The following is a 288,358-nucleotide window of genomic DNA, read 5'->3' as shown; positions in this document are numbered from 1 at the left end:
TTATTGAATTGGAAAATAGTGATTGGGGAAGACTAATGATCAGCAAATAAAATGTTACAATTGCAATGTGAATGGTCTTAACTCACCACAAAAACGCAAGAAGTTGTTCTCCAAATTATACAGAGGGAGCTATGACATCATTACCCTTCAGGAGACCCATATATCTCAGAGGCATATACCCCACTTAACCAATAACAAATTAGGGAAATTGTACTGCTCATCATTAGAAAAGAAAAAGAGAGGGTGGCCACTTATATTAAAAATTCCTTAGATTCAAAGCTAGAATTCAAAGACCAACCAGACTCTGTACCCGATTGTTTCCATCAGTGCCTCGAGGCCGTTACTGGATGGCAGCGTGCCAGCAGGTTGAGGGTGAATCCAGTAAAGACGGAGATCCTATGGCTGGGTCAACCGGGCAGTGGGGACATCCAGCTGCCTACCCTGGATGGTGAGGTGCTATGCCCGTCATCATTGGTAAAGAGTCTGGGAGTCCTTTTGGACCCTCTGCTGACGATGGAGGCCCAGACCTCCACTGTTAGCAGAACCGCCTTCTTTCATCTGCGGCAGGCCAGACGGCTGGCCCCCCAGGGACGACCTAGCTACGGTGATCCAGGCCACAGTCATCTCAAGACTGGACTACTGTAACGCCCTCTACATTGGCCTTCCTCTGTCGGTGATCCAGAAGCTCAAGTTGGTAGAAAATGCAGCTGCTCGGCTTCTTGCGGGAATTCCGATGAGATGCCACATAACACCAATCTTACTACAGCTGCATTGGTTACCAATTGAGCACCGGATCACTTTCAAAGTGATGGTACTCACCTTTAAGGCCTTGCATGGTCTGGGGCCGATGTATCTGAGGAACCGCCTCACCCCCTACCAACTCCAGAGATCCCTCCATTCTGAGGACCAAGATCTATTGGAAGTCCCCAGTGTCAAGACCTTGCGTCTAACAGTAACCAGACGCAGAGCCTTCACAGCAGTGGCACCATCACTCTGGAATACTCTGCCACCTGAAGTCCGTGCCTTGTGGGACTTACCAGCTTTCCGCAGGGCATGTAAGACATATCTGTCTCGACAGGCTTTTAATGTTTGATATTGTTGTTTTTAAATTGTTTTAAATTGCTTTTAAATTTTGTTAGATTTTAGCTATTCTTGTAAGCCGCTCCGAGCCCCAGGGGAGTGGCGGCATATAAGTTCAAATAATAAATAAATAATAAATAAATGATGAGGTGGCTGGGCAAGTACGACGAGATAGACTAGGGCCCAGGGAGTGGGTAAAGCGCAAGCATGGCCTACCTGAATGCCAGGGTGGTGCCTGGGGCTCTTCATTTCCAGGGCCTGCTGAATAGCTATAACAGGGCTAGACCAGGGCTAATGGCAAAGGACCGGGGAAGTGTGTAGAGTACAGAATGGGAATCTAACGAATAGCCAGGGTATGGCCTGGGGCTAATAATTTCCAGAAGCCTGCTGGAACCACCAGGTTTTCAGGTTGTTGCGGAAGGAGACAAATGACAGGGCTTGTCTTAACTCCCTGGGGGAGGCTACCACAAAGAAGGCCCTCTCCGTCCCCACCAACTGCACCTGAGACGGTGGTTGGAGCAAGAAAAGGGCCTCCCCAGTAGACCTAAGAGTCCACGCCTGTTTGTAGGGGGAGATGTAATCGCAGAGATAGGTGGAGTCCAAACCATTTAGGGCTTGTAGGTCATAACCTGCACTTTGAATTGGGCCCGGTGGCTTATTGGCAGCCAGTGGAGCTGCTTTAATAGGGGCATTGTACACTCCCTATGAGCCGCCGCAAACTACAGGAAGCAAGAGTGAGCTTGCGCTCGGGCTCGCTCCAAAGCCCCGCCCTCCCCCCCCCCCCCGAGGCTGCTCTATCTCTTGCTAGCGTGCCTGTTTTCCCTTGCTAGGCCAGCGTTCCGAGCGTACTCTCGCGGAACGCTGGCCTAGCAAGGGAAAACAGGCATGCTAGTAAGAGAGAGAGCAGCCTCGGGGGGGGGGGGAGGGGGGAGGCGGGGCTTTGGAGCGAGCCCGAGCGCAAGCTCACTCTCGCTTCCTGTAGTTTGCGGCGGCTCTAAAATTGGCTCCAGTTAGAAGAGTTAGCAAGGGAAAACAGGCATGCTAGTAAGAGAGAGAGCAGCCTCGGGGGGGGGGGGGGGCTTCGGAGCGAGCCCGAGCGCAAGCTCACTCTCACTTCCTGTAGTTTGCGGCGGCTCTAAAATTGGCTCCAGTTAGAAGCCTTGCTGCCGACCTTTGCACAAGATGGAATTTTTGGACCAACTTCAAAGGCAGCCCCACGCAGAGCGCATTACAATGATACAATCTGGATGTAACCAAGACATGGCCAAGTCAGACTTCACAAGATACAGTCTCAGCTGGCGCACGAGATTTAACTGTGCAAAGGCCCTCCAGCCACTGCAAACACCTGAGCATCAAGCGTCACCCCTGAATCAAAGAGGACCCCCAGGCTGCAGTCCTGTGTCCTCAAGGGGAGAAAGACCCCTTCCATCAAGCACGGGTTGCCACCCTGATCGGCCCCACAACTGACCAGAAGGACCTCTGTCTTATGTGGATTAAGCTTCAACTTGTTAGCCCTCATCCAGTCCATCACAGTTGTCCGGCACTGGTTCAGGGTCCAGGAGGCTTCCTTGGAGTTCGGTGGAAAGGAGTAGTAGAGTTGGACGTCATCTGCATACAGAAGGCACCAAACTCCAAAACTCCAGATGACCTCGTCCAGCGGTTTCATGTAGATGTTGAAAAGCATGGGGAAGAGAATGGAAACTTGCAGGACCCCACAGGTCAATGGCCAGTGATCTGAGCAGGTGTCCCACTACTTCACCAACTGGGAACAATCCTCCAAGAAAGAGGGGAGCTAGTGCAGAGCAATGGCCCCAAGACCCATTCCAGAGAGCCGACCAAGAAGGAGACCATGGTTGATGGTATCAAAATCTGCTGAGATCCAAGAGAAGCAACAAGGACACCCTCTCCCTGCCGAGCTCCCTTCGGAGGTCACCCACCATGGCGACAAAGCTGTCTCTGTACTGTGACCAGGCCATAATGAGGCAGATCAAGAGAATAAAATAATAAAATATAATTCTAAGAATAAAATTAAAAATATAATAATATAAAAATATATTATAATATAATAATAGTGTTATACTAATAAATAATAATCATAATAAAGTAAAATAATAATATATTATAAAAAATAAAATAATAAAATAATAAAATATAATTGTAAGATAATAAAATAATAAAATATTTTAATATAATATATTAAAATTAATATAATACTATTATAATATAATAATGTATTAAAATTAATAATATAATAAAATAAATATAATATTATTATGATTATGATGATGGCTGAAAATAATCTCCATCCTCTCCATCATCATCTCCATATCCCCCTCTCCTTTGGTATGCATATGTATATGTGTTCACAGAAATAAATTCGTAAAAAATATTCACAAATACATTTGTAAAAATATTCACAAAAGATAATCACAAAAATATTCACAAAATTATCACAACAATACTTGAATAAATATTTGTAAAAATGGTAGAAAAATATTCCTAAAAATGGTCTTTAAAAATTCACAGAATATATTCTTAAAAATTCAAAAACTATTCACAAAAATATTCTTTAAAAATTCAAAAATATTCTCAAAAACATTTGTTTAAATGTTCATAAAATATTAATATGAATATTTGCAAAAACATCAAAGAATTTTTTATTTAAGATATAGAATTTTTTATTTAAAATATTAATAACAATATGCGGGGACTCACCTCTGGCTTCCCTTTTTCTCTCCTTCCTTCTTCCTTCTTTTCTTCCTACCTTCCTTCCATTTCCTCCCCTCATTCCTGCTGCTCCTCGTTGCTGGCGCTGGGGGTCCGGCTCCGGATTTGGCTCCACAGCTGCTTGATGAGCTCCGGGTTCTGCTGCTGCATCTGCTGTGCAAACTGTTGGCCTCTGCGGAAGGAAGGAAACCACCCAAAAGAACCAGTTATAACTGCAGGCAATTGGATTGGTGCTGCAAGATTGTGTATAACATCCCAATCCGGGTCGAGTCAAGAAAGCCTTCTCTTCTGCTCCTTCCAGCCCTTGACCAGCCCAGCTGACACCCAAACCTGGCTGGGGCTCTCCAGATCATGGAGGATAGATTGTTATTGTTATTCCTAGGCATGTGCAAAAAAATTGGAAGTTGAAAATCTTGGAAGTTTTGTAAGTTAGGAGTAATTTCTGATGCATTTGCCAGGCCCACATCAAGTATTTTAGAATCAAAACTGACTCCTTACTTTTTGGGTTTAATTTTGTAAATCTCAGTTATCATTTAGTTAAAATTCAGTAACTGTACTACAAGAAGCACTGCCTGAACATCAAGCAAAAAGTGGGTGCTAGAAATAATATCATACGAAAGCTGACTGGCACAACCTGGGGATCACAACCAGACACAGTGAAGACATCTGCCCTTGTGCTATACTACTTTGCTGCTGAGTATGCATGCCCGGTGTAGAACACATCTCACCACACTAAAACAGTGGATGTGGCTCTTAATGAGACATGCTGCCTTATCACAGGGTGTCTGCGCCCTACACCACTGGAGAAATTACACTGTCTAGCCAGTATCGCACCACCTGATATCCGCCGGGAAGTAGCAACCAATAGTGAAAGGACCAAGGCAGTGACGTCTCCAGCCCATTTGTTGTTTGGGTATAAGCCAGCACGTCAACGACTTAAATCAAGAAATAGCTTTCTACAGAGACACTCGCTGGAACACCCCAGCAAGCGAGAGTCCAAAAGTGGCAGGCTCAAACCCAGAACCTCAATCAATGGCTGATACCAAATGAGAGACTCCCCCCTTGGCACACAAAAAACTGGGCGACTTGGAAGGCGCTGAACAGACTGCACCCTGGCACCACGAGATGCAGAGCTAATCTTAAGAAATGGGGCTACAAAGTGGAATCCATGACATGCGAGTGTGGAGAAGAGCAAACCACTGACCACCTGCTGCAATGCAACCTGAGCCCTGCTACATGCACAATGGAGGACCTCCTTGCAGCAACACCAGAGGCACTCCAAGTGGCCAGCTACTGGTCAAAGGACATTTAATCAACTACCAAGCTTGCAAATTCTGCGTTTTGTCTGTCTGTTTGTTTGTTTTTGTTAAAAATGTAATACAAATGTCTGGTTGCTGATGACACGGTAAATAAATAGTAACTGGGTTTCTAAGCACTTCTGGTGGGTACTAGGTATGTGTTGATATGATTCTGCAACTTCAATGGCAGATGTGACTTACGCTTGGATGAGGCTGGCAAGGTCGGAGGCTCCGAGGGCTGAAGAGGATGAGAAGTCGGAAGCCCTGGTGGCTTGGCCTTCCGAAATCACCCCCGACATCCTGTAAGCAGAGACAGAGGGAGGGAGGGACGCCTGGCTTGCAAACCACTCCCAGGTAAACATAGAGGCTGGGCTGATGGCCTTTGGGGACCCCTGCCCAATCCAAGATACTCTATCTCATACACAATAACACACAGAGAGAGCACATCCCTGAGTTACACACATGACTCCTAGTTAAGAATGGGGCTGGACTGGATGGCCTTCGGGGTACCCTTCCACATCTAGGATACTATCTATCTCATATATACATGCACACACATACACATATACACAGGTCATCCCTGATTTACAGAAATCCGAATTACAAACAACTCCTACTTCAGAACAAGGCTGGGCTGGATGGCCTTTGGGGATCCCTTCTACATGTATCACCACCTATCATAGGATGCATGGGATTCCGAAGGAGAGGCAGACCGATTGCCCAGAAAGGGAGACAGACCCCTTTCCCAGACAAAGTTTTTCATACTTACAATTGCTGCAACTGTGGGCTGTTCACCAGGTTTGCTGCCTGTTGAATTAAAATGAGGGAGGGAAGCGGGGTAATAATAATAATAATAATAATAATAATAATAATAATAATATATTTTAATTGTATGCTGATGCTTTTATGCCAAATTGCTTTGCATCTCTTTTGGAGAGATAAAGCAGGACAAAAGGTATATAACAACAACAACAAATATGTAATATACTAAAATATTGTTGAAGGCTTTCATGGCCGGAATCACTGGGTTGTTGTAGGTTTTTTCGGGCTATATGGCCATGGTCTAGAGCAATGTTTGTCAACCTGGGGGTCGGGACCCCTGAGGGGGTCGCGAGGGGGTGACAGAGGGGTCACCAAAGACCATAAGAAAACCCAGTATTTTCTGATGGTCATGGGGATTCCATGTGAGAAGTTTGAGCCAATTCTATCGCTGGTGGAGTTCAGAATGTTCTTTGATTGTAGTGAACTATAAATCCCAGCAACTACAACTCCCAAATGTCAAGATCTATTTTCCGCAGACTCCACCAGTGTTCACATTTGGGCATATTAAGTATTCATGCCAAGTTTGGTCCAGATCCACCATTGCATGTCCACAGTGCTCTCTGGATATAGGTGAACTACAACTCCCAAACTCAAGGTCAATGCCCATCAAACCCTTTCAGTGTTTTCCATTGGTCATGGGAGCCAAGTTTGGTTCAAATCCATCGCTGGTGCAGTTCAGAATGCTCTTTGATTATAGGTAAACTATAAATCCCAGCAACTACAACTCCCAAATTACAAAATCAATCTTCCCCCAACCCCACTAGAATTCACATTTGGGTGTATTGGGTATTTGTGCCCAGATTGGTCCAGTGAATGAAAATGCATACTGCATATCAGATATTTACAATATGATTTATAACAGTACTAAAATGACTGTTATGAAGTAGCAACAAAACAATATTATGGTTGGAGGTCACCACAACATGAGGGATTGTATTAAGGGGTCATTAGGGTTGAGAGCCACTATATTAAGGGGTCGTGGCATTAGGAAGGTTGAGAACCACTGGTCTAGACGCCATATAATTGGAACTAGTTCCAACAGACCTCACTACCTCTGAAGATGCTTGCCATAGAGGCAGGCGAAACGTCAGGAAAGAATGCCGCTAGATCATGGCCATATAGCCTGAAAAAACCTACAACAACCCAATATAATAATATGTTATAATATAATAATACATAGCCGCTTTGAGTCTCCTTTGGGAGAAAGAAGGTGGGATATACACCTTCCCCTTTTGTGCTTTGGCTCAGCACTCAGATTGCTATATTCTGCAAATCTAATGCACACCCCAATCTTGGAGAGGCCACTGAGTCCCCAAAGGGGAAGCCTTAGACTCAAGCCAATAGGGTAGTTTCACTGTCTCTGTTTTATCCAATTGGTCGGTGAGTGAAGCCACTCACTCATTCACTCACCATGTTGATGAAGCTGGGGTTGTTGAGGAGGCCGGCCAAGTCGAAGCCCCTGGAGCTCCCTGTCTGCAAAGGAGGGAGCAACACAAGCGTTTGTACTGCGTGTGTTTCATAAAGGCTGTTTTCCCTCAATGGGAAAAGGCAGGAGAAACACTGCCTCAATAAATAAATACATATAAAATAAAATACATATAAAACATCCTTCTTTCCCCCTCCACTTTCACTGGGGCACCAACATCGCACGTTGGCAAACTTCTCAACGTGCGATGTGCCTGGCTTCCTTGCTCCTCTCAACCCCCTTTTCCAATGGCTTTGGCTCCAAGGAAGCTGCTGGATCTGGCTGTGGGACTATGAGTCTGAAAAGGAAAGAGCTTCCTATGGCTTCCTCCTGTAAACTGCACAATAAAGAACCAAACCCCTTCTAACTAAGGGAGGCCGACTTAGAGAAAGTAATACAGTCTCTGTGGAGGCATGGTAATAATAATAGTTTCATAGATAATAATTTCACAGAATTGCATAGATAATAATGATGATGATGATAATTTCATAGATAATTTCATAGATAGTGTTGTAGTGCAGCCTGAGACTGATAGGCTCACTGATGATTTAGAGAGGATTGTGAGATTTCCTGGGGGGTTTCCTGGGGCACAATGTGCTGGAGATTCAAGTCAGGGTAAAGATGCTTCTCTCTGGGAGAAACCTGACTCAGAAAGTGCAAGGCTTTAAGGTCAGCCAGAGGAGTCAGAAACTGCAACATTAGATAAGGAGTTAAGCAAAGAGCTATGTGATACGGAATGCTCCCAGGGAAAAACACCTGGTGCTACGGAGATCAACAAAAGCCTTCATTTACAGATTAGAGCAGAAAATAGGCACCACCAGTAAGAGCGATTACGTGAGAAAGCTGGGGAGAAAATTTGTGGGAAAAAGAATGACTATCCCCGCTGTGAAGTATTGTAGCCAGCTAGGCTGAAGGGTAGAAAGGCGGGCCGCAGCAGCCTTGCCATCGTTGCTGCCGCCGCTGCCGCTACCACCTCGGGCCGCCATGCTGATGTGCCATCTCACACAGCGGCTTGGGACGTGACTAGACCCGGGTCGCCCGGTCGAAGAGCGGACCTCGCCATTGCCGCCACGACGAGCGCTACCGGAGGAGAGGGCCCCGCCACCGCCACTGCCGCCTCGCAGGCCGACTCTGTCACAGCAGCCGGCTTGGGCCTCTATTGCTGCTTTTGGGCCCCAGCATTGCTGCTGTTACTGCTCTGGATCTGCCAGAGCTGCTCACCTGCCGTGCCGGAGAGGGGGAGGAGAGAGAGGAGCCAACACTAGCGAAGGAAACCACCAGTGCCACTGAGGGGAAGAGGATGACCCTCCCTTGGATTGCTGCTGTTGTGGTCCTTTGTCATCTTGATTTATTATTTTATTCTTATATTTTTGTTTTATTTTATATATTTTATATATTTTTTTTAATTCTTATTTTATTTTTATTTTTCTGATTTTACGTGTGTGTTGTGTGTTGTTCTGGGATATGTTGATTGGGACGGACATCTGAGGCCTAAATAGTAGACAGGAAGCTCTGCCCGTCCATGACTCAGCGTTTACTGTCCTTTCCAGAGAATTAGTCAGCTAATCACTCTATACTGCCCTCTATGGTTCAACCCAAGCTGTGCAAGTAACACCACTCAACGCAGTTTAGAATCTGTGCTGGTAACTAGTGTTAAATAATTGCTGTCTTCGCTACCCGGGCTACCATCTTCCCGTGAACTGGGTCATCTCCTTCTGAGGACGGCCAAGAAGAACTAGGGACCCGACCAATGGGGGCCGGCTTGTTCTCCACGGACTCAGAGTGCTGGGCTCCTATTGTTTGAACTGACTGTCCAGATTGAAGGTCGATTGCGGATTTAGTCCAGAAGGCACTAACATAGCACTTTAGAACTATCATAGCACTAAACCACTTTACACTAAGCACTTTTCAGATCCCTAGTCTGCCAGAACTCTTGCCAGTAGCAAACCGGTCCCAAATTCCAGATCCATGATCAACTGATTGAGTGATTAATTGTGTTGCACTTTAAACAACTGTTCAGAGTCTTGCACTGTCACTTTGGAACTAGTCACAGATATTGTTGTTTACCAATACCCTAATCCTATGTTACCATTGACACCAATCCTGCTGCTATCGATACTAGTGCACTTTACCTTCTTTACTACACTGGAAGGAGCAGGTAATTTCAAGGGGTGGGAACATCAAGACCCAATTATATGTGACTACACTTATCATCAAGCACTAACATATGGAACAACAATAGATGGAAATGGAGGGTACATCCCCGGGGGGAGTGGGTCCATGGGTGGGGGCGCCGCCATAGGGGTGGTGACGGGCAGAGGGAAATACGGGAAAGGGAGAGCAAATTATTTATTCCGGCCCAAAATTCATAATAATAGATTGGCAACCTCCAAAGATGCTAACAACCCAAGGAAAAGTCAAATCCGGCCAAAACTTTATAACAGAACATTGGCAATTCCAAAAATGGAAACCACAATTCGGCCCGAAACTAGTAAAGACAGATTGGCAGCTTCAAAACATCCTCCTGACAAGATACAACTGAGGTGCCAGGATGGTGGTCCCTCCAGGTTAAAGGTGGTGCTGTTCAATGCCAGGTCGGTAAATGAAAAAACTCCTATTATTAAAGATCTAATTCAAGAAGAACATACTGACTTGGCTTGTATAACAGAGACCTGGTTGGACGAAGGGGGAGGGGTTAATCTCTCCCAACTCTGTCCACCAGGCTACTCTGTTCAGCACCAACCAAGGCTTGAAGGGTGGGGAGGAGGAGTTGCAGTGGTCTATAAGGAGTTTATCCCTCTGATCAGGCATCCCATCCCACAAACATCTTCATTTGAATGTGCCGGCTTTAGGATAGGTGACCGGGACAGGATAGGGATTCTGTTAGTGTACCGACCACCCCGCTGCACTACAGTCTCCCTACCTGAGCTAGCGGGAGTGGTCTCGGACATGGCTTTGAGCTCCCAACGGCTTTTGGTCCTGGGAGATTTCAATGTCCATGCCAAGGCCACTCTCTCGGGTGCGGCTCAGGACTTCATGGCCGCCATGGCAACCATGGGCCTGTCCCAACTAATATCTGGTCCCACCCATAGTGCCGGGCACACTTTGGATCTGGTTTTTGCGCAGGGATGGGATGAGGGTGACGGAGTGGAGGAGCTGACCATCGCTCCATTGCCATGGACCGATCACCACCTGATCAGATTTAGACTAACTGTGCCTTCTAACCTCCGCAGGGGTGGTGGACCCATTTGAATGGTCCGCCCCAGGAGACTTATGGATCCAAATGGTTTTCTGACGGCTCTTGGGGATTTTTCCACCTCCTTGGCAGGCGACTCTGTCGATGCTCTGGTCTCTCGCTGGGACAGTGAGTTGACCAGGGCAATTGACACAAACGCTCCGGAACGTTCCCTCTCGAGTAACCGAGCTAAACCAGCCTCTTGGTTTACTGAGGAGCTGGCAGCGATGAAGCGAAAGAAGAGGAGGCTAGAGTGTGTGTGGCGCCAGAACCCCACCAATCCAGCCCAAACACACCTGAATGCCTTTTTAAGGTCCTACGGTGTGGAAATAGCAGCAGCCCAAAAAACATCTATTACAGCCAATATTGCATCCGCGAAGAATCGTCCAGCTGAGCTTTTCCGAGTTGTCAGGGGCCTGCTAAATCCGCCAAAATGCGAGACCTCGGATAACTTGGTGGCCCGCTGTGAAGCATTTGCTCGATTCGTCACAGATAAAATTGAGCGGATTCGGTCAGGCTTTGACGTCATTTTAACAGCAGTCTCTGGGGATGTAACGGGAACATCTGCTTGTCCAGTTTTGTTGGATTCGTTTCAATTGGTTCAGCTTGAGGATGTGGACAGGATCCTTGGAGAGGTGCGACCCACCACATGCATCCTAGACCCCTGCCCATCCTGGCTGATAAAAGAAGCCAGAGGGGGTTTGGCAGAGTGGGTGAAGGTGATGGCTAATGCCTCCTTACAGGAAGGAAAATTTCCAGCGAGTTTAAAACAAGCTGTTATAAAACCGCTGTTGAAGAAACCGTCACTGGATCCCACTCAATTTGACAACTATTGGCCAGTTTCCAATCTCCCCTACTTGAGCAAAGTCATGGAACATGTGGTGGCAGCACAACTCCAGGGGTTTCTGGTAGACACTGATTATCTAGATCCGGCACAGTCTGTCTTTAGGCCGGGACATGGAACGGAAACAGCCTTGGTCGCTTTGGTAGATGATCTTCGCAGGGAGCTTGACAGGGGGAGTGTGTCCCTGTTAGTTCTGAGGGACCTCTCAGCAGCCTTCGATACCGTCGATCACGGTATCCTTCTGGGGCACCTCATGGACATGGGGCTCAGAGGCACTGCTCTGCAGTGGCTCCGATCCTTCCTTGAGGGACGATCCCAGAAAGTGTTACTGGGTGACACCTGTTTGGCCCCACAACCGCTGTTGTGTGGAGTCCAACAGGACTCAATTCTGTCCCTGATGTTATTTAACATCTACATGAAGCCGCTGGGGGAGATCATTCGGAGTTTCGGAATCAGGTGTTATCTCTATGCAGATGATGTCCAAATCTGTCACTCCTTCTCACCTGTCACCAAGGAGGCTGCCCAGGCCTTGAACCGGTGCTTGGCTGCTGTGTCGGACTGGATGAGACTGGATGAGACTGTGTCGGACTGGATGAGCAGCTTGGCTGCTGTGTCGGACTGGCTATCATATGTCCTTTCAGCCTTCTCTTCTTCAAGCTAAACATGCCCAGCTCCTTAAGCCGCTCCTCATAGGGCTTGTTCTCTTGACCCTTTATCATTTTAATCGCTCTCCTCTGGACACATTCCAGCTTGTCAATATCTCTCTTGAATTGTGGTGCCCAGAATTGGACACAATATTCCAGGTATGGTCTAACCAAAGCAGAATAGAGGAGTAGCATGACTTCCCTAGATCTAGACACTATGTTCCTATTAATGCAAGCCAAAATCCCTTTGGCTTTTTTTGCCGCCACATCACATTCTTGGCTCATGTTTAACTTGTTGTCCATGAGGACTCCAAGATCTTTTTCACACATACTGCTCTCAAGCCAGGCACCCCCCTCAAATATAGGCTGAGTGCACTTTAAGCATTTTACTACTCTTGACTTCCCTCAATGTTCTTGACGGCCTTTACCATAATCGGCCAGTGCATGTTTCTCTTCTTCTGCTGTTTGTTTCACTTGCAGAAGTCCTCTGACTCCTAATTTTCTCAGCAGGTAAAGTCTGTCGACATCACTACGCGGGTGTAATGAGTAAGTGGGTTGTAATCAGTATTCTTGTTTTTCTGTCCAGATCACCCAGCTTTGCCTGTCTCCAGTTCACAATCCCAGCAGTGTATCTAATGACGGGGATGGCCCAGGTGTTGAGAGCCTTGATCATATTTCCGCCTTTTAATTTGCTCTTCAAAACCTTTCTGACTCTTTGGATATATTCCTTGCTGACCACATTTTTCACATGCCCATGCTTGATATTGTCCAACTGTAGTATGCCCAGATATTTATAGGCTTCAGGCTGATTGCATTTTATGGTTTGCCCTTGCTTTCTTTAATGCCACTGTGGGACATTTTTCTATGCTGAACTCCATACTGATGTCAGTGCTGAAGATTCTGACAGTGTTGGTCAGTGCCTAGATTTCAGTTTCTGATTTTCCGTAAAGCTTTAGATCATCCATGTACAGTAAGTGGGACATTTTGGGAGAATTTCTTGCTGTTTGGTAGCCTAGGTTTGTTTTCTGTAGAATCACTGATGGTGGGATCATTGCAATGATGAACAGCAGTGGTGACAGTGAGTCGCCTTGGAAAATTCATCAATTATTTATTTATTTATATTTCAAACTTATATGCCGCCACTCTCCTAAGGCTCGGAGCGGCTTACAAGAACAAACTAAAATCTAACACTAAAATCTAAAATCTTGATATTAACAGTTCCATAGCTTTCGTTGCCCACAAACAATGCAGTTTTCCATTATTTCATTGCATTTTCAGTGAACTAATATTTTCAAAACCCCCAATGACATTTAGACATTTGATAATCCAACAATGTGGCAGTGAGTCAAATTCTTTTTTTTTATAATCAATCCAAGTTGTATAAAGGTTTGTTTTGAGACTTTTGCCATTCTCCAGTATCATTTTGTCAATTAAAAGCTGATCTTTCATGTCCCTACTTCTTCTTTAATTGGATTTTTGGTCTACTGGCAAGATGTTATTTTCCTCCAAGTAATCCTGGATTTGATCTGCTATTATGCCTGTCAGCAGTTTGAACATTGTAAGCAGACATGTTATTGGTCTGTAGTTTTCTGGTATTATCCCTTTTACTGGATCTTTCTGTATCAAATATGTCTTCCCAGTTGTTATCCATTTGCTGATGTTTCCGGTTGCAGCATCTCATTGAATTGTTTGGCCATTTTTGAGTGCAGTTGATCATTGCCAGGTTCTTGATTTTCTTCATTCTTTCAGTGATAATTTCTGTTATTTACAAGGTTCTCATTTTGTTCTCTGAAAACTTATTTTCAGTCTTTTATCGACTCAGCTTTTTTGTTGTAACCTTTTTTATGTTTCCCACAGATCTCTCCAGAATGCATTTGTAGCTGTTTTTTCTGGTTTTTCATTTTTCACAGCTGATGATAATTATAATGATAATAATAAACTCTTATTATTATTATTATTATTATTATTATTATTATTATTATTAGCTGTCCCCTGCCATGCATTGCTATGGCCCAGTCTGTGTATGTATTTTGTGTGTGCATATATGTGTATATGTATTAGTGTATATATGTGTGTGTATATGTGTCTATATATGTGTCTATATATGTGTGTGTGTGCGCGCGCGTGCTTGTGTATATATATATATGTGTGTGTGTGTATATATATATTTCTGTGTGCATGTGTAAATGTATATGTATGTGTATATGCATGTGTGTGTGTGTGTTTTATGTATGTGTATGTGTGTATTAATGAATTTATGTGTGTACATATGTATGTATATGTGTGTGTGTATTGGGAAAGAATGCACTGTAAACTCCTTGGTGGACCAATGGGGTCTCCAGGCAGAAAGAAAGAGGGGGGGGGATCTTTCCTGGAATTTAGTCCAGACACTTGTTCTATTCTTTCTTTCTTCAAGGGGAAGAAGGAGGAAGGCTGAGTTCAGTCTGGAATGGCTCCTGTAAAGTTTTGACTAAAACCCAGAGCAGATGGCAGATTGGGTTCCAGAGTTTTCCAAGCAGGCCTTGTGGGCATCTGCCCAAACAGAAGGAAGAAAAGGAGGGGAAGAGGGAGGGAGGGAGGAAGCAAGGCAGGCCAGGACTTCGGGTGAGTCCGTTTCCCACTTTGCTTGGGAGGATGCAGATGTGTTGGGGGCTTCTTTTCGGCCCTGGCTCGGGAGTTTTTTCCCCTTCCCTTTGCATCTCTGCCTGAGGGATGAGTGTTTAGTTGGGGGGAGGGAAAGAGATAGGTCAAAACATTAAAAGAAGGGAGGGGAGAAAGTCAGGCCAAGGCAGAGGGAAAACAGAAGGGGAAGGGACTCCAATCCCAAAGTCTGTACATACGGCTTTTCTCTGGCTGCGTATGCTGGGGGTTCCTCTCTGCAGTTGCTGCTGTGGACTTGCCCCCTTGGGAGGCGTGGCTGGGCCACCCCTTCTCCACAGCGACGGCTGTAGAGAGCCAGCCATGCCAGGGCACTGCTTGCCTCCCTGACTGGATTCCTTGCCTCTCTCTCTCTCTGTCTCCTCCACCTGAGAGAATGTGGCCTCCTCCTTCCTTTTTGCTTCCCTTGCCATTGTGACGGTTGTGTGTGGCCACGCGCTTTTCCCTCGCGCTTTTCCCTCGCGCTGGAGGGAGTGAAGCCAGGGCAGTCTTTTTGCGCATGTGTACTATTTTGGGGGGTTTAAAAGTCCATTTCCAGGTGGGGTTTTTTGCTGTTTTTTTGAGTGGATGACATAAATTGGACTGTTAGGTGTCTTGTGTCCAAATTTGGTGTCAATTCCCCCAGTGGTTTTTGAGTTCTGATGGTATCACAAACAAACATTACATTTTTATTTATATTGATGATGATGATGATAATGATGATGATGATGATTACTGAGGCTGGGTGGCCATGTGGCAGGAGTGCTTTGATTGTGTTTTCCCTCCATGAAGGCAGAATTAAGGGAGTTGGACTAGATGGCCTTTAGTAGTCCCTTCCAACTCTAGGATTCTATGAAAGGAGTCTTAGTTGACCATGAGCAGTGTGATACTGCAGCTGAAAAGGCCAATGCGTCAATTTTAGGCTGCATCAATAGGAGAAGCCTGAGAGAAGGTGAAAGGGAACTGATATGACACTTTACCTCTGTTGGTAATTACTTTTAATGATAATAATTAATGCAACTGTTTATTTTAACTTATTGTACAATGTTTAGTATTGCCTTTTGTTTTTATTTTTTATGGTTTTCTGTTTGTATTGAATGTTTATTTGTTATTATGTTGGAAGCCACCCTAAGTCCCCATGGGGAGATAGGGCAGGGTACAAATAAATAATAAAGTTATTGTTGAGACCATATTGTTTTTGTTGACCCTCCTTTTCCACTTACTGAGCTATTTATTTATTTATTTATTTATTTGGAGTGCTTCTACCCCGCCCTTCTCAACCCCCTAGGGGGGACTCAGGGCGGCTTACAAAAAGGCACAATTCAATGCCTAACAATTCATAAAATACAGTACAATATACAATACACGAATTTACCATATAGTGCCAACAATTATAACTAATTAAAACAGTCAAACAATATACTAGCAGCAATAAAATCATCTTGTGGTCAATGTTCGCCAATTCATAGTCCGTAATCCATCTAGCATCGTCATTATCCTTTCCTACTCTGATCGTCATTGGTTGCCTTTGTCCATCTGCCAGCTTATCCGAAGGCCTGGTCCCACATCCAGGTTTTTAGCTTCCTTCTTAAAGCAAGGAGGGATGTTGATGACCTAATCTCCCCCAGGAGTGCATTCCACAGGCGAGGGGCCACACCGAGAAGGCCCTGTCCCTCGTCCCCACCAGTCTCGCTTGTGATAAAGGTGGGGCCGAGAGCAGGGCCTCCCCAACAGATCTTAAACTCCGAGGTGGGACGTAGAAGGAGATACGTTCGGACAGGTACGCTGGGCCGGAGCCATAAAGGGTTTTGTAGGTCAAAACCAGCACTTTGAATTGTGCTCGGAACTGGATCGGCAGCCAGTGGAGCTGACATAGCAGGGGGGTGGTATGCTCCCTGTATGACGCTCCGGTGAGTAATCTGGCCGCCGCCCGTTGGACTAATTGAAGTTTCCGAACAGTCTTCAAAGACAACCCCACGTAGAGCGTGTTGCAGTAATCTATTCGGGATGTAACAAGAGCGTGGACCACCGTGGCCAGATCTGACTTCCCAAGGTACGGGTTCAGCTGGCGCACAAGTTTTAATTGTACCAAAGCTCTCCCAGCCACTGCTGAGACCTGGGGTTCCAGGCTCAGTGATGAGTTCAGGATCACTCCCAAGCTGCGAACCTGCGTTTTCAGGGGGAGTGTAACCCCGTCTAAGACAGGTTGTAACCCTATGCCCTGTTTGGTCTTACAACTGACCAGTAGGACCTCTGTCTTGTCTGGATTCAATTTCAATTTGTTAGCTCTCATCCAGTCCGACACAGCAGCCAAGCACCGGTTCAAGATCTGGACAGCCTCCTTGGTAACAGGTGGGAAGGAGTAACAGATTTGGACATCATCTGCATAGAGATAACATCTTAGTCTGAAACTCCGGATGATCTCTCCCAGCGGCTTCATGTAGATGTTAAACAACATCGGGGACAGAATTGATCCCTGTGGGACCCCACACGACAATGGTTGAGGGGCCAAACAGGAGTCACCCAGTAACACTTTCTGGGACTGTCGCTCAAGAAAGGACCGGAGCCATTGCAAGGCAGTACCCCCAAGTCCCATATCCTCGAGGTGTCCCAGAAGGATACCGTGGTCAACGGTATTGAAGGCCGCTGAGAGGTCCAGCAGAACTAACAGGGACACTCTCCCCCTGTCAAGTTCCCGGCGAAGATCATCTACCAAGGCGACCAAGGCTGTCTCAGTTCTATGTCCCAGCCTAAAGCCAGACTGTGCCAGATCTAGATAATCAGTGTCTACCAGATATCCCTGGAGTTGTGTTGTCACCACACGTTCCACGACTTTGCCCAAAAAGGGGAGATTGGAGACTGGCCGATAGTTGTCGAATCGAGTGGGGTCCAGTGATGGCTTTTTCAACAGCGGTTTTATAACAGCTTGTTTTAAGCTCTCTGGAAACTTTCCTTCCTGTAAGGAGGCATTAACCACCACCTTTACCCACTCTGCCAATCCCTTCTGGCTTCCTTTATCAGCCAGGATGGGCAGGGATCTAGGATGCATGTGGTAGGTCTCACTTCTCCAAGGATCCTGTCCACATCCTCAAGCTGAACCAATTGAAATGAATACAATAAAACCAGGCAAGCAGGTGTTCGTGTTACATCCTCAGAGACCGCTGTTAACATGGCGTCAAAGTCAGACTGGATCAACACAACTTTATCTGCAAAGAAACGAGCAAATGCTTCACAGTGAGCCACCGAGTCGTCAGGGATCTCGCTCTTAGGCATAGGCGGCTCATCCATTACGCGAAGTAAGCAGTCGCAGAACACTTTTTTTTGCCAGGGGCGCAAAGGCGCCTCTGTAAATGCCCCTTGACCGCCACTTGAGGATCGCCCCCTCAGCTCACAACAGCTCTAGCAGTCCAGGTGGAGCCTTGGCTTTCTTGCCTCACTGCCGGGTGATCCTCTTCCCAAAGGGGCCGGGCCCTTGAGCCCTGCCTCGCCCCTCTCGTTCCTGCTCCACCCGACTACCGGGTGCACGAGCAGAGCCGGCGCTCACTCATTCTCCACGTTCGATCCCTTCCCCATCACCGGCTCCCTTTCCCGATACCCCGGTGCTCCACCCGCCTCCTCTGTTCTCCTCAATACGCGGGTGGGCCAAGGGGCGGAGCCACTGTGTCTGGCCCGCTTTGGGTCCGGAGACATGTCTGAAGACCCCAGCGTGCACACCAAAAGTCTCCACTTCTCCTGACTTTCTCTTCAGCCATTGGGACCAAGAGAGAGAGAGACAGAGAGAGAGTGAGCCCCTCCGGCTGGAGGTATCTCCCACCTCTGCTCCCTCCTTTGTTTTTGCGCCTACCTTCAGGAAAGGTGGGCATCTCCACCTCCGTCTGTCTCTCTCTCTCTCTCTCTCGCCCCTGGATAGAATTGAACCATATGTGGCACACAGAACACCCACAGCGAACAGAATCATGGAATCATAGAATCAAAGAGTTGGAAGAGACCTCATGGGCCATCCAGTCCAACCCCATTCTGCCAAGAAGCAGGAACATTGCATTCAAATCACCCCTGACAGATGGCCATCCAGCCTCTGTTTCAAAGCCTCCAAAGAAGGAGCCTCCACCACACTCCAGGGCAGAGAGTTCCACTGCTGAACGGCTCTCACAGTCAGGCAGTTCTTCCTCATGTTCAGATGGAATCTCCTCTCTTGTAGTTTGAAGCCATTGTTCCATTGCGTCCTAGTCTCCAAGGAAGCAGAAAACAAGCTTGCTCCCTCCTCCCTGTGGCTTCCTCTCACGTATTTATACATGGCTATCATATCTCCTTTCAGCCTTCTCTTCTTCAGGCTAAACATGCCCAGCTCCTTAAGCCGCTCTTCATAGGGCTTGTTCTCCAGACCTTTGATCATTTTGGTTGCCCTCCTCTGGACACATTCCAGCTTGTCAATATCTCTTTTGAATTGTGGTGCCCAGAATTGGACACAATATTCCAGGTGTGGTCTAACCAAAGCAGAATAGAGGGGTAGCATTACTTCCCTAGATCTAGACACTATGCTCCTCTTGATGCAGGCCAAAATCCCATTGGCTTTTTTTGCCACCACATCACATTGTCGGCTCATGTTTAACTTGTTGTCCATGAGGATTCCAAGATCTTTTTCACACGTACCGCTCTGGAGCGAGGCATCCCCCATTTTGTATCATTGCATTTCTGTACATCGCAGTAACTACAACTCACATATGTCAAGGTCTATTTTCCCCCAAAAGCGCCTCAAGAGCGCCCCTGGGCAACATCAACTCTACTGCAAAGGCTTACTTTGCGTAATGGGTTGAGTCGCCCCTGCATCTGTCAAACGCCCTCTCTAGCAGGCGTCTGACACTTGGACCAGGCTGTGGTGCAGCTAGTTAGTGGCCAGCTGTATTAAATGACTACTGACCAAGAAGTCATGAGTTCGAAGCCACCCTGGGTCAGAGTGAGCTCCCAATAGTCTAGCTTGCTGTTGATCTATGCAGCCCGAAAGACTGTTGCATCTGTCAAGTATGAAATTTAGGTACCGCTTTACGCGGAGAGGCTAATTTAACTAATTTATGACGGCATAAAACTTTCCACCAGTGTGTGTAAGAATGAGGAAGTACTCCATCAAGGGCTCGGTGGGGTTTATAGTTCGCCTACAATCAAAGAGCATTCTGAACTCCATCAATAATGGAATTGAACTAAACTCGGCACACAGAACTCCCTTGACCAACAGAAAATACTGGGTGTGGTGGGCACTGACCTTGAGTTTGGGAGTTGTAGTTCACCTACATCCAGAGAGCACTGTGGACTCAAACAATGATAGATCTGGGCCACACTTGGTAGAAATATTCAATATGTCCAACTGTGAACACTGGTGGAGTTTAGGGGAAATAGACCTTGACATTTGGGAGTTGTAGTTGCTGGGATTTATAGTTCACCTACAGTCAAAGAGCATTCTGAACCGGCCCTAGGTAATTTTCAACGGTAAGCAAACAGTATTTTGCCCCCCCCCCCCCCCCCCAACCAATCAGTGATATATATTTTCTGTTCGTCGTGAGAGTTCTGTGTGCCATATTTGGTTCAATTCCATCATTGGCAGGGTTCAGAATACTCTTTGATTGTAGGTGAACTATACATCCCAGAAACTACAACTCGCATATGTCAAGGTCTATTTTCCCCCAAGAGTGCCTCAAAAGCGCCCCTGGGCAAAATCAACTATACTGCAAATGCTTACTTTGCGTAATGGGTTGAGCTGCCCCTGGGCATATATTAGAGTTGGAAAGGGACCCCCAAGGGCCATCCAGTCTGGCCCCTTTCTGTTAGAAAGAGGACCAGGTGGGATGGTATACATTAGAAATGGGAGGGCATCCAGTCCAACCAGGGGCAGCTCAAACCACTACGCAAAGTAAGCGGGAAGGCGGATGGGCCAACTTCGGCCCTATATGTGTTTTGGACTTAACTCCCACAATTCCAAACAGCCAGTAGAAAGTCCAAAATACCTGGAGGACCAAAATTTGTCCATGCCCCATATATAATTTTTCATTGATTGGTTTAGGGGGGGTGCAAAGATACTGTTTGCTTACACTTAAAAATTACCTAGGGCCGGCCCTGCTCTTAGGTAGATTTAATAGTCCTCTGACGACTCGGAATAGTTCAGCTGGACAATTCTTTGCGGATGCAATATTGGCAGCAAGAAATAGTTTCTGTGCCGCCGCTATTGCCATGTCGTAGGACCTTAAAAAGGTATTCAGACATGTTTGGGTTGATTTGGTAGGCCTCTGACGCCACACGCACTCTAGCCTCCTCTTCTCTTGTTCATTGCCACCAGCTCCTCAGTGAACCAAGGAGCCAGCTTAGCTGTGTTGCCCGAGAGGGGGCGTTCCGGAGTGATTGTATCAATTGCCCTAGTCTTCTCACTGTCCCAGCGAGAGACCAGAGCATCGATAGAGTCACTAGCCAAGGAGGTGGGAAATTCCCCAAGAGCCATCAAGAAACCATTTGGATCCATAAGTCTCTTGGGGTGGACCATTCTAATGGGCCCACCACCCTTGCGGAGGGTAAGAGGCACAGTTGAGTCTAAACCTGATCAGGTGGTGATCGGTCCATGGCAATGGAGCGATGGTCAGCTCCTCCACTCCGTCACCCTCATCCCATCCCTGACAAAAAACCAAGTCCAATGTGTGCCCGGTACTATGGGTGGGACCAGATACTAATTGGGACAGGCCCATGGTTGCTATGGCGGCCATAAAGTCTTGAGCCGCACCTGATGGGGGAGCCTTGGCATGAACATTGAAATCTCCCAAGACTAAAAGCCGCTGGGAGTTCAAAGCCATGTCCGAGGCCACCCCTGCTAGCTCAGGTAGGGAGACTGCCGTGTAGCGGGGTGGTCGGTACATTAACAGAATCCCTATCCTGTCTCGGTTACCAATCCTCATGCCGCTACACTCAAAGGAAGATGACTGTGGGATGGGGCACCTGATCAAGGGGATAAAATCCTTATAGACCACCACGACTCTGCCTCCCCGCCCTCCAGGTCTTGGTTGGTGCTGCACAGAATAACCTGGCGGACAGAGTTGGGAGAGATTCACCCCTCCCCCCTTGTCCAGCCAGGTCTCTGTAATGCAGGCCAGGTCAGCTTTTTCTTCTAGGATTAGATCTTGGATGATAGAAGTTATCCCATTTACTGACCTAGCATTGAGCAGCACCACTTTTAACCGGGAGGGACCACCATCCTGGCACCTCAGCTGTACCTTGTCAGGAGAGTGTTTTAGACTTGCCAATGTATCCTTCTTAATTTTGCGTTGAATAGGTTGTTGAATTGTATTATGGGTAATTTTTGGAATTGCCAATGTTCTACTCTAGATTTTGGGCCGAATTTGTTGTTCATTTGTATATTTAGAAGTTGCCAATGTATTATTATAGAATTTGGAGCGTATTGGGTATTTTGTTCTCCCTTTCCCATATCTCCCTTTGCCTGTCACCACCTCTATGGTGCACCCCTCACCTGCGGAATCCCCCCTTCGCAATTTTTGTTCCTGTTGTTGAGTTTTGCTAGTGCACTTGCGCAATAATAGGTAGAAACAGATAGCATAAATGGTAAACAGTTGGAATATAAAGTGCTGACAATTTGTCAACCTACTAAGGATGATGCTAAGTGCTGGTGCAAGACCTCGGAACAGTTGTCTAAAGTGCTACTATAACAACAACTTAATCACAATAGGATATTTTGGGACCAGTTAATCAAATGGGCTCTGGCAGAATGGAAGGAGGATCTAATAAAGTGTTCTAGGATAAAGTGACACAGTGCTGGAACAAGTTCAAGGATTGGTGCCTTCTTTTATGACGCCACATTCCAGTCAAAGAGGGTCAATTTAAATACAAGGAGTCCGGCTTCCTGGATCCGTGGAATACATACCGGCACTCACTGGCCAGATCCCTGGATTCTTCTCGACCATCCAAGGAGAAGAAGTGGCAGTTTCCACAAAGATGTAGTTCATGCAATGAAGGCAATAGTTGTTATTACAGTCACAGTTTGCCAGTGAGCTTTCCAGAGATTAATGTTATTTACACAGCATGACTCCACCAGAGGGGGAAGTGTAGGAAGGCAGATTAGTTATTCATTAACCACAACATGAAACAACACACAGCATACCACACATAACAAAGCAGACCCCCCACACACATCAGACAAAACAAAACAAAATAAAGTAAAATAAAAATAAAAAAATAAAAATTATAAAAGATGGCAAGGAATAGCAGCTAAAACTCAAGGAAACGGGGGGGGGGGTCCTCTTCTTCCCCCCTCCCAGCGATGTGGCGACTTCTGTCCTTCTCTCTTCCCTCATCTCCGGTACAGCAGATAAGATGGACGTTCTCCTGATCGACTGGGGAAAGCGGCGACAGCGGCAGCGGAGATGGAAGCCACGATTGGCAAAATGGCAGGTGGCAGCTGCGGCGGACGGCCTGCCGTGGCCTGTTCCCCTGCAGTCTCCAAGCAGCTCTGGGCGCATCACCAGCTGCTGCCCGGACAAAGTAGCAGCGAGGGAAAAAGATGGCGGCGGCGACAGAGATGGAAGGCCTGCCGCTATCGACGAAGTGGCGGGTGGCGGTGGTGGTGGCTGTGTCGGCGATGGGCGGCCTGCCGCAGCCTGTCCCACCCACAGTCCCCAGAACAGCTCCGGCCGTACTTCCAGGTGCTGCCCGAATCGGCGCAGCAGCAGCGTGGGGAAGGCAGCAGGCGCTGCAATGGAAGGCCTGCCGTGATCGGCGCGATGGCGGGTGACCGTTGCGGCAGCGATAGGCGGCCTGCCGTGGTCTGTCCAACCCGCAATCACCAAGCAGCTCTGGCCACACCTCAGCTGCCACCTAGATCAGCGCAGCAGCGAGGTAGCGAAACAGCAGCAGTATCGGCAGGGATGGATGGCCTGCCGCAGTCAGCAAGGTGGTGGGTGGCGGCTGCGGCGGAGATAGATCCAGGGGGAGGATTATAGTTGATGGTAAAGATTCCTCCAGGAGCTGCAGTAAGTGCCTATTGTAATTCCGCCATCTTGGGGGAAAAAATTGTGCCTGGTAGCAAACTGGCAGCCAGTGGAGCTGGTGTAACATGGGAGTTGCATGCTCCCTGTATGCTGCCCCAGTTATTAACCTGGCTGCCTCTCGTTGGAGTATTTGAAGCTTCCGAGCAGTCTTCAAAGGCAACCTCGCTTAGAGTGCGTTGCAGTAGTCTTTTCTAGATGTAGTCTACTCTAGATGTAACGAGAGTGTGGACCACCATGGCCAAATATAGTTCTAAGGGACATGTGGTCGTGCACAGTTATATAGGAATGCATTGGCTGTCACCCAGCTAGTTTACTGTTTTTCTTTGAAATATGGTAAATATTCAAAAACATTTAACCTACTGATGCCTTGATTAATGCAATTTTATTGATATCTATTTTTATTTTGAAATTTACCAGTAGCTGTTGCATTTCCCACTCTCGGCTTATACGCGAGTCAATAAGTTTTCCCAGTTTTTTGTGGTAAAATTAGGTACCTCGGCTTATATTTGGGTTGGCTTATACTTGGGTATATACGGTATATTATATTATATTTATTATAATATATTTTGAAATATTTTTATTATTTTATTATTATAGATTTTAAATATTTTATTATTTATTATACGATATCTACCGGCTGTTAGGAAATGTGCGAGTTGAAAACCAAAACAGCTGGAGGGGGGAAGGCCAAAGCTGGCTCAGTCTTGACTTAAGAAAGCTCTTTGACCCACTTTTCATCCAAACTCACAGGGGAGGCTTTTAATCTTGACACGTTGCCTTATGTATGGCTGCACACACACATCCCTTATGTACAGCTGGATACACATCAGGATCCCCCGATTTCCCATCGGTATATACAGAGATATACTCACGACAGTGACAGACATCATTAACAGAGGTACAGCAAGAAGCAAGAGAATCATGCCAAGAGAGAGAACACTTGCTTTGATACTCATTGCTTCTCATCATCAAACAGGGTCAATAGATAATGATCCAACCCTCATCATGCCTGTCACATGGTCACAACAGTGAATGATGTATTACACATCATGCCAGTTGCATGGCCATGACTCTGCCTTTTTACTTGTCCCTCCAGTTCCACATCACCACCTTCTTAACCCTTTTATCAGATGTGTAACCACATGTCCATTAGAACAGTATATTCTAATTTTGCACAACAGGGTGACAGCCAATACATTCCTATATAACCGTGCACGACCACATGTCCCTTAGAACTATATTTGACCACGGTGGTCCACTCTCTCGTTACATCTAGAATAGACTACTGCAACGCACTCTAAGTGAGGTTGCCTTTGAAGACTGCTCGGAAGCTTCAAATAGTCCAACGAGAGGCAGCCAGGTTAATAACTGGGGCGGCATACAGGGAGTATACAACTCCCATGTTACACCCGCTCCACTGGCTGCCAGTTTGCTACCAGGCACAATTCAAAGTGCTGGCTTTGGCCTATAAAGCTCTAAACGGCCCCGGCCCAAATTACCTGTCCAAATGCATCACCCTCTATGTACCATTGCGGAGATTACGATCCTCCGGGGAGGCCCTGCTTTCCGTCCAGCCATTGTCACAGGCGTGATTGGTGGGGACGAGAGACAGGGCCTTCTCGGTGATTGCTCCCCGGCTATGGAACTCCCTTCCTTGTGAGATCAGGTTGGCCCCCTCCCTCCTGTCCTTTAGAAGGATGGTAAAAACTTGGCTGTGGGACCAAACCTTCGGGACAGGGCAATGAAGTGACAATGGGAAAGATAACAGGGCCAATTGGATTTGATGCAGATGGCTAGGATGGTTTTAAATTGTGTTATTTTAAATGGTGTATTTTAAAATTTAGATAAATGTTTTTAATGTTTATGTATTGTATTTAGGCATTGAATGTTTGCCGTGTATATGCTGTGCTCCGCTCTGAGTCCCCTTCAGGGTGAGAAGGGCGGAATATAAGTGTTTTAAATAAATAAATAAATAATAAATATATTTCCAACCAGTTTTGCACCTACCTTTGTGGCGGCTGCTTCAAAGATCTCTGGCAGCGTCTGGGAGAGGGCCAGGCCCCGGTCCTCCATGGAGACCCCAAAGGCTGTCTCAAGGCACTGGATGGCTACTAAGGAAGGAAGGAAGGAAGGAAGGAAGGAAGGAAGGAAGGAATACTGAATTTAGAAATCAGAATGGCCCCTTCACTCCTCTCCTTCAAGAAACAACTAAAAACCTACTTTTGTATGTTATCCTACGGAGAGGAAAAAGAAGAGCTCACCATTGATCCCACCTCAACTGATGATGTTGACAATGATTACCCTAACTTATTGAACAGCTATATATTTTTTATAATTTTATAGATATTTTAATTGTTCAATGTGTTATTTATGATGCTTGACTGATTTATATGTTTTAGACATGCCCCTGTGTTATTTTCCTTTTGGGAGAGGCCATTACGCCCTTCCGGGAGCGACTCCGGTGCCTCTCCTCCTCCTCCTCCCTATTATTGAAAATCTGGCAACTAGTATTAAATAAACCCGTGAAAGCAGGACAGCGAATAAAGAACACCACTGAGAAAACAGAGAATTCCAGGCATGAAATAATCAGGGACAGGTAACACCTCCCCACAAAGGATTTCCCCAGGCAGGAAGAAGACAGGCTTTGAGGCTACAAGGCTATTCAATGGTAATCAAGCAGGTCAATTGCAACATTCATACATGGATCAAATAGAAAAGAGTTCTTTCTCCCATTCTGGTCCTTCCACAGATATATAAAGAGAAGCCTCCCACAGGATGGTAAAACATCTAGGCAATGTCCCCTGGGCAATGTCCTTGCAGACAGGCAATTTTCTCACACCAGACTTGACTTGCAGTTTGTCAAGTTGCTCCTGACATGGAAAAATAAATTGGTTCTTTGCGGATAGTCGCTCTGATTCGCTCTGACCTGGATGCCATAGTTACTGCAGTCTCTGAAGATGTAGCGAGAGCACCTGTTTGTCTGGTTTTAATGGATTTATTTCAGTTTGTGCAACCTGAGGACGTTGACAAGTTTCTTGGAGAGGCGAGGGCAACCACATGCATCCTGGACCCCCGCTGATAAAGGAAGCCAGAGGGGGTTTGGAAGAGTGGGTCAAATTGGTGAATGCCTCCCTTTGGGAGGACAAAATTCTAATGAGCTTAAAAGAGGCTGTGATAAAACCGCTGTTGAAAAAGCCATCAATGAATCCCACTGATTTGAACAACTTTCGGCCAGTTTCCAATCTCCCCATTTTAGGCAAAGTCTTAGAATGTGTGGTTGTCTAGCAGCTCCAGGACTTCTTGGACGAAACTAACTATCTGGATCCATTACAGTCTGGTTTCATACTGGGTCATGGAACTGAGACAGCCATGGTCGCTTTAGTGGATGATCTCCACAGAGAGCTCGGCAGGGGGAGCGTGTCCCTGTTGGTTCTCCTAGACCTCTCAGTGGGTTTCGATACCATAGACCACGGTATCCTTCTGTGTCGCCTCATGAGGATGGGTCTTGGAGGTACTGTTCTGCACTGGCTCCAGTCCTTCCTGGAGGGTCGAACCCAGATGGTGTTGCTGGGGGACTCCTTGGCCCCACAACCATTGTCTTGTGGAGTCCTGCAGAGCTCAATATTGCCCCCCAGGTTGTTTAACATCTACATAAAGCCGTTGGGTGAGATCATCTGGAGTTTTGGAGTCTGATGCCATCAGTACGCAGATGACGTCTGTGACAATGTGTAACTTTTATTCCTTTGGTTATGTGTAATTTAAACAGTAGTTTATGGATGGTAAGTATGGGGGATTATGTTTTGTTGGAGATGGTGGCTTGGCGTTAGCTGAGTTGCCATAGCAACAGGGGCGGAGCCAACTGCCTCTTCACGGGACAGCTGTTTTGAAAAGTCAGTCAGTAAGCCGGTGAGCTACTGGGAAGACTGAGTCTGGGTGGAGATTCAGGGAATTAATTGGTGACCAAAGGGGTTACAGAAAAGGACCCGGTAGTGATAAAACTACAGGGGGTTATTGATTCTGAGTTAAGAATCAAGGTTTGGCTGGGAGCCAATTCTGTTAATAAGCCTTTTAGCTTATTTGTTTTATTTAGGACAGTTGTCCAGAAGAGTTACATCTGCTTATAGAAACCTCTTGAAGTCCGTGCCTGAGATTACTCATGAAACCTTATTAATGTAACCAATCAAGATTTGTGCCTCTTGTGAAGAAACAGTTAAACATGTTATACTCCTGTTAAAATAAACTTGTTACTGTTTTCCTCAAACCTTGCCTGATACAGTTTCTCTTAAGACAAAGAGCCTGCATAAGAAGTAAAGTCAAGCCAGGGACAGTAAACGCTACGCTATTAAATGTATAAAGCCTTCTGTAATTAATAGTCCCTTTATAAAATAGCTCCTAAGCTGAAATTGATCGTTGCCCAGCTTCCCTCACAGATTAGGTGGCAGTAAGTTCAACCACACTCCTTCACAATGTCCAACTCTATCACTAATTTCCACCAGATGCTAAGGAGGCTCTCCAAGTCCTGAACCAGTGCCTGGCCGCTGTGACAGTCTGGATGAAGGTGAGCAAATTGAAGTTGAATCCAGACAAGACAGAGGTCCTCCTGGCCAGTCGCAAGGTTAAACAGGGTATAGCGTCACAGCCTGTGCTGGACAGGGTTACACTCCCATTGAAGGCACAGGTTCGCAGCTTGGGGAGTTCTCCTGAATCATCACTGAGCCTGGAATCCCAGGTCTCGGCAGTGGCCAGGGGAGCTTTCGCACAATTAAAACTAGTGCGCCCTCTGAGCTCGTACCTTGGGAAGTCAGACTTGGCCACGGTGGTCCACACTCTCGTTATATCCAGGATAGACTATTGCAATGCACTCTACGTGGGGTTACCTTTGAAGACTGTTCAGAAGCTTCAAATAGTCCAACGAGAGACAGCCAGGTTAATAACTTGGCTGGCATACAGGGAGCATACAACTCCCATGTTATGCCAGCCCCATTGGCTGCCAGTTTGCTACCAGGCACAATTCAAAGTGCTGGCTTTGGCCTATAAAGACCTAAATGGTCCTGCCCCAATTTACCTGTCTGAACGCATCTTCCCTATGAACCATTGTGGAGACTAAGATCCTCTGGTGACGCCATGCTCTCTGTCCTGCCATTGTCACAGGCACGATTGGTGGGGACGAGAGAGAGAGACTTCTTGGTGATTGCCCCCCAGCTATGGAACTCACTTCCTGGTGAGATCAGATTGGCTCCTTCCCTCCTGTCCTTCAGAAAGATGGTAAAAACTTGGCTGTGGGACCAAGCTTTCGGGACAGTGCAATAAAGCAGCATTAAGAAACTTTACCAGGCCAATTAGATTTGACACAGATGGCCAAGACGATTTTAACAGTGTATTTTAATACTGAGATAAATGTTTTTAATGTTTATGTTTACATATAATGAATTCTTGTCCCGGCATTGAATGTTTGCTGTGGTCCGCCCTGAGTCCCCTTCAGGGTGAGAAGGGCAGAATATAAATGTTTTAAACAAACAAACAAACACACAAAAAAATCTAAGAGTAATCTATATCTATCTATATCTATATATAAAAATGCTATGTGAGTAATGAGTACCTTAAAAACAAAAGAACCAATGAACAAAATCACACCAAATTTGGCAGCAAAACGTCTCACAACACAAGGAGTGACCATCACTCAAAAATTATGATTTTTCATTTGGGAGTTGTAGTTGCTGGGATTTATAGTTCACCTACAATCAAAGAGCATTCTGAACTCCATCAATGATGGAATTGAACCAAACTTGACACACCAAACTCCCATGACCAACATAAAATATTTGTAGAGTTTGGTGGGCATTGACCCTGAGTTTGGGAGTTGTAGTTCACCTACATCCAGAGAGCACTGTGGACTCAAACAATGATGGATCTGGATCAAACTTGGCACGAATAGTGAATATGCCCAAATATGAACACAGATGGAGTTTGGGGGGAAATAGACCTTGACATATGGGAGTTGTAGTCACTGGGTTTCACAGTTCACCTACAATCAAAGAGCATTCTGAACCCCACGAACGACAGAATCGGGGCAAACGTCACACACAGAACCTCCATGACCAACAGAAAATACTTAAGGCCATCCAATCCAACTCTGTTCATCAGGGCAAGAAAACATAATCAAAGTCCTCCTGACAAAGAGCCATCCAGCCATAGATATTGATAGATACAGATAGATAAATATGATTCACACACAGAGAGATATAGTATCATAGATTTGAAAGGGACCATTAAAGAAGGACAATGATATGTTGCATGTTCCAGAGTAGGCAAACCAGACACTCTCCACATCAACACTGACAAAGAAACAGCAAAAAATATTGTTTACCCAATAAGCAGAAAGAAATTATATATATTAGAAACCAACATTTTCTCATTACTTTAGTTTCCAGATCAACAGACTGGGCCACAGCAACATGTGGCAGGGGACAGCTAGTCTATCTATCTATATCTAAAAAAGAGTGTTTGTTTGTATGTATGTATGTATGTATGTATGCGGAGGGTGGAAGTGTATGTGCCAGCTTTCTGATTGGCTGCCACTGTGGTGCTATTTGCATATGGTCTCTGATTGGCCAACCTCAACAGGACCCTCTGGTGGCGAAGACGGTTAATGAGAAGCAGGGACGTGAGAAGGACATTTGCATATGTTCTCTGATTGGCCAGCCTAAAAGTTCCAAGATTCTGAGGTGACAAGAGAGGAGAGAAAAAAGTCTTAAGCTGGATCAGAAAATTACCAATACAGACCAAACTTGGTACACAGAGCCCACAAAACCCACTCTACATCCTGGTGGTGTTTGGAGGAGGATGGACCATGGATGATGGGATTTGCAGTACCATCACTCACTTCCTGAGACCAAGGTAACATTCATCCAATTACCAATAAAGACCAAACTTGGCACACAGAGCCACCATGACCCACTCTGCATATTACTGAAGTTTGGAGGAGGATGGACCATAGATGATGGGACTTGCAGTCCTATCACTCACTTTCTGACACCGCTGTGAACCTCATCTAATGACTGATCAAGACCAAAAATGGCACATAGACCTCTCATGACCCACTTTACCTCCTGGTGTGGTATGGCTGAGAATGGGCCATGGATTATAGGACTTGCAGTACCTTTGCTCAATTCCTGAGATGACTGTAACCCTCATCCAATTACCGAAAAAGACCAAACTTGGTACACTGAGTCTCCATGATGCACTCTACATCCTGGTGCGGTTTGGAGGAGGATGCATCATGGACGATGCGACTTGCAGTACATTCACTCCCTGGGACCACTGAGACCCACACCAATGATGGATCAGGATCAAACTTGGCACACAGAGCCCCCATGGTTCACTAGACATTCTGGTGCAGTTTGGAGGAGGATGGACCATGGATGATGGGACCTGAAGTACGTTTACTCACTTCCCGAGACCACTTCAAAACTCATCCAGTGACCGATAAAAACCACATTTGACACACAGAGCCACAATGACCCACTCCACATCCTGTTGTGGTTTGAATAAGGATTCACCATGAATGATGGGACTTGCAGTACTTTCACTCACTTCCTACCAGCACTGTGACCCACACCAATGATGGATCAGGACTCCCTCCTGCAGCAGCTGTTCTGAGATGGAGGGTGGAGGCGGAGCCAAGTCAATGCCAGCGAGGGTGAAGACAGCCCAGTAGGCTACCACTACTCCTCCTTGCCCCCCTTCTCTCTCCGCCCTCCCTATGACTTCTTCTCACATATTTATACATGGCTCTCATCATGTCTCCTCTCAGCCTTCTCTTCCTCAGACTAAACATACCCAGCTCTTTAAGCCACTCCTCATAGGGCTTGTTCTCCAGATTCTTGATCTGTTCTCTCCTCCCTATGACTTCTTCTCACATATTTATACATGGCTCTCATCATGTCTCCTCTCAGCCTTCTCTTCTTCAGACTAAACATACCCAGCTCTTTAAGCCACTCCTCATAGGGCTTGTTCTCCAGACCCTTGATCTGCTCTCTCCTCCCTATGACTTCCTCTCACATATTTATACATGGCTCTCATCATGTCTCCTCTCAGCCCTCTCTTCTTCAGACTAAACATACCCAGCTCTTTAAGCCACTCCTCATAGGGCTTGTTCTCCAGACCCTTGATCTGTTCTCTCCTTCCTATGACTTCTTCTCACATATTTAAACATGGCTCTCATCATGTCTCCTCTCAGCCTTCTCTTCTTCAGACTAAACATACCCAACTCTTTAAGCCACTCCTCATAGGGCTTGTTCTCCAGACCCTTGATCTGCTCTCTCCTCCCTATGACTTCCTCTCACATATTTATACATGGCTCTCATCATGTCTCCTCTCAGCCCTCTCTTCTTCAGACTAAACATACCCAGCTCTTTAAGCCACTCCTCATAGGGCTTGTTCTCCAGACCCTTGATTTGTTCTCTCCTCCTTGTGATTTCCTCTCACATATTTATACATGGCCCTCATCATGTCTCCTCTCAGCCTTCTCTTCTTTAGACTAAACATACCCAGCTCTTTAAGCCACTCCTCATAGGGCTTGTTCTCCAGACCCTTGATCTGTTCTCTCCTCCCTATGACTTCTTCTCATTTATACATGGCTCTCATCATGTCTCCTCTCAGCCCTCTCTTCTTCAGAGTAAACATACCCAGTAGGGCTGGGCGGTTTCGTTCGTTAATTTTGTAATTCGTTAATTATTCGTTATTTTTAACATTTACAAAACGATTACAAAACTTATTTTCAAACCCGGAAGTGTTTTTAAATATCGAAACGGCATCCTCCATCTTTTTTATGAGCTCCGCCCGTTTCGGAAATGACGTTTAATAAGGATGGAGGATGCTGGGTGCGCCGGGAGCCAATCCGGCACTCCCAAGCACCGTGTCTCATTCCCTCCCCGGTAGCAAGCTAGCAAGCCGTGCATTTGCCCCACTTCCAGTCTCTCCCCTCCTGCCAGCCACCTTTGCTCTGCTGCTTCCCTCCTCTTTCCTCATGCTATCTTCCTGGGCAGCAGCTTCAAACTATTTATTTATTACTATATATCAGGGGTCTTCAAACGGTGGGGGGGGGGGGGGGGGAAGAGATTACTGTCACAGCATGGGTAAGAGTCTTAATATAACAGCAGGAAATTCATGAATTGAATATGTTTACTGATCAGCCGATCAGCCGAACTATCAGGAATGTGGCCTCACATAACCCAGCTTTCCACACAGCAATATAACTCAAAATCTCAAAGCACAAAATCCCCCAAAACGTGCTTTAAACTGGATTATATGGCAGTGTGGCCTCACATAACCCAGCTTTCCACACAGCCATATAACTCAAAATCTCAAAGCAGAAAATCCCCCAAAACGTGCTTTAAACTGGATTATATGGCAGTGTGGCCTCACATAACCCAGCTTTCCACACAGCCATATAACTCAGAATCTCAAAGCACAAAATCCCCCAAAACGTGCTTTAAACTGGATTATATGGCAGTGTGGCCTCACATAACCCAGCTTTCCACACAGCCATGTAACTCAGAATCTCAAAGCACAAAACCCCCCAAAACGTGCTTTAAACTGGATTATATGGCAGTGTGGCCTCACATAACCCAGCTTTTTCCACACAGCCATATAACTCAGAATCTCAAAGCACAAAATCCCCCAAAACGTGCTTTAAACTGGATTATATGGCAGTGTGGCCTCACATAACCCAGCTTTCCACACAGCCATGTAACTCAGAATCTCAAAGCACAAAATCCCCCAAAACGTGCTTTAAACTGGATTATATGGCAGTGTGGCCTCACATAACCCAGCTTTCCACACAGCCATGTAACTCAGAATCTCAAAGCAGAAAATCCCCCAAAACGTGCTTTAAACTGGATTATATGGCAGTGTGGCCTCACATAACCCAGCTTTCCACACAGCCATGTAACTCAGAATCTCAAAGCAGAAAATCCCCCAAAACGTGCTTTAAACTGGATTATATGGCAGTGTGGCCTCACATAACCCAGCTTTCCACACAGCCATATAACTCAGAATCTCAAAGCACAAAATCCCCCAAAACGTGCTTTAAACTGGATTATATGGCAGTGTGGCCTCACATAACCCAGCTTTCCACACAGCCATGTAACTCAGAATCTCAAAGCAGAAAATCCCCCAAAACGTGCTTTAAACTGGATTATATGGCAGTGTGGCCTCACATAACCCAGCTTTTTCCACACAGCCATATAACTCAGAATCTCAAAGCAGAAAATCCCCCAAAACGTGCTTTAAACTGGATTATATGGCAGTGTGGCCTCACATAACCCAGCTTTCCACACAGCCATGTAACTCAGAATCTCAAAGCAGAAAATCCCCCAAAACGTGCTTTAAACTGGATTATATGGCAGTGTGGCCTCACATAAGCCATCTTTCCACACAGCCATATAACTCAGAATCTCCAAGCAGAAAATCCCCCAAAACGTGCTTTAAACTGGATTATATGGCAGTGTGGCCTCACATAACCCAGCTTTCCACACAGCCATATAACTCAGAATCCTGCAGCCAGCTGGAGGAGAAGAATCAGGAGGAGGAGGATTAAGAGGAACAGCTTAATTATAATATAGTATAATAATATATAATATAATATATATTATATTATATTATATATAATATAATATACAATAATAATATAATATTATTGTATATTATATTATGTTATTATATATTATATTACTATATTATATTATATTATATTATTATTATATTATATTATAATTGTATATATTATATTATAATATATCATATTATATCTATATAATATGTCCCAAGACCACAGCATGTCCAAAAGCAGAAGATTAAGTCAGAAGGAAACATCCAAAAACAATCCGAAGTAAGAATCCAGTCTTTAAACCGGTTTGAAACGGTTTAATGTAATATAATGAATATAATAATAATAATATAATATAATATAAAATAATAATATACTATAATAATATAATATTATATTATTACAATATATTATTATTGTATATTATATTATATTATGTTATTATATATTATATTACTATATTATATTATATTATAATTGTATTATATTGATATAATTGTATATTAAAGCACCCCTGACAGGTGTCCATCCATTCTTAATAATAATTATATTATATTATATTATATTATATTATATTAGAATAGTTTTAAGCTGCTGGCCAAGGAAGAGTTTTAGCTGGGTTGAGACAAGCCGTTTCAAAGCGGTTTAAAGACTGGATTCTTACATCGGATTGTTTTTGGATGGACATTTCATTCTGACTTAATCTTCTGCTTTTGGGCATGCTGTGTGGGCTTGGGACAGTTTTTTGAGAACACTTTTCCTTGCTTCTACCCAATGTTTTCTAACCCTGTGATTCTGAAGCAGTTTGCTTGAACTGCTCTTATCCCAGATTATATACCAGGATAATCTGGATTATTTGCTAAATTATGTTTTTGGCACAGCAATTTGCTACAGACTTTAGTTCTTGATACTAGAAGTAGATCACTAAATTAAGTGCTTCTAGCTATTTTTGTTGTTATAATAATAATATAACGCATCTCCACCTATGAACCGACGAGGATGTTAAGATCGTCCGGGGAGGCCCTGCTCTCGGTCCCGCCTGCGTCGCAGGCGCGGCTGGCGGGGACAAGAGACAGGGCCTTCTCGGTGGTGGCCCCTCAGCTATGGAATGCCCTACCCGTAGACATCAGGCAGGCCCCTTTGTTGCTGGAGTTCCGGAGGAGGGTCAAGACGTGGCTCTATGAACAGGCGTTCGGTCAACAACGCAACTGAACTCATGAAGACGGTATAAATGAACAAAGGAATGGTAGAAGGATTATGAGAACGGAATCTGATTTTACTGAGGCGTTGTTTGTCTTGTATTGTCTGTCGTGTATGTTGTGTTTTAATCTAACTGTCATTGTTATATAAATTGCATTGTAAACCGCATTGAGTCGCCGTTTTAGGCTGAAAAATGCGGTATAAAAATGAAGCAAATAAATAAATAAATAATATAATATAATATACAATAATAATACAATATAATATAATAATAATATAATAATAATATAATATAATATACAATAATGTAATATAATAATATTATATAATAATATATAATATAATATAATATAATATAGTTGTTTGTTTTATCACACCAACAGTCAACAACAGAGGGAGAGGGAAGCTTCAGAAGTTCCCCCTGTCCCGTTTGGAGGTTTTTTTTTAGCATATTCCGCAATCACGTCCGCCATTAACGAATCGATTCGTTAATATTAACGAAATTTCGTAAATATCAAACTTTTTTAAAGGAAAATTTTGTAATTATTTTAAATAACGAAACGCAAAACCCCCCAAAAATGAATCGATTTTAGAAACAAATTTTTCCGTTGTTACCCAGGCCTAGTAAATAGTAGGCCTGGGTAACAACGGAAAAATTTGTTTCTAAAATCGATTCGTTTTTGGGGGTTTTCCGCGTTTCGTTATTTAAAATAAATCCGAAATTTCCATTTTTAAAAGTTTGATATTTACGAAATTTCGTAAATATTTACGTATCTAGCGACGGCAGCAAGGATAGTCTATGCGAGGAAATGGAAAACGAAAGAAATACCAACGGAAAGGAATGGTTAGAAAAAGTCCTAGAGATAAAAGAAATTGATATGTTAACCTATGCTCTGAAAGACACATATGGATGCCCACTCAAAAGAACAGACTGGAACCCGTTAAAGGAATACATAGAGAAATCTGAAACCCCCAAATAAAATATGAGTAGAGCATAAACAAGAGACAGAAAGGAACCTCAAGGGATAAGCCATAAAATATAACTAAACAGAAGAAATGAAACCAAGAACGTGGTGAGAATAGAGTTGGAAGTCAAACCCCCAGGAAACAACCCCCCCCCTCCCCTCCTCCCCGGAAACCTCTCCCCCTTCCTGAAATCTTAGCTAATCACCAGACAGGGAACCCCCCCTTCTCCAACCCACTCTTTCCACCAAACCTACTCCCCCCCCCTTAACCTCCCACGCTGTTTTTAAACTTCTTTGTATAACCCCAAACCCCTTGACCCCCTCTTTTTTTATCTGCTGTATTTGAAAAATATTTCTAATAAAAAGAAAAAAAGAGAAATGCTTCATAATATTCTTGTAATTTTGGTTTCCCCCATCCTATTTCTTTGTTTGACATATATAATTCCTTATTACTTATTTTTGGTCTCTTTCCCCCAAATATCCACTTTCTAATTTCTCTATCCCATTTTTGAAATGTTTGCTTTGAGATATCTAATGGCAGTGTTTGAAACAAATACAAACAAAGTTCATTGCATTTCCTTCTTTGCTTCTTTGCTCTTATTTTCTTTGCTTTTACGCTGGGCTTCTCTTGCACACAGGTAGGCATTTTCAGCTTCATTCATCCAGAGCCTTTACCTTACACAGGAGACAATCCTGTGTAACACGATCGCTCCAGAACATCCTCTCTCAAGTAACCGAGCTAAACCAGCTCCTTGGTTCAACAAGGAGTTGGCAGCAATGAAGCGAAGGAAGAGGGAACTAGAGAGCGTGTGGCGTTCGGAGCCGAGCGAGCCAAATCGAACACGTTTTGTGTCCTTTCTAAGGGCATATGCCGCAGCAATAAAGGCCACAAAGAAATCTTTCTTTGCGGCCACTATTGCATCTACAAAGAACTGTCCGGCTGAACTGTTTTGAGTTGTCAGAGGCCTTTTACATCCCACCTCTCAGGATGGGAGCCCTGACAACTCGGCAGCTCGCTGTGAAGCCTTTGCTCAGTTCTTTGCAGACAAGGTCGCTTTGATCCGCTCTGGCCTGGACACCATATTAACGGCAGTCTCTGTGGATGTAACTGGAGCGTCTGCTTGTCCGACTTCGATGGATTTATTTCAATTGGTGAAACCCGAGGATGTGGACAAGATACTTGGATGAATGAGGCCTACCACATGCATCCTAGACCCCTGCCCATCTTGGCTTTTGAAGGAAGCCAGAGGGGGATTGGCCGAGTGAGTAAAGGTGGTGATTAATGCCTCCCTTCGGGAAGGCAACATTCCAGTGAGCTTAAAACAAGCTATAATAAAACCGCTGTTGAAAAAACCATCAGTGGACCCCACTCAATTCGTCAACTATCAGCCAGTTTCCAATCTCCCCTTTTTGGGCAAAGTCCTGGAATGTGTGGTGGCTTCACAACTCCAGGTATTATTGGACGACATGGATTTTCTGGATTCAGCACAGTCTGGCTTTAGGCCGGGGTCTTGGTTGCCTTAGCTGATGATCTTTGCCGGGAGCTAGACAGGGGGAGTGTGTCCCTGCTAGTTCTGCTGGACCTCTCAGCGGCCTTCGATACCGTCAACTACGGTATCCTTCTGGGGTGCCTTGCTGGAATGGACCTTGGACTTCCATAGAAAAATGTCCTTCAGAAAAATGGTGAAGACCTGGCTGTGGGCCCAAGCCTTTGGGGCAGTGCAATGAGGGCAATAATAGAATGATATCCTGAGATGGTTTTTAAGCAACTGATTTTAAAGTGGACATAATGTTTGGGTATATTTATGGTTTTATGCCCTGGCATTGAATGTTTGCCATATATATGTTGTGCTCCATCCTGAGTCCCCCTGAGTTGGGTGAGAATGGCGGAATATAAATAAATAAAATAGCATAAAATTTCATGAAAAGGCCCAGAGGGACCCAAACATGGCAAGGTAATACTCCTTAGCCCCAGGAGTCAGGTTGGAGTTCACTCAATTTTTGGACAAATATTTTTCATGTTAGTATTAGTAACATAATTTAAAATAGTTTGTATTACTAGAGCAAAAAACATGGAGCCTTGGTTGAAATCATAGCAGAGACATACTTGTGAGGTTATTTTTGAAAACATATTCAAAAAGATCATGCGACTAAAACGAATTTATTTATTTATTTATTTACAAACAACCCTTGTTTTATTCCCACCAGTCCTTTCTAGAGGTAGTGACAAAGAGAAGGCCCTCTCTAGAGGTAGTGACAAAAGGCTGTATATGGGAGAAATCCAGTGAAGAGAAACAGAAGATGGCTGAGAGGATTACTACAGAACAGAATGGCTCTGATCCATTTGAATGGCTCTGTGCATAGAAATGGAAGATAGGACTGTGAGATTACCATTTCTCTATGAAGAATTAAATCTCAACCTACTGTGTTTTACTTAAACCCTTCTTGAACATCTGGCCATGAATGCAGAAGATTAAAAAAAGGCTAACAGTCCAGAATCCTTTAGGGCTTGGAAGAGACGTAATAGTTTGGCCTTTGTTAAAAATTCAATTTTGAGTTGTTGTTAGTATTTTGTATTTTTCATGAGGTTATTTGGTCACTTTTATACTGAGAGAATAAAATATCTTGCAAAAACTGCAAAGAGGATTTCCTCTTGCATGTGGTTTTTGTTGCCACAACATTAAATCAACACAGAAGATGGGGGTGATATTATGAAAAAGAGAGAATATACCCATATTTACCAAAGTATTATGCACCATTGAATGTAATGCACGCCTCAATTTTAGCTATATCATTTAGCCACAAAAGGTAATTGTCTGATTCAAGTAAATAGGGGTAGTGTACAATAAGGAAAATCTCATAGGGGATAGCAGTGTACGCATGGTATTCCATTTGTATATTGGTTCTGATTACTATAGGATTTATCTAAAGCAGTGCTTCCCAACATTTTTTTGACCAAGGACTACTTTGATTTTTTTCTTGTTAGCAGGGACCACAAGGTTCAAGAATACCACTGCCTGGTAACTCGTGTATTAGGTAGAAGGGCCTATTGGCATCCATGGCTTTATGTGCCATCTCTTGTCTGATAGGAGCCACTTCCGGAACAGGAGAGGGCCTAGCCATGGGCCCGCCCAGTTTGCTGGGACCAAAGCCCAGTGCAGTAGCCACAGCTGTTGGAGCAAGCTCAATTCTCCACCATCCCAGCGTGCTTCACACAGTCTCTACCTATTGACTCTGTGCCTTGGCAATCCCATGCGCTTGACCTGATTTCATTGGCAAGCCTTGAACCCACCAGTGATGATTGGCTAGCTCCCCTGGAACCCTAACTTGCTCTGATTGATTGGTTCCTACACTTCTATTTGATGCAATTTTAGAAGGCGGTGACAAATTTTAAATGTTTCATGGACCATATTTGAGTTCTTGCAGACCACTGGTTAGGAACCGCTGGTTTAAAGGATGTCTTAAGCTCATACAATGGATCCTAAAGCAAACCACCCCGAATCCCCCTAGAAGCCAAGTTAACTAAACTGCCTCTCTGCTTTGAGTCTCCTTGTGGAGAGAGAGAGAAAACCCACGATGGAGTATCACCTTGTTGTGGTGAGATGGCTGGTGTGTTCTAGTGAACCTGCAGGTGTAACCACTCTAGTTGTGCTCTCCCAGGAGTGGCCATAAGACCCAAAAACCTCAACAGAGGAGCAGGCAGAGGATAACATGGTACATGTTAACAACAGCTGTGAAGATGGAAGAAGGCTGCAACAGATTGAGAAGCCACGGTTGTCGTGTTAACCATGCCATTAGATGGGACCTCACTATGAAGACTGTGTGTTGATCGGCGGTGCACTGACCTCCACACATTACAAAAACTCATGCACAGGCATCTTCCAAGAAAAATAAAAACAAACAAACAAAAGTTCCATGGTGATCAGTGAGTGATGATGGGGGCAGGACTGAAATCTGGAAGCCCCTAGTCACAGACTGGCACACTCAATCGTTTTACCTCAAGGTCCGGGGCAGTTGTGTAGTTTGGCAGCTGTATCCATTACTGAGCAGCCCTTTTTAGGATCCACTCTGCTCACCACACACTGGGAAGGGGCTAGAAAAGGTGCCCTAAACATAATCTGCCTCTCTTTTCCCTGACTGGGCTGCCATGTCCAGTGGGGTCACCACCCTGTAGCCAAAAAAGAAAAATGAACTTCGGAACAAGGAATATATGCATAGTGATGGTTAACACTGACAGTGAACATCCCAAACGCAGACCTGCTTTCATTGCTATCAGAAATGACCTGGTGAAGCACCTGACCGAAGCACCCACTGGCATTAACGAACAACTTCAAATTAATCTTGCCAAGAACCAACAGGTAACCATTATAAGTGCCTATGCATCAACACTAGATGCTGATGAAGAAATCAAGGAAATTTTTTTACTGTCGGCTGGACACTGTCCTAACAGAGAGACCTAAGGAAGACAAAATCATCCTCCTGGGGGACTTTAATGAAAGAGTTGGACGAATCTTCGACTACTTCTACTCTTTCCTATGGCCAGGGACCATAGGAAAAAATGGGATTGGAAATAGCAACTCAATTGGCATCCTGCTTCTCACTCATCAATAGGACTATAGTGTCTCCATCCAGGGAAGTCATGGTACCCCTCTATTCTGCCTTGGTTAGACCAGACCTGGAATATTATGTCCAATTCTGGGCACCACAATTGAAGAGAGATATTGACAAGCGGGAGTGTGTCCAGAGGAATGTGTCCTCTATGATTCTATGAATATGCGGAACACAATCTTGTCATCACCAACATGCTTTTCCGCCAGAAAAACAAGCTCAAGGCATCATGGAAGCACTTCCGGTCAAAGCATTGGCACCTCTTAGACTACGTAATCACACGCCGTGAAAGCAATGACTGGTGCTGATGACTGCTGGACAAGAGCAATGACAGGTGCTGATAACTGCTGGACAGACCACAGGCTAATCCGGTCCAAGATGGCTATCAAGATTGTCCCCAAACCCAGACTCCAAGGAAGAAAGTTAAGGCACAAAATGAATACCCAAGCCTTCAGGAGCCCTCCAAATGAGCCCTTCTCCAAACAACACTCAAGGATCATCTACCCACAGAACATCCTGAAATTGTTGAGGAATATTGGAACAAACTGAAGGCCTCCATCATCACAGCCTGCGAAGAAACCACTGGATATCAAACCAAGAAACATCAATATTGGTTTGACAAGATTGGTTTGACAACAAGGGGATTGGCTTCTCTTGATCTCATCCTAACAAATGCGGAGGACCTGATCGATACGTTTGAAGTGGTAGGATCCTTAGGGGCAAGTGACCATGTGCTCCTGCAATTTGAGGTGCAAAGGAAGGGCGAAACTAAGACAAGTCAAACCCGCATTTTGGACTTTAGGAGAGCCTATTTCCATAAAATGAAGGAAACACTGAGCAGCATTCTGTGGACACAGATACTAAAAGACAAGGGAGCTACGGATGGGAGTTTCTCAAGAGTGAAATACTCAAGGCGCAATTGAAAACAGTGCCAACAAAGAGAAAAAAAATAAGACAAGTGCAAGGAAGCCAGAATGGATGTCCAAAGAACTTCTAACTGCGATAACTTGTCTGCAAGGACTCCCAGATCTTTTTCACACGTACTGCTCTCAAGCCTGGCATCCCCCATTCTGTATCTTTGCATTTCGTTTTTCCTGCCAAAGTGGAGTATTTTGCATTTGTCACTGTGCAGTTGGTGTCTCCCTGCCATGTTTGGAAGGCTTTCCTTTTCTTGTCAATTAAAGGTTGGATCTCGTTGTCATTTTTGTCATAGAATCAAAGAGTTGGAAGAGACCTCATGGGCCATCCAGTCCAACCCCCTGCCAAGAAGCAGGAATATTGCATTCAAATCACCCCTGACAGATGGCCATCCAGCCTCTGTTTAAAAGCTTCCAAAGAAGGAGCCTCCACCACACTCCGGGGCAGAGAGTTCCACTGCTGAACAGCTCTCACAGTCAGGAAGTTCTTCCTCATGTTCAGATGGAATCTCCTCTCTTGTAGTTTGAAGCCATTGTTCCGCGTCCTAGTCTCCAAGGAAGCAGAAAACAAGCTTGCTACCTCCCTGTGGCTTCCTTTCACATATTTATACATGGCTATCATATCTCCTCTCAACCTTCTCTTCTTCTTCTTTTGAATTGTGGTGCGCAGAATTAGACACAATATTCCAGGTGTGGTCTAACCAAAGCGGAATAGAGGGGCAGCATTACTTCCCTAGATCTAGACACTATGCTCCTATTGATGCAGGCCAAAATCCCATTGGCTTTTTTTGCCGCCACATCACATTGTTGGCTCATGTTTAACTTATCCACAAGGACTCCAATATCTTTTTCACGCGTACTGCTCTCGAGCCAGGCATTGTCCCCCATTCTGTATCTTTGCATTTTGTTTTTCCTGCCAAAGTGGAGTATCTTGCATTTATCACCGTTGAACTTCATTTTGTTAGTTTTGGCCCATCTCTCTAATCTGTCAATATCGTTTTGAATCCTGCTCCTGTCCTCTGGAGTATTGGCTATCCCTCCCAATTTGGTGTCCTCTGCAAACTTGATTTATTTATTTATCGTGTCATCAGCAACCATTGTATTACAATTCTAACAGAGCAAAACAAACACAGAGATTAAAAAGAAAAAGAAAGAAAAAAGAAAGAAAAAAAACCACACAGATTTTGTAAATTTGGTATTTGGTTAAATGTCCTTTGACCAGTATCTGGCCACTTGGAGTGCCTCTGGGGTTGCCGCAAGAAGGTCCTCCATCGTGCATGTGGCAGGGCTCAGGGTGCATTGCAGCAGGTGGTCAGTGGTTTGTTCTTCTCCGCACTCGCATGCCGAGGATTCCACCCTGTAGCCCCATTTCTTAAGATTGGCTCTGCATCTCGTGGTGCCAGAGCGCAATCTGTTCAGCGCCTTCCAAGTCGCCCAGTCTTCTGAGTGCCCAGGGGGGAGTCTCTCATCTGGTATTACCCATGAATTGAGGTGCTGGGTTTGGGCCTGCCACTTTTGGACTCTCGCTTGCTGGGGTGTTCCAGCGAGTGTCTCTGTAGTTCTAAGAAAACTATGTCTTGATTTAAGTCGTTGACGTGCTGGCTGATACCCAAACAGGGGATGAGCTGGAGATGTCTCTGCCTTGGTCCTTTCACTATTGGCTGCTACTTCCCGGCGGATGTCAGGTGGTGCAATACCGGCTAAGCAGTGTAATTTCTCCAGTGGTGTGGGTCGCAGACACCCCGTGATAATGCGGCATGGGACATGAGAGAAGCCTCCTCGCAGGATTGCAGGACATCCGGGCGTCCCCTGGGCAACGTCTTCGTAGACGGCCGATTCTCTCAACCCAGAAGCAACCGGAGACGACTTGCAAACTTGATGATCATGCCTTCTAGCCCTTCATCTAAGTCATTAATAAAGATGTTGAACAGGACCGGGCCCAGGACGGAACCCTGCGGCACTTCATTTGTCACTTCTTTCCAAGATGAAGAGGAAGCATTGCTGAGCACCCTCTGGGTTCGTCCATTTAACCAATTACAGATCCACCTCACTGTAGTTTTGCCTAGCTCACATTGGACTTGTTTCCTTGGGGGAAGGTCATGGTGGACCTTGTCGAAGGCCTTACTGAAATCCAGGTACATCACATCCACGGCATTCCCCGTATCTATCCAGCTTGTAACTGTATCGAAAAAAGAGATCAGATTAGTCTGGCATGACTTGTTTTTGATAAATCCATGTTGACTATTAGCAATGACCGCATTTGTTTCTAAGTGTTTGCAGACCACTTCCTTAACAATCTTTTCCAGAATCTTGCCTGGTATCGACGTGAGGCTGACCGGACGGTAGTTGTTTGGGTCATTCTTTTTTCCCTTCTTGAAGATTGGGACCACATTGGCCCTCCACCAATCTGCTGGAACTTCTCCTGTTCTCCAAGAATTCTCAAAGATGGTTGCCAATGGTTCAGAAACGACTTCCGCTAGTTCCTTCTGCTTTCTCAACTTCCTGTCCCTTTGGAAGCTCCTGTCCATGACTTATCTCTAAGGAATTTTCTCAACATCCCTTTATCTGCTTTCTCAACTTTCTGTCCCTTTGGATGCTCCTGTCCATGACTTCTCTATTGCTGATTGGGTCTTCGTGCAGACGTGGTGACCAGAGCCTCTGTTGGAGAAGTGGGTCAGGCCTCATCAGATCCTCCTAACCACCCACACAGTGGCTAAGGTATCTGGCATCCGAGCTTGGGTCCATCACTCCAGGTTGAAGCGAGCCCCAGAGCCTGAGTCACTTGAGGAGGAAGGGGTGGACCAGTGGACTGTTGAGCCAGGAGAGGACCTGCGGTTGCTGTTCCGGAAAGTACCACAGCAGGACCCCCCTCCCATGGACCAACCCGACCCACCGCTTCTGAGGCCCCCAAGAAAAAGAAATGTCACCCACGAAGCTGGAGACCCACCTTCCCTCTTAATTTCAAGTCTCTAGCACCACAGGAACCTACTTTTTCACCACTTCTGACAGCTCGTTTGACAGCCTTCAAAGTGTCTCCAGCTGATTTTGACAGCGTGCTCTAAGGAACTTTCTGCTTTCGATTTCCACTGAGGCCCCGTCTAGCGCGAGCGCCGCGGAGCTATTCTTTCAGCACCATTGGAAACAGTGAGTCTATTTACTCCTATATTATTTCCTGAGCGGAGCTGTCCACTTCAGCACCACACAACTCAGCCTGTTTTTCCCTGTCTTTTTCTGGTTAATATCTCTGACACAGTACACAGTGGGGAGCCCTGTACTATACGAATGGCTTTCCACTAAGACAAATTTTTGGCAGTAGCTGGCATCCAGGGTCCTTAATGTTTCTGATTTCTGTCTATCAAGCAGAATCACTGCCACAGACCTGTTTTCCACTTGTTTAATTGGTGTTCCAGAATCTCTGGAAGTTTTTAGAAATTATACTATTTTTCAGGCAATGCCATCAAAGTCTATGTCATATAGAGATCTCTCTGTATGGGGAAGGGCTGCCAGGGAAAGGGAGCTAAGCATGTTGGCTATCAAATGGGCCCACAGCCCCCATGCCTCACATTTTTTTCAAATTCTTACCTGCGTAGGAAAGTGCCAAAAACTACCCAAGGACAAATCACTATATTGCACATCCAGAGAAATGCTGCCTTATATGAATGCTCATTTGGTCTTGCTCCTAGGATGGTTTTTCTTGTGTGGGCAGACAGTTTATAGTTATCTACCAGCCAATTTATCCTTGGGGAATTGTGCTCTGGGCAGGCTGTCCCTTTTTAGGCCTTCCAAAGATGACCTAGAGATGGCACACTCTTTGGCTAGGGAGGCAAGGTCCATCCAAAACATGGACCCAAATTGTGATCCCTCTGTGTTTATTAAGGGCATTCCTCAATTTGTGGCAGCAGCCCTGTTCACCCCTGGCATGGCAGCTGGCATGAATTACAGGGCCATTAAACATCTAGCCGGTGCTCTGGTCAAGAACATCAATTTTACCTCTCAAGCCCTAGCTTCCATGGCTACAGAGATGCATGAGCTGAGGGAAGTTATATTAGACACCGTGCTGCCATTGATTTCTTGTTATTGAAGAATCATTATGACTGTGAGAGTGTGCGCCACATGTGCGCACTTGACTGACCAGACCCCTGTAGTCAATAGAGCCATAGAGGTTATGAAAAATTTGGCAGCTGGAATACAGGAAATCACTGGCTTTGATCTTAGCTTTTTGACAGATTGGCTTCCCTCTTTGGATTGGTTAAGGAAAGGCTTTCTAGTTTTCCTTGGTCTCATTCTCTTTCTCCTTGTTTTGAGCTGCTGTTGGTCAAACAGCAGCTCAAAATTTGTCAAAATAAGAAACGTTCAGATCCATCTCGGCAGATGCCCTTGCTGCCATTGGCTGCGTACAATGCTTTGGTGGAAACTTTAGGTAGGCAAAGCCTATGGCAGTTTCTGAGTGGAGAATTGTCATCGAGGGCATCCAAGGCCCCTGCCTTCAAGCTGGTGTTACCAGCAGCAGGGAGTTCCACAGTTCCTGGGTGCTAAATTGGGCCAAACTGATGAAATGTGCCCCAACAGCAAGCTCAACCAGGGACTCTACACAGCCGTGTGCTCTCTCCTTTCACTTCCTTGCTAAGCCCCAACTATGTAACAAATCCCCCAATAAAGATTAATGAAATTGCAACGCTTCTGGAATAATCTTTTAAGTTTTAAGAATATAATTTCAAGAAACAGCTAATTGTCAAAAGACCGGCCTCGCTGCTGCTGCCTTTCACCGTTCCATCGCCTCTGCCAAGACCCTGCCCTGGAGACTCGGTGTGTCTACCCCATGAGGCTTTCAGGGAAGAGCCTGGCTTTGGGGTCCCAGTCCTTGGAAAGAGTTATAGTTTCCCTAGGACCAAGGACCAGCTCGATTTTTGGCTCTAATGAACTCATTTTCACATATTACTTCCCCCCATATGAACCATGGACACATGTTTTACTGAAATTATTATTTTAATCAATTTATCCGGCGGGTGGGGGAGGGAGGGGGGTATTTGATATGAATTTCTTGTGATTCCTATATTTCCCCATGTATTCTTCCCTAATATTTTTGACCTCACTCTGAACCCTTTGCCCCTTTCCCCCTCCCCTTGGAGAAAATCAATCAGGAAGCTGCCAGCTGTGTGGAAAAGGCAATCAGCAGTCACAAAAGAACTTTTATCGTGATACTCGTGCATGGAAACATAGGACTGAAAGCCTTTTGTTTGGTCTTGGAGTTGGGCCGCCAGACAAAGAATTTCGCTTGGCATCTTTGATTACATCACACTAGGCTGGCGAAAGACCCTCGGAAAGTCTTTTTCCTCTGAAACTGTTTACATTCAAGATTCTACATAGCAAACATCCACCCCAGCATCTTCATTGTGTCATATCTGATGGTGACAGGAAAACCTGGATTAAGTAATCATTATTTATCACCCACCCATCAAAGGACAATATACATGGCTTCTTTTGCAGGCTGGTTTGCGGACTCGAGGGCCCCAAGGCACCAAAATCCTATAATCCACTCATGAACGCAGTGTTTCTTCTTCATCCCGTCTCCCCTTTTCCTTATTCACCAGAGCGTTGAGGCGGTAGGAGCTTTCTGATTGGCTCCTGCACAGCGGAGGAGCTCTGTGATTGGCTCTGGCGCAGGGCGGCCGGCCAAGCCTCCTCCCAGCTGTTCTTGCGTCAGCCACTCCCCTTCGAGCCGGGAGGGGAGGGCGGAGGGCGGGAATTTTGAAACTTCTGAGCCTGTTTTTCCTATAAAAATGCCTCTGATCTCTGTAACGACATGCTCTGTAGGCAAATGATTGCTACACTGCATCCTTTTCAGCTGAATCGCTAATAAAAACACCTCGGTGCCACTTCTTTAAGGCCCGTCGCAAACTAGGTTCCTGCTGGAGAAAACCTTGCTAGCAAGTCCCTGACGTCATGAGCCTGCGCCTCTCTCCCCGCCCCTTTCTCCGCCCCTTTCTCTTTGCGAGCGTGGTTTTTCCTTTGCTAGGGCAGCATTGCCCGCATTTTCTCTCAGTTGAATTCTGCCAACTGAGAGAAAATGCGGGCAATGCTGCCCTAGCAAAGGAAAAACCACGCTCGCATGGAGAAAGGGGCAGAGAAAGGGGCGGGGGGAGAGGCGGAGTCTCGTGACGTCAGGGACTTGCTAGCAAGGTTTTCTCTCGCAGGAACAGAGTTTGCGACGGGTCTTACTTTGGTGAGATTTCTTTTGAATTTTTAAGGAAATAAAAATTGCTGAAATCAGGCTTCCCTAGCTCGCCAAAGTAGCGATTCCTCTTCGGTGGGCTCTCAGGGTCCCTCCTCCTGGGGAAGACCCTCCTAAAGTTCCTATTAACTTCAGCCCCCCCCCCCCCCACAGGCCTGCTTTCCTGTCACTATCCTTTACATCAGGGGTCCACAAACTACAGGATGTGGAGAAGGGTGAGTCCCTCTCACCCCCCCCCCCCCCAAAGATGTGCTGCACCAGGCAGCACTCTGGCAGGTGCAGAGGGGGACGTCCTTCCTCCTCTTCCTCCTCTTTCAAGGGAAAACCTGCAACAGAAGGAAATAAGGGATTGGGGGCACATTAGGAGCTGAGGGGAAAGAACAAACAAAAAGAGATAAACAACACTTCAGATTTACTTCACTCTGCAGCAATGCACTTCTTTTTTGGATTCTCCATAGAATCATAGAATCAAAGAGTTGGAAGAGACCTCATGGGCCATCCAGTCCAACCCTGCCAAGAAGCAGGAATATTGCATTCAAATCACCCCTGACAGATGGCCATCCAGCCTCTGTTTAAAAGCTATCAAAGAAGGAGCCTCCACCACACTCCGGGACAGAGAGTTCCACTGCTGAACGGCTCTCACAGTCAGGAAGTTCTTCCTCATGTTCAGATGGAATCTCCTCTCTTGTAGTTTGAAGCCATTGTTCTGTGTCCTAGTCTCCAAGGAAGCAGAAAACAAGCTTGCTCCCTCCTCCCTGTGGCTTCTTCTCACATATTTATACATGGCTATCATATCTCCTGTCATTCTTCTCTTCTTCAGGCTAAACATGCCCTGCTCCTTAAGCCGCTCCTCACAGGGCTTGTTCTCCAGACCTTTTATCATTTTAGTCGCCCTCCTCTGGACACATTCCAGCTTCTCAATATCTCTCTTGAATTGTCATGCCCAGAATTGGACGCAATATTCCAGATGTGGTCTAACCAAAGCGGAATAGAGGGGTAGCATTACTTCCCTAGATCTAGACACTATGCTCCTATTGATGCAGGCCAAAATCCCATTGGCTTTTTTTTGCCACCACATCACATTGTTGGCTCATGTTTAACTTGTTGTCCATGAGGACTCCAAGATCTTTTTCACACGTACTGTTCTCGAGCCAGGCATCCCCCATTTTGTATCTTTGCATTTTGTTTTTCCTGCTAAAGTGCAGTATCTTGCATTTGTCACTTTTTTAAAAATAATTTTATTAGTTTTTATTAATACAGTAGTAAAAAAAGACAAAAGGAAAACACAAAACATGCAACACTAACATATAGACAGATGAACCTTCGACAGACCCAACGTATAGTGTCAACATTAAAAATGACCAGCAATAACATCAGACCTCCACCTCTCTCTAACATGGTATTTCAGAATATATTTCAGCCAGTTCTTCACATATGATCTTTTCTTACTCTTTTCTTTTTCTCTTTTTCTTGCTCTACTATATTTTATATGTCAACATTTTCTAGCTTGTAAACATGCATATATACAAATATACTCATGCATACAAATATATATTTATACACATATATTTATACACATATATATATTTATACATGGCTCACATCTGTTCACCTTTTCTTTTGTACAATCGTTTTCTTAGGCTTACTCTCGTCCCCCAGGTTGTTTTTACTGCTTCTATTATCATTCATAGTTCATCCTATATGCTTTATCTTTCTACATGTATGTTAATCATTGATCTCTTACTATTTAGTGTTGTCATATTAATATCTTTATCCACCTTTCCCTAAGCACTCTCTAACAGGATTCCAATTTGTTGCTTTTACAGGCATATTTCGTGAGGCTGCCAATATGTATGTTAGGTGGTCCATGTTTATTATATCCAGTATCTTCTCTATCCATTCTTCCTCTGTTGGTATTATGCTTTGTCTCCATACTTTGGCTAGTAGGATGCGGGCTGCTGTTATTAGATAAATAAATACTTTATCAGTCTCTTTGTCCTACTTCTTATCCGTTAAACCTAGTAGATAGCATTCCGGTTTTAGAGGGATTTTTTTTAAACTAAATATGTTTATTAGAAATTTCAATATACATAAAAACCAGGGGAGAAAGTAGGGGTTTAGGTGGAAGAGGGGAGGGAAACAAAGAAAGAGGAAGGAATTGACGGGTGGGCATGGGGCATTGTAGACAAGTGGGGGGGGGGATACAAGGGGTGGGTGGGTAGGGTGGCACTGGAGATAGGGTGGGGGAGAAGGGGAAGTAGGAAAGTGGGTTACAGATACTTCCAGGTTAAACAGAGCAGATAACTATTTCTCTTATACAAAAGGGAGCCTGTTATTAATTCAGGCTCTTTTCCATGATGTTTGAGGTGCAGATCATCCTTCATAAATCTTTTTTTTCTTCTCTTCAAGATATTCTATGAAGCTACCCCAGTCCGTGTTTTTCCTCTTGTCGCTGTTGATAGTTAGTCTCTGTGTCAGTATGTCCATATTCATGACGTCGTAAACCTTCAACGTCCATTGTTCTGTTGTAAGGACCTCTCTAGATTTCCAGAGTTGGGCCAGCTGGATTCTGGCCGCTGTCGAAAGGTGGAAAAAGATCTTGCTTTCATTACTATCTAAGTCAAAGTCAGGTTTTAATGCGAATTTCTTTTGTAGATTTTTTTCTGATTCTTTATGTATTATACACCAAAAGGCCTTCACTTTCTTGCACCCCCACCACATATGTATAAAGGTTCCAGTGGCTTTTTTACATTTCCAACATTTCCCCTCCAATTTCCCTTTACTAAATTTGGTTAGTTGTTCTGGGGTCACATACCACCTGTAAAAAAACTTGTACCAGTTCTCCTTATAATCGTTGGAATATGTGTATTTCAGTTTTTTTGACCAGATTACCTCCCATTCCGTTAAGTTGATGGAGCGCCCAAAATCTCTCGCACATTTCACCATATTAACTATGAGATGTCCCGATCTGTATTGGTGGCCCAATACTGCGTATGTTTTTTGTATGTATTCTTAATTTTAATTTTTATATGCTTAAGTGAATTGTATTTTTTAACATTGTATATTTTAACATGTTGTAAACCGCAATGAGTCGCCGCACAGGCTGAGATATTAGCGGTATACAAGCATACCAAATAAATAAATAAATAAATAATATTATCTTTCACTTGCTCTCTTTCTGTTTCCCATTTAAGTAAGACTTGATATATTTTCCGTATATGTTTGCCCTCAGATTGTATAATTTTGTCCCAAAAGGATTCTTCCTTCTCCAAGCCTATTTTTTGATCTTGATTGTAGCTATCTTTAATCTGGTGAAATTGGAACCATGAGAGCGTGGGATCATACTTTTTTAATTCCTCCTGAGGTTTTAGAGATATCTCATGTGGGGTTCTTTTTAGTATGTCTTTATAGGTCAGCCACCTTTCTCTGCTAGCCCCTCTGTTTTTTCTCTGCTGGCCCCTCATTTGGAGAGAACCAGAGATGGGTTTTTGTATGGAATTTGTTTTTGTAGTTTTCCCAGATTTGGATAAGTGGGGCTCTTATAAAATGGTTTTTGAAATTCCTCTCACTCTTTGCCTTTCCTCTCCATAGGTAGTTATGCCAACCCTACATTAAGTCATGCCCCTCCAGGGCTAGCAGTTTTTTCTCTTTAAGGCTTATCCATTCCTTTAACCAACATAAAGCTGCAGCATCATGGTAGAGTCGTAAATTTGGGAGTGCAAGGCCACCTCTTCTTTTATTATCGCAGAGGTTGACAAAGCTTATTCTATGTCTCCCTCCCTTCCATATGAAGTTTTGGATGTCCTTGTGCCAACTTTCAAACGTTTTTTTGTTTTAATGATGGGAAGGGTCTGAAAGAGGTAGAGCATCTCGGGAAGTATGCTTATTTGTATTGCTGCTATTCTACCCAGAAGGGAGAGTTTTAAGGGTTCCCATCTTTTTAGTTTCTCTAAGATCTGGGGCCATTTCTTTTCATAGTTATTTTTATATAGTTGAGTATTTTTAGCTGTTAGGATAATCCCTAAATATTTCACTCTTTTAACTATTCTAACTGCAGTTCTTTTTTGTAGTTCTTCCTTTTTTTTGGAGATGTTCTTGGTCAGCATCTGTGTTTTCTCTTTATTTATTCTAAAGCCTGTCACAGAGCCATAAGACTCCAATTCTTGCCACCACTTCTCCATAGTGTTAAGTGGGTCTTCTATTACACATACAATGTCATCAGCAAAAACTCGAAATTTAATCCTGTGATTTCCTATACTTAGGCCTTTTAGATCTTTGTTTTTCCTTATGTTGTTTAATAGTAGTTCTAGTGTTAGAATAAATATAAGGGGAGACAGGGGGCAGCCTTGCCTAGTTCCTTTTTTGATAGGGAACATGGGCGATGATTGACCATTAATTAGTATGTTGGCAAATTGTTGGGAGTAAAGCGCCTCTATTGCTTTATTAAAGTTATAGCCCGCGTCCATCTCTTTCAAGGTCTCCTTAATGAAAAACCAACTGACGTTATCAAACGCCTTCTCGGTGTCGAGGAAGAGGAATGCCACTTCTTTGTTTATTTTTTTGTCATAATATTCAATTGCATCTATTATTATGCGTATGTTGTCCCTTATCTGGCGCTTTGGCAAAAAGCCATTTTGTTCTTCCTCTATCCTGTCAATAAGTATCTCTTTCAATCTATTCCCGAGAATGCTGGTTAATATTTTATAGTCATTGTTGAGGAGTGAAATTGGTCTATAATTTTTGGTCTTAGTATTATCTGTGTTTTTTTTGTGTATCAGGGTTATATTGGCAAATTTCCATGTGTCGGGGATTACCCCTTCTTCCAGTACCTTATTCATTACTTTCAGGAGGGGCTTAGTTAAATAGTCTATAAAGGTCTTGTAATATATAGACGTAAACCCATCCAGCCCAGGTGCTTTATGGGAAGGTAGGCTCTTAATTGTTTTTTGAATCTCTTCCTTAGATTTTTTTTGTTTAACTTTTTTCTTTGGGTTTCCATTATCTTTGTTATACTCTGTCTACCTAGAAACCGCATCACCTCTTCTTTTGGAATCTCAGCCCCTGAGATCTTCCCTTGAGCTGTTTAATTGGGATTATTGTGCTTTTGGTACTTGGTCCTAGTTGTGTTTGTGCAGCCCTCCGTTTTGCCTTCTGGCGGTTCCCTCACATTGTAGGTAAAGTAGTGTTCACAAGGCTGTTGTCCCCCTCTCTTGGTGGACCTAGTTTAAAATGCACCTTATGAGATTTGCGAGTCTGTGAGCAAAAAGGTGTTTTCCTACTTGCGTGAGATGCACCCCATTCCTTGCCGGTAGGCCATCCTCCTGGAAAAGCAGGCCATGGTTGAGGAAGCCAAAGCGTTCCTCCAGACACCATTTTATAAGCCAATCATTGACCTGTACTATTTTTCTGGCCCTTGTAGGACTGTGTCTTACAACTGGGAGGAGGGATGAAAAGACCACCTGTACATTAGATTGTTTTAGCTTTGTTCTGAGTGCTCGAAAATCATTTATGATCTTTTGAAAAGTATGCCTAGCAGCATCATTGGTTCCTACATGAATCAACATGAGGGGAGGATGATGATGGGGCTTGAGGAGCCTGGTGAGCCTCTGAGTGATATGGTGTATTTTTGCCCCCGGTAGGCAGCATATTTCTCGAGCCATCCCATCTGGTCTGGAAATTACTCCCTCTAAGGAGGGAGTCACCTACTACCAAGACCTGTTTACTTTCAGGATTGACAGGGTCCCTTTTGTGCAATGTAGTGTGTACATCCTCAGAAAAGTTATCCTGTTGATGTGAATTGTGTAGGTGTAAAGTGTTGTTCTCCTCCTCAACATCCCCGGTGCATTCGTCAAGGACAATCCATTGAGATTCGTCCAAGAGCCTATTGTTCTCCTGTATGTGTTCCTGTTGCACCTGGTCTATGGCTGGGGACGGTACACCTGCATGATTGTGTAAGTGTGAATGTTGTGAAGTGTTGTCCCAGTCAGGGCTATCCCCGGCACACTGATCAAGGACAAGCCAGTGATCAGTATCTAAGCCATTCTGGTCTTCCCCAATATGCTGTGTTTCTTGGTCAAGTGTTAGTTGTGTGAGAATTTGGAATCTATTGTGTAAGTGCAATTGGGCAGAGGTATTCTGAGGAGTCTTCTGAGTCCTATGTTTCTTTCTAAAGGTGACATGCCTCCAAGCTTGTGGGTTGTCCATATCTGAGGTGGTCTCCTCTTGAGCCTCCCCATAATGTTGGTGTGCTATGGGCTGTGTGTCTGGAACAGTGTGGTGTGTGGTTTCTAGGAACAGCTCAAGTTCCTGAATGTCCTTAAGGATCTTAATACGGTCCTCAAGTTGTTGGATCCTCTGTTCCATGTGAGTGATCTGTTTATACTTGGGGCAGATGTAATTGAGTAATTGTTGTGTGAAAAAGCTGAACATGCTACAGCTTGTGCATGGGATAGGAAGATTTTTTGTTTGTTCCATCTCCAGGCTGCTAATGACCTCCTCTTGGTGTGTGTTTTATGTTGTTGTGTGTATGCGGGGTGAAAAATGTAGGTTAGTGAGTGTGGCTTTTATAAGGTGAACAGGAAGCAGCAATGACTTAGTCTGAGTCACTTTGAGAACAATGAGCCTTGCTCCGCCTCTCAAACAAAGCACTCAGCAGCTAATTTTAAAAACACACTCAGCAGCTAATTTTAAAAACACACTCAGCAGCTAATTTTAAAAACACGCCCAGCAGCTAATTTTAAAAACACACTCAGATTCCTAGTGCCCCCTAAGACTAGGTTTACCTGAAGCAGAAGGGAACAAAATGGCTTCTTGCTTCTTCAACTTCTGTGGGACAACTGCCCCTTGAGTTCAGACACTGGCTTTTATAAGGTAAACAGGAAGCAGCAATGACTCACTGAGTCACTCTGGGTTACTCTGAGAACAATTAGCCTTGCCTTGCCTCTCAAACAAAGCACTCAGCAGCTATTTTTAAACATACACTCAGCAGCTAATTTTAAAAACACACTCAGATTCCTAGTGCCCCCTAAGACTAGGCTTACCTGAAGCAGAAGGGAACGAAATGGCTTCTTGCTTCCTCAACTTCTGTGGGAGCACAACTGCCCCTTGAGTTCAGACACTGGCTTTTATAAGGTAAACAGGAAGCAGCAATGACCCATGCTCCAACATATCGGAGGAAACAGCGAGGCAGGAGCAGTAGCAGCAAAAGAAACAGAGAGGGAGGGGGTGGAGGAGCAGCAGGAAGGGAGACGGACTCTCCTCGCTCCCTCTCCCCCCCTCTCTTCCTGCAGCATCCACCGGTTTCTTGGCTATAGCTCTGCAGGCTCCCAACCCCATACTAACTTTGTGTCACATGACTCCTCAGGGAAAAGCCAAGGAGTAGCTGCCCTAGCCCTGTCAACCACACCCATCACTCTCGAGGGCCAGCAAGAGTGACCAAAAGCTTTGTTTACTGCAGAGGAGGTTCCTGTTTGGAGGAGACAAGGTGAGAGGCAGGAGCCTGAGATTGGGACCTGAGGCCTGCAAGAGGAGAGGTTTTGTGGGCAAAGGTTCTTTGAATCGGTGGGTGCCTCTGAGCGTGTGCAGAGTAATTCCTTGAGCTTTCCAAAGGGGATAGATTGCAACTCCTTTCATCCCCAAAACACTCTGGGGATAATGGGAGAGGTCTTTGAGAAAGGATGGGAGATGACATTAGGGGGTGCATCTGCACTGGGAAATTAATGTGGTTCAGTAGCACTTTAACTTCCATAGTTCAAGGCTGTGGTTCACAGGGAGTTGTAGTTTGACAAGGCCTTGGGCTTCTTCTTCAATGAATGCAGTTTAGTACCACTTCCGTGGCTCAAGAAATCATGGGATTTGTTGTCTTGAGCCTCCATTGCTGAGGAGTATACCAAACTGCAAATCCCAGGATTTTGTAGCAGTCAAAGTGGTGTCAAACTGCATTGATTCTACAGTGTAGATCAGGCATGAGTAAACTTTGGCCCTCCTGGTGTTTTGGACTTCAAATGTAGGAGTTATTTATTTATTTATTTTACATCCTATTTTTTCTCTCCATGTGGAGACTAAAAGCAACTCACAATTAAAACATTACAATACAACTTAAAATATAAAATATACAATAATAAAGCAGTATTGTCATTATATATTATATGTAGTATTATAATTAATATTTTAGTATTGCTGGGTGTCTTCCTTGCTATCTTTTTGTAGACAAGTGAAGGTCCTTTTCTTTCATCAGGTCTTTGATGGCTGATTGCACAGGAAAAAGACCTTTCATGTACTGTGTTTTCTATATTTGTTGTTCTTCCTTCTAATGACCTGAGTTTTATTTTATTTTACTTATATTTTCAACTTTTCCATAATGTAAAAATAATAATACCTGTATCTATTTTATCTCCTGTAAACCTGGAGTCCCAAACTGGGAGAAAGTATGAACAATAATTAACAATAATCTTTGGCATTCTTTCAGTTTCATTCTGCATTTCATAGGGTCCATTTGTTTGAGGTGGTCTCTGCCTCAAGTTGTAAGCCACACTCTTTCAACCTCCACAATAATGATTTAATCAGAGTTGGACAGTCTTATCTTAAATTAAAGTTCTATGCAAATATTCAAAAACATTTAACCTATTACTACCTAATTAGCTCTATTTCATTTTTATTTTTGAAACAAGCTTGGCTACCTCATTTTACATCTTTCCCTTCTGTCTATTGCTTCAACTGGAATTCCTCTTTTTTCTGAGGGCCACATCAATGCGTGGCAGGGTACAGCTAGTATATAAATAAAAATGTAATGTTCGTTTGTGGGATTAACAGAACTCAAAAACTACTGGATGAATTTACATGAAATTTGGACACAAGACATCTAAGAACCCAATGTATGTCCTTCACTCAAAAAATTGATTTTGTCATTTGGGATTTGTAGTTGCTGGGATTTATAGTTCACCTACAATCAAAGAGCATTCTGAACCCCACGAACTATGGAATTGAACCAAACTGGGCACACAGTTCTCCCATGAGCAACTGGAAGGGTTTGGAGGGCAGTGCCCTTTGGTTTTGGAGTTGTAGTTCACCTTCTTCCAGAGAGCACTGTGGACTCAAACAATGATGGATCTGGACCAAACTCTACATGAATACGCAAGATGCCCAAATGTGAACACTGGTGGAGTTTGGGGAAAATAGAATCATGATATTTGGGAGTTGTAGTTGCTGGGATTTATAGTTCACCTACAATCCAAGAGCTTTCTGAACCCCTCCACCAATAGAATTGGGCCAAACCTCCGACACAGAACCCCCATGACCACCAGAGTGGGCCACAGCAAGGCTTGGCAGGGGACAGCTAGTATATTATAATTATTATTGTTTATTTTACATGTACATACCATCACAGCAGACTTGTACCTTAGGCCCAAGTGCTGGGCTTTGTCTATGAATACCGATTTGTCACATATTATTATATTATATATTATTATAGGGGGACAACAGCCTTGCAAACACTTCTTTACCCACAATGTCAGGGAACCGCCAGAAGGCTAAACGGAGGGCTGCACAAACACAACGAGGACCAAGTATCAAAAGCACAATAATCCTAATTAAACAGCTCAGGGGAAGATCTCAGGGGCTCACATGTCTTTACACTAATGCACAGAGCATGGGAAATAAACAATACGTACTCCAACTTTTTGCACAACAATAGGCATCACTGAAACCTGGGGGATGACTCCTATCAGTGGAATGTAGACATTGAGGGCTATAACCTCTTTCACAGAAACTGAACAAAGGGGAGAGGAAGCAGAGTAGTCTTATATGTCAAAAAATCTTATGCTGCAAAAGAGATGAAAGAGAGCAATCCGGGAAACCAGCTTCAAAGCACCTGGATAAGAATCAAGGGAACCGGGACTCAAAAAGATCTCTTTGTAGCCGTCTACTACAGACCTCCAAGCCAGGAGGAAGAACTTGATGAAGTCTTCTGCCAACAGTTGACCAAACAGGCACAGAGAAGAGATGGGCGATTTCAACTATCCCGATATTTGCTGGAAAACAAACTCGGCCAAGAGTACAAGGTCCAACAATTTCGTTGTTTGCCTTGCAGACAATTTCATGGTCCAGAAGGTAGAAGAGGCAACAAGGGGGTTGGCTACTCTTGATCTCATCCTAACAAATGTGGAGGACCTGATCGATGCGGTTGAAGTGGTCAGATCCTTAGGGGAAAGTGACCATGTGCTCCTGCAATTTGAGGTAGAAAGGCCGAAACTAAGACAAGTCAAACCCGCATTTTGGACTTTAGGAGAACCAATTTCCAAAAAATGAAGGAAACGCTGAGCAGCATTCTGTGGACACAGATACTAAAAGATAAAGTAGTTATGGATGGATGGGAATTTCTCAAGAGTGAAATACTCAAGGCACAATTGCAAACTGTGCCAACTAAGAGAAAAAATAGGACAAGTGCAAAGAAGCCAGAATGGATGTTCAAAGAACTTCTAACTGTGCTAAAACACAAAAGAGACATGCACAAGAAGTGGAAAAAGGAAGAAATCACCAAAGAAGAATTCAAACAAATAGCCAACACCCGTGGGGAAAAGGTCTGCAAGGCTAAAGCACAAAACGAGCTCAGGCTTGCCAGAGATATTAAAAACAATAAAAAGGAAAAACAAGGAGGTGATAGGGCCTCTTTGAGGAGAAGATGGGGCAATGCTGACAGGGGGTGGGGAAAAGGCAGAACTACTGAATCCCTTCTTTGCCTCCGTCTTCTCACAAAAAGAAAGTCATCTTCAACCTCAGCAAGACGGAGTGGATGAGGGATTAGAGGACATCCAGCCCCCAAATTGGGAAACAAGGTGTCCAGGAATACCTGACTGCTCTAAATGAGTTCCAGTCACCAGGGCTAGATCAACTACACCCAAGAGTACTGAAGGAACTAGCAGAAGTTATTTCGGAACCATTGGCAATCATCTTTTAGAGTTCTTGGAGAACGGGAGAAGTTCCAGCAGACTGGAGGAGAGCCAATGTGGTCCCAATCTTCAAGAAGGAAAAAAAGGATGACCCAAAATATTTACCATCCGGTCAGCCTCACATCGATAAAAGGCAAGATTCTGGAAAAGGTAGTTAAGGAAGTGGTCTGCAAACGCTTAGAAACAAATGCGGTCATCGCTAATAGTCAACATGGATTTATCAAAAACAAGTCATGCCAGACTAATCTGATCTCTTTTTTCGATACAGTTACAAGCTGGATAGATGCGGGGAATGCCCTGGATGTAGGGTTGGCAAAAAAGCCAATGGGATTTTAGCCTGCATCAATAGGAGCAGTGTCTAGATCTAGGGAAGTAATGCTACCCCTCTATTTCACTTAGACCACACCTGGAATATTGTGTCCAATTCTGGGCACCACAATTCAAGAGATATATTGACAAGCTGGAATGTGTCCAGAGGTGGGCGACTAAAATGACCAAGGGTCTGGAGAACAAGCCCTATGAGGAGCTGGGCATGTTTAGCCTGAAGAAAAGAAGGCTGAGAGGAGATATGATAGCCATGTATAAATATGTGAGATGAAGCCACAGGGAGGAAGGAGCAAGCTTGTTTTCTACTTCCTTGGAGACTAGGACGCAATCGAACAATGGCTTCAAACTACAAGAGAGGAGATTCCATCTGAACATGAGGAAGAACTTCCTGACTCAGTTCTTGTGGGTTTTTTCGGGCTATATGGCCATGTTCTAGAGGCATTTCTCCTGATGTTTCGCCTGCATCTATGGCAAGCATCCTCAGAGGTAGGATGCTTGCCATAGATGCAGGCGAAACGTCAGGAGAAATGCCTCTAGAACATGGCCATATAGCCCGAAAAAACCCACAAGAACTGAGTGATTCTGGCCATGAAAGCCTTCGACAATACATTGAACTTCCTGACTGTGAGAGCCGTTCAGCAGTGGAACTCTCTGCCCTGGAATGTGGTGGAGGCTCCTTCTTTGGAAGCTTTTAAAAAGAGGCTGGATGGCCATCTGTCAGGAGAGATATGAATGCAATATTCCTGCTTCCTGGCAGGGGGTTGGACTGGATGGCCCATGAGGTCCCTTTCCAACTCTTTGATTCTATGATTCTACGATTATTATAGTATATATTATTATTGTTATTGTTATGTATTGCATGTACATACACCATCACAGGCCACCTGCCTCTGGGGTCCAAGCGCCTGGTCTTGGTCTCTGAACAGAACTGGCCTACCTGGTTGTGTGCCTGCCTTTGGCGGGAGTGCGCCTGCGCGCGATCGAGTCTTCCCCTCCCTCCCCATCCGGGCTGCCTGAGCCTTCCTTTCCCATGATGCGGTGCGGCGCGGGGAGGCCTGAGCGGGGCGCCATGTTGTCGGAGTGAGAGGCAGGCGGAGAGGCCCGGGGGAAGGGGTCCCGTTGTATCCGTCGCCATCGTGCCGCCACGCCCGTGAGTATCCGGACCGCGGCCGAGAAAAGGGCGCCGAGGGGTCCCGGCGGAGGAGCCGTTTTGGGCGGGGGCGACCGAGAGGGGGTCCCTCCGAAGGGCCGGCCGGTGGGTGGGTGCCGGGGCCCGGTCCCCAATCCGAACAAGGCCTCTATTGTTCCCGGAAACAAGCGAAGGCAGCCGCGGAGGGAGAGCACTCCGAGGGGCGCGGATCCCCCGCCAAGGGCCTCAGAGGAGTCCCCTTTCCCTCCCCACTTCGGGGGAGGCCGGGGCGGGGAACGAGACGGGGATAATGGGGCGCACGGCCAAGGAAAGGCAGGCCGAAAGGGAGGAGACAACAACAACAACCCACTGTACAGGCTGTAAACATTCATAGGCCTTGCCTAATTGCAGGCTCCCTGTCCAGGCCATACAGGAAACGGCGTATGGTAAACCTGGTGTGTTTCGAGGCCCCTTCCACACAGCTCTATCAAACCCACCCTGAACTGAGTTATCTGGTAGGGTGGACTCCGGTAACCCAGTTCAAACAGATAAATTGGATTTTATATAGGGATGTAGAATGGCCCCTGATCTCAAATGCTTGTCTCAGAGCCCTTCCAGATAGGCCCAGATCTGATCCCAGGTTTTCTGCTTTATCTGAATCTGCACTGCCAGATAATCTGGAAACAGAAAACCTGGGATCGGTTCCTGGGATATAGGGCCTGTCTGGGAGGGCCATTAGGCCCAATCTACGCTGACCTGTAATCCCGACTGTCAAAGGACATATGTTTTGAATTGGATTTTCTGAGGTCCCTTCCAGACAGGCCCTATATCCCAGGGTCTGATCCCAGGTCTTCTGTCTATCCCAGATTATCTGGCAGTGAGGATTCAAAAAATCCAGTTTAAAGTAGAAAACGTGGGATCAGATCCTGGGATTTAGGGCCTGTCTGGAAGGGCTCAGAGGCTACACTGACATATAATCCTGATCAAAGCAGATAATCTGGACGTTTATATGGCAGTAGATAGAACACTGAGTATCTTTTGGGAATACTTGCATAGGCTCCTTCCACACAGTTGTATAAACTCTACACTGAACTGGATTATGTAGCAGTGTGGACTCAGATAACCTGGTTCGAAGCAGATATGCTGGATTATCTGCTTTGATGTATATGGCTGTGTTGAAGGCTGTGGATGTGTGTGTCTGGATGCATTATATATATGGTGAAGCTTTTAAGTGTATTTCACTAATGAATTCTCTTAGGTCCACCAAACCCGAAGTTTGTGTGTGTCTTTGTATTGTGTTTAGTTGATCTTTGTGCGAAGATTAACTTCCTCCCACAAGTCAGTTACTAGGAGTATTTTTTTTTTGAGTTTTCAAACTTTATTGTATGAAAAAACATGGCTAGAAGGCACGATCATCAAGTTTGCAGACGACACCAAATTGGCAGGGATAACCAATACTCCAGAAGACAGGAGCAGAATTCAAAACAATCTTGACAGATTGGAGAGATGGACCAAAACTAACAAAATGAGGTTCAGCAATGACAAATGCAAGATACTCCACTTTGGCAGGAAAAACAAAATGCAAATATATAAAATGGGGGATGCCTGGCTCGAGAGCAGTACGTGTGAAAAAGACCTTGGAGTCTTAGTGGACAACAAGTTAAACATGAGCCAACAATGTGATGTGGTGGCAAAAAAAGCCAATGGGATTTTGGCCTGCATCAATAGGAGCATAGTGTCTAGATCTAGGGAAGTAATGCTACCCCTCTATTCCGCTTTGGTTAGACCACATCTGGAATATTGCGTCCAATTCTGGGCGTCACAATTCAAGAGAGATATTGAGAAGCTGGAATGTGTCCAGAGGAGGGCGACTAAAATGATCAAGGATCTGGAGAACAAACCCCATGAGGAGCGGCTTAAGGAGCTGGGCATGTTTAGCCAGAAGAAGAGAAGGCTGAGAGGAGACATGATAGCCATGTATAAATATGTGAAAGGAAGCCACAGGGAGGGAGCGAGCTTGTTTGCTGCTTCCCTGGAGACTAGGACGCGAAACAATGGCTTCAAACTACAAGAAAGGAGATTCCATCTGAACATGAGGAAGAACTTCCTGACTGTGAGAGCCGTTCAGCAGTGGAACTCTCTGCCCCGTAGTGTGGTGGAGGCTCCTTCTTTAGAAACTTTTAAACAGAGGCTGGATGGCCATCTGTCAGGGGTAATTTGAATGCAATATTCCTGCTTCTTGGCAGGGGTTTTTGGGCTGGATGGCCCATGAGGTCTCTTCCAGCTCTTTGATTCTATGATTCTATGTTTAACAGAAAATATGTTAACATTTAGATTGAGACATTTTTCCTATTAATATTGCCTTCCCTTTATGAAGCAAAACAAAACTACCGTAAATTATAGTTTTCACTTGGACATATCATGATCTATTAGCTATAGCTGTGTAAATTAGGAAAATACTTTATACTATAGTGAAAATGGAAAATTGTAAGATGTATTAATTTACAGGTTACAGGACTATGTTTCATTACAATTAGAACATCTCTATTGGTTAGTAGAGATGACTTGCCCAAGGCATTTTTGTCAATCAAGTTATTTTTTCACATGGATCATAATACCCAAAAAGTATCCCTTACCCTTTCAGCCAGTAGAAATGACATGAAACTAAAGAGGGTCTTCATATGTGATTACTTGTTAAAATAATATTTTTATTTATAAAAGAAAAAACAATGAGAGTCCCCTCTTAGGTTTGCCACCCTTCAAGTTAATTTAGGGCCCTTCCATACAGCCATATAATCCAGAATATTAAGGCAGATAACCACAATATGCTTTGAACAGGATTATCTGAGTCCACATTGCCATATAACCCAGTTCAATGTGGATTTTATACAGCTGTGTGGAAGGGGCCTTTGATGAAGACATTCTGTAGTGATTAAAAGTTACAAGAGGGGATGGAATTACCTTTTGATTATGTGCATTCAGCCTTCAGTTATAAATCTTTAGGGAGTTAACTTGTCATGTGAAACCCTTTTTTTGGTGAATGTTGTTTTGTGTGATTGTATTTCAACAACGAAGTGACTATTACAAAATGATTCTATTGTGATTGTTTGCTCAGAAGTGAACGGCACCGTATTCATTAAGGACACATGAGAGCATGGATCCACTTTAAATCCAGTTTCTGCCTCCTGCAGAATTCTGGAGCTTGCAGTTTAGGGAGGGACCTTTAAACTGCTCAGCCAGACAGATCCTGAACCTCACTAAACTACAAGCCCCAGAATTTTGCAGGAAACGGAAACTGATTTAAAGTGGAGCTCTGCTGTAGTGCAGGGGTCCTCAAACTTTTTAGACAGAGGGCCAGGTCACAGTCCCTCAAACTGTTAGAGGGCTGGATTATAATTTGGAAAAAAAATGCATGAATCCCTATGCATACTGCACATCTTATTTGTAGTGTAAAAACACTTTAAAACAATACAATAATTAAAATGAAGAACGATTTAAACAAATATAAACTTATTAGTAATTTAGTGGGAAGTGTGGACCTGCTTTTGACTGATGAGATGGGATTGTTGTTTTTGCTTACAAGTTGTTTCAGACTTAGGTTGACAGTGAGTGAGGGCCGGGTAAATGACATTGGAGGGACGTATCTGGCCCCTGGGCCTTAGTTTGGGGACCCCTGCTCCGGTGTGATGAGGCTATAAGACTGATCAGCAGCTTAGTGATGATCATACAGCTGCACCCCCCCCCCCCCATTTACTTAGTTTTTGCTTCTTGTGTGCATTCAAGTCATGTCCAATTTATGGTGACCCTGTCATGGGGTTGTTACGTTTCTTGGAGTTGTTACTGACTTACGACAACCCTAAGGGGAACCTGTCATGGGATTTTCTTAGCCAGCTTTGTCAGAGTGTGCTGGCTTTTTCTTCTCTGAGGCGAATGAGTGTGGCTTACGCAAGGTAATCCAGTGGGTTTCCATTTCAGAGTAGGGGTTTGAACCATGATCTCCCTAGTTCTAATCCAGGACTCAAGTCATCATGCTATGCTGTCTAGTTTCATAGTGCAAAACAAAAGTGCTCATTCAGGCAGTCCCAGTATACAGGTTAGGCATAGTTTATCCAGTAGGCCTGTCGGTTTCGTTTCGTTAATTCGTTAATTCGTATTAAAATCGTTATTTTTTGCATATCCGAAGCGATATCAAAACATATTTTTAAACCCGGAAGGGTTTAAAAATATCGAAGCAGCAGCCCCATGTATTTTACGAGCTGAAGCTCCGCTCGTTAATTGCATGGAGGCTGCTGCTGAGCGCGCCATCCGGCTCTGGCTCCTCCTCTTCCTCCGGAGCCCATTGGATGGCGCGCCGCTACCTTGGCAGCCACCCTTGGCAGCCCATTGGATGGCAGCCACCCTTGGCAGCCACCCTTGGCAGCCCATTGGATGGCGCGCGGAGGCCGCTTGTGAGCGCGCGCGCGCGCCATCCGGCTCTGGCTCCGGCGCCCCCCTCCTCCTCCTCCTCCTCCTCCTCTTCCTCCCAGCTGGGAGGAAGAGAAGGAGGAGGAGGAGGAGGAGGGGGGCGCCGGAGCCCATTGGATGGCGCGCGCGCGCTCACAAGCGGCCTCCGCGCGCCATCCGGCTCTGGCTCCGGCGCCCCCCTCCTCCTCTTCCTCCTCCTCCTCTTCCTCCCAGCTGGGAGGAAGAGAAGGAGGAGGAGGAGGAGGAGGGGGGCGCCGGAGCCCATTGGATGGCGCGCGCGCGCTCACAAGCGGCCTCCGCGCGCCATCCGGCTCTGGCTCCGGCGCCCCCCTCCTCCTCTTCCTCCTCCTCCTCTTCCTCCCAGCTGGGAGGAAGAGAAGGAGGAGGAGGAGGGGGGCGCCGGAGCCCATTGGATGGCGCGCGCGCGCTCACAAGCGGCCTCCGCGCGCCATCCGGCTCTGGCTGACTTTTCAGGGCTGTATGACCATGTTCCAGAAGCATTCTCTCCTGACATTTTGCCCACATCTATGGCAGGCATCCTCAGAGGTCTGTTGGAAACTAGGCAAATGGTGAGTTATATATCATCTAATATCTATGGAATGTCCAGGGTGGGAGAAAGCCATTCAATGCTAATCAAGGTGACCATTACTGCAACATTCACACTTAGCCTGTTTGATCAAGAAAAATTTTTTTTCAAAAATGTTTTGTAAATAATAACGAAAATTCGTAAATAACAAAACATTTTTTTTGAAAGTTTTGTAAATATTTTTAATATCGAAACAAAAAAACACCCCAATTAAGAATCGAATTTAGAAACAAATTTTTTCTTGATCAAACAGGCCTATTATCCAGGATACTAATGGCTGCCTGAGATAGTGCCACCTTTGCTTTACTGTACACATACTTTTATATCATGCACAAAATTGTTTAAAATATTGTATATTGCATATAAGGTATGGACCAACTAGTTTTGGTGTTTTTCACTTCGACTCCCACAATTCCTAACAGCTGAAGTTTCCCCATGCCTATCTATATCTTCTATCTATCTATCTATCTATCTATCTATATAATAAAAGTCAGTTTGTATGCGGTGGTGCGACCGGGTATGTGCCAGCTTTCTGATTGGCTGCCACTGTGGTGCTATTTGCATATGGTCTCTGATTGGCCAGCTGCAAGAGGAGCCCCTGGTGGACAAAAGGGTTCATGACAGAAACGGGGATTTGAGAGAAGGAAATTTGCATATGGTCTCTGATTAGCCAGCCACAATTTCAAGATTTTGAGATGACAAAGAGAGGAAAGGTAAAGGCCAGTGGCTTTGTCGGAAAATAACAAATACAGACCAAACTTGGCACACAGAGCCTGCAAGACCCACTCGACATCCTCTTGCAGTTTGGAGGAGGATGAATCATGGATGATGGAACTTGCAGTACCATCACTCACATTCTGAGACCGCTGTTAGCCTCATCCAATAACTGATCAGGACCAAACTTGGCACATAGACCTCTCATGACCCACTTTATATTCTGGTGTGGTTTGGCCAGGGATGGACCATGGATTATGGGACTTGCAGTACCTTTACTCACATTCTGAGACAGCTGTTAACCTCATCCAATGACTGATCAGGACCAAACTTGGCACATAGACCTCTAATGACCCACTTTACGTTCTGGTGTGTTTTGGCAGGGGCTGGATCATGAATTCCTGAGACCACTGCAACACTCATCCAATTACCGATAAAGACCAAACTTGGCACACTGAGTCTCCATGACGCACTCTACATCCTGGTGCAGTTTGGAGGAGGATGCACCATGGACGATGGGACTTGCAATACCTGCACCCCTTCCTAAGGCCATTACAACTGCCAACAATGATGGATCAGGACCACCATTCCTCAGAGAGCCCACATGACCCACTCTACATCCTGGTGCGGTTTGGAAGAATTTGACAATGGATGATGGGACTTGCAGTCACTTCACTCATTTCCTGAGACCACTGAGACCCTCGCCAATGACTGATCAAGACCAAACTTGGCACACAGAGTCCCCATGACCCACTATACATCCTGGGGCACTTTCGAGGAGGACAGACCATGGATGATGGGACTCGCAGTACCTTCACTAACTTCCTGAGACCACTGTGAGACATATAAATAACCTTGATACACAATTCCTTTCTCAAATAACCCGGGCAGCGCCGGGTCCCCAAGCTAGTCTATACATATAATAAAAGTCAAAGTTTGTATGCGCCAGACATGTGTTGGGAAGAGTATGTGTCAGCATTCTGATTGGCTGCATCTGTGGTGCTATTTGCATATGGTCTCTGATTGGCCAACTTCAATAGGAGCCACTGGTGGAGAAAAGAGTTCATGACAGAAACAGGAACATGAGAAGGAAATTTGCATATGGTCTCTGATTGGCCAACTTCAATTCCAAGATTCCGAAATGACAAAGAGAGGAAAGGAAAAGGCCAGGGGCTGGGTCAGAAAATTACCAATACAGACCAAACTTGGCACACAGAACCCCCATGACCCACTCGACATGCTACTGCAGTTTGAAGGAGGATGAACCGTGGATGATGGGACTTGCAGTACCATCACTCACATTCTGAGACAGCTGTTAACCTCATCCAATGACTGATCAGGACCAAACTTGGCACATAGACCTCTCATGACCCACTTTACGTCCTGGTGTGTTTTGGCCGGGAATGGACAATGAATTATGGGACTTGCAGTATGTTTGCGCAATTGTTGAGATCACTGCAATCCTCATCCAATTACCGATAAAGACCCTAACTTGACACACTGAGTCTCCATGACACACTCTACATCCCGGTGCAGTTTGGAGGAGGATGCACCATGGACGATGGGACTTGCAATACCTGCACTCCCTTCCTAAGACCATTACAACTGCCAACAATGATGTATCAGGACCACAATTCAAACAGAGAACATGCATGATCCACTCTACATCCTAGTGCGGTTTGGAAGAATTTGGCAATGGATGATGGGACTTGCAGTCACTTCATTCACTTCCTGAGGCCACTGAGACCACTTTACGTCCTGATGTGGTTTGGCCAGGGATGGACCATGGATTATGGGACTTGCAGTACGTTTGCTCAATTCTTGAGACCACTGGAACCCTCATCCAATTACCGATAAAGACCAAACTTGACACACTGAGTCTCCATGACGCACTCTACATTCTGGTGCAGTTTGGAGGAGGATGCACCATGGAAGATGGAACTTGCAATACCTACACAGCCTTCCTAAGACCATTAAAACTGCCAACAATGATGGTTTAGGACCACAATTCACACAGAGGGCCTGCATGACCCACTCTACATCCTGGTGCGGTTTGGAAGAATTTGGCAATGGATGATGGGACTTGCAGTCACTTCATTCACTTCCTGAGACCACTGAGACCCTCGCCAATGACTGAACAAGATCAAACTTGGCACACAGAGTCCCCATGACCCACTCTACATCCTCGTCCACTTCCGAGGAGGACAGACCATGGATGATGGGACTTCAAGTACCTCCACTTACTTCCCAAGACAGCTGCAACCCGCATCTAACGTCCGATCAAGGCCAAACTTGGCACACAGAGCCCCCATGACCCACTCTACATCCTGCTGCAGTTTTGGAGGAGGACGGACAATGGATGATGGGACTTCCAGTACCTTCACTCACTTCCTGAAACCACAATGATACTTATCCAAATACCAAGAAAGACCAAATTTGGCACAGAGAACCCCCTTGGCCAAGTCAACATTTTGGAGAGGTTTGGGGGAGAACAGACAATGGATGATGGGACTTGCAGTACTTAAACTTACTTTCTGAGACCACTGTGACCCTCATCCAATAATTGATCAAGAACAAAAATTGACACACAGAGCCCCCACAACCCACTCTCCATTCTGGTGCAATTTGGCGGAGGATGGACCACAGATGATGGGATTTGCAGTACCTTCACTAACTTCCTGAGACCACTGAGAGCCATATAAATAACTGATAAAGACCAACCTTGATACGCAATTCCTTTCTCAAATAACCCGGGCAGCGCCGGGTCCCCAAGCTAGTATATAATAAAAGTCAAAGTTTGTATGTGGAGGACAAAAGTGTGGCGGTGTATGTGCCAGCATTCTGATTGGCCAGGCTGAAAGTTCCAAGATTCTGATTGGCTGCCGCTGTGGTGCTATTTGCATATGGTCTCTGATTGGCCAGCTTTACAGGAGCCCCTGGAGAAGACAAGGGTTCATGACAGAAACGGAGACATCAGAGAAGGAAATTTGTAAATGGTCTCTGATTGGCCAGCCTCAATTCCAAGATTCCAAGATGACAAAGAGAGGAAAGGAAAAGGCCAGGGGCTCTGTCAGAAAATTACCAATACAGACCAAACTTGGCAAACAGAGCCCCCATGACCCACTCTACATCCTACTGCAGTTTGGAGGAGGATGAACCATGGATGTTGGGACGTGCAGTCACATTCTGAGACCGCTGTTAACCTCATCCAGTGACTGATCAGGACCAAACTTGGCACATAGACCTCTCATGACCCACCTTATGTCTTGGTGTGGTTTGGCCAGGGATGGACCATGGATTATGGGACTTGCAGTACTTTTGCTCAATTCCTGAGACCACTGCAACCCTCATCCAATTACCGATAAAGACCAAACTTGGCACACCGAGTCTCCATGACGCACTCTACATCCTGGTGCAGTTTTGGATTAGGATGCACCATGGACGATGGGACTTGCAATACCTGCACTCCCTTCCTAAGACCATTACAACTGCCAACAATGATGGATCAGGGCCACAATTTACACAGAGAGCACGCATGACCCACTTTACATCGTGGTGTGATTTGGAAGAATTTGACAATGGATTATGGGACTTGCAGTCACTTCACTCACTTCCTGAGACCGCTGAGACCCTCGCCCATGACTGATCAACACCGAACTTGGCACACAGAGTCCCCGTGACCCACTCTAAATCCTGGTGCACTTTCGAGGAGGACAGACCATGGATGATGGGACCAAGTACTTCCACTCCCTTCCCAAGACGTCTGCAACCCTCATCTAATGTCCGATCAAGACCAAACTTGGCATACAGGGCCCCCATGACTCACTCTACATCCCAAGGCTGTTTGAAGGAGGATGAATGATGGATGATGGGACTTAAAGTATCTTCACTCACTTCCTGAAACCCACAGCGACACTTATCCAAATAGCAAGAAAGACCAAACTTGGCAGAGAGAGCCCCCTTGGCCATCTGAACATTCTGGTGAGGTTTGGGGGAGAGCAGACCACAGATGATGGGACTTGGAGTACCTCCAGTCACATTGAAACCGCTGTTGACCTCTTCCAAAGACTGATCAGGACCAAACTTGGCATATAGACCTCTCATGACCCACTTTACGCCCTGGTGTGGTTTGGCCAGGGATGGACCGTGGATTATGGGACTTGCAGTACCTTTGTTCAATTCCTGAGACCACTGAAACCCACATCCAATTACCGACAAAGACCAAATTTGGCACACAGAGTCCCCATGACCCACTCTACATCCTCGTGCACTTCCGAGGAGGACAGACCATGGATGATGGGACTTCAAGTACCTCCACTCCCCAAGACTGCTGCAACCCTCATCTAATGTCCGATCAAGACTAAACTTGGCACACAGAGCCCCCATGACCCACTCTACATACTGCTGCAGTTTTGGAGGAGGATGAACATTGGATAATGTGACTTCCAATACCTTCATTCACATTCTGAGGCCTCTGCAAACCTCATGCAATGACTGATCAAAACCAAACTTGGCACATAGACCTCTCATGACCCACTTTACGTCCTGGTGTCGTTTGAAAAAAATTGGAGATGGATGATGGGACTTGCAGTAACCTCACTCACTTTCTGAGACCATTGAGACCCTTGCCAATGACTAATCAAGACCAAACTCCAATATTATGTTTGTACATACGTACATATGTGTGTACAAAGAGGTATTCCAAAATTCAAAACTTCTGGTCTCAAGAAATGTTGATAAGGGATATTCAATCTGTATTGGTGTTTGGCCATGGCCATAATATTTTTATGTTGGAAATTTGGAAAGTCATAGGAAAACCAGCCAGTTTCCAGTTTTCCAAAAGAAACGTGGTAGTTTAAAGGTGCTTTTGTAATGTTGGTATATGTGAACAAATCCTGTACATGTTAGAGTTCAGTTTCTACCAGCTTTAGGCATCAGCATATCTAATGTCAAGGAATAATTGTAGTTGTAATTCCACAACATCTGGAAGGTTGGACAGTTGCTTATCCATGATGCAAGTGTGGGTATTTACAAATCATAGTCAACCAGAATCCTTGGACCCGCTTTTTAAAGTCTATAAGACTAAGGTTACCCCCATGCTCCTATACGGAGCAGAAGTCTGGGGCCTAAACCAGGTATCATTATTAGAGCAATCTCAAGCACTGCATCTGCGTAACTTTCTGGGAGTGGATAAAAGACCCCAGCTGCAGCAGAAATGGGATTATATAACCTCCTTTTTCTGGGCAAGGTGTTAGAGCGGGTGGTTGCTGCTCAGCTTCCTTGATGACATCAACTACCTGGACCAGTCACAGTCTGGCTTCAGGCCTGGCCATAGTACCAAGATGGCTTTAGTCGCCTTGGTGGATGATCTCCGCATGGAGCTAGACAGGGGGAGTGTAACCCTGTTGGTTCTCTTGGACATCTCAGCGGCTTTCAATACCATCGATCATGGTATCCTTCTGGGACGCCTTTCTGAGATGGGCCTTGGAGGTACAGCTCTGTTGTGGCTTCGGTCTTTCCTGGAGGGTCGATCCCAGATGGTGAGATGCCTGCTCGGACCCCTGGCCTTTGACCTGTGGGGTCCTGCAAGGTTCCATTTTGTCTCCCATGCTTTTTAACATCTACATGAATCCACTGGGCGAGCTCATCCTGAGTTTTGGCACACAACTCTACTACTCTTTTCCACCTAACTCCAAGAAAGCCCCTTGAGTGCTAGACGAGTGCCTGACCGCTGTGGCTGTCTAGTTGAGGATGAACAAGCTGAAGATTAATCCCGACAAGACAGAGGTCCTCCTGGTCGATCATAAACCAGACCGAGGTATAGGGTGGCAACCTGTGCTGAACGAGGTTGCATTTCCCCTAAAGTCACAGGTCCGCAGTTTGGGGGTGCTCCTGGATTCTTTACTTACGTTTGCGGCTCAGGCGTCGGTGGTGGCCGGGAGGGTCTTTGCACAATTGAGACTCGTGCGCCAACTGCAACTGCACCTCGGGAAGGTGGATCTGGCCAAGGTGGTCCATGCCTTAGTCACCTCTAGACTGGATTATTGCAGTGCACTCTACGTGGGGCTGCCCTTGAAAACGGCCCGGAAATTTCAGATGATCCAACAGGCGGCAGCCAGGTTGTTAACTGGGGCTCCTTACAGGGAGAGGTCATCCCTCCTGTTCAAGGAGCTCTATTGGCTGCCTATCTATCGGACCCAATTCAAGGTGCAGGTTCTTACCGACAAAGCCCTGAATGATTTGGGACCTGCCTACCTGCGTGATCGCATCTCTGTATACGAACCCATACGACCCCTTCGATCATCCGGAGAGGCCCTGCTCTCGATCCCACCAGCATTGCAGGCGCGATTGGTGGGGACGAGAGAGAGGGCCTTTTCGGTGGTGGCCTCTCGACTCTGGAACTCACTCCCTAAAGACATCAGACAGGCTTCAACTTTGACAGTCTTCAGGAGGAACTCGAAGACGTGGCTGTTCCAGTGTGCCTTCCCGGAATAATGACCCCATAGCACTTTGTCCTCCAAACCACTTTACATTTCTTTAAGTCTGCTCGTATGCCCTTCCACAAACACCAGTATCACCTTCCGTTCATGTCCCAGCATTATTTCCAATTTTAACTCTACATTTGGCCTTCCCACTGTTTTTAATTATGTGCTGTTTTATTGATAATGTTGTGTATCTTATTGTCTATGTGTTTTTTAATTGCTTATACTGTTATTATTGCTTGTATTGTTGTGTTTGGGCACGGCCTCATGTAAGCCGCACCAAGTCCCTTGGGGACATGGTAGCGGGGTACAAATAAAGTGTTATTATTATTATTATTATTATTATTATATTTGGAAGCAATTGGGGTAAACTATAGGGGTGACGCAGATATCTGAACTGGATTGGGATTGTGTAATAGTTGGTCTGTTTTTACCTTTGTTTTAATCTTTGTCCTTAACTTCTGTGGTATGAAGTTTTACCTTGGCTCTGTTTTTGAATTATCTTTAACTTTTCACTTAATCACTTAATTGTGTTTTAATATATGTTCACTATTGCAGGAGTTTTAGGAAAGTGATTGGTGTCTATTTGTGTATTTTCTTGTTTTTGTCTTTTACTGTTGATATGGTCAGTGGGCATCAATAAACTTTACTACTATGCTGGTATGAGATTATGGGAATTGCAATCCAGCTAAGGACTCTGAAGTTACCCCTTTGTACTACTGATTTTGAGGTCTCACAATAGTTATAATATCCCTGGTGCTATAGGCTACATTTCAGAGAAAGGAACTGGCAAAACCACCTCTGAGTAATGTATTGTCGAAGGCTTTCATGGCCGGAATCACTGGGTTGTTGTAGGTTTTTCCGGTCTATATGGTCATGTTCTGGAGGCAATTTTTCTCCTGACATTTCGCCTGCATCTATGGCAAGCATCCTCAGAGGTTTTCCTACTTCCAACAGACCTCACTACCTCTGAGGATGCTTGCCATAGATGCAGGCGAAACGTCAGGAGAAAAATTGCCTCCAGAACATGGCCATATAGCCTGGAAAAACCTACAACAACCCACCTCTGAGTACTTCTTACCCAGTGGCTGTCATGTACTCACCATTGGTTGATAGGGACTTGAAGATATACAGTCACAGGATGATTGACAGAGTATGCTAACAGGCCAGTCTGGTTTAGCCATGTAGAGTCTATAATCCTTATGCCACTGAACAAATAAAAGTATTACCACAGTATAGATCAGGGGTCCTCAAACTTTTTAAACAGAAGGCCAGGTCACAGTCCCTCAAACTGTTGGAGGGCCAGATTATAATTTGAAAAAAACATGAATGAATTCCAATGCACACTGTACATATCTTATTTGTAATGCAAAAACACTTAAAAACAATATAATAATTAAAATGAACAAATATAAACATATTAATATTTCAATGGGCAGTATGTACCTGCTTTTGGCTGATGAGATAGGATTGTTGTTGTTGTGTGCTCTCAAGTCATTTCAGACTTAGGCTGATCCTGAGCGAGGGCTGGGTAAATGACCTTGGAGGGCCGTATCCGGCCCCCGGGCCTTAGTTTGAGGACCCCTGGTATAGATTTTGGGATAACGTTGGAAAGCAGAAGAGGCCTGATTGAATGAGTAGGCAGAGTTTGGCAATGTGTTTCATCCTTCAGCTTTGCATGAGCAGGAAAAAAACTTGATGTAGAAACTGGTAATAGTAATTTTGAAATCCCTAATTCAGAAGCAGTGTAATTTCATGTGATAATATAAACTTTACTTTAATTTTAAACTTGCCACTTGTGCTTTCAGTGACCTGTCAAGATTGCTTTTTGGGGGATTTCCTTGCTTATGCTAGAAAGGAAGTTTCAAATTTTCTTAGATTGGCATGAACATTTGTAAAGAGTTACTGGTTTTGAGTCCCATGCTTGAATAATAGAATAGTCATTGTTAGATGAGTGATTGTATAAAATATTTTCTTTGATTCTGAGATGATCAGACAAAAATCATGTCTATATCTCAATCTTAATCCACAAAACAAAATGTGTCCTTTATGGTTAAGTTTACCACAATCCCTTTCTTTGGGCCCTTCCACACAGCCCTATACCAAGGCAGATAATCCCACAATATCAGTTTTGAACTGGGTTATCTGAGTCTATACCCAGATAACATGGAATTTTCTGCCTTGATATTCTGGGATATAGGGCTGTGCGGAAGGGCCCTCACTTCACAACAATCCTGTGGGGTTGGGTAAGCCAAATGAGACCACGCCTGGTGTTGTAATCACCCATTGAGGCTCAGGACTGATTTGATTCCTCTTGTGTCTGCTACTAATTTAACTGTAACACCATATGGGGTCCTAGTTGTCTAGAGGACAGTTTAATATAGTTGTGTAATAGCTAGTTTTTGTTGTGCCAAGTAAGCTTAACCCTTACTGTTCAGATTGTCCTTTCTGCTTTCAAGTTGCTCTGTATGGCCAACCAGAGGACCAATAGAGAGAACTCATATTTATAAGACCCGACGCTGCCCGTGTTATTGGAGAAAGTGGGGAATGGCGGTTCCTTATGCCAAGTTTGGGCTTTATTGGTCATTGGATGACGTTTGCATTGTTTTCAGGAAGTGAGTGAAGGCACTTGAAGTCCCATAATCCATGGTCTACCCTCCTCCAAACAGCAGCAGGATATAGAGTGGGTCATGGGGGCTCTGTGTGCCTAGTTTGGTCTTTATCAGTCATTGGATGTGGGTGGCAGTGGTTTCAGTAAGTGAGCAAGTCCAATCATCCAAAGTCCCTCCTTCAAACTGCAGCAGGATGTAGAGCGGGTCATGTGGGCTCTGTGTGCTAAGTTTGGTCTTGATCAGTCATTGGATTAGGGTCGCAGTGGTTTCAGTAAGTGAGTGAAGGTTCTGCAAGTCCCATCATCTATGATCCACCCTCCTCCAAATTGAAACGGGATGTAGATAGGGTCATGGGGGTTCTGTGTGCCAAGTTTGGTCTTGATCAGTCATTGGTTCAGGGTTGCAGTGGTTTCAGTAAGTGAGTAAAGGTACTGCAAGTCCCATCATACATGGTCCATCCCCCTTAGAACTGCATCAGGGTGTAGAGTGGGCCATGAGTAATCTGTGTGCCAAGTTTGGGCCTGGTCTGTGATTTGTAGGGGCTACATTGTTCTGTGGGAAGTGAATCGGGTGAAGGTACTGCAAATCCCAAAGGCCCATCCTGCCCTGAACCGCACCAGGTTTTAAAGTGGGCCATTGGGCCTCTGTGTGCCAAGTTAGGTCTTGATCCGTCATTGGTGTGGGCCACAGTGCTCTAAGGTAGGTAGTTCAAGTACTGCAAGTCTCGTCATCCATGGTCCATACTCGCTCAAACTGCACCAGGATGTTGAGTGGGTCTTGGGGGGGGGGGTGGTGTTTGTGTGCCAGGTTTGGTCTTGTTCTGTCATTGTTGGGGACCACAAAGGTGTTTTGGACTTCAACTCCAACCACTCCTGACAGCTTCAGGCTCCTTACCTATTCCCTCTGCTGTCTTGGAATGTTGTGGTTGGCCAATCAGAGACCATATGCAGATTGTACCACCGAGGCAGCCAATCAGAACCTTAGAATGTTGAGGCCGGTCAATCAGAGACCATATGCAAATAGCACCACAGCAGCAGCCAATCAGAAAGCTGGCGCATACACTTCCGCCACACCTCTACACTTCCGCCGCATAAAAACTTTGACTTTTATTATATACTAGCTTGGGGACCCGGCGCTGCCCGGGTTATTAGAGAAAGTGGGTAATGGCGGTTCTGTATGCCAAATTTGGTCTTTATTGGTCATTGTATAACGGCTGCATTGTTTCCAGGAAGTGAGTGAAGGAACTTGAAGTCCCATCATCCATTGTCCGTCCTCCTCCAAACAGCATCGGGATGTAGATTGGATCAAGGTGGCTTTGTGTGCCAAGTTTTGTCTTGATCGGACATTAGGTGAGGGTTGCAGCAGTCTTGGGGAGTGGAGGTACTTGAAGTCCCATCATCCATGGTCTGTCCTCCTCGAAAGTGCACCAGGATGTAGAGTGGGTCATGGGGACTCTGTGTGCCAAGTTTGGTCTTGATCAGTCATTGGCAAGGGTCTCAGTGGTCTCAGGAAGTGAGTGAAGTGACTGCAAGTCCTGTCATCCATTGACAATTTTTTCCTAACCGCACCAGGATGTAGATTGAGTCATGCGGACTCTCTGTGTAAATTGTGGTCCTGATCCATCATTGTTGGCAGTTGTAATGATCTTAAGAAGGGAGTGCAGGTATTGCAAGTCCCATCGTCCATGGTGCATCCTCCTCCAAACTGCACCAGGATGTAGAGTGCATCATGGAGACTCAGTGTGCCAAGTTTGGTCTTTATCGGTAATTGGATGAGGGTTGCAGTGGTCTCAGGAATTGAGCAAAAGTACTGCAAGTCCCATAATCCATGGTCCATCCCTGGCCAAACCATATCAGAACATAAGGTGGGTCATGAGAGGTCTATGTGCCAAATTTGGTCCTGATCAGTCATTGGATGAGGTTAACAGCGGTCTCAGAATGTGAGTGATGGTACTGCAAGTCCCATCATCCATGGTTGCAGTAGGATGTCGAGTCGGTCTTGCAGGCTCTGTGTGCCAAGTGTGGTCTGTATTAGTAATTTTCTGACCCAGCCCCCTCTGGCTTTTTCCTTTCCTCTCTTTGTCATCTCGGAATCTTGGAATTGAGGCTGGCCAATCAGAGACCATATGCAAATTTCCTTCTCATGTCCCCGTTTCTGTCATGAACTCTTTTCTCCACCAGGGGCTCCTCTTGAAGCTGGCCAATCAGAGACCATATGCAAATAGCACCGCTGCCCAGCCAATCGGAATCTTGGAATTTCAGGCTGGCCAATCAGAGACCACAGTGGCAGCCAATCAGAAAGCTAGCACATACACCGCCACACTTTTGTCCTCCTCCACATACAAACTTTCACCTTTATTATATACTAGCTTGGGGACCTGGCGCTGCCCGGGTTATTAGAGAAAGTGGGTAATGGCGGTTCTGTATGCCAAGTTTGGTCTGTATTGGTCATTGGATGATGGTTGCATTGTTTTCAGGAAGTGAGTGAAGGTACTTGAAGTCGCATTGTCCATGGTCAACCCTCCTCCAAACAGCAGCAGGATATAGAGTGAGTCATGGGGGCTCTGTGTGCCAAGTTTGGTCTTTATCAGTCATTGGTTCAGGGTCGCAGTGGTTTCAGTAAGTGAGTAAAGGTACTGCAAGTCCCATCATCCATGGTCAACCCTCCTCCAAACAGCATCGGTATGTAGAGTGGGTTATGGGGGCTCTGTGTGCCAAGTTTGGTCTTGATCGGACATTAGATGAGGGTTGCAGCAGTCTTGGGAAGCGAGTGAAGTGACTTCAAGTCCCATCATCCATGTCCAAATGTTTCTAAACTGCACCAGGATGTAGAGTGGGTCATGCGGGCTCTATGTGCGAATTGTGATCCTGATCCATCACTGTTGGCACTTGTAATGGTCTCAGGAAGGGAGTGCAGGTATTGCAAGTCCCATCGTCCATGGTGCATACTCCCCCAAACTGCACCAGGATGTAGAATGCATCATGGAGACTCAGTGTGCCAAGTTTGGTCTTTATCGGTAATTGGTTGAGGGTTGCAGTGGTCTCAAGAATTGAGCAAAGGTACTGCAAGTCCCATAACCCATGGTCCATCCCCAGCCAAAACACACCAGGACGTAAAGTGGGTCATGAGGGGTCTATGTGCCACGTTTGGTCCTGATCAGTCATTGGATGAGGTTAACAGCAGTCTCAGAATGTAAGTGATGGTACTGCAAGTCCCATCATCCATGGTTCATCCTCCTCCAAACTGCAGTAGGATGTCGAGTGGGTCATGGGGGCTCTGTGTGCCTAGTCTGGTCTGTATTGGTAATTGTCTGAACCAGCCCCCTCTGGCCCTTTCCTTTCCTCTCTTTGTCATCTCGGAACCTTGGAATTGAGGCTGGCCAATCAGAGACCATATGCAAATTTCCTTCTTATGTCCCAGTTTCTGTCATGAACTCATTTCTCCACCAGGGGCTCCTGTTGGAGCAGGCCAATCAGGGACCATATGCAAATAGCACCACAGCAGCAGCCAATTAGAATCTTGGAACTTTCAGGCTGGCCAATCAGAAAGCCGGCACATACACCGCCACACATCCGCCGCATACAAGTTTTGACTTTTATTATATACTAGCTTGGGGACCCGGCGCTGCCCGGGTTATTAGAGAAAGTGGGTAATGGCGGTTCTGTATGCCAAGTTTGGTCTTTATTGGCCATTGGATAATGGCTGCATTGTTTTCAGGAAGTGAGTGAAGGTACTTGAAGTGCCATCATCCATGGCCCATCCTCCTACAAACAGCAGCAGGATATAGAGTGGGTCATGGGGGCTCCGGTTGCAAGTTTGGTCTTTATCAGTCATTAGATGAGGGTGGCAGTGGTGTCAGTAAGTGAGTGAAGGTACTGCAAGTCCCATCATCCATTGTCAAATTCTTCCAAACCGCACCAGGATGTAGAGTGGGTCATGCTGGGTCTCTGTGTAAATTGTGGTCCTGATCCATCATTGTTGGCAGTTGTAATGGTCTTAGGAAGGGAGTGCAGGTATTGCAAGTCCCATCATCCATGGTGCACCCTCCTTCAAACTGCACCTGGATGTAGAGTGCGTCATGGAGACTCAGTGTGCCAAGTTTGGTCTTTATCGGTAATTGGATGAGCGTTGCAGTGGTCTCAGGAATTGCGCAACAGTACTGCAAGTCCCATAATCCATGGTCTATCCCCAGCTAAACACACACCAGGAGGTAAAGTGGGTCATGAGAGGTCTATGTGTCAAGTTTGGTCCTGATCAGACATTGGATGAGGTTAACAGCGGTCTCAGAATGTGAGTGATGGTACTGTAAGTCCCATCATCCAAAGTCGATCCTCCTTCAAACTGCAGCAGGATGCAGAGTGGGTCATGGGGGCTCTGTGTGCCAAATTTGATCTTGATCAGACATTAGATAAGGGTTGCAGCTGTCTTGGGAAGGGAGTGGTGGTACTTCAAGTCCCATCATCCATGGTCTGTCCTCCTCAAAAGTGCACCAGGATGTAGAGTGGGTCATGGGGACTCTGTGTGCCAAGTTTGGTCTTGATCAGTCATTGGCGAGGGTCTCAGTGTTCTCAGGAAGTGAGTGAAGTGACTGCAAGTCCCATCATCCATTTTCAAATTCTTCCAAACCGCACCAGGATGTAGAGTGGATTATGCGGGCTCTCTGTGTAAATTGTGGTCCTGATCCATCATTGTTGGCAGTTATAATGGTTTTAGGAAGGGAGTGCTGGTATTGCAAGTCCCATCGTCCATGGTGCATCCTCCTTCAAACTGCACCTGGATGTAGAGTGCGTCATGGAGACTCAGTGTGCCAAGTTTGGTATTTTTTGGTAATTGGATGAGGGTTGCAGTGGTCTGAAGAATGAGCATTGGTACTGCAAGTCCCATAATCCACGGTCCATCCCCGGCCAAACCGCACCAGGACGTAACGTGGATCATGAGAGGTCTATGTGCGAAGTGTGGTCCTGATCAGTCATTGGATAAGGTTAACAGCGGTCTCAGAATGTGAGTGGTGGTACTGCAAGCCCCATCATCCATGGTTCATCCTCCTCCAAACTGCAGTAGGATGTGGAGTGGGTGATGGGGGCTCTGTGTGCCTATTTCAGTCTGTATTGGGAGTGTTCTGACCCATCCCCCTTTGGCCTTTCCTTTCCTCTCTTTCTCATCTCGGAATGTTGGAAATGAGGCTGGCCAATCAGAGACCATATGCAAATTTCCTTCTGTCATGCCCCGTTTCTGCCATGAACCCTCTTCTCCACCAGGGGCTCCTCTTGAAGCTGGCCAATCAGAGACCATATGCAAATAGCTCCACAGCGGCAGCCAATCAGAATCTTGGAACTTTCAGGCTGGCCAATCCGAAAGCTGCCACAAACACGTCCGCCCTCCACACTTCCGCCCTTCGCATACAAACACTCTTCTTTATTATATACTAGCTTGGGGACCCGGCGTTGCCCGGGTTATTAGAGAAAGTGGGTAATGGCGGTTCTGTATGCCAAGTTTGGTCTTTATTGGTCTTTGGATAATGGCAGCATTATTTTCAGGAAGTGAGTGAAGGTACTTCAAAGTCCCATCATCCATGGGCCATCCTCCTACAAACAGCAGCAGGATATAGAGTGGGTCATGGGGGCTCTGTGTGCCAAGTTTGGTCTTTATCAGTCATTAGATGAGGGTGGCAGTGGTGTCAGTAAGTGAGTGAAGGTACTGCAAGTCCCATCATCCAAAGTCCATCCCCTTTCAAACTGCAGCAGGATGTAGAGTGGATCATGGGGGCTCTGTGTGCCAAGTGTGGTCTTCATTGGTCATTAGAAGAGGGTTGCAGCAATCTTTGGAAGGGAGTGGAGGTACTTGAAGTCCCATCATCCATGGTCTGTCCTCCTCCAAACTGCAGCAGGATGTAGAGTGGGTCATTGGAGCTCCATGTGCCAAATTTAGTCTTGATTAGTCATTGGCGAGGGTCTCAGTGGTCTCAGGAAGTGAGCAAAGGTACTGCAAGTCCCATCATCCATCCCCAAATTTTTCCAAACAACACCAGGTCGTAAAGTAGGTCATGAGAGGTCTATGTACCAAGTTTGGTCTTGATCCGTCATTGGATGAGGTTTGCAGAGGTCTCAGAATGTGAGTGAAGGTATTGGAAGTTCCATCATCCATGGTCCACCCTTCTCCAAAACTGCAGCAGGATGTAGAGTGGGTCATGGGGGCTCTGTGTGCCAACGTTGGTCTTGATTGGTCATTAGATGAGTTTTGCAGCAGTCTTGGGTAGTGGAGGTACTTGAAGTCCCATCATCCATGGTCTGTCGTCCTCCAAACTGCTCCAGGATGTAGAGTGGGTCATTGAAGCTCAATGTGCCAAGTTTAGTCTTGATGAGTCATTGGCGAGGGTCTCGGTGGTCTCAGGAAGTGAGTGAAGTGACTGCAAGTCCCATCATCCATTGTCAAATTTTTCCAAACCGCACCAGGATGTAGAGTGAGTTATGCAGGCTCTCTGTGTAAATTGTGGTCCTGATCCATCATTGTTGGCAGTTATAATGGTCTTAGGAAGGGAGTGCAGGTATTGCAAGTCCCATCGCCCATGGTGCATCCTCCTTCAAACTGCACCTGGATGTAGAGTGCACCATGGAGACTCAGTGTGCCAAGTTTGGTATTTATTGGTAATTGGATGAGGGTTGCAGTGGTATGAAGAATTGAGCAATGGTACTGCAAGTCCCATAATCCATGGTCCATCCCCGGCCAAACCACACCAGGACGTACAGTGGGTCATGAGAGGTCTCTGTGCGAAGTTTGGTCCTGATCAGTCATTGGATAAGGTTAACAGTGGTCTCAGAATGTGAGTGGTGGTACTGCAAGTCCCATCATCCATGGTTCATCCTCCTCCAAACTGCAGTAGGATGTAGAGTGGGTGATGGGGGCTCTGTGTGCCTATTTCGGTCTGTATTGGGAGTGTTCTGACCCAGCCCCCTTTGGCCTTTCCTTTCCTCTCTTTCTCATCTCAGAATGTTGGATTTGAGGCTGGCCAATCAGAGACCATATGCAAATTTCCTTCTGTCATGCCCCGTTTCTGCCATGAACCCTCTTCTCCACCAGGGGCTCCTATTGAAGCTGGCCAATCAGAGACCATATGCAAATAGCACCACAGCGGCAGCCAATCAGAACGCTGGCACATACACCTTCCGCCCTCTGTCCGCCCTCTGTCCGCCCTCTTTCCTTCCTCTGTCCTCCCTCTGTCCTATACAAACAAACACTCTTCTTTATTATATATACAGATATAGATATAGATATAGATATAGATATAGATATAGACTAGCTTGGGGACCCAGCGCTGCCCGGGTTATTTGAGAACGGAATTGTGTATCAAGGTTGGACTTTATCAGTTATTCATATGGCTCGCACTCATCTCAGGAAGTTAGTGAAGGTACTGCGAGTCCCATCACCTGTGGTCCATCCTCCAAACCACCAGAATGGAGAATGGGTCGTGGGTGCTCTGTGTGCCAAGTTTTGTTCTTGATCAATCATTGGATGAGGGTCAGAGTGGTCTCAGAAAGTGAGTTTAGGTACTGCAAGTCCCATCATCCATAGTCTGTTCTCCCCCAAACCTCACCAGAATGTTGAGTTGGCCAAGGGGCCTTTCTGTGCCAAATATGGTCTTTCTTTGTATTTTGATATGTCACTGTGGTTACAGGAAGTAAGTGAAGGTACTAGATGTCCCATTATCCATGGTCTGTCCTCCTCGAAAGTCCACCAGGATGTAGAGTGGGTCATGGGGGCTCTGTGTGCAAAGTTTGGTCTTGATTGGTCATTACATGAGTTTTGCAGCAGTCTTGGGAAGTGGAGGTACTTGAAGTCCCATCATCCATTGCCAAATTCTTCCAAACCGCACCAGGATGTAGAGTGGGTCATGCGGGCTCTCTGAGGAATGGTGGCCCTGATCCATCATTGTTGGCAGTTGTAATGGTCTTAGGAAGGGAGTGCAGGTATTGCAAGCTCCATCATCCATGGTGCATCTATTATGGTATATTGTTGTAAGTCCAGTGTGTGTGTGTTAAAGAAAACCTTGCAGAAAAGCCTTGTAAAGTGTTAATAATTAACTGCAGCTAGCTGCAAAAGCTAGCTCAGCTCAGGAAGGCTAGGCCACGCCTCTTGAATGTAACAGTTTTCTGAGGCTTTTGCAGTCTGTTAGCAGTTCGCTGTTTGATTTGCTGGAGAGCAGATGCAAGAAGCTTATGCTATGGTGAAGTAACCATGTTTTATTTTGTCATGCTCTATGATTTATAACACAGAAGATTTATTCTGTATGACTTACAGAGACTATGTAAGTGTGCCGAGCTGTTTTATTTTCAACTCTACAACCAAGAGTAAAGTTCTACTGTTTTATTTCTTCTGACTGGTCTGTGTCTTTGACATTGGGTTTTTGGACATGTTGGACATTGCTACTGCGCAACAAATTGATCCTGTGTAACAGGTTATGGGCCCAGCATAACCCAGTATGCACCAGTATAACCCAGCCTAGTTTTGCAAAGACCCTAACGGAGGAAAAATTTTTTTGACTTTACTTTGTTGTGGGACTAAACTCTGGAAGATGGATCCAGGAGTGAATATTGCAGCATTCCCTATTGCCAGGTTGAATGGCAGAAATTACTCCATATGGAAGGTTCGTATGGAGAGTTACTTAAGGAGGGAATCTCTGTGGGATTGTATTGTGAACCCACCACCACAACAACCAACAGCAGAGGAGCATAGGGCATTGGAGAAGGCCAAGGCAAGTCTCATTCTCGGAGTAGACGACGAACAGCTGATCCATGTTTGCAGTTTGCCCACTGCACATGCCATATGGGAGCAGCTTAAGGAGGTGCATGTCTCGGACTCTTCAGCAACTGTGGCTGTATAAGATAGAAGGCTGTACAGAAAGCGTCTCCAGAGAGGAGAGGAGCAGAGAGACCATTTACAGACATTGCAGAGCTTATTTGTTGAGCTGGAGCAAAGAAACTTCACGCTCACTGAGGCAAATAAGTGTTTTATTTTGTTATCCTCCATGGACGATTCTTGTGATGGAATTGTGAATTCTTTGGAATCACTCCCACAAGCGCAGCTGAATCTGCAGTATGTTTCTTTGCGTCTTCTTGCCGACGATGAACGAAGAAAGGATCGGTGTTTGGAGACCACAAGCTCAACTGGTCGTGTTCAACATAGACAGCCTGCTGGGGAAGCAGCAGAGCAAGGAAGAGAGACAGTTTGTGCTGTGAGAAGGTGCTTTGTTTGCAATTCTCCAAAGCACATGAAGAAAGATTGCCCAAAGCTGCGAGACAAGCAGAAGGGGAGTCAGCCTCAAGGGTTGTACAGATAAATTCAAGCCCAGAACAGAAGGATGACTTTCATGTTGACTCAGGGTGTTCACAACATATTGTAAATAACAAGACTTTGTTTAGAAAATTGACTAAGCTGAATGGTTTCAATGTGACACTTGCTGATGGAAAGCATTACTCCAAGGAAAAGGAGAGGTTTTTGTTGATAGTTTGGGTATAACCTTGGAGAATGTATTTTATGTTCCACAAATTGATTATAATCTCATAGTGGCGAAACTTGATAGTGAGGGGTTTGATGTTATATTTTCAGAAGGCAAGGTCAAAATCCTGAAAGGAACCAAACTGAATGGAACAGGGACAATACAGGATGGTATATATGCCTTAGAGCCAAGGAGTGCAAATAATATCAACATAGCGAGCAAAAATACTCTTTTACACCATAGGTGCATTCATGAGTTGCACAGGGTTTTGGGTCATCCAAGTTTTAAAGTTCTGTACAAGATGCAGGAGTACAGTGAGGGTTTAAAATTGGAAGACTGTAAACATTTCCTGGATTGCACTGTATGCAAGGGAACTAAAGCTCAATCTGAGCCTGTAAGTAAAAAGAGCTTAAGGAATTCTGAAAAGCCTTTTCAGTTAGTGCACGCAGATTTAATTGGACCTTTTCATCCCAGCAAAGGAGGGGCAATTTATTGTTTGTGTATTCTTGATGACTACTCTAATTTTGCATGGAGTTTTTTGTTAAAACATAAAAGTGAAGTGTTTGAAACTTTTAAGAACTGGGTTGCTTACATAAGGAGACTGTTTGAGGTAGATGTGAAGGCCTTGCAAACTGATAGAGGAGGCGAATTCACATCACACAATTTACAGCGTTTCTTGAAGAAAGAAGGGATTAAACACAGACAGACATGCCCATATCAAAGTGCCGAAAATGGCAAAATAGAAAGATTTGTAAGAAAGATTCAAACAGTTAAGGATTCTCTCTTGACAGACTCAGGGTTACCCAGTAACTTATGGGGAGAGGCAATGATGACTGCCAATTACTTAATTAACAGAATATGGTCTGAACCTATTCAAAATACTCCATATTTTCTTTTGTATGAAAAAAGGCCACCTTTGGGACATCTGAGAGCTTTTGGGACTCAAGAATGGATTTTAGTGCCCAAAGCAATTAGAAGGAAAGGTCAGGAGAAATCCAGAAAGTTGGTCATGGTTGGATATGCTTAAGGAGCTAATAAGGTGTGGAGATTTTTGGACAAGGATGGGTCCATAGTAATTTCTAGGTCTGCAAACTTTGCCTGTCCTCAAAGTTGGGATAGAATACATGCTAATCATGAGGTGTTTCTCCCAGTTTGCAATGAGGAAACTCTTGAGGAGACACAAACCTTAGAGCAGGAAAGTGCTGCTGCAACAACTCCTGCTTCTCCTCAACTCAAGAGTAGTCCAGTGACTAAGAAATTTAAAATATCTAAGTCACATGAGGTTGAGGTAAAGAAAGAGCAGATACATCCTGAGGAAGGCACTAGTCAAGACACAGAACCCAAGAGGACCACAAGAATTAGAAATGCTCCTGAAAGATTTAAAATCCAGCATGTTAAAGTGTGTTTGGTAACAGATGAACCTCAAACTTATGAGGAAGTTGAGAGTTTGCCTCATGAAGAAAAAGAAAAATGTCTGCAAGCTATGCAGGAGGAATTAAGTAGCATGAGGAGGTTAAATGTCTATGAACCAGCTAAATTACGAGAAGGTATAAAACCAATAGAAACCAAATGTGTTTACAAACAAGGTGAACTCAGAGGGACAAGTGCGTCACAAAGCACGTTTGGTAGCACATGGGTTTAGTCAGAGAAAGGACATTGATTACTCAGAAGTGTACTCACCTACTCTTAACCCAAATTCATTAAGGATTGCTTTAAATATAGCAGCTTGTTTGAAATTAAAGGTCAACCACTTGGATGTAAGTACAGCTTATTTGAATGCTACTTTGAAGGAAGATGTTTACATCAAGTCACTTCTCGGAGTCAAAAGGAATGAGTCAAATTCATATTTCAAATTAAACAAGGCTCTTTATGGTTTAAAGCAATCTGGTCTAGCGTGGTACGACTGTCTTAGTGAAAATTTATTGAAAATGGGTTTTGTTAGGAGCAGAGCAGACTCATGTGTCTATACTAGAAATGTTAATTGTGATTATCAAGTTCTTTTAGTATATGTTGATGACCTTTGCTTTATTGCTGAGAGTGATAAAGAGATTAACCATTTTGCTGAGGAGTTAAAGCAACAGTTCCAGATACAAGATCTTGGGCTAATACATTACTTCCTGGGGTTATATATCATGAGAACTGAACAAAGAGGTTTTATGTTCAGTCAGAAAGGGAAAATATTGCATGTGTTAAAAACCATGAGAATGGAAAATTGCAAAGGTGCCCAATCACCTATGATTTTAGGGTTTCAGAATGAGGTTGAAAATGCTGAGCCAATTCAACAGAGGGATTTATACAAAAGTGTAATTAGACAATTGTTATATATAAGTAATTACACCCGTGTTGATATTGGTTTTTCTGTAAATTTCTTGAGCAGGTATACAAATAATCCAACCACAGCAGCATGAAATGGTCTTAAGAGATTGCTGAGATATTTGAAAGAGACCCAAAATTTTTGTTTAGTTTTAAATCCTGACGATTCACTAATTCTAGAAGGCTATGTAGATAGTGATTTCGGAAATAGCCCCGATAGGAAGTCAACAACTGGGATTTTGTTTATGCTTAGTGGTGCAGTCATAGACTGGAAATCGAAGAAACAAAGTTTTGTGGCCTTGAGTTCGAGTGAAGCCTAGTTTGGTGCTCTTTCTCAAGCATACACAGATTCATGTGTGTTAAAACAACTATTGAGGGATCTATTGATTCCTGTTGGAGAACCAACAAATATTTTTGAAGACAATCAAACTTATATTTTGATGGCTACACAAGCAAGGGTTAAACAAAGGAGTAAACATGTTGACATAAAATATAATTGTGTCGGGGATGCAGTGAAAGATGGAAGAATTTCACTGACATATTGTGAAAGTGCAAAGAACCTAGCTGACATTTTAAACAAGCCATTGGGAGCATAGAAACATAGCCAGTTTCCAAGTGACTTGGGAATATTTGAATTTGCCTTGTAAAGGTTTCTTTAACACAAGGAGGAATATTACGGTATATTGTTGTAAGTCCAGTGTGTGTGTGTTAAAGAAAACCTTGCAGAAAAGCCTTGCAAAGTGTTAATAATTAACTGCAGCTGCAAAAGCTAGCTCAGCAAGGCTAGGCCACGCCTCTTGAATGCTTTTGCAGACTGTTAGCTGTTCGCTGTTTGATTTGCTGGAGAGCAGATGGAAGAAGCTTATGCTATGGTGAAGTAACCATGTTTTGTTATGCTCTATGATTTATAACACAGAAGATTTATTCTGTATTACCTACAGAGATTATGTAAGTGTGCTAAGCTGTTTTATTTTCAACTCTACAACCAAGAGTAAAGTTCTACTGTTTTATTTCTTCTGACTGGTCTGTATCTTTGACATTGGGTTTTTGGACATGTTGGACATTGCTACGGCGCAACAAATTGATTCTGCATAACAGCATCCTCCTCTAAACTGCACCGGGGTGTAGAGTGTGTCATGGAGACTCAGTGTGCCAAGTTTGGTCTTTATCGGTAATTGGATGAGGGTTGCAGTGGTCTCAAGATTTGAGTAAAGGTACTGCAAGTCCCATAATCCATGGTCCATCCCCGGCCAAACCACACCAGGACTTAAAGTGGGTCATGAGAGGTCTATGTGCCAAGTTTGGTCCTGATCAGTCATTAAATGAGGTTAACAGCGGTCTCAGAATGTGAGTGACGGTACTGCAAGTCGCATCAGCTATGGCTCATCCTCCTCCAATCAGAGACTATATGCAAATTTCCTTCTCTCATGTCTCCGTTTCTGTCATGAACCCTTTTCTCCACCAGGGGCTCTTGTTGCAGCTGGCCAATCAGAGACCATATGCAAATAGCACCACAGTGGCAGCAAGTCAGAAAGCTGGCACTTACCCGGTCATGAGAGGGTCATAGGAGGTCTATGTGCCAAGTTTGGTCCTGATCAGTCATAGGATAAGGTTAACAGCGGTCTCATCCATGGTTCATCCTCCTCCAAACTGCAGTAGGATGTCGAATGGGTCATGGGGGCTCTGTGTTCCAAGTTTGGTCTGTATTAGTTATTTTCTGACAAAGCCCCTGGCCTTGTCCTTTCCTCTCTTGGCCATCTCGGAATCTTGGAATTGTGGATGGCCAATCAGAGACCATATGCAAATTTCCTTCTCTCATGTCTCCGTTTCTGTCATTAATCCTTTTCTCCACCAGGGGCTCCTCTTGAAGCTGGCCAATTAGAGACCATATGCAAATAGCACCACAATGGCAGCCAATCAGAAAGCTGTCACATACTCTTCCGCTCGCACTTCTGTCCAAACTTTGACTTTTATTACATACTAGCTTGGGGACCCGGCGCTGCCTGGGTTATTGGAGAAAGGAATTGTGTATCAAGGTTGGTCTTTATCAGTTATTTATATGACTCGCAGTTGTCTCAGGTAGTTAGAGAAGGTACTGTTAGTCCCATTATCTGTGCTCCACCTTCCTCCAAACTGCTCCGGGATGGAGAGGGTCATGCGGGTTTTGTGTGCCAAGTTTGGTCTTGATTAGTCATTAGATGAGTGTTGCAGAGGTCTTGGGAAATGAGTGGAGATACTTGAAGTCTCATCATCCATAGTCTGTACTCCACCAAAGCTCACCAGAATGTTGAGTTGGCCATGGGGGCTTTCTGCTCAAAGTTTGGTCTATATTGGTTTTTGAATGAGTGTCGCTATGGTTTCGGGAAGTGAGTGAACATACTGCAAGTCCCATCATACATCCTCCATCCCTCAAACAGCACCGGGATGGAGGGTGGGTTATGGGGGCTGTGTGTGCCATGTTTGGTCTTGATAGGTCATTAGATGAGGGTTGCAGCAATCTTGGGAATAGAGTGGAGGTACTTGAAGTCCCATTTTCCATGGTCTGTCCTCCAAACTGCACCAGGGTGTAGAGTGGGTCATTGGGGCTCCGTGTGCCAAGTTTGGTCTTGATTCGTCATTGGCGAGGTTCTCAGTGGTCTCAAAAAGTGAGTGAGATTACTGCAAGTCCCATCATCCATCTCCATTTTTTTCCAAACGACACCAGGACGTAAAGTGGGTCATGAGAGGTCTATGTGCCAAGTTTGGTCTTGATCAGTCATTGTTTGAGGTTTGTAGAGGCCTCAGAATGTGAGTGAAGGTACTGGAAGTCACATCATCCATCGTCCGTCCTCCTTCAAAACTGCAGCAGAATGTAGAGTGGGTCATAGGGACTCTGTGTGCCAAGTTTGGTCTTGATCTGACATTAGATGAGGGTTGCAGCAGTCTTGGGGAGTGGAGGTACTTGAAGTCCTATCATCTATGGTCTGTCCACGAAAGTGCACGAGGATGTAGAGTGGGTCATGGGGGCTCTGTGTGCCAAATTTGGTCTTTGTCGGTAATTGGATGGGGGTTTCAGTGGTCTCAGGAATTGAACAAAGGTACTGCAAGTCCCATAATCCATGGTCCATCCCTGGCCAAACCACACCAGGTCATAAAGTGGATCATGAGAGGTCTATATGCCAAGTTTGGTCCTGATCAGTCATTGGATGATGTCAACAGCGGTCTCAATGTGACTGGAGGTACTTCAAGTCCCATCATCTGTAGTCTGCTCTTCACCAAATCTCACCAGAATGTTGAGTTGGCCAAGGTGGCTCTCTGTGCCAAGTTTGGTCTTTCTTGGTATTTGGATAAGTGTTGCTGTGGGTTTCGGGAATTGAGTGAAGATACTTTAAGTCCCGTCATCCATCGTCCATCCTTCAAACAGGATTGGGATGTAGAGTAAGTCATGGGGGCTCTGTATGCCAAGTTTGGTCTTGATCGGACATTAGATGAGGGTTACAACCATCTTGGGAAGGGAGTGGAAGTACTTGAAGTCCCATCATCCATGGTCTGTCCTCCTCAAAAGTGCACCAGGATTTAGAGTGGGTCACGGGGACTCTGTGTGCCAAGGTCGGTCTTGATCAGTCATGGGCGAGGGTCTCAGTGGTCTCAGGAAGTGAGTTAAGTGACTGCAAGTCCCATAATCCATTGTCAAATTCTTCCAAACTGCACCAGGATGTAGAGTGGGTCATGTGTGCTCTCTGTGTAAATTGTGGCCCTGATCCATCATTGTTGGCAGTTGTAATGGTCTTAGGAAGGGAGGTTTTGCAAGTCCCATCGTCCATGGTGCATCCTCCTCCAAACTGCACCAGGATGTAGAGTGCGTTTGGTCTTTATCGGTAATTGAATGAGAGTTGCAGTTGTCTGAAGAATTGAACAAAAGTATTGCAAGTCCCATAATCCATGGTCCATCCCCGGCCTAACCACACCAGGACGTAAAGTGGGTCATGAGTGGTCTATGTGCCAAATTTGGTCCTGATCAGTCATTGGATGAGGTTAACAGCGGTCTCAAAATGTGAGTGATGGTACTGCAAGTCCCATAATCCATGGTTCATCTTCCTCCAAACTGCAGTAGGATGGAGTGGGTCATGGGGCTCTGTGTGTCAAGTTTGGTCTGTATTGGTAATTTTCTGACCCAGCCCCTGGCCTTTTCCTTTCCTTTCTTTGTCATCTCGGAATCTTGGAATTGTGGCTGTCCAATCAGAGACCCTATGCAAATTTCCTTCTTTCATGTCTCCGTTTCTGTCACGAACCCTTTTCTCCACCAGGGGCTCCTCTTGCAGCTGGCCAATCAGAGACCATATGCAAATAGCACCGCAGCACCAGCCAATCAGAAAGCTGGCACATACTCCTCCACACCGCCACACGTCCGCCCCATACAAACTTTGACTTTTATTATATGTATAGAAGGTATAGATATAGACTAGCTTGGGGACCCGGCGCTGCCCGGGTTATTAGAGAAAGTGGGTAATGGTGGTTCTGTATGCCAAGTTTAGTCTTTATTGGTCATGGGATAACGGCTGCATTGTTTTCTGGAAGTGAGTGAAGGTACTTGAAGGTATTATATCCTCCAAACAGCAGGTGGATATAGAGTGGGTCATTGGGGCTCTGTGTGCCAAGTTTGGTCTTTATCAGTCATTGGATGAGGGTGGCAGTGATTTCAGTAATTGCGTGAAGGTACTGCAAGTCCCATCATCCAAAGTCCATCCTACTTCAAACTGCAGCAGGGTGTAGAGTGGGTCATGGGGTCTCTGTGTGCTATGGTTGGTCTTGATCAGTCATTGATTATGGTTGCAGTGGTTTCAGTAAGTGAGTGAAGGTACTGCAAGTCCCATCATCCATGATCCACCCTTCTCCAAATGTAGATAGGGTCATGGGGGCTCTGTGTGCCAAGTTTGGTCTTGATCAGTCATTGGTTCAGGGTCACAGTGGTTTCAAAAGGAAGTTTAGGTATTGCAAGTCCCATCATCCATGGTCCATCCTCCTCCAAACTGCAGTAGTATGTAGAGTGGGTCATGGAGACTCAGTGTGTCAAGTTTTGCCTTTATTGGTAATTGGATGAGGGTTGCAGCAGTCTTGGGAAGTGAGTGGAGGTACTTGAAGTCCCATCATCCATCATCCTTCTTCCAAACAGCACCGGGAAGTAGAGTGGCCCATGGGGGCTCTGTGTGCCAACTGTGGTCTTGATCGGTCATTAGATGAGGTTCGCAGAGGTCTCAGAATATGAGTGAAGGAACTGGAAGTCCCATCATCCATGGTCCATCCTCCTCCAAGCAGCACCAGGATGTAGAGTGGGTCATTCGGGCTCTGCGTGCCAACTTTGGACTTGATCAGTCATTATATATGAGGGTGAGAACAGTCTTGGGAAGTGAGTGGAGGTACTTTAAGTCGCATCATCCATAGTCTATCATGCTTGAAAAAACTTCAGGATGTAGAATGGGTTATGGGGGCTCTGTGTGCCGACTTTGGTCTTGAATTGAGCAAAGGTACTGCAAGTCCCATAATCCGTGGTCCATCCCCGGCCTAACCGGGGAATAAGATAACTTAAAAAAATAGGGAAATTATTCAAAATAACAATTCAAGTCAATATGGAAACTATGTTAATGGCAATTATCGGGAATAAAAAATTGCTGCGAAGAACTAAGATTTATTCAAAGCAATGATTATAGCAGGAAAGGCGGTAATAGCCTGGGGGTTGAGAGATGAGAAAAAAATGGAATTTGGAAAAAATAGAATAACTATCTATTTAGAATCATAGAGTTGGAAGAGACCTCATGGGCCATCCAGCCCAACCCTCTGCGAAGAAGCAGGAATATTGCATTCAAATAACCATTTACACAGCCTCTGCTTAAAAGCTTCCAAAGAAGGAGCCTTCACCACTCTCAAGGCAGAGAGCTCCACTGTTGAACGGCTCTCACAGTCAGGAAGTTCTTCCTCATGTTCAGATGGAATCTTCTTTCTTCTAGTTTGAAGCCATTGTTCCATTGTGTCCTAGTCTCCAGGGCAGCAGAAAACAATCTTGCTCCCTCCTCCCTGTGACTTCCTCTTAGATATTTAGACATGGCTATCATATTTCCTCTCAGCCTTCTCTTCTTCAGGCTAAACATGCCCAGCTCTTTAAGCTGCTCCTCATAGGGCTTGTTCTCCAGACCCTTGATCATTTTAGTCACCCTCCTCTGGGCACATTCAAGCTTGTCAATATCTCTTGAATTGTGGTGCCCAGAATTGGACACAATATTCCAGGTTTGGTCTAACCAAGGCGGATTAGAGGTGTAGCATTACTTCCCTAGATCTAGACACTATGCTCCTATTATTGCAGGCCAAAATCCCATTGGCTTTTTTTGCCGCCACATCACATTGTTGGCTCATGTTTAACTTGTTGTCCACTAAGACTCCAAGATCTTTTTCACATGTACTGCTCTCGAGCCAGGCATTGTCCCCCATTCTGTATTTTTGCATTTTGTTTTTTTCTGCCCAAGTGGAGTATCTTGCATTTGTCCCTGTTGAACTTCATTTTGTTAGCTTTGGCCCATCTCTAATCTGTCAAGATAGTTTTGAATTCTGCTTCTATTTGAGCAAGTCCAAACTGATATTATTGCATGCATAACCCAAGAAGGTTCACAGGAGGACAAATTAGAATTATAGATATATGGGCAATTTATATGAAATGGGTAGAAGAAGGTGAAGACAGCATATATATTGTACAAAGATCAAGAAGGTTGTGTTTGCAGTTAAAGATATAGAGGGAAGTGGGGGTGTAGGAAAGGGAGGTGGGAGAGAAAAATGTAATGTGAATAAACTTGTAAAGACTATGAATAGATAATATAGAAATACTTTATCTCAATGTAAGTCTATAATAGACACTTATTATCTGTTCAAATATGTTATTTTGTATTCAATCTATCTTTATCTATATCTATATCTATACATATAATAAAGGTGAAAGTTTGTATGTGGAGGACAAAAGTCCGGCAGTGTGGAGGTGTGGCGGTGTATGTGCCAGCATTATGATTGGCCAGCCTGAAAGTTCCAACATTCGGATTGGCTGCCACAGTGGTGCTATTTGCATATGGTCTCGGATTGGCCAGCTTCAATAGGAGCCCCTGGTGGAGAAAAGAGTTCATGGCAGAAACGGGGACATGAGAAGGAAATTTGCATATGGTCTCTGATTGGCCAGCCTCAATTCCAAGATTCCGAGATGACTAAGAGAGGAAAGGAAAAGGCCAGAGGGGGCTGAGTCAGACAATTACCAATACAGACTACACTTGGCACACAGAGCCTGCAAGACCGACTCGACATCCTACTGCAACCATGGATGATGGGACTTGCAGTACCATCACTCACATTCTGAGACCGCTGTTAACCTCATCCAATGACTGATCAGGACCAAACTTGGCACATAGACCTCTCATGACCCACTTTATGCCTGGTGTGGTTTGGCCGGGGATGGACCATGGATTATGGGACTTGCAGTACCTTTGCTCAATTCTTGAGACCACTGCAACCCTCATCCAATTACCGATAAAGAACAAACTTGGCACACTGAGTCTCCATGACCCACTCTACATCCTGGTGCGGCTTGGAGGGATGGGACTTGCAATACCTGCACTCCCTTCCTAAAACCATTATAACTGCCAACAATGATGGATCAGGACCACAATTTACACAGAGAGCCCGCATAACCCACTCTACATTCTGGTGCGGTTTGGAATAATTTGACAATGGATGATGGGACTTGCAGTCACTTCACTCACTTCCTGAAACCACTGAGACCCTTGCCAATGACTGATCAAGACCAAACTTGGCACACAGAGTCCCCGTGACCCACTCTACATCCTGGTGTACTTTCGAGGAGGACAGACCATGGATGATAGGACTGCAAGTACCACTCTCTTCCCAAGACTGCTGCATCTAATGTCCGAACAAAACCAAACTTGGCACACAGAGCCCCCATGACCCACTCTACATCCTACTGCGGTTTGGAGTAGGGTATACCATGGATGATGGGACTTGAAGTACCTCTACTCGCTTTCCGATACTGCTGCGACCGTCAACAATGACTGAACAACACCAAACTTGGCACATAGACCTCACATGACCCACTTTACGCCATGGTGTTGTTTGACTGTGGATCAAGCATGGATTATGGGACTTGCAGTATCTTCGCTCAATTCCCGAGACCACTGCAACCATCATCCAATTTCTGATAAGGACCAAACTTGGCACACCAGGTCTCCATGATGCACTCTACATCCTGGTGCGGTTTGGAGGATGATGCAACATGGACAATGGGACTTGCAGTTCCTTCACTCACTTAGTGAAACTACCGAGACCCTCATCAAATGACCGATGAAGACCAAACTTGGCATACAGAACCCCCATGGCCAACTCAACGTTCCGGTGAGGTTTGGGGGAGAACAGACTATGGATGATGGGATTTCAAGTACCACCACTCACTTCCCAAGACTGCTGCAACCCTCATCTAATGACCAATCAAGACCAAACTTGGCACACAGAGCCCCCATGAGAGACTCTACATCCTGGTGCTGTTTAGAGGAGGACGGACAATGGATGATGGGACTTGCAGTACCTTCACTCACTTCCTGAAACCACAGTGACATTCATCCAAATACCAATAAAGACCAAACTTGGCACAGAGAGCCCCCATGGCCAACTCAACATTTTGGTGATGTAGAGGGAGACTATGGATGATGGGACTTGCAGTACCTTAACTCACTTTCTGAGACTGCTGTGACCCTCATCCAATGACTGATCAAGACCAAACTTAGCACACAGAGCCCCCATGACCCTCTCTCCATCCTGGTGCAGTTTGGAGGACGATGGACCACAGACGATGGGACTCACAGTACCTTCACTAACTTCCTGAGACCACTGCGAGCCATATAAATAACTGATAAAGACCAACCTTGATATACAATTCCTTTCTCTAATAACCCGGGCAGCGCCGGGTCCCCAAGCTAGTTAATATATATATAAAAAAACACAGCATTATTGAAACAGTACAATGCAGTGGAAACAATTTAGCAGTAAAATTTCAAGGCAGCACAGTCATCAACATGATTGTATACAGCAATGGTTCTCAACCTTTCTAATGCCATGACCCCTAAATATAGTTCCTCATGTTGCGGTCACCCCCAACATAAAATTATTTTTGTTGCTACTTTATAACTAATTTTGCTACGGTTTTGAATCATAATGTAAATATCTGATATGCAGAATATATTTTCATTGACACAAATGGAACATAATTAAAGCCTTGTGATTAATCACAAAAACAATATTGGGGGAGGGGGTATAAACATGGGATGATGGCATTTCCAGTACCTTCAACTGATTCAACCCAATTTTAACTTGTGTGGTACATAAATATAGGATCCCAGGGAGAAAAGTGATTTTAACTTAGGCCCCTGTCTCTTGCATCCCTTGGGGTTTGGTGCAGATAAATAGGGAAACTTTTTAAATCTGTGCCACTGTCCCTTGGCGCATCAAGAGAGGGCCTTTCCTTACTCTCTTAACCCCTGCAGTGGCTAGGAGTAGGCAGCATGTTCCAGTCTCGAGGAGGAGGAGAGAAGGAAAGAGACAGTTTGTGTAAAGGGAAGAAAGGCAGGGAGAGAGGTGGAAGAATGTGATGGGAAGCAGAAGCAAGGGAAAGGAGGCACATGGTCTTTCCTTTCTTTCCTGCCTCCCTCATTTGTGTTCTCTTTCCTTTCTTCTTTTCCCTGCCCTCCCCCATCTCCCCCCCCCCACTTCGGCCACCCCCTGCCTACTGCAGCCTGCCCTCTCTCCCCCTTTCCCTGCACCCTTTGTCTCTGCCTCCCTCTGTTTACCTGCGATCAATTGGACCAGTGGAGGGTTTCGTCCTCCAGGAGCGAAAATCTCACTCCCTTTCCCAGAGGAGCCAGCGGCCCTGTTAAGCTTGGGACGCCCTCTTTGCGTGCAACTTGGGAGGCGAGGCTGGAAGATCCCTGGCTGGAGGAGCCCGCAGCTCTGCCCTGACTCTCCTTCTTCTCTTCCCATCCATCCACTGATGGTTCTGCAGACTTGCCAGACTGGATTCAGCCCGAGCCCTGCTGCAGGCCCAGCAGCCATTCCCAGGAGGGGCAGGGTCATAGAAGGCAACATGCCAACCCCTCAAAAATGACCCAGTGACCCCTCTGGGGGTCGCGATCCCCAGGTTGAAAAGCGCTGGTTTACAAAGATTCCAGACAAATAAAATTATTTTTTCCTTTTGCCTAAGCCTTATGTAAAGCATTTCGAAGGAGTACGCTGCAGTTAAAGAACTGTCATAACAGATCTGAGTAGTGAACGGTAAAAAAAAAAAATGTTTTTAATGTTAGGTAAGTTTTGACTTACTCCCACTGTAGTGTTCCTAGTTATCGTGTTTACCATTATTTTCAATATTGTGTTTTAAAGAATGGATGCTAAATGGTACAGTAAAGCCTCGTTTATCCAACCTTCGGTCATCCAACGTTCTGTAGTATATAACACAGTTTGCCTCCCGCCCGGATCCACAGCTGTTTCAATACACTGCGATGTTTTGGTGCTAAATTCTTAAATAAAGCAATTCCTACATAATATTATAATGTAGGAAAATTGTATATTTGTCTGTTTTAAAACATGATGTTTTGAGGCTTAATTTGTAAAATCATCACGTAATTTGTCGTTTAATAGGCTTTTCCTTAATCCATCCTTAATATCCAACATTTTTGCTCATTCAACATTCTGCCGACCCTTTTATGTTGGATAAGCGAGACTCTGCTGTATTTCCTTTTTTAAAAACAAACATTTTCCCTTGCTATTTTTCTAGTTTAAATTGCACCCTCTCTCTAATAACCTGTACATTTTTCCTGTGTACACCCTATGGGGTTCATATATATACACTCCTGTTGCCATTAATCAATCAGTCTCTTTGATTGCTTTTTAATACAGTTTTTAAAAGTCCTATATAATATATGGCTGTTGGACAGCATTATAACCTAGCAATTCTTCATTGGACCACTGATTATTCCTGACTTTTTTTTTTTTAAAAAAAATACCCTTTTGCCACTGAATGATCTCTATGGCCAGTTTTTAATGCTATATAAATACATTTACACAATTACAAGAATGTAAGGATACTGATGAATTTTGAAACTAGAATTTTCCTAACTGCACCATGTAGGTCAGGGGTCCTCAAACTTTTTAAACAGAGCCAGGTCACAGTCCCTCAAACAGTTGGAGGACCAGATTATAATTTGAAAAAAGGATTAATGAGTTGCTATGCACACTGCACATATCTTATTTGTAGTGCAAAAAACACTTAAAAACAGTACAATAATTAAAATGAAGAACAATTCTGACAAACATAAACTTATTAGTATTTCAGTGGGAAGTGTGGGCCTGCTTTTGGCTGATGAGATAGTATTGTTATTGTTGTTGTTGTTGGTGGTGCTTTCAAGCCATTTCAGATTTAGGTTGACCCTGAGTAAGGGCCGGGTAAATGACCTTGGAGGGCCGTATCCGGCCCTCGGGCCTTAGTTTGAGGACCCCTGATGTAGGTGATGTATCTGAGTGAAGTGGGTCAACATAAACCGAAAAAGTTGGAAGGATGTTATAGGACATTTGATATATATTAAATTCTAAGGGGTCACAATTTCCTTAGGCATTTTCTTGCTTTGTACGTATCTTTAAAATTAACTTTTGCAACAACAAGGGTGTGTTGGCACTGGAAAACATAATTGCAGCTCGCCTTGCCTCCTAGATTGTGGTACCTCCCAGTGATGCTTGTGACCCTCACTTAAGATGTAGTGGTCAAAAAGTGCTCCTTGTCTGCTTTAACGTCTGAAAGCAAATGCTTCCAACTTATTTGTCTTAATTTTACAACATGTAGACATTTAACATAGTTTGAATGTGGTTGGATCTGGAAGTGCTTGCTATGATACACTTTTCAGAATGTCTGGTGAGAATGCAAACCAGACAGAATAATAGAAACACAGTATCATGGAGTTTAAAGGGTATGGAGAACAAGCCCTATGAGGACCGGCTTAAGGAGCTGGGCATGTTTAGCCTGAAGAAGAGAAGGCTGAGAGGAGATATGATAGCCATGTATAAATATGTGAGAGGAAGCCACAGGGAGGAGGGAGCAAGCTTGTTTTCTGCTTCCTTGGAGACTAGGACGCGGAACAATGGCTTCAAACTACAAGAGAGGAGATTCCATCTGAACACGAGGAAGAACTTCCTGACTGTGAGAGCCGTTCAGCAGTGGAACTCTGCCCCGGAGTGTGGTGGAGGCTCTTTCTTTGGAAGTTTTTGAACAGAGGCTGGATGGCCATCTGTCAGGGGTGATTTGAATGCAATATTCCTGCTTCTTGGCAGGGGGTTGGATTGGATGGCCCATGAAGTCTCTTCCAACTCTTTGATTCTATGAGTCTATGATTCTATGATTAAGAGACCACAAAGATCATCCAGTCCTACCCCTGCTGTCCAGGAAAATACAATCAAAGCATTCTCAACAGATGGCAATCTAACATCTGCTTAAAAATTTCCCGAGGAGGAGATTCCACTACATTCCGAGGCAGGCTATTCCACTGCCAAACAGCTATCACTACCAGGAAGTTTTTCCTAATGTTTAGGTGGGATCTCTTTCCCTTCAATTTGAATCCAATTCTCCATATGCTTTGAATGCAATTTTCCTGCTTCTTGGAAGGGGGTTGGACTGGATGGCCCACAAGGCCTCTTTCAATTCTGTGATTATATGTTCTAATCATTAGAGCAGCAGCCCCCTCCTGAGTTCTCCTTCCATTCCACATGAATCAGAGAACCACTTGAAGACCACCAAGAATAGTGTCTTTTGTATATTGACTTCCTAAGTAATGCCTCTCAATCAAGACCCATTTGCATTAGCACTAATCTGATTTTATTTTTTTCTTCAAGTACATATCCCCATTCTGACAGATTATGCCCTTATGGTTCAAAGGAAATTGAAACCTTTTATGTCATTCTTTCTCTTGTGTAACTTTTATCATGATCTCCATGGAAGGCTTCTTAAACCATCAGTCATTTTTTGTTTTGAAAGAATGCCCAAATATCATGTATTTCCTTTTTTCTAACACAATAATTTATTATAGAAATTACAGGTATTTTTTGCTTAGAGTATTGGGGTCACAATTGCATGGTTTTACTATATTTACATTTGTTATATGCTTACAGTTGTTTGCTACAGTGTGCTTGGGCCATATTGAATTGTATGGGTTTTGCTGTGAATTCTATTGACTGCAGCTATAGAGTTTGTTTGGTTTTTTTAAAAAAACTAGTAAGTAAACCTCATATGTATGTTGTTGTTGTTCATTCGTTCAGTCATCTCCGACTCTTCGTGACCTCATGGACCAGCCCACGCCAGCACTCCCTGTCCGCCCTCACCACCTCCAGCTCCTTCAAGGTCAGTCCAGTCACTTCAAGGATGTCTTGCCCTTGGTTGCCCCGTCTTCCTTTTACCTTCTACTTTCCCCAGCATAATTGTCTTCTCTAGGCTTTGCTGTCTCCTCATGATGTGGCCAAAGTACTTCAACTTTGTCTCTAGTATCTTTCACTCCAGTGAGCAGTTGGGCTTTATTTTCTGGAGGATGGACTGTATACTGGACATTAAATAATGATTTCAATTTTGAATCTGTTTCTCCTTAGGTACTAGTGGAATGAGCGTTGTGTGTGTTTTAAGGAAAAAAGCAGTGATCTGGCAGGACTCCTTCAGCCCTCACCTGAAACACCATAGTCAAGAAGCAACTAATCCCAACATGCCTGTTGTTTTGACATCTGGAACAGGGTCCCAGGCTCAGCAACAGCCAGCTGCAAATCAAGTCCTTGCGGCAGGGACCCACTCTAGTCCTGTTCCTGGATCCATAGGGGTTGCAGGCCGCTCCCAGGATGATGCAATGGTGGATTACTTCTTTCAGAGGCAGCATGGTGAACAGTTTGGGGGAGGCGGAAGTAGTGGAGGCAGCTATAATAACAGCAAGCATCGGTGGCCTACCGGGGATAACATTCATGCTGAACATCAGGTAAAAAGTTAAATATTTTAGATGTACAAATGAGCCTAGCAAGCCTTTGAATATTTGTATTATCTCTGAGTCTGAGTGTCGCTTCTTGGGCTTCTAACACATATGCCCTAGCATAGGAGCATTGAGAGAACCCCATAACAAAATGTATGTTTATTCACAAATTGTCTTAGGTATTCTTGTTTGTTTATCGCTGTGCAAAAATTCCGTACTTTTTTCAGCAAGCTGCTGTCATTTATGCATTTGTTGGGTTGAACATTTCCAGTTCTCAGGACACTAACCCAATTTTTATGATGTGGCAGGATTTTTTCACACTGTGAGTGTGGAAATCACTCCTAAAAATTGTCAGTACTTCATCTCCCCTCTACATTTTAAGACTTTGTTTTGTTGTTGTTTGTCTTTATTAGTCGCTGAGTAAGTTTTCTCCACATCATTCAGGCTGCTTGAAGATCTACCCATTAAGTCAAGAAAAAGTTAGTGGGTGGGTGCCCTCTTATGAGTTTCTGTACATTTACAGAAAGAGCCGCAGTGGTGCAATGGGTTAAACCCTTGTGCCAGCTCAACTGCTGACCTGAAGGTTGGCGGTTTGAATCCATTGGACAGGATGAGCTCCCGTCTGTCAGCCCCAACTTCCCATGCGGGGACATGAAAGAAGCCTCCCACAAGATGTTAACACATCCAAACATCCCTTGGGCAACGTCCTTGCAGATGGCCAATTCACACCAGAAGCTACTTGCAATATTTCTCAAGTCGCTTCTGACACGATTTTTAAAAAAAGTCCTTACAGGAACCAACAATAGAGGATGAGTAGTTAAAAATCCGTTGGTTTAAATTACAAATGATTTCACCCTTCTAGCCTGTATTATTATTGGCTCTTGCACTTTTTCTCCAGCCCCTGTCCAGAAACTATTGCTCAAGCTCCTAGCCCTCTGAGCTCAGTATTTATTACTTTTCAGTCTATTGATTGTTTCATGATGTTTGTTATGTTTTATGATGTGTATTATATTTTGAATCATTATTTTATTGCATCGTCGTCTTAATCTATGTTTGCCTAGGCTTGTCCCCATATAAGCCGCCCCGAGTCCCTTTGGGGAAATGGAGACAAAGTGTAAAAATAAAGTTAAAGTTATTAATGATGGAAACTACAGTGACTATCTTTGCCCTAGCTTCTTTTTTTCATTATTTATTCCTAGGATAAATAGGAAAAAGATAGGAAAATTGCTGCTGTTTTTGCATGGCATCTCTGGTTTGGGGGCCCCAGTCCTGTCAGCATTTGTGCAAGGAAGCTGTGCCGATATCATGGTTTGCATAATCATAGAAGACCAATTTACATTAAGATTTTACATAATCAGATTCAGTTTCACCTTCCTTGAGCATCTTGTCAACTTCACAGTTGTTGTAGGTAAATTATGATCTCGGCATTTATAATGTTTTGAATGATCTTGACAGAGATGGGGAAAATAAACATAATAAGTCCCATTGTCACTGTTGTTCAGATTACACACAAAAACCACTTTCTCAAGTCAATGTGATATTCAAATAGGTTAAATCACTCAGAAGACAGAATTGGTATCAAAGGTAAGAGTGGGACCCATACTATGTCCTCTGTTGAGAATACTCACTGTCATAGAAAGCAGTGCATTCCAATTTAAAAAACAACCTCCTCCAACTTTCCAGCAACACCTTCCATCATTTTCTCACTCAAACTGATCTCCTCTTGGGACTCAAGCCAGAGTCTCCATCCCAACACCCAGTCCCTTCACCTCACTGCTTGAAGGATATACCTCTGGTCTAGATCTTCAACACTGCTCGCAGGCCCTCCGCAACCAGATCCTATGCTTACAAGTGAACCTTGTTTTTGACATATGTCTTCACCATAGGGGCCTCTTACCATCCTCAGCTTCCATCCAGGACATCCTGGCTTTCTCATCAATCTCACAGCAGGGTCTTTTTCTTGCTTCAGTAAAATGTTATCTTGAGGCACTATCTTGGCAGATACAATGACTGCGCATACCTTCTCGTTTTTGTCATCCATTGATACGTAATTTCTTGCGAGGCTACAAGAATTTGCACCTGCCCTCTGACTCCCAAATAGAGTCTCAAGATGTCTTTTCCCAGTTTTCAGGCTAACCCTTTGAACCATTGGCTCCTTGTGACCTTCACCTTCTGGCATGGAAGTTTGCTTTTCTTGTTATTGTCATAGAATCATAGAGTTGGAAGAGACCTCATGGTCCATTGAGTCCAACCCCCTGCCAAGAAGCAGGAAGATTGCATTCAAATCACCCCTGAGGGATGGCCATCCAACCTCTGTTTAAAAGGTTTGGAAGGAGGCTCCTTCCAAAGAAGGAGCCTCCACCACACTCCAGGGCAGAGAGTTCCACTGCTGAACGGCTCTCACAGTCAGGAAGTTCTTCCTCATGTTCAGATGGAATCTCCTCCATTGTTCATTGTTCTGCGTCCTAATCTCCAGGGAAGCAGAAAACAAGCTTGCTCCCTCCTCCCTGTGACTTCCTCTCACATATTTATACATGGCTCTCATATCTCCTCTCAGCCCTTTTTTCTTCATGCTAAATATGCCCAGCTCTTTAAGCTATTCCTCATAGGGCTTGTTCTCCAGATCCTTGATCATTTTAGTCACCCTCATTTTAGTCACTTCTGCTCAAAGGGCTTCCAAGCTGACTGTCCTTTGTATCAGCAACCCTTACCTGGTTTTTCATCAGAATCGAGAAGTCTCTGTCCTTACATCTCTCTCCTAATAAAGGTTGTTTTAGCCTTCCATGTTAACTAGGACATTAAGCTGTTTTCCCTCTCCTCAGAAACCCCCCTCAAGCAAATGCTAAACATCTGCTCTTTTTCCACAGACAATCACAAGCTTTTACTCTCATATATATGATTTGTCCTGTCATGGGTTTTATTTCATAGCTCATCAGTTGTCCTATATGTAAAGCTCATGATATTCAGCAGTTGTTACACACAGTGGCATTACCAACATCTGTGGTGCTGCCCTTTTGGCTTCATTTTCAAATACTTCAAGCATGATTTTTCTCAGAGTTCAGCAGAAAAACCAGCAGTTAACATAAAGTTCTCTGAAACCCAGACATCTTTAAGGAATACCCAATGCTGAGTACTCTCAATGGATATTTTATTGCAAGACTTCTACTAAGAAGCAAGAGTGGTTACTAGTACAACCAATCTTTGGGCTATGACTTGCTGTTAGGGTCAATCTCATGTTGACCTGTTGCCATCTTATGATAACATGAAATGTGTGAATCTTTGTTACCAGAGCAGAATAAAAGGGCTGTATTTCTGTGGGGTATCTTTTCCCTCAAGTGATGAATGTTTTTCCAATTCCCCTGTTGATCAAGATAGTGTCAAAGATGCAGTGACAAAACACAAAATGTGTATGTTAACAAGAAAATGGCCATGTCAGCTGTGGAATCAAGGTAATAATGACGATGATGATAATAATAATAATAATAAGTACCACCTGTCAGCAGTAAATAATTGGTGGGATCATAAACCAGCAAAGGTCGCGGAAAATGAACACGCAAAAATACTGTGGGACATTCAAATCCAGACTGACAAAGTTTTGGAACACAATACACCAGACATCACAATTGTGGAAAAGAAAAACGTCTGGATTATTGATGTCGCCATACCGGGTGACAGTTGCATTGAGGAAAAACAACAGGAAAAACTCTATCAAGACCTCAAAATCAAACTGCAAAGGCTCTGGCATAAACCAGTACAGGTGGTCCCAGTGGTCATTGACGCACTGGGTGTTGTGCCAAAGGTTCTCAACTGGCATTTGGAAACAATAAACATTGACAAAATCACGATCTGTCAACTGCAAAAGGCCACCTTACTTGGATCTGCGCGTGTCATTCAAAAATACATTCGAAAATACAGTCCTAGACGCTTGGGAAGTGTTCCACTTGTGATTTTGTGATATGAAATCCAGCATATAGATCTTGTTTGCTGTGACATACTGTGTTTTTGTGTCAATAATAATAAATTTTATTTGTACCCCGCTACCATCTCCCTGAATTTACTCGGGGCAGCTCACAAAACACTCCACAAAGTTCTGCATTTAAAATAAACAGTACATAGATATAAAAACAATAATAACATGATACTACAACTGCAAACACACATAAAATAGCATATAGTAAAATATTAAAATTAATAAAACACAGGTGTGACTGGTTTTTTTTTCCATGTCAGGAGCAACTTGAGAAATTGAAAGTAGCTTCTGGTATGAGAGAATTAGCCATCTGTAAGGACGTTGCGCAGGGGTGGCCAGATGTTTTGATGTTTTACCATCCGTGTGGGAGGATGGTCTCATGTCCCTGCATGGAGAGCTGGAGCTGACAGAGGGAGCTCATCCGAACTCCGACCTGTCGGTCTTCAGTCCTGCCGGCATTGTGCACCAGGGGCTCCTGGGGATAAAACTGGTTGTTTTCAATTAACGAGCCAAGTGGCAAACTGAAGCAAAAACTTAAGTCCTCAGACTAACCCTTAAAATCTACTCAATATCAAAGGCTTGTTTAAAAAGTCATGATTTTAGACAGGATTGGAATGGTGGTTGACCGAGAGAAGGGCCTGCCCGACAGATCTCAGAGCCCACATTGGTTCATAGAGGGGGATGCTGTTGCAAAGATAGGTTGGATCTAAAGTGTATAAGGCTTTATAGGTAACTAGTAGGGCTGGGTGGTTTCGTTTCGTTAATTTGTAATTCGTTAAAAATTCGTTATTTTTTTTGGTTAACAAAGCGATAACGAACCATTCTGGAACAACTTAAAAACGAAACGAATTTTTCAATTCGTTTCGTAAATGCTTTGTATTTCGTCATGTATTCGTTTCGTTATTGGTTTGAGGCCGTTTCGTTATTATTTCCGCATGTCTGGGGCAAGTTTTATAGTTGTTTTTTGTTTAATTAGTGAAAAAAAATTATAATATCACACTAACAGTCAACAACAGAGGGAGAGGGAAGCTTCAGAAGTTCCCCCTGTCCCATTTGGAGGTTTTTTAGTGTATTGCGCGGTCGCGTCCGCCATTAACGAATTGATTCGTTATTGTTTCGTTATTGTTTCGTTATTGTTTTGTAATTTTTTTTACCATTTACGAAATTTCGTAAATATCGAACTTTTTTTAAAAAAAAATTCGGAATTCTTTTAAATATCGAAACGCAAAAAACCCCAAAAAACGAATCGATTTTAGAAACAAATTTTTCCGTTGTTACCCAGGCCTAGTAACTAGCTGTACCCTGCCACGCGTTGCTGTAGCCTATAGTAAATCTTTTCAAAGTAGAGGTAGTTCTTTGTCGCGTCGTCTGTGAAATGAGCACTTATGGGCCTTTCTGTGCGCCTGCGCAGAAATCCGGAATATTCTAGTTTTTATTAAGTTTTTTAACCAATAAGAAGCCCCCCCCCCCCCCCGGTCGTATAAAGGACCCACGGTGTGGTTTCACTTTAGTTCCTTTTTCTGCGCGACAGCAGTAACTTCGGTCTATTCTATCCCTTTGCTTATTCTCTGGCTATTGGACTCTTTTCTGGCTCTGACTACGCTGACTTCTCCTGCCCTGACCCTGGACCATCCTGGATTCCTCTCAGGCTAGATGGCTACTTTATTCTTTAAAAACTGTTCAGCTTGTGGGACTACCCTCCCCGATTCCGATAGGCACTTAAGTGCCTCCTATGCCTGGGCGAGTCTCACAGCCCACAGACTTGCGAGATTTGTAAGAGCTTTACTACTAGAACTCGTAAGAGCAGAGATGCCCGCTTAAAGAGCGCTGGAAGCTCCTTCCAGCTCCGTGCGCCACGTGGCTGAATCTCGCCAATCTCCTGATATACAGGCAGCTCAGCCTCCCTCTCCTTCTGGAGATAGGCTTGACTCCAACTTGCCCTCTGCTCCCTCTACGGAGCCTTTGAGGAAAAAACCTAAGCCTTCTAAACAGGCTTCAAAATTAGGCAAAACAAAAGAAAAAATTGCTAAACAAAAAAAAGGGACGGCAACTCACTGGCACACAGCCCTTGAGCCCTCCCCCTCTGGATCCGATGCCTCAGCCGCTCCCTTCTCCCCACCACGTGCAGGCATCCTTCCTCCAGATTGAAAACCCTCCCCAAATTCTCCCTCTTGAACTCCTTTCCACTCATCTTCAGGGACAAGCCTCACCAGATCCGGCATTATCTCCACCCCCGCTCCCTCCCTCTCAATCCTCCCCGCCTCCTAACTTTATTAGCCCTGCTCCTTTGGTACCGCTGGTCTCCACTCCCCAGGACCCGCCCCCTTCAGCCATCATTTCTCATCCCCCCCCCCCCACCCTCAACCAGCAGAGGAATACCCTCCCCCAGAGGACTCCCCTCTCCCTCAACCTGACTCTGAAACAATTGAGCTTGACTCGCAAGATGATACCCCTGCCTTCCCTGATCCTCAGCCTGACTCTGATGTCACTCCCCAACAAATTCAAGATTTTAAAAAATGTTCTGCCCTGCTAATCAGACTTTCAAGGGCCCTTAATTTGGCCATTCCTGAACCTTCTGATACAGTTCAGGACCCTTGTTTCACTACATCTGAACAACAACCTCCTGTGTCGACCTCCCTTCCCACCCTACCATACCTTTTAAAAATCCTAAAAACTACTGGGGTTGCACCAGCCCTTGTGCTAGCTACACCCAAAAGGGCAGAAAATCTTTACCGTATTGACCTTGTTTCAGCATCCTGGCTCTCTAAGATGCCTAAAGCCAACTCCATAGTGACAGATGCTCAACCAAACCTATACAAGCTAATCAGTCCTCCCCTTCGGATAAGGAAGGAAGGAAACTTGATACTATGGCCAAAAAATTCTACTTCTCAGCATGCCTGTTTGCACGCATGGCTCACTATGGAGTATATATGAGTGTCTACCAGACCTTTCTCTGGAACAAACTCACTCCTTACTTAAATCTCCTCCCTGCAATGGATCAGCCCTTAATTAAGACCTTCCATCAGGAAGCACTACTACTGTCTAAACTACAAAAAGAGCTTGCAAAAAATACTGCTGACACTTCTGGTAAACTCATTGCCGGCTCGGTGGCCCTACGCCACCATGCCGGGCTACGTGTTGCCATTCTTTCTCCATTGGCGCGCACCTTAATAGAAAATCTTCCGATGGATGAAGCAGGTCTCTTCAACCCAGATACAGACTCTCAAATAAAACATTCTCATGAGATGAAACAGACAGTAAACAAATATGACCAGCAATCATATCCCTATCAACAAAAGCAGAGATGGGGCCCCTACTACCAGCGACCCCAATTCTATCACAGGCCTTACTACTCCTCCTTCTATAGAGGAAGAAAACTGTATTCATCGACTACCTACAAGAAGACCTCCTCTTCCTGCCAGGGGTCAGTACCATGGTACCAGGCCACCTAACAATAACAAACGTTGCTTTTAGCAAACATTTTAACCTTAACCCTCCCCCAACCCCTGACCCCACCATACCCTCCCCCTCTTACCTTGACAGGCTCCAACCATATCTCCCTGCATGGCGAGCCATAACTTCTGATGCCTGGGTGCTGGATATTGTTGATAGAGGTTATGCTGTTGAATTTCACACCTGTCCCCCGACAGGTAAAATCATACTTACCGAGTCTTCTCCTGTCATTTGGGAAGAAATAACCTCCCTTCTTCAAAAAGGTGCTATTTCTCCAATTCCCTCCTGTGAAGCTTCATCTTGCTTCTTTTCTCGATACTTCCTTGTGGATAAACGGGATGGAGGACTCCGCCCTATCCTAGATTTACGCAAAGTCAATACTTTTATAACACCCCATAAGTTCCGAATGGTCACGCTACCCAACACACTCCCGTTCCTCCCGGAAGGAGTGTGGCTAGCAACCATAGACCTCCGGGAAGAATATTTCTATATCTCAATTCGGCCCCAACACCATAAATTTCTCAGCTTTGCGATAGATGTCCAAATGTTCTCGTTCAGTGTGCTCCCGTTCGGGCTATGTACCTCTCCCAGGGTGTTTACTAAATGCATGACTGTTGTGGCAGCACACCTTCGCCAGCAGGGGGTTACAGTCTTCCCGTACCTGGATGATTGGCTTTTGTGCTCTAAATCACACTCTGAACTGTCATCTGACATTCATTACACTTTATGTCTTCTACAGGACCTGGGCCTGATCATGAATCAAGAAAAATCTCACCTTATCCCATCTCAACGAATACAGTTTATAGGAGCTATCCTCGACTCTACACTCCAAAAGGCCTACCTCCCAGAAGACCACCTAACCAACCTTCAACAAGCCATTCTGGACCTCCAGAACCACAAATGTGCCTCCGCGTGGGCCATCCAGTCCATCCTTGGTCATATGTCATCTACCACCAATGTTACCCCCTTTGCCCGTCTGCGGCTAAGGCCTCTCCAGAACTGGTTCCTCCAAGTGTTCCGTCCCTACAGGGACTCCCAAAGCACTACCCTCCACCCCCCCCCCCAGCTTGTCCTCGACTCCCTATCATGGTGGACAAATCGACACAATGTGAACCGGGGAATGCCCTTCCAGCCACCCAAACCATCCATGGCCCTCACAACCGACGCTTCCACATCCGGGTGGGGGGGAGGGGCACACATGAACGACCTCCAGATCAGCGGCCGCTGGTCAGAGTCGGAGCGTCAACTACACATCAATGCCCTCGAACTCATTGCAGTAGAGAAAGCCCTACGGGCCTTCAACCCAATTGTATACAACCACACAATCCAAATAGTGACGGATAACACCACCGTGAAATACTACCTCAACAAACAGGGCAGAATGCACTCCCGGACTCTTCTCTCCATATCAACCTGCATCTGGGAATGGTGCATCAAGGAAAGAGTTTTCCTCATCGCCATTCACCTTCCAGGACAAGACAACACACTGGCCGATTCACTGAGCAGGTCTACAAAAACCAACCACGAATGGCAGCTTCACCCCTCCAAGTTCAAAACCATCTCCAACCTCTGGGGCATGCCCCAGATAGACCTCTTTGAATCACCGACGAACACTCAGTGTCCCCTATTTTGCGCGAGGCTCCCCCCTCACACATTCCCAGGTTGTCTCAGAGACACTTTCCTCTTCCAATGGAACCCCAGCCTACTGTACCTCTTCCCCCCTCCCTCTCCTATCCTCAGTGATAGCCAAAATAATTGCAGACAACACAAATTGCATTCTGATAGCGCCATGGTGGCCCCACCAGCCATGGTTCGCACCATTCCTCCAACTCTCCCAAGGCCAATTCCTCCGGCTCCAGCCGTCCCTGGACCTTCTCACTATCGAGAATGGCCTAATTCAACACCCGGACCCACACTCCCTCCATCTGACCGCGTGGAGGATCAAACCACATTGACACTCTCCGACAGTGTGTCCCGCATAATTCTAGCAGCCCAAAAGCCGTCTACTAAGACAGCATACGCTTATAAGTGGACCATCTTTAAAACCTTTGCTGAAAATACGGGCCGAGCCCCCTTTGTGGCCTCCATCCCATTAATACTGGACTTCCTCTCCCACCTAGCCTCTAAAGACTTATCCTTTTCATCAGTTAAATGTTATGTAACTGCCCTGTCTTCCCTTAGAAGGAAGAAAGACTTGCCGTCCCTTTTTCAAGATAACCTTGTTCAGTTATTCCTCAAAGGCTACAAAAACCTCTACCCTCCAGTCCCCATCCCCCCCCCCCCCCCGGCACCTTCATGGAGCTTAGAATTAGTTTTATCCCAGTTGTCTAATCCACCCTTTGAACCTATGTCTTCCGCTCTGATATCCCACTTATCATGGAAGACTGCCTTCCTAGTGGCTGTTACATCTGCAAGGAGGGCAAGTGAACTCTCTGCCCTTCGAGCAGACCCCCCATATGTTCGTTTTCATGAGGACAAAGTAGTCCTCCGCAAAGATGTTACTTTCCTGTCTAAAGTAGTGTCCCATTTCCATATGTCCCAAGACATCACTTTGCCGGCATTTTTCCCTAACCCAACCTCACCGTTAGAGGTCACACTTCACTTGTCAGATGTTAAAAGAGCACTTTCCTTTTATATACATAAGACAGCATCATATAGGAAATCCCCTAGACTCTTAAATACAGGAAAGATGCCATGGGTCAACCAGTGACTTCCCAAAGACTCTCCTCTTGGATCATATCTACTATTAGACTAGCCTATCAACTAGCAGGTAAAGAACCACCACTCCATGTCACAGCTCATTCTACTAAGTCAGTCTCTACCTCTCAGGCTTTCCTCCGTGGAGTACCTCTTGACCAAATCTGTAAAGCAGCAACTTGGTCCACTCCATCAACATTTGCTTCTCACTACAAAATTGACCTGGCAGCTAAGAAAGACGCAGCCTTTGGCAGAGCAGTACTCTTCTCCTGTGTAGCATGACCCACCTCCAGGTCAGTAGCTTGCTATTCTCCCATAAGTGCTCATTTTACAGACGACACGACAAAGAATCCTAAGTTGCTTACCTGTAACTGTGGTTCTTTGAGTGTCGATCTGTGAAATTAGCACGAACCCGCCCATCCTCCCCTTTATGTCATGCCCCTTTTCTTTTTCCTTGGTTGCTGTCTGGTGCTAAGGAACTAAAGTGAAACCACACAGTGGGTCCTTTATACGACCGGGGGGTGGGGGGCGGAGCTTCTTATTGGTTAAAATACTTAATAAAAACTATAGAATATTCTGAATTTCTGCGCAGGCACACAGGAAGACCCATAAGTGCTAATTTCACATATCGACACTCAAAGAACCACAGTTACAGGTAAGCAACTTATGAATATCTGGAGTATTATGAAAGAGAGGTACCTACCTATTCCTTCCCCCTTTTTCTCTCCCTTTCTCTCCTTTCTTCCTTCTCTACCTCTTTCTTTCTTTCTTTCCTTCTTTCACTCCTTGGTTTCATCCTTCTCTCTTTCCTTCATTTCCTCCCCCTTTCTTCTTTTGCCTCCTTTCTTCCCTCCATGTTTCCTTCCTTCTTTCATTTTTATTTCCTTTTCTCCTTCTTAACCTCTTTCCTGCCTTTCCTTCCTTTTATTTTTCTTTCCTTTCTACTTTCTTTTCTTCCTTCCTTCGGTACCTTTCTTTCCTGCCTTCCGTCCTTCCTTCCTTCCTTCCTTCCTTCCTTCCTTCCTTCCTTCCCATTGCTTACCAAATCCTTCTTGTGCTTTCTGTTGGGTCATGGGAGTCCTGTGTGCCACATTTGGTTTAATTCCGTTGTTGGTGGAGTTCAGAATGCTTTGATTATAGGTAAACTATAAATCCCAGCAGCTTCAATGGAGGGGGGTGGGAGGAGGATGTGGAGTGCAGGGGCAGGGTGTTGGTGGGTGTGGGCGGGGCTTCGGCAAAGGGGGGTGGGAGGAGGAGTGCAGGGGCAGGGCATTGGTGGGTGTGTGTGGGGCTTTGGCGGAGGAGGGTTGGGAGGCAGAGGAGGAGGAGTGTAGGGGCGGGGCCTCGGTGGGTGTGGGCGGGGCTTCGGCAGAGGGGGGTGGGAGGCGGAGTGCAGGGGCAGGGCATTGGTGGGTGTGGGTGGGGCTTTGGCGGAGGGGGGGTTGGGAGGCGGAGGAGGAGGAGTGTAGGGGCGGGGCCTCGGTGGGTGTGGGCGGGGCTTCGGCGGAGGGGGGAGGGAGGTGCAGAGGGTGCGTTGGCCGTTTGGCGATGTGCGCGCGCTAGGGACTTTGCGCCATTGCGCATGCTCAGTTGTTTTGTCCTTTTGTGAGTGTGTTTTGTTTTTTATTTTGATTTGATTTGTTTGTACCTTATGGGTTGAGGTATGTGCAGGGGAATTTTGGTTAATTTTCGTTGGGGTTTTTTTGGGTTTTGCTATTCCGTTGGACGCCCCTTACAGATTTATATATATATAGATAACCTGCACTTTGAATTGGGCCCAGAAATTTGTCAAAAGGCAGTGGAGCTGCTTTAAAAGGGGTGTAATATTCTCCCTATAGCTAGCCCCAGTTAGCAATCTGACAGACAATCTTTGCACTAATTGCAGCTTATGAGCCTTCTTCAAAGGCAGTACCACGTAGAGTGCATTGTCGTAATCCATTCTGGATGTTACTAAGGCATGGAGCACTGTGGCCAAGTTAGGCTTTTTGAGGTATGGTTGCAGCTGGCACACTGATGCAAAGGCCCTCCTGTCCACCCCCCACAGCTGTGCTTCAAGCGTCGGCACTGAGTCCAGAAGGACCCACAGACTGCGGACCTGTGTCCGCAGGGGGAGTGTTAGCCCGTTGAACACAGGTTGCCACCCTATACCCCGATAGGCCCCAGGACTGACCAAGAGGACCTCTGCCTTTTCAGGAGTAAGCCTCAGTTTGTTGGCCCTTATCCAGTCCATCACAGTGGCCAGGCACTAGTCCAGGACTCTGGGAACTTCTTTGGAATAAGGTGGAAAAGAGTAGTAAAGTTGTGTGCCATCTACATAGAAATGGTGCCCAACTCCAGAGGTCTTCTTCAACTGGTTCAGGTTCTTCATTACCACCTGCTTCTTCAGGATGATCTTCTCAATCAGTTATTCAGAAATTCTCTGTAGGATAGCTTGGAGAATTTGGCCTTTTCTGTAGAATCTCCAAGCAGCTCATTAATATTCTATCAAAAAGTCATATGAGGTCAGATAGATATCTTCTTAAATGAACATAATATCCAAGAAAGGATTATGCCCCCTATCCATGGTGTGCAGTTAAAATCTACAGCTTATTTTTTTCTTCTAAAAAGGTTTGTTTAGCAACAGAGGAAACAATCTTAGACAAAAAATCTCCATGTGTTTTGGACTTCAGCTCCCACAATTCCTAACAGCTGGTAAGATGGTTGTGATTTCTGGAAGTTGAAATGCAAAACACCTGGAGGCCCAAAGGTTAGCAGTTGGTTAGCAGCTATCATCATGGGATCCATGAAGAGAACCTTGTTCGTAGTTTGTTTAGCAGTGTTTTTTGAAAGTGCAACATTTGTATCCACTACTGACAGACCTCTCAAGCGATCATTTTCAGTAGTGTTATCAGAATTAAGGTGGTCTTTTTGATAGATTTTCAGCTATTTTTCTTCAAACTGTATGTCGTATTGCGGTGACTTGCTAGGACAGATGGTACACTGACATGATTTTGGATGGATACATTTTATCTTCTCTTCTGCTAGGGCAAGGTGGTTTAAAACTAAGGATTCCCTAAGATTTTTGTCTAAGATTGTTTCCTCTTCTTTGTCTAAGGTTATTTTCTGTTTTCTTATGTACCAGGAGTTGATATTGCTGGCATTAATGCAACATCCTGCTGTTTTCAATGTAATGCACCGGGATTGTGGCGCATCTGGCTGTCAGCTGCATTAAGATCACTCTGACCAAAAGGTCATGAGTTCGAAGCCAGCCCGGGTTGGAGTAGGTTTCCAACCAATTGTGTGTATCCTGTTGCCGACCTTTGCAACCCGAAAGACAGTTGCATCTGTCAAGTAGGAAAATAAGGTACCACTTTAAAGTGTGGGAAGGCTAAATTAACCGATTTTTGAGGCCATAAAGAAGACTCCAGCAAAGCATTCCAGCGGGGAAGCATGTGGGGAATGCGGAACTGCTTCATCAGCGTCGCAGATGGACGATGAAAGCGACAGCTCCCCTGGCGGCCAGAAAAAAGTTAAATAGCCTCTGTGTATGTCGGTGTATGTTTGTATGTCAAAAATTTGGGTTGAATGTTTGCCATATATGTGTACACTGTAATCCGCCCTTAGTCCCCTGCGGGGTGAGAAGGGTGGAATATAAAAGCGGTAAATAAATAATAATGGACCTCAGGAAGAGCCCTTACTTTTTACGTTTCTTGTATTGCTTACTTTACTACTTTATAACTATTCATTGTTTATGCAGACTCTAAGGAATGTAATATCATCTTTTATCAGTGTATGCTAACATTCGTGATCAATACTGTCTTACTGTCATACAAAGTTGCTAATTTACCACACCTGGGTCTCTTCCCAAGCCTAGTGTCTCTTCCCAAGCTGAGTGCCTCTTCCCAAGCCGAGTGTTTCTCAATAACAGGATTCTTCTCCTCATCTCCAGAGTTAAACACTCTCAGCAGAGCACAGGAAGCTTAAAGGGATACACTCCTGAGATGCAGGCCCTACATTTGGAAAAACCCTCTAAGGACTACTCTATGGATATTGAAACAACCCATGATCCTGAAACTGCAGATTTAATTACCCTGGACCACGAGACCCCAGGGAACTGTGTTGCGCTGTCCAACCCCGGTGCCAATTCTCCACCTAGAATCTTTACAACAGCATCAATTGAAGCCCCACCCAAACCCCACTCCACTAGTGACAATGCACCTTCCAAATCCACTACTTGCCTAATCAAGCTAAGCCTGGAAACAGGTCCTGCCAACAACATACTGATGCTGATTGAGGAGGAGAGCGAGGCCGCCACCTTGTCTCCAGTACAGTGCCTGGAACTAGAACTGCCAATGCTAAAACAGAACAAACCTATTACGGAAGAAAAGCATCATTAACAACACTCCAAAAAAAAAAAAGAGACTCCTACAACAACTGTGTGTTCACTGGGGACATTGGTGGCATCGCACAAGTGGCAGATATAAATTGACTATCAGAACCTACATCGCTTACACCACCAGGCAAGAATACACTCAGCATTCTGACATGAATATTGCAGGGTGGAAATCCTCCATAAAAGATCCCTCCTTCCTAGACTACCTAGCCCAGTACCATATCATATTAATGCAGGAAACCTGGGCAGTAGATTATACACTATATTAAGTAATGGATGCCAAGCCTACTCAACAAAGGCAGAACCCCCAACTAGGTATGGGAGAGCCAAAGGAGGTTTAACAATCCTAATTTCCAACAAGTAAAGGTAACATCTCTACCCCCCGCTAATGTCAAGCGCCATGGCCATCTTAATCCAACTTATCAACCATAAAGTGCTGATAATAAATGCCTACATGCCCCCTATGAGGAAAAAAGCCCAAGTTAAAGCTGCATGGATGGAGCTAGAATCCTACGTTGAGGACTTTATAATGCAGAATCCTGATGCATCTATAGTTCTGGGAGGCGATCTTAACGCAAGGATGGGCCCAGATGATTTCTCTCTATATAAGTAGCAGAACTGCCCACCACCAGCCTGTGAGGATGAAGAACCCCTTCTTCCCTGCTGGTCCAGACCAGAAATTGAATTTTGCAGGCCTATGCTTAGCCAGAACAACCTATAGGCTAAATCTTCACATCCTAAATGGGGTGCTGAAAGGAGATTATCCAGGTGAATTCACCTTCCTCTCAGATGAAAAAACTAGCACTATTGACTATATAGCAATCTCTAGGGATTTTATCCCCTATGCTAAATCTCTAAAAGTTATGTCTAAACCTGAGAGTGATCGTTTTCCAGATCTACTTCAATTACATCTCCCCCCCCCCAGGAAATCCATTTAACGGAATCCTATAAATCTTTGATACAGCCTACAGAAGGATCCTATAAGCAAGCCAAGTGGACCCCACACATGAATCAAAGAATAACAGACCTGCTGGCGACAGAGCGGCTTACGAGCCTCCGCACTTCTCTGATTTTAGCAGAAACTCCCAATGTACTCATGGAAACCTACAGAAACATTGTCCAAGAGCTCCAAAGTCAGTTACGCCAGGGCAATAATACAGAGGTAATACACAGCTACTTCAGCAACCATATCAACAATCACAAACATGGTTTGATAAGGAATGTCTCCCTGCTAAAAAAGCCCTCTCCACTGTTTATCAGAGCTATAAACTCAATCCTACCTCAACTGCTGCACAAGATCTTCTGCTGCAAAAGAGACAATACAAACAACTACTAACCCGTAAGAAGAGAGAAGCAATGAAAAACAATTGGGATCGGCTCATACAAGCTGTTAAGACAAAGGACACAACCACCTTCTGGCGCATTATATCTAACATACGAAACTGGGACTGAACTGCAGTTGACTCCCAAATCCTGCCAGCAAGTTGGGAAGTATATTTCCAAGAGCTATATAGGGACACCTATTCAGACAGCGCAGGCACAAACTCTTGTTCTAATACATCAATGGAAAACCTCCCTACCTGGCCACCTGTGACCACCGCAGAAATAGAGAGACTAGTATTTATTTATTTACTTTATTTGTATATTGCTCTTCTCAGCCCTTAGGTGACTCAGAGCGGTTCACAACGACAGTTTCAATATACACAGTACAAATCATTAGACATTTAAAAGCATTTAAAAGCATAGTAGCCCAACTAAAAGTGGGAAAGGCACCAGGAGAGAATGTGATCTCACCCGAGGTCTTCAAGAAGAATTTGGATTTCTGGGCCCCTATCCTAGCATCTTTATTTACCTGTATTGATAAATATGGCCAAATTCCTAAGGATTGTGGGTTGGCAGTTATTGTCCCAATATACAAAAGAAAAGGGAGGCAGGACGATCCAGCAAACTACAGGCCCATTAGCCTCCTTAATACCATTAGTAAAATATATTTATTTATTTATTTATTTATTTATTTGCTTTATTTCTATACCGCGTTTCTCAACCTATAATAGGTGACTCAATGCGGTTTACACAATATTAATTACCACAACAATAACAATTAAAACACAGCATACCCAATAGCAAACACACAACCATTCATACAATGCCTCGATCGCAAACAAGATCCAGTCTCATATCCTTATGCCGTTCCTATGTTCAGTTTACCGTCATTCTGTGTACAATTGCGCTGATTAGCCAAACGCTTGCTCAAAAAGCCAGGTTTTGAGCTTCTTCCTAAATGCCAGCAACGAAGGGGCCTGTCTGATGTCGTTTGGTAGGGCATTCCATAACCGAGGGGCCACCACCGAGAAGGCCCTGTCTCTCGTTCCCGCCAGCCGTGCCTGTGACGCAGGCGGAACCGAGAGCAGGGCCTCCCCGGACGATCTTAATGTCCGTGTCGGTTCATAGGAGGAGATGCGTTCGGAGAGGTAGGTGGGGCCGGAACCGTTTAGGGCTTTGTAGGCTAATGCCAGCACCTTGAATTGTGCCCGGTAGGGAATTGGCTATACTCAATATACTCAAGGCATCTGTATTAGAAATTGTTGGACTGGATGGAACAAGAAAACATACTTGCGGAGGAGCAAGCTGGCTTCAGGGAAAGTTGGTCCACCATTGACCAGTGCATAGTTTTACAACATCTTATAGAAAAATATACTTTCCAGAGAATATCTTCCCTCTATGCTGAATTCATAGACTTTAGAGCAGCTTTTGACTCTCGTATCAAATTATGGGAAAAACTTGGGTCCACCTCAATAGATAGATGACTATTTCAATTAATTTGCATACTACATGAAGGGACCATATTGAAAATAAGATGTAGCCCTCAAGGTCATCTCACTAGGGCCATTGAAACTGAGAAAGGTGACAAGCAGGGATGTACTTTGGCTCCACTACTATTTAACTTGTATATCAACTCCATGGTGGAGCACCTTTACAATTTGGACTACCGCCCTCCAAAACTGGCAGGAAGACACGTATCTACACTGCTCTATGCAGACGATGCAGTGATATTATCCAGACCTCAAGTAGGCCTGAAAAGAGCCTTGAGAGCCCTAACAAAATAATGTAATGAAGAACAACTTCATCTTAATTTAAAAAAAACCAAAATTATGGTGTTTGCGAAATGACCCAAGCATCATACCTGGAGACTAGACGGACACTATATTGAACAGGTCTCAAGCTTTAAATACCTGGGAGTATTCTATCACTGCACTGGAAACAAGAAAGTACATGTGGATTTCATATGCTATCCTAAAGTTTCTCAAAACGGGAGGAGGCCACTACATACCAGCAGCACTTAAACTCTTTGAGGCAAAATCCATAGCACAAATGATGTATGGAGCCCAACTCGGTCCCCTTCTCTAACTATGCCCCTCTGGAGCAAGTACAATCAAAATTTCTAAGATTGGTTATGCAGGTCCCCAGATATGTCTCAAACGCCACCCTGCGGCTAGAGACAGGCCTTGTGAGAGTGGAGGTGAGAGTGTGGACAGCCACCCTCAATTATTGGCTGCATCTGTCTTTCTCAACATGTTGCCTTGCTCCTTTAACTCTGAGAGATGAATTTCAATCTACATGGAATAAGTTAGTGGCAATCAAAATTGCAACTCAAGGCTTCTCTCAATGGCAATTGCTAGGTATCGGATGGGACCAAGCCAAGGATCTTATTAGACAATGGATCCTGGATATAGAGCGACAATCAGACTTAGCCTGCTCTTCAGCATTCACCATTAGCGAAGATAACAGATATCTCATCGCTCCCATGGCTTACTTAGCAAACCTGGAGGTGCCTAAACACCGAAGAGCTTTCACTTCGGCAAGGTGCCATGCCCTTCCATCGGCAGTACTGGAGAGGAGGTACCGGAAGACCCCTGCCCAGGAGAGACTTTGCCTGTGTGAGTCTGGCTACATTGAAACAACTGAACGTGTGCTCCTCCAATGTGTATTCTATAGAGACATTAGAGCTAATTTCATCACTCCATGGCTTTTAAAACATCCAGGGCGCACTGAAAGATATTACACCTCCCTGTTGCTCTCGGACTCTTGCTCTGCGACAGCCTATAGTGTTGCCAAGTTCTTTGCAGCAGCAATTAACATTAGACGGCTGATGACCGACTCCACCAGGCAACTTCCTGCCGGGAATATAGTTAGAATGATTTGTAATAACTAAGTGCTGTGAATGCTCCCCTCTCATCCCTTTTTAGAGCTTCCCAGTTGTCTGATATTTGTTATTAGCCACCCCCTTTATTTTAGATTCATACATGCACTTTAAACTGTAAGTTTAGTCTGTTTTATTTTTTTAATTGTCTCTTTTATAACATGTTTTTAATCTGCTTTTATACCTGACCTACTTGGGAACTGCGATTCCCTTCCTTGGGCCTCATTCTATACTGTGCTGGTCAAAGACCGTAATAAATCATTGATTGATTGATGGACCACACCTGGGGGGATTTAGGTCACATTCTGCTCAAGCTGCCTCCACTGAATTTGTAAGGGGTGTGTGCAATTACATTAATCTCTAGGTGACTCCATGGTCCTAGACATTCATTTTCAGCAAACATCATTTGGAGTCATGAGCAAGAGCTGATTTTTCCTTTGGGTTTGTGGTGTTTTCTGCTATTATGGAATAAAGTGGATCCTTGCTGAAACATTCCTGGTTTCCAAATCCCTGCAAAGGGAGGACAGTGTGCGGGCTTCCCTAATCTCCCTGGGAGTTCCAATGTTGGGGGGCCACTACTGAGAAGGCCCTCTCCCTCGTCCCCACCAGGCGTGCTTGTGACGTTGGTGGGAGCAAGGGAAGGGCCTCCCCAGCGGATCTTAGAGCCCATGCTGGTTCACAGGGGGAGATGCAGTCACGAAGATGGGCAGGACTCAGACTGTTTGGGGCTTTGTAAGTCATAACTTGCACTTGGGAATGGAAGCTTTTCAACAGCCAGTGAAGCTACTTTAATAGGGGCATCTTGCACTCCCTATAATTAGTTCCAGTTAAAAGCCTGGCTGCCAACCTTTGCACCAGTTGCAGTTTCTGGGCCATCTTCAAAGGCAGCCCCATGTGCATTGCAGTAATCCAGTCTGGATGTAACCAAGGCATGAACCACCATAGCCAAGTCAGGCTTCTCAAAGTACAATCGCAGCTGGCGCATAAGCTTTAAAGGCTCTCCTGACCTACACCAGGGCATCAAGCGTCACCACTGAATCCAGAAGGACCCCCAGACTGCCAGTTGAAGCCATATTGTTGTGATCTCAATGTTTATTCCCCTAGACCCAGGAATAGGAATTGCTAGTAATCCTTATAGTATAGAATCAAAGTTTTGGAAGAGACCTAATGGGCCACCCAGCCTCACCCCCTGCCAAGAAGCAGGAAAATCAAAGCACCCCTTTTTGTTTCACTAGAGAATGTCCCCAAGAAATACGTTTATTGCAAACATTAATCTAACAAAGGATTGCATTTCCACCCTTGCATAAGATGAATTAGATCTCAGACCTGCATCATGTGGGGAGAGAGTGAATCTTTTTCCGTTGTGTTCTGGTTCTGTCAAAGTCCACTCATCTCATGAAACTTGTTCTTTCCAGGAGAGAATTTGTAAGGGGTGTGTGCAGTAATGGTTCTAATTTCTGGTTAGAAGCGTCACATTTCTGAAAATGTTGAAACTATTAAAAAAGATTCTCCCTTTCCCTTCCTAGGGAAAAAAGAAGTGGAAATTGAAATTAATATACTACTCTTTTCTTATCATAGCAAAACATATTTGACTACTTTAGCAACATAAAATGCTTCGTATAAAATTGTATTACTGCACATGCTTACAAAATATAAAATCATAAAAGCCTTAATTTTGTACAAGTAAAACTGCTATGTAAACTAGGAACGAAACCTGCAAGCTGCTGAACTCTGGCACACCCTAATCACATCCATCTTGTTGCACTTTCCTTGCGCTCCCTTTAGATGTTTTGCACTCATTGTGCCTGAACTTCAGCTATGTTCTTTTTCTCAGCCATATTGTTTTGATGTTGTTTACAATTGTGATTGTTTTTTTAAAATACTTTATCTGATATTTTTCATTGGTTGTGTTCTATTTATAATTTTTGGGCTTGTCCTTGTAAACCACCCTGAGTTTCCTTGGGGAGATGGTTGGCAGGGTATAAAAATAAAGTTGTTGTTGTTGTTGTTGTTGTTATTATTATCTTTTTTGCCATTTGAGTTGTAAGGAAAACAGGAAACATAGATTTTCTAAGGCATAACATTACATTTGCGACATGGACAGAAACAGTTTGATACTGTCAGAAGAACTGGGCTGGGAACACATTTGGATATACAGTTAAAATTATATGTGGAAAAGTTTGAGCTATTTGGAGAAACTATGGAGTTCCTCTGTAATCTCCTTGTTCAAAAATGATACCTATGAAGTCCAGAAATACAGGGTGAGGCAGCATAACTTCCTTTTTTAAAATGTGCACCATTCAGTCGGTTGAAGACATGGCGGAGTGCTAGTGGTCATACTGAAGAGGCGGGAGTATAAAGTTTTGTCCTGACACAGTTCAGTTGCCATCATGCGTTGGAACAGTGAGGAGCGTGCTTTTGCCGTTGAGGCCTACTTTTCGAGCGGATTTGGAGTGGCTGGCCCACTCTCCAGATTTGGCCCCTTGTGATTTTTTTATATGGGGTTTTTTGAAATCCCATGTTTATGTGAACCGTCCAAGGACCCTACAAGATTTGAAGATCAACATCCAGGGAGAAATTGCCTACATAACGCCTACTATGCTGGCAAGAGTCATGACAAACCTACCTAATTTGATCTTCAAGACTACATAAAACAAAACTTTAGGTATGTGCCTTCGTTATAAAAAAAAATGATTCATACAATGGGTTTTATTAAGTTTTGAAAAAAGGAAGTTATGCTGCCTCACCCTGTACATCTTGGATTTGAATATTGCATACATTTAGAGTATTCATAGGAAAGATCATTCTCTTAAATTTATAGACCAATATACCCATCTTCTTATTTCTGATAATTTGAATGCATGAATTCTTGCCTTAAATGCATTTTACTCTCTTTATTGTGTCCCTTGGCTTCCTCTCTGCAAAGACTAAAAATTAACTCAGGAAACAAGAAAAAAAGAACAACATTTTATCATTTATCTCTGTTCTGCTATTATTATTATTATTATTATTATTATTATTATTAAACTTTATTTGTACCCCGCTAGCATCTCCCGAAGGACTCGATGCGGCTTACAAAGGCCAAGGCCTCAACACACAATACAACATACAACCTAAAGCAAATTAAAAACAGTTAAGCAAAGTAAACAACAAATAATAAACAATACACTAAGACGCAATAAAACTGGGCCGGGTCAGTGTAATGGGTACAAGAATTAAAAAGTACTGGTGTGACAGGTGGGCTGTAAGGCTACTAGGGCAAGTGCAGTGTGCAGTGTGCGGCAATCTTAATTTAATAAAGTGCTTATGGGACTTGGTCTTGGAGGTTTCCTGTTCGGGGAAGACACATCGGAACAGCCAGGTCTTCAAGTTCTTTCTGAGGACTGCCAATGTAGGGGCCTGTCTAAGCTCTTTGGGGAGGCTATTCCAGAGTTGTGGGGCCACCACGGAAAAGGCCCTGTCTCGTGTCCCCACTAACCGCGCTTGCGACGCAGGTGGAATCACGAGCAGGGCCTCTCCAGATGAGTGAAGAGAATGCGTGGGTTCGTAGACAGAGATGCGATCACGCAGGTAGGCTGGTCCCAAACCGTTCAGGGCTTTGTAGGTGAGCACCTGGACCTTGAATTGGACTCAGTAAGTAAAGGGCAGCCAGTGGAGCTCCTTGAATAGGAGGGTTGACCTCTCTCTATAAGGAGCCTCAGTTAACATTCTGGCTGCTGCCCGTTGGATCAATTGGAATCTCCGAGCCGTTTTCAAGGACAGCCCCACATAGAGTGCATTACAATAATCCAACCTAGAGGTGACCAAGGCATGGACCACTCCGGCCAGATCAACCTTCGCGAGGTACGGTTGCAGTTGGCGCACGAGTCTTAATTGTGCGAAAGCCCTCCCAGACACCGCCGACGCCTGAGCCTCAAGCTAAAACGATGAGTCCAGGAGGACTCCCAGACTGCGGACCTGTGGTTTCAGGGGGAGTGTAACCCCATCCAGCACAGGTTGCCACCCTATACCCCGGTCAGGTTTGCGATCAACCAGAAGGACCTCTGTCTTGTCAGGATTGATCTTCAGCTTGTTCCTCCTCATCCAGATAGCCACAGCGGCCAGGCACTCCTCCAGCACCCGAGAGGCCTCCTTGGAATTGGGTGGAAATGAGTAATAGAGTTGTGTAGAAACAAGAATGTATGTATGTGTATTTTATAACACTCTCAAAAAAGTAATATAAATCAGGATTATATGCTCTCTAATGGAGTAAATTGTCTGAGACTTTAAAGCATTTAACAGGAATGTTATCAGCACATTATAAGTAGATGTAGATTATCTTGTCAACATAGAGAAATAAACAGTAGACTACAGATAATACAGTCCATCCTTTCCTGGAGTCAGATTTCAGTGAAGGAATTCAAAAGTCTCTGTCTTTATCCTCAAAAGAATTCTTCTTTTGGCAACACAGTCTTAAGGAGTACTTCTTAGGCAACAGAGTCTTCCTTAGGTAACAAAATTTCAACAAGGTCTCCCGGTATGTTATCCTTGTTTCGAAAAATCTTCAGGATGTAGTCTGTTATCACAATATACTTAATGCACTAAATAAAGGAGTAAAAATAACATACACAATAGATACATGAAACTCCCAAAATCACATTGCTAAAGAAACATTTTATAACAACAGTAAAGAAACAAGCTACTCTACTTATACTCTCTTCAGTAGTACAGGCTCTGTTCTGGTAGGAGTTCTATAACGAGCAATGAGTCATAACTAGGTTACCTCTTAAGTAGAACCACATTTCACAAGAAACAAGTGTATTCAATTTTGTCATTTAGTCCTTGTGGAACCAGTGTTTGTAGTTTAAAGATCCAAAAAAATTCTCTTTGCAGAAGGAGTTTTTTTACATCTGCATTAGGTCTGGGTAATATCTTTTCTAAAGCGCAAAATTTAAAGCTATGGTGTGAATGTGCTTTTTCATTGAAATGTACATATAGTGAAGAGTCAGTGGACCCATTCCTTATGCGTGAACGATGTTCATTTATCCCGGTTTTAAGGGGTCTAGTGGTCATTCCAACATATAATAGCTTGCAGGAGCATTCTAATAGGTAAATTACATTATCAGTGGAACATGTTGTTAAATGTTGCAATGTAATCTTAATGTTAAGTGTTGGATGAGAGTATATTTTAATCTTGAGTGATTGTTGACAACAGTTACAGTGTCCACAGCTAGTGTGACCCCTAGTGGTAAGTTTGTGGGATGTAGTAGGAGAATTATATTCAGAATGGATCATAAGGTCCCTTAAATTTCTGGATCTTTTGTGTGCAATTATAGGTTTGTCTTTGCATCCAGGAATGTCCTGTAGTAAATGCCAATGTTTTGAAATAATCTTAGTGATTTTAGATGAATATTGTGTCAGTGTCAAAGGCTATATTATGCGGTTATTATGTTTTCTAGGGCGTTCCCGTAGTAACTCACCTCTGTTGATGGAGTTAGCCTTACTCATGGCTGTGTTGAGTATCTTATGAGGATATCATCTCTCTCTGAGTTGTTTTTCCAGGATACCTGCTGTAGATTCAAAATCCTTTTGTGTGCTAGAATTACGTTTCAGTCTTAAAAACTGAGAAAATGGTAAATTAGATTTAAGAGAAAAGTGATGAAAGCTGGAAAAATGTAAAATAGAATTCTTATCTGTAGGTTTGCTATAATTTTTAACTAATAGTTTCTGATCATTTTTGAAAACCATGATGTCCAAAAAGTTAATATTAGTAGGGCTACAGTGATGTGTAAATTTCATATGTTTATGTAGTGTATTGATCCAGCTGTAAAATAGGTCCACTACTGGTTGTGATCTCACTATCATAAATATATCATCTAGATATCTTCCAAAATAAAGGATGTCTGAAGAAAATGGATTCTTAGTAGTATTGAAAATGAATTTACTTTCTAAGTCTGCAACGAATAAGTTGGCTATAGCGGGTGCGAGTGGGCTGCCCATAGCGATACCGATTTCTCTTAAATCTAATTTACCATTTTCTCTGTCTTTTGAGGATAAAGACAGAGACTTTTGAATTCCTTCACTGAAATCCGACTCCAGGAAAGGATGGACTGTATTATCTGTAGTCTACTGTTTATTTCTCTATGTTGACAAGATAATCTACATCTACTTATAATGTGCTGATAACATTCCTGTTAAATGCTTTAAAGTCTCAGATAATTTACTTCATTAGAGAGCATATAATCCTGATTTATATTACTTTTTTGAGAGTGTTATAAAATACACATACATACATTCTTGATTCTATGTTACTATAGATATTTGTGCATTGTTTGCTAATAGAGTTGTGTGTCATCCACATAGAGGTGGCACCTAACTCCAAAACTCCGGATGACCTCTCCCAGCGGTTTCATGTAGATGTTAAAGAGCATGGGAGACAGAATAGAACCTTGTGGGACCCCACAGGTCAAAGGCCAGGGGTCTCAGCAGGCATCTCCCAGCTTCACCATCTGGGATCGACCCTCCAGGAAGGATTGGAGCCACGACAAAACCGTGCCCCCAAGACCCATCCCAGAGAGGCGACCCAGAAGGATACCATGATCGATGGTATCGAAAGCCGCTGAGATGTCCAAGAGAACCAACAGAGTCACACTCCCCCTGTCCAGCTCTTTACGGAGGTCATCCACCAAGGCGACCAAGGCTGTCTCAGTGCCGTGACCAGGACTGCGACTGATCTAGGTAGTTGATGTCATCCAAGAAGCCCTGGAGCTGAGAGGCAACCACCCGCTCCAGCACCTTACCCAGAAAAGGGAGGTTGGAGATCGGTCTGTAATTGTTCAGCACCGTGGAGTCAAGGGAAATATTTTTAAGGAGTGGACGGACCACCGCTTGTTTCAGATTAGATGGAAAAATCCCTTGCTCCAATGATGCATTAACGATCAACACATATCAACCAACCAACCCCTCCCTGGCCAATTTAATTAGCCAAGATGGACAATGGTCTAGAGACGAGGTAGTCACCCTCACAGCCCCAAGGACCTCTTCCACGGCCTCAGGAAGAACAAGCCTGAAAGAATCCCACAAAATTGGACAAGCAGATGCCTCGATCACCTCATCTGGCACTGTGATGAAATTGGAGTCAAGCTTGAGATTGTGATCTAATGCTAACCTGATTTCATTATCCTGAAATGGAATAAGTGATAAGTTTATAATATCAATGTATTGTCGAAGCCATACCAAAGCAATAGTGTTGTTGGGTTGTTGTAGGTTTTTCCGGGCTATATGGCCATGTTCTGGAGGCAATTTTTCTCCTGATTCGCCTGCATCTATGGCAAGCATCCTCATTGATTAGCATTCAATGGCTTGGAAGTGCCCAGGGGGAATCTTTTGTTGAGAGTGATTTTATGTGCCTTAATCAAGGTGATCAGCTGAAACATTCACAGCTAGCCCCAGCAGACAAAAGTCCTTTGTCTCACCCTGGTCATTCCACAGATATATAAACCCATTTTTCCTACTTCCAACAGACCTCACTATCTCTGAGGATGCTTGCCATAGATGCAGGCGAAATGTTAGGAGAAAAATTGCCTCCAGAACATGGCCATATAGCCCGGAAAAACCTACAACAACCCAGTGATTGAGGTCATGAAAGCCTTCGACAATACAATAGTGTTGTTCTTAGAGAATATATATCTCTAATATCCAGTTGTTCATTATCTTTTTGAAAGCTATTAAGATTTGTAAAATATCTTTCAGAAGCAAGTGGTTCACAGGGTCAATGAAGATATAATAAAATCAATCTATAATTTTCTCCTTGCTAAATTGTTAAATAACAAAACTTTTTTCTTCTGTGCCACAATGACGACTATAGCAGGACTGTCCTTTTATTCTTTTTTTACAGTCTCTAGAACTTAACACTACTAAAAAATCAATCTACTTCATTTCCTCTACTATTGTCATCTTTGGAGAATGACTATCAGGGCCAAGTTATCAAAATAAAATTGCACCCAAAACCACAAGTTTTGGATACATTTTAATTTTCCCATTTTATCAGTCAAAATGAACAAATAAAAATCTTGGTGTCATTTATTTATTTATTTACTACGCTTATATACCGCAATGCTCAGCCTACTGGCGACTCATTGCGGTGTACAACATGAAAAGGTGCAAAAAACAACATACAATAAAATAATCCACAATACATAATTATCAAACATCATCAAAACATCAACCTTACTACAAGATCATTCCGAGTCGTCTCATCGTCAAATTCACAATCCGATACCATTTCTGTAGTTCCATTCCTATGGTCAAGTTACCAGTCATTGCACTTCTATTCAAAAGCCTTCTTAAACAGCCAGGTCTTCAGCTTCCTGCGGAAGATCAACAGGGAGGGGGCTAACCTGATGTCTACGGGAAGGGAGTTCCACAGCCGAGGAGCCACCACCGAGAAGGCCCTATCTCTCGTCCCCGCTAGCCGTGTCTGAGACGCAGGCGGGATCGAGAGCAGGGCCTCCCCGGAAGATCTCAAAGTCCTCGTGGGTTCATAGGCCGAGAGGCGGTTAGTTAGGTATCTTGGGCCGGATCCGTTTAGGGCTTTATAGGCCAGTGCCAGCACCTTGAATTGAGCCCGGTAGCAGATCGGCAGCCAGTGGAGCTGGTACAGCAGGGGAGTTGTATGCTCCCTGCGCCCCGCTCCTGTTAGTATCATGGCTGCCACACGTTGGACCACTTGGAGCTTCCGGGCCGTCTTCAAGGGCAACCCCACGTAGAGAGCGTTGCAGTAGTCTAGACGGGATGTAACCAGAGCGTGGACCACCGTGGCCAAGTCAGACTTCCCAAGGTACGGGCGCAGCTGGCGCACGAGACTAAGCTGTGCAAATGCTCCCCTGGTCACCGCCGAGACCTGGGGCTCTAGGCTCAGCGATGAATCCAGGATCACACCCAAGCTGCGAACCTGCGCCTTCAAGGGGAGTGCGACCCCGTCCAGCACAGGCTGTAACGCTATACCCTGTTCAGCCTTGCGACTGACCAGGAGTACCTCTGTCTTGTCTGGATTCAATTTCAATTTGTTCGCCCTCATCCAGACCGTTACAGCGGCCAGGCACCGGTTCAGGACCTCGATAGCCTCCTTAGTAGCAGGTGGAAAGGAGTGACAGAGTTGGACATCATCTGCGTACAGATGACACCGTACCCCGAAACTCCGGATGATCTCACCCAGCGGCTTCATGTAGATATTAAACAGCATGGGGGACAGTATAGAACCCTGAGGATTTACTTTAAACATACGGGTGTTAATTCAAAATGTGGATCAAAAGAAATAAAGCATAACCAGATTGGAATCTCCTCTCTGTGATGGTGCTTGAAGGAAAAGAAATGATCAGAAAGGATATTTTTCAAGAAGGTTTTAAGATCAAGTCAAGGGGTGCTGTGGTTTTAGCTTTGAATATGTTTACATCGGTTCTGGGTCCTTGCCCGTCTTGGTTAATTAAATCGGTCAGAGGTGGTTTGATCGATTGGTTTGTGTTGATCATTAATGCATTGTTGGAGCAAGGGATTTTTCCATCTGGGCTGAAACAGGCTATGATCAGACCACTCCTGAAAAAGACCTCCCTTGACTCCATGGTCTTGAGCAATTACAGACCAATCTCCAACCTCCCTTTCTTGGGCTAGGTGCTGAAGCAGATGGTCGCCTCTCAGCTCCAGGGTTCCCTGGATGACATTAACTATCTGGATCAGTCACAGTCTGGCTTCAGGCCTGGTAAAGGTACTGAGACGGCTTTGGTCGCCTTGGTGGATGACCTCCGCAGGGAGCTGGACAGGGGGAGTGTGACCCCGTTGGTTCTCTTGGACATCTCAGTGGCTTTCGATACCATCGATCAGGGTATCCTTCAGGGATGACTCTCCGGGATGGGTCTTGGGGCACGGCTTTGTCGTGCTCCGGTCCTTCTTGGAGGGTTGTTCCTAGATGGTGAAGCTGGGTGATACCTGCTCAGACCCCTGGCCTTTGACCTTTGGGGTCCCGCAAGGTTGCATTCTGTCCCCCATGCTTTTCAACATCTACATGAAACCGCTGGGAGAGGTCATCTGGAGTTTTGGAGTTCGGTGCCATCTCTATGCAGATGACACGCAACTGTGCTACTCTTTTCCACCTAACTCCAAGGAAGCCCTTCGAGTGCTGGATGAGTGCCTGGCTGCCGTGGCTGTCTGGATGAGGAGAAACAAGCTGAGGATCAATCCTGACAAGATAGAAGTCCTCCTGGTCAATCGTAACCAGATCGGAGTATAGGGTGGCAACCTTTGCTAGATGGGGTTACACTCCCCCTGAAGTCACAGGTCTGCAGTCTGGGTGTCCTCCTGGACTCATCACTTACGCTTGAAGCTCAGGCATCGGTGGTGGCTGGGAGGGCCTTTGCACAATTAAGACTCGTGCACCAACTGTGACCGTACTTCATGAAGTCGGATCTGGCCAGGGTAGTCCATGCCTTAGTCATCTCCAGATTGGATTACTGTAATGCACTCTATGTGGGGCTGCCCTTGAAAACGGCCCGGAAATTTCAGTTGGTACAATGGGCTTCAGCCAGGTTACTAACTGGTGCTTGTTACAGGGAGCGGTCAACCCTCCTGTTTAAGGAGCTCCACTGGCTGCTTTTCATTTTCCGGTCCCAATTCAAGGTGCAGGAAAACCCTGAATGGTTTGTGACCCACCTACCTGCGTGACCGCATTTCTGTGTATGAATCCACACAATCTCTTTGATCAGCTGGAGAGGCCCTGCTCACGCTCCCACCTCCTTCGCAGGTGTGATTGGTGGGGATGAGGAAGGGGGCCTTCTCGGTGGTGGCCCCTCAACTCTGGAATTCACTCCCTAAGGACGTCAGACATGCCTCAACGCTGGCAGTCTTTAGGAGGAGCCTGAAAACGTGGTTGTTCCTGTGTGCCTTCCCAGAATAAGGAAAACTCTTAGCAATATGTCCTCAAATGCATTTTAATATTGATTTAGGATTGTCTGCGCACCCTCATCTTTCTCTGAAAACTTTATCCTAGTTTACCCTACCTTGTTCATACCCAGCATTTTAAATTTCAACTATTACATTTGGCCCGGCCATAGGTTTTTAAATCCTGTATGTTATTGATATTGTTATTGTTTATTGCTTATTGTGTATTTTCTGTTTTTGAGTTTATTTTAACTGTTTTGCATTGATTCTTTGTTATCGCTTTTGTTTATTGATGTCCTGTGGGCTTGACCTCATGTAAGCAAATACAAATAAAAGTTTTATTATTATTATTATTATTATTATTATTATTATCTGTTTTTATGGATTTTAACTGAATTTTTAAATATCATTGATATTTAATTTTGTTTTAATGTTTGTATATTTGTGGATTTTAAATCGTATTGAAATTCTTTTAATGTAAACAGCTTTGAGTCTCCTTTGTGGGAGGCAGAAGTAGGGGTATAAATAACAACAATGACATTGGTACTTTTGAAAATTCAGATGTGTATCTGTACAAACATCTGAGTTACAAACGATTCATAGTTAACAGTGGTGAGACAGCAGAGAGTGAGAGAAATCTACAGCTAGGAAGGGAAATTCACTCCTGGAAGAGTTACTATCATGGGGAAAAGGTGTCTTCGCTGAAGCTTTATCACCAATCTTTGTTTCCACAACAAGCCAAATTATTCTATTATCACAGGTCCAAAAAGTGAAGTGAAATCTACTGAATAGGGACACAGGCAGTAAAACAAATGCCACGGGGGTGTTAACTCTTTCCTATCCAAAGCTACTATCTAAATATATATGGCTGGAGTTACACTTTAAAAATGTGCCTGTTTCGACTTGCATACAAATTCAGCTTAAGAACAAACCTATAGAATCTATCTTGTTCATAACTTGGGAACTGCCTATATGTGTCCTTATTTTAAAAAATCTCTTTCTACAGCCTTGATGTGTCCTTTTAATATTTTTGTTCATGTCAGGTGCACCTATTCTTATGTTAATTTTGAATAGTTCATTCCATTTTATTGTTTAGTTTGTCCATCTAATAACAAACTTCAATCTTTCAATGCTTCATAGGTCCGATCTATGGATGAATTAAATCATGATTTTCAAGCACTTGCTCTGGAAGGAAGGGCTATGGGAGAAGTAAGTGAATAATTTCCCATTGTGCCTATATCTTGATTTTCCTCATGGAAGGCACAGTTGTTTCCAATCTTGATATATGTGCCAGACCTACCTCATTCCAAATGGGAACCTCTACAGCAATGGCTTCAAATTTAGATGTGGATGTTCTTTTCTTTCTCAAAGTTGCAGATGTTGCCTGAGTGAAAATTTTCAATTTTAATTGTGGAAGATGTCTGTTCATTATGTATCCTGTGACTGCTATATAGCAAGGATTGTAAATCAGCACAGATTCATACAAGACAATTGAGCTTGTACATAGGGGATGTAGGGGATGTCAATTAAAAAAGAATAATGCAGCCTTCTGGACATGTTGTTATCCCTATATATTGGCTAGAGCAGATTGATATTAGAGTCTGAAATGTCTTGAAAGAGACAACATTGGAGAGGTAGTCCAAGTCTGTGTTGATATATTTCAGCAAAAGTATGAGCAACAAATATAGGAAGATCTGACTGTTTTATCTACCTGGCCCAACATTTGGTACTTTGGCAGGCAGCGATTCCACGAGCTCACAGGCAGATTAACTTTTTCTTCTAAAGACTGCTGCTTTGAGTCTCTGTTAAGAGAGAAAACGTGGCATATAAATATGATAAGAATATGTTCCCTACTGGGATGATTCTGCTATCATTCATTCATGGAAGTTTTGTTGGCATAGGAAAAAAACCATAATAATATATTTTCTTCCTTCAACAATAGATCTTGCATATTTTTCCACATCCATTCATCTGTGGCTTTCTGATCCTTTTATTCTAGTTCAGTATATTAGAGATCGAAAAAGACAGTTGAAAACATACCATAGTGTTGGCATTTGAGCTTATCTTTTTAAAAATAACACTTTGTAATACCTTTTAAAACTATTTTATAGCAACTGTTACCAGGGAAGAAATTTTGGGAGTTGGATGATTCAAGCAAAGATGGACCAAAAGGAATATTTTTGGGTGATCAGTGGAGAGACAGTGCGTGGGGCACATCAGGTACTCCAGCTTACCATAACTGAAAAGTATTTGAAACAAGCTGTTTTCTCTTATTTAGAACTTTCTCCTTCTCCCAGCTCTTGTAGCAAAAGCATTTTGGGAAAAGTTGTAAATGGGATGTCAAAATAATTGTAAAGTTAAATTTGAAGAGTTCTCATATTTTAAAATACTATAGTTACATGTAAAACAAGAACTCCCACTGACTTTGCTGTGTGGGTATGGAAGAGAATTGAAGCTAAAGCTTGCTCTGACCACATGAACTGCATCTCTCATCTGTTTTTAATAGGACTGCTGGTTCTTAAGTGCAGTTCAAAATAACCAACAGAATTTCACTGTTCTTGGCACCATTTGCCTGGTGAAAAATTAAGAAGTGGGTCACTATAGATGGATGTGTGTAGCTATCCTATTAACAACTGCTTGCAAGATTACTTTGGTGTATTGAATTCATCAGCTATCAGAACATTTCTTTAAATACTGTGGTTTCTTGTCCATAGCTAAATCCATTCTGGTTTGTAGAGATTGCAAAATTAACTTTCCTCAAGTGGGAAGTAGTTTCATATTTGAGAAAAGAGGGGCCTCAGTGTAGCTGCTAACTGTTTTTCTAATCAAATATTGCAAAAGACAAGTAACTTTGCATGTGTATCTTGCAGATCATTCTGTTTCCCAACCAATCATGGTTCAAAGAAGACCCAGTCAATATTTCCATGTGAATAATGAGGTTAACTCAGTCCTGTCACCACGATCAGAAAGTGGTGGACTTGGAGTTAGCATGGTGGAGTATGTGTTGAGCTCATCCCCTGGGGATTCATGTCTCAGAAAAGGAGGATTTGTAAGTATATTAGATTATACATAGCTTCACTGTCACTTCTAAGCATGTGTATTGCTGAAACAGATTGCTGTATTTCAGCACTGGAAGAGTTAAGTCATACAATAGTCTAAATTCCAAAAAAGACAATGCAAATGTAAGAAAGCTTATTTAATAGTAGGGGATAGGAAGAGTTACACAGAAATGAATACCCAGCTATCTTTTCAATACAGGCTTTAAAAAACCTGACTACACATTATATCAGGGGTCCTCAAACTATTTAAACAGAGGGCCAGGTCACAGTCGCTCAAACTGTTGGAGGGACGGAATATAATTTTTAAAAAACATGAATGATTTCATATGCATGCTGAACATATCTATTTGTAGTGCAAAAAACACTTAAAAACAATACAATAATTAAAATGAAGAATAATTTTTAACAAATATAACCTTATTGGTATTTCAATGGGAAGTATGGGCCTGCTCTTGGCTGATGAGATAGGATTGTTGTTGTATGCTTTCAAGTCGTTTCAGACTTAACTTAACTCTGAGTGAGGGCCGGGTAAATGGCCTTGGAGGGCCGTATCCGGCCCCCGGGCCTTAGTTTGAGGACCCTTGCATTATATTTTACTTTGATTTTGTGTCAATAAATAAACAAGTATAAAACTGATAAAATAAAAGGAGCACAAGCAGCTAAATAATTTCAGACCAGAAACTGGCAAAGCAACCACATTTTCTGTAGCTTTAAACAGTTGTTCCTCTGCGTATGAGGCAGGTCATGGTGGGCAAGCATACAGGTGCAAAGTTGTTTATTCTGCTCCACAGTAGCATAAGATGGGAGGATTCTTCTAGGTCAGTGATGGGCAACCTTTTGAGCTCGGTGTGTCAAAATTTGGCAAAAACCAGAGCATAATTTGGGTGGAGTGTCACTTTGAGAAAAAAACCATAATTTTGCAATATTTATAGTTTAAATAAGAAAAATGTATAATCCATGCTGAGTTATGGAGTGATCAATGCTCAAACGTGCATATGTTAAATTTGTAGAGCCTTTTACAAATTTAAGGATGGAATTAGATTGGCTCTTATAAGGTGTATTTCTTTGTATGTGGCCGCATGTGTCTGCGTGTCATCAAAAATAGCCATGCATGTCAGTGCTGGTTTAGGTCATGCCATTTGGCCAGGTTGTCTTTTGATTTGCCCACTGCACTTCTGGGTCTGTTCCAGGACTTCCATGTTGCCCATTCTTGGTTTGCCCCTGGAGGAAAACCCTCAGGATGGGCCATTCAGTTGATTTTGCTGCCCAGAGGGATACTCTTGCTGTTGCTGGGGAAACATTTAGAGGAGTAGTAGTTCTCATGAACCTTTCCCTTGATTTGAGTCTTCTGGGAGGAGACTGATAGCCATATAATGGGTAGCTTTCACAGTGTTCAATCTTATTTCATCATTATCATTAATTACTTATTAATCGCCCTCCATTCGAGATGCTTCAGGCGATTTACATAGCAGAAATTATACAGGATAAAACACACACATACAAATATTTAAATTCACATGGGTCAAATGCTCTAGTAAAAAGACAGGTATTAAGTGCTAGGATAAAATGCCCTAAGTCACACATCATCATCATCATCATCATTTAATAACTTATTAATCGCTCTCCATCCGAGAATGCTCCAGACGATTTACAGCTAAATTACAAAAGATAAAATACATACATACAAAAATTAAAAATCAACAGATCGAATGCTCTAGTAAAAAGCCAGGTCTTAAGTGCGAGAGTAAAAGGCCCTAAGTCATGCATGGCTCTCATGTAGGGCGGCAAGGAATTCCACAAGGCAGGGGCAGAAATAGAGAAAGCCCTGCGTCTGGTCCTTTCCAAGTGCACTTCTCTAGGACCCGGTATATGGAGTAAGTCACGTTGGGCTGGTTGTTGCGACCTCTGATGATGGGAGAAGGAGACATGGTTCCTAAGGTACGATGGACCCTGACCATAAAGAGTTTTAAAGGCCAGACCTAGCATCTTATACAGGCCGTTGTACTCAGTTGGAAGCCAATGTAAATGTTGCAGCACTGGTGTTATATGGCATTTCATGGGCATTCTTGTGAGTAACCTGGCTGCCGCATTCGTAGACATCGGAAGGCCCACATACAGGGCGTTGCAATAGTCCAGCCTAGACGTGACCGTGGCATGGATGACAGTTGCCAGAGCCTCGTCAGATAGGTAGGGTGCCAGTTGCCTCCCTTGTCGTAGATGGAAAAAGGCCTGTTTGCTGGCAGCAGCGACCTGAGCTTCTATTGTCAGCTGTGAATTCAGGATGACACCTAAGCTCTTAACAATGGTCGATGGAGATAGGGCGGCACCATCGAAGGTGGGTAATGGAAGAGTCAGACCTGCCAGGCGGCCATGCCAGAGAATCTCCGTCTTCGCCGGGTTCACCTTCAGTCTGCTAGCACGTAGCCAGTTCGACAGAGCTTCCAGATATAGGGTAAAATTGTCTGGAATTGACGTTGCTCCAGCCTCCAGACGCAGAAGGAGTTGGGTATCGTCTGTATATTGGTAGCAGTCCAGGCCGAAACTCCGAGCCAAACTAGCAAGGGGTCTAACGTAGATGTTGAAGAGAAGAGGAGAGAGAATTGCACCTTGGGGGACCCCACATAGGAGAGGGGATCTATCGGAGACTTGATCCATGTACTCCACGTGTTGACTCCGGTTCCGGAGAAATGAGTTGAACCAATTGAGGGCCTGACCACGAACTCCGGACATGGCAAGACGGTGAATCATTAGATCGTAGTCGACGGTGTCAAACGCTGCAGTAAGGTCGAGAAGTACCAGTAGCGTGGATCCACCGTTGTCAGACTAGTGATGGAGTTCATCCGTAATGGCAACCAGGACTGTCTCCGTCCCATGACCCGGATGAAAACTTGACTGGAAAGGGTCCAGGCCAGCTGTGTCATCGAGGAATTGCTGCAATTGTCCCAGTACAGCCGCTCTATCACCTTACCTAAGAATGGCAGATTAGAAACAGGATGGTAATTGGCAAGGATCCAAGCTAGGTTTCTTTAACAAGGGACGAACCCTTGCCTCTTTTAAGTTATCCAGGAAAACCCCTTGTTCAAGAGAGCCATTGATTATATTTATTTATTTATTTATTTATTTCACATATTTCTACCCCGCCCTTCTCAACCCCCCAGGGGGGGATTCAGGGCAGCTTACAAAAAGGCACTATTCGATGCCTACACAATAATACAGTAAACGTATAAAAACAGCAGTTAAACGGTTAAACAATTAAACAACAATATATATCACAGTCAATAGCCAATCTCAAGCACAGCGTTCGCTAACTCAGAGTCCATACTTCGTTCCACATTGTCTATTCCTATCTGTCATTGCGGTACTTTATTTATCTGCCAGATTGCCCAAACGCCTGGTCCCACATCGATGTTTTTAATTTCTTTCTAAAGGAAAGGAGGGATGTCGCTGATCTAATTTCCCCGGGGAGTGAATTCCATAGGTGAAGGGCCACCACTGAGAAGGCCCTGCTCCTCATCCCCGCCAATCTCACTTGTGACAGAGCTCAAAGGATCGAATAATCCTTCCAGGCAGCTCTTAACCAGCCAAGAGGGGCACGGATCAAGGGAACAGGTAGTTGGCTTTGCAGCAGCCAGGATTCTGGTGACATCTTCCGCATCTAGCGGGATGAATCGATCGAAAATAGGCCCACTAAGCGGCCACGGAGTCTCCAGCTCACTCAAAATGTCAGGTGTAGGGGGCAGTTCCTGCCGGAGCAAAGTGATTTTGTCAGTAAAAATACTTCTGGAATGCCGCAGCTGTAGGAGTCACAGTTGCTGGGTTCTGGACTGGGGGAGCCGGACTAATCAAAGCACGAACAATTTTGAACAACTGTGCTGGGCACGATCTGGCAGAGACTATTAAGGAGGAATTATATGATTTTTTTGCATCCTTGACAGCTGACTCATAGGACTTGCGAAAGCCTTAAAAGTGGACATTGGCACCTCATCGAGTTTCCGGTGCCATTGATGTTCTAGCTGCTTTCGTGCTTGTTTCATCAGTCATAGCTCATTAGTATATCAAGGGGAGTGATTCTGGCGAGGGCGAAGGTGGCATTTGGGAGCCATCTCATCCAAGGCAGACAACAGACTGGCATTCCAGTTGTTAACTTGCTCATTGAGAGTGACACACACAGCTCCTAGGCCCTTAAGGGCATTCAAAAACCTAGCAGGATTCATGAGTCTCCTAGGCTGAGGAAGGATTGATTTAACAACTGGGGGAGGAGGAGATGGGATCTCAATCTGGGCCTTCAGGGCAGCGTGGTCGGACCAAGGGAGGTCAGTTACTGCAGATAGGGATGTTCGCACCCCGATATTGAAAATCAAGTGTGGCTGGCCCGATGTGTGGGGCGAGTCTTAGTTAATGAGAGCCCCAGAGCTTCCAGGGTTGGTACTATATCCTTGGTTATTGACGAAGATGACGGTGCCTCCACATGTACATTGAAGTCACCCAGAACAATAAGTCTGAGGAACCTCAGGACCCAGTCCACCACAAGATCTAATAAGTTAAGCAGACTCTCTCCTGGAGACCCAGGTGCACGGTATACTACAAGAATGGCTAAAGATTCCCTGCTAGCCAGAATCGCACCAACACACTCAATACCGGCTATCTTTGGAGTTGGGGTAATTTTGATGGTAAAATAGTCACAGGAGAGTATTGCTACTCCTCCACCCCGTCCCACACTCCGAGGCTGTTGAAATATCTGGAAGCCTAGAGGTGTCAGTTCATGTGAGGGGATGTTATCACCCTCACGAATCCAGGTCTCTGTAATGCAAACCAGGTCCACTGCTTGATTGAGAATAGAGTCATGGAGAGTAGCCGTTTTATTGACAATAGACCTAGCATTGATTAGTAGCAGGGACAAGGGGGACATTGATAGCACCTTCTCGGCAGTATGCCTGGGGATAGAGCGCAAGTTGGAGGGGGGACGAGTTTCCAGATGACTCGACCTCACCCTGGCACTTGGCCTAGGATCACTACCATATAGCCCTTTACCACTGATGACCGGAATCCCCCTCCCAGATTTACATCCCACACTAAGGCCTGCTAAGTGTCCAGTGTTTGGCTTGCTATCTGAAAAAGGGACGGAACAAAGTCAGACAAAGGGAGTTTTTGAGTGGAGTTTTCTAAACAGACTGGAGCAGGCATAAAAGCCAGGTCTCCCGGTTGTCAATTGGGGCCTAATGGAGATCTGATAGCAGCAGAAACCAGGATTCTAGCGGGGGAACCAGGGGATTTCCTGTCCCTGGCAGGTGGAGGGAATAAATTCTCCCCCATCTTAGACAGGTTCACAGTCCTCTTAGTAGTTGAGTTGGAATTCTGAGTGGAAACTGATGCTGTTGGACTTGCCTGGTTCTTGAATCCAGCCCCCCAGAAAGTCCTGGATGTATAGACTGAGGGAACTCTATGCTTCGGGGGCTGCTGCATTCCAACCTTACCCTGCTGGCCCTTCGGTGTTTGTTTCCTCGGCTGAGCACTGGAGGTACATCCAACTGTTATAGCTCTGGCCAATGAAGTATCTCCCTCAGAAATAGCTATACTAGGGGCAGAGCATAAGGCAGAAGATTGTTGCCTTGTTCTTCTTGGGCTGCGGCTGCGCCTGCGCACTCGCTTGCAGGGATTCGGTGGAGGGGAAGACAGAGCTGGGCACCTGCAGAGCTGGGCACCATCTTAGAGCTGCAGCCCAGGGCCTGCCTTGCTGACAAGAGACAGCGGCGCCGACGGCGGTGAGCGGGCTCCGGGGCTGCTCAAGCCACTCCAATCCCCAGTCCAAGATCTCAGTGGCATTCAAGAACTCCGCTGTTTCCACCCTGTCCCCTCGGCTGGACCACGGACAAAAACAATCCGAGTTCTGACCAAAAGGGCAGGAGTTGCCAAAGAAACACTCCTAAGGCCTGGCCATACAGGGGATCAACTTTTTTGTTGGGGAGGGGGGCTCTCCGACAGGGCCATGAGCCCGGTCACAGGTCCACTCCTCTCTTTCCTATGAAGCTGGATCCACAGGTTCCCTGATGACCAGTCCGGGTGAGGAAACTGACGGCATGGTCGACAGGGAATAGAAGCGATTTAAAAGTTCTCCAAGGCGATTCAAGCCATTGACAAGGCAGACGTACTCTGCAAACAACAGGCTCACCAGGTCCCTTTCCGCCTTGGTGCAGGCTTCGGAGTTGCCACTCAAGTCTTCCAACGAAGACCGGGGAAAGCCCACTGCAGCAGTAGGCACCCTCCCGCCAGCCATCTTTGCATTAATTTCTTGAGTGTTGTTTAAAATCATATCTTCGATCCCTTGAATCTGCTGTAGTAATTCTTTGTGATTTCCTCTGGTTCATCTCTTCTTCCATCTCGTGCTATTGCCATTGTGTCTTTAAATTTATGGTTCCTTCCCTGGCTTCTTCCCTGGGATGAGCAGCCAGCGAGATTGTCAACGGATCCTGTCTCCTGTGCTCTTTCCCAGCTTCTGTCGGAGGGCCAGGGATGTAAGCAGTGATTAATTTGATTTTTTCTTGGCCCTTCCTCTCTGTTTGGCTTGGTTTTTACTCCCTTGTTTCATAAAGCTTTGCTTTTCCTACTCTTTGGTAAGTTGCTGACCTCAGCTTGGTCCCATCGCCATTAAGAGCCGTAGCAAACTAGGATTTTGCGAGAGCAAACTAAGCCAGCACAAGCGATGCTCCGCCTCTTTCTCCACCTATTTCCCTTTGCTAGGGCAGCGTTGCGAGCATACGCTCGTGCCGCAGCAAACTACAGGAAGCTTGTGCTCGGGCTTGCTCCGAAGCCCCGCCTTTTCTTCTCCCGAGGCTGCTCTCTCTCTTGCTAGCGTGCCTGTTTTCCATTGCAGAGGGCAGGGATGCGAGCGTACGCTCACAGTTGAATTCTGCCAACTGCGAGAGTACACTCGCATCGCTTCCCTAGCAAGGGAAAACAGGCACACTAGCAAGAGAGAGAGCAGCCTCGGGGAAAAAAAGGTGGGGCTTCGGAGCGAGCCCGAGCACAAGCTCGCTCTTGCTTCCAATAGTTTGCTACGGCTCTAAGAGACGCTCAGCCTTCCAGGAACAAAAGTGAAAGTGATTTATTTTAGCTTATTACCTATGAATATCTTTCCTGACAACAGAGATATTCATAGGTGAGCCCCCCTGTCTCACCCAGACAGGTGGGCTCTTTTTACTCACTGTGAGTCCATTCCTAACAGTTAGATTTTCTTATTTTCTTTCCCCCTCATGGGAGCTCTGGACTTAGCATCCACTCATCAAGGGAGGAACAAGGCATTCTCTCGCAGTTGGCAGCAACTTCCCATTGCACATCAGTGGGGTAATGGGTGTAGTTTTGAGACATTCTGTGATATTGATGATGATGATGATAAATTGTATTTCTTAACTGCCTCTCCTCATGGCTTGAGGCAGGTTACAGAATAATTAAAACACATAAGCAAAGCAAAAGCACCAAAATACACATATTAAAATGTATCTCTATGAAACTTAAACATCAGAACGAATTTCTATAAAATACATATTAATACATAATACAAAACATAATACAAAATACATAATACAAAACCGAGATTAAACAAAGGACACACCTTTAAAATTCATGTTTAAAGACTGTTTAGGTAGCCTGCCGGAAGAGATAGGTCTTTACATAGGTTTTAAATTCCAACAGCTCATTTTGCTGTCGAAGTTCTTCCATGGTGTGCTACAATTTTCTGAAAATGCAGGAAAAATGCAAGCGGTAGGATGAGGTGTAGAATTCAGCTTCTTGAAATTTTACCTTTTACAAAGTTTCAATTTTATATATAAGAAGTCCCTGCATTACAAAAGTATCACATACATCCAGCTCCATGTTACAAATATGAGTGAGACAACAGAAAGTCAGAGAAAACCTACCCCTGGGAAGGGAAATTCACCCTTGTTAGAGTTATCAGGGGGAAAAGGTCTCTGAGGCTTTATTACCAAACCTTGTTTCACAACAAGTCAACATTTTCATAATCCAATTGCTACAGAGATAGAAAGTGAACAGAGGCACAAACAGCAAAACAACTTTGCAGGGATCTTAACCCTTCCCTATGCTACCCAAAACTTTTTTTTTAAGTTTGTGCGGTGTTGCACTTAAAAATGTATTTATTCCAACTTAAATACAAATTCAAGAACAAACTTACAGAACATATCTTGATTGTAACCTGGGGACTGCCTGTACAAACAGTCGATGAGTTACAAACATCTGACTTAATAAATGACTCCAAGTTAAGAATGGGCGTGAGACAACAGGGAATGAGAGAAATCTACAGCTAAGAAGGAAAATTCACTCCTGGAAGAGGTGCTATCACGGGGAAAGGGGGTCTGCACTGAAGCTTTATCTCCAGTCCTTGTTTCCGCAAAAATTCCAGTTTTCACAGGGACTGAAAGTGGGGTGAAATCTTCTGAACAGGGGCACAGGCAGCAAACCAAACACCACAGGGGTATTAACCCTTCGCTATATAATATTATATTTGGCTGGAATTACACTGTTCTTACAAACAAATCCAACTTAAGAACAGACCTCCAGAACCTATCTTGTTCATAATTTTGTTTCACCAAGGCATTTATATTGGAGGACACATTTCTTCCTGAGCACTGTTGAGCTCTAGAATGCTCTAACAGTGGCTCTGCATAATCATAAGACCCATTTATATGAATTCACAAGTGACCATTTTAAAAGCCGCAATTACAGGCAAGTATCCTGCTCTTATTGAAGCATAATTTTTCATGCACCAATCTCACTTTCCCACAATGAGCTATATCTGCAGAGAGCTGAGCATTCCACCTCTCTCAGTCCTGCTTATAGTATTGGTGGTATCTATCTAGCTCAGATTAAAATTGTTTCTTCCACATTGAGAAAATTCCTGTGCACCACAAGCTTTGCTGAGTTTTGTTCTGAGGCAGGCATGTAGACCCGGGGGGGGGGGGGGCCTTGAGGGACAAGAAGGCTTTACTGGTACATTATTTAAACTGTTACATTTGATCACCATGCTCAATATATCCCATATGCACAGGGGTATTATATCTCATATGCATGGGGACATTGGGATAATGATACAAAAGATTTGCTAGGGTAGGTCCTCACCACCACCCTCCCCCCTAATCAAAATTCTGGAAACGCTCCTGTCCAGTGGTGTTTATTTTATTAAATCACTACCTTCCCTTACATACCTTATTAAGGTGCAGTCAGTCTCTAACGTGCCACAAGATTTTACTTCAGGACATTACTCTGGACAGGAAAAAATAACTTGTATGGATGCAGTGAGGCACTGTACCCGAAACATTTCATCCTGTTTTCTCTTTGTAGCTCAAAAATCACCCATAGAAATAACAGAGTAATATCATAGACAACATTTGATGCTAAAGTGGATTTTTATACATGATGAACTAAAAGTGTTGTTGCCTGTGTCTTGAATTTGCAATCAAAACAGTGAGAATTACTCCCATTTTCAATAGGGGCCAAGGGATGCAGAAAATGATGACAGCGATAAAGGTGACAAGAAAAATAAGGGCACTTTTGATGGTGATAAATTAGGTGATTTGAAGGAAGAAGTAGATGTGATGGACAAGGCCAGTGGCTTACCTGTACAGAATGGCATTGATTCTGATGCAAAAGATTTTAGGTATGTATGTCCCAATATACGGGTTTATTATGCTGTGCTACATTGTCCAATAGAAAGTCAGTGGGAGGCACGGGCAGTCAGGAAGGAGCTACCATACATGGCTTTCTGCATGTGCTCATACAGAAAAAAAATCTAGCATATAAAATTTAGACGCACAGGATGATGAACCGCCCTGAGTCCCCATTGGGAGATAGGTGGCGGGATATATTGTTATTGTTATTGTTATTATTAACACATATGATTGAAAGTGGGAGCCAGCATTTTAAGATGTGATATGGAAAATACACGGGAAATCACCAGGCAACAAATAGTTCTTTCCAAATGATTATGTTTTGATGATACTTTTCCCCCTTTTAGCCGGACTCCTGGCAATTGCCCAAATTCTGCAAATGATGTGGATATTTTAGGGCCAAACCAGAATGGATCTGAGGGTCTAGCACAGCTAGCAAGTACTAATGGTGCAAAGCCTGTGGAAGATTTCTCAAACATCGAGTCCCAGAGTGTTCCACTGGATCCCATGGAACATGTTGGAATGGAGCCACTTCAGTTTGATTACTCTAGCACTCAGGTACCTGTGGACTCAGCTGCAGCAACTGTGGGCCTATTTGACTACAATTCTCAACAACAGGTAGATTTTACATTTATTAATGCGGATGCCTTTTCCCACTTTTTCTCCTCATTGACATTAAGAATCAGAAATGGTTTTGTGCAGCAACAAGGCAGCCTTTTGATTTCCCCATCCTGTTTTCCCCTGCTGGGAGCACTTACACTGCAGGCTTTTCTTGCCTGCATATATATGCTAATATATGTGGGTCATCGATTTCAAAGAAAAGTTTAAGCTAGGGGTAAATAAACATTAGTTTAGCTTTACAGGAGCTTCTTGTTTAATTAGAACTTAATTTTAAAATGTTTGTTTTTTACCTGTGCATAAGATATGTCTGCACCTACTTGTACAGCATAGTTCTAGCAGCTGCGAGAGTTGTTATCTTAGGGGAAATCCTAAGAAAATATGCAGTTTAGCTCTTTGATTACTGTCACTCAGAGGCCCCCAAAGTGATTAATATACTGATCAAATGGAGAGGAAAAAAGGCTATTATGGAAGTAAATAAAATCTCTAAGGGTTCTGAGAGTTGAAGAACTGCAAGCAAATGGATCTGTGAGGTCAGGAAGTAATGCATTAAAAAAGTTAGCAGCATTGGGATATTGAAGGGTAGAATTATCCATCCCCTTCCTTTTTTAAATTAGGGTTCTGTGGCGTGCTCTGTGTCAGTGTGCACCTGTTTAGTCCCTTATGAAAAATCTCAGAACATCACTGAAATAAGATTTTGAAATAACTTGTCTTTAATTTCAGTTGTTCCAAAGACCGAATGCTCTTGCTGTTCAGCAGCTGACAGCAGCCCAGCAACAGCAATATGCATTGGCAGCTGCTCATCAGTCACACATAGGTAAGTTCTTTAGTAATAACAATTACAATCAATTATCTTATCTGCCTCCTCAGGGCTTGAGGCAGGTCACAGCACATTCAAAAACACAAATACTATAACAATTCTACACACACACACACATTAGAATGTAGTTTCATAAATATACATATCATTACCAATAGAAGGCCAAATGTCTTCTTATTTTATCTTGAGTGGGTTTTTTTTTAGTTGCTATATACTTTAGCATTTTTTGTTTTGTTTTAACACAGAACTGAGAAACCTCTGGCCCTCCAGATATATTGGATTTTGATCCCCTGGTTTTTAACCCCCAAAGTGTATTATCAATGTTCATGAAGGGTAGAAAACTCAGCCAAAAATGCTGAGTGAGAAGCCAACATCGCTTGGCCACGCCCACCTGGCGCTGCCTCCGCCAATCGCGGACACCTACCTTTCCACCAGGGATCTTCTGTTGTAGAGCAATGGCGTCCACCCTGCTTCTCTCTCTGTTCTCCGCGGGAGAGCAGAGAGCGCTTCTCCCTCCACAGGCTTCTCCCTCCCGTGTGGATAGAGAAGACTGTGGAGGGAGAAGCGCAGCAGAGCAGACGCCATTCCTCTGCAACAGAAAATCCCTGATGGCGAGGAAGGTGTCCGCGAATGGTGGAGGCGGCGCCAGGTGGGCGTGGCCAAGCGATGCTGGCTTCCCTGGCCCAGAAGCCTGGCCACGCCCACCCGGCGCCGCCTCCACCATTTGCGGACACCTTCCTCACCATCAGGGATCTTTTGCAGAGGAATGGCGTTTGCTCTGCTGCACTCTCTGTGGCTACGAGGCACCTCCCGCTCCACTCCCAGCTGCGCCGGGAGAACAAACAGTGGGTGCGCGCTTATCTGGACCAGCAGCGGCTCCTGGAGTCCCTGCAGCGCTGCTTTGAAAAGGTTTGGCCCAATTATATTGTTGATGGGGTTCAGAATGCTCTGTGATTGTAGGTGAACTACAAATCCCAGCAACTACAACTCCCGAATGTCAAGATTCTATTTCCCCCATACTCCACCAGTGTTCACATTTGGGCATATGGAATATTTGTGCCAAGTTTGGTTCAGATCTATCATTGAGTCCACAGTGATTTATGGAGGCAGGTGAACTACAACTCCAAAACTCAAAGTCAATGCCCACCAAACTCTTCCAGTATTTTCTGTTGTTTATGGGAGTTCTGTGTACCAAGACTGGTTCAATTCCATCATTGGAGTTTAGAATGCTCTTTGATTGCAGGTGAACTATAAATCCCAGCAAATACAACCCCCAAACGCCACCAGTGTTCAAATTTGGGCATATTGAGTATCAGTGTCAAGTTTGGTCCAGATCCATCATTGTTTGAATCCACAGTGATCTCTGGATGTAGGTGAACCAACTCTAAAACCAAAGGACACTGCCCACCAAACCCTTCCAGTATTTTCTGTTGGTCATGGGAGAACTCTGTCTCAAGTTTGGTTCAATTCCAGCATTTTTTTAAATATATTTTTTATTTAAGTGTATTCTCACAGATATATAGATAAAAATAGATTGGGAGTTGGGGGTTAGGAATGTTAAGGTTGAGGGGAGGAGACACAGGTTGGAAGGGATAGATTGGGTTGGAAAATGGTGTGAGGCAGGATTGGGAAAGGAGGGTATGGAAAGTGTGTGGGATCTGGGGTGGAAGGAGGGGTATGAAAGGGAGCAAGAGGGGTATGGTGAGGGTTTTCTGACTTCCTTAATCTCCTCTCTAGTTCTGTCTTTTTTGCTTTCTTCTTTTTTCTGAAAAACTCATTCTTCCTCTTCTTTTGTATCTTTCCTGTTTTGGTCGTCTAATAGGTATTCCTCAAATGGCTTCCAGTCTGTTCTTCTCAGTGGCTTTCCATATGAATCTTTTAGTGCAAAAGTCAGTTTGTCCATATCTTTGATTTCCTTCACCTTACTTATCCATTCCTCCTTTGTGGCTACTTCTTTCTGCTTCCATTTTTTTGCCAAACCTATTCTTGCCGCTGTAATACAGTAATTAAACAAAATATCTTTATTCTGGTCTAATTCCAATTCATCGTCTAGTATTCCCAATAAAAAGTATTCAGGTTTCGTTTGAATCTTTGTTCTTAAGATTTTCTCACATTCTTGTTTTATCATTTTCCAATATGCACTGATTACAGGGCATGTCTACCATGCGTGGTAAAACGTTCCCACATGTGATTCGCACTTCCAGCATTTGTTACTAATCTTATCATACATTACACCTAATTTTTGTGGCGTCATGTACCACCTATAGAAAATGTTTAACCAATTTTCTTGCATGTCAGTCGAGTAAGTATATCTTATCTTTTTTGTCCATATTTGTTCCCATTCTTTGTATTGTATCTGTCTTCCAATGTTTTTTGCCCACTTAATCATACATTCCTTTATTACTTCTTTTTCGGTAGCCCACTCTAATAGCTTGTTATAGATTATTGTTATGTTTTTTTCCTCTTTCCTAAAATTTTGTCCCATGTGTCTTCCTTTGTCATAAAGCCTAATTTTTTATATGAGTTATAGTATTCTTTAAGTTGTAGGTATTGAAACCAGGATACGTTTGCAAATTGGGTGTTTATCTCTTCTCTTGTCTTCAATTGTAGTTCATTATCTTTTTTCCTTAAAACATCTTTATATGTCGGCCAATTGGTCCATCCTAACAATCTTCTTTGCTTTGCTTCTAATGGTGATGCCCATTGTGGTGTTTTTTGATACATTCTCGTTTTATATTTATTCCAAATCTTTATCAATGCTGCCCTGATAAAATGGTTGTTAAAATTTCTTTCTTTTAATGTTTGATTGTACCACAGATACTAATGCCACCCAAATCTAAGATCAAAACCTTCAATTGTTAATATTCTTTCTTTTTAAGTAAGATCCAATCTTTTGTAGCGGGAAGGTCCCCAATTTCCAAGAAACCAGGAGATCAGCGAAGAAGGAAGAGACAGAGACAGCTTTTGCAAGTTCACAGAATTTTAATCTTACCCGGGTAAGGGTGCTCCAGCTTCCCAAAATGGCAGATGTGGCACAGAGCACTGCTCCAAAAGCATCCAGTATTTATAGGCAGAATTACCTAGTTCGCACATGCGCATAACTCTCTTGACATTTACACAATCTAATCAATATCAGTTTGTCCTCGAGAAACCGCGGCCAAGAACACTTGTTGGCAAGATATTATAATTTCCACTGCTCCCCTTTCATCAGCTGACCAGCCACGTTCCTAGATGAATTACGTAAAAGTGAATCTTAACTTCATATATTTCTTCACATATGTCTTCATATATATCTTCATAGATGTATCTTTAACTTATTCAAAGCAAGCATTTCCCTTATTAATTCTTCTGTAATTATTTTCACATTATTTTCCTATATTCTAATTAGAATATCATAGGACTGAATTACCTGCTATTTACATCAGCTGGAGGATAGATGGCGCGGTTGTACCATATCTTCAGAAGTTCTAGTTTTTGGGTCAATAATTATCGATTTACCTTTAGAGCCAAGTTCCTACCTCAGCCTTCAGCCTTTAGCCTTGGCTTCTTCAAATATTGACTTAAGATATGGCTCCTTCCTAGTTCTATTTCCATCTGTTAGTTTCCCTTCCACCAGAATTCTTCCCTCCAGCCTCAGAAAAGCCTTAAAAGGTAAGACTAATTCATTAATTTCATTAGTTTCTAATTATTTTTCTTCCTAATGACTGCCACATACCCCACAAAATCTTGTGACGAAGAAAACTTTCACTTTTCGGAGTCACACCCTAAGTGTGATTATATCACCTTGTCTTCCCTGGATAACTGCTGCATCTCTTCTATCTCCATAGTCATAATTTGTTTCAATTGTTTTCCATGTCGGACATTTGCAGCAGTGACAATTCCTTCAATCATATTTCTTAAGCAAGTAATCACACAAGGTAGTAGGAACAGGATTAGAATACCAATTATCAAAATAACAAATCCTATGACGATAAGGTCTTTTAACCATTGTAAATTCGGCAACCAAGAAGTTAACCAACTAAAAACACTCTCTCCCTTTGGGGCGTATCCAGTTCTGATGGTAGATACTACTTCCTGTATCTTATTTATATCAGATTCGACCTCACCTGACTTGTTGATATAGTGGTAACATGTGGTATTAAGAAAAGAACATAGTCCTCCTTCTACAGACAATAGGTAGTCTAAAGCAAGTTTGTGTTGCATCAGGACCCCTGCCAAGGAATCAACTTCCGTCTGCAGAGCTCTTATTCCAGCCACAGTTTGGTTTGCCAGCTTCACCACTTGAGCTGAGAGTCTCCGAATCTGTCTTATATTTAGAGCTACGCCCACAGCAGGGAACAAGATGGCTCCCAGCCTTTCTCCTTCATTTAAATAAGTTCGGTCTGGGTCATATCCAAATGTTTCATCATAAGCTCTTTTTAAACGTTGTTCTCCACGCTCCCTTCTCCAAGTCATTTGGGATTGTTGTTCTGTGTATATTGTCACATCTGCTAGCATTAGGGTACCTATAGTGCACGAACCCTCCCAAAAAGGCGGCAAAATCTTTCCTGCCCACTGGCCACAGATCCAGTACAACCCCGGAGATAACCCTCCTTTGGCTACCAAAGATTTAGGCACTTCCTGATGGGCTTCCACCTCCTTTACCACTTTTGCAGGATTTGATTCTCCTCGACTCTGCTGTGGTCTTTCATTGGGTGGTTCCCCCTGACCCCGAGGCAACTCTTTGATAGGGGTCCTTGGTGGGTCACGACTCCGGCTGGCCACTTTTGCCTGGGCCTGTTTAATGTGAGTACCCAATCCCGGTGAAATAACTCCATCAAACCTTTTTACCCTTTTTGAGTGTTCCAAACGGGCTAGGAGGCTAATGTCTTCAGAAGCCTCTGTTTTGAATACATGGAGAAGGAGATTGCAATTGGGATAATGACCCAGTTCTATTTGGTGTGTGTGGAGAGGGTTTCCCTGATCTTGTGTTCACCTCTCATCTTTTTCCCAAGTAATGCATGCTGGGGCCTCCGGTGAAGTCCCTTCATGTGTTACTATAGCTTGTCCTGGATCAAGTAAAGTTTCAGTCATCTCATAATTTTGAGGCCGTAAAGTGCTCCATCCTTTTTGACTTAATAATGTTCCTACCATTAGTGGCCATCCCTCACGCTGGGAAGTAGGCCCATGACTACAAATCCAACATTCAGTAACTTCTGTCTCATTCGCTATATCCCGAATCATCTGGTGGAATATGTTCTGCTCTCATCCTCCCTGCACTATCTTCGGGACAAGCATACTCAACATAATCAGGTAATATGTATACCACATGCCGAAATGTATAGGCTTTCCCCCAAAAAACATGTTTATAATTGTAACCTAACCAAACCAATCCCAATGCAATAAGGAGTCCCACAATCACACCCTCTTCACCCCAAAAGTCCATTCAATCTTCTTTCTTCTTTCTTCTTTCTTGCTTGCAGCTTCCAAAAGCTAGATCTCTCTCCTATTCAGGACAACTTTATTCTCTTATGTTTTAAGTCTTTGAAATATGTCTTTTTATTTTATTTATGTATGGTTTAATTAGTTCTTTATTCAGTCATCCAACTCTTAAGTTTATTTGCTGTAAGTCAGGGCCCTCTGCTGTATAGTCTTCTTTTTGAAGCAGGCTTAGTTCATCCACGATTTGGCACTTCCTTGTAACAGTGGGAATTCGTCCAAGTAGCAGACCCTTTCCACTCCTGTCTCAGGTGTCACACTCCCCAGGATCTTTCAATCTCTTCAAATCCTCTGGTAAAACAGGGGGATACTGTAACAGGCCAATGTAGTTATACAGTTAATTAACATTTCCAAAATCTGTACTTCTTTCCTTAATGCTTAATTCTCCTTCACTTCCACATCATATTGCAATAGCTTATCTTCATTCCCCTACCAATTCAGTTACTAACATTTTTTTTTGGACCTTAAGAAGCATCTCAATTAATAAAATATATTGGCAAGATAACCCCATAACATTCAATTTATCACAGCTCTCCCCACAAAATCTTCTATATTTAAATGTATCTCAAATTGTCACTACTTTTTCTCTCTGAGACAGTTTCAAAACTAATATCAATTTTTTTCTTTCAAAAAGTTTCCAATTTTTTTTCCTTTCCCAGTGAGGGCATTCAAGTGGCCACTTTTGAATGCTCTCAACACATAATAATTTCCCTTTTTAACCCCACCAAGTATTTACACACAATCAACCTCACACAACAATCTAATTCATCCTAAAACTGATTTCATACATGCATTCACTTATTCTTTACTGCAATTCCCTCCTCAAAAGGGAATCTAATCATTCACTTCTCACACTTCTCAATCTCACACATCAACAATTTTCTTCTTTCATTATCTTTATTCACTACTGCAATTTCTGTACTGACATTTCATCACTACTGTATGACTTTCTTCTACATTCTCATTCTCATTCTCTCTTTTCATTTCTTTTTCCACATGGTAATCACACACTCTGGTTTTTCTCCTGTGATTGACCATATTCTCTGTTCTGACTTACTTTTTCCCTGCTTTCCTATATATTCTCAACATACCTTAACTTTCTTCTTGGTTTCTCTTACCCACATACTTGGCATTTCCCCATCATCATATGTATTGTTCCAGGTTTTTCCTGAATTATCCTCTTTTTCCTTTTATTTGAAACCTGTAAAGATTATTTTTCTCACAACGCAAACAGCTACACGCATTCTTTTTGCTAGCCATACACACATTCAAGTTTTCAGGAAATGTAAACAGACATTTTCCCTTTTTCCAAAAGACAGGCACCATATTTCACATGTTTTCTTTTCTCTTTTCCTTTTTTTTCCTTCTCATTTTTTTCTTTTTCTTTTTTTCTTCTTTTATTTTTCTTTTTGGCTTTTTCCCGGAAGCCTATAACCATTAGTCTCTTTTCATTATGAACATACTGACATTTGACAAAGAAACAAAGCAAAAACAGAAACAAACATAGGGTTGCAACATAGCGAGGATGATGCATATAGACACAGACAGATTCCACAACACACAACACATATGATCAACATAATTTTTAACCTGAACACTTTTTCCCTTTTTAAAAGTGCACCTTTCCAACCTGAGAGTGAGATTTCTATGAAAGCATCACTCAGGGGGATTTTTCTTGAGGTCTGCAGTACCTCTTTTGAAAAAAAATGTTCCCCCAAAATGTTTCCCTTGGCATATCCACAAATGCCTTCCTATACCTTAAAAGCTAGCTTCTCCCTTTTTTTTCTGGAACTGCACAGCTGTTACTTCTCAATGCACTTCAGTCAAGGGGCCGAGGAAGGAACAGGCCAGTGGAGACGATTTTTTTCTTCTTGTGGGTACCCTTTTTCATCTCCCCTGATCCACGCCTTGTCTCTCCTCCCGAATGAGGCATTAGCCCCCCAAAAGGCTTACCTTTTCCTTCTTCCCTGTTCTCCAGTCCCTATTCGGTGCGCCATATGTAGCGGGAGGGTCCTCAATTTCCAAGAATCCAGGAGATCAGCGAAGAAGGAAGAGACAGAGACAGCTTTTGCAAGTTCACAGAATTTTAATCTTACCCGGGTAAGGGTGCTCCAGCTTCCCAAAATGGCTGATGTGGCACAGAGCACTGCCCCAAAAGCATCCAGTATTTATAGGCAGAATTACCTAGTTCGCACATGCGCATAACTCTCTTGACATTTACACAATCTAATCAATATCAGTTTGTCCTCGAGAAACCGCGGCCAAGAACACTTGTTGGCAAGATATTATAATTTCCACTGCTCCCCTTTCATCAGCTGACCAGCCACGTTCCTAGATGAATTACGTAAAAGTGAATCTTAACTTCATATATTTCTTCACATATGTCTTCATATATATCTTCATAGATGTATCTTTAACTTATTCAAAGCAAGCATTTCCCTTATTAATTCTTCTGTAATTATTTTCACATTATTTTCCTATATTCTTATTAGAATATCATAGGACTGAATTACCTGCTATTTACATCAGATGGAGGATAGATGGCGCGGTTGTACCATATCTTCAGATGTTCTAGTTTTTGGATCAATAATTATCGATTTACCTTTAGAGCCAAGTTCCTACCTCAGCCTTCAGCCTTTAGCCTTGGCTTCTTCAAATATTGACTTAAGATATGGCTCCTTTCTAATTCTATTTCCATCTGTTAGTTTCCCTTCCACCAGAATTCTTCCCTCCAGCCTCAGAAAAGCCTTAAAAGGTAAGACTAATTCATTAATTTCATTAGTTTCTAATTATTTTTCTTCCTAATGACTGCCACACTTTCACCCATGAGAGTCCGCTTGCCTCGTAGTATAATTTTAGATCTGGTAGACCCATTCCTCCTCTATTCTATTCTACAAATATGATCTATCATATTTGTGTACTTGATCCTTGGTTTCTTACCGTTCCAAACAAATTTTGAAATTTCCTTGTTCCAATTATCAAATAGTTTGTTATTTCTAATTATAGGTATATTCTTAAAAAGATACAACAATTTCGGTAAAACATTCATTTTTATCGTGGCAATTTTCACCAATATTGATAAATTTAAGTGTTTCCAATTGTTCAAATTCTTCTTTATCTCTGACCATTTGGCTTCATAATTATTCTTTAACAGTTGCGAGTTTTTGGTAGTTATCCAAATTCCTAAGTACTTTATTTTTGTGCAGGTTTGAATTCCTGATATTTCCTCCAATATCTTTTGCTTTTCCTTTGACATATTTTTCGTTAATATTTTCGTCTTTGTTTTATTCATTTTAAAACCTGCCATCTACCCAAATTCCTCAATAACTTTCAGCCAATTTAAGCAATTTTCTCTTGGGTTTTCCATTATGCAGATCAAATCATCTGCATATGCCCTGTATTTGTACCTTTGTTTTCCAACATTCAATCCTTGAAGCTGTTTATTTTCTTTAATATTTCTCAGAAGTATTTCTAGTGACATAATAAAGATCAGGGGTGATAAGGGGCACCCCTGTCTCGTACCTCTCCTAATTATGATTTCTTTAGATGGTATGCAGTTTACCCAGATTGTTGCACTTTGCTCATTATATATTGCCTCAATTGCATTTTGAAAATTTGCGCCAATATCTAGTTCTTTGAATAATATTTTTTAAAAATTCCAATTTAAATTATCAAATGCCTTCTCGGCATCAATTGTCATTAGGGCCATTTCCTTTTCGTGATGCGTCTCATAGTATTCAATTACGTTTAGAATGTTTCCTGTATTTTCCTTAATATGTCGCTCCGGTAGGAAACCAACTTGATCGTCGTCTATCCAATTTACCAAAAGGGTTTTAAGTCTTTCACCTAGTATATATGAAAAAAATGTATAATCCAAATTAAGCAGCGAAATGGGTCTGTAGTTTTTGATATTTGTTTCTTCTGTATTTTCTTTGTGTATTAATGTTATGTTAGCCTTTTTCCAGGTCTCAGGGATACTCTGGTCTATCATAATCTTATTCATTAGAGTTTTCAGATAAGGGCTGATCTCTTCTGTCATTGTCTTGTAGAAGATAGCTGTGAAGCCGTCAGGGCCCGGCGCTTTTGATGGTTTCAACCTTCTTATTGCATTCTGTATTTCTTCCGTTGTTACCTCTTTGTTTAAAATTTCTCTCTGATGCTCAGTTATTTTTTCTAATTTTTGTTTGCAAACGTATTCTGTTATCTCCTCTATACTTGTCAAATCTTCCGCATATAAGTCCTTATAGAACTCATAGAAATCATTCCCTATTTCTTGGTCCGTTGTGCTTAATTTATTGTTTATAATAAGTTTTGTGATTTGATTTGCTTGTTTCTTCTTTCTCAACCTTCTCGAGAGCCACTTCCCGGGTTTATTCGCATTCTGAAATTCTTTCTGTTTTAAGAATTTCAGTTGCTTTGCCCATTGATCTAACTCTAAGTGATGTTTTTGTTTTTTTTATTTCAACAATCTGTCTCTTCATCATTCGGATTTCTTTTTAAACTACTTTATATTTCCTCTAATTTTTTCTTTACTTCATTCATTTTCTGTCTTTTTAGCTTATTCTTTGTTGCTTGTTGTTGAATGAGGTTCCCCCTCATTGCCGCTTTGCACGTGTCCCAGAGTGTTTCTATTTTTATCTCTTGTGTATCATTGATTTAAAAAAATTCTTTAATTAGTTTTTTATTTTTCGTAATGTCCTCTTCTGTTTTTAGAAGATTGTCATCCAATCTCCATCTTTTCTGGGCGGGCTTTTTATTTATGGTCATCACTAAGGCCCCATGATCTGATAGCTCTCTTGCTAATATCTTTATATCTATTATTTTGGGTGTTAACGTTTTTGATGTCCAAATCATGTTTATTCTAGACCAACTTTGATGTCTGTGAGAATAGAAGCTAAAATCTTTTTTATTTCCATTATGGATTCGCCATGCATCATCTAAATCAAATTCTTCCTTTAATTTCAAATTTTTTTGGGATAATGTACTTATAGTATCTTTTCCATTTTTTTTTGGATTTTTGTCTTATTTAGGTGGCTATTTAGTACACCATTGAAGTCTCCCAGAATAACCAGATGATCAAATTTTGTCTCTTCAATTTTGTTTTTAAGTTCCGAAATAAATTTGCCTTTTGGACCATTTGGGGCATACACATTGCATACTAATACATTTTGTTCTTCTTGTTTTATTAACACTCCCACTATCCTGCCTTCTAGGTCTTTAAAGGCTAGCTCAGCACTTAAAGACTCTTTTGCGTATATTACCATCCCTTTTTTCTTTTCCAATATTGAGGAGTAAAAGGCTTTACCTAGTTTTTCACAAGTTAGGTGGGCCACATGTCTATGTGAGATATGTGTTTCCTGTAACGCAATTAAATCATAGTTTCCTTTCCTGATTTGGTTAAATACTTTTTTTTCTTTTTGAGGAAGAATTCAAGCCATTCACATTTAAAGAGAAACACTTTATTTGTTTAGTTAATTCCTTCACTTTCAGACTCTCTTGGTTCTTCTGACTCATCTTCTGTTGTTTCGGTTCTGTCACGGTTAAGTACTTGTTGTCTAAGTGCCTTCATCATCACTTCTAGAGATGAGAAGCGTCTCTTCTTATGTCTCCTTTCAATTCCAGCATTGATGGAGGTGAACTATAAATCCCAGCAAATACAACTCCCAAATGACAAAATCAATTTTTTTTGAGTGAAGGACATACATTGGGTTGTTAGGTGTCCAGTGTTTTTTGAGTTCTGTTAATCCCATAAACGAACATTACATTTTTATTTATATAGATTTATTTCCTATATTTACCCTGCCCTTCTCCCCCCTCCCCCTGAAAGGGGACTCATGCTTACATATTCCACAAACCACTTTCAAAAAGACAGAAAATAGAATGTTTTCCACATTTTAATTGGAACTATTTTATCTTCAGAAATGCTAAAACTATGCTTTATGTTCAGATTGTAACAATAAAAATACATCATGCATATCAGATATTTACATTACAATTCATAACAAGTAACAAGTAGCAAAATAGGACATGTGCAGTGTGCATAGGAATTTGGTCATCGTTGTTTTTTAAAAAAACTATAGTCCTGCCCTCCAACGGTCTGGGGGACAGTAATCTGGCCCCCTGTTTAAAAAGTTTGAGGACCCCTGAGTTAGATAAAAACACACACACACATATACACACACCTATATCAGGCATATACCAGGCATACACCTATACCTATATAGGATGGTATAGGTAATTCATCCTAGATTTTATGTGTTTCCTCCACCACAGACATCCCAGTGTTTCTGATTCTCTCCATTGGTGTTGAATTTGCATGACTCCACCCACTGCCTCTCCCTTAATCCCTTCCTATTCTTTTTTATGGCACACAGGGGCGGCTCAACCCATTACGCAAAGTAAGCATTCGCGGTATAGTTGGTTTTGCCCAGGGGCACTCTTGAGGCGCTCTTGGGAGAAAACATATGCGAGTTGTAGTTACTGGGATGTATAGTTCACCTACAATCAAGGAGCATTCTGAACTCCACCAATGATGGAATTGAACCAAATATGGCAGACAGAACTCCTACGAGAAAATATATATCAGTGATTGGTTGGGGGGGGGGGTGTGTGTGTGTGCTAAAATACTGTTTGCTTACTGTCGAAAATTACCTAGGGCCGCCTCTGGGCACACACACAGAAAACAAAGGAATCGACATACTATAGAGCAGGGGTCATCAAACTAAGGCCCAGGGGCTGGATGCGGACCTCCAAGGTCATTTACCCGGCCCTTGCTCAGGGTCAACCTAAGTCTGAAACGACTTGAAGGCACACAACAACAACAATAACAACAACAACAGTCCTATCTCATCAGCCAAAAGCAGGCTCACATTTCCCATTGAAATACTAATAAGTGTATATTTGTTAACATTGTTCCTTGTTTTAATTATTGTATTGTTTTTAAGTGTTTTTTACACTACAAATAAGATATGTGCAGCATGCATAGAAATTCATGGGGTTTTTTTTTCAAATTATAATCCGGCCCTCCAACAGTTTACTGTGACCTGGCCCTCTGTTTAAAAAGTTTGTGGACCCCTGTTTTAAGGTAACCAAAATGAGTTATTTTGCTATGACTATTTTTAAAAGTTATTTTGGGAAGATTTATAAAGTAAATTACTTTTTAGAAGTAATTTTAAAAATCTTTTTGCATGCCATTCTATTTTTTTTCTTTTTAGTAGACTTTCCCCGTGGATCTCCTCGTGGGGATTCAGTAGATCTCCCCGTGGAGATTCAGGGTGCTTACCAACAAACTAAGGCAATTATTCCATGCTTGTAACAAAGACAATAACCATAAAATTTAAACAAAAATCACTAATAAATTAAGTTATAACCCCAGACATTGTGAAGTTAAAATTAAACAGTTAATCTATCAAGCTCCAAAAGCCTTCCATTGGCAGAGGCTGCTGCTCCCTCAACCTCCATGCTTAAACAAGCTCGGACAAGACCAAAAAGTCCAAAAAGCGCAAGGCTTTCTAAATGGATCGCAAATATGATCCAAGTACTATCTATCTGGCCTATGAACTTACCTGCTCCAAATACTATTAGAGGTCATTTCATAAGGTCGCCTTGTCCGCTTTCCTCAAACCGATTCCCTTGCAGATATTTGTCGGGCTTTGACATAGTCCCCTTCGTGTCCCATTATAGAGTGGACTCTGCAGCTAATAGGGACATTGAGTATGAAATTGGTTTTATTGATTGTGATATATAATTGATTGTTTTAACTGTTATAAGTGTTTTAATTGCTGTGTATATATGTCTATTTGTATTATTGTGTAGGCATCGAATTGTGCCTTTGTTAGGCGCCCTGAGTCCCCCCTCGGGGGTTGAGAAGGGCGGGGTAGAAATGCGTGAAATAAAAAAATAAATAATACCTTTGGTCGAGCAGTTCTGCTTTCCTGTGTTGCCTTAGTTCTCTCACTTGCTTTACACTCAGTGTTTATAACACTTAAGTCACATGACTTATGACTAAATCCATCTGTTTGGGTTTGTATGACATCATTTACCAATTCGTCTTTCATTTTGCCCCTTTATCAGCAACTGTTCGATACTTATAACGGTTTATACTTTTATAAATATAATATATACTCTGGTGTTAGTGAATGCTAGGTCCATAAGGAACAAAACTGCTACCATCAGGGATTTTCTTAATGATCAGGGAGCTGACCTAGTGTGTATTACAGAAACTTGGATCCAAGAGAGGGATGAGATCCTATGCCAGGAAATGACATCTCCAGGTTATGTAATCACTCACCAGATGCGGACTTGGAGGCTATACTCGCCCGAGAAAGTTTTTCTCTTAGGGCAGTTCCTGTGCTGAGCATCTCTGGCATTGAAAGTGTTGGCCTGGTGTGGGATTCCTTTGAGAGTATATCCTTTCTGCTGGTGTACCGTGCGCCTAGCGCACCAGCAGACAGCCTATCCCAGCTGCTTGAGACAATGTCAGAGTGGTCCTTGAGGTTCCCCAGACTTATCGTCTTGGGGGATTTCAATGTCCACGCTGATGCAGACTCTTGTTCATTAGCGGCTATGGACCTAGTGTCTACCATGGAGACACTAGGACTCTTGCTTTGTAGTACTGGGCCCACACATTGGGCGGGACACACGCTAGATTTGATTTTCAGCGCAGGAATTCGAATGACCCAAGCCTCCACAATAGAGGTTCCATGGTCAGATCACTGCGCCCTGAGAGTCCTACCCACCCTGCAAGGGCGCCGAGCCAATTTGGGCTCGCACAAGGAGACTTATAGAACCCAGTAGGTTCCGGAATGCTCTGAGGGATCTGGAGCCTGCCAGCCACTAGATGTGCAAGTGGACACATGGAACATTAGGCTATCCAATGCACTCGACGAGGTCGCCCCTAGACACCCTCTCAGACCACACCGAAATCGGTCTCCTTGGTTCACCGAGGAACTTTGACTGATGAAGCGGGAAAAGAGACGGCTAGAGGGCATGTGGCGAGAACTCCGTGACGGAGCATCAAGATCAGCTTATGAGGCATTTAGGGAGTTCTACGAGCATGCTATCACCGAGGCAAAGCGAGTATATTATGCTTCTTTGATAGCGTCTGCTAGCTCACACCTGGCAAAATTGTTCAAAATAATTCGATCTCTAACAACGGTTCCTACCGTCCCAAAAAGTGGTGATCAGGCCCCTTTAGCCGAGGTTTTTCAGAGCTATTTTGCAGACAAGATCTCGCTACTTCGCTGGGACCTCCCTGCCATAATTGATACAGTGAGAGAACTTGAGACTCCATGGCCACTTGCTGGGCCCATCCTTGACTGGTTCATCCCACTGGACGCAGAGGCTGTCGATAGGCTCATAGCTGCAGCTAGACCGACCACTTGCTCCCTTGATCCGTGTCCTCTGTTGAAGATTATAAACAGCTCCCTAGAGCAAGGAGTTTTTCCAAAGCGTTTAAAAGAGGCGGTGGTCTCTCCCCTGCTGCAGAAACCAGACTTAGATTGGTCGGTTCCCTCCAGTTACTGCCCAGTATAGAATCTCTCATTCCTGGGCAAGGTGATTGAGAGGGCAGCAGCGGAGCAGCAATTCCTAGACGACACAGCCGGACTAGATCCCTTCCAGTCCGGCTTCCATGCTGGAAATGGGACAGAAACTGTGCTGGTCTCCATCACGGATCACCTTCGATGCCAGCTTGACCAGGGCGGGTCAGCGCTGCTTGTGTTTTTGGATTTCACAGCAGCATTTGACACAGTCGACCACAATCTTTTGACCCACCGCCTTGCTGTTGCTGGAGTCAGAGGGACAGCTTTAAACTGGCTGTCCTCCTTTCTTCACAACCGTGGACAGCGAGTTGAGAGGGGAGGCCTGGTCTCTGAGAGGTCCCCTCTATATTTTGGGGTTCCTCGGGGGGCCATTCTCTCCCCTCTGTTATTTAACATCTATATGCGACCACTTGCTCAGCTGGTTCGAGGTTTTGGGCTTGAATGTTATCAGTACGCCAATGACAGCTGGTGCTGAAGATGGAAGGCCGACCGGACTCTGTACCCTATTATTTCCATCAGTGTCTCAAGGCCGTTACTGGATGGCTGCGTGCCAGCAGGTTGAGGGTGAATCCAGCAAAGACGGAGATCCTATGGCTGGGTCAACCGGGCCGTCTGGTGACGATGGAGGCCCAGGTCTCCACCGTTAGCAGAACTGCTTTTTTTCATCTGCGGCAGGCTAGACGGCTGGCCCCCTACCTGTCCAGGGACGACCTAGCTACGGTGATCCAGGTTACGGTCATCTCAAGACTGGACTACTGTAACGCCCTCTACATTGGCCTTCCTCTGTCGATGATCCGGAAGCTCAAGTTGGTGCAAAATGCAGCTGCTCGGCTTCTTGCGGGAATTCCAATGAGATGCCACATAACACCAATCTTACTACAGCTGCATTGGTTACCAATTGAGCACCGGATCACTTTCAAAGTGATGGTACTCACCTTTAAGGCCTTGCATGGTCTGGGGCCGATGTACCTGAGGGACCGCCTCACCCCCTTCCAACCCCAGAGATCCCTCCGTTCTGAGGACCAAGATCTATTGGAAATTCCCAGCATCAAGACCTTGCTTTTAACCTCAACCATACGCAGAGCCTTTACAGTAGTGGCACCATCACTCTGGAATACTCTGCCACCTGAAGTCTGTGCCTTGCGGGACTTATCAGCTTTCCGCAGGGCATGTAAGACATACCTGTTTCAACAGGCCTTTGATTTTTAATATTACTGTTTTTAAATTGTTTTAAATTGATTTTAAATTGTGTTAGATTTTAGCCATTCTTGTGAGCCGCTCCGAGCCCCAGGGAAGTGGCGGCATATAAGTTCGAAAAATAAATAAATAAATGTTATTCTTTCTGCTTCTGTTATGTGCATGGTATTCTGATGCTTTAAAGCTTACTCCTACCCATTAAAACAATAGGTATTGCATGTTTTATTTGATATAACATTTAGTTTTGGCATTCCAAAATATATTGACAAAGTGAAAATGTTTATTTCTTGATCCTTCAAACTACATGTCCAAAGATGGAAAAGTAAAGTCTTTATTCACATTAAATGCTTTCCTCCTTATACTTCAAATTTCACATATCTAGGTTTGGTCAGTAAACTTCTTGTTACTTTGACATTCTTATCTCTGACTTTTTCTCAACCTCTTGTCACCCTTCCTCCTGTGCGATAGGTTGCTCATCTCCCATTGGTGTGCATTTACAGAGACCACAAAGAAGAAACACAGGTAGCTTACCTGTAGCTGTAATTCTTTGAGTGGTCTTCTGTGAATTCACACCACACCCACTTGCCATGTCTTGCATATATACACAGCAGAACTTCAATTGAGACAATGGCAGCGCTTGCCCATTATATACCATCAGAATGGTGGACGGAACTACCGCCAAAAGTTATCCTTTTGAATTCTAGAAGGTTCCGAATTGCATTGCATAGGGGCAGGTAACCCATTGGTGTGCATTCACAGAAGACCAGTCAAATAACTACAGTTATAGGTAAGCAATCTGTGCATCTCTTCCAAGATTTTTTTTTTTTTTACAAAGACTGCTGGCGAATTGTTGTTTTGATCCCTCATGACATATAAACCAATTAATAGGCCACAGACTGCAGTTGCCATTTTTTATAGGGCATCTGCCTGGTTTTACGTTAGTATTAAACCTTGAATGCTTTTAGCCTATTGCATGATCTCTAGTTGGTGGAGTAGTCCACTCCATCCCCCTGCAAACACATTTTATTAGGGCTGCAGTTCTAGTCAAGTTTGTTTTTACTGACAGGTATGTTTTCAGCAGGTTTAGCTCCTGCTGCCTTTGTGCCCAATCCATACATCATCAGCGCTGCTCCAGCAGGAACGGACCCTTATGCAGCAGGGCTTGCGGCTGCTGCAACATTAGGTGAGATGCATGTAAAGATGTGATTTAACTTTGACATAAATGTTAATGAAATGTTTTACAAAGGATTGGATCTGTAGGGACATTCTGTTCACAGGAATGCAGTTTTTTCACCTTTCATATCTCTAGCCATTCCAAAACTCTGTCTGTGGATGACTAGGACTGCATATATTATTGCCCTAGTTGGTTTTGCTGACTAAAGATAATGCAAATCCTAATCTGAATCTTTCAGAAGAATAGTAATAATGATGAGAAAAATAAATTCAAACATCCAGCCTTGCATTCGAATTGTGAGAATTGCTATAGAATCCATGTGTTATAGCACCATATGAACACAAATATTTGTTTAATATTTTCTTTCCATCCATGATTACATGTTTAGGCTGTAGCAAAAATGAGCATATGAAGTGAGCCTCAGCCAGGTGTTCATTACAATAAAAACGTTCTTTGTGTTCAAGATTTCTAATACCTGAAGATCTGAAAGTGTCAGGGTGATTTGAATGCAATATTCCTGCATCTTGGCAGGGGGTTGGACTGGATGGCCCATGAGGTCTCTTCCAACTCTTTGATTCTATGATTCTATAAGTTAGGCAGCATAAAATAGAAAACAGCTTTGACAGCTGGGATGAGCTCCATTCACAACCACTTTACTATGTACTTGTATATGGCATTTCTAGAGAAAGTGCTTTTCAAGGAGTTGTTATGTTAGCCAATTTTAGCAAAAAATGGAAAGGAATGATTAAAGTGAAGTGGATAACTTTTGTATGATCTATTCCCTTGACAGTTCCTCTGTACAGCCCCTTCTTGGCTTGGTGCCTTTTCTCTCTTGGCTTGGGACTTATAAATCCCTGTAGAAAATGGCATAGGGCAACCCTGGAGGCAGTGGAAATCCACAAATAATCAAATCTGCGAAAATAAAAGCATGATGAACACGGGGTCCTCACTGTATTACTTCCCTCAATCTAGACACTGTACTTGTATTGATTCAACCTATAGTCACATTGCCTTTTTTAGCTGTATTTATTTATCGTATAAGAAGCGAACCAAAGATAGGGTTGTAATGTATTTAAAACCCCCCACAAAGTTTAGAAACTTGGCATTATATTAAATGTCCTTTGACTAGTAGCTGGCCACTTGGAGTGCCTGTGGTGTTGCTATAAGAAGGTGCTCCATTGTTCATGTGCCAGGGCTCAGACTACATTGTAATAGGTGTGCTATAACACTGTTGACTCATGTTCAGCTTGTGGTGTACAATGAGTGCTGGATCCCTTACATGTGTCCTGTTGTCAAGCCAAGTGTCATTCATCGATATCCATGCATTTAGGAGACTGCAGTGGCACAGTGGGTTAAACCCTTGCGCCTGCTGAAATGCTGACCTGAAGATCTGAAGGTCAGTGATTTGAATCTCTGAGACAGGTGAGCTCCTATCTGTCAGCTCCAGCTTCCCAGGCAATGTCCTTACCTGGGCAATGTCCTTGCAGATGGCTAATTTTCTCACACCAGAAGCAACTTGCAGTATATTCTCAAGTGCTTCTGACATGATTTTTAGAAATCAATCCATTTATTTTTTCTCCTATGTGTACTACCTCACATTTCTCCCTGCTGAAATACATTTTGCTAATTGTAGCATTAGCTCTCCCTCCTAATTTAGTCTCATTTGCAAATTTGTTAAGCATGTCCTCAGTTTAGAAAAGTGATGGGTCTCATGCCCATCTGGAGAGTTCAACTCTGTCTGAGAAAGCTTTGTGTCCCCTTGTATGCTGGAGGGTAGAGATACATGGCTCTCAAGTTGCTGGGCCTTCTCCTACAGGGCAACCAACTTCCACATTCTCCAGCAAGAGCACTAACCCATCACAGCTATTTCAGATGACTGCAGCAGCTCCCTTGCCATCCCTATCCAGTAATCTTAAATAGAAAGTGAAACAGAACCACAAAATACCTAAATTGGTCTCACCTGAGAGCCAAATGTTGTGCCTTGCAGCTATATAGAGAACTAGTTAATAATAATTATGATAGGCTCAACAAAACACAACTAATTACCAGAATAAGTAACAACAGTGAAACAATCACAAATTTGCAGCAAATTCAGAAGGCATTTTAAAATTATTACTCAAAGCTTTATAAAAAGAAGAACAGGAAGATTTAGGTAAGATCTTTCTATTTGTTAATGAGACTAAGTGTATAAGTTAACAGAAGCAATGAAAGACAATCTGGATAGATTAATCACATCTGATGAGTTAATGGAAACAATAGATAAGATTAGATCACATGAAGCTCCTGGTCCACATAGCCTTTCACCACCTTATTACAAAACATTCAAGGAAGAGCTGACACCAATACTTGTGTCAGTAATGATAAAGGTTTTGGAAAAAAGGTGTAATTCCAGAATCTTAGAAAGAATAAACACAATTGTACTAATCCCAAAATCAGACAAGAATATGGACCAAATTAAAAATTACAGACCCATCTCTTTATTAAATTGTGATTATAAATTGTTTGCTACAATTCTGGCAAATAGATTTAAACACGCATTAGCAAAGATTATTCACAAGGACCAAGCAGGATTCCCACCTGATAGACATCTGAGTCAGAATGTCAGAACAATTCTAAACATTTTGGAGGTAGCAGAGAGCAACCCCAACAAAGTTCTGGCATTACTTTTCTTGGATGCAGAGAAACATTGACCAGGTTAGCTGGGGCTACTTGGAGAAAGTCTTGGAATTATATGGGGTGGGCTACTGCTTTAAAAAAGGAGTGGGCGCAATATACTCAAAAGTTAAGCTAAAAATAAATGGACAATTGACAGATGCAATAGAGATACAGAAAGGCACAAGACAAGGCTGCCCACTTTTACCATTATTTATTTTGGGATTGGAAATTCTGAGTATAAGAATCAGCGAGGATACTCAAATTGTGGGGTTCAAAATAAGGGGTCAGGAAATTAAAACCAGAATATATGCAGACAATATGATATGTATTCTATCTAACCCAACACAGAGCGTTTCAAAATTATTAGAACTAATCAAACTGTGCGGGGAGGTATCAGGATTTAAAATAAAGACAAATCCCTTTTTTACAAAAAATATAGTCATTAAAATGATTAGGAAATTAGAAGAAACTAAGGTTGTCCCAAAGATAAAATTATGATCTCAAGCAAAAACATTGACCTATTTCAAGATAATTGTGGAAAGACATGGTCAGAGATAAAAGAAAATATGAATAATTGGCAGAAGTTACCATTAACATGGTTGGGCAGGATAGCAATTATTACAAAATCATAGAATCAAAGAGTTGGAAGGGACCTCATGGGCCATCCAGTCCAAAAACCCCTGCCAAGAAGCAGGAATATTGCATTCAAATCACCCCTGACAGATGGCCATCCAGCCTCTGTTTAAAAGCTTCCAAAGAAGGAGTATCCACCACACTCCGGGGCAGAGAGTTCCACTGCTGAACGGCTCTCAGAGTCAGGAAATTCTTCCTCATGTTCAGATGGAATCTCCTTTCTTGTAGTTTGAAGCCATTGTTCCTTGTCCTAATCTCCATGGAAGCAGTAAACAAGCTTGCTCCCTCCTCCCTGTGGCTTCCTCTTACATATTTATACATGGCTATCATATCTCCTGTCATTCTTCTCTTCTTCAGGCTAAACATGCCCAGCTCCTTAAGCCGCTCCTCATAGGGCTTGTTCTCCAGACCCTTTTGGGGAGCATCATCATTAAGATGATGATGCTCTCCAGAATGCTCTTTCTATTTCAGAACATGCCCATCATTAAAGGAACCAAAATTTTTAACATATGGAAAAGGGACATTATGAAATTTGTTTGGTCAGGGAAAAAAGCCAGGATTATTGGATACAACTCAATAATACAAATATATTTAATTTAGAAGGACATGGGCTAAGATTTGGGTGGCATGCATACATTTGATATGAAAGAGAGAGGTTAAATAAGGCTTTTAAGAAACATACAATTAGAGGAAGACTAATAGATATTTGGAATAGGTACAAGTTATGTATGGAATCAGAAACACCTCTGTTGTTGAGACCAATTGAAGCTATTGCAAGACCCACCTTTAAGGGGAATTACTAAAATTAATGGCCAATGGGCACTGAGGAGGAAAGATCAACTGGGTATCAGACTGGTTTCATTATCAGCAATTATATGAAAGATTTAAAAAGAATGAAAAAGGGGTATTTGCCTCAAAAAAAATCAGAACTGGAAACTATATTAGACAAAGGGGTGGGGGCGGGGGGAGGTCTAATAGCCAGACCATAAATATATTCTAGGTTATAATCTGGAAGACAAACGAGTAAAAACCTCAATGATTTCATGGGCAAAAGATCTAGGGAGAAACATACACTTTGAGAATTGGGAAGACCTGTGGAACAAAGGATTCAAATTTATAGTGGCAGCTTCAATTGGAGATAATTTATGTAAAATGTTCTACAGATGGTACATAACCCCAGCCCTTTTAGCCAAAATAGATCAATCAATCAGTCAATCCAATCAGCCTTTATTGGCATATACATAGCAAAAAGGTATGATAAATCACAATCAGGATGCTGTTGGAGGTGTAAAACAAAAAAGGGACCTTTTTCATGTATGGTAGTCTTGTGAATTGGTGAAGGTCTATTGGAAAAGAATCACAGAAGAAACAAAATAATCCACAACAAGGTAAAAAAAAAAACCCATTAGGATTATTAGTATTATTCAGTGATTTCCAGTGACTGGAAAGGTAAAAAAGGGTTAAGTATCAAAAAGTGGAAGAAGAAATTGTGGGATTATGCACAGATGGACAAGATTTCTAGCTATATGAAATATGAAAGTCATAAAAATTTTGAAATAAATTGGAAGCTGGCCTTAGCATACCTGACAGGAGAATTTAAGAAATAAAAGCAAGAGGAATTTATTGATCTAGAAATACAGAGGGTTAAATAAAACTATGTATAAACTCTGTGTAGATCAGTGTCACGTGCCAAGGTGGTGAGTTGCACAGGGGGTGGGCTGAGGGATAATTGTATGTGGGTGGTGAGTTTTCTATATATGTGTATGCATATAGGTTTGTAATATGTATTGTGGGTACATTACAATTTTCAAAATAAAATTAATAATAATAACAACAATAACAGTAATAAGCTTTATTTGTACCTCCGCCACTCTCCCTGAAAGGGCTCAGGGTGGCTTGCAGCAACCAAACAAATACAGTTAATAACATTAACAATAAAGAAACAATATACAACAATCACTTAATACAAATAAAATAACACAATAGTAATAATAGTAACACTTTATTTATATATGTAGCCCTTCTCATCCCGAAGGGGATGCAGGACGGATCACAGTATACATACATGGCAACATTCAATGCCATTTTGTATAGAAAATACAGAGACTGATGGAACAGAAGGAGATGTGTTGTTGTTTTGACTCAATGTCCATCTTTTTGGTGCCATGGAAAGTTGGGCTTGAATCAATGGAAGGTTGAGCTTGAATCCAACCACAGGGGGTGCTGTCGCTCCATCCTCTTATGACGAAGAGCACCAGTTTAAAACTATTTGCCCTCTAAAAACAATCAAGCTATAAACATCATTTAAAACCAGCCAGTTCCTATAATCAATGTATCCAGCATTGTAAATTAAAGTTCTAATGGCCATTTAAAGTCCTGTCTGATAGGTAGATGACACTCTTGACCATTATCAAAAACTGGTTGAAATAGACAGTTTTTCAACTCCTTTCTGAAAATTAGTAGAGTGTGTGCTTGTCTAATTTCCTTAGGGAGGGCATTCCAGAGTCGGGGGGGGGGCGCTTCTGAGAAGGAAAGCCCTCTCCCTTGTCCCCACCAACCGCGCTTGAGGGAGGTGGGATCAAGGAGGGCCTCCCTGGGTGATCTCCAGGCCCGAGCAGGTTCATAGGGAGATATGCAATCACATAAATAGTCAGGACCCAAGCCATATAGGACTTTGTAGGTAATAACCTGCACTTTGAGTTGGGACCGGAAACAAATTACAACCAGTGGAGCTGCTTTAAGAAGGGGGTCGAATGTTCCTTACCACCCACCCCTGTCAGTAGTTTCTACTAGCTTCTAACCAGTTTTCACTCACTTCTTCACAGCAGTTCCCCTGCCTTTCTGAGACCATGTGCTCTGGTGGAGGACCAGAGGCCACATATACTAAAACATAATTGTAATGAACCCTCAAGCAAGCCTCCACTGAGCTCACACAAACTATCAGTCTTCATCTAACACAGACCACAACCCTTACCCAACAAACCCTCGGGGACTGGGGTTTAATCCCACAGACACGAGTTTACCTTTTGCTCCCTCTTCATTCCTGCTGGCCTTGCCTTTTATCCAAGCTCCTTTATGTGATCGAGAGAGCTAGTGGTTGCTAGCTCCTCCCCCAACCAACATCTGAGAGAAAGTAGATCTGTGATTTTAACATCGCAATTTCTGTGTGATTTTAGTAACTTTTCTGATGAAGAAGCCAATGAAGCTTCACAAGCTTCCATGGTGTATTTTGTGAATTTTAGTTGATCCAATAAAAGCACAACCATTTTGTGGATTTGGGGTTTTGTTATGCAAAACTTTCCAGTTACTTGAGGAAGTGGTGGCAGAGGATGGCATGCGGCAACCCTCAACATAGCCCCCCCCCCTTTTTTTCTTTTTTACAAATGGAGATAATGGAAGCTATATCTTCACTAGTGTCCTCTCCTCTCCCTGCTGCTTGCTTGAATCAGCAATAGTCCAAAAGTACTGGGTTCTTATTTCAAAAAAGTAGCCTTTTTCATCTCTTGTTTTGTTATTGGAGTATCAATTAGATGCCTGAACTAACTAGCAGAAGATGAGATGCATCCTCTCTTGATATTTTAGGGCCTGCGGTTGTCCCCCATCAGTATTATGGAGTGGCCCCCTGGGGAGTTTATCCTGCCAGTCTCTTTCATCAGCAAGCTGCTGCTGCCGCCGCCTCTAGTTCCTCCAATCAGCAGACCAGTCAGCAGACTCAGCAAGGACAGCAACAGGTGAGCAGCACCTCTTGGCTTTGCACACATACAGCCGGCCTGAGGTGTACAACAGTGCTTAAAGGTACAGCCCTTAAAAATAGTAGTTGCCAATGGTACAAAATAGAGCGATCACCAAACAATTAAAATGTTAGCATGTAACACAAAGCGGCATGTCCCATAAAGGGAATAATTGTTTTGTAAATAGAGAAAGGAAGAGATACCCAAGATAGATGAATGGGAGGTGAAGTTCATGGAAGTGAAAAACATGGATAGACTAAGTTACTTAATCCAGAAACATAAAGGAAGGATAGAAAAGGAAACGGACTGGACAATGATAGATGAATATTTTAAATAGAAATGATTCAGAAGCAAAGTCGGGAGGAAGGAAATCTCCACGACCCGAGTGGGAAATAAAATAAGGCGAAAGAGAGGATGGAGAACGAAAGAAAGAAAGAAAAGGAAAGCTCCCCGCTAAAGGCACCAGGAAGACAGACTGAAGGAAGAGAGGAACCTCGATTCTTGTCTCTATATTGAAGGGGGTGAATAGTTCCCTTCAATATCTTTTAATGCACTTTTACACTTTCTTTTCTGACTTCTCCTACCTTCACATCCACCCACCCCCTATCTCCCTCAGCTTACTCTTTTAGCTACTACCCCCCCCCCATCTTCTTCTTAATTCTCTGATCTGCCTATACTGTTCTATTTTTAACTCGACTGTACTCTCTTTTTTTAACTATATGTATATGAAAAATGTGAATAAAGATTATTAAAAAAATAGAGTAACATTTTTCTTCTGTTTAACCCTTCTTGAAAATAAGCTGTTTGTTTTGAGATAGATGGCTAGCAACATAGCATAGGTCTCTTTAAGAGATCATAGAACCATAGAGTTGGAAGAGATCACATGGGCCATCCAGTCCAACCCCATTCTGGCAAGAAGAGATGTGTGTATAGTTCTGATACCCAGAAAAAGGAGGAAAGGGGCAAAAGCCAGAAGTGTCAGTAAAATAGCAAATACGGATTAGCAGTAATCCAAAAATATCAAGGAGCATAAAGACAAGGAGTCCGAAAACCACAAAATTGATCCAAAACATCAGCCTCCTCTGTCTGCAATTCCCTCCAATCTCTCACAGACTCTTCACTTTGAAACCCCTCATCCCCTCAACAGTCAGAAAAATCCTCTGATGCTTGCCAAACTCCAACACATCTCTTGGTCTAGTTTCAGACTAAATAAATCTGTTTTGTCTAGAAAAGGTTTAACTTGCTGTTCATAGGAAGAAAAACTTTAGAGAACTGCATTTTCATCTAGAGAAAGTGTAGCATGTATAGATTGACAGGACAGAGTAAACCGGAGGTCTGACAGGTCTAAGAATAGTGATGGAAAATTTATATGCCTCCTGAGATTCTTTGGTGGTAGAATTCAAAGACAGCTTTATTAATCTGAATCAGTATTCAGAGGGAGCTTTTTGTATCTTTGAGACTTATTGAGAGAAGAAGTTGATGGCATAAGCTTTTTAGACTATGTGTTGGTATAGATACAGATATCCCCCCAGACACTTCATGTATCTGAACGCATCTCCTCCTATGAATCAGTTAGGACATTGGGGACATTAAGATCATCTGGGGAGGCCCTGCTCTCGTTCCCGCCTGCATCATAGGTACGTCTGGTGGGGACGAGACAGGGCCTTCTCAGTGGTGGCCCCTTGGCTGTGGACCGTCCTCCCTACAGAAATTAGATTAGCCCCCTCCCTATTGGCATTTCTCATCCCTCAAAACTGAATATACTAATTACAGCTGGTGGGATTTACTCATCTGGAGACCGTGTTTTACTTCCTCTGTCCTACTCTCTCAGTATTGCTTGATACATGAATTCACATTGCTGTAAAATAGTATGTTGTAACATTATTTCAACAAGTGTCAGATGTGTGAAACAATGTTTTTTATTTATCCATTTTGGTTGTCTTCAAAGGTCTGGCAATGATGACACTCTTGCCCTCACTGAGAACACTATTCAGTATTGATGATCCTCTTACGTGCTGAGCTAGACCTTCTTAAACAATTGTTGTGACAGTGTTGGGTAGTAGGAATGTATTCCTCTGCCCATTGATGTATCAAAGGTACATACATCTTTAGAAATATATTTTGATAGCCAAGAGACAGTTCCATTGCAATGACAAGATCACTTATAGAATTTTGTGTATACCTATATATAGAACTATGTGTCAGTCTGAAAATACAGAGGGAATAAGGTCATTGGCTCTTGAAAAAGGTGCCAGGTATTTTTTAAAAAGAGTATTTCCAGGGGTAATAGAATAGTGGCTTTTTTGCTATATACATTTGATTATTATTACAATTACTATATTTATGTTTATTTGTAACCACCTTTTCTCTCTACAAAAAAAACCTCAAAGCAGATTACAGTAAAACCAATGCATAAAAATATATGAACATCAAAATAGAATTAAATTAATGGTATTAAAAATAAAGTTAAAATCCTTAAATTGAGGGGCAGCCACCGAGAAAGAAGACCTAATCTCTTGTTCCCACCAACTGAACTTGCAATGGAAGTGGGATCGAGAGACGGGCCTCTCCTGAAGGGGATCTCAGGGCCCTTTCCTGATTCGCTTTATCAGTCTTGTTTCCTGTGTTACCTGATGTTCCTGTACATTTGCTCTTTGACCTTCTGTAGGACATATCTGTGATGTCCAAGTCTATTCTGATCACCCTACTATGCTGGAATGCTTTCTTGGTCTTCCCTATCCCTTGTAAACTAAGGCAGATCTATGGATGGTATACTATTTAACACAGACATGGGCAAACTTTGGCCCTCCCTCCAGGTGTTTTGGACTTCAACTCCCACAATTCCTAACAGCTACAGGACCTTTCCTTTTCCCCCTCAGCCACTTAAGTGAAAAGGAAATGAAAAAAGAAAAGGGGCCTGAAGCTGTTAGGAATTATGGGAGTTGAAGTGCAAACTGTTGCATTGAGTTCTTTGGCAATGAAGTGTTCCCAGTGTTTAAGAAAAGTATCCTTTGGTTTACCATTCCCTGGGTTCTTGGTGTACCTACTATCTTGAACTTACTAGTCACCCAGTTGTGTAATTCATGGAGACCACAAAGAAGTACTGGTTGCTTACTTGTAACTATATTTCTGTGAGTGGTCACCTGTCACATCCTCCCTCTGGACTCTTACCACCTCAGTCACATGTGCTGTAGCGTCGGACATGGAACTGAGCAGCATTGGAAGCAACTGACATATTTATGTCACCTAGAGAGTGGGCAGAGTTGGTGCCAAAAAAAATTATGCCTAGCGACTCTAGAAGGTTTTGTAGGAAGCATGTGTGGTGCATTAGACCCATTTGCGAAAATTTACAGATACTCACAAGGAGAAATACAGTGACAGTTAAGCAACAAGTACTTTTTCAGCTTGTCAATACAAGACTGAATACTCGGTGGTGCTGAGTTAACTGGGGAAAGAAAAAAAAGAGCATGCTGAGTAGATTGAGAAGGAAGCAGCATTGTTGAAGCAATGGACCAGGTCAAAAATGCAATACATGGCTATAATTTAGATCTATTGAAGCAGGATAACATTTTTTAAAAACCCTGGTAGTCAAGAAAAGGATGCCTGTATTGACTGGAGAGGTGTATCTAAATGCTTGCATGACCACTAAGTATCAATTTGTTTTTGTTTACTTCTTCCTCGTGTAGTCTGTGAAATGCGCACAGATGGGTTTTCCCTGCGCATGCACAGCAATTTCAGAACATTCCAGAGCTTATTGATTGAATTTAGTCAGAGGCCCCACCCACACTCCTCATGAGTATATATGGCCCTGGGTGGGGCTACGCCTCAGTTCCTCTTTCTGCACGACAGTAGCAGCAGCAACAACAACTTGGAACTTCTTTTCGACCTTCCTTCATACTTACCTTTGGACCAGACGCTCGACTACCTGATCTCTCCAACCCTGACTCAGACGTCGTCACTACAGGCCAGATTCTAACATGTCCACTTTATATTTTAAAAAATTTGCGTCCTGCGGGATTAACCTCCCTGACGCCAATTACCACAATCCCCAGTCTTGCACTATCTGCTTACGTTTCATCCCCCCCCCCCAAGCCCGGCATAACAGGGATGTCCGCCTTAAAGCCCTCCTTTACGCGCAGGCACTAGCCCCTGAAGACATGCCAGCTCCCATCCACCTTGTTCCAGAATCTCCCTTACCCTCCCTCACCCAGGGACAACAAGAATCCCCCTCTCCGCCTGACACGGATGGGGTTGCAACTACTGAGGACACCAATCTGCTCACGGAGCCTCCCAAAAAGAAAACAAAAGCCTCTGAACAACCTCGCCAAGCGGCAAAATCAAAACAAACTCACAACAAAAATAAAAAAGGACAGGTCCTCACTGGCAACCAGCCCTTGTGTCCTCCTCCTCCAAACATTGCACTCCCTGAAACAGGAGTTGCACAGCTGGAACAATCCTCTTTTCCTGACCTGGTTGAACTGCCCCAACTTCTCTCCTTGGAGTTTCATGCCTTGCTCCTCGAAACTGACGGCCAATCTTTCACAGAGACCGTCAACTAGCCCTGATATCTCCTCCGACCACACCTCGGGACCGTCCCTTTCCCCCAACACTGCCAACAAGGCCATGGTCTAGGGATTACCTTCCCTCTCTCTCCAGACGCTCTCCCTAGATGTTCACCCTCCTTGGCTTCGCTCTTGATCCTGAAGTCTCCCTGGGTCTCCCCGAACCTACTCCTGCTCCTGTTCTCCAGATCCTCACCTTTACTATCCTTACCATGACTACCTTTACCCTCTTTACCCCTCTCCTCCATTCCCCATGTATGGGGCATATTATCCTCATCATGACTATCGGGACCAAGAGGCCCCATCCAGGACTGTATTTATTTATTTATTTTATTATTTATTTACAGTATTTGTATACCACTTTTCTCACCCCGAGGGGGACTCAAAGCAGTACCAAGACAAGCTCCATAAGTTCCTCCCTCAGCCACTCTCCCACCCCCTGGGTCACCACAACGTTCTTCCCCACCCATCAATACCCCCCTCACCACACCTTCACCCAGCCTCTCCCCAACAAGAGGATGAAGAGTGTGAAACCATCAAACTACAATTTAATACAGACACTTGACCCCACCTGCCCCCTTGTGGATCCCAATCCTGATCCCCATCAATCAAATGATTTTTTAAAAACTTCATTTAACAGACTTTCTAAAGCTCTTAATCTCGCCACCCCTCAAGTGACTGAAGGGGTAGATGATCCACGTTTTTCCTCCTCTTAACAAAGGGCACCTATGTCTACTTCCTTACTAACCTTACCTTACTTACTTCAAGTAATAAAAACAACAGGGATAGCTCCTGCTCTGGTCCCAGTGAACTCTAAACAACCAGAAAACCTCTACCGCCTTGACCTCTACTCTGCCACCTCACTATCCAAACTACCTAAAGCAAACTCTGTTGTAACAGATGCTCAATTGAGGCCAGTCCAGAGAAACCAATCCACACCTTCTGACAAAGAAGTAAATAAGCTTGATGCCATGGCCAAAAAATTCTACTCCTCAACATGTCTTTTTGCTCACATGGCCCACTACAGCGTATACATAAAGGTATACCAAAACTTTATCTGGAATAAACTGAATTCTTATCTTGATGTACTCCCTACAACTGACCAGCCTCTAGCTAAAGCCTTCAAATAAGAAGCACTTCTCCTAGCTAGCCTTCAAAAGGACCTTGCAAAGAACACAGCTGGCAAACTGATAGCGGTAGCCCTATGTCGCCATGCCTGGCTTCAGGCCTCCAACCTATCCCCCTCGGCCCACACTCTCATTGAAGACCTACCAATGGACCAAGCTGGCTTTTTCAAACCTGAGACTGACTCACAACTCGAACATTCACACAAAATGAAACAGTCAACAAATATGACCAACAGTCATACCCCACACCCAGGTGGCCTACACCCAATCCTTAACCTATGCAACTTTAACCATTTCATCAATCTGCAGAAATTCTGCATGACCACCCTTTCCTCTACCCTTCCTTTTATTAGGAAGGAAGTGTGGCTAGCTACTGTGCACCTTTGGGTGCCTATTTCCACATCTCAATTAGAAAGAGCCACCACAAATACCTTAGTTTTGTGATAGTCGATAGCTTTTGTTCTTGCAATATTCTACCCTTTGGCCTTTCCACGATCCCATGGATCTTCACCAAATGCATGGCTGTGGTAGCACCCTACCTCCACCAACAAGGGATCACAATTTTTTCTTATATTGATGACAGGCTTTTTTCATCAACTTCCCACTCTCAGTTGTCCTTTGGCATTCAATACACCTTGTGTCTTTTACAGACTCTTGGACTCATCATAAACTGGGGAAAATCCCATCTGTCACCCACTCAATGCATTCAATTCATTGGGGCTATCATAGGCTACCTTTCAAACAGTCTACCTCCGAGAGGACCGTTTCTCCAATTTAAAGACCACCATCAATGCACTCCTCTCATAACTCCATGTGTCTGCCTGGACTATCCAATCAGTCGTAGGCCACATGGCATCCACTACCTCAGTCCCGGCCTTTGCAAGGCTACACCTTCGACCTTTTCAAAACTGGTTCCTCCACGCGTTTGACCCTCTGTCTAATTGCCAATACATTACTCTCTACCCGCTCCATTACCAGATTTCTATTACCAGTTCTTCGTTCTATCATGGTGGAAAAAGAAATCCAATGTATGCTCGGAAATGACCTTTTCACCACCGCTTCCATCAATGTTTCTGACAACAGATGCCTCCTCCCATGGCTGGGGCGCTCACCTTCAGGGCCTCACAATCAATGGATGCTGGTCCCCTCATGAACAACAACATCACATCAGTGTCCTCGAGCTGATGGTAGTACAGAAAGCCCTTTGGACCTTCTCATGTCTTCTCTCGCACCACACAGTCCAAATAATCACGGACAATACAACAGTCAAATATAACCTGAATAAGCAGGGTGGAACCCGCTCCCACACTCTCCACCTGATCTCCATTCAGATCTGGGAATGGTGCTTACAGCACAATATCCTGCTTATAGCCATCCCCCTTCCTAGAGTGGTCAATACTCTGACAGTTTCTTTGAGCAGGACGATGGTGAACAATCATGAATGGCATCTTCACCGCAGAGAATTCCTTTTCATCACCCGACATTGGGGACGCCCTCAAGTAGACTTCTTTGGATCTCCAGCGAATGCTCACTGCCTGCAGTTCTGTGCAAGGCTGCACTCTCACACAGCCCCAGGCTGCCTCGGAGATGCCTTTCTCTTTCACTGGGCACCAGGACTACACAATGCCTTTCCACCCCTTCCGCTGCTCACTAGATCAGGTAGCAAAGATCATTTCAAACAACGCAAATTCCATACTGATGGCCACACCAACTGTGGCTTGCCCCACTCCTTCAGGCCTCCAAGGGCGTCTTCCTATGCCTGAGGTCCAGTCCTAACCTTCTCACTCTTGAGAACGACCTCATCTAACACTCCAACTTCCTAACGGCATGGAGGAGATCAGACCATCACCCATCTCTCAGATGCAGCACGATTAATAATCATGGCAGCTCAAAAAACATCTACAAAAAGTCTTATACTTACAAATGGGCCACCTTTAAAAAAAATGTTGACCCCTTAGGGCATGACCCAACCACGTCCCCTCTCTCCATAGTGTTCAATTTTCTAGTTCACCTCTCCACTAGAAAGTTCTCCCTTTCCTCCAACAAATGTTACCTGGTGGCTCTCTCCTGGTATAGGAGGAAGGCAGAACTCCCGTCCCTTTTTCAAGACCCTCTCACTCAACTGTTCCTTAAGGGCTACAAAAATCTACACCCTCTCATCCCTCCCCATCCTTGAGCTTGGAGCTCATACTCTCCCAACTTTCCAAACCTCCCTTTGAACCCATGTCATCCAACGACATTTCTCACCTCTCATGGAAAACTGCTTTCCTTGTAGCCATTACCTCAGCAAGACGAACCAGCAAGCTTGCCGCCATCCAGGCAGACTCGACTTATATCCGATTCTATGATAACAGTGTAGTTCTTTGCACTGATGTCACGTTTCTTCCCAAAGCTGCTTCCCATTTCCACACGTGCCAGGACATTACCTACCTTCTTTCCTAACTCATCTTCTCCACTTGAAGATTCCCTTCATTCTCTGGAAGTCAAAAGAGCTCTGGCGTTCTGCATACATAGGACTGCCCCTCACAGGAAATCGGTGAGACTATTGCTCAAATACAGCCAGGATGCCCTAGGCCTCCTAGTAACATCTCAGCGACTCACCTCCTGGATTGACTATTTGCCTGGCTTACGAATTAGTGGGCAAGGACCAGCTGCATAATGTGACTGCTCATTCGACTCACTCAGTTTCTGCCTCCTAAGCCTTCCTTCGAGGCGTCCCGGTTGAGCAGATTTGCAAAGCAGCAAGGTGGTCAACATTATCAATATTCACTGCTCACTACAAGCGGGACATTGTGACAAAAAAGACTGCGCTTTTGGCAGAGCCATGCTGTTCTCCTCTGTGACATGACCTGCCTCCAAGGTTAGTAACTTTTTAGTCACCCAGCTGTGCGCATTTCACAGACTACACGAGGAAGAAGTGTAGATTGCTTACTTCTAACCGTATTTCATTGAGTGTTAGTCTGTGAAATCTGCACAGCCCCGCCCATCCTCCTCGCTGCATCATGCCTCACAACCTCTACTGCTGTCTGGCTACAAGGAACTGAGGTGTAGCCCCACCCAGGGCTATATATACTCATGGGGTGTGGGCAGGGCCTTCGCCTAAACTCAGTTGATAAGCTCTGGAATGTTCTGAAATTGCTGTGCATGTGCAGGGAAAACCTATCTGTGCGCATTTCACAGACTAGCACTCAAAGAAATAGCATGACAGGTAAGCAACCTATACTTCTGTGACACAAGAAAAATATTTTGCACCTTTACCATGTAAAGGTATATTGGTACCAGGGTCATTTAACTCAATTTCAATTCTAGGTTATAGTTTAACAAAATGTAGGTCAAGGTGGGGGACGGGGGTTGATACATCTGTAAGGCATTATTTTTTTGGATGATTAATTACCATGATTAATTTTGTAGTTGTTACTGGGAACCATATTGCTGGACCCTTTGGCTGCTAACTGAAGAAAATACAGCAGTTCTTTTGGTTTTCTGTGTTTCTAAGGTTCTCCGTGGAGGAGCCAATCAGCGTCCTTTGACACCAAATCAAAGCCAACAGGGCCAGCAAACAGATCCGTTGGTTGCTGCAGCAGCAGTAAATTCAGCTCTTGCTTTTGGACAAGGGCTGGCAGCTGGGATGCCAGGTAAGCATTTCTGTTTTGTTTCAGCAGCACATTGGGAATGGAAAGATAGGATGCAGAAGAGTATTTCATTGATAGAATCATAAAGTTGATTGGTCTGCAAAGACCTTTTAGTCAAACTCCCTACCAGTGCAGAATGCCACAGTTAAGGTATCTCTGAGAAGTAACCATCCAGTCTTTATTTTAAAACTTCCAGGAAGGGTGCCTCCTCCACTCCCCAAAGCAGTGCAGTTGGACTCTTCTTATTACTATCAGGGTATTTAGCCAGAATGTTCTTTCTTGCGATTTGAGTACTGTCCTCTAGGGCAGCAAAGGACAAAATCACTCCTGTTGAAATATGGCAGCCATTCAAACATGTATGGATGAAATGTTATGTTAGTTCTCTGGTGTAACTACTTAAACTTGTTCTCCTAGGTTATCCCGTACTGGCGCCGGCAGCGTACTATGACCAAACAGGTGCTCTTGTGGTGAATACAGGGCCCCGGAATGGCCTAGGAGCCCCAGTGCGACTGGTAGCCCCTGCTCCTGTCATCATCAGTTCCTCAGCAGCACAAGCAGGCATGTTTCTTCACATAGTGCGAGCTAAATATAATTCTATGAAGTGTTATTAGTTTAACTGCGTACTATCAAAAAATGCAATTTCATTTTATGTATCCAAGATTGACAGAAAGATTCTAAAAGGTAAAAGTTGTCCCCTGACATTAAGTCCAGTCATGTCTGACTCTGGGGTGTGGTTCTCATCTCCATTTCTAAACCGAAGATCCGGCGTTGGCCATAGACACTTCCAAGGTCATGTGGCCAGCATGACTGCTTGGAGCACCGTTACAAGACTGACAGAAAGGTTCTAATGGGATTTAAATTCTGTCAAATGGGAAGGATCATAATGGAAACGGCATTCAAGGAGGCATCAAGCAAGAATAGCTAGATAGCAAGCATTACTGATTCTTAACTGTTTTATCAATACCATTAATATAATACTGAAACTAACCACACTCAGTTTGGCCTGGAGTGGACTTTTGTTTGAAAGGAACTGTAAACTTAGTTAAATTTTGTTATTCCAAAGTGTGCGCCAAAGATCAAAATATCTTCAAAGGCACTTTGTTCTTTAATTTTAGGAGTGCATTTTTTCTTTGGATCTATCTTTGGACTTTTGACTGCTAGTGTTGCTGTTTTTTGAAGTAAACTCCTGGTAAACCCTGAAGCCCGCTCACCACAGAGTAGAGAGTTTGCGAACTAAAAAACAATTTTGTGAATTTAAATATCTGGTGAGAAGGCCTTTTCATTTTTTATCCCATGACTTTTTTTTTTTTACCTTGGATGGACTTATGTTTGCCATGGTTAAATTTAGATTGCAATTGGTAGTAATTATAAATATGGTTAAAAAGGACACCTTAGGACAATTAATTGCTGAGCTGATAAAAAGAGACAGAGGGAAATGTGTGTTCTTTGTGCATACTTGGTTGTATATGTGTCATGAATAACTTCAATAACTTTAAAGCAAAGGTTCTTTTTTTTCTTTTTTGCAATTTCCAGTGTGAGAGGGTATATTTACACTTTTACATGAAGAATGACATTGGACATACAGGCATACTCTATGCAACTGCATTGGATTCACAATTACATTGGCTAACAAACAAACAAAAGAGAATTACATTTTCAATCACCATTCACACACGTGTACATGCATCCAAATATTACCATATCATTTTCTCCCTCCTTGGAGAAGCACCTGCTTAGGGCAGACCCTGCTTCCCTGCAGCCTGGCAATGCACAGTTCCAAAACTTCCATAACTTCAAAATGCCAAAACTTCTTTGCCTGAGAACAATGCCAAGGACCAGATCTCTGTTTTCCATACAGCAGAACATGACTCCCTGCACAAAATCTAAGACTCCAAAACTCACTTCTTCCTCTTCCCTTGAGAAAGAAGGCCAAAGTGACCAGACCGCTCTTATGCAAATCTGCCACTCTCCATATGTACACTGTCTCTCTCCTTCCGATGGAGCAGAGCATAGCGGGTGGAACAAACTCCTGCATTCTGCCACAATTTGAGAATTATTAGATTGAGTCTTTTATAGGAATATTCTTCTCCCAAAGATGTAAATTAGTGATAGACGTCTTCCATCCTGGAATATGTTGACTGCATTTCAGTTTCCTGGCCAGATGTTGATTCTTCTTGATTGCTGTTAGCCTTGTGTTGACTTCCTTCTTAACATTGTAAATATTTCTGTTGTCACTGACCCAGTTCTTATCAGAGTTTACTTTTAAGTTCTTATTAGTAACTTTTAATTACAGTTCCAGCAAACAGGTAGTTAATCATTGCAGGCCTTAATATTAGAATTGTGTCTTCAGCCAAATTAGACCCCTTTCATTCAGTTCCATTCATATCCATGCCTCATATTAAATCAACATATATCAAATCTATACATTGAATTTCTTATTACATATGTTACCCAGAAGTTAAGTGTAAACACTTTTGGACTACATAGCAATGTGTATGATCAACACACATAAATGTGAGTGAACATTTGCTTAGAAAGTGCATGGGTTCTGTATGGAGTGAACTATATATAAAGAGGTATCTAAGCTGAATTGCATTAAGCACTTTGGTTTTTCCCCCTTTTCTCTCTCTTTCTCATTTATTTTTATAGCAGTGGCAGCTGCTGCTGCTTCAACAAATGGAGCTGCTGGTGGTCTTGCAGGAACAACTAACGGTCCATTCCGGCCCCTTGGAAGTCAGCAGCCACAACCGCAGCAGCAGCCTACCAGCAATTTGGCTTCCAGCTCCTTCTACGGCAACAACTCTCTAACTAACAATTCCCAGAGCAGTTCACTCTTTTCTCAAGGCTCTGCACAGCCTCCCAATACTTCCCTTGGCTTTGGGAGCAGCAGTTCCCTTGGTGCTACCCTGGGATCTGCACTGGGAGGCTTTGGAACAGCAGGTAGGACTCATGGTTGTCCTTAGGAGGGAGGCACATCTGTGGGGATTGTGTTGGACTGAGCTGTTCTGGGTTTAATAGGGCAGGAACGTGCTTAAACTAGCAGGTCAGATCTGATGAAAATTAGTTTTTCTCTTTATACTATAAAAACCTACAGGAATTGTCACTTGAGCAGTCTGATATCTATAGTTTGAATTGTCTTGTACCTGCTTGAAGGTGCCTCAATCTAATAATTCTTAAATTGTGGCAGAATGCACTTTGCCACTCCAGGTAGTTTAGACACCAACCATAGTGAATTCCACCAATCATGGCTAATGAAGTCCAAAACATCTGAAGCATCACAGGCTCCCTATTCCTGCTAGACAGTAAATGCATTTGTGTTATTGACTTTGCTGCAAAGAGCTTAGGGTGATGCCATGGTTATTCTGATTTGTTGTTGTTGTTCATTCGTTCAATCATTTCTGACCCTTCATGACCTCATGGACCAGCCCACGACAGAGCTCCCTGTCGGCCATCTCCTCCCCCAGCTCCTTCAGAGTCAAGCCAGTCACTTCAAGGATACCATCCACCCATCTTGCCCTTGGTCGGCCCCTCTTCCTTTTTCCCTCCATTTTCCCCAGCATCATTGTCTTCTCAAAGCTTTCCTGCCTCCTCATGATGTGGCCAAAGTACTTCAACTTTGTCTCTAATATCCTTCCCTCCAATGAGCAGTCGGGCTTTATTTCCTGAGGTATGGACTGGTTGGATCTTCTCATAGTCCAAAGCACTCTGATTTGTAATACTTTGTTAATATACAGCATCGTATTTTTCAATGAGTTATTTGACTGAACCTAGATTTACTAGGAGTGAACAGGTTATTCTAACAACTCTTATCATCCCCCTGGTTTTCTGCTAAATTTGTTAAGTTAAATTTGTGACAGTTAACTGCAGATCACTCATTTTCATGGTCTTTGTGACTCAAGCATAATGTTGTGTCAACATAGCAACAGTTGGAAGAAAAGTGTCTCTAGGCAGAAGCTCTGCCCCCAACTCCATGCACATAATTCTGTTGATTGTTGCCAGAACCTTCCGTTCCATTCTTTCCATCGCAATTGCAGCATTGGGTAAAGATCTCTATAGCAGACCTCCTTAAACTTTTTCGTCTTCTGGCCCCACTTTGCTGGATCATTTTTTGCGTGACCCCAGTTAAATAAGTACCTAAAAAGGTTTATGGATAAAGTGTTTACTGATAAGAAGTAATAGAGAAAATAATTTAAAACAGTTATTTGGTAGACATATCATGTTACACTTTGTAGAAAAATGAAAGCCAGTTTACATACTAATGAGATAGATGTACTTGTTTATTTTTACATCTTGAACGACTATTTGATATTGCAGGATTCAGGGCAAAATGCTTTCATACAGTGCTGGGATGCTTGGTTTGGAGCCTGAGTGGTAGAGTATACTCTGTTGGTTTGCATTTTTTCTCTTGAATTAGGGGGCCACAGTAGGGTTTTTTGGGGGTCCGTGCCTCCAACTTTTGGGGTCCCAGGTTGCAGAGAGACCAGTGTGCCTGAAATGGACCCACACCCACTTCTCTTATTCCCGTCAGGGTTACATAGAATCCTAGATTTGGAAGAGAACCCAAATGCAATCCTGTCTTGCCCCATTTCTGCCATGTGGGAATGCCCAATCAAAGCCCTCCCAACAGATAGCCATCCAGCTTCTGAATAATAGAATCTTGGAGTTGGAAGAGACTCCATTCTACAACTGAGATCCTTAAATTAACAGAAACATCAGGAATGTATTCTTCTTCATCTGAAAGGGACACAAGGTGAATTCTTCCCAACTCTAACCATGTTCCCCAACCCTTGGGGGACTTGCTAACTCTGATTGATTCCTCTCTCCAACCACAGCTAGAATGAGTCCAACTCCCTGCCTCTGAGTCAAGACCTCATCTCTCAGGAAGAGAGCCAAATCTTGCACCCTGAATTGGGCAAGCTACTGGCATGGCTTAACATCTTTGCCTGCAAGAACAGGAGAAAGAGGGTGTCTTGGCTGCCTCGCTCCTACACCGGTGAGAGCAGCAAGTCAGAGAGGGAGGCTTTAAAATTTCAGTCTCCCAGCTGCTCTTTTGCTTAACATCTTTGCCTGCAAAAACAGGAGAAGGAGGGCATCTTGGTTGCCTCACTCCTACACCGGTGAGAGAAGCAAGTCAGAGAGGGAGGCTTTAAAACTTCTGTCTCCCAGCTGCTCTTTTGCTTAATATCTTTGCCTCCAAGAACAGGAGAAAGAGGGCGTCTTGGCTGCCTCACTCCTACACCAGAGCGGAGCAGTAATAGCAATCTACAGTAGCTCCTTCTGTTGGACGGCCTAATCTATGACAGCGCGCCCAGTACTCTAGCCGCCAACACCCGGCTCCACGGAAGGCCTAGCCGCTAGTACCTTGGCTCCGCAGAAGGCCAGACTGTAGCAAGCCGCTGCTGCTGGCACTGTCGCATTCTGCAAAAGGCTGATTTGCGGCAGGACAACCACCATCCTGCTGATATCGTTGCCATTATTCGCGGAGGCCTGCCACTGCCATTGCGGTCGGCGCCGCCGTGTGCTGCAGCAAAGCCTGAGCAGCGACAGGTTGACTACCATCGTGGATGCTTGTACTGCTGCTGCTGCCTCAGAAGGACAAACACAGCTGGCAGAGGAAAGATGAGCTGCGGCAGGCCCTCCTCCTCCACCATCATCGTCACCACCACCGACTGCCACCAGGCCTTCTGGGACCCGCTGTTGTCGCCGCTGCTGACTGCCGACTGTCACCAGGCCTTTTAGGTCCCGTTGCTGTCGCCCCTGGGTCAAGCCAAGAAGACCGGGCTGCTCAGGAGAACTCTCCCCCACCTTCATACTAGAGGTGGGGGGAGAAAGGAGAACAGGAATCGCTACATTGCTGGGAGGGGGGGGAAGAAAAGCCCCCCCTTGTTGTTCTAAGCTCTTGCAGCTGCTGCCCTTACCATCTTTTATCATTTTAATTGTCTGCATGTGTGTGTGTGGTTCATGTCGTTGTATGTGTTTCATGTTGTTGCATGTGTGAAAGGTTGTATGTTGTTGCATGTGTGGTTAATGAATAGCCATTCTCCGTCCCACACTGCCCTCTCTGGTGGAAGCACATTGTGTAAATAACACTAGCTTCACAGCTGTCAAAGCTCACTGGCAATTTGTGACTGTAATATCAACAACTGTCTTCATTGTACGAGTTATAACATCTTTTCATAAGTATTACCACACCTTTTCCTTGGATGGTCAAGAAGAATCCAGGGGGTTTGACTAGTGGATGCCAGCTTGTACTCCAGGAAGCCGGATGCCTCATGTCTAATTGGCCCCTTTGACTGGGAGTGGCTTTAACTTGAGAAGACATTAACTTTGAATTGTTCCAGCACTATGTCACTTTAGCCTAGAGCACTTTATTAGATCTTCCTGTTATTCTGCCAGAACTCCTGCTATCAACTAGTCCCAATTCATTTATCGGTGATTACGCTGTTGTTGCACTAGCACTTTAGACATCTGTTCAAAGGCCCAGCACTACCATTTAGCTTCAGTTAGAAGGTTGACGACTATTAGCACTTTATTTTAACTGTTACTATTTATACTATTGCTGCCACTTATTACACCTATAAAGCACAAGTGCACTTTATAACCTGGAATTTTGGAGAGGCTAGGAGACGCAGAGGGGAGGAAAAGCTGGGGTCCATCCATAGATACAACAACCGGAACAAGAAGTGAGAGGGGAGGGGGGAGTATCCTCGGGGGGAGGGTTCCGTGGGCGGAGAAACCGCCATAGAGGTGGTGACAGGTAGAGGGAGATACGGGAAAGGGAGAACAAAACATTTAATTTGGTCCAAATTTTATAACAACACATTGGCAATTTCCAAAAATACAAATGAACAACAATTTCGGCCCAAAATTTAGAATAGAATATTGACAATCCCAAAAATCACTCATAATGCAACCAAACAACCTATTTGACTCAAAATTGATAAGGACAGATTGGCAACATCACTCCTGACAAGGTACAGCTGAGGTGCCAGGATGATGGTTCCTCCAGGTTAAAAGTTGTGCTGTTCAATGCAAGGTCAGTAAATGGGAAAACTTCTATCATTCAAGATCTAATCCTAGAAAAACAAGCTGACCTTGCTTGTATCATTGCTGAGTCGCCTTAGGGCTGAGAAGAGCAGTATACAAAGAAGAGCAGTGTGCCCGGCACTATGCGTGGGACCAGATACTAATTAGGACAGGCCCATGTTTGCCATGGCGGCCATAAAGTCCTGAGCCGCACCTGATATTTATTTATCAGGTGTGATAAATAAATATCACAGAGATCTGGCTGGACAAGGGGGGAGGGGTGACCCTCACTCAACTCTGTCCGTCAGGTTACTCTGTGCAGCACCAACCAAGACCTGGAGGGCGGGGAGGCGGAGTTGCGGTGGTCTATAAGAATTTTATCTCCCTGATTAGGTGCCCCATCCCACAGTCATCCTCCTTTGAGTGTATAGGCATTAGGTTTGGTGACCGGGAAAGGATAGGGATTCTGTTAGTGTACCAACCACCCCACTGCACGGCAGTCTCCCTACCTCAGCTAGCAGGGGTGATCTCGGACATGGCTTTGAACTCCCAACGGCTTTTAGTCCTGGGAGATTTCAATGTTCATGCCGAGGCTCCCCCATCAGGTGCGGCTCAGGACTTTATGGCCGCCATGGCAAACATGGGCCTGTCCTAATTAGTATCTGGTCCCACGCATAGTGCCGGACACACACTGGACTTCGTTTTTTGCTAGGGATGGGATGAAGGTGACGGGGTGGAGGAGCTGACCATCGCTCCATTGCAATGGACCGATCACCACCTGATCAGGTTTAGACTCAACTGTGCCTCTTACCCTCCGCAAGGGTGATGGACCCATTAGAATGGTCCGCCCCAAGAGACTTATGGATCCAAACGGTTTCTTGATGGCTCTTGGGGAGTTCCCTACCTCCTTGGCTAGTGACTCTGTCGATACTCTGGTCTCTCGCTGGGATAGTGAGATTAGGGAAATTGATAGAATCACCCCGGAGCGCCCCCTCTTGAGCAACAGAGCTAAACCGACTCCTTGGTTCACTGGGGAGCTGGTGGCAATGAAGCGAGAGAAGAGGAGGCTAGAGTGCATGTTGCGTCAGAGGCCTACCAAATCAACCCAAACATGTCTGAACACCTTTTTAAGGTCTTATGACATGGTAATTGAGGCGGCACAGAAACTATTTCTTGCTGCCAGTATTGCATCCGCAAAGAGCCGTCCAGCTGAACTATTCCGAGTCGTCAGAGGACTATTAAATCCGCCTAAGAGTGAGATCCCTGACGACTCGGTGGCTCGCTATGTAGCATTTGCTCGTTTCTTTGCGGATAAAGTTGCGTTGATCCTGTCTGACTTTGACGCCATGTTAACAGCGGTCTCTGAGGATGTAACACGAGCACCTGCTTGTCCGGTTTTATTGGATTCATTTCAATTGGATCACCTTGAGGATACGGACAGGATCCTTGGAGAAGTGAGACTGACCACATGCATCCTAGACCCCTGCCCATCCTGGCTGATAAAAGAAGCCAGAGGGAGATTGGCGGAGTGGGTAAAGGTGGAGGTTAATGCCTCCTTAAAGGAAGGAAAGTTTCCAGTGAGCTTAAAACAGCTTCTGGGACGCCTCGAGGATATGGGACTTGGGGGTACGGCTTTGCAGTGGCTCCGGTCCTTCCTCGAGGGACTGTCCCAGAGTTACTGGGTGACACCTGTTCAGCCCCACAACCGTTGTCGTGTGGAGTCCCTCAGAGTTCAAGTCTGTCCCCGATGTTGTTTAACATCTACATGAAGCCGCTGGGAGAGATCATCCGGAGTTTCGGATTGAGGTGTTATCTCTACGCAGATGATGTCCAAATCTGTCACTCCTTCTCACCTGTTATCAAGGAGGCTGTCCAGACCTTGAACCGGTGCTTGGCCACTGTATCGGACTGGATGAGCACTAAGAAATTGAAACTTAATCCAGACAAGACAGAGGTCCTACTGGTCAGTCGTAAGACCGAACAGGGCATAGGATTACAGCCTGTGTTAGATGGGTTACACTCACTCTGAAGACGCAGGTTCGCAGCTTGGGAGTGATCCTGGACTCATCGCTGAGCTTGGAACCCCAGGTCTCAGCGGTGGCCGGGAGAGCTTTTGCACAATTAAAACTTGTGCGCCAGCTGCGCCCGTACCTTGGGAAGTCGGATCTGGCCATGGTGGTCCACGCTCTTGTTACATCCCGAATAGATTACTGCAACTCACTCTACGTGGGTTGCCTTTGAAGACTGTTCGGAAACTTCAATTAGTTCAACGGGCGACAGCTAGATTACTCACCGGAGCGTCATACAGGGAGTACACCACCCTCTTGTTATGTCAACTCCACTGGCTGCCGATCCAGTTCCGAGCACAATTCAAAGTGCTAGTTTTGACCTACAAAACCCTTTACGGCTCCGGCCCAGCGTACCTGTCTGAACGTATCTCCTACGTCCCACCTTGGAATTTAAGATCTTCCAGGAAGGCCATGCTCTCGGTCCCACCTTTATCACTGATTCCCTAAATCTCCACCCAAAGATTCAGTGTTCTCTCAGTAGCTCTCCGGCCACTGACTAATTCCCTATTTCTCCCACTAGAGAAATTAGTCTCTTCCTGTAGCTCACCGGCTACAGACTACCACTTTTAAAAAGCTGCGCCGTGAAGTGATAGTCGGCTCCGCCCCCGTTGCTATGGCAACTCAGCTACCATCAAGCCACTCTCTCCAACAAAACATAATCTCCCATACTTACCATCCCTAAATCACTGTCCAAACTATACATAACCAAAGGAATAAAATTTACACATCGTCACAGGGGACAAGGGACAGGGCCTTCTCGGTGGTGGCCCCTCACCTGTGGAATGCGCTCCCCGTGGAAATTAGGTCATCAACATCCCTCCTCTCCTTCAGGAGGAAGTTAAAAACCTGGATTTGGGGCCAGGCCTTCGGGTAAACTGGCAGATGGACAAAAGACAATGACGACCAGAGTAGTAAAGGACAATGGCAATGCTAGATGGATTATGGATTTATAAATCGGCGAATATTGACCACAAAATGATTTTATTGCTGTTATTATATTGATTTGATTGTTTTAACTAGTAATAACTGTTGATGTTAAATTGTAAATTGTATATTGTATTTTGTGAATTGTTGGGCATTGAATTTTGCCTTTTGTAAGCCGCCCTGAGTCAGGCGGGGTAGAAGCACTCCAAATAAATAAATAAATAAATAAATGGCACCTTGGCTTTTGCTTTAGAAAATGGCCCAGGTCATCTACTTATTTTGCCATTCCTCTACTCAGTACTCTTATGGATTAAATGAGCTTTCTTTTCCTTCCTTGTGACAAGATCCCTTGCTGTAAGAATCAAGTTGCCCTCCAGCCTTTCCTAATTTTTTTCTTATTTCCACCTTTTGCAGAAGTTTAGAGAAAAGTAACAAGGCTGATGCAGTTTTGTAGATCAAAACATATGAGGAAAAGGTGTGTTTTACATGCTGAAGAGAAGACGGAAGGGTGACACAACTGCCTTCCTTAAATACCACAAGCAGTGTCACAGAGAGGAGGGAGAGCGTGTTCTCTACTGCCCCAGAAGTTAGAACTAAGTCTAATAGTTAGAAGTTACAGAATGGTAGGTTTTTATGGAACATTAGGAGGAAAATTTTACTATTGAGTATTACAAGGAATATTGATAGAAAGAGCAACTTGACAATATAACCAATTGCTCAAAAAAGTGGTGGGGTCTCCTACTCTGGACGTCTGAAAAAAGAGGCTGGGCAGCTATCTTCTGGAAATATGATAGGTGAAGCTCCTGCATTGAGCAAGGAATAGCCTTGATGTCCCTTTCAATTCTATGTTTCTAAGACATACTCATGTTCTACCGCTGAAGCCACGGATGAGAAAAGGACCCTATATTCCATTGATATCAGGTCTGCTCTAGTCTTTTATCTCATAGAATCATAGAATCAAAGAGTTGGAAGAGACCTCATGGGCCATCCAGTCCAACCCCCTGCCAAGAAGCAGGAATATTGCATTCAAATCACCCCTGACAGATGGCCATCCAGCCTCTGTTTAAAAGCTTCCAAAGAAGGAGCCTCCACCACACTCTGGGGCAGGGAGTTCCACTGCTGAACAGCTCTCACAGTCAGGAAGTTCTTCCTCATGTTCAGATGGAATCTCCTTTCTTGTAGTTTGAAGCCATTGTTCCTTGTCCTAATCTCCATGGAAGCAGTAAACAAGCTTGCTCCCTCCTCCCTGTGGCTTCCTCTTACATATTTATACATGGCTATCATATCTCCTGTCATTCTTCTCTTCTTCAGGCTAAACATGCCCAGCTCCTTAAGCCGCTCCTCATAGGGCTTGATCTCCAGATCCTTTTGGGGAGCATCATCATTAAGATGATGATGCTTTCCAAAATGCTCTTTCTATTTCAGAACATACCCATCATTAAAGGAACCAAAATTTTTAACATATGGAAAAGGGACATTATGAGGGTGGGAAATCGTGACAGCTTGGGGTTTTTGCTGGTGTACCGCCCACCCCACGACCTGCCAGTTTCCTTGCCTGTGCTAGCAGAAGTGGTCTCCAATTCAGCCTTGGCCTCCCAGCGCCTGGTGGTGTTGGGAGATTTTAACATCCATGCTGAGACCCCTTTGACTGGAGCAGCTCAGGACTTCATGGCCGCCATGACGACCATGGGGCTCTCACAAGTTGTAGTTTGAAGCCATTGTTTCGCGTCCTAGTCTCCAGGGAAGCAGAAAACAAGCTTGCTCCCTCATCCCTGTGGCTTCATTTCACATATTTATACATGGCTATCATATTTCCTCTCAGCCTTCTCTTCTTCAGGCTAAACATGCCCAGCTCCTTAAGCCGCTCCTCATAGGGCTTGTTCTCCAGACCCTTTATCATTTTAGTCGCCCTCCTCTGGACACATTCCAGCTTAGAGTCAATATCTCTCTTGAATTGTGATGCCCAGAATTGGACACAATATTCCAGGTGTGGTCTAACCAAAGCAGAATACAGGGATAGCATTACTTCCCTAGATCTAGACGCTATGCTCCTATTGGTGCAGGCCAAAATCCCATTGGCTTTTTTTGCTGCCACATCACATTGTTGGCTCATGTTTAGCTTGTTGTCCACGAGGACTCCAAGATCTCAACAGGAACCACACTAGGCTACACTCCTCACTTGGTATGAGGGACCAAGGAAAGGCCTCCCTGTTTCCCCATTTTTAAAGTGGATTGTGCACAACCCACCTGACCTATGAAATCAGCCTAGGCTCCTTTCCTGTCGTAGTCAACTGTGAAATGCACATATGGTATTTCCTGCGCCTGCGCGGTATAGCCTCGGAACCTTCTAGAAATAAAAGCAGACATTTTATGTCAAGGCCTGGCGCCGCCCTCCCTCCCCCCTCCCCTCTCGAGTATATAAGGCCCAACGCGGGGCCAGGCCCCTCAGTTCTCTTGATCCGCCTTGCGATTCAGCTTGAGAACCTTCTCGTGAGTTACTCGTTGCGTTTGACTGCTCTTTGACTTCGGACTGGCCTACGTTATCCTGCTTTCTGTATCCCTGATCTTGGACTGTTCGTGACTACTCTTTTGCCTATCCCTTGGATTGTGACGCTTCCTGCTTCAGCAGCCAGTTGGGCCTAGCTAGCTGGGAAGGCACGATTTACTATGGTGACTACTTCGTTTAAAAAGTGAACTCAGTGTCCCAACACCCTCCCGGACACTGATGGGCACTCGCTTTGCCTCGCCTGTCTGGGGGAGGCCCATCTGTCTCAGCCTTGTAAGATCTGTCAGGCCTTCACCCCCCAGACCTGCAAAAACAGGGTCTCCAGGCTGAAGGCTGCCCTTTACGAGAGGGCTCTCCTCCCCCCGATGGTGGCTAGCCAACCCTCTAAGTCCGTTGACTTACCTGGCCACAAATCGATCCAACATGGCGGCATCGCCAAAAAGAAGACTAAAAAATCCAAGGAGGGAGCACTCCAAGATGGCCGCTCAGCTTCTTCCTGGCCAATTAGCCCTACTAAAAGGGCGGGAAATCCACCAGCACTCCTCTCCCCTCCAACTCGCTTGCTCGCTGCTCAACGAGGGGAGGAGGCGCTCCCTCTGGTGGCTCCTATCAGAAACCACTCCACCAACATTTTAATGGCTCCTTTGGAGGCTTTGAATCAGAGGCTGGATGGCCATCTCTCGATGATGCTTTGAGTGCAGTTTTCCCGCTTCTTGGCAGAAAGGGTTTGGACTGGATGGCCCACAAGGTTTCTTCCACCTCTAGGATTCTATGATTTTCTTCATGGAATCCAACTTGAGATAAGCCACACTACAACATGGACATAGTATCAGCTGACTAAGCAAGCTTGTAAACACATTCCTCTTAATCACCAAAATTAACAGTTTGCTTGCCTTTGAGCGGTAAGTACATATTTGGTATTCTACCCATATGTGTGAACCAGCAAAGCTATAAAAGGACAATGGGCTGCTTACTGTGATGCTCACAGAATCCTGCTCTTGTGGTGTCAATCCCTGTTCCTCATTTTAACTTGTACTTTGCTACATAGTCTGTGGAATTGAGGACTTCATTGGGAATACCCAGAATTGTATGGATGGTAGGAAGCACTGCCTGTGTCTAAAGACATTTTTCAGCTCCAGAGAGTTTAGACAAGGCATGGGCAAACTTCGTCGCTCCAGGTGTTTTGGACTTCAACTCCCACAATTCCTAATGGATGAAGGTTGCCCATGCCTGGTTTAGGCAGTTGCTTTAAAGGCACAGGACAACCTAGAGAATGGGAGAAAGGCCGGATATAAATAAAGATGATGATGATGATCATAACAACAACAATGAGTGAGTTCACAGATGACCACGTTACATCTGTGACCACGTTACAATTGTTTTGCTTAAGAAAACCCAGGCATTTATAGTAGCCTATGATGTATAGTAGCCTACTTCTTTTTGTAAACAGCCATGATGTCCCTTTCCCATTATTTGAATATTTTGTTCAGTGATAAATCCCCTTGTTTCTCTTTCAGTTACAAACTCTAACACAGGCAATGGCTCTCGCCGAGACTCCCTTACAAGCAATAGTGACCTGTATAAGAGGACATCTAGCAATTTGACTCCTATTGGACACAGTTTTTACAATGGCCTTGGGTTTTCATCTTCTCCGGGGCCTGTTGGCATGCCTTTGCCTAGTCAGGGACCTGGCCATTCTCAGACTCCACCACCATCCTTGTCTTCACATGGATCATCTTCGAGTTTAAATCTTGGTAAGGAGCTATTTCCTGTAATTGTGAAGAATAATGTTTGTAGTAGCCAACATTGATCAGTCATCGTGTTAGATGTCTATACGGATGGGATGCGGCTGATTTTGGTGTGGAGGAAGTCTCAACAGTTTCATTGTCATGCATCAGTCTTTACCTGGTCAGGTTTGGACTCACTAGGACCCAAAATTAAAGGCATGCTCTGTGGTTATGTGAGGAGCAAATAAACATTTTTGTTGCCACCATTGCATCTGAAAAGAACAACCCAGAGAAGTGTTGAGTGGTCAGAGTTCTGTCCTCAAGAGAAAACACTGACCACTCAACAGCCCACTTTGAAGATAAAGTTGCTCATATGCAATCCAACTTGGATGCTGTGCTTGATACACTTCAAACAAATGTAACCTTGGCTCCTGCTTATCCAGTGTTGTTACTTTTCAATTTGTGCAGCCTGAAGATGTGGACAGGTTTCTTGGAGATGTGACAGCCAGCAAATATGTACTAGATTCTTAAATTTTCTGGTTTATCAAACAGGCCAGAGGGGAATGTGGCTGAATAGGTGAAGATAATGTAAATGTCTCTCTAGAACAAGGCAGAAATGCAACTTGCCTAAAGCAGACAGTTCTGAGGCCCATATTAGAAATGCCATCCCTGAAGCCCTCTATAATGGACAATTATTGGGCAGCTATTGGACTATGTAGCACCTTCGCAACTCCAGCAGTTTGTATTATTCTTTCTCAGCTAATATGTGATTCTATGCCATAGTCAAAAGACAGATCAGAGAATAGGAATCCAGCCTTGCAAGATGGCAATGGCAATGGCAAGGCTTACCATCCTCCTGAAAACTCAAATTTACAGTTTGGGGTACTCCTGAACTGAGCATTGAATCTGGAGGCCCAAGTTTCTGCTGTGGCCAGGAATGCCTTTGACCAGTTAAAACTTCTGTGCCAACCGTGCCCATGACTTGAGGTGCCAGATCTAGGTGCATGTACCTTTTGTAACATGCCTTAGTTATATCATGCTTGGATTACTGTAACACACTATGTGGGGCTCCCTCTGAATGTCCAGAAACATCAGCTGATCCTAAGAGCTGTAGCCAGACTGTTAACCATTTAGGGTCTACAGCGAGCTTAAAACAAGCTATTATAAAACGGCTGTTGAAAAAGCCATCACTGGACCCCACTCGATTCGACAACTAGGCCAGTATCCAACCTCCCTTTTTGGGCAAAGTCATGGAATGTGTGATGGCGACACAACTCCAGGGATTTCTGGTAGACACTGATTATCTAGATCCAGCACAGTCTGGCTTTAGGCCGGGACATGGAACTGAGACCGGCTTGGTCGCCTTGGTAATGATCTTCGCTGGTAGCTTGACAGGGGGAGTGTGTCCCTGTTAGTTCTGCTGGACCTCTCAGTGGCCTTCGATACCACGGTATCCTTCTGGGACGCCTCGAGGATATGGGACTTGGGGGTACTGCTTTGCGGTGGCCGGGAGAGCTTTTGCACAATTTATTTATTTATTTACTTTGCTTATATACCGCTGTTCTCAGCCCGGGGGCGACTCGCAGCGGTGTACAACATAGAAAAAACAAGGTTCAAAATTCAAGACACAATCTAAAATATCAATCTAGCAATAACCAAAAACATCATCATCAAAAACATCAACAATATCAATAATACAAAAAGCCATTCCACGTCGTCTCATCATTTAAAACTTGTGCACCAGCTGCACCCGTACCTTGGGAAGTCGGATCTGGCAATGGTGGTCCACGCTCTTGTTACATCCCGAATAGATTACGGCAACGTGCTCTACGTGGGGTTGCCTTTGAAGACTGTTCAGAAACTTCAATTAGTCCAACGGGCAACGGCTAGATTACTCACCGGGGCATCATACAGGGAGCATACCACCCCCTGCTATGTCAGCTCCACTGGCTGCCGATCCAGTTCCGAGCACAATTCAAAGTGCTGGTTTTGACCCTTTACGGCTCCGGCCCAGCGTACCTGTCCGAACGTATCTCCTTCTACGTCCCACCTCGGAGTTTAAGATCTGCTGAGGGGGCACTGCTCTCAACCCCACCTTTATCACAAGCGAGTGGTGGGGACGAGGGACAGGACCTTCTCGGTGGGGGCCCCTCACCTGTGGAATGTGCTCCCCGGGGAAATTAGGACATCAACATACCTCCTCTTCTTCAGAAGGAAGCTAAAAACCTGGATGTGGGACCAGGCCTTCGGGTAAGCTGGCAGATGGACAAGGACAACCAATAATGACTAGAGTAGGAAAGGGCAATGAGGATGCTAGATGGTTTACGGACTTGGATTTGGTGAACACTGACCACAAGATGTTTTTATTGCTGCTAGTATACTGTTGATTGTTTTAATTAGTTATAACTGTGACATTATATGGTAAATTTGTGTATTGCATATTGTATTGTATTTTGTGAATTGTTAGGCATCGAATTTTGCCTTTTGTAAGCCGCCCTGAGTCCCCCCTAGGGGGTTGAGAAGGGCAGGGTAGAAGCACACCAAATAAATAAATACAGGGAGCCCACAACTCTGCTGTTCCAACAGCTCCACTAGCTGCTAGTTTGCTTCTCAGCACAATTCAGGGTGTTGGTCATGACATCCAAATCCCTTTATGGCTCAAGTCCAAGCTATTAGTAATAGAATCATAGAATCAAAGAGTTGGAGCCAGCTGCGACCGTACCTCACAAAGGTTGATTTGGCCGGGGAGGTCCATGCCTTTGTCAGCTCTAGACTGGATTACTTTAATGCGCTCTATGTGGGGCTGTCCTTGAAAACGGCTCGGAAATTCCAACTGGTCCATTGGGCAGTGGCCAGGATGTTAACTGGCACTCGTTACAGAGAGAGGTCAACCCTCCTGTTTAGGAGCTCCATTGGCTGCCGTTTACCTACTGAACCCAATTCAAGGTACAGGTGCTTACCTACAAAGCCCTAAACAGTTTGGGACCTGCCTACCTGCGTGACCGCATCTCCGTTTATGAACCCATGCGCTCCCTTCGTTCATCCGGAGAGGCTCTGCTCACAATCCCACCTGTGTTGGTGGGGACGAGGGACAGGGCCTTCTCTGTGGTTGCCCCCTGACTTTGGAACACTCTCCCTAACGGCATTAGACTAGTACCCACGTTGGCAGTCTTTAGGAAAAACTTGAAGACCTGGCTATTCCTATGTGCCTTTCCAGAATAGGATAACCCCTAGCACTATGTCCCAGAAGCACTTTATTAGAGTTTAATACTCTCTGCGCATTGCACTTGCCCAGAATCCCAACATACCTCCTGTCACACCCAGCAATTTTTTAACCTGTACCCATCACTGGCCCAGCCCTCGTTTTTATTGCGTAATGGTGTAATGTTTTGTTATTGCTTATGTTTTTAATTTGCTTTGTATTGTATTGTTATTGTTTGCTGTTGTTGTGTTGAGGCCTTGGCCTTTGTAAGCCGCATCGAGTCCTTTGGGAGATGCTAGCGGGGTACAAATAAAGTTTAATAATAATAATAATAATTCATCTTTTTCTTTCTTCCATTTCCATCTTCTATTTGCTTTTTCTCCCTTCCTTTCTTATAGAAGTGATGTATGCTTTTCATATTATTATCTTCTCCTTTTTTGTTTTAAGTATTCGGTAACACTCTCCCATTCCATTTCCTTTATCGGTCTTCCCTTATTTTTTGAGATCAGGTAGGTAAGTCTATCCATATTCCTTATGTCTAGTATCTTTTCCAGCGAATCCTCTTCTTTCAGTGTCTCTTTTTCTTTTCATAATTTGCATAACAAATTCTTGTAGCCGTGGTTAGCAGAAACCAAAGTTTGTCAGTATTACTATTCAATTTCTTCTGTGTTATCCCCAGCAAAAATGTCTCCGGTTCCAATTGTATCTTTATGCTTAGGATTTTTTGCATTGTATCCTGTATTACTTTGTTTTTTCACACGACCACATGTAGAAATATGACCATTCTTTCTACATTTCCAACATTTTGTGTTTATATTCTCATAACATTTGTCCAGTTTCTGTGCGGTCATATACCATCTGTGATTTTTTTTAAAAAAATTTTTAAAAATCTATTGCGTATGTATATTTGATTTCCTGTTTCTGTTTCTGTATTTCCTCCCATTCCTCTTTTCTTACATCTTTTCATGTATTCTTTTTCTTCCTCTGCTCCCGTAGTCCAGTCCAATAATTTTCTATAGATTCTAGTTATTAATTTAGTGTCTAATTGCATTATCATATCTCAAAATGTTTTTTGTTCTTCAAAGCCTACTTGTTTATCCTTTTGGAAGCATTCTTTTATTTTCCAGTGCTGGTACCACGAAATTCTCTCATTTATTATGTTGCATCTCTTGTTGTGTTATCTGTGTTCAGAATCCTCCCTCCTTTTTTAATAGCTCATTTTTTTTGGCCAGTTATTCCAGCCCAATATTCTTCTTTGAGTGGCTTCTAATGGTGATACTCATAGAGGCGTTCTTTCACATAATTTCTTGTACTTTTCCCAGATTTTAAATATGGCCAATCTCACAAAATGATTTTCGAAATGTTTTTTCTCCTTTGCTCCCTCATACCAAAGGTATGAGTGCCACCCTGCTCTCAGATCTATTCCCTCCAGATTTATTTTTTTTTCCTTTTTCTAATTTTGCCCAGTCTTTTACCCACATTAGTGCACTTGCTTCAAAATACAATCTTAAATCCGGTGTGGCTAGACCTCCTCTCCTTTTTTCATCAATCATGTTTTTGCAGTTTATTCTTGGGTTTTTTTTTCTTTTACCATATATATGTCATAATATTGCTATTCCAATCTCTTAATAGTTTTTGATTTTTTATTATGGATAATTTTTGAAATAAGATCATTTTGGTAGTGTTTTTATTTTAACACTTGTGATTCTTACCAAAAGAGATAAATTTAGATTTCACCAATTTTCTAGGTCTTTTTAAATCTCCTTCCGTCTTTCAATGTAATTATTTTGTAAGAAATTGTAGATTTCTTGATGTTAATATGATCCCCAGATATTTTAATTTTGTGACAATCTGTATATGCCAATTTTCTTTTAATTTTTCTTGTTCTTTACTAGAGATATTTTTTGTTATTGCTTTTGTTTTTTCCATATTTATTCTTAATCCTGAAACTTCCCAAATTGTCTTATTGTATCTTATTTTCCTAAGTTTTTATTGGATTGTCTATTATACAGATTATATCGTCGATGTATGCTCTAAATTTATAATCCTGCCCTTGAATTCTTGCCCCTTTCTAGTTTGAATCTTCTCTTATTTTCTCTAATAGTACCTCTAGTGTCAATATAAATATCAGTGGTGACAGTGGATATCCCTGTCTAGTTCCTTTTTATATTTCATTTTTTTCTGTCTCTTGTCCATTTATCAATATTTTGGCTTCTTGATTTTCGTATATTGCATTTATTATATTTTGAAATTAATATCCAATGTCTATCTCTTTAATAATTTCAGAAAGTCCCAATTTACATTGTCAAACACTTTTTTGGCGTCTAGGCTAATAACATTATTTTTTTGATTTTTTATTTCATAATATTCAATTTGATCTGTCATTGTTCTAACATTTTCCCATTGGTGTCTTTTAGGTAAAAAGCCCAATTGTTCTTCCTTTATTTTTTATTTAATAATTTTTAAGTCTCTGTCCTATTATGTTATTAAATATCTTGTAATCTAAATTTAGTAAGGAGATTGGTCTATAATTGTTTTAGCTTCTCTGGGTCCGCATTTTGTTTATGTATTACACATATATTCGCTTGTTTCCATGTATTCGGGATTTGTTGATGTTGTCTTACCTCATTCATGATTTTTGGAGATACGGATTTAATTAGTGTATAAAGGTTTTATAATATATTGCCAATAATCCATCCGACCCTGGTGCCTTATTTATTTTCAGATTCTTTATTGTATTTATGATTTCTTGCTCCGAGATTTCTTTGTTTAAGCCTTTTGTTCCTCTTATATTTTTTGAATTTTCTGCCCTCCTAGGTATTGTGAAATCCTTTCTTTTATCTCTTCTTTTTTTGTAAAATTTCATAAACTGATTTTTTATTTCCTCCTCTTCTATATAGATTTTTCCTTCTTCCCTTAATTTGGTTACATATGTTGCCTCTTTTCTTTTTCTTAATCTGTCTGCCATCCATCTTCCCGGTTTGCTGACCAAGGCATGGACCACTCCAGCCAGATCATCCTTTGCCAGGTATGGTTGCAGTTGGCGCATGAGTCTCAATTGTACGAAGGCCCTTCCGGACACCGCAGACGCCTGAGCCTCAAGCATAAGAGATTAATCCAAGAGGACTCCCAAACTGCGGACCTGTGACTTCAGGGGGAGTGTAACCCCACCCAGCACAGGTTGCCACCCTATACCCTGATCTGGTTTACGATCGACCAGGAGGACCTCTGTCTTGTCGGGATTGATCTTCAGCTTGTTCTTTCTCATCCAGATAGCCACAGTGGCCAGGCATTCATCCAGCACTCGAGGGGCCTCCTTGGAATTAGGTGGAAATGAGTAGTAGAGTTGTGTGTCATCTGCGTAGAGATGGCACCTAACTCCAAAACTCCGGATGACCTCTCCCAGCGGTTTCATGTAGATGTTAAAAAGCATGGGAGATAAAATAGAGCCTTGCGGGACCCCACATGGTCTAAAGCCAGGGGTCCAAGCAGGCATCTCCCAGCTTCACCATCTGGGATCGGCCCTCCAGGAAGGACCGGAGCCACAACAAAGCCATGCCCCCGAGAACCGTCCCAGAGAGCCGTCCCAGAAGGATACCATGATCGATGGTATCGAAAGCCGCTGAGATATCCAAGAGGACCAACAGAGTCACACCCCCTGTCAAGCTCTCTACAGAGGTCATCCACCAAGGCTACCAAAGCGGTCTCAGTGCCGTGGCCAGACCTGAAACCAGACTGTGACTGTTCCAGGTAGTTGATGTCATCTAGAAAATCCTGGAGCTGAAAGGCAACCACCCGCTCCAGCACTTTGCCCACAAAAGGGAGGTTGGAGATTGGTCTGTAGTTGTTCAATACCGTGGAGTCAAGGGAAACCTTTTTGAGGAGTGGACGGCCAAAGCCTGTTTTAGTTGGAATGGAAAAACACAGAGGCACATAGCACACTTGGATAACAAAAAATAGGAAAAACATTCTACACATCAGTGTTAGAAAAGAAGAGAGGAGTGGTGACATACATAAATAAACCATTAATGTTATTTGAGTATATTCTTAGTTCTCCAAACGTATTCCTTCTTTTAATTCTCCTCCTTGTTCTGTTTCTTCTAGATTCTCTTTCTCTTCTTCCACTTCATTCTCATCAAATTCCTCTTCTGCGTCATCCATGTTTATTGTTTCAGTACTTCCTTTTAGGTTCATTCTGTAGTCTTTGGGATCTATGTTGTCCTTTTCAGGAGGTTCTGTGCGTTGTCTCTTCTTTTTCCTACCCTTCTCCTTTCCCTTTTCTTTGTCTAATTGAATTTTTTTTTAAAAAAAATCATTTGCTCTTTCCTTGTTTGTTATCCCATTTTTGTTTCTTCAATTCCTCAGTAAGGAAGGCATATTTCCTTCTACTTTGGGTATTCTTTCAGAATTACTACTCTTTTTTCCCTTTATAGTATACTGATCTTTTGCTGTTTGTCTTTAGGATTTCATCTCTTACTGTTTTCTTTAAGAAGTGGACAATTATATCTCTTGCTATTTTGTTCTTTCTGGCATAATTTGTACTCACTCTGTATATTCTATCCATTTGATCTAAGATTTCTTGTTCAGTCCATTCTAGCTATTCTGCTAGAATTTCTGTTACTTTTTCTCGTATATTTTCTTCTGGGTATGTGACCATGATGGAAAGATAGGCACTTAGAGCTCCTTTGTGAGCATGTTGGCTCTGACTAGCGGTTGGGTACAGCAAAGCTCCCTTCCTTTCATGGATCAAGGTGAAAGGAACTGCAAAACCAAGGGGCCAGCCGATGGTCAAAAAAAGAGATCACCTCCTCAAGAGGGGAACCTCTAAAGGATCTGGTATTGACCCCAAGGTACGGTGGACCTTGGCATGAACACGCAGGGTTCCCTGTCATGGTCCCTGTGAATCATACATGATGTATTTTCCTGCGCCTGTGCAGAGCAATCGGAACCTTCTAGAGATATAAGATACAATTAGATCAAGCCCGCCCACTCCCCTCTGCCCATAAATAGCCAGTGGGCGTGCCCCGGCCTCTCAGTTCTCTTATTCCGCCTGAGAGAGCTTAGGGAACCTCCGTTCGTACGTATTTGACTTTGGACTGCCTTTGTACTTTTGATTGCTGCATTCTGTGTGCCAGGAATGTCGGCCACAACATCTTTCAAGCATTGTGCCAAGTGTCCGAATAACTATCCAGACAACGATGGACACTCTCTGTGCCTCGCTTGTCTGGGGGAAGGTCACCTCACGCAAGCCTCCCTTGAAGTAAAAGTAGTGAAAACCCTCAATGGGGGGAAACAAAGGAGAAGGTGGGAGCAGAATAAGAAGACATGAAGTGGAGAAGAGAGAGAAGGAAAAAGGAATAATGGGCAGTAAAAGGAATACCGGAGAAACTGAGACAACAAAATTGGAGAAGGAAGAAGGAAAGTATAAGTGGGAAGCTAAGAATGTAAAAGACCCCTTAAAAGTAAATTAAAATAAGAGCCAAGAGGGAGAAAAACAAGATTGATAAGAGGTTTGACACCCAAAGCCAGAAGGCAGAAGCCCAAAGATGGAACTGCAGCTAAAAACTCAAGTCCCAAAGTCCCAGAGAAGAAGGGAAAAGATTAAAAAGTAATAAAGCACATAAACAGCTGAGAAGAAAAGAAGGAGCAGGAAAGACTGACCTTGGGTAGGGCTTGTGTAGTCTACTGTAGAGACAACATAAATAATAGAAGCCTCATCCCCAAAGCAGGGGGAGGGAAAGAGAGGAGAGCGGAGAAACAAGACCTGGAAATGCGACTGAGACATGAGGGTGGAAGAAGGACAGAAAGCATAGACGGAGAATGGAAAAGAGTGAAAGAGAAATTCTGAAAGGCTCACAAGAGCAGACGAGAGGATAAGTTGGAGGAAATAGTTGTTGGGCAGAAGAAAGGTGTAAGAAGACACTGGAGGGGAAAAGGAAGAAAGGAAAGAAGGCCGGAAGAGAAAGAGATCTAAAGAAGCGGAGAAACGGTTTGGGAGAATAAGAATGGGACTACACTGGAAGACATAAGAAGCAGAAACAAATAGAGAACAAGACAGGGCAAATACAAAGAAAAGAGGGAGAATGGGCAATAGTGAAAGATAGATAAATAAGAAGAGAAGACTGAGTGGGGAAACCCAAAGATAGTAAGGTAAGATTTAGGATCCCCTATCTAAATAGGAAGGTAATGAAAAACGACTAAGAAAGGGAAGAAGAGTTGAAGGAAAGTTTGGCGGCATAAGGAATCGGCGGAAGACAGAAGCAAATAAACAAAAATAAATAAGCAAATAAACAAAGAAAAAATAGAAGTAGAAAGGAAACTGGGGAATGAAAGAAAATGGCAGCAGCCAAAAAACCGCATTGAGTCGCCTGATTGGGCTGAAAAATGCAGTATAGAAATAAAGCAAATAAATAAATAAATAAAATTAAAGGAGAAAAAGAGGGAAGAGAGACTAAGGGAATATTTAGAAGATCATCACTAAATGAGGACCTGAATTTGAAAGATATGATGAGAAATATGTTGAAAGACTTACAGAAAGTGCAAGAAAAACAAGATAAAATGCAAGAAAAACAAGATGCTTTAACAGTCAGCTTTGGCACTCTCTGACCAGCGATTAAAGCTATAACTTCTTCAAAACCTAGATCAAATCCAGTTCCTCAAAATCGAGACTGACATCTGCCACTCAACTCTTGACATCCTTGGTGCACATAGCCCTCAAACGGTCATTGGAGAAGACTAACAGAGCTCAGATGGAAAGGACTATCCCACAACAGCCACCTTGCACTATTCCTCTGATTCCAGGAAAGGGATATGAGGCAGAACTCCACAAGAAAAAGGAGGCCAAAACACGACCTCCTCCCATCGCCCGCAGCAGCACCTGTTCCTTGTCCAACCTCGCAGCTTGTCCAGCCAACCCTTAAACTCTTGGAGAATTATCCTTGATGAATGCACTGGGTATGTTGAGGAGGAAGACAACACTTTACACCTACACAATTCACACCAACAGGATCACTTTTCTGGGGACCTATACACTACATTGCGCAAAATGGGCCATGCCAATCCTGAAAGTAAACAGGTCTTGGTAGTAGGCGGCTCCCTCCTTAGAGGAACGGAAGCCGTCATTTCCAGACCAGATGGGATGGCTCGAGAAATATGCTGCCTACCGGGGGCAAAAATACACCATATCACTCAGAGGCTCACCAGGCTCCTCAAGCCCCCATCACCGTCCTGCCCTCATGTTGATTCATGTAGGAACCAATGATACTGCTAGGCATAGTTTTCAAAAGATCATAAATGATTTTCGAGCTCTAGGAACAAAGCTAAAGCAATGTAATGTACAGGTGGTCTTTTCATCCCTCCTCCCAGTCGTAAGACATGGTCCTAGAAGGGCCAGAAAAATAGTACAGGTCAATAACTGGCTGAGAAAATGGTGTCAGGAGGAACTCTTTGGCTTCCTCGACCATGGCCTGCTTTTCCAGGAGGATGGCCTTGCGAACACTACTTTACCCACAATGTCAGGGAACTGCCAGAAGGCAAAACGGAGGGCTGCACAAACAGAACGAGGACCAAGTACCGAAAGCACAATAATCCCAATTAAACAGCTCAGGGGAAGATCTCAGGGGCTCGCATGTCTTTACACTAATGCACAGAGCATGGGAAATAAACAAGACGAACTCCAACTTTTAGCACAACACCACAAAAATGGTATCATAGGCATCACTGAAACCTGGTGGGATGACTCTTATTGCTGGAATGTAGACATCGAGGGCTATAACCTCTTTCACAGAAACCGAACAAAGGGGAGAGGAGGCGGAGTAGTCTTATATGTCAAAAACTCTTATGCTACAGAAGAGATGCAAGACAGCAATCCGGGAAACCAGCTTGAAAGCATCTGGATAACAATCAAGGGAACTGGGACTCAAAAAGATCTTGTTGTAGGCGTCTACTACAGACCTCCAAGCCAGGAGGAAGAACTTGATGAAGTCTTCTGCCAACAGTTGACCAAACAGGCACAGACAAGAGATGTAGTAGGCATGGGTCATTTCAACTATCCTGATATTTGCTGGAAAACGAACTCGGCCAAGAGTACAAAGTCCAACAAATTCCTCGCTCGCCTTGCAGACAATTTCATGGTCCAGAAGGTAGAAGAGGCAACAAGGGGATTGGCTACTCTTGATCTTATCCTAACAAATGCGAAGGACCTGATCGATGCGGTTGAAGTGGTAGGATCCTTAGGGGCAAGTGACCATGTGCTCCTGCAATTTCAGGTAGAAAAGGAAGGCCAAAACTAAGACAAGTCAAACCTGCATTTTGGCCTTTAGGAGAGCTGATTTCCAAAAAATAAAGGAAACACTGAGCAGCATTCCATGGACACAGATATTAAAAGATAAGGGAGTTATGGATGGATGGGAGTTTCTCAAGAGTGAAATACTCAAGGCACAATTGCAAACGGTGCCAACAAAGAGAAAAAATAGGACAAGTGCAAAGAAGCCAGAATGGATGTCCAAAGAACTTCTAACTGTGCTAAGACAGAAAAGAGATATGCACAAGAAGTGGGAAAAGGGAGAAATCACCAAACAAGAATTCAAACAAATAGCCAACACCTGTAGGGAAAAGGACCGCAAGGGTAAAGCACAAAACGAGCTCAGGCTTGCCAGGGACATTAAAAACAATAAAAAGGGATTATTTGCTTATGTCAGTAGAAAAAGGAAAAACAAGGAGGCGATAGGGCCTCTTCGAGGAGAAGATGGGGCAATGCTGACAGGAGATAGGTAGAAGGCTGAACTACTTAATACCTTCTTTGCCTCGGTCTTCTCACAAAAAAAGTCACCTTCAACCTCAGCAAGATGGAGTGGGTGAGGGATTAGAGGACATCCAACCCTAAATTGGGAAACAAGTCATCCAGGAATACCTGGCTGCTCTAAATCAGTTCAAGTCCCCAGGGCCAGATCAACTACACCCAAGAGTATTGAAGGAACTAGCGGAAGTCATTTCAGAACCATTGGCAACCATCTTTGAGAGTTCTTGGAGAACAGGAGAAATTCCAGCAGATTGGAGGAGGGCCAATGTGGTCCCAATCTTCAAGAAGGGAAAAAAGGATGACCCAAACAACTACCGTCCGGTCAGCCTCACGTCGATAACAGGCAAGATTCTGGAAAAGATTGTTAAGGAAGTGGTCTGCAAACACTTAGAAACAAATGCGGTCATTGCTAACAGTCAACATGGATTTATCAAAAACAAGTCATGCCAGACTAATCTGTTCTCTTTTTTCGATAGAGTTACAAGCTGGGTAGATGCGGGGAATTCCGTTGATGTAGCGTACTTGGATTTCAGTAAGGCCTTCAACAAGGTCCCCCATGACCTTTTTTTAAAAAACTATTTTTATTGTTTTATCATAGTTATTACATTTGTTATACATTTGTTTATAACAGTTACATATTATTCAACGCACTCTTTAACATATAGTCATATTGTTCTGCTTAAACATTCCCCCCCCCTTTTCCCCCCACCACTGTGCTCCCCTCTCCCCATTCAAGCCACAATTTTTACATATCATCTGTCCAAAATCTCATTTCTTCTTGTGACGGTAACCTTCCTTCTTTGTTTTTTAAACCATTTACAACAAATTTACCCCATACAACATCAAAATCACTTTGTTTCCATATACCTTTTAAAACTTTTAATATACATGTAAGCTTATCATTTATTGCTAGTTTCCACGCTTCCTTGTACCACTCCTCTATTTGTATATTTATTTCTTTTTTTCCAGTTCCTTGCTATGAGCAGTCTTGCTATTGTTAATAGGTTTGTTATCGCTTCTTTATCCTCCTTTTTCAGTTGTTTATTGTTGTATAATGATAATAAAGCTATACTAGGACTTTTCTCAATTTTCATATTCATTATAACCTCTATTTCTCTAAATACTTTCTCCCAAAAATTATTTACATATTTACATTGCCACCACATATGTATATATGTTCCTGGTTCTTGACACCCTCTCCAGCAATTTTTATTGGTGTCAGGTACCACTTCCATATTAACTTATAATAATTTTCTTTAACCCGTATTGATAGATTTTTTTAAATGTCTTTGTCTCCATAATTGTTGCCACTCTGTTTCGTTTATTTTTATCCCTATTTTTATTTTATTTTTATCTTCTTCCCAAACCTCTTTAAGGGTATTATTTTTTGTTTCCTTCCTTCATTTCAATTATTATCTTATATATTTTACTAATTGTTCCTCTCAAATTTTCATGCTCTTCTACAGCCCTTCCATTCTGTATTATTTGTTCAAATTGATTAAGTTTGCTTCCATTTTTATTATTTTTCCCCAATTTTTGAACCATTGTTCTAATTGTATACAATGGAACCATGTCAATTTTATTTCTTTAAACTCTTTCATAATCATTTCCTTCTTCATTCGCACCTTTATCCAATTCCCTATCTTGTCTAAGTTTTTCCCCGTAACGTTTCATCCATTACATTTTTTAGATTTTTTTGGAAAGTTCCTTTTTATTACAATTGAGATTATACTTGACCCATCCGATATTAACATTCTCCTATATTTGTTCCATACTTCTAATATATTGCTCAACATTGGGTTTCTGATTTCCCTAATTTCTTTTCTCGTGAACTGTTTGAAAAATATATTCCAAATTTCTTCTTCCACTACTTCTGAGTCTTTGCTAAGCCAATCTGCTCCCTCTTTTTTAACCATTCCTTCTATCACCATTCGTAATCTGCTCGCCTCGTAATATTTTTTAATATTGGGTAATGCTAATCCTCCCTCTTTTTGCGATTTATACCATAACTGTTTTTTAATCTATTTCCTTTATTACCATTGCAGTACTTATTCCATTTGCAATATTCTTTATTGATTTTCAGTTAAAACATCGAAAGAGGGGGAACAATACGTAGAAAGGAAAGCTTAGAAATTCTAAGACACTAGGGCTGGGCGGTTTCGTTTCATTAATTCGTAATTCGTTAATAATTCGTTAATTTTTTCAATTACAAAACGATAACGAACCATTCTGGAGCAATTATTAAAAAAAACGAATTTTCAAAAATGTTTTGTAAATGCTTCGTATTTCGATATTGTATTCGTTTCGTTATTGTTTTGAGGTCATTTTGTTATTATTTCCGCATGTCTGGGCCAGTTTTATGGTTTAATTAGTGAAAAAAAATTATAATATCACACCAACAGTCAACAACAGAGGGAGAGGGAAGCTTCAGAAGGTTTTGGAGGTTTTTTAGCGTATTTCGCAGTCGCGTCCGCCATTAACTAATCGATTCGTTATTGTTTCGGAAATCGATTCGTTAATTTTTTACCATTTACGAAATTTCGTAAATATCAAACTTTTTAAAAGGAAAATTTTGTAATTATTTTAAATATCGAAACAAAAAAAAACCCCCAAATACAAATCGATTTTAGAAACAAATTTTTTCGTTGTTACCCAGGCCTATAAGACACTATAGTCAAAAGTAGGGTAAAGACATGAGGAAAGGGAGGGGAGGGGAGTGCGGGAGGATGCGGGTCGAGTAGGGGAGGGAGAGGGGGGGTAGGGGGAGGTGAGTTGCTGGTCACTTCCGTTTGGTCCACAGAGGGGTTATGTATTGTTAAGTAATTCAATTGTCAGTTGTTGGTTTAGATTCGATAATTCCATATTTCTTATTATTTATATAAGCTGTTCTTATTATTGTTAGTCTTTTATTTCTGAATGTTCTTTAGGTATTCCTTACAGTGGTTCCAGTTGGTCAAATTCTCCTTATTCTGATTTTTCATTAAGCACGATAATCTATCCAAATCCATGAATTCTATAACTTTTTTGATCCAATCGTCAGTCGTTGGAGTTTCTTTAGTTTTCCACTTTTGGGCTATTAATATCCTTGCTGCCGATGCGAGGTAGAAGATTTTTTCCTCATTTTTATTCAGGGCGAAGTCTGTTATGTTAAGTAGATAGTACTCCGGCTTCATTGTCAGTCTTGTTTTAATTATCTTTTGTGAATGTTTATGGACAGCTAACCAAAATTTTTGAATTTCCTTGCATTTCCAGAACATATGATAATAAGTTCCATTCTCTCTCCTGCACTTCCAGCATAGGTTATTCTGGTTTTTATTGATTTTGGATAGCAAGGCTGGTGTTAGATGCCATCTGTAGAACATTTTGTGGCAGTTTTCTATGATGGTAGTGGCTTTAGTGAGTTTGTTTTTCTTTTTCCAGGCTTGTTCCCACTCTCTGAGTCGTATGGGTCTTCCTAAGTCTCTCGCCCATTTGTTCATAGTTTCTTTTATCAATTCTTGCTCGTTACTCCATTCAAGCAGGCATCTATATAATATCGTGATCACCTTTTTTTCTTTTTTCATTATTTTTTCCCAGACGGTGTCGGACTCATTAAACCCTTTTTTGCAATCTTCCTTATAACATTCTTTTGCTTGTAAATAGTGGAACCAACCCAGTTCCTCTTCCGTTTCCCTGAGTTCATCTATAGATTTAAGACGCCATTGATTATTATCTTTTGTTAATAGTTGGTAATAGTTAAGCCATCTGTTCCTAGGTAGTTCTTTCTTATGGAAGGCCTCCGATGGCGACACCCACCTGGGTGTTTTCGTATAAAAGTAGTTCTTATATTTTTTCCATACCTTTAGGAGGGCTGATCTAATATAATGGTTATTAAATGATCTTTCTATTTTGTCTTTCTCATACCAAAGGCATGCGTGCCATCCTCTTCTAGTATCCCAGCCTTCTAAATTTAGAATCCTCTTGGGCTCAAGGGAAGTACTTATTGCAGTACTTATTTATCATTTGTTGCCATCTATTTAATTCTTCTGTAATTTGGAGTGGCAGCATCTTAAATATGAAATTTATCTTTGGAAGTGTTTTCATTTTTACTAATGCTATCCTTCCAAACCAAGACAGTTGTATATCTTCATACTCTATTATCGTTTTCTGAACCACTTTCCTCAATGTTACTATGTTTACCTCTTCCATTTCTTTTAAATCCTTTGTTATTATTACTCCCAGGTATTTTAATTTATTCTTAATTCTTATTCCCATTTTACTCTGTTCTATATAGTCTTTTTCTTCTTTCTTTGTATAATTGAGTAGCCTCATTTCTGACTTATTCCAGTTAACTTGTAATCCTGTTGTTTCCCCAAATTTCTCCAAATGATCCTTTATTTTATCCATTTTTTCTACTATGTTTTCTATAAATAGCAATGTGTCGTCAGCAAATAGACTCACCTTCTATTTCTCCTTTTTTCCTAACCCTTCTAGACTCTTGTCTTTCCTAATGGCATTTGCAAACAATTCTATCACCATGGCAAATAAAATTGGCGACAAAGGGCAACCTTGTCTTATTCCTCTTGTCACTTTTATTTCATTTGTCATTCCATCATTTATAGTTACCACTGCTGCGTTTCTTGAGTAATATTGTTCTAAAATTCCTTTTATTCTATTTCCCATTCCAAATTTATTCATAATTTCCTTTAATGTCTCCCATTCCACACAATCAAATGCTTTAAAAATATCTAATGATAATATCCCTACTTTTTTCTTACCCTCTTTAGCCAAACAAATTTTATTTAATACTCTCCCTATCAAATTTGACAATTGTCTTCCTTTTACAAATCCACACTGATCTTTTTTTATATACTTATACATGCATTTACTCATTCTATTGGCTATTATAGTGGATAGAATCTTTGCGTCCTGATTAACTAACGATATAGGCCTATATGACCCCGGGTCTGTTAAATCTTTATCCGGTTTAGGTATTAATATTATTAATGATCTCCTCCATGATTCTGGCATTTTATCTCCCTTCATTATTCCATTATATAATTCTAATAATTTTGAAGTCAAAACTTCTCTAAAGCTTTTGTAGTATTCTGTCCCTAAACCATCCAAACCTGGGGCTTTCCCAACTTTTAAATTCTTTATAACTTCCTTTATTTCTGTCTTCTTAATAGGTTGTTCCAGTAGCTCTTTATCTTTCTCCTCCAATTTACTCTCCCAATTTTCCTCCACATATTTCCTAATTGCTTCTATAGAGCTAGTTTTGTTTGGTATAATTCATTATAAAATTCTTCAAATATCTTCAATTTCTCTTTCATACTTCTACATAATTTACCTATTTTATCTTTTATCATATTTATCATATTTATCATAACTTCAATTTTCTTTTTTTGTGTGGATTTAGCTAACATCTTGGAATTCCTATCACTAAATTCAAAATATTCCCTCCTTAAATATATTAAATTTTCTTGTACTTCGTCTATTTCCATTTTATCCAGTTCCTCTTTTATTGCTCTCAGCCTTGCATAAGTTTGTGTATCTCTCTTTTTTACATATGCTTTTTCTATCTCTTCAATTTCTTTTTCTAGATTCCTTTTCCTTTCTTCTTGCCTTTTTTTGAGATTAATTGTCTTGTTTATACATAACCCTCTAGCCACCACTTTCATAGTGTCCCATAGCACTCCTTTTGTTACCTCTTTTTCATTAAAACCCCAAGTTTCTTGCCATTCAGCTTTCACTCTATCCACTATCTCTTTATGATTCAAAATTTTTGTATTTAATCTCCACCTCCTCATTTTATCATAGTTACATTTCAGAGCGATCTCAATTGATGCCAGGGCATGATCCGAAATCTTAATTGTTCCAATATCAGCATTTAACACTTTATTTACCATATTTTTAGAAACAAAAATATAATCAATTCTTGTATACACCTTATGCACAGCTGAGTAAAATGTATATCTATTTTCATTCCCCTTTACCAATCTCCACACATCCTTTAATTGCCATTTATTCATTACTCTACTTAAGTCCGTTGTTTCAATATTTCTAATTGTTGATGTTAGCACAGTTTTATCCCTTTTTGGTTCCATATAACAATTACAATCTCCTCCAAATATTACATTTTGTTGGTGATAGTTATTTGCTCTAAGACTTTTTCATAAAATTCTTGCTGTTTTACATTTGGTGCATATACATTTACTAATACATATTTATCTTCCCCTATTTCGCCATCTATATATATAAATTTGTTAGGGGCATCCAACGAGGAAACAAAACTCAAAACCCCCCCAACGAAACTGTACCAAAATTGCCATGCCCATAACACAACCCACAAGGTACAAACATATCTACTCAAAATGAAAAACAACACAACAACACACTCACAAAACGGCAAAACAACAAAACTCAAAAAACCCCAACGAAACTTAACCAAAATTGCCATGCCCATAACACAACCCACAAGGTACAAACATATCTACTCAAAATGAAAAACAACACAACAACACACTCACAAAACGGCAAAACAACAAAACTAAAAAAAACCAACAAAACTTAACCAAAATTGCCATGCCCATAACACAACCCACAAGGTACAAACATATCTACTCAAAATGAAAAACAACACAACAACACACTCACAAAACAACAAAACTCAAAAACCCCCAACGAAACTTAACCAAAATTGCCATGCCCATAACACAACCCACAAGGTACAAACATATCTACTCAAAATGAAAAACAACACAACAACACACTCACAAAACGGCAAAACAACAAAACTAAAAAAAACCCAACGAAACTTAACCAAAATTGCCATGCCCATAACACAACCCACAAGGTACAAACATATCTACTCAAAATGAAAAACAACACAACAACACACTCACAAAACGACAAATCATCAAAACCCACAAACCTCCCAACGAAACTTAACCAAAATTCCCATGCCCATAACACAACCCATAAGGTACAAACATATCTACTCAAAATGAAAAACAACACAACAACACACTCACAAAACGGCAAAACAACTGAGCATGCGCATTGGTGCCCAGCCGCAAGTTCCCTGGCATGCGCACACAGTTCCCTCTGCAGAAGCCATGCCCACTCCAAGCCCCGCCGCGCCGCTTCCCGCACACACACACCCCCGCCGCATGCACACACACAACCCCACGCTCCATCACTCCCCCCGCCGCACACACACACGCAACCCCACACTCCATCACTCCCCCACCGCCACACACACACGCGCAACCCCACTCCCCCCCTGCTGCCGCACACACACACGCAACCCCACGCTCCATCACTCCCCCCGCTGCCGCACACACACACACAACCTCACGCTCCATCACTCGCCTGCCCCAATCTTACCTCCTTTTACTTCACGCCACCTCCAAACCCCACCACACCCCTTCCCGCCCTGTCAAAATCCAGGAAAGACAGGAAGGAAGGAAAGAAGGAAGAAAGAGAAAGGGAGATAAAGAAAAGGGGGAAGGAAGGAAAGTTAGAGAAAGAAGGAAGAAGAAAAGGAAAGAAAAGGAAAGATGGAAGGAAAGGAAAGAGAGACAGCAGAAGTGAAAGAAAAAGGGGGAAGGAAGGAAAGAGGTAGAGAAGGAAGAAATGAGAGACAGAGGGAGGGAAAGAAAAAGGGGGAAGGAAGGAAGGAGAGAAGGAAAGAAAAAAGGGAATGAAAGAAGGAAAGAGGGAGCGAAGGAAGGGGGAAGATGTAGAGAAAGAGGGAGGGAAGGAAAGAAGGAAAGAGAGAAGGAAGAAAAGAGACCAGAAGAGAAAGAAAAAGGGGGAAGGAAGGAAGGAGAGAAGGAAAGAAAAAAGGGAATGAAGGAAGGAAAGAGGAAGGAAGGGGGAAGATGTAGAGAAAGAGGGAGGGAAGGAAAGAAGGAAAGAGAGAAGGAAGGAAAGAGGCCAGAAGAGAAAGAAAAAGGGGGAAGGAAGGAGATAGAGAAGGAAGAGGAAAAGGAAAGATGGGAGGGAAGGAAGGAAGGAGGGAAAGAAGGAGAGAAAGAGGGAAGGTTGGTCACAGCAATGTGTGGCGGGTAAAGGTTGTTATTTCTATGATTATTATGATGCTATTATTCCTATGAGACCCTTTTAGGGGGAATGGGAGAGGTGTCAGGTCCCGGAGGCAATGCATTGCATTATTGTTATTGTTATGATGGTGGTAAAATAAAAGGAAATAAAAAGGGAAAGAAGGAAGCAAACAGGGAGGGAAGAAAGGCAAAGGAAGAAAGGGGGAGGGAATGAAGGAAAGAGAGAAGGATGAAACCAAGTAGTGAAAGAAGGAAAGAAAGAAAGAGGTAGAGAAGGAAGAAAGGAGAGAAAGGGGGAAGGAATAGGTAGGTGCCTCTCTTTCATAATAGTCCAGATATCTACCTCAACTTTGATAAGTTTTACTATAGGCCACAGCAACGCGTGGCAGGGCACAGCTAGTACATTATAATGTATCTGCCCTCCTCATCTTTCAATACCTTGTTTATGACAAAATTACATTTCTTAGCAATTATTATAGCTACCCCTCTTGATTTTGATGACCCAAAGGATTTTTCATAATTCCTTATCCAACTCGATTTTAGCTCGTTCGAACCCGGTTTATTCTAATGTGTTTCCGGTAGGAAGATAACGTCCGCAGCATCCTTCTTTTTTTAATTACCGTCCCTATACCTTTAGTGTTAAGTGTTGAAATTCTTAATTTATGGAACATCATTTCCATTTCCCATTAAAAACTTTTTTGTTGCTTGAACCCATGTGAACCCTTGTCCCTTATACTCCCCTCCCCTTCCCCCCACCCCATGCCCCTCCCCCCTACTCCCCCCTCTCCTCATTCTCCCCTTCCTCCCCTTCCATTCTTCGGGACTTCTAGTCCCAACCATGGCCCCCGGCCTTCCCAATTGGGGAGGAGGGGGTGAAGTCATCCCGTGGCCCAGAGTCTCCCTCCCCCTGAGTGCTCATTTTCAAATAAATAAATTTGAATACTGTGCTTTAATTTCTTCTTACATCTTGATTCCTCCAATAGTGCCAATTATTTCCTCCAATTCTCCTCCCTCCGGACCCCTCTCCTCCTCTTCCTTTCGATCTCCCTCTTGTTTTCTTACTATACCAAGCTCCTCAAGTAGTTGATGTCCTTGTTCCAATGAGTCTATTCTGTATCTCTTGCCTTTCCATTGGAATTTGAGAAAGATAGGATATCCCCAGGTGTACAATATTCCAGCCTTCATTAACTGGATCGTAATAGGCTTCATTCAGTATCTCCAGTTCTTGGTTTCAGGACAATAGTCGTTGAATATCTCCAGTTTTGATTCGCCCATCTTTAAATATTCTGGATTCTTCTCTAGTATTTTCATCAGGTCTTCTTTCTTCGCAAAGTTATGAAATCGAATTATTATATTCCTGGGTATTATTTTATTTCTTCTGGCAAACAAACTATGACCTTCTGGCAAACAGACTAGTCCAATGTGGGCTAGGCAAAACTACGGTGAGGTGGATCTGTAATTGGTTATATGGACAAACCCAGAGGGTGCTCACCAATGCTTCCTCTTCATCTTGGAAAGAAGTGACAAGCGGAGTGCCGCAGAGTTCCGTCCTGGGCCCGGTCCTGTTCAACATCTTTATTAATATTGGATAAAGGGTTAGAAGGCAGGATCATCAAATTTGCAGACGACACCAAATTGGGAGGGATAGCCAATACTCCAGGGAACAGGAGCAGGATTCAAAAGGATCTTGACAGATTAGAGAGATGGGCCAAAACTAACAAAATGAAGTTTAACAGTGACAAATGCAAGATACTCCACTTTGGCAGGAAAAACGAAATGCAAAGATATAGAATGGGGGATGCCTGGCTCGAGAGCAGTACATGTGAAAAAGATCTTGGAGTCCTCGTGGACAACAAGTTAAACATGAGCCAACAATGTGATGTGGCGGCAAAAGAAACCAATGGGATTTTGGCCTGCATCAAGAGGAGCATAGTGTTTAGATCTAGGGAAGTAATGCTACCCCTCTATTCTGCTTTGGTTAGACCACACCTGGAATATTGTATCCAATTCTGGGCACCACAATTCAAGAGAGATACTGACAAGCTGGAATGTGTCCAGAGGAGGGCGACTAAAATGATGAAGGCTCTGGAGAACAAGCCCTATGAGGAGCGACTTAAGGAGCTGGGCATGTTTAGCCTGAAGAAGAGAAGGCTGAGAGGAGATATGATAGCCATGTATAAATATATGAGAGGAAACCACAGGGAGGAGGGAGCAAGCTTGTTTTCTTCTTCCCTGGAGACTAGGACGCAGAACAATGGCTTCAAACTACAAGAGAGGAGATTCCATCTGAACATGAGGAAGAACTTCCTGACTGTGAGAGCCGTTCAGCAGTGGAACTCTCTGCCCCGGAGTGTGGTGGAGGCTCCTTCCTTGGAAGCTTTTAAACAGAGGCTGGATGGCCATCTGTCAGGGGTGATTTTACTGCAATATTCCTGGTTCTCTGCAGGGGGTTGGACTGGATGGCCCATGAGGTTTCTTCCAACTCTTTGATTCTATGATTCTATAGATCTGGACCTAACTTGGCACAAATATTCGATATGCTGAAATGTGGACACTGGTGGAGTTGGGCGAAAATAGACCTTGATGTTTGGGAGTTGTTGTTGCTGGGATGCACTTGGCTTGGTGATCTAATGGCTAAACAACCTGGCCTAAAGAAATGGGGCATCACCATTAGAAGGGTAGTTGTGGACCCTCACATACGCCCCTTGTTTGATTCCGGGGTTTCTTTTCGCCATGTTCCATCTGGCCCCCGTGCGAACTCCACAACTAGCTCCCCAGTTAGGGCCCCCCCTCCTGGTTCGTATCACTTTGAGACCCCATCTGCCCCGGTCGCCCCCACTCAGCCAGCCACACTTCTCCGCTCGAGAACGCTCCCTTTATTCAGCCCACTCAGCTCCCTTGATGTCTCCTTATCTACCTCAACATAGGAATCACCCCTACCAAACGCCCAAGGGAGATTATTCCCCAGCCCGACTTCCTCCTCTGAGAGCTGACTAGATCCTGGCCATGTGGGGGGGGGGGGGGGGAAGGTTCCGGAGGAAGGGGGTGCTATCCGAGTCGTGTGGGGGAGGAGATTTGCGGGCCACAAACATCCCAGGGAGAAGCGCAACAGAGTCCTTGCGACCCTGGAAAAGGTGGGTAGTGGTAGGCTCCTTGGCAGCCCACTTGGTCTCAAGGTCCTGTTGATCAATGCCAGATCCGTTAATGGTAAGACCGTGGCCATCCAGGACCTGATCCTGGATGAGAGGGCGGATCTGGCATGCATTACCGAGACCTGGCTGGACGAGCTGGGGGGTGTAAACCTCTCTCAGCTGTGCCCACCAGGTTTTGGTGTGCATCAGCAGGCCAGACAAGGGGGGCGGGGAGGAGGGGTCGCAGTAGTCTTTCGGCAATCCATCGCCGTGATCAGATGCGCTGTTCCGCATGCTTCTCGGTTCGAATGTGTCCACTTGAAAGTGGGGAGCTGTGACAGTGTGGGGTTCCTGCTGGTGTACCACCCACCCCGTGACCCAGCAGCTTCCCTGTCTGAGCTAGCGGAGGTGGTCTCTAATTCGGCCTTGGTCTCCCAGCGCCTGGTGGTGCTGGGAGACTTTAACATCCACGCTGAGACCACTCTTTCTGGCGCAGCTCAGGACTTTATGGCCACCATGGCGACCATAGGACTGTCACAGATAATATCTGGCCCCACTCATCAAGCTGGACATACTCTCGACCTTGTCTTTGTGGCGGACAACGAAATGATCAGAGTGGAAGATCAAAACATCCTTCCAGTGTCATGGTCTGACCATCATCTGATCACTTTTAGACTTGCTGCGACTCTTAACCTCCGCAGGGGTGGAGGACAAATTAAGATGGTCCGCCCTAGGAGACTGATGGATCCGGATGGATTCCTGAGGAATCTTAGGGTTCTTCCTGCCCTGGAGCCTGGCGATTCTATCGACGCCTTGGTAGCTCTCTATAATGGGGGCGTTAGATACGATCGCACCTGAATGTCCCATCTTGTTGCATCGTGACAGGCCATCTCCTTGGTTCACCGAGGAGCTGGCTGTGATGAAGCATACGAGAAGGGGGCTAGAGCGCAAATGGAGGAAATCTCGGGATGCATCTGATCGAGCACGGGCTAAAGCCTCCCTTAAGGCTTACTCCGTGGCTATACGGGTGGCCAGGAAATCATTCACGACCACCCGTATAGCATCTGCAGCAAATAGATCATCGGAGCTGTTCCGGGTCGTGGGAGAACTCCTCCACCCACCTGTGGCGGAGGAGGTCGCTGATGACCCTGCAGCTCGGTGTCGCGATTTCGCACACCATTTTGCAGGTAAAGTCGCCCAGATACGTCTTGAGCTCGACTCCAATTCCATCGCAGTGCCAGAAGAGGTGACGGAGGCACCTGCTTGTCCAACCTTGTGGGATTCTTTTAGGCTTGTTCTTCCTGAAACCGTTGAGGAGATTCTTGGGGCTGTGAGGGCGACCACCTCATCTCTAGACCCATGCCCATCTTGGCTCATTAAATCAGCCAGAGGGGGGTTGCTTGACTGGTTTGTACCAATTGTCAATGCATCGTTGGAGCAAGGAATTTTTCCATCTAATTTGAAACAGGCTGTGGTTCACCCACTCCTCAAAAAAGCTTCCCTTGACTCCACGGTGCTGAGTAACTACAGACCGATCTCCAACCTCCCCTTTTTGGGTAAGGTGCTGGAGCGGGTGGTCGCCTCCCAGCTCCAGAGTTTCCTAGACGACACCAACTACCTAGATCAGTCACAGTCTGGTTTCAGGCCTGGTCATGGTACCGAGACAGCCTTGGTCGCCTTGGTGGATGACCTCCGCAGAGAGCTGGACAGGGGGAGTGTGACTCTGCTGGTTCTCTTGGACATCTCAGCGGCTTTCGATACCATCGATCATGGTATCCTTCTGGGTCGTCTGTCTGGGATGGGCCTTGGGGGCACGGTCTTGTCGTGGCTCCAGTCCTTCCTGGAGGGACGAACTCAGATGATGAAGCTGGGAGACGCCTGCTCTGACCCCTGGCCTTTGACCTGTGGGGTCCCGCAAGGCTCCATTTTGTCGCCCATGCTTTTTAACATCTATATGAAACCGCTGGGAGAGGTCATCCGGAGTTTTGGAGTTGGGTGCCATCTCTACGCGGATGACACACAACTCTACTACTCCTTTCCACCTAATTCCAAGGAGGCTTCTCAGGTGCTAGACGAGTGCCTGGCCACTGTGTCGATCTGGATGAGGGGGAACAAGCTGAAGATCAATCCCGACAAGACAGAGGTCCTCCTGGTCGATCGTAAACCGGATCGGGGTATAGGGTGGTTACCTGTGCTGGACGGGGTTACACTCCCCCTAAAGCCACAGGTCCGCAGTTTGGGTGTCCTCTTGGATTCTTCGCTCACACTTGAGGCTCAGGTGTCGGCGGTATCCGGGAGGGCCTTTGCGCAACTGAGACTTGTGCGCCAACTGCGACCATACCTCGTGAAGGCTGATCTGGCCGGGATGGTCCACGCCTTGGTCACCTCTAGAATGGATTACTGCAATGCGCTCTACGTGGGGCTGCCCTTGAAGACGGCTCGGAAACTGCAATTGGTCCAGCGGGCAGCAACCTGGATGCTAACTGGAGCTCATTATCAAGAGAGGTCTACCCCTCTGTTTAAGGAGCTCCACTGGCTGCCATTTATTTTCCGAGCCCAATTCAAGGTGCAGGTGCTCACCTACAAAGCCCTAAACGGTTTGGGACCACCCTACCTGCGTGACCGCATCTCCATCTACGAACCCACACGCCCGCTTCGATCATCTGGGGAGGCCCTGCTCGTGATCCCACCTACGTCGCAAGCATGCTTGGTGGGGACACGGGACAGGGCCTTCTCCGTGGCGGCCCCCCGACTCTGGAACGCCCTTCCATAAGATCTCCGACAGGCCCCTACACTAGCAGTTTTCAGAAGGAACTTGAAAACTTGGCTGTTCCGTTGTGCCTTCTCGGATTAGGAATCCCCATCCCAAGTCCTAGTAGCACTTTAGCACAATTAACATCGCTGCACACCGCACTTTTAATTCCTCCTGCCATTTCAGCACTTTTAACCCTGTACCCCTTTACGCCGGCCGAACCAGTTTTAATATGTCTTGGATGTATTGTCATTGCGGTTTTGCTGTTTTGCTTAATTGTTGATTTGCTTTGTTATTGCTATGTTATGTTCTCTATTGTATTGTGTTTTGTGGCTTCGGCCTGTGTAAGCTGCATCGAGTCCTTCGGGAGATGCTCGCGGGGTACAAATAAAGTTAATAACAAAAATAATAATTATAGTTCACCTACAATCAAAAAGCATTCTTAACCCCACCTTCAAGGGACTCACTGGCACAACCCCCCCCCCCCCCTCCAACTTCACACACTCTCTCGCCTCTACATGCGCATCACGCTGCCATGCACCAAGCACGCCTTCTCTCCCCTCTCCACTTGGAGTCTCAAAAACAGCCCTCCCCTTGGCTGAGAGGCTGGCCAATCACAGCAGAGGAAGGCTTTTGGCAGGAGGATTTGCCATCTGTTTCCATAAAGGAAGAGAAGGACAGGTGGAGAGATCTTCAGCCTTCTCTTCCAAAGGGGTTACTGATAGCATCGGAAATACGTGTTTTCTTGTGGTGTTTGGCGACCCCACTGAAACCCCCTCACGACCCCTCCCCCAGGGGTCCCGACCCCCCAGTTGAGAAACACTGAGTTACATTGACCTTGTCAGGATACGTCTCACTTAAAATGGAGGGAGGGGCCAGCCAGACGCACAGGTACATTATGTATTATGGAAGAAGCAGTCATTAGTCTGAGAATATAGTACTTTTGAAAATAGTTAAATCACTTTGAATGAATTTTTATACTTGGAGAGGATAAGCATATTTTCTATATTGTAGACCAGGGTTTCTCAACCTGGAGGTCCCGACCCCTATGGGGGCCGTTAGGTCATTTCTGAGGGGTTGCCTCCTCCTCCTTTGGCCCCTTCCCCCTCCCCCGCAATGGCTGACTGGCTTATCTGGAGCCCCCGGTCAAAAAGAGCCACACAAAACATTGATTACTGCAATTCATCCTCTTTTTCCTCCTCTCGGCCCTTCAGCATGTGAAAAGATCCCTGGAGGCGCCCCCCCCCCTTTGCAGGATCTCGCTGCCTCTTCTTCTCCCTCCCTCCCTCCCTCCCTCCCTCCCTCCCTTCCTTCCTTCCTTCCTTCCTTTCTTTCCTCCCTCCCAGGAGCCTGTGCGTCTGGCCGGCCCCTCCCTCCATTCAGACCTCCTCTCCTCGCTGGCCCTCTTCACCCACGAGGGAGAGAGCAGCAACAGCAGCACGTGCCTCTTCCTTCTGCGTCCAAGCGCTGCCTGACCCCACTAATTCTCAAATTTTGGGGTGTCAGGTATTTATAAAAAATTTGGTCCAGATCCCTCATTGTTAGAGTCCACAATTCTCTCTGGATATAAGTGAACTTCAACTCTAAAACTCTGGTCAATGCTCACCAAACCCATCCAGTGAATTCAGGAGACTACTACTATTATTCGTAGTATTAGTATTATTATTTGGAGCAGAAAGGATGGGAGAGCCTGTCATAAGCTTTATTTACTGTTATTATCATTATCATTAAACAGAGGCTGGATGGCCATCTGTCAGGAGTGATTTGAATGCAATATTCCTGCTTCTTGGCAGGGAGTTGGACTGGATGGCCCATGAGGTCCCTTCTAACTCTTTGATTCTATTATTATTGTTATTGCTCCTGTAGTAATTCTATCTCCCTGTCTGGCAGAAAGAAGGGGGCTGGGCTGGATGTCCTTTAGGTTCCCTTCCACCTGTCTGAGTCTTACAATAATAACAATAACAACAATAATAATGTATAATAATATAATAGTAATTCTACCTTCCAGCCTGGCAGAAAGAAGGGGGCAGGAATACATCGCCTTTGGGGTTCCCTTCCAACTACCTTAGTCTAATAATAATTATTATTATAACAACAACAACAACAACAACAACAACAATATAATAATGAAGGAGCCTCGGGACCCTTCCAAACAGGTCCTATATCCCAAGATCTGATCCGAGGTTTTCTGTTTATCCCAGATTATCTGGCAGTGCAGACTCATATAATCCAGTTCAAAGCAGATAATCTGGGATCATATCCTGGGATATAGGGCCCATCTGGATGGGCCCCAGGATGAACCTAGCACTGGATTTTCTTGGCAAGATGTCTTCAGAAGGAGGCTGCCTTTGCCTTCTTTGAGGTCATCCAGTGGCACTCCATTTCCATTTATTAGAATCCAAGTCTCCAGACTCCTAGTCCAAAACACATGCACATACTTAATTAATTAATTAATTAATTTCACATATTTGTATCCTGTGTAATGTATAATGATGATGATGATGAAGAAAAAGAAGATTATGTATAATAATAGAATAGTAATTCTATCTTCCTGCCTGGCAGAAAGATGGGGGCTGGATTTGGGGTTTCCTTCCAACTGAGTTTTATAATAATAATAATATTAATCTTATTATTAATAATAATAGTAGTAGTAGTCTTCTGGAGTGATTGCAGAAGCAAAAAAAACCCCTTCCAGTATTTTCTGTTGGTCATGGGAAGCATGACAAGTTCGGTTCAATTCAATCATTTGTGGAGTTCAGAATGCTCTGATTGTAGGTGAACTATAAATCCAAGCACTACAACTCCCAAATGTCAAGGTCTATTTTCCCAAAGCTCCACCAGTGTTCACATTGGGGCATATTGAGTATTCTTGCCAAGTTTGGTCCAGATCCATCACTGTTTGAGTCCATAGTGATTTCTGGATGTAGGTGAAGTACAACTCCAAAACCAAAGGTTAATTCCACCAAACCCTTCCAGTATTTTCTGTTGGTCATGGGAGTTCTGTGTGCCAAATTTGGTTCAATATCATCATTGGTGGATGATTGTAGGTGAATTATCACTCCAAGCATTACAACTCCCAAATGTCAAGGTCTTTGTTGTTGTTCATTCATTCAGTCGTCTCCAACTCTTCGTGACCTCATGGACCAGCCCACACCAGAGCTCCCTGTCGGCCGTCACCACCCCCAGCTCCTTCAAGGTCAGTCCAGTAACTTCAAGGATGCCATCTTGCCCTTGGTTGGCCCCTCTTCCTTTTATCTTCCACTTTACCCAGCATAATTGTCTTCTCTAGGCTTTGCTGTCTCCTCATGATGTGGCCAAAGTACTTCAACTTTGTCTCTAGTATCCTTCCCTCCAATGAGCAGTCAGGCTTTATTTCCTGGAGGATGGACTGGTTGGATCTTCGCACAGTCCAAGGCACTCTCAGAACTTTCCTCCAACACCACAGTTCAAAAGCATCTATCTTCCTTCGCTCAGCCTTCCCTAAGGTCCAGCTCTCAAATCCGTAGGTTACTACAGGGAATACCATGGCTTTGACTATGCGGATATTTGTTGCCAGTGTGATGTCTCTACTCTTTACTATTTTATCGAGATTGGACATTGCTCTCCTCCCAAGAAGCGTCTTCTGATTTCCTGGCCACAGTCTGCATCTGCAGTAATCTTTGCACCTAGAAATACAAAGTCTGTCACGGCCTCCACATTTTCTCCCTCTATTTTCCAGTTGTCAATAATCTTGGGGGTTTTTTTATGTTTAGCTGCAACCCAGCTTTTGCGCTTTCTTCTTTCACCTTGATTAGAAGGCTCCTCAGCTCCTCCTCGCTTTTGGCCATCAGAGTGGTGTCATCTGCATATCTGAGGTTGTTAATGTTTCTTCCAGCAATTTTCACCCCAGCTTTGCATTTATCAAGCACCGCACATCGCATGATGTGTTCTGCATACAAGTTAAAAAGGTTGGGTGAGAGTATGCAGCCTTGCCGTACGCCTTTCCCAATCTTGAACCAGTCTGTTGTTCCGTGGTCAGTTCTTACTGTTGCTACTTGATCCTTGTACAGATTCCTCAGGAGAGAGACAAGGTGGCTTGGTATGCCCATCCCACCAAGAACTTGCCACCAAGAACTTGTTATGATCCACACAATCGAAGGCTTTAGAATAGTCAATGAAGCACAAATAGATGTTTTTCTGAAACTCCCTGCCTTTCTCCATTATCCAATGGATATTGGCAATCTGGTCTCTCGTTCCTCTGCCTTTTCTAAACCCACCTTGAATATCTGGCAACTCTCTCTCCATGTCTTGCTGGAGTCTTCCTTGCAGGATCTTGAGCATTACCTTATTGGCATGAGAAATAAGGGCCACTGTACGGAAGTCTTTCGCATTTCCCTTTTTTGGTATGGGGATATAAGTTGATTTTTTCTAGTCTGATGGCCATTTTTGTGTTTTCTATATTTGCTGGCATATGGCATGCATCACCTTGACAGCATCATCTTTTAAGATTTTAAACAGCTGGGATCCCGTCGTCTCCTGCTGCCTTGTTAGCAATGCTTCTTAAGGCCCATTCAACCTTACTCCTCAGGATGTCTGGTTCTAATTCATTCACCACACCGTCAAAACTATCCTCAATATTATTATCCTTCCTATACAGATCTTCTGTATAGTCTCACCACCTTCTCTTGATCTCTTCAGCTTCTGTTAGGTCCCTGCCATCTTTGTTTCTTATCATGCCATTTTTTGCCTGAAATTTACCTCCAATGTTTCTAATTTTCTGGAAGAGGTCTCTTGTCCTTCCTATTCTGTTGTCTTCTTCCACTTCCATGCATTGCTTATTTAAAAATAGTTCCTTATCTCTTCTGGCTAACCTCTGGAATTGCGTGTTTAACTGGGCATATCTCCCCTTATCACTGTTTCCTTTTGCTTTCCTCCTTTCTTGGGCTACTTCTAGTGTCTCAGCAGACAACCATTTTGCCTTCTTGGTTTTCTTTTTCTTTGGGACGTACTTTGTTGCCACCTTCTGAACAATGTCGCGGACTTCTGTCCATAGTTCTTCTGGGAGTCTGTTTACTAAATCTAGTCCTTCAAATCTGTTCTTCACTTCCACTGTATATTCGCTAGGAATGTTAGTGAGATCAAATCTAACTGGTCTATGTATTTTCCCTGATCTCTTTAGTTTTATTCTAAACTGAGCAATAAGAAGTTCGTGATCTGAGCTACAGTCAGCCCCAGATCTTGTTTTCATCGATTGGATGGATGTCCGCCACCTTTGGCTGCAAAGGATGTAGTCAATCTGATTTCGGTGTTGACCATCTGGTGAGGTCTATGTATAAAGCCGTCTTTTAGGTTGTTGGAAGAGAGTATTCTTTATACAGCGAGTTTTCCTGGCAAAATTCTATCAGCCTGCATCCTGCTTCATTTTGTTCTCCCAGACCATGCTTGCCTGTGATCCCAGTTGTCATTTGACTTCCCTCCTTGGCATTCCAGTCTCCTGTAATGAAAATAATGTCTCTTTTTGGTGTACTATCCAGTAGGTCCTGCAGATCCTCATAGAACTGATCTATTTCTGCTTCTTCAGCAGCTATGGTTGGGGCATATATTTAGATCACTGTAATGTTGAAAGGCTTTCTTTGCACTCAAATTGAGATCATTCTGTCATTTTTTGGGTTGTATCCAAGCACTGCTTTAGCAAATTTCTTATTAATTATGAAGGCTACTCCATTTCTTCGATGTTCCTCTTCTCCGCAATAGTAGATCTGGTGGTCATCTGATGTGAAGTGGCCCATTCCAGTCCATTTCAGTTCGCTGACCCCCAGAATGTCTATCTTTAGTCTTGACATCTCACCAATAACAACATCCAATTTGCCCTGGCTTATAGATCTTACATTCCAGGTTCCTATGGTGTGTTGATCTTTAGAGCATCGGATTCGTTGTTCACCTCCCAAATGTCAAGGTCTATTTTCCCCAAACTCCCATCAGTGTTCAAATTTGGGCATATTGAGTATTTGTGCCAAGTTTGGTCCAGATCCATAGTGGTTTGGGTTCACAGTGCTCCCCTAAATCCCTGTGAATTCCTCCCAAACCCCTCCAGTATTTTCTGTTTGCCATGGCCAATCTGTGTGCCAAGTTTTATGGGGGACTTACATTACAATTCATAACAGTATTTATTTACTTATTTATTTATTTAAGACATGTATATCCCGTCCTTCTCATCCTTGGGGGGGGGGGGGGGGGGGGTCTCAGGGAGGCTTATAGTGGTTATAATGGTTACCCCGGTAACCATTAGATGCCAACAACAATAATAAAAAAGTCAGATAAACATTAACTAAAACATCGTCATAAGTTAAAAGACCATTTAAAAGGGACAGTAGCAAAATGACAGTTATGAATTAGCAAAAAAATAATAATTTTATGGTTGGGGTCATCACTACATGAAGAACTGTATTTAGGGGTCGCGGCATTAGGAAGGTTGAGAACCACTGTTGTAGACCAAGCCACTCCTCAATCCTGAATCCATAAATTCTAGTAATTCACATCTGTGCTAACTTCTATCTAGTCAGTGGAATGCCACTTAAATTGGTTCATTATGTTGCTTTATTCATGACCTTATGGACATTCATAGTGCAGGTCAAATAAGGGACATTGCATCTCTGTGCAGATAACTTTGCGGAATTTTATTTCCATTTTATTTCACCCTTAACCTGTTCATATTTGTATCTCTTTATACCTAAAATTCAAAAATATATCCAAACATTCTTGGATTGGGTGCAATAGGAAAATAATGGTTCTGCTGTCTGTGCCCCTGTTTGTAAGATTTCACCTCACTTTTCTGTCCATGTGACTATTAGATTTTGAAAATGTTCAGTTATTGTGCACATGGATTAGTGATAAAGCTTCACCGGAAACACCTTTTCCCCACGCTAACAGGAGCAGTTTCCCTTTCCTAGGGGTAGGTTTCCTCTCACTTCTTGTTATCTAACCCTTTTGTAACTAGGAGTCAGATGTAAGTCAGATGCTTCTAACTCGGTGACAGCCTGTGTGTTGTTTTGAATGTTCAAACTCAGAGATTAGTGGCTAATACAAACAAAAGTTAATGACAACAGGCCAGGGTGAAACGTATTTCCATAATAATATTTCACCAAATCATAGTTCTCCAGGCCTGAATGTTACGGGAAACTTTGACTACTGTCTGTAATGCGTATGTCTAGAAATATTTGAAAATTTGAAATATATGTGGATTTCTTGAATGAATGCCTTGGCAGGAAAATTGTGGTACTTTCCTCTTAGTAGAATGACCCTATAATTTTAAATGCTTAGTTGTTTTTTTTAATTGCTTGTAATGTATTATATTTCGATTGCTGTTGATTTTGTATTGTATTTTAACATGTTGGAAGCTGCTTGGGGTCCCTTTATGGGAGAAAAGCAGCATATAAATAAAAACAACCTTCATCATCATCATCATCACCAGGCATGGGCAAACTTTGGGCCTCCCTCCAGGTGTTTTGGACTTCAACTCCCACAATTTGAACCTCAGACCCTTTCCTTTTCCCCCTCAGCCACTTAAGCCTGAGGTTGTTAGGAATCGTGGAAGTTGAATTCTAAAACACCTGGAGGGAGGCCCAACGTTTGCCCATGCCTGCTCTAAACTTATCCATGGATCCTATCAAAACGAGCCCTGGGTTTATACGTGGAGTTGACTTACATATGAGTCCACAATTAAAAACACAATAACTATTCTAATCTAATAAACCAATTAAAAACAGCAGGGTATAAAAGCATGATTTGGAAAATAATATAATGAAATTGATGGATTTGGAATTATGTGCAATGACTTCTGGAATGGCCTGGATTATGATTGCGGATAGCGTGGTTTATGATAGTAATTGTAATGTTTTTAAATGTTTTAATGTATTTTAACTTTGATTTTAATTTTTAATTTAAGTGTTTATTTTAATTGTATATTATTTTTAAGGCATTTATTTGTTGCCTATATTGTAAGCTGCCTAGAGTCCCCTTCGGGGTTGAGAGAGGTGGGATATAAATATAGTAAATAAATAAATAAATAAAAATATGGTAAATTGAAAGAATTTTTTTAAAAACCAGCATGTGTTCTGTTTTGGTGATAGCTCTTTTGTGTGTGTGTGTGTGTTCACAGCTGTTAAAACCTCTTTTATCCAATTCCTGACAAGACATGTTATTTTCCATTTTTTAAAAAACCTTACCCCAGTAGGTCTCACCAATGGAAGTGGGCGTTATATCTCTGCTGCTCCTGGAGCGGAAGCCAAGTACCGGAGCACGAGCAGTGCTTCCAGTCTCTTCAGCCCCAGCAACACACTGTTTCCTTCCTCGCGTTTACGTTATGGCATGTCTGATGTCATGCCCTCTGGTCGCAGCAGGCTGCTTGAGGACTTTCGGAATAACCGGTATCCAAACCTACAGCTCAGAGAAATTGCTGGGCATATCATGGAGTTCTCCCAGGACCAACATGGATCTAGGTAAGATGATAAAACTAAGATAAAGCTACAGAATTGATCTTCGATATGTCTCTTAAAAATCAATGTAAGTTCCTAAGAACTGTAAAGTGCAATAGTATAAATATCTTAATCAACCAATATGTCACTGTGAATGTAATTTCGAAACCAACTTTCATATTTGAATTCTTAGAAGACTGTAATATGCATGACAGAAACAGTGACTAATATGTTCTGACTCAAGAGGCCTACATAAAGAGTATAATGAGTTCTATGGGTGTATCTGCATGGCAGAAGTTGCAGTTTGACATAACTTTAAAGGCCATGGCATACTGAGATCTGTGGCATGGTGAGGCACCAGCACTCTTTGGCTAAAGATCTTGTACAATTATAACTGCCCTGATTCCATAGCCTGGAACAACACTGTCTACTTCTGGGAATCACAATTCAAAAAGAGTGCTGACAAGCTGGAATGTGTCCAGAGAACATCATTATCAAAGGCCTGGAAGCCAAGTCTTGTGAGGAATGGGAGTTAGTATGTCTTGCTTGAAGAAGAGAAGGTTGAGAGGAGACAAGATAGTCACATTTAGCTATTTGAAAGGATGCCACTTTGAGAAGAGGGCAAGCTTGTTGTCCATTGCCCTAGAGCAGTGGTTCTCAACCTAGGGTCCCCAGATGTTTTTGGCCTACAACTCCCAGAAATCCCAGCCAATTTACCAGCTGTGAGGATTTCTGAGAGTTGAAGGCCAAAAACATCTGGGGACCCCAGGTTGAGAACCACTGCCCTAGAGCAATGGTTCCCAACCTTTGGTCTTCCAGGTGTTTTTGGACTTGAACTCCCACATCATTCCTAACAGCTGGTAAGCTGGCTGGGATTTCTGAGAGTTGAAGTTTAAAACTCGTGGAAGGCCAAAGGTTGGGAATCACTGTTCTAGAGAAGAGGACAGGGAGCAATACATTCAAATTGCAGGAAAAGATATTCCACCTAATAATTATGTAGAATTACCACTTTGATAGTGGTAAGTAAGAGCTGTTTGACAGTGGAATGTGCTTCCTCAAAATGTGCAGGAGTACTCTTCTCTGGAAGTTTTTAAACAGAGGTTTAATGGCTATCTGTTGGAAGTCGTTTGATTGTGTTTTCCTGCATGGCATCATGGAGTTGTACTGGATGGCCCTTGCAGTCTCTTCTAACTGTGATTCTTATTACCACTAGAGATTTTTAGTTTTAGATCTGTTGTTGGGTTTCTTGAAGTCATTTCTGATTTAAAGTGACCCTCTCATTGTGTTTTCTTGGCAAGATTTGTTCAGCTAGGTTTGCCTTGCCTTCCACTGAGGCTGGGAGTGCAGCTTGCCCAAGACCATCTTGTGTATTTCCATGGACAAGGATGCAGTGCTTGTATTTTTGCCAGAGAAGCACCGAGTCTCATGTGGTGTTGTCTTCCTTATCAGAAGGTGAACAAGTAGTACCATTTGGCAGTAACTCTGTTTATACTCAGGGACAGAAAAACCTTCCTTGTGGTCATCATAGGTCACATAAGATTTATTTGCCTTAACCTTCTGCCAAAACAGTCTTGCAAAAGGATGCCCTCGAGATGTGCTCTACATCTGTAGTGGGCATGCTGACTGGGGTTCATGGCTTATGAATCCAACACTGAGAAGTATCGGGTTGGGAAGCAAGAATATACTTAAAACTTTTTAAAAGATGTGTTGTAGATACACAGGGGGAATTTTAGAGGCAGTTGGCTTCATTTGTTCAGCTCTTCAATTCGGGGGAAACAAAACCCAATCTTTTACAATGGAAATACTTACAGGTTTATCCAACTTAAACTGGAACGCGCCACCCCAGCTGAACGGCAGCTTGTCTTTAATGAAATCCTGCAGGCAGCTTATCAGCTGATGGTTGATGTATTCGGAAACTATGTCATCCAGAAGTTTTTTGAGGTAAGTTTTATTTGCGTTGTTCACTGTTTCTAAATCTCATTTTTGTTTCCTGATTTTTAAGAAGACTTGCATTTTAAATTGGTAGTATAATATTTGCTTTCTGGGATTATAAAGAATGTCTTTTTTTGCTTTCTAGTTTGGTAGCCTGGATCAAAAACTGGCCTTGGCAGAACGTATTCGTGGCCATGTCCTATCTTTGGCTTTGCAAATGTATGGCTGTAGAGTTATACAGAAGGCCCTGGAGTTTATCCCTCCAGACCAGCAGGTAATTGTAAGTTTCCACTTTAGTTTACTTCTTGATGTCACATGCTCTTTTCTGTGTTGCTTCAAATTAAATTACATTGTGTTTTGTCTTTGTGAATTTCCTTTAGTCTGTATGGTCTGTGTGTTCTGTTGTGAACATGCAAATAGTGATACACCTTAGGGGGAAACTGAACCAGGTATACTTGTCTAAGAGAGTGAGTTTCCTGATTTGTAATTTCAGCATCCAGGACACAAAAGCATCTCTTGCGTTGTCTAGCCAAAGGGATATTCTAATAATTTGCTAAGAAGTTTCTACTCTCTTGTGTTTGGGAGATATAAAGGAAATAAAACAAACCTTCTCCTTACTATCTTTGAGAATGCTTGATTCATAAAGCTGGAAGTATTCCTTGAGTTTTCAGGGGACCAGGTTAGTAGTAGAACCACATAGTTTTCATATAGAAGGTCCACTTCAATTGGTGGCATCTTTAGTTTAAAGCACGAGGGAGCAAATGATGGAACAGTCATCTGCTTGAGACGTCAGAGTATCATTGCTATACAAAATGGACAGTACTGGCCCTGATTAACAAATATTGTGAACTGGTATCAAGCAGCTATCTGATTTCTTGAAGCCCTATGATGCTTGCCAGCTGTGATTCTGGTGGTGCTTTCTCTCTCTTTCCCTCATCCCCATAGAATGAGATGGTCCGAGAACTAGATGGCCATGTGCTGAAGTGTGTAAAAGACCAGAATGGGAACCATGTTGTGCAGAAGTGCATTGAATGTGTGCAGCCCCAATCATTGCAGTTTATCATCGATGCATTTAAAGGGCAGGTAAATGTGCTTGTTTATGCCAGGCAAGAAGGGGTATTGTCTAAAACAGGGGTCCTCAAACTAAGGCCTGGGGGCCGGATACGGGGTCAACCTAAGTCTGAAATGACTTGAAAGCACACAACAACAACAACAACAAAACCGCATTGAGTCACCTATTATAGGTTGAGAAACGCGGTATAGAAATAAAGCAAATAAATAAATAAAAAACAACAATCCTATCTCATCAGCCAAAAGGAGGCCCACACTTCCCATTAAAATGCTAATAAATTTATATTTGTTAAAATTGTTCTTCATTTTAATTATAGTATTGTTTTAAAGTGTTTTTTGCACTACAAATAAGATATGTGCAGTGAGCATAGGAATTCATTCATTTTTTTCCAAATTATAATTTGGTGACAGTCCCAGGTGACAGTCCCTCCAACAGTTTGAGGGACTGTCACCTGGCCCTCTGTTTAAAAAGTTTGAGAATCCCTGGTCTAAAACATCATGAAAAGGTTAGTTTTCCAAATTAGTCTTAGTTATTGCTTCTTGTGATTTAAATGTTTCCCTTTCCCTTTGAAACCCACAATAATTGACATTGCAGTGTCCCCTTAGTCAACTATTGTAATATTTTGGCTAAATTATTCAGAAATATATGGCAGTACGATAACGTCCTGTCATTGGTGCATGTTATAAGGCTCCTTTTGAGCTTGCAGAAATTTTCCTGCAAATTTTGTGCAAGATAAAAGGGGAGATTATGCAGAAATTCTATTTATAGACTTACTCTTGACCTCCAACTAAAACTGCATTCCATTCCATTTCACATTATGCGCAAGTAAATGCAGTAATGTAATCTATTTCTAAGAGCTTTTAATGTGTCACAGTGTTTCAGTTGTTGGGTTTTTGTTTAAAAGAATGACTGTTTTGAATCAAGAATCCCCCCCCCCCCCCCCCGGTGTCTCTCAAACTCAGGTGTTTGCCTTGTCGACTCATCCCTACGGCTGCCGTGTCATTCAGAGGATCCTGGAGCATTGTCTTCCTGAGCAAACTCTATCTATCCTGGAAGAGCTTCACCAGCACACAGAACAGCTTGTGCAGGTAGCACTTTGGAGAAAGAGATGTCGAATAAAAATAATAAGGCTTTATTTATAACCCACCTTCTCTCCCCGAAGGTACTCAGGGCAGCTTACAAAAAATAATAGAAATGGCAAACATTCAATGCCCAGAAACAAATAGGCAACCAAGGCAAAAATATAAAATAGAATAAACTCAATATAACTTGTAAACAACCAAAACCAAAGAGTTATACTAAATAAACATAATAGACACAAAGAGTCATATCAATTAATACATAATACATTAAAAGCATAATATAATTTTTTCTTCATAGTCTCTGTGAATGCACACTTGTGGAGAGACTGCGCCTGCACAGGCTCCAACGGAAACTTCTCTAGTTTAAACTTTTTAAGTTTTGGCGGTAACCCAGCCCCGGCAAGGCATAAAAGGGCGCCCTGCGCACACCCTCGAAATTCCTTTTTTTCCACCGCACGGCTCACTTCGGTACTTCTGAGAAGTCAACAACCAGATTTAAACACTGCACACAGTGTTAGAAGAAAATCCCTGACTCTGACAAACATTCCTTGTGTCTTCTCTGCCTCAGCGAGGCACATATTGCCAATTCCTGCCGTCACTGCCAGGCGCTGACGGCTTAATCCCAAAAAAACCGGGTTCATTGTCTTCGGTACCTACTTTATCAACAGTCTTTGGCTCTGGTATCTTCGACATCGACGACTCGGCCATCAACATTGGCACGACCATCGACATTAGCAGCAGCATCGACCTCCCAACTGATCGACCCACCAGTTCAGCCTGCAACTCGCCAAACAAGGGCGAAGAAGGCGGCCCAGAAGATGCCCAGGACGACTATGTCGACGACCTCGAAAGCCACGAGGCCGACCAAGCAGGCTGCAAAACCATGCACAGTAACTACTGAAACTGTACGGGTGCGACATTCCTCAGCCAGCTCAGTAGGATCAGCCAGGTCAGCTCGATCCACGAGGTCGACATCGGCGACTCCGCCCTCATCCACGGCGGTTCGTATTGCCTTCCGCTGAGCTCAAAAGTCTCGACGTGCTGCTACTTCTTCCTCCTCCGTCCCTCCTACGCCGGGCAAGTCAATCTCGAAGTCGGTGTCGACTCAACCCCTGGCGAAAAAGAAAAAGACAATGCCTCCACCCTCCTCCTCATCCTCACGAAGGACAACCACAGCCTCCTTGGTCACCTTGTCAGCGAGGTCTTCGCCGATACAGTCGGCCCAACCAGAGCCACTCCCGCAGGAGGAATAAATGCCGACAGAGGTGCCTGTAGAGTGGCCAGAGTCTCCAGGGGCCTCGGTAGAGACAGTGATAGAGGCACCCATTCACACTTGACTGCCAGACAGCTTTTCCCTGTTATGGGAACACCGGAGAGAGGGAGGCAAACGGCGAGGTTGGTGCGAGCTGCCCAATCCTCTGCCGCAAAACAACCCCTGGCTGCACAAACCTTGGCAGAACCTTCGATGCCGCCTCCCCAGCCCACACGATACCGTTTCTCATCCTCTCCCCCTTCCTCGATGGCCGGGGAAGAAGAGGAAGACGGCAAAATCCTGACGTCGATCCATTTGGGCTCGGTACTGTCCCTCAGGATCGAAAGATCGCCTACCCACGATGCTTATGATGTCGATCCCCCATTACCTACTGACAATGTGAGGGCCTTTGCTGATCAGATGTCCCACATGGCTGAGACTTTGGGGTTGGAGATAAAACACACCTCCAAGGTGGTGACTGATCCAGTTTTTAAGCGGGTACAATCTGAATCCCCGCCGGCCCCTTTCCTACCGTTCCTGCCTTATTTCCTCGATGTTATCCGGTGCTCCTGGAAACCCCCCCCCCATCCCTCCGACTTCTAAGAAGATCGAGACCTGGTATCGTACTGACAATGAAGGACATGAATGGCTAAAACATCACCCCGACCCTAACTCGGTGGTCGTGAAAACCGCTCAGGCATTGGGAGGCAATCTTCAACTCCTTCAGATCGAGAAGGAAAGAGATTCGACGCGGTGGGTAGAAAACTCTACTCCGGCGCCCTCTTGCTAGCCAGAATGGCTAACTATGGCGCATGCATGGGGGCCTACCAGCAAATCGTCTAGGAAAAAGCGATGCCGTTCTTCCAGAGAATGTCGGAAGAAGACCGCACTGTCCTGTTTACGCTGGCCCAAGAAGCTAACTCTTTGGCGCTCACCAGATGCAGACGGCCAAACATACGGGTGACACAGCGGGGAAGATGATAGCCCATGTGGTTGCCATCAGACGACATGCTTGGCTCCGCTCCTCTGGCCTCTCAACATCGTCGAGGCAAGTTATCGAGGACCTACCCTTCGATGCCCTCGGCCTTTTCAATGCAGGGACTGATGATAAGCTAAAAGCAAACCAGGACTTCAAAATTCTGGCAGCAAAGTGTGGGATCGAGAACCAGTCTCAAGCACAGAGAACAAGATGGTTCCAATACAAGCGTCGAGGCGGAGTTCCATATCGACAGGGATAGTTCTGCCAATCCTTTCGGCCTCTCCAATCATCCCACCAACAAGCCCACCCACAACAGTCCCAACAGCAACGGAGGTCTCAACCACAACAACAACACCCGAGGTCCCGTCAACCGTCGGGAGGGAACCAGCCCAGGTGCTGTGTTTGATGCCTTAACGGACGATACCGTCTCACAATCTGGTACCAATGCCGTTCCCATGTCCCTCCTGCCAAACCCTGACCTCACGCTCCAACTCGACCTTCCACCATTTGGCGATCACCTGACAAGGTTCTTTGCTGCATTGCAAGATATCACCTTAGATGCATGGGTGCTAAAAATTGTCAGCGAAGGTTATGCATTGGAGTTCGAAGAACTTCCCCCAACAGGACAAATCGTCGATACCGAGCCTTCATCGGCGATCCTTTCAGAAGTCGATACCCTTCTCCTGAAAGGAGCCATCTCTCCCCTGCCAGATTGCTACAACAGGCAGGTTATCTTCTCCAGATATTTCACTGTTCCCAAGCTGGATGGCTCCCTTCGACCAATCCTAGATCTACGGGACTTAAACTCGTTCATCAGACCTCAAAAGTTCAGAATGGTGACGGTGTCGTCCATACTCCCCCTCCTAAAATACGGGGACTTCTTCACGTCCATTGACCTCCGAGACGCTTATTTTCATCTTTCAATCAGAAAACACCACAGGCATTTCCTGGCCTTCAGGGTGGCAAAACAGACTTATACTTTCAATGTGCTCCCGTTCGGGCTCGTAACGGCCCCAAGGACTTTTACAAAATGCATGTCGGTTGTTGCCGCGGCCCTCAGGAGGGCAAAAAATTCAAATTTTCCCATATCTGGACAACTGGCTCCCCAGCCCTTCTAAAGTCCCAGATTCGAAGGACGGTCTCCCTCCTCGAAGACCTCGAGCTACAACTAAACAGACAAAAGTCGCACTTGAAACCAACAACATGCATAAAATTCATCGGTGCCATGTTCAATTCGCTGACCTAGTCTGTGTACCTTCTGGAAGAAAGGTTCAGAGCCCTACGTACCGAGACCCTCAGAATCCTTCTGTCTCGTACGGTATCAGCAAAGCAGATACAAATCCTTTTGGGACATATGGCCTCCACAGTCATGGTGACCCCACTGGCAAGACTCCAATTCCGGCCTCTTCAGAGGTGGTTTCTCGACCACTTCAACTCAATGAGAAACAAAACGTCGAAAGGGTTGCTGGTACCACCGTCGGTAAAAAAAGTCCCTAAAATGGTGGACAAGATGACGCCATGTCTGCAGAGGTTTCCCCTTCCATCCCGAACCCCCATCAGTTACCCTCACCACGGATGCATCGATGTTCGCATGGGGATGCCATACAGGAGAACTCTCGGTCCAAGACCTTTGGTCGGCAGAGGAAAAACAATGCCACATAAACTACCTCGAACTCTTGGCGATTTTCAAATCCCTCCGAGCCTTTGCCTTGCTAGTTGCAGGAAAAACCGTCCAGATCCTCACAGACAATATGGTAGCCATGTTCTACATAAACAAACAGGGCGGCACGGGATCGAGAAAACTGCTGAAATTATCCCTACAATTGTGGGACTGGTGTGTGACCAGGTCGGTGTTTCTAACAGCCATACACCTTCCAGGGGTAGACAACACCAAAGCAGACTCTCTCAGCCGAATGAAGTACGCTTTGCATGAGTGGAAGCTTAACCCACAAGAGCTTGCCAAGAATTTCAACGATCGGGGCCTACCAAGAGTCGACCTCTTTGCGTCTCCTCTAAATGCTCAACTCCCACAGTTCGGAGCCCGCCTCGCTTCAGATACGGTACCAGGATGCCTCGGGGACGCATTCCTCCTCAATTGGTCGAGAGGTCTACTCTACCTTTTTCTCCCCTTCCTCATCTCGAGAGTGATCAAGAGGATTCAGGCGGCGCAATCGAAATGCATCCTGATAGCGCAAGCATGGCCACGCCAACCGTGGTTCCCAGTCCTCCTCCAGCTTTCCGGAGATCGCGTTCGATCTCCCACTTCGCCTGGACCTGCTGTCCAGGGAGGACGGCCAACTCCTTCACCCTGACCTCCTATCCCTACACCTCTCAGCGTGGAGGATCCAGTTTTAAGGACACTGTGCCCAGAGGTCCTTCCAATTCTGGCAGCAGCCCATAAACCGGCAACAAGAAGGACGTATGCGGCCTGTCTGGCCCATTTCCAGACCTTCCTTCGTGATAAAGGGATCGTGGATCCCCAGCCGTCGATACCGTCGGTGCTTCAGTTCCTCCTGACCCTTACCGAGCGTGGACTCTCTCATCCTTGAAGTCTCACCTTGCTGCTATTTCCTGGCAGACCCAACAAAAGGGAGGAACCTCCATCTTCAAGGACACTTTGGTGAAATCCTTTTTGAGAGGATTTAACAATCTTCATCCCCGACCTGTCCTCCTACCCCTGCCTGGAGCCTTGACCTTGTTCTCGCACAGTTGGTGAGACCCCCCTTTGAACCCTTAGCGACGACGGAACTTTGTCTCCTTTCATAGAAAGTGGCTTTTCTCGTGGCAGTCACCTCGGCCCATAGGCCGTCTGAGATTGCAGCGCTACGAGTTGATGAGCCCTATCTGATTTTCCATGCGGACAGAGCGGTTCTCCGCATGGATGTTTCCTTTCTTCCCAAGGTTGTTTCCCCATTCCATGTTAATGAAGACATTGTTTTGCCTTCCTTCTTCCAGGCTCCCTCCACCCCAGTGGAGAGGACCCCAGTGGAGAGGAGGCTGCACCTTCTTGATGTGAGGAGATCTTTATTGTTCTACAAGGACAGAACTTCTCAGTCCCGTAGGACTCAGAGACTCTTTGTGGTATATGCCCAGGACAAACTCAGCCTGCTGATATCCTCGCAACGTCTCCCATTGGATCGCATCGACCATCGAGCTGTGTTACCAACTAGCTCGCCACCAGCCCCCTCCGGTTGTTCGGGCCCGATCAACCAGGGCGATAGCGGCCTCAACTGCCTTTTTAAAGGGTGTTCCATTGGACTCTATCTGCAAGGCAGCTATTTGGGCGAACCCACAGACGTTCGTCTCCCACTATAGATTGGACACCAGGCATAGACCTGATATGGCCTTTGGGAGAGCGATCCTGGCATCTTGCCCAGTTTGACCCCATTGTTACCGTATCGATATGTCGGTACCATGTGGTTATTGGGTCTTAGTATCGAGTTCCCCTCAAATGCCCCCCCCCCTCATTGGGGTGCTTGTTCTCAGGGTTTGATATCCCTTTTCTCAAATGTGATTTTTTTTCATGCTTATTATGCAAACTTATGTCTTACACACCAAAGTTGTGATGTTCTCCCCACATGGGGAAATCTGGGTGTGTTGGGCCTTACTGGCGAGACTTTTTTGTATTTGCTACCGTGCCTTATACTGTACTGTTATGATTACATAACTGTGAATTAAAATGCCCTCATCTCAATGAGCGGGTTTACACTGTGAATCGGCCATCCTTTTTTGGCCTAGGAGGATCACGTACTCCTACTGGTTTACATGTTATACTGCTTTGTGCACTACAATAAATTGTTTGGTCCTTTTGATTGAGTGTCGGTTTGAATTTTTCCCGCCTACGGGACCTCAGCTTGCTAGTCTCCACAAGTGTGCATTCACAGAGACCACAAAGAAAAATGGTAGGTTACATACCTGTGACCATCTTTCTTCGAGTGGTGCTCTGTGAATTCACACAATCCCGCCCGGCCTCCCCGCTACAAACCTCCAATTTTCTCATTGCCTTTGCGGCATAGGAATTGCAAGGGTGCGCGCGGGGCGCCCTTTTATGCCCTGCCGGGGCTGAGCGGGGTTACCACCAAAACTTAAAAAGTTTAAACTAGAGAAGTTTCCGTTGGAGCCCGCGCAGGCGCAGTCTCTCCACAAGTGTGAATTCACAGAGCACCACTCGAAGAAAGATGGTCACAGGTATGTAACCTACCAATAACACATTAGCAAGCGGAGGTAATTATCTTTTGTCAGGGCGGGAGTGTCATTGAAATTGATTCCATTGCCCTCCCTTTCCTCCCCCATTATTTTATTTTCTCCCATCTTAGTGATTGGACCAACAGCATCCAGTGTAATTTTCTATCATTACATATTCTTGAAAGTTGTAAAATCCATCCTAAAAGGTCTGGAACCAGCAACCCTTAGCACATTTTTCAGAAAAGTAAACACTATCCAAATATTCTAGTCAGCATTACATTTTTGTATTGTTTTTTTGTTAAGTTTATTACTTTCTCCCCTACTTCAAAGGTTGTGAAACTAGGGGACATAAAAGTACTAAAAAGTCATTTCTATCTGACCAAAAATACTACATATACTTATTTATATATTTCTGCTGTCCTGGAGACTAGGACTAAGGGCAATGGGTTCAAATTACAGGAAAGGTGATTCCACCTGAAAGAACTTCCTCAGCATAAGAAGAGCTGTTCACCGAAGGACTTTCTGCCATGGTGTGTTGTGGAGACTCCTTCTTTGGGGGCTTTTAAACATACGCTGGGTGGCCTTCTATTGGGAGTGCTTTGATTGTGCTTTTCCTGCATGTCAGGGAGTTGGACTGGATGTCCCATGTGGTTTCTATTAGACTCATGTATAAAATCAAGGGAAGATTTGGAAGCCAAAATTATGGACTTTGATATAACCTGTGGTTAAGTCAATAAGTTTTGTGGAGAAGGAAATGCAGCAATGCTGTTTCAGGGGGGCAGCCCATTCCTGGCCCCTGCCACCATTTCCCTGCCCAGACATTTAAAAAGGCCAGAAGCAGTGCTATCTATGGCTGAAAGAGTAGAGGTGGCCAGTGCTGTTTTCCCTTGTTCCTGGAACAAGCTCTCGCCCAGGGTCCTCAAACTATGGCCCAGGGGCCGGATACAACCCTCCAAGGTCATTTACCCGGCCCTTGCTCAGGGTCAACCTATGTCTGAAATTATTTGAAAGCACACAACAACAACAATACTATCTCATCAGCCAAAAGCAGGCCCACACTTCCCATTGAAATACTAATACGTTTATATTTGTTAAAATTGTTCTTCATTTTAGTTATTTTATTGTTTTTAAGTGGTTTTTGAACTACAAATAAGTTATGTGTAGTGTGCATAGGAATTAATTTTTTTTTTCAAATTATAATCTGGCCCTCCCAACTGTGGGACTATGACCTGGCCCTCTGTTTAAAAAGTTTGAGGACCTCTCCTCTAGCCTATGGCCACCCGGCTCAGAGAAGGGGGTGGACCCTATGTTTTGATACCAGTCAAAGTACTATACCCACAATAACCTGTAGTAGAGCCATCAATCCAGTTTTTGGATTGCTTTTTCCACTAAAAATTCTAGACTTATACATGCATACAATATGGAATTGGGAAGAAATAAACAAAATGAGACAGCAAGGTACTATATATAATCTTAGATGCTCTTACTTCCATTTCGAGCAGATAGTTCAAGTTTCTACTTAGTTATAAGGCTTACTCATTGGCTTTCTTTTAGTTGTTCAAAGTGCTATAAGAATCAAATGCAAGGAGCACATACGTTAACCAGCCAGATTGCAATATGTAAGGAATAGTAACATGGAGCATGATGTAATAAAATAGAAGAAGAGCAGGGACCAAGGGACAATCTTCTATCAGATGGGCTCCAGTTGAAGATGTTAACTTTACAGACTTTCTCCATTGATACTTTCCCCCTGTCTGTCATTCTGTTTTTGTGAGGTTTTGGTTACATTTGATGTGCATGTAATCCTATTTTTTATTTTTTTTTAGAAAATCGGGGTACAAAAGCTGTAATTCAATAAAAATGAATTGTTTGGGGGTTTACGTAATTCTATTATGTGCCCAACAGGATCAGTACGGGAACTATGTTATCCAACATGTACTTGAGCATGGGCGGCCTGAAGACAAAAGCAAGATTGTGGCAGAAATTAGAGGCAATGTGCTTGTACTAAGTCAACATAAATTTGCCAGGTGCTGTGTTTTCCTTGTTATCGATTTTCCCAATCAGTATTAGATTGCAGGAGGATAGAGTGAATATTTCGTTTAAAAGTACCAGGGTTTTTTTAATGATTATGATTCAACCTGCAGTGGGGGAATTTAGCACAATGTTTAAAGTTAGCTTGTTTAGTTATATAAATAGCTGCTAAATAGCCACTGTTAGTATTCTGGAACATTTTGTTTGTATCTCGCCACATTTCTATGTATGGTCTTACTTGGCAATTCATACTAGCTTGAGTCAGTTATGATACTGATCGTTTGGAGCTGAAATTTTGGAAATGAATTTCTGTTGAGCCCCAGACCCTTCTTCACGTGCAAGCAATTATTCCTTACCAGCTTGTTTGGGTTTGAAACACATTGTGGTTCACCAGGATGAATTCATGGAAAGAGTCCATGCAGAGTAATCATATTCTGCTTTATGTTGCCGTAGACAAGATGCAGTTAAGATTCATTTTCACATTTCTGATTTCTGTCCTGTCATTCATTGCAACCAAGATTTCTAGTTTTAAAATGAACCCTTGTTTATCAAGCCTGCTAAAATGGGTACAGGCAAACTTAGGACTTTAACTCCCACAATTCCTAACAGCCTCAGGCCCCTTCCTTTTATTCCTCAGAAAAGGAAATAAAAGCAGAAAAGGAAATAAAAGAGGAAAGGGCCTGAAGCTGTTAGGAACTGTGGGGGTTGAATTCCAAAACATCTGGAGGGCCCAAGTTTACCCAATGCTGCGTTAAACCAACTAGGATATTTTGTTTGTGTAAGAATTCAGTTTAAGTAATGACTCTTATGCTGTGTATAAACTATGGGTCCCAATCTCAAATGGGGTCTCCTTCTAAGGCTCATTGTTGAGGTTCAAAAATAAATGGTTGTGGTAGTAGACATTTACATGAATCTGTTGTGCAGTGTTCACAGCGAACAGAAGATGCTTCAGGTGTCCTTCGTTTAGCAAGCCTTGCAAATGCCGTTATCAGAAAGTGTTTGGTTTTTATACCTGTTTGATATGCCTAGAAGATTTATTGGGCTAAAAGGAATCCCAAATGGAAAAATTTAAGAAAAAATTCCTGGTATATCAGGAAGGCTAGAGTTCAGTGCAAATGAAACGAAGCCTTTCTCTTGTTAACTTTGAAGAAGAAAAAGACACACATTCTCAAGGGGAGAAAAGAGAAGAGCGGTGGCTATATAGAAGCCTGGGCAAACTTTGGCCCTCCTGCTGTTAAGAATCATGGGAATTGAAGTCCAAAATACCTGGAGGGCCAAAGTTTGCCCAGGCCGGCTATATAGTGTATCATGCAAAGTATAGGCTAAATTACTCCTGTCCACCTTTTTCAGTTTGAGCTCATGTTCTCACACATCAAGGGATGTGTTCATGTCATTCAGGTGCTACCATGTATACAGTTTCTCCAATATGGAAATTGTTGGGAAATAAGTGAAAGCATTTCGCAGCATAACTATTTTGTTATGGATCAGGATGCTACATTGGAATGTTTTCATTTTTCTTCGTAGTCTTTGTGAATGCACACATGTGGAGTGTCTGCGCCTGTGCGGGCACCAACAGAAACTTCTCTAGTTTAAACTTTTTAAGTTTTGGCAGTAACCCTGCCCAGTCCCTGGCAGGGCATAAAAGGCGCCCCGCACGCACGCTCCACAGTTCCTGTTTTTCTGCCACAAGGCTTACTTCGGAACTTCTAGCGATGTCCGCACTCTACGCAGTGTTCGAAGAAGATACTGGATTCCAGCAAGCACTCTCTTTGCATTCTCTGCCTCGGCAGAGGCAGAGAATGCAAAGAGAGTGCTTGTTGGAATCCAGTATCTTCTTCGAACACTGGGCAGGGTTACTGCCTTGGCAGGCCCACATTGCTGCTTCTTGTTGGCATTGCCAGGCCTTGACGGCCCAGTCTCATAAGAATCGAGCACATCGACTACGGTACTTGTTAAACCAGCAGTCCTTGGCACCGTCGATTTTGACTGCTCGACCATTGACCTTGACAGCAGCATCGACGTCGGCACCAGTGGTGCCATCCACTTCAGTGGCCCAGCCCTCGGCCCGCCCGACTAAGGTGACCAAGGCTCCACAAAAGAAGCCTCGCTCGACGATATCCACCACGAAGGCTTCGAGACTGGCCAGACAGGCTAAGAAGACATGTACAGTGACCACCGAAACCATACAAATTCGCCATTCGTCGACGAATTCCGTGACTTCGGTATGGTCAGGCAGCTCCACAAGGTCGACAACTGCAACACCGCCATCTTCAACTGCGGTGCACATTGCTTTTAAAAGGGCACATGAAGAGTCGCATCGAGTTGCTACCTCCTCTTTGTCTGTCCCTCCTACTCCTGGGAAGACAATGTCGAAAGGGCCTGTATCTCAACCGCAGGCGATAAAGTAAAAGACAGTGCCCCAACCCTCTTCATCTTTGTCATCGAAGAGAACAACAACTGCCTCATTGGCCACCTCGTCAACGAGATCTTTCCCAATTCAGCTGACTCAATTTTCACCTCCTCAGCCTACTTTGAAGGAACAGTTGCCACCAGAAACCGTGGAAGAGCTTCCAGAGTCACTAAACCAACTAGTGATTGAGGTGCCAAACCCTCCTCCACCGACTGGACTTACTGCCAGACAAGAGCTCTTTCCACCCACGCCTACACCGGAGAGCGGGAGGCAAACTGCCAGACTGCCCCATGCGGCTCAGTCCTCGGTCTCCAAACAGGCCCCGCCTCCGTCTTCTCCTCGCTCCCGCTGCCTCCGCTGCCCACGCAATGCCCTTCCTCCTTGTCACCTCCATCATCGGATGCTGAAGAGGAAGAAGGAGAACTCGCCAGTTCGGTGCACTCTGGCTCGGTATTGTCTTTGGGTATCGACAGATCCCCAACACACGATGCCTACGAGGCAGACCCTCCATCGCTGACAGATAACCTCAGGGCCTTTACTGACCAGATGAGGGTCTAGAGTGGCTAAAACACCACCCTGACCTGAACTCGGTGGTCATAAAATTAGCGCAAGCATTCGGAAGGCAATCTTCAACCCCATCTGACCGAGAGGGAAAAAGATTTGATGCTGTCTGTCAAAAATTATACTCGGGATCCCTCCTTCTGGGCCAGGATGGTGAACTACGGTGCTTGCATGGGTGCATACCAACAGATCCTCTGGGAGAAAGCCCTTCCCTTCTTCCAATGTATGTCGGAAGAAGACAGTACAGTACTGTCCACCCTCGCTCAAGAAGCAAACTCATTAGATGAAGCGTCATTAGATGAAGATGGCCAACCATACAGGCAATACAGCAGGAAAGTTGATTGCCCACACGGTCACCATCAGGAGACATGCCTGGCTTTGCTCTTCGGGCCTATCAACCTTCTCAAGGCAAGTTATCGAAGACCTTCCTTTTGATGCCCTGGACCTCTTCAACGCAGGCACTGATGACAAGTTGAAAGCTAACCAGGATTTCAAGATTCTGGCAGCCAAGTGCGGGATCGAAAATCAGTCCCAAGTTCAGAGAACAAGGTGGTTCCAGTACTCCAGGCGTTGAAATGGTGTCCCATACCGACAGTACCCTTACTGTCAGACTCTTCGCCCGTTACCAGGCCCGCAGCAGCAGACTCAGCAACATCAACAGCCCCAGCATCGACGATCCAATCAATAGCATCAGCACCCTAGAGCCCGCCAAACCACAGACGGCAACCATCCCAGACACCGAGTTTGACGCCCCTCCGGATGATACCATCTCATCATTCGTTACAGATGTCACTGCCATGCTCATCCCCACAGCTCCTGCCTTCCAACCCCGGCCTCGACACCCACCTTTCGGCGACCGGCTCGCGCATTTCATGGATGCATGGTGACTTATCGCTTCTGATGCTTGGGTGCTAAAGATTGTAGAGGAAGGCTATGCGTTAGAGTTCAAAGAGCTTCCCCCAACAGGAAGAATCGTCGATACCGAGCCCTCCTTACCAATCTTGTCAGAGGTTGGCACTCTTCTTCAAAAAGGAGCAATCGCTCCCTTCCTGGACTGCTTGAACAGACAGGCCTTTTTCTCATGCTCTTTCACCATCCCCAAGCTGGATGGCTCCCTCCGCCCAATCCTCGACTTGAGGGATCTCAACTCCTTTATCAAAGCCCAAAAGTTCAGAATGCTGACAGTGTCATCCATACTTCCACTCCTCCAGCTGGGGGACTTCTTCGTGTCAATCGACCTCAGGGACGCGTATTTTCACATGTCGATAAGACAAAGACACAGATGCTTTCTGGCCTTTCGAGTTGCAGGTCTAACTTGCACATTCAGTGTACTTCCATTCGGCCTGGTTACGGCTCCAAGAACCTTCACAAAATGTATATTGGTAGTGGCCGCATACCTCAGAAGGCAAAAAAATCCTAATTTCCCCATATTTAGACGATTGGCACACTCGCAAGTGCTTCTAAGGGCACAGATTCTAAAGACTCTTTCTCTCCTCAAGGACCTCGGTCTTCAACTGAACAAAGAAAAGTCGCACTTGACTCCTACGACATGCATAAAGTTAATCGGTGCCATGTTCAGTTTGCTGACTCAGTCGGTGTACCTTCCAGAAGCAAGATTTTGAGCACTCTGTCTCGAGGCGCTCCAGTGCATGCAGGCCAGTATGGTAACGGCCAAGCGTGTTCAGGTCCTGCTGGGCCACATGGCATCGACAGTGATTGTGACTCCGCTGGCAAGGCTGCAGTTTCGGCCTCTACAAAGATAGTTTATTAACCACTTCAATCTAATCACAGATCACAGTGCGGAGTGCCTCTCCATTCCGTTGGCCATAAAGAAGTCCCTGAGATGGTGGATGAATCGACATCACGTCTGCAAGGGTATTCCCTTCCATCCAAACCCCTCATCAATCACCCTCACGACAGATGCATCGATGTTCACCTGGGGATGCCATTCAGGAGAACTCTCCATTCAAGACCTTTGGTCTGCCGAGAGATCATGCCACATCAACTACCTAGAGCTCCTGGTGATCTTCAAATCCCTGAAGGCCTTTGCCCCCTTGGTTACGGGTAAGAATGTACAGATCCTCATGGACAACATGGTAGCCATGTACTATGTGGACAAACAGGGTGGAACGGGGTCCAGGAAGCTGCTGGCTCTTGCAATGACTCTTTGGAACTGGTGTGTAGCCCAGTCGATATCGCTCTCGGCACTGCATCTTCCGGGCTCCTTGAATGTCGAAGCAGACTGTCTCAGTCGTGTGGTCATCGTCCCACGAATGGAAGCTACACCCACAGGAGTTGGCTCTCCTCTTCGAGGTCTGGGGATGGCCAGACGTCGACCTCTTCGCATCTTCCATGAATGCTCAACTTCCTCAATTTGGTGGCTGCCTCCCACTGGGTGCGGTCCTGGGGTGCCTCGGCAACGCATTCCTCCTCGACTGGTCAGAGGGTCTCCTCTACCTCTTCCCTCCCTTCCCGTTCATCTCCAGGGTGATCGAGAGGATTCAGGCAGCGCAAGCCAAGTGCATTGTGGTGGCTCCTGCATGGCTGTGACAGGCATGGTATCCGGTTCTCCTGCAGCTCTCCGGCGGTCAGTATCGTCAGTTCCCTCCCCTCCAGGACTTTCTGTCAAGGGAAGAAGGCCTGCTTCTCCATCCCGACCTGCCTTTCCTCCATCTTTCGCCGTGGAGGATCCAGTTCTGAGATAGTTGTGCCCAGCGGTGTGGTCCATCCTCACAGCTGCCCACAAACCATCGACAACGAGGTCATATGCTGCTTGCTTCGCCCACTTCCAGAGTTTTCTCCAAGAGAAGGGAGTTCAAGAGTTCCCCCCTTTGATACCGTCACTTCTTGAGTTTTTGTTTTCCCTAACCAAGCGGGGGCCTATCCCTTTGGTTGTTGAAATCACACCTTGCTGCCATTTTGTGGCATGTCCAGCAGAGGGGAGGAACGTCTCTTTTCCGTGACACCTTTGTGAGAACCTTCCTGAAGGGGTACAACAACCTTCATCCCCGGTTCACCTCCCGACTTCTGGCTGGAACCTCAACCTCGTGCTCTCCAGGCTGGTGTTACCACAATTCGAGCCCTTAGTGACGGTCGACCTTTGCCTACTTTCCTGGTAAGTGGCTTTTCTGGTGGCAGTCACCTCTGCCCGCAGACCGTCCGAGTTGGCGGTGTTGAAGGTTGACAAACCGTATTTGCTTTTCCATGCGGACAGGGTGGTTCTCTGCATGGACATTTCGTTTTTGCCAAAAATTGTTTCCCCCTTCCATGTTAATGAAGACATTGTCTTGCCTGCCTTTTTCCAGTCCCTTTCCACTTCAACGGAGAAAAGGCTGCACTTCCTCGAGGTGCAGAGGGCCTTGTTATTTTACAGGGACAGAACTTCTCAGACCTGAAAGACTCAAAGACATATTTTCCCCTATACCCAGGATAAAATGAGCCTGCCAGTGTCCTCCCAATGCTTGTCCCACTGGATTGCGTCAATCATTGAACTGTGTTACCAGCTGGGCCGTTGTCAGCCCCCTCTGGTCATTTGGGCTCAATTGACATGGGCGATGGCCACTTTGACTGCTTTCTTAAAGGGGATTCCCTTGGACTCGATATGCAAAGCGGTCGTTTGGGCGAACCCTTTGACTTTTGTTTCGCATTACAAATTGGACACCAGGCGTAGGTCAGATACGGCCTTCGGTAGGGCAATTTTAAGTTCTTGTCCTCCCTAACCTCGATACCGAGCACCTGGATACTGGTGTCGGTTTCAAATGCCTACAACAATATTGTAACTTTTCAGTTCTTATGTGTTGTTTTTACTGTTATGCTTTACATGGTTTACTGTCGTATCACTTTACGTTTATGATGACAAATTACTCTGCGGAGCAGGAGGGGTAATATGCGGCTCTTATGATCTGCTGTCTACTCAGACGTAAGCTAGACACCGGGATTTACACAGTTTACGCTCTGGATTGTTGCTGTTCTTGAGGCTCTTTCTTGCCTCATTACCATAAAATGACTGTAACGTTTCATTCCCATGCAACCATTATGTCTGTACCCTCATATGAATGTGTTTATACAGTGATAGCGGCCACTTCGGCTAATGAGGGTCATTCACTCCTGTGTTAGGGACATTCTGTCCTTTTTCATGTCGTGCTGTTTTTGATACTTCAATAAAATTGTTTGGTCCTTTATCATGGGGCTGGTTTGTTCTTCCCGCCTTCAGGACCTCAGCTTGCTAGTCTCCACATGTGTGCATTCACCGAGACCACGAAGAAAAATGGTAGGTTGCATACTCGTGACCATCTTTCTTCGAGTGGTGCTCTGTGAATTCACGCAAACCCACCCAGCCTCCCCTCTAACAGACCTCTTCCTTTCTTGCTGTCTTGTGGCATAGGAACTGCAGAGCGTGCATGCAGGGCGCCTTTTATGCCCTGCCAGGAACTGGTTGGGTTACCGCCAAAACTTGAAAAGTTTCCGTTGGTGCCCATGAAGGCGCAGACACTCCACATGTGTGAATTCACAGAGCACCACTCGAAGAAAGATGGTCACAGGTATGTAACCTATCAATAACCTGCACCCCCTTTTTCTGTTTTCTTCAGCAATGTTGTGGAGAAATGTGTTACACACGCTTCCCGCACTGAGCGTGCAATGCTAATTGATGAGGTCTGTACTATGAACGATGGCCCTCACAGTGCCTTATACACCATGATGAAAGACCAGTATGCCAACTATGTGGTACAGAAAATGATTGATGTGGCAGAGCCAGCGCAAAGGAAAATCGTCATGCATAAGGTAAGCCATATGGCTCTGAAGTTGCCATTGGTCATTTATTGAGAGCAGGAAAAAGTGGGGGAGGGGGGAACACGTGGGCAGTTTGCCATGGATCCTAGCCAAAGGCCGTTCACCTATTAGAATAATAGAATCTTAGAGTTGAAAGAGACCTCGTGGGCTATCCAGTCCAACCCCCTGCCAAAAAGCAAGAAAATTACATTCAAAGTATCCCCAACAGATGGCCATCCAGCCTCTATTTAAAAGCCACCATACTCTGGGGCAGAAAGTGCTGAACGGCTCTCACAGTCAGGAACTTCTTCCTAATGTTCAGGTAGAATCTCCTTTCTTGTCGTTTGAAGCCATTGTTCCGCATATTAGTCTCCAGGGCAGCAGAAAACAGGCTTGCTCCCTCCTCCCTATGACTTCCTCTCACATACTTATACATGGCTATCATGTCTCCTCTCAGTCTTCTCTTCTTCAGGCTAAACTTGCCCAGCTCTTTAAGCCACTTGTCATAGTGCTTGTTCTCCAGACGCTTGATCATTTTAGTTGCCCTCCTCTGGACACATTCCAGCCTGTCAACATCTCCCTTTAGTTGTGGTGCCCAGAATTGGACACAGTATTCCAGATGTGGTCTGACCAAGGCAGAATAGAGGAGTAGCATGACTTCCCTGGATTTAGACAAGGGGTCCTCAAACTTTTTAAACAGCGGGCCAGTTCACTGTCCCTCAGACCGTTGGAGGACCAGACTGAATCCCACCAATGATGCATCTAGAGAAAATTTGCCCAACATAACAAATGTTAAGTTCTGGTGAAGTTTTTTGGGGTTAACCTGGCATGTGACTTGTAGTTCACCCACAACCTTATGCATTTTGTACAATTAAAATTATGACTTTTTCAAATAACCTGGGCAACGCTGGGTAGCCAAGCTTGTTTCAAGAATAAAAATAAAAATGGATACTAATAAAATTACATCAGTTGAGGTAACAATAGGTAGCAATTGGTTAAATGTTTTTGAATATTTGCATAGAATCATAATTTAAGATAAGGGTATTGTCAAAGGCTTTCATGGACGGAATCACTGGGTTGTTGTAGGTTTTTTCGGGCTATATGGCCATGTTCTAGAGCAGGGGTCCTCAAACTTTTTAAACAGAGGGCCAGGTCACAGACCTTCAAGCTGTTGGAGGGCCGGATTATAATTTGAATAAAACATGAATGAATTCCTATGCACACTGCACATATCTTATTTGTAGTGCAAAAAACACTTTAAAACAATACAACAATTAAAATGAAGAACAATTTAAAAAAATATAAATTTATTAGTATTTCAATGGGAAGTGTGGGCCTACTTTTGGCTTATGAGATAGGATTGTTGTTGTTGAGTGCTTTCAAGTCATTTCAGACTTAGGTTGACCCTGAGCGTGGCCTGGGTAAATGACCTTGGAGGTCCGCTTCCGGCCCCCAGGCCTTAGTTTGAGGACCCCTGCTCTAAAGGCATTCTCTCCTGACATTTCACCTGCATCTATGGCAAGAATCCTCAGAAGTAGTGAGGTCTGTTGGAACTAGGAAAAAGGGAAAACTAGGAAAAAGGGGGAAAGGGTTTATATATCTGTGGAATGAACAGGGTGGGGCAAAGGACTCCTGTCTGCTGGAGCTAGGTGTGAATGTTTCAACTGACCACCTTGATTAGCATTTGATTGTCTAGCAGTGCCTGGAGCAATTTTTTGTTGAGAGATGATTAGATGTCCTTGTTTGTTTCCTCTCTGTTGTTGTGCTAATTTAGAGTTTTTTAATACTGGTAGCCAGATTTTGTTCATTTTCATGGTTTCCTCCTTTCTGTTGAAATTGTCCACATGCTTGTGGATTTCAATGGCTTCTCTGTGTAGTCTGATATGGTCAAACTATAACTCCCAGGGATCCACAGCCTTGAACTATGGCAGTTAAAGTGCTACTGAACTGCATAAATTTCCCAGTGCAGATGCACCCCTTAGTTTCATCTCCCGTTCTTTCTCAAAGACATCTGCCATCATCCCCTAAGTGTTTTAGGGGTGAAAGTTGTAGTCCATCACCTCTGAAAAGCTCAAGGAATCACTCTGCACATGCTCAGAGGTATCCAGCAATTCAAAGAACCTTTGCCCACAAAGCCTGTCCTCTTGCAAGATTTGGGCCCCAATCTCAGGCTCCTGCTACTTTTCTCCTCCAAACAACAAACAGCAGCCTCCTCTGCAGTAAATAAAGCTTTCGGTCCCTCTTCCTAGCCCTTCCATTACTCGAGAGGGTGGGGGTTGCCAGTGCGACAGTAGCTACTCCTTGGCTTCTCCCTCCCCCTGAGGAGCCATATGACACAAACTTAGAGTTAGGTGTGGGGCTGGGAGCTTACAGAGCCAAAGCCAAGAATCCAGTGGATGCTATGGAAAGAGCAAGGAGAGTCCATCTCTGTCTCCCTTCCTGCTGCTCCTCTCTCTCTCTCTCTCTCTCTGCCTCTTTGTTTCTTTTGCTGCTGCTGCTCGTAACAAAGCTCAACAGTAAATCTAAATTATTGTTTACCTCTTTATGTTTGTTTTTTTCCTTAATGTGCCCCCCCCCCATCCCTCCTTTCCTTCAGTTGCAAGTTTCCCCTTGAAGGAGGAGGAGGAGGAAGCTCAATAGGAGTAGAGACACTATAATCCTACTGATGCAGGCCAAAGTCCCATTGGCTTTTTTTGCCGCTGCATCTCATTGTTGGTTCATGTTTAACTTGTTGTCCACAAGGACTCCAAGATCTTTTTCACACATTCAGCTCTTGAGCCATGCATCCCCCATTCTGTAGTTCTGCATTTCATTTTTTCTGCCTAAGTTGAGTATCTTGTATTTGTCACTGTTGAACTTCATTTTGTTAGTTTTGGCCAATCTCTCTAATCTGTTAAGATCGTTTTGAATTCTGCTCCTGTCTTCTGGAGTATTGGCTATCCCTCCTAATTTGGTGTTATCTGCAAACTTGATGATCCTGTCTTCTAACCCTTCATCCAAGTCATTAATAAAGATGTTGAACAGGACCGGGCCCAGGAAGGAACCCTGAGGCACTCCACTCGTCGTTTATTTCCAGGATGAAGAGGAAGCATTGGTGAGCACCCTCTGGCTCCGTTCACGTAACCAATTACAGATCCACCTAACCCTAACTTTGCCTAGCCACATTTGACTAGTTTGTTTGCCAGAAGGTCATGAGGGACCTTGTCGAAGGCCTTACTGAAGTCCAGATACACTACATGCACAGCATTCCCCGCATCTACCCAGTTTGTAACTATCGAGAAAAGAGATCAGATTAGTTCTGGCATGACTTGTTTTTTATAAATCCATGATAACTATTAGTGATGATAACTATTTGTTTCCAAGTGTTTGCAGACCACTTCGTCAACTATCTTTTCCAGAATCTTGCTTGGTATCGATGTGAGGCTGACAAGGTGGTAATTGTTTGGATCATCTTTTTTTCCCTTCTTAAAGATTGGGACCACATTGGCCCTCCACCAATCTGCTGGAACTTCTCCCGTTCTCCAAGAACTCTCAAAGATGATTGCCAGTGGTTCGGAAATGAGTTCTGCTAGTTACTTCAATACTCTTGGGTGTAGTTGATATGGCCCTGGGGACTTGAACTCAGTTAGAGCAGCCAGGTATTCCTGGATGACTTGTTTCCCAACTTGGGGTTGGATGTCCTCTAGTCCCTCATCCACTTCATCTTGCTGAGGTTGAAGATGACTTTCTTTTTGTGAGAAGACCGAGGCAAAAAAAAGCATTAAGTTGTTCTGCCTTTTCCCTATCCCCTGTCAGCATTGCCCCATATTCTCCTCAAAGAGGCCCTATCGCCTCCTTGTTTTTCCTTTTTCTACTGACATAAGAAAAGAAGCCCTTTTTATTGTTTTTTAATGTTATTGGCAAGCCTCAGCCCGTTTTGTGCTTTAGCCTTGCGGACCTTTCCCTACAGGTGTTGGCTATTTGTTTGAATTCTTCTTTGGTGATTTCTCCCTTTTTTCACTTCTTTTTTTAAAAATAATTTTTATTGCATTATAGTGTAATTACATGGAAAGTGGTGGAATAATTGTGAAGGAGATAGAAAAGTAGGAAATAATAATAGAGATAGGGTAATGTGAGGGGATAAAAAAGGGGAAGAAGAAAAAAATTAAGAAAAAAGAGAAAAAAATTAAAAAATATGGGCTTCCATCTATTCTCCGAAGATCTTCTATATTTGTGTTGTAAAAAAACCCCAAAAAACCAAAAGCATGTTGAGAAGGGGAAAAAAAGAGAATGAAAAAGAGTCTTTCATTCTCAGTAGTCCAACATGCTTTCCTGTAGTACAGTTATTTATATTCTATCTTTGTTATAAATCAAGAAATGACCTCTATTTTTGGTTTTTAAGGTAGATAGATAGATAGATACGTTTTATTGATTGGCCTATTGGCCGTATCAAAACATTTAACACATAACACAATTAACACATAGTCATACATAGTCATACATACAACATACAACCCTCAGTATAAAAGGAGTTAAAATGAACAAGCTGTTAACAAGATCTCGTTCAGGTCAAATGTCTGCGTCACCTCCACAGTTTACCCCAATTTATTCTAAATGTGCAATTCTCAGCTGTGTTGCTTTGAATAGAAAAAGGGCTGTTTTGTGTGTTATTTTAGGGTTCTGGCCGGCCAACAAAAATGAGGTTTTAATATATGGGTCCCAGTGTGTTTTTTGAATAATGTATGGTCCAAGGCAATGGTCTATCTCTTTCTTATACAGTTCACAGTTGAACAATACATGTGTGATATCCTCCACCTCTGGTGCTCCACAAATACAAAATTGTTCGTTGTATGGGACTTGATTAAACCTTCCGTGCTTGTCCATTGTATCCAGCTGTTCAAAACGAGCTCTGGTAAATACCCTCCTAAGGTGTTTAGGCATTTCTGTTTTTAGATATCGAGCTGTTTGGAAAGTATGTTTAAAGCGGCCTAACCATTTCAGTGAGCCAGCTTTACTGAGGGTAGCGATGTCTTTTTGGCCAATACTCGTTGAGCAACTATTTTTGGGTCTAACTCTTCTAAGAGATTCGGATACCGAGTCGGAAGTCCACAGCTCCTAATGTATTTTGTCAGGAGAACTAACCAAGAGGTCTGATGTTGATTTTCTATCTGCTCTAACAGGCACAGTTTGGGGAGTCTATCATTTTCCATGGCCATCAGTTTTGCCCAGTAGTTGTAGGCCCTGATTTTGGATAAGCCATCCACTGTGTGTACTCCCAGTTCCGCTCTTATTGCGGCAGCTGGGGTCGTCCTGTCCACTCCTAGGAAACTTCGCAGGTGCTGTGATTGTGATTACTCTAATAATGGTACCTGGTTTAGACCCCAAACTTCAGCTCCGTACAAGAGCTTGGGAGTAACCTTTGCTTTATATACTTTGAGAAGTGGGTCTAAGGATCCTGGTTGGTTGTGATTTGTCAGTTTAAGTAGTTGATTTGCACGTACTCTTGCCCTAACTGAACTTTTTTGATGGTGTGGTAGCCAAGAGCCAGTCTCAGAAAAAACAATTCCCAGATATGTGAAAGTGCAAACTTGCTCTATTGGTTTCATCCAGGAACCATCTGTGTCTGTTACGTCGTTTGCCAAATACCATTGTTTTTTTACTTTGATTTATTAATAATTAGAGCGTTGTTATGACAATAGGAATTAAAGCTTCTCAGCAGTCTACGTAGCCCAATTTGCGAATATGATAGTAAAATCATATCGTTGGCATATAGAAGGATGTTGAAATGTGTATTGCACAGCTTAGGCATGTGTACCTCTGGGTCCTTCAACTGTTCGGGGAGATGATTTACATATAAGCTGAATAACAGTGGTGCTAATATACACCCTTGTCTGACCCCTTTGTATGTTTCTATACTGTTTGTCATGGCTCCTTGCATCCCAAGTCGCACTTTCAGGTAGGTGCTTGTGTAAAGTGCCTTGATTAGTGCCAGCAGTCTGGGTTCCATATTGAGATCTGTTAGTTTCTTCCATAACATCTCTCTATTTACAGTATCAAATGCTGCACTAAGATCTATAAAGGCGGCATACAGTTGTTTCCCTCTGCTGACATATTTTGCAATTGTATGATTTAAAACAAAGCAATTGTCAATAGTTGATCTACTCTGTCTAAAGCCAGCCTGTTCTTCAGCGAGGATATGTTTTTCTTTTTCCCAACATTCAACTCTGTTCAGGAGATATCTGGCATATATCTTGGCCACAATATCAATTAGGCTAATTGGCCTGTAGGAACCAGGGTCTTTTTTGTTCCCTTTTTTGTAAACAGGGACAACTATTGCCATCTTCCATCCAACTGGAACCTGACAGATGTTATTTATGTGTGTAAATAAGCCTGCTAACAGGGGGGCCCGCCAGTCTAGATGTGTTTTAAATAGCTCAGCTGGTTTTTAAGGTAATTTTTCACCAAGTTCCAGTTTGTGTGTTTTTCGGTTTTCCTTCATTCGGTGTTAGCCAGTATGTTAACTCATCCATATTCATTATTTCAAGTATCTTACTTTGCCATTCTTCTATTTGTGGTATTTCTTTTTGCCTCCAATGTTTGGCGTAGACAATTCTGGCTGCGGTGATTAAGTAATTGAAGATAATATCTTTATATTAGTCTCCTATAATGTCAAACATTAACTCTGGTTCTTTTCTCATTTTTATATCCAATAACTTTTGTATGTTAATATAAATTATATTCCAAAATTTTTTGGCTTTTGGGCATGACCACCACATATGGTAGAAGGATCCGGTATGTTGATTGCATTTCCAGCATCTGTCTGATATATTGCTGTGAAATTTTGAGATCTTTTGTGGTGTGATATACCACCTGTGTATCATCTTTACTTGGTTCTCTTTCAAGTTGTAGGAATAGGTGTATTTCATTTTCTGATTCCAAATCTTCTCCCATTGTTCTATGTGGATTTGATGGCCTATGTTTTGTGCCCACTAAATCATTGATTCTTTTATTAATTCTGTTTCTGTTGCCCATTCTAGTAATTTTTTGTAGATTTTTGTAATTGTTTTATTGTTTGTCTTCATAATATTATCCCCAAATCCCTCTTTAGGTCCAAAATTTAATTCTTTGTCTGATTTATAACAGTCAAGAATTTGTCTGTAATTCAGCCATGATAGGGTAGTAAAGCTTTCTTTGATTTCTTTTTCTTCTTTTGGTTTATAATTTCCTCTCTTCCTTTAGTAAGTCCTCATAGGTGGGCCAGCTTTCCCAGCCTAGCTCTCTCCTGTGAAATGCTTCTAAGGGTGACAGCCATAGTGGTGTGTTATTATAAAGTCTCTTTTTATATTTTTCCCAAATTTTAATTAGCCCAGCTCTAATATAATGATTAGTGAAATTTTTCTCAATCCTAATTTTGTCGTACCACAAGTAGGCGTGCTATCCCCGTCTTAGATCGGCTCCTTCCAGTGTCAGCACATTTCTCTTTTTTAAGGTAGTCCAATCTTTAATCCAACTAAGTCCACATGCTTCATAGTATGTTCTCAAGTCTGGTAAGCCACCTCTTTTTTTTATCCAATAAAATAAGTTGCTTCATTCTTGGCTTCTTCTCTTGCCAAATAAATTTAGAGATATCGCTGTTCCATGTATTAAAAATACTCATATTCCTAATTATTGGCAAGGATTGAAAAAGGAATAACATTTTTGGGAGTATATTCATCTTAATTGTTGAAATTCAGCCTAACAAGGATAGCTTAAGATTTTTGCAATTGTCCAACTCTTTTTTTTATTTCTTTCCATTTTTGTTCATAATTGTTTTTTATTAGTTGGGAGTTTGGCTGTAAATGTTATACCCAAATACTTTATTTTCTCAACTACTTGAAATTCTGTTATGTTCGCAAGTTCTTCTTTTTTCCTTTTTGAAAGATTTTTTGTCAGTACCATTGTCTTTTGCTTATTTATTCTTAGTCCGGCCACTCTCCCGTACTGCTCAAATTTATCCAGCCATTTTGAGATATTTTCTGTTGGGTTGTTAATAATACAAATAATGTCGTCCGCATATGCTCTTACTTTATAGTTTTCCTTATTAATTTTAATGCCTCTCAGTTCCGGATCATTTCTTATGTTGTTTAGTAAGATTTCTGTTGCCATTATGAATAGAAGGGGTGAGAGTGGGCACCCCTGTGTTGTACCCTTGCTTATTTTTATACTTCTAGACTCTTGCAGATGTATTAACATTTTGGCCTCTTGGGAGTCATATATTGCGTCTATGGCATTAATGAATTGGTATCCGAGATCTATTTCTTTCATTAACAATTTTAGATAATCCCAATTCAAATTGTCAAATGCTTTTTCAGCATCCAAACTAAGTAGAGCTAATTCTTCCTGATTGTGTCTTTCATAATATTCGATTGTATTTAATATAATTCTCACATTGTCTTTGATCTGTCTATTTGGAAGAAAGCCTGATTGCTCTTCTTTCACTCATTCATTTTAAAAAGTCTTTAATCTTTCAGCAAAAATACACACAAAAATTTTGTAGTCTGTATTTAGGAGTGAAATAGGCCTGTAATTCCTGACATCTCGTGGGTCTTGGTTTTCCTTGTGTATCATTGTGATGTGGCCTAGTTTCCATGATTCTGGTATTTTATTTTGTTTACTTAGAATCCCGCTCATCAATTTTAATAAATGAGGGGCCAATTCATCTTTCATTACTGTGAAGTCGTCTGGGCCCGGCGCTTTGTTTCCATCCATTTTCTTAATTGCATTTTTAATTTCTTCCTCAGTTATTTCTTTATTTAGATCTGATCTTTGTTGGTCTGTTATTTTTTGGAGGCTTTGTTTATTCACAAACACATGACCTCTTCCTTTTTTATTTGGTCTTTGGCATATAGTTTTTGATAGTATTTATGAAATTGTTTCATAATATCATGATTATTTGTATAGTATTTGCCCTCTGTTTCTATTTCTGTTATTATTTGTCTCTTTTTTCTGTTGAATCCTCCTGGAGAGCCATCGTCCAGGTTTATTTGCATGTTGAAAATCTTTTTGTTTAATGAACTTCAGCTGTTTAGTTAGTTGTTCTGTTTCTAGATTCTCTCTTTGGATATGCCAGAATTTTAAATCTTGTTTTATTTTTTTGTCAGTAGGGTTCTGTTTTAATTTTGCCTCAAGTGTAGTTATCCGTTGAGTCACCTTTTCTATTTTTTGTCTTTTCAGTCTCTGTTTATTTGCATTTTGTTGGATGAGGTGCCCCCTCATTACTGCCTTGCTGGCATCCCAAACTGTCTGTATTGGTACTTCTTGGGATGAGTTGATTTGGAAATACTCCCTTAATATTTCTTTGTTTTTATTTATATCTTCTTTAGCTTTTATAAGATTATCGTTTAGCCTCCATCTATAGATTTTCTTTGATTCATTAAGTGTGAGTTCTATGGGGCAGTGATCTGATATTGTTCTGGGTTGAATTTTGATGTTTGCCATTTTTGTGAGTATTGTATTTGAGGCCTAGATCATGTCAATCCTAGACCAGGATTGATGTCGGTCTGAGAAAAAAGTATAATCTATTTCTCTTGGGTGCATTTTTCTCCAGAGATCGAATTCTTGTTTCAAGTTTTTTTGAGGTAATTGGCTCATTTTATTGCTTTGAATCTTCTTTTTCTTTTTAGATTTATCCAGCTTTGCTTCCATTACCCCATTAAAGTCTATTACTATAATTAAACTATCAAAATTCTGACTGAGGAGATTTTCTCTTAGTTCTTTAATGAACTTTGTTTTAGGTCCATTTGGGGCATATATGTTACAGAAGAGCACAATTTGATCATTTTCTTTTAGAGTTATTCCAATCATTCGCCCGTCTTCGTCTTTAAAAGCTAATTTGGGGTCTAATTTTGGGTTAACATAAATCACTACACCTCTTTTCTTCTCTTTTGCAGCTGAGTAAAATTCTGTCCCTATATTTTTTTTGGATTAAATTTGAGACTCTTTTTTGATTTATATGAGTTTCTTGGAGCGTCACTAAATCGAATTTACCTTTTCTTATTTGATTAAACACTTTTCTCCGTTTAAACGGAGAGTTCAAACCGTTGATATTATTACTCCAACACTTCAATTGCATCTTTTAATTTTTATTTATTTAGTATCATCCAGTTGGTCAATGTTCAGTTTGGGAGGGTTTGGGGTCGTGGCCATCATCAGGGTCAGGGAGAGGAATCTTGCCCTTTTCGAGTCTCTGCAGTTTGGATCGTCTGGCGACATGTCTCTTTCAAGGTCTCTCATCAGCCTTTTGTAGAAATTCTTTGCTTTTTCTTCTGATGTTACCCAGATTTTTTCCTCTTTATATGTTATCATCATTCCTTCCGCTCTTTCCCATCTAAAATGGATTTGATTTTTCTTTAATTCGTCCGCTAGGAATATATATTTCTTTCTCTTCATTAGCGTGCTTACTGGATATTCTTTCAGGATGAGGATTTTTTCCCCTTTATAGAATTGGTTTTTTTTTTTAATTTTCTCTCAATATTTCTTCCCTCAGGCTTCTTCTGGAAAAGTGGACTATGACATCATGGGCTACTGTTGACGCCTTGGTCGACCTTTACAACAAGGAGATGTCCAGGGCCATAAATACGATCGCTCCCGAACGCCCCATCTCGTTGCGTCATGACAGGCCTTCTCCATGGTTCACTGAGGAGTTGGCTGTGATGAGGCACACGAGAAGGAGGCTAGAGCACAAGTGGAGAAGATCTCGGGATGTGTCTGATCAAGCACGGGCTAGAGCCTCTCTTAGGGCATACTCCGTGGCTATACGGGTGGCCAGGGAATCTTTCACGACCACCCGTATAGCGTCTGCAGCAAATAGGTCATCAGAGCTGTTTCGGGTTGTCGGGGAGCTCCTTCACCCACCTGTGGTGGAGGAGATCTCGGACGACCCAGCAACTCGGTGTTGCGATTTCGCACACCATTTTGCAGGCAGAGTTGCCCAGATACGTCTTGAGCTCGACTCCAATTTCATCGCAGTGCCAGGGGAGGTGACTGAGGCTTCTGCTTGTCCAATTTTGTGGGATTCTTTTTGGCTTGTTCTTCCTGAGACCGTGGAGGAGGTCCTTGGGGTTGTGAGGGTGACCACTTCGGCCCTAAACCCTTGCCCATCCTGGCTTATTAAATCTGCCAAGGAGGGGTTGGTTGATTGGTTTGTGTTGATCATTAACGCATCGTTGGAGCAAGGGATTTTTCCATCTAACTTAAAACAGGCTGTGGTTCGTCCACTCCTTAAAGAGTCTTCCCTTGACTCTACAGTGCTGAACAATTACAGGCCGATCTCCAACCTCCCTTTTTTGGGTAAGGTGCTGGAGCGGGTGGTCGCCCTCCAGCTCCAGAGCTTCCTAGATGACATCAATTACCTAGATCAGGCACAGTCTGGTTTCAGGCCTGGTCACGGCACTGAGACAGCCTTGGTCGCCTTGGTGGATGACCTCCGTAGAGGACTGGACAGGGGGAGTGTGACCCTGCTGGTCCTCTTGGACATCTCAGCGGCTTTCGATACCATCGATCATGGTATCCTTCTGGGTTGCCTCTCTGGGATGGGTCTCGGGGGCACGGTTCTGTCGTGGCTCCGGTCCTTCCTGGAGGGACGAACCCAGATGGTGAAGCTGGGAGATGCCTGCTTGAACCCCTGGCCTTTGACCTGTGGGGTCCCGCAAGGCTCTATTCTGTCTCCCATGCTTTTTAACATCTACATGAAACCGCTGGGAGAGGTCATCCGGAGTTTTGGAGTTGGGTGCCATCTCTATGCAGATGACGCACAACTCTACTACTCATTTCCACCTAATTCCAAGGAGGCCTCTCAGGTGCTAGACGAGTGCCTGGCCGCTGTGTCTATCTGGATGAGGACGAACAAGCTGAAGACGACAAGACAGAGGTCCTCCTGGTCGATCGTAAACCAGATCGGGGTATAGGGTGGCAACCTGTGTTGGACGGGGTTACACTCCCCCTGAAACCACAGGTCCGTAGCTTGGGAGTCCTCCTGGACTCATCGCTCACGCTTGAGGCTCAGGCATCGGCGGTGGCCGGAAGGGCTTTTGCACAACTGAGACTTATGCGCCAGCTACAACCGTACTTTGCTAAGGCTGTTCTGGCCGGGGTGGTCCACGCCTTAGTCACCTCCAGACTGGATTACTGCAATGCGCTCTACGTGGGGCTGCCCTTGAAAATGGCTCGGAAACTCCAATTGGTCCAACGGGCAGCAGCTAGGATGTTAACTGGGGCCCACTACAGAGAGAGGTCAACCCTCCTGTTTAAGGAGCTCCACTGGCTGCCATTTATTTTCCGAGCCCAATTTAATGTGCAGGTGCTTACCTACAAAGCCCTGAACGGTTTGGGACCACCCTACCTGCGTGACCGTATCGTTGTCTATGAACCCACACGTTCACTTCGGTCATCTGGAGAGACCCTGCTCGTGATCCCGCCCGCGTCACAAGCGCGCTTGGTGGGGACATGAGACAGAGCCTTCTCTGTGGTAGCCCCCCGCCTCTGGAATGCCCTCCCGAAAGACCTCAGACAAGCCCCTACACTGGCAGTCTTCAGAAAGAGTTTGAAGACCTGGCTCTTCCAATGTGCCTTTTCAGACTAGGAACCCCAGTACCAAATCCCAGAAGCACTTTAGTTAGAACCAAGATCACCGCACACTGCACACCGCACTTATATTATAATCCCATATCCCTCCGACACATCAGCACTTTTAATCCTGTACCCCTACTCTGGCCGGCTCAGTTTTAATAATGTCTTGTTGTACTGCTATTGTTATTGTTTTGCTTTACTGTTTTATTTGCTAGGTACTGTATTGTTGTATTGTGTGGGCTTCGGCCTGTTGTAAGCCGCATCGAATCCCTTGGGAGATGCTAGCGGGGTACAAATAAAGTTATAGTAATAATACTTTATTTTTTTTGCGTAATTTGTCATTATTCTGTATGATTTCTCGATATCATCCGCAATATCTTCTTCTGTAGCTTCTAGGAGTTCTGCTATGATCTTACAGATTTTACTTCCTATGTTTTCTTTCGGTTCTTCCTCAATGTTTCAAAACCGGAGTTGGAATTCTGTCTCTCTTTGTTCTAGTTTTTCTTGCCTCGCTTCTAATTTGCTACAAGTGGCCTCCAAGTTGTCTACTTTTTCTTGTAGTGCATCTTGTTGTTGTTTTAGTTTTTGTTTGTCTTGTTTAATTTCATTGATATCAAGTTGTAGTGAATTATAATTCTTTTTCATTTTGCTTAGCTCTCCTGTAATCTCAGTTTTCATTTCTAGCATTTTTTCCTGAAAATTTGTTTGATTTTCTTGGGCAGCTTTTTGGCTTTCAGACAGTCTTAGTATTTCCTTCAGAATATCTTTAAAATTCGGATTATCAGGAAGAGAGATTCTTCTTTGTGGTAATTTTGGTTCTTTTTCCAGTTTTGCCTTAGGAGTCGTCATTTTTCCCCCTATTGATTGTACTCTATTGGTCAATTTCTTAATTGGATATATATATATATATATATATATATATATATATATAGCGTATCAAATTGAATTTAATGGTATATTTGTACTTTAAACAAATTAATTTAAATAGTACTTATTATGATTTGTGAATTCTAATATAATGAATCTTTAATGGAGGTATTTATGCTATGATATTTATTTAATTAAAGTTAATAGCTTACGATTATTTGTTTCTTGCAATTCCAATTAACGTGGGAGGCTTGGTTATATTTTATTCTATTAACTTTTAGTAAATCAATTGAGGGAATTCATTCAATATTCTAAATAAATCAATTGAAGAAGTTCATCCAATATTATGTATCAGTATTGCCACAGTCTTTACTCTGTCTTGCTCCTTTTATTTGGATTTACTCAGTGCACCTCTTTATCAGGTCCGTCTCCACTGCTTTTCCTCTCTCCCCCCCCCCCCCCCCCCAGTTTTCCTCAATCTGTCGTATTTATGTCTTTGCGTCTCTTCCACTGCACACTGTTTTTATTCCTCCATCCGATGCCTAGCTCCTTTGTTGTCCACCATCAATCTCATTGTTATCTTCCTTCAATCTCGTCGTTCCCGGTGTCCCTATTGTCGCCGTTCGTCTCCACCATTCCTCTGGTCCCTCGCCGCACCGATCCTCGCCCGTCGTTCCTCTGATCTCTCGCCGCACTGATCCTCACCTGTCCGTCCTCGTCTCCGCTTCCGTCTCTCCGCCTCTGCATCTCTCCATCTTTCCAAAGTCTCTCGAAAGTTTCTTCACTTTTATTTGTGCAGTTTATTTAATTGTGTGGCTTTTGTATTAAATAATTGTATTTATATTTATTTTTATTTTATGTTACCAATTTCCGTGTTGTCTAGGAGTTTCCTCTATGTTTCTTGGTCCCTCTATCTTCTTGCTTCCTGTTTTCTATGGTCTCGCCTCTTCCAAGCATCACTTCCTGTCTCCTGTTGCCTGTTTCCCAGTCACCGTTGGCGTGGTGACTCTCTAGCCACACAAACTCTCTCGTAACTTTGTTTTAGGGAAGGAGGGAGTGTAGACAAAACAATCCTTCACTCAAGGTCAGTGTTTTTCCAAAATGTCTCTTCGTTTTCTCTTTTTTATCCCAGCCTTTCCTGCTTTATCTTTGTAATTTCTTAGGCAAAGCTCCTTCTTTTGCTTCTTGCCTTTATTGATTTCCAACTATTTTCTCTTTTATTGGAGATAATTACATTGATCAGTTCAGGGTCTTTCCAAATTAATTAGCCTTTTATTTAATTTCTCCCCCCGTGAGGGGTATTTCTTTCTTTCTCAGTTCCCAGGAAGCTATTTGATCTTCAGATAGAGATTCGTTCTTAGTACTCAATTTTGTACAGTTGATTCCTTTCTCTTCTTGGAAAGTGGAGGCGGTCAGCAGTAAGCCAATTGTATTACCGGCGCTGTCTCTTTGGTGACCCGCTTGCCCTGTGGGCACCAAATTCCCGGGTCCATGGACCCTCGCCCTTGAGGGGAGGGGGTCTCCTAGACCATCGGATGGTGCCCTGCAGGTTTAACTGTCTGCTAAGTCTTTTCCACTTAGCAGAGGGAGCCTTGCTTAGGCTCTACCCGGTCGCAAAGGCAATAGCACTCGAGAGCTCTCAGAGTGCCCGTCCTGCCGCCATGCCATCCACCCGGAAGTCCCCTCCCTTTTTCCACTTCTTGTGCATATCTCTTTTGTGTCTTAGCACACAGAAGTTCTTTGGACATCCATTCTGGCTTCTTTGCACTTGTCCTATTTTTTCTCTTTGTTGGCACGGTTTGCAATTGTGCCTTGAGTATTTCACTCTTGAGAAACCCCCATCCATCCGTAACTCCCTTGTCTTTTAGTATCTGTGTCCACGGTATGCTGCTTAGTGTTTCCTTCTCTTTTTGGAAATCAGCTCTCCTAAAGTCCAAAATGCGGGTTTGACTTGTCTTGGTTTCGGCCTTCCTTTATACCTGAAATTGCAGGAGCACATGGTCACTTGCCCCTAAGGATCCTACCACTTCAACCACATCGATCAGGTCCTCCGCATTTGTTAGGATGAGATCAAGAGTAGCCAACCCCCTAGATGGCTCTTCTACCTTCTGGACCATGATCTTTTCAAAAGTATGCCTAGCAATATCATTGGTTCCTACATTAAGGAGGGGGTTGAGGAGCCCGGTGAGCCTCTGAGTGACAGGTGTATTTTTGCCCCAGGAGGCAGAATATTTCTCGAGCCATCCCATGGAAATGATGGCTTCCATTCCTCTATGGAGGGAGTCGCCTACTACCACGGCCTGTTTCCTTTGAGGATTGACAGGGTCCCTTTTGTGCAAGGTAGTTTGTAGGTCCCCAGAAAAGTGACCTGTTGAAGTGGATTGTGTAGGTGCAAAGGATTGTCCTCCTCCTCAACATCCCGATGCATTCGTCAAGGACAATCCATTGAGATTTGTCCAAGAGCCCATCATTCTTCTGTGTGTGTCCTTTTGCACCTGGTCTATGATTGGGATGAAAGGATGAAACATCTGCATGATTGTGTAAGTGTGAATGTGGTGACTTGTTGTACCAGTCATGGCTATCCCCAACACACTGATCAAGGATGATCCACTGAGTGGAATCTAAGTCATTGTGGTCCTCCCCAAGATCTTGCATTTCCTGATCAGGTGTTAGTTGTGTATGAATTTGGAATCTATCGTGTAACTGTAGCTGAGCAGAAGTATTCTGAGGGGGCTTCCTGATCCTTTGTCTCTTTCTACGGGTGAAATTCCTCCAAGCCTGAAGGTTGTCCATATCTGAAATAATCTCCCCATTAGGTTCCCCATGATGTTGGTCTTGGTGTGATGTGGGTTGCGTGCCTAGAAGAGTGTTGTGTGGAATCCAAGAAGAGCTTGAGTTCCTGAATGTCTGTAAGGGACTTAGTACGGTTACTGAATTGTTGGATCCTCTGTTCCATGAAAGTAATCTGGGTGGCAACTTGTGCTTGATGGGGTTACACTCTCCCTGAGGACAGAGGTCTGTAGCTTGGGGATCCTCCTGGACTTGACGCTGTCACTTGATGCACAGGTGTCAGTGGTGGCCAGGAGGGCCTTTGCATAATTAAAACTTGTGTGCCAGCTGCGACCATACCTCATGAAGTCTGATTTGGCCAAGGTGGTCCACGCCTTGGTTACATCCAGATTGGACTACTGCAACACGCTCTATGTGGGGCTGCCCTTGAAAACTGCCTGGAAATTCCAACTAGTACAACAGGCGGCAGCCAGGCTCCTAACCAAAGCTAGCTATAGGGAGTGTACCTATTGAAACAGCTCCACTGGCTGCCAATAAATTGCAAAGCCAAATTCAAGGTGCAAGTAATGACCTATAAAGCCCTAAACAGTTCGAGCCCTGCCTATCTCCGCGATCGCATCTCCCCCTATGAACCAGCACGGACACTAAGATCCACTGGGGAGGCCCTCCTCTTGCTCCCATAACTAACTCTTGAAATCCCAAAAACAAATCCATATCTATGTCAAAAATGATAACACATCATACTGCAATATTACTATTATTATACATAATATATAATATAAACTTATCATATGATTATGTATTATTATATTGTATTATATTATTATACCACAATATATATAATACACTACCAGTACATTATACTATTAGTATTATATAATATGTTGTACCATATCATAAGTTGCAGTGTATACATATACTCTGATTATTCCATGTTTGCTCTCCTTTCATGTTATTCCAGAGAATAGTCTGTTGCAACAAAAACCCAAAAATAGAGTTCTCAAAGTGAATCATTATTGCAAGGGAAGCCTATAAAGATTGGGTGAAGAGGGCTGTCGTCTTTGAAAGTGTATTCTACAGTAAATGCAGCTAATCTTTTAAACTGCTGGCTGTGCATTTATGCAGCTGAACATATCAGTCACAATAGATATTAATATATATTGAGGCATTTACATACTCCCGTGTGCTGTATATGGTTGCACTGTATTCTTAAAGAAGCATTGTGCATACTAAGACTCATAAGTCAGTACAGACAGTCCCCAAGTTACAAACATTCGACTTACATTTCATAGTTAAGGATGGGGGTGAGACAATAAAAAGTGAGTGGGATCTACCCCTAGGAAGGGAAATGCAGCCTGAACAAGTTATTATCATGGGAAAAGGGGCTTTCCCATTAAACTTCATGCCCAATCCTTGTTTCCAGAACAAGCCCAATTTTCTCAAAATCCAATTATCACAGGGACAGAAAGTGAGGTTGAAATCTTCTGAGCAGGGGCATAGGCAGCAAAACAAACAGGACTGGTAACCCTTCCCTATGCTATCCAAAATGTGTGTGTCGCTGGAGTTACACTGAAAAAATGTACCTGTTCTGACTTGCATACAGTTTCAACTTAAGGGCAAACCTACAGAACTGAACTTCTTTGTAACTCAGGAGATTTCCTGTGTACTGCTTGATTCCACTCTCTGGCAACATGGATGGAAAGACTTCCAAAGGATTGCCTTTTCAACCTAACCAAAGGAGTGTCCCATGTCACTCAGAACTTAGGACCATTGTGTACTGCATCTATGTGCCTCCTGTTCCTAAACTTTTGCTCTTTCTCATCTTATAGATCCGGCCACATATTGCCACTCTCCGCAAATACACTTATGGAAAACACATCTTAGCCAAGCTAGAGAAGTATTACATGAAAAACGGGGTTGATCTTGGGCCCATCTGTGGACCACCAAATGGTATCATTTGAAGCCATGAGTGGCATACAGAAAGGAATAGCCCGTGACCATCTGGAATTTACAACCAGCAATCAGTCATCTTCCACTATATATTTTGAAAACATTTATGGTTGCGCATTGTCGTGGACCTGGAACTCCAAAAAGAGAAAGGAAGTCAAAAAGACAATTTGTAAAGTTCTTTAATTGTATTCAGCATAACATGTACTAATTATTTTAAATCCTTTATGACCCTGCTGTTTCGGTGGTATATAGAATTCCTGTACATAGGCAAGAGATATACATGGAAACCACATTTTGTCCACTGGTGTAACCATTTCAAATACAGGAACTTTCAAGGTGGCTCATTGGAGAGTTTTAAAAACAAACCCATCTTGATTTCTCTCCCTTCAAAGAGGAAGAGAGCTTTTTGGAAACACTCATTGGGTTCTCTTTTAGCCAGAACTCTAAAGAGACACTAAAATTTTAGTTAAATTGCATAAATCTGCATTGAACACTGTTTATAAACTTTTTAAAAAATCAGTTTGCCAAAGCTTCAATTAAAAACCAATTTTTAAGTTTCAGAAACTTTTACAATTCCTTTTTCCTTGTATACTGTGTGAAAGAATTGAGTTTGGCAGTCCTCGAGAGAGAGAGAAAGAGAGAGACCCTGCTGCTGCACACCCACCAGGAGGTTTAGAGCAGTTGGAAAGCAGGGAAGTGTGTGCGGTTCCTGCCTGCTCCAGTTCTGTCCACAAGGACAAGGCCTTTTTAATTCTTATTATTATTTAGCATGTAGAGAGAGAGAAAACCAATTTTACTTTGGTCTTGCTTCTATAAATATATAGTGTATACTTGGTGTAGACTTTGAATATATAAAAATTTGTAGTATTATTCTCTTGTTTTGATGTCTAATCTGTATCTATAATGTACCCTAGTAGTGGAACATACTTTTGATTGTACAATTGTACATTTGTAAACCTCTGTAATGTAAATGTGGAAAAGTTTGAATGAGCATAAACCCATTTTGGTAAGGAAATAAATTAGCCAACCCCGTGCATTTCAGTGTATATTCACCCCTTTTATGGCCGTAGTGTTGTATATTGTAAATTATAATTTCAACCAGAAGTAACTTTTTTCCTTTGGAAAGAACTGTTCTCTTTATAGAGCCTGATGGATGTTTCAAAGAATGCTCTTTTTTAAATTTGTCACCTCGTCGACAAGTAATGTTTTACATACTTACTTTGTGGCCGTAAATAAAAGTGGAGACAAGTCCAGCTCCTCTCCTCCCCCCCCCCCCCCCCCCACCTCTGGTTAGTAGGATTTCTTTGTGATCTGAGTCCCCCTAACACCTTGTAAAGTGTGAATCACTTTGCCTTTTTGTACAGAAGAAAAACTGTATTTTGCATTTTGTCTACTTGTAAGTGAATGTAACATACTGTCAATTTTCCTTGTTTGAATATAGAATTGTAACACAACACGGTGTACATTTACAGAGCCTTGTGTATATTTCCAATGAACCTTTTTGCAAGCACACTTGTAACCATATGTGTATAATTAACAAACCTGTGTATGCCTGGGCAACTATTTTTTGTAACTCTTGTGTAGATTGTCTCTAAACAATGCGTGATCTTTATTTTGGAATTACAGAACTTTGGAATCTGGAGTTGTGTTTTCATTTGAGTCTTCTCAATATTGTGCACCAGGACAAAATCTTCCTATGGGTTGTCTGTCTTTCTTTCTCACTTCACAGTTCTCTCATTCCATTATTGACATCTCACATTTCTCCCAGAACTGGGTCTCAGTATATATATGTCTATGATACCAAAATAAAGCAACCACCTATTAGAAGCCAATTTCTTAGGATCCAGTTAGTAATCCAAATTCTATCTGAATATGGAACTCTTTGCCTCTTGGTAAGAAGAACCTCCTTTGGAAGACAGACAGACCTATCTGACATCAACAAGCTGGAAGATGTTCAGAGAAGGGCAACCAAGCTGACTAAAGACCTCACAACCAAGTCTGAAGAATTACTTGGAGTCAAGAAGACAGAGAGGTGACATGATTGCCATCTTCAAATATCTGAAGAGATTCCATGAGGGATGTAGATCAGGTATGGGCCAACTTGGGTCCTCCCTCCCTCCGAATTTTTAATTGTGGAAGTCTGAAACACCTGGAGGGAGGGCCCAAGTTGGCCCATGCCTGAGATCGTTTTAGATTGTTTTCTGCTGTTCCAAGAAAATACAAACTATTAGATGCAAATCAAAAGCAAAGGGATTCCACCCAAGCATTAGGAAGAACATCTTTACTGAAAGGATTGCTTTAGAGTGGAATGGGTTTGCCCTGGAGCATGAGATATACTCTTCAGAGGACTAAACAGATTGGACAGGCATCTTTCACCAATGCTGTAGGTGTGTATTCCTGCCTTGCAGAGTATTGGATTAGATTGCCCTTGTGATCCTTAACGATTCTTAAAATTCTGTGATCTTCACTCAATTCCTCTCTGCCTTTGCAAGTGGAGGAACGGCTGTGATCTGCAGATTGTATAATCTGGGTAAGGTTGTTAATATAATAGAATCTGCAAGCAATTCTGTTTGAGATCTGGAACAAGGAAAGATACATGCATTTCTATACTGACAAAGTAATAGAAGTAGTTTTTTGACCTACAGTAAGAGATGGGGAAGAGCATGCCTGTTAATTTCTTCCACTCTGGACATTATCCATAGATATATAAATCCTACTTTGCCTAATTTCCAACAGACCTCACAACCTCTGAGAATGCCTGCCATAGATGTGGGCGAAACATTGGAAGAGAATGCTTCTGGAACATGGCCAAGCAGCCTGGAAAACTCACAGCAACCTAGTAAGCAGAACTTTCTACCCATGAAAGGCAATCCTGAACCAATCATTTCTCCACAGCAGAAATGTCTCCTTCTGTCAATGGAAAGCAGATACTGGATCTTACAGAAGACAAGATTACCGAAGCATCCCACAGCAATTAAAATATCAGTGAGTCTTCAATTGCAAGCAAATGAATGAATACAAAGAGAACCTGCCCCAAAACATTAGCGCATCCATTGTTCTTGTTCACATTCTTGCCTTTCATTCTTCCTACCCAACCCCCTATTTTGAATTCCCAGCAGTTGGCCTCCAATGGCCACTAAGCAGATCTTGCCATCTCTACTGGATGCTTTGAATTTTCAGTCTGTCCCCACAGATATTTTGCCACGAAATATATTTTCTTGCAAAACAGTATATTCCTGCACTTTGCTATTAGTGGGTTCTTTACAACAGAAACTGTTTTGGTTATATAATCAAAGTGGGTTACTTAAGCATAGGATACATGGATTGACTGGTAGGCCTGTCCAACACACAGCTCCATGCAACACACAAGCTCCATGCAAAAACTATTCGGTTGCCAATCATCTTGTATAAAAGATCACAAGAAATCTCAGCAGAGACTCATTTGCCATTCTACCACACAGTTGTCAGAATGATGCCAAAAACGGATACATCTTCATGAGGTTGGCTGGGTGAAATTGTTGCTGGGGTCCTCCTTCCCAAGCCAGGCACTACCCATGGCCACTCATCATGACAAATATGAAAATGGCCTGGAGAAAGAGCCAGGACGCCTTCACGAGTCTGTCCAGGAACCACCAGTGCTGGACTCCTCCTCTGTAGAAGGGCTCCCATCCCTCATTGTTTCTCCTCATTGCTATCATATGGGATTGACAGCCAACCAGGCCTTCTCCATGAGCCTGTCTGGAATAATCAATTGTTGGAGGAGCCTGAAGCAGAAACAATCTCACCTGCGGTTATTCCACCATGCAGGCATCGGAAGTGGATGGCAAGATCACTAAGCCCTCTCCACGAGCCTTTATAGGAACAACCTCCATTGGGCTCCTTATTATTACAGACTCTGCCGGAGCCTATTGAATTTGGCAGAGGTCAGAAAGAGAAGAGAAAACACAGAGACCATCTTGAAACAACAACTGACAGGCTCCTCTCAACCAGAGTGGACTCCCTCACCTGGTGACGCCGAGAGAAGGAAGGAAAAGCCATTAAGCCCTCTTCACGAGTATCTTACTTTCTGCAACGGGTTGCATCACCGCTGAACATGACATCTGCCCATTCTCTGCAAGAGATTGATTTGGACTAGGTGTCTCATTTGTCTATGGATAGTGCTGGCTCTGATCCATCCCCTCCCCACAATAAACAAGCATGGCCATTGCAAGCCATGTGCTTTTTCTTTCCAGCTGTGGCATCATAACAAAGGACTCCATGACAACACAACTCCCAATGTAAAAATGACCTGTGTTACTCAAATCTAGTCCAAATCTATCTCACTTATCAACTGGCACAACATCCAGTCTGTTAGCAGTTTCAAAATTTGCACAGATGGCCACAATACACCCCACCAGAGATATAGCTGTTGGCAACCTTGCAGCACAGTGATTGTGGAGGGAGGCAGAGGCCAATATTACTTCTTTGTGAGCCCAGGGTGTTTATTCCCTACCAAAATATACACCCAATGTCCCCCTGACATTTCATAGAAGGGGATGAAGAGACATCCAGGTCATCTTCACGAACCTCCTTGGGATGAAGAACCAGGCTTCTTGCCTCTGGGAGGCATCCCATCCGCGATCATTCCCTCACGTGGCATTCCAAGAGTGATCAGCAGGGAGTCAGGTGCCCCCCATGATGCTAATTGGGAGCAGCCATTCTTGGACTCCTCTCCTCTTGAAGTCAAAACTATCAACCCCAGAATCTCTTTACCAAAAGGAAAGAGGGAAGCAGATGGACAATCATTCCCCATGCTCCTCTCAAGCAGGAGAGGCATTGCCACGAGCCTCTGAACCTGGAGGCCTCCAGAAGCAGAGTGAGAAACCTGGGCCCTCTTCACAAACCACCATGAGAGGAGGATCTCTCAAATGAACCTTCCATCTGGAAAGATACCCCTTTAGTAATCCTTGCACCAGGCAGCAGGTCTGGGAATAAGAAAGCTGAGAGAGGCCCTCTCTATGAATCCCATTACCAAAAGCCAGAACAAGTTCCCACTGCACCTGGAATATGTCAGAAGAGGTTAAGAAGTCCCGATACTTCCCCTGGGCCTGGTTGAGATCAGCCACCATACGGCTCCTCCTGCCCAGGCCAGGCTCCACCATCAGTGCTCCTTCCAGCTCCCAGAAGTCAAAAAGAGGAACACAGTGGTCCCAGCTTGTACAAATGGGCATCGAATTCCAATCAGTCCCAACAGATACCATCAGAGGCTGTTGCAACCCAAAGCAGTCAGAAATGGAGGGGCACACAGCTGGGTCCGTTTCACAAAACCGTCTGGGAGGAAAGTCCCATGGACTCTGCTCCGCTGCTGCATGCACCACTAATTACCATTCCCCCAGGCGGCTATCTATCAGAATTCTCCCAGCCATGGCAACCGTCATCAACAGCCAGCACACCCAAAAGCTGTCCAAATGAAAGGGACAAAAGCAATGTGGGTTCTCTCCAGGCACCCGCTTGGTACAGGCTGAATAGGCACCCGGTGCCTCTCCATGAGCCAGAATGGAAATGTCGCCCTGGAGGGGACCCATCTGACAGTTGTTAAAAGATGAGAAGGGACCGCCAGGTCTTCTTCCTGAGGGTGGCCCAAGCAACAGCTGTGGGTCTTTTCCCACCTGGAACCATTGATCATTTCATGATCAACCATTCGTTGTCATTCCACCTCTGAATGTGCTTGCTTTCTTTCCTCTGCCATCTTTGTGTCAAATGACTTAGAGGTCAAGCCATTCTTGGGGGCTCTTTTGTGAATGAAGCCTCCAAAACAGACACAGTGCTTGGGAAGGTTGAAACAGTAAAGTCAAGTGAGATGTTAAATAGTACTTTACATGCAACTATGGCAAGATGTAACACTTTACATTTGAAATGTTACTTTTTGCTACTGAAGCAACAATACAGATATATTCAGAACAAAATGTAGGTAGAATACTAAAGCCAAGATATACTCATTTGTGAAGCCCCACCATGCATATTTAGACTGGGGAATGTCTCCTAACACTTCTCATCCTCAGTGACAAGCCACGTCTCCCTTTCCACTTCTGGATCAGAATGCTAAAGGCTCCTGTCTTAACATGTCACATGCCATGCTGTTTGGGGATGATGGGTGTTATACTCTTACCAGACAGACAACTGTGCATAGATAGAGACTTTCCCATCTTGGGCATCATGGAGGTTGTGCTCAATTCCAACCACTGGGGTGCTGTCACTCCCAATTTCCTGCCAAAGAGCTTTGTTTGTAAACTCCCTCCTTGATTGAATAGCCAGCACTTTCTGGCATTCCTTATGGGTGCCTTAAATACCTCCTCACTTAAGTGATACCTATTTATCACTGTTTTTGAAATTTTTAGGTAGGCAGGAGCTGGGCCAAAGGCCAGGAGCTCACCCTGACCCTGGCTTTGACCGGTCAATCTTTCAATTGGCAAAATTTACTGCAGTTGGCGGTTAACCTAGTGTGTTCAAGCCCCGTCCATAACTATCCCAATGTGAGATTTCTTAGTGGTGCATTACTGGTTGATTTTGCTGACATTGTCAGTGCCAAGATCTACAATATGTTTGCAGCATCTTTGGCCACATAGAAACATTGTACTAATGTTCAAGCACATAGATGTAAGTACTCCCATTCAGATCTTATTGCTACCATTTTCTTGTTTTTAGCTTTGCTGCAAAGATGATCGGAAAATCTATTTGTTTTTGTTTTTTACTGTTTATATGGCAAGAATACAGTGAGCCCTTTGTATCCACTGAAGTTTGGTTCCAAGATCTGCCATTTGTGGACTGTGGGGTGGTGACCTTGGACAAGTCCCAGCTTCTTAGCCTCAGAGGAACAAATACTACCAAGAAATTTTTATTTATTTATTTATTTACAGCTTTTATATTCCGCCCTTTTCACCCCGCAGGGGTACACATATTTGGCAAACATTCAATGCCAATTTTTTGACATACAAACATATACAGAAATACACAGGCTATTTAACTTTTTCTGGCCGCCAGGGGAGCTGTCACTTTCATCGTCCATCTGCGAGGCTGATGAAGCACTTCCGTATTCCCCGCATGCTTCCCCACTGGAATGCTTTGCTGGAGTCTTCTTTATGGCCTCATAAATCAGTTAATTTAGCCTCCCCACACTTTTAAGGTTTTACATAATTTTCCTACTTGACAGATGCAACTGTCTTTCAGGTTGCAAAGGTCGACAATAGCCTACACACAATTGGTTGGAAACCCACTCCAACACGGGCTGGCTTCAAACTCATGACCTTTTGGTCAGAGTGATCTTAATGCAGCTGACACTCAGCCAGCTGCGCCACAATCCCGGTGCAACACCATAATCGCTTTGCCATTGGGTTACCAGAATCTGGAAATGACTTGAAGGCACACAACAATAAATACACACACTTTATTTATTTATTTACTGAATTTATATACTGCTTTTCTCACCCGGGGGGTGGAGGGTGGGACTCAAAGTGGTTTACAACAAATAATGGCAAAACCCAATGCCTCACATTCATATAAACCGAATCATAAACCTAAATGAAACATATAAGGGCAGCCAAGGATGAAACATGGTGATAGGTGATAGGTGGGCCTGCATACATTTCTTGGTGTGCTGCCTTGACCAATAAGCTTAACACTGGGTATAGGGCAGGCCTGGGCCAGCCCGCCATTCAGGTGTTTTGGACTCCAACTCCCACCATTCCCCAGGCTCTTTCCCAGCCGCTTAAGTGGAAAAGAATCATAGAATCATACAGTAGGAAAAGACTTCATGGGCTATCCAGTCCAACCCCCTGCCAAGAAGCAGGAAAATTGCATTCAAAGCACTCCCAACAGAAGGCCATCCAGCCTCTGTTTAAAAGCCTCCAAAAAAGAGTCTCCACCACACTCCGAAGCAGAGAGTTCCACTGCTGAATGGCTCTCACAGTCAGGAAGTTCTTCCTAATGTTCAGATGGAATCTCCTTTCTTGTAGTTTGAAGCCATTGTTCCGCATCCTAGTCTCCAGGGCAGCAGAAAACAAGCTTGCTCCCTTCTCACCTACCTGCGTGACTGCATCTCTGTGTACGAACCCACACAATCTCTTCGATCAGCTGGAGAGTCCCTGCTCGCGCTCCCACCACCATTGCAAGCGCGATTGGTGGGGACGAGGGAGAGAGCCTTCTCGGTGGTGGCCCCTCGACTCTGGAACTCCCCAAGGACATTAGGCAAGCCCCAACCCTGGCAGTCTTTAGGAGGAGCCTAAACACATGGTTGTTTCAGTGTGCCTTCCCAGAATAAGGAAACTCCCATCAATATGTCCCTAAATGCACTTTATTAGTAATCTAGGATTGTCTGCACATTTCATCCCTCTCCAAAACTTCTATCCCAGGTATATGTCACCTTGTCATGCCCAGCATTATTTTTTTTTAATTACTACATCTGGCCCAGCCATAGGTTTTTAAACGCGTCGTGTTATTGTTAATGTTTATTGCTTATTTTTTGCTTATGACTTTATTTATTGTTTTGTATTACTGTTGCTATTGTTTACTGTTGTATTGTGGGCTCGGCCTCATGTAAGCCGCACCAAGTCCCTTGGGGAGATGGTAGTGGGATACAAATAAAGTTTTATTATTATATTCTCCATATGACTTCCTCTCACATATTTATACATGACTATCATGTCTCCTCTCAGCGTTCTTTTCTTCAGGCTATACATGCCCAGCTCTATAAGCTGCTCCTCATAGGGCTTGTTCTCCACACCCATGATAATTTTAGTCGCCCTCCTATGGACACATTCCAAGTTGTCAATATCTCTCTCGAATTGAGATGCCCAGAATAGGACAACAATATTCCAGATGTGCTCTAACCAAGGCAGAATAGAGCATGGGTAACATTACTTCTCTGGATCTAGGCACTATACTCCTATTGATGTAGGCCAAAATCCCATTGGCTTTTTTTTTGCCACCGCATCACATTGTTGGCTCATGATTAACTTGTTGTCCATGAGGAAAAGGAAGGAGCTTGAGGCTGTGAGGAATGATGGGACTCCAAAACACTTGGATGGAGGAAAGGACAGTGAATCTAGGTTGGGGAGCCTAAGGCTGTGAGGAATGGTGGGAGTCCAAAACATTTGGAGGGAGGGAGGGAAGGACGGTCCGTCTAGGTTGGGGGGCCTGAGGCTGTGAGGAATGGTGAAAGTCCAAAATACTTGGGGGGAGGGAGGGAAAGATGTTGGGTCTAGGCTGGGGGGCCTGAGGCTGTGAGGAATGGTGGGAGTCCAAAACACTTGGAGGGAGGGAGGGAGGGAGGGAGGGAGGGAGGGAGGGAGGGAAGGGCGGTGGGTCTAGGTTGGGGGCCTGAGGCTGAAGTCAATAGGGAATTGAAAAGTGTCTACTCCAGGAGGAGAGGCCCTACAGCCCCACCAGAGGGATCACTATGTTGGTGAGCAAGGAGAAGCCTAATTTTAAGCAATTTATTTCCTCTAGGTATCCAATAAGAATCTCACCAAAATTGAAGAAAGCATCACCGAGATGATTTATTAGTGATTCAGCTGAAAAGGATGCCAAACTAAGCATAACATGTACACAAATAAATGCCATTTTTATAGAAATACAGAGTTGTGTGGTTCAAATCTCCCACTCTCCGCCCCCTCACCCAGCTTGGTGATTGGCCTGCACGCTAACAGCTGGGAGGAGACTCGGTCACACACACACACACACACACACACACACACCGAGTGCCTGGGCCAATCACAGGGCTCCTGTGGTGCGCCAGAGCCAATCAGAAGGCTTCTGCCACCGGTGCTCCAGCAAATCAGGAGGGAGGGAGGGAGGCGGGGCAAGGGAATACAATGCATTCTTGAATGGATTAGGGAAACTCAGGAAATGTCCAGGGGCTCGGCAAGTCCTCAATGGCCTTCAAGCTAAGCTTTTCTATTGTCTGGTGATTGGTTGAAACAAATACTAACATTAGTGATACCAACATGATCTGGGTTTTTCCTCCTATGATAAGACAGGGGAACAATGGGGGAAACTTTCAGTTGATGTCTTCAATGAGAGAGTTTGAATGGAAACAGATCAAGAGGGGGAAACTTTCTGAAGGCTTCCCCTTGTCCTATTGTAATATAATCAAGATTTCCCAAGCGATCATTTCCCTGGTGGCCCAATCCTCCAAGGCCAGAGGCATGATTCTTTGTTATAGTCCATGCAAGAAGTGTTTTTTTTTATAAGGGTTTCTTCAATTGCTAATTGCTTCCTCTCCAGGGTCAGGGTGGCTTCCTTACATTTTTATACATTTTTCCAAAAAAGGGAATGGGGCAAAAAGGGTCAGGAAAAGGTCAGATACACAGGAAGAAATATAGAAATACAGAAATCATGTTATAGAAATCATATTCATCCCTCCTCCCCCCCCCCCCCCCCCCCCGTGCCTCATAGGGAAATTGATAAAAAGCCTTAATCACGGCTCAGTTCATAGTTCATTTCATGAAGATCCATAGGTGAAAATAGGTCCATGGAGGGAAAAGAGGTCCATAAACTGTGTAAAAGGTCCAAAAGTCATAAAAAGGGGTCTGATGATTTCCACCAAGCCAAGATATGGAGTCCTGCCGTGCTGAGGTTGAAGCTTATCCTTGGTCCTTGGAAAACTATAACTCCTTCCAAGGGGTGGAGCCCAGTGACCGAAAGCCTCATGGGGTGACCGCATCAAGTCTTCGGGTTGAGGGGGCTCCAGAAGGACCAAGAAACAGCGATGACAGCGGTAGCGCAGCGAGGCTCAGATTTGACAATCAGCTGTTTTCCTTAAAAATATTCTTTAAAATCAAAGGTTATTCCCCGAGCGTAGGGGCCCGAAATGCAAAAAGCGAGATAGCACATAGTGTTAGAATTTAGCTAGGAAAAATATGGCACCAAAATGGAGTCGATCCATCAACTCGTGGATACAGGGGCCCGAGGGGTTTCCGTATCCACGGTTTGAAGGAACGCAGATTTAGCTTCCCTGGGACGCCTGGAAGGCATCCCGGGGGGGGGGGCAGCGGTCTCCCATGGCCCAGAAAAGGTAAATTCGTGCTTTTTAAATGAGTGAGTCAAGAAAAGGACACAAAGTATCATTCTGATGAGGTAAAAGGTCACAATTCAATTAGTCTTTATTTAGGGATTGGTTACAGTGTTTGGGCTGGAGAAAGAAGTGAAAGGAGTGAGCACAACACTGCAAAGAGTCCCTAGTTGAAGCTGGGGCACATTTCATCTGGGGCACATTTCATTAGTCTTGGCCCAACCGGGCATCCAGGAACTGAGGAACTTCCTGCGGCTGGTCAGATTGAGCCCGAGCACAGCAGGGAGCCCCACCTTCACATTGGTGTGAACTGCAGCGGAGAGTTCCGCAGTTCCTGGACCAAGCTTTTGGGACCAACGGATGAAATGTGCCCCAGCAGCCAGCTCAAAACCAGGAATGCTTGTAGTTTCACCTTGCTTTCCCCTTCCCTTTACTTTGTATCCTTTCCCTAATAAAAGTACTTGAAACTTGCAACTTTTTATCTTTCCGCATGTTACTTTTGTATCCTTTCTTGACTCAAACAGAATAACATTGCAATAGACCCTTTTTTGGGCTCCGGAGAGCCGTGAGCCCGCAGGAGGCGCCTCCGGGCGCCCCCCGGACCCCGAATCTGCGATCGCCTAGACCGCGGATACGGAAACCGCCATTTCAGGCCCCCTTATCCACGAAAATACTTAAAATGGCGGATCGCCGCCGTTCCAATTTTATAGAAAAATATAAAATTGGAAAATTTTTCTACAACTAATTCTAAGACTAACTGCCATTTCCTTTTTCTCGTTTTGGGCTCCTTCACCCGGGGAAAAATTAGTTTTTAGAGATTACACTAAAATTAGAGATTACACTAAAAAAATAAGTAGCATGCAAACACTGGCTGGTGTTTGTGTAACAAGTTTGAGATCACACCAAAGAAATGAGTAGCACGCAATGACTGGCTGGTTGTGTGACAAGTTTGAGATTACACTAAAAAAAAGTAGCACGCAAACACTGGCTGGTTGTTGTGTAACAAGTTAGAGATCACACCAAAGAAATAAGTAGCACGCAAACACTGGCTGGTTGTGTAATAAGATAATATGTTTTGTTATATAAGAGAGGTTTACCTGCCTGTTCAATCTGGAAGTCGTTGTATTTTATATCCCCCTCCCCAATTATCCTCCCCCCCCTCTCCTTCACACCCAACCCCACTCACAACTTCCGCCTGCACTCCCCCACCCGACCAGACCTCCCTCATCTTTCCCTCCCCTAATAGGCCCACCACTTTCTGATGTTTTTTTTTATATATGTGATGAAAATTTTTGCAATAAAGATATTTATAAAAAAAAGAAATGAGTAGCACGCAATCACTGGCTGGTTGTGTGACAAGTTTGAGATTACACTAAAAAAATAAGTAGCACGCAAACACTGGCTGGGTGTTGTGTAACAAGTTAGAGATCACACCAAAGAAATGAGTAGCACGCAATCACTGACTGGTTGTGTGACAAGTTTGAGATCACACAAAAAAAATGAGTTGCACGCCAACACTGGCTGGTTGTGTTACAAGTTTGAGATTACACTAAAAAAATAAGTAGCATGCAAACACTGGCTGGTTGTTGAATAACAAGTTTGAGATCACACCAAAGAAATGAGTAGCATGCAATCACTGGCTGGTTGTGTGACAAGTTTGAGATCACACCAAAGAAATGAGTAGCACGCCAACACTGGCAGGATGTGTAACAAGTTTGAGATTACACTAAAAAAATAAGTAGCATGCTAACACTGGCTGGTGTTTGTGTAACAAGTTTGAGATCACACCAAAGAAATGAGTAGCACGCAATCACTTGCTGATTGTGTGACAAGTTTGAGATTACACTAAAAAAATGAATAGCACGCAAACACTGGCTGGTTGTTGAGTAACAAGTTTGAGATCACACCAAAGAAATGAGTAGCACGCAATCACTGATTGGTTGTGTGACACCTTTGAGATCACACCAAAGAAATGAGTTGCACGCCAACACTGGCAGGTTGTGTTACAAGTGTGAGATAACATTAAAAAAATAAGTAGCATGCAAACACTGGATGGTTGTTGAATAACAAGTTTGAGATCACACCAAAGAAATAAGTAGCATGGATTCACTGGCTGGTTGTGTGACAAGTTTGAGATCACACCAAATAAATGAGTAGCACGCAATCACTGGCTGGTTGTGTGACAAGTTTGAGATCACACTAAAAAAATGAGTAGCATGCAAACACTGGCTGGTGTTTGTGTAACAAGTTTGAGATCACACCAAAGAAATGAGTAGCACGCAATCACTGGCTGGTTGTGTGACAAGTTTGAGATTACACTAAAAAAAAGTAGCACGCAAACACTGGCTGGTTGTTGTGTAACAAGTTAGAGATCACAACAAAGAAATGAGTAGCACGCAAACACTGGAAGGTTGTGTAACAAGTTTGAGATTTCACCAAAAAACGAGTAGCACGCAATCACTGACTGGTTGTGTGACAAGTTTGAGATTACACCAAAGAAATGAGTTGCACGCCAACACTGGCAGGTTGTGTTACAAGTTTGAGATTACACTAAAAATATAAGTAGCATGCGAACACTGGCTGGTTGTTGAGTAACAAGTTTGAGATCACACCAAAGAAATGAGTAGCACGCCAACACTGGCAGGTTGTGTAAAGAGTTTGAGATTACACTAAAAAAAATAAGTAGCACGCAAACACTGGCTGGTTGTTGTGTAACAAGTTTGAGATCACACAAAAGAAATGAGTAGCACGCAATCACTTGCTGATTGTGTGACAAATTTGAAATTACACTAAAAAAATGAATAGCACGCAAACACTAGCTGGTTGTTGAGTAAAAAGTTTGAGATCACACCAAAGAAATGAGTTGCCCGCCAACATTGGCTGGTTGTGTAACATGTTTGAGATTGCACTAAAAAAATGAGTTGCACGCCAACACTGGCAGGTTGTGCGACAAGTTTGAGATCACACCAAAGAAATGAGTTGCCCGCCAACACTGGCTGGTTGTGTGGCAAGTTTGAGATTACACTAAAAAAATAAGTAGCACACAAACACTGGCTGGTTGTTGAATAACAAGTTTGAGATCACAACAAAGAAATGAGTAGCACGCAATCACTGGCAGGTTGTGTGACAAGTTTGAGATCACACCAAAGAAATGAGTAGCACGCCAACACTGGCTGGTTGTTTAAGAAGTTAGAGATTACACTAAAAAAATATGTAGCACGCAAACACTGGCTGGTTGTTATGTAACAAGTTTGAGATCACACCAAAGAAAAGAGTAGCACGCAATCACTTGCTGATTGTGTGACAAGTTTGAGATTACACTAAAAAAATGAATAGCACGCAAACACTGGCTGGTTGTTGAGTAACAAGTTTGAGATCACACCAAAGAAATGAGTTGCACGCCAACACTGGCTGGTTGTTGAGTAACAAGTTTGAGATCACACCAAAGAAATGAGTAGCACGCAATCACTGGCTGGTTGTGCGACAAGTTTGAGATCACACCAAAGAAATGAATTGCACGCCAACTCTGGCAGGTTGTTTAACAAGTTTGAGATTACACTAAAAAAATAAGTAGCACGCAAACACTGACTGGTTGTTGAGTAACAAGTTTGAGATCACACCAAAGAAATGAGTAGCACGCCAACACTGGCTGGTTGTGTGACAAGTTTGAGATTACACTAAAAAAATAAGTAGCACGCAAACACTGGCTGGTTGTTGTGTAACAAGTTTGAGATCACAGCAAAGAAATGAGTAGCACGCAATCACTGGCTGGTTGTGTGACAAGTTTGAGATCACACCAAAGAAATGAGTAGCACGCCAACACTGGCAGGTTGTGTAACATGTTTTTGATTACACTAAAAAAATAAGTAGCATGCAGACACTGGCTGGTTGTGTGAAAAGTTTGAGATTACACTAAAAAAATGAATAGCACGCAAACACTTGCTGGTTGTTGAGTAACAAGTTTGAGATCACACCAAAGAAATGAGTTGCCCGCCAACACTGGCTGGTTGTGTAACAAGTTTGAGATTACACTAAAAAAATAAGTAGCACGCAAACACGGGCTGGTTGTTATGTAACAAGTTTGAGATCACACCAAAGAAATGAGCAGCACGTAATCACTGGCAGGTTGTGTGACAAGTTTGAGATTACACTAAAAAAATAAGTAGCACGCAAACACTGGCTGGTTGTTGTGTAACAAGTTTGAGATCACACCAAAGAAATGAGTAGCATGCAATGACTGGCTGGTTGTGTGACAAGTTTGAGATCACACCAAAGAAATGAGTAGCACGCCAACAATGGCAGGTTGTGTAACAAGTTTGAGATTACACTAAAAAAATAACTAGCACACAAACACTGGCTGGTTGTTGTGTAACAAGTTTGAGATCACACCAAAGAAATGAATTGCACGCCAACACTGGCTGGTTGTTAAGTAACAAGTTTGAGATTACACTAAAAAAATAAGTAGCACGCAAACACTGGCTGGTTGTTGAGTAACAAGTTTCAGATCACACCAAAGCAATGAGTGGCACGCCAAAACTGGCTGGTTGTTTAAGAAGTTAGAGATTACACTAAAAAAATAAGTAGCATGCAAACACTGGCTGGTGTTTGTGTAACAAGTTTGAGATCACACCAAAGAAATGAGTAGCACGCAATGACTGGCTGGTTGTGTGACAAGTTTGAGATTACATTAAAAAAATAAGTAGCACGCAAACACTGGCTGGTTGTTGTGTAACAAGTTAGAGATCACACCAAAGAAATGAGTAGCACGCAAGCACTGGCAGGTTGTGTAACAAGTTTGAGATCACACCAAAGAAATAAGTTGCACACCAACACTGGCAGGTTGTGTAACAAGTTTGAGATCAACACCAAAGAAATGAGTAGCACGCACACAATGGCAAGTTGTGTAACAAGTTTGAGATTACACAAAAGAAATGAGTAGCACGCAAGCACTGGCAGGTTGTGTAACAAGTGTGAGATCACACCAAAGAAATAAGTTGCACGCCAACACTGGCAGGTTGTGTAACAAGTTTGAGATCAACACGAAAGAAATGAGTAGCACGCAAACACTGGCAAGTTGTGTAACAAGTTTGAGATTACACCAAAGAAATGAGTAGCACGCAAGCACTGGCAGGTTGTGTGACAAGTTTGAGATCACACCAAAGAAATGAGTTGCACGCCAACAGTGGCAGGTTGCGTTACAAGTTTGTGATTACACTAAAAAATGAGTTGCACGCCAACACTGGCAGGTTGTGTAACAAGTTTGAGATCAACACGAAAGAAATGAGTAGCACGCAAACACTGACTGGTTGTGTGACAAGTTTGAGATCACACCAAAGAAATGAGTAGCACGCCAACACTGGCAGGTTGTGTTACAAGTTTGAGATTACACTAAAAAATAAGTAGCATGCAAACACTGGCTGATTGTTGAATAACAAGTTTGAGATCACACCAAAGACATGAGTAGCATGCAATCACTGGCTGGTTGTGTGACAAGTTTGAGATCACACCAAAGAAATGAGTTGCACGCCCACACTGGCAGGTTGTATTACAAGTTTCAGATTACACTAAAAAAAGTAAGTAGCATGCAAACACTGGATGGTTGTTGAATAACAAGTTTGAGGTCACACCAAAGAAATGAGTAGCATGCAATCACTGGCTGGTTGTGTGACAAGTTTGAGATCACACCAAAGAAATGAGTAGCACGCCAACACTGGCAGGTTGTGTAACAAGTTTGAGATTACACTAAAAAAATAACTAGCACACAAACACTGGCTGGTTGTTGTGTAACAAGTTTGAGATCACACCAAAGAAATGAAATGCACGCCAACACTGGCTGGTTGTTGAGTAACAAGTTTGAGATTACACTAAAAAAATAAGTAGCACGCAAACACTGGCTGGTTGTTGAGTAACAAGTTTGAGATCACACCAAAGCAATGAGTGGCACGCCAAAACTGACTGGTTGTTTAAGAAGTTAGAGATTACACTAAAAAAATAAGTAGCATGCAAACACTGGCTGGTGTTTGTGTAACAAGTTTGAGATCACAACAAAGAAATGAGTAGCACGCAATGACTGGCTGGTTGTGTAACAAGTTTGAGATCACACCAAAGAAATAAGTTGCACACCAACACTGGCTGGTTGTTGTGTAACAAGTTAGAGATCACACCAAAGAAATGAGTAGCACGCAAGCACTGGCAGGTTGTGTAACAAGTTTGAGATCACACCAAAGAAATAAGTTGCACACCAACACTGGCAGGTTGTGTAACAAGTTTGAGATCAACACCAAAGAAATGAGTAGCACGTATACAATGGCAAGTTGTGTAACAAGTTTGAGATTACACCAAAGAAATGAGTAGCACGCAAGCACTGGCAGGTTGTGTAACAAGTGTGAGATCACACCAAAGAAAAAAGTTGCACGCCAACACTGGCTGGTTGTGTGACAAGTTTGAGATCACACCAAAGAAATGAGTAGCACGCCAACACTGGCAGGATGTGTAACAAGTTTGAGATCACACTAAAAAAATAAGCAGCACGCTAACACTGGCTGGTTGTTGTGTAACAAGTTTGAGATCACACCAAAGAAATGAGTAGCACGCAATCACTTGCTGATTGTGTGACAAGTTTGAGATTACACTAAAAAAATGAATAGCACGCAAACACTGGCTGGTTGTTGAGTAACAAGTTTGAGATCACAGAAAAAGAAATGAGTTGCACGCCAACACTGGCTGGTTGTTGAATAACAAGTTTGAGATCACACCAAAGAAATGAGTAGCACGCAATCACTGATTGGTTGTGTGACAAGTTTGAGATCACACCAAAGAAATGAGTAGCATGCCAACACTGGCAGGTTGTGTAACATGTTTTTGATTACACTAAAAAAATAAGTAGCACGCAAACACTGGCTGGTTGTGTGACAAGTTTGAGATTACACTAAAAAAATGAATAGCACGCAAACACTTGCTGGTTTTTGAGTAACAAGTTTGAGATCACACCAAAGAAATGAGTTGCCCGCCAACACTGGCTGGTTGTGTAACAAGTTTGAGATTACACTAAAAAAATAAGTAGCACGCAAACATGGGCTGGTTGTTATGTAACAAGTTTGAGATCACACCAAAGAAATGAGTAGCACGTAATCACTGGCAGGAGGTGTGACAAGTTTGAGATTACACTAAAAAAATAAGTAGCACGCAAACACTGGCTGGTTGTTGTGTAACTAGTTTGAGATCACACCAAAGAAATGAGTAGCATGCAATGACTGCCTGGTTGTGTGACAAGTTTGAGATCACACCAAAGAAATGAGTAGCACGCCAACACTGGCAGGTTGTGTAACAAGTTTGAGATTACACTAAAAAAAATAAGTAGCACGCAAACACTGGCTGGTTGTTGTGTAACAAGTTTGAGATCACACCAAAGGAATGAGTAGCACGCAATCACTTGCTAATTGTGTGACAAGTTTGAGATTACACTATAAAAATGAATAGCACGCAAACACTGGCTGGTTGTTGAGTAACAAGTTTGAGATCACACCAAAGAAATGAGTTGCCCGCCAACACTGGCTGGTTGTGTAACAAGTTTGAGATTACACTAAAAAAATAAGTAGCACGCAAACACGGGCTGGTTGTTATGTAACAAGTTTGAGATCACACCAAAGAAATGAGTAGCACGTAATCACTGGCAGGTTGTGTGACAAGTTTGAGATTACACTAAAAAAATAAGTAGCACGATAACACTGGCTGGTTGTTGTGTAACAAGTTTGAGATCACACCAAAGAAATGAATTGCACGCCAACACTGGCTGGTTGTTGAGTAACAAGTTTGAGATTACACTAAAAAAATAAGTAGCACGCAAACACCGGCTGGTTGTTGAGTAACAAGTTTGAGATCACACCAAAGCAATGAGTTGCACGCCAACACTGGCAGGTTGTGTTACAAGTTTGAGATTACACTAAAAAAATAAGTAGCATGCAAACACTGGCTGGTTGTTGAATAACAAGTTTGAGATCACACCAAAGAAATGAGTAGCATACAATCACTGGCTGGTTGTGTGACAAGTTTGAGATCACACCAAAGAAAATGAGTCACACGCCAACACTGGCAGGATGTGTAACAAGTTTCAGATTACACTAAAAAAATAAGTAGCACGCAAACACTGGCTGGTTGTTGTGTAACAAGTTTGAGATCACACCAAAGAAATGAGTAGCACGCAATCACTTGCTGATTGTGTGACAAGTTTGAGATCACAGCAAAGAAATGAGTAGCACGCAATCACTGGCTGGTTGTGCGACAAGTTTGAGATCACACCAAAGAAATGAATTGCACGCCAACACTGGCAGGTTGTTTAACAAGTTTGAGATTACACTAAAAAAAATAAGTAGCACGCAAACACTGGCTGGTTGTGTGACAAGTTTGAGATCACACCAAAGAAATGAGTTGCACGCCAACACTGGCAGGTTGTGTTACAAGTTTGAGATTACACTAAAAAAATAAGTAGCACGCAAACACCGGCTGGTTGTTGAGTAACAAGTTTGAGATCACACCAAAGCAATGAGTTGCACGCCAACACTGGCAGGTTGTGTTACAAGTTTGAGATTACACTAAAAAAATAAGTAGCATGCAAACACTGGCTGGTTGTTGAATAACAAGTTTGAGATCACACCAAAGAAATGAGTAGCATACAATCACTGGCTGGTTGTGTGACAAGTTTGAGATCACACCAAAGAAAATGAGTCACACGCCAACACTGGCAGGATGTGTAACAAGTTTCAGATTACACTAAAAAAATAAGTAGCACGCAAACACTGGCTGGTTGTTGTGTAACAAGTTTGAGATCACACCAAAGAAATGAGTAGCACGCAATCACTTGCTGATTGTGTGACAAGTTTGAGATCACAGCAAAGAAATGAGTAGCACGCAATCACTGGCTGGTTGTGCGACAAGTTTGAGATCACACCAAAGAAATGAATTGCACGCCAACACTGGCAGGTTGTTTAACAAGTTTGAGATTACACTAAAAAAAATAAGTAGCACGCAAACACTGGCTGGTTGTGTGACAAGTTTGAGATCACACCAAAGAAATGAGTTGCACGCCAACACTGGCAGGTTGTGTTACAAGTTTGAGATTACACTAAAAAAATAAGTAGCACGCAAACACTGGCTGGTTGTTGTGTAACAAGTTTGAGATCACACCAAAGAAATGAGTAGCACGCAATCACTGATTGGTTGTGTGACAAGTTTGAGATCACACCAAAGAAATGAGTTGCACGCCAACACTGGCAGGTTGTGTTACAAGTTTGACATTACACTAAAAAAAGTAAGTAGCATGCAAACACTGGATGGTTGTTGAATAACAAGTTTGAGGTCACACCAAAGAAATGAGTAGCATGCAATCACTGGCTGGTTGAATAACAAGTTTGAGATCACACCAAAGAAATGAGTAGCACGCAATCATTGATTGGTTGTGTGACAAGTTTGAGATCACACCAAAGAAATGAGTAGCACGCCAACACTGGCAGGTTGTGTAACATGTTTTTGATTACACTAAAAAAATAAGTAGCACGCAAACACTGGCTGGTTGTGTGACAAGTTTGAGATTACACTAAAAAAATGAATAGCACGCAAACACTTGCTGGTTTTTGAGTAACAAGTTTGAGATCACACCAAAGAAATGAGTTGCTCACCAACACTGGCTGGTTGTGTAACAAGTTTGAGATTACACTAAAAAAATAAGTAGCACGCAAACACGGGCTGGTTGTTATGTAACAAGTTTGATATCACACCAAAGAAATGAGTAGCACGTAATCACTGGCAGGAGGTGTGACAAGTTTGAGATTACACTAAAAAAATAAGTAGCACGCAAACACTGGCTGGTTGTTGTGTAACTAATTTGAGATCACACCAAAGAAATGAGTAGCATGCAATGACTGGCTGGTTGTGTGACAAGTTTGAGATCACACCAAAGAAATGAGTAGCACGCCAACACTGGCAGGATGTGTAACAAGTTTGAGATTACACTAAAAAAATAAGTAGCACGATAACACTGGCTGGTTGTTGTGTAACAAGTTTGAGATCACACCAAAGAAATGAATTGCACGCCAACACTGGCTGGTTGTTGAGTAACAAGTTTGAGATTACACTAAAAAAATAAGTAGCACGCAAACACCGGCTGGTTGTTGAGTAACAAGTTTGAGATCACACCAAAGCAATGAGTGGCACGCCAAAACTGGCTGGTTGTTTAAGAAGTTAGAGATTACACTAAAAAAATAAGTAGCATGCAAACACTGGCTGGTGTTTGTGTAACAAGTTTGAGATCACACCAAAGAAATGAGTAGCACGCAATGACTGGCTGGTTATGTGACAAGTTTGAGATTACATTAAAAAAATAAGTTGCACACCAACACTGGCAGGTTGTGTAACAAGTTTGAGATCAACACCAAAGAAATGAGTAGCACGCACACAATGGCAAGTTGTGTAACAAGTTTGAGATTACACAAAAGAAATGAGTAGCACGCAAGCACTGGCAGGTTGTGTAACAAGTGTGAGATCACACCAAAGAAATAAGTTGCACGCCAACACTGGCAGGTTGTGTAACAAGTTTGAGATCAACACGAAGGAAATGAGTAGCACGCAAACACTGGCAGGTTGTGTAACAAGTTTGAGATTACACCAAAGAAATGAGTAGCACGTAATCACTGACTGGTTGTGTGACAAGTTTGAGATCACACCAAAGAAATGAGTTGCACGCAATCACTGACTGGTTGTGTGACAAGTTTGAGATCACACCAAAGAAATGAGTTGCACGCTAACACTGGCAGGTTGTGTTACAAGTTTGTGATTACACTAAAAAATGAGTTGCACGCCAACACTGGCAGGTTGTGTAACAAGTTTGAGATTACACTAAAAAAAAAGTAGCACGCAAACACTGGCTGGTTGTTGAATAACAAGTTTGAGATCACACCAAAGAAATGAGTAGCATGCAATCACTGGCTGGTTGTGTGACAAGTTTGAGATCACACCAAAGAAATGAGTAACACGCCAACACTGGCAGGATGTGTAACAAGTTTGAGATCACACTAAAAAAATAAGTAGCACGCTAACACTGGCTGGTTGTTGTGTAACAAGTTTGAGATCACACCAAAGGAATGAATAGCACGCAATCACTTGCTAATTGTGTGACAAGTTTGAGATTACACTATAAAAATGAATAGCACGCAAACACTGGCTGGTTATTGAGTAACAAGTTTGAGATCACACCAAAGAA

General features: G+C 43.7%; 2 protein-coding genes and 1 non-coding gene across 11 annotated transcripts; 2 read left to right on the top strand and 1 right to left on the bottom strand.

Moving 5' to 3' along the window:
- Window positions 1-3,820: 3,820 nt before the first annotated feature.
- LOC137095608 (small glutamine-rich tetratricopeptide repeat-containing protein alpha-like) lies at window positions 3,821-18,040 on the bottom strand. The gene is made up of 5 exons (XM_067462382.1): window positions 17,900-18,040; window positions 7,338-7,400; window positions 5,875-5,912; window positions 5,307-5,405; window positions 3,821-3,979 (listed from the first exon to the last, which is right to left on the bottom strand). Exons 1-5 carry the CDS (start codon window positions 18,038-18,040, stop codon window positions 3,865-3,867), a joined length of 456 nt encoding a protein of 151 aa, XP_067318483.1. The 3' UTR covers window positions 3,821-3,864.
- Window positions 18,041-60,621: 42,581 nt separating this feature from the next.
- LOC137095687 (pumilio homolog 1-like) lies at window positions 60,622-275,665 on the top strand. Of its 9 annotated transcripts, none has more exons than XM_067462472.1 (22): window positions 60,622-60,741; window positions 101,083-101,456; window positions 132,192-132,260; window positions 133,163-133,271; window positions 133,922-134,100; window positions 143,611-143,777; window positions 144,135-144,405; window positions 145,129-145,222; window positions 162,509-162,625; window positions 169,487-169,635; window positions 178,821-178,959; window positions 179,371-179,514; window positions 181,606-181,896; window positions 192,999-193,235; window positions 227,348-227,615; window positions 229,403-229,532; window positions 229,669-229,803; window positions 230,469-230,606; window positions 231,558-231,683; window positions 239,999-240,120; window positions 247,685-247,877; window positions 275,541-275,665. In XM_067462472.1, the coding sequence occupies exons 2-22, from the start codon at window positions 101,094-101,096 to the stop codon at window positions 275,595-275,597; spliced, it is 3,498 nt and encodes a 1,165-aa protein (XP_067318573.1). In that variant the 5' UTR covers window positions 60,622-60,741; window positions 101,083-101,093; the 3' UTR covers window positions 275,598-275,665. The 9 variants fall into 9 exon arrangements, with proteins under 9 accessions (XP_067318573.1, XP_067318572.1, XP_067318570.1 ...); XM_067462471.1 differs by lacking the exon at window positions 275,541-275,665 and adding an exon at window positions 265,937-267,697 and having other exon boundaries at window positions 162,524-162,625; window positions 229,669-229,797; XM_067462469.1 differs by lacking the exon at window positions 275,541-275,665 and adding an exon at window positions 265,937-267,697 and having other exon boundaries at window positions 162,524-162,625.
- LOC137095746 (small nucleolar RNA SNORD103/SNORD85) lies at window positions 171,585-171,660 on the top strand. The gene has a single exon (XR_010908899.1). It is a non-coding gene; the product is annotated as a small nucleolar RNA SNORD103/SNORD85 (small nucleolar RNA).
- Window positions 275,666-288,358: the final 12,693 nt, after the last annotated feature.

The sequence above is a fragment of the Anolis sagrei genome, chromosome Y, assembly GCF_037176765.1.
Source record: "Anolis sagrei isolate rAnoSag1 chromosome Y, rAnoSag1.mat, whole genome shotgun sequence".
Classification (NCBI taxonomy): Eukaryota; Metazoa; Chordata; class Lepidosauria; order Squamata; family Dactyloidae; genus Anolis; species Anolis sagrei.
This window is presented reverse-complemented; position numbering and strand designations above follow the sequence as displayed.

Coding starts and splice junctions, on each gene's coding strand:
- LOC137095687 (XM_067462465.1), top strand. CDS start 101,094: ATGAGCGTTGTGTGTGTTTTAAGGAAAAAAGCAGTGATCTGGCAGGAC. Junction 101,457..132,191: donor ACATTCATGCTGAACATCAG/GTAAAAAGTTAA, acceptor AATGCTTCATAG/GTCCGATCTATGGATGAATT. Junction 230,607..231,557: donor TCGATGCATTTAAAGGGCAG/GTAAATGTGCTT, acceptor TCTCAAACTCAG/GTGTTTGCCTTGTCGACTCA.
- LOC137095608 (XM_067462382.1), bottom strand. CDS start 18,040: ATGGATGAGCCGCCTATGCCTAAGAGCGAGATCCCTGACGACTCGGTG. Junction 7,401..17,899: donor TAACAGCGGTCTCTGAGGAT/GTAACACGAACA, acceptor CCTCCTTTGCAG/ACAGGGAGCTCCAGGGGCTT. Junction 3,980..5,306: donor CTTGCCAGCCTCATCCAAGC/GTAAGTCACATC, acceptor TTCCTTCCGCAG/AGGCCAACAGTTTGCACAGC.